The following is a 288,358-nucleotide window of genomic DNA, read 5'->3' on the forward strand; positions in this document are numbered from 1 at the left end:
GGCACGAATCACGTGCCACGTGGTTCGAATTGTGTACGCGGTGGCTTGGCCAATCACCGCGTGCCAAGTATATGAGAGCGACACGTTGCTGTCGAAACTAAAAGCGGCGTTCATAATCCGATCTTGCGTTCAAGATCATTTTAAGTCTAATATCGGATGAACTTGAGATTCCATCCGATCAATAAAATAGTTATATAATATTTCGAGACGATTTTATATTTAAAAGTAATTTTAGATCATTTTAATATAAAATCATATTAAATCTAGTCTCAGATAGTTTTAAAATTAAAAATATTTCCATCCAATGAAGTGTCTTGAGATTGCGTTTCTTAAATATAAGATTATAGACATGAATATTTTCCTCAAAGCGATATTCAAGCCTCATATATTCGAAATAAATTCCCAGTAGAACATAAAACTCATAATGGCAGCATGTTAACGTTATCATGACTTTGTTCATCACTTAAAAATTATCTGGACATGTCCAGATCATGATAACGTCATCATAATCATGTCATTATAGAGTTCTATCTGAAGTTGGTTTCACAGAGCTATAAATTCAACATATATTACAAGTCTGATCTCGGGTGAACTTGAGATTCCGTCCGATTAATAAAATGGCAGTATTTTGAGCTAATGATTTCATATTTAAATATAAAGTTAAATAATTACTCAGATAATTTAAGTATAAAATCATATTAAGTTTAGTTTCAAATAATCTTAAGATTCTATTCAATGAAATACATCTCGAGATTGATATAATCCTAGAAACGATTCAAGCCTCATCGAACGTCTCACATGCAGAGATCAAAATAAGTATAGCTTCACGGAGCTACAACTTCAGCGTATATCGCGAATTCTTAAATCTGAATTACGCAATAAATCATGTTAATAAAGTTGCCGCACACCTGTTGACGATACGAAAGATCGAAATTTTATTGAGAAATATAATAAAGAACGGCATAAACTTTGATCATATAACGCACGCGTCAGAACATTGACTTTACATTGGTATAAGCGCGATATACGTCGTTGAGAGCGACTTTAACTACCGCTGGTACTCCTCGCCGTCGTTCCCCATCCGGCATTCATGGGCAAGCGATATCCTTCTTCTGAGACATACGATACTTGCGACAGGCTTCCGGACAGTGGCGTTCCAGGTAGCGCCTTTGCGAGAAAGCCTTAAAGCACACGCCGCAACGCCACTGCCACTGATGATGATTGCGTGTCCTTTGATGTGCGCGAAGATTCGAGCTGCAATAATCCCAAAAGATTAATTAATCGCGCGGCAATGATGCACCCTTGATAGCAATTGACATTCCGAACAGCGCTAATCGAATAGAACGAGAATAAAATCGTTCTCCATTTTTCCCCGAAGATGCTTTGATAGCTTCACAGATCTTTCGTATACTTCAACTTTTTAATTTAATTTTTGAACAAAGTTTTTGCTTTCTCTACCTAGGATGAGATCGATTCTTAATACATAGCAATTAACATTCCGAACAGTACTAATCGAATAGAACGAGACTTTCGTGTACTCCAACTTTTTATTTTAACTTTTGATCAAAGTTTTCCCCTTAGAGATCGATTCTTATCCAAGTTTCTCGTCGACGGAATTAAAACCCGGGAGCGCGTTCCTGCGTCGGAGTCCCAAGTTTAAGGGAGGCCTGTCGTACGTACCGATCGGCGAAGGATTTATGACAAACCGGGCACTCAAAGGGTCGCTCGCCCGTATGTAGACGCAAATGACCCTTTAGCACCCACGGCCGGTCGAAGCTCTTGCGACAGTACGGGCAGTAGTGCATCGTTTTATTTCTCTTCCAGTGCTGGGCGCCTTCTCGAGCGGACGCCGTCTTACCCTCGGCAGCGTTGACCGACTCGTGCTTCTGTTTCGGCAGCAAGTACAGGGCCTGCGAGAGCGTCTGCGTTTCGCAGCCGTTGATCACGACCGGCGGATTTATCGCGCCAGCGACTTTTCCCGCCTCCGACGTCTGCGTCGCCGATCTCTCCGCCTTGGAGAAGAATCGCGGCACCCCGTCGAGCAATATCGTCGACACCTTCCCTGCATTATCGTTCACGTGCCCGTCGATCGACGGCGCATCGTGATGTGTATTCCCGTAGTTTTGCCCAGCTTGATTTAACTCGGCGTCGAATGTCGCGCCGTTGCTCTTGTGGAAGCTGTAACGGGTTACGATGGGCAGCCCGGAGCAGGTCCAGATATTGCTCGTCTTGGACGTCGCGTCTTTCGCATGGCTCTTCCGCTTGAGATCCGTGGACGGCGGCAGCCACGGGAATTCGGTCTCTGTAAAAATCGATTTTCCGTCACTCGAAGCAGGCACGATATTTATTACCGGAATAGTCGAGATTTAAAGCATCTCTGAAGGATTTATTGTTATTTTAAGTGGCAGAAAGTAATTCTGTAATAAATAAATTAGGTAATTGGAAAGAGCCTGACAGAAAGTCATTCCATGTGAAATTAAAATTTCGCCTATCGACAGTTAGTAATTAGTCTCCAAGTTTTGAAGTACGTCCTTCTTGCATCTAACGAGAAAAATTAACATTTCTCTTCCTTCCTCTTCAGTCAGCAGAATAAATGGACAAATGGAAAGATATAATTGTTTAACGAGAAATAAAAGAGATACGTAAAAATTCCGTCGCATATTTATTTAGCTACAACCCTATTGCGTTCGTATGGCTCCTGAAAATGTATCTTCGGTATTTATTTTTTGATAATCTATATTTATCCGGCAGGACTCTCTCGGGAGGATCACGTGAAGATAAGAGACTCCCGACATGGATATCCGCAGCCTGTTTATTATTATTGTGACAATAGTCAAGGTTGAAGTAACGACCGCGGGCAACTCGTAATTCCAATGATACTCTTACAGAGACACGTGTCGAGCACATGCCATGGATATTCCATAGCCGATAATGAAGCTCGGCTCGTCTGGTTGTACATTAGGCCTGAATAATCTTAATGGTCCGCAGAAAGATATCGTAAAAGAAGATATCGACAAAAGATGAAGATATACCTTCGCTCGAATTGTCCGTCTTGTGATACCGCGCCATGGACTTTATCAAGCAACGCGGCATACTTCCTGAGATAAATTATGGAACTTTTTCCGTTTTACACCACCGTTCGCAAGGGACACGAAGAACTTCCTTAATTTCGTTAGCCGTTAGCTTCCACTGCAGCGGTATGGCAATATGGCAATGGCACTGCCGGGCACTCGATCGGCTTTTGTTTTCTTCAAGCAGTAGCGTATTATCGAGAGAGCTCGCGACCCTCGCGACTAACCCGATAAATAATTACAATTAATTAGGATATCTTATGAATTACTATTTTTTTTCTATTTGATATTTCGCTCACTATGCGATACGATTGAATATTATTACATCTCATTTCAAATGACAATTGTAAAATAAAACCAACATTAATTAATCCATATAAGACAATATTATCTCAGATTTCTTCGCGTTTGTCGATTCGTCAAATAGAAATCGATTATTCCTATTTTGTTTATTAAAATGTTATGTATTTCCAGTTTTATATATATTTCTCGAAATTTTTGCTATCTTTATTATTATATCTCTGTAAAATGTCCATACGTTTGGCTGCCCCTACGGAAAAATACTACGGAAAGACTACTGTAGTTTTGAAAAAAGTACACGAAACTATAGTAAATATTACACAGTTAATTGCTAAAGTTTTGTGTGCTTTTTTCGCAACTACAGTAACTTTTTCCATAAGGATGAGGATTTCGGAAAAAAAATCAAGATAGATCAGGACGAAAAATTATAATATTTATTACATTTTAGATATGATAATCAACATGTGATAAATTTAATAAATTGTAAATCGTTAAATCATTAAAAAATTATATTAAAATTAAAAGTAAAATTGTTTTTATATTAAATTAATTTCGAGAAATGACTGAAAGAATTTTAATATATATCTCATCGTCAAGTATCTATTATTTGAGATTTCTAGAGGTGTTTTCCTAGTTGTCAGCAGCGACCTTTCGAGTTTTGATAATATTCCCGTGTGGTGGAAACAAGAAACTTCGTGCGAACGTATTCGGGTCCAACGTATCAGAGTCGCTTCAACCGGCGTCGCGACCACATCCAGACGTGTTTTCTTCTTTTAAAATACAAAAATTATATTTCAGCCTTACATGTATACAGGAACCTCCATTCACTGTGAGTACACTTTTTTCTTTTTTTATAAAATTTGCGTACACATCGCACTCTCCCAAAATAAATATGCACGTTATTTTAACAAAGTTATACATTTATAATTAAATGCGACAATTTTTGATCGGACCATTTGTACGACATTTAAAATATATCCACCCCGGTAATAAAATATCGCATTTTAATATTTAAAGAATGTAATATAACGTAGTACATTTAAATATTTTAATATAAATTTAATATACAGTATATTTGTAAAAATTTAGCATCGTAACATATGACACTTTAAATTTCAATCATTTTACGTGTGTGTACATTTCTTGATTGACAATTTATTAATTTCAATTTTAATTTCGCAAGAGATTTATAAATATATTTGAAGAAAATATATTTAAAGATATTTGAACAAATGTGATTAGTTAGTAGAATTTTCGTTATAAGTATCGTAATTAGTCGCTTTTCGTTTACGCTGTATTTTTTCATGAGTGATACGCAGGATATAATGTCAAAGATAAGACGTAAATATCATCAATCTTTGGAGAATTTCTGATCAAAATTTCTTTACATTTGTAATTGACTTGTAGTATATACTATTCATAAAATTCATTAATTTAATATTTCAGATAATATAATTAAACATAAACACAATTTTACTTTTATGTTTAATACAATTTTTTAATGGTTGTTTGCAATTTATTAGATTTATTACATGTTGATTATGTGATAAATATTATAACTTTTCATTTAATCTACCTTGATTATTAGATTGTATAATTTCTGTTGTAGAATTTATAATAAAAATACTACAATTATTGTTATAGATTTTTTATAATATTATAAATAGTGATTTGAATGCAGCTTAAGTCTCTAGTTGGATGTGATTTCTTCTCAAAACACTTTCACACTTGAATAATACGCAACTTTTTCTTATTTAATACCCAGATGACATGCAATTCAATGACTATTGATATTGACATGCGATTTTTTTCAAGAATGATTACTGTACCTCGAGATACAGAATTCGGATTTGTTCATAAATTTGGATTTGATTCTCAAAAGAAATATTCAAATTCCTCGTTCGAATCATGATTACATTTATCACGTTAAATTTATCACATCACGTTAAATTCACCATTACAAATTTGTTTATCGTACAACCACGTCTCATGATTGATCTCGGCTGATTTCTTCAACAGAAAAATTATTAGAAATATGAGGTTTATTATTGATGCATATTCAAGGTATTCAAGTGATTTGATGAAAAAATAATTAGAAAAGCAACAAATAATTATAGTAAATCCTAATTCATTTTACCGGAATTAAGTTTTAACGTATTCGTTTGCAGGTTATGTCTCGTCTTGTGGTGCTATTGTTTACATGCTGCTTCTTATGTCTTTCTCAAGGTTACATTCCAGGTAAGACAATATTTCTATAAGACAAAACTTTTATTCACATTCTCAAATTAATTTTTTTGACATGCCCGTTTTTCGTTCGAATTTGCTTTGACGTATCAAAATAAGTCTACCTGCAGCTATATCATTTCTTTATTTGTATTTCGAAATACCCCGACAATGTAACAAAAATTGTGTTATAACTGTTATAAGCGTCGAAAAATTATAATGGGATCGTACCCAAATGCTCACCCGGCAAGTGGCCGTGCGACGATGGCGAGTGCGTATGGTTAGGATTCCGATGCGATAATTTTAAAGACTGCAAAGATGGTTCGGATGAAAAAAACTGCGACGCATACTATTACGACGAATTTGATGATTTAGTCATTCACAAAGTGAGTATTATACAGCTCATGTTATTTATCGCTAGTTACGCATCAAAATTTTTATTATAATAAGTCTACGATATAGATCAAGATATAGGTTTTTAAGATAAATAACTTGTATTTCTTACAATTAAATCGCACATCATACGCTGCAATTTCTTACCTTAAATTCCAGTACACGCTCTCAAGAATCTCTAACTGCAAATTATATGTCTAATCATTATACTTATTCCCTTATGCTAAAAATAGTAAAGTCTTTGCTTTTAGCTTTTAGTTAATTTTTTAATTAATTTCATCGACGGATTATTTCCTCAAAGAAAGTTTTTTATCCCTTGAAAAAGATTGCAAAATAAAGAATTGTTTAAAACAATATACTTTATCTTTAGATACCTACTTAAAACACTCAGTTTCCGTTACATTCCTGTTACATAAGAGGAATAGCTCTATGTATGATATAACATTCGTTTGAATTATATCAATGCCTGAATAAAGTTCAATCGAAAGAATAATGTCTTATTTCTTATGCTTAACGTTACGTTGGACACGCAACACAATTAATACGGGTGCACGAAGTACCGAGGAACCTATATATCTTTTGTTTTAGCCATCTTTTCGTTTTACATGCGAAAAAAATCAATACAAATGCAAAAACATTAAAGAGTGCATACCAGAAGCAAAATTCTGCGATGTAGTGAAGGATTGCCTGGATGGAAGTGATGAGTACGACAATTGCGTGCGTGACGTAAGTAAATCGGCGCGGATTTTCCGCGTGTTTTCACGTATCATTTATATTCCTACTTACTTGTCTACTTGCACCATTCTTCTTGAAATAAAATAATAATAAATTCGCAATTCTGTTTTGTTGCCCAGTTGAATTGCACCGACAGGTTCCGGTGTAACGACCGGCATTGCGTACTTCAAGAATGGGTTTGCGACGGCAGCAAGGATTGTCCCGATGGCAGCGACGAATGGAATTGCAGTAAATTTTTATAAATATAGATTATTAATAATAATAGAACAATATAGAAATTGTGTTCGGTAAATATACCGAATAGGGAACCATTTCTTATGACTTTGACATATATTATATATTAATATTACATATTTTATATTGATATATATAGACATTAATTAGAGAGTAGCTTTCAGAAGGTTTTTTAGCCATAACTCATTCTTTATTATAAAGTTACTAACAAATAAGTTTTATAAATGGAACTTAATTTTTTTCGACACACAAATGTATATTAAAGAATGATTAACAGTACACGTATAATACTTCCCTCTTTCTACATTCCCACCCATTCACTTGTGTGATGTATGATGCCTCTGTTTATACGCGATTACCACTTCACAAACTATTTTACTGAATTTATGTTTAAAAGAATGTACAGTTATGATGAATGCATTAGTGCATTTTTCAATATAGTGAATTTGATATATCCGTTAGATTAATTAAATGTTGAATAAAATTGTCGTCCCATATATATCTATCAATTATTATATCACAATTCCACTTAGATTTCCAACTTTCTATGCGAAGCAAAGTCCATCCCAAAGTTATTAACAAAAGAAGTTTCGTAAATAGAATGTAATTTTCACATGGTTTTGCAATTTCCACGAAAAAAGAGATTTACCTTATACCGTCCAGTGCTTGCAGTGCGAAATGAGGCCTATCATTGTACGGTTCCACATGTTTTAACTTTCCACGCAAATCGTAAATAATAAGTACATTTTGCAAGCATCGGGCGATATGGGATGGATCTGGTTTTTGCGTCGAAATTGCAAACCCATGTAATAATTACATTCTATTTATGAAACTTTTTTTGTTAATAACTTTTTAATAAACTTAAATAACAATTTTTAATAACGAGTGACTAAAACCTTTTGAAGGTTACTCAAGAGGGTGACTTCATTCTGTAAATTATGTCAAGATTAATTAAGGTGATAAGGAAATTATATAATTATTATATAAAAATAATTTTGTTTTACATGTTCTTTTGTGGTTTTTTCAGGCGCAAATAAAACATCATCCGCGAGCGACTGTAAAACTGAGAAGTCCCAATACTTGTGTGGAAATCAACGATGCATAGCTCTTAACGCAGTATGCAATAAAAAGGACGACTGTGGCGATGGATCGGATGAAGGTGCTGGTTGTGAGTATGCTACGTTTTATTTTAACATGTTTTAATTACTGCACCATCTTTATCACAACGCATTTTAATTATTATTGCCTTCGTTTTTAATTACAATTAAGTCTTTATAATCTTGGCGTGATAATATATAATATTACTTGTTATAATATTACATTATTCAATTTTCTTTCAGGTACATCATCTAATTGCACATCAGCAAAATGCAACCACAAATGCCAGCAAACTCCTAAAGGAAGTGTGTGTACCTGTAAACCGGGTTATAAATTACAAAATAATAATCGCACTTGCAAAGGTAAATCTGTGATAGACAAAAGTGATAATGGCGTGAAAATTTATGTCTCGTTCGTCTAATAATTTTTCTGTTTTGTAGACATCGACGAGTGTCAAATTTATGGCATATGCGATCAAGAATGCATAAATTCTCCAGGATCGTATAAATGCCAGTGTCAAGAGGATTACTACCTGATTAACGACAAGAAAACTTGCAAAGCGCGTGGTAAATTAATTCGCGAGTAACGTGTGACGGCGCGTATTCATTTTATATTAGATTTTATAAAAACGCGATTCTTTTCTTTGAAATTCAGCTGGTGAGGCTACGCTGACGTTCTCCACAAGCACCTCGGTCAAGGGGATGTATGTCGACTCGAAAATTATCTTTACAGTAGCGACAAACTTAAATCGTGCGGTCGCAGTTACTACAAACGACGATGTCACATATTGGTCTGATATGGAAGGAAACAGCGAAACCATTGTAAGAGAAATTCGAATACTTTTTCAGGCGAGTCGTCGCGAAGTCATCGTTACAACAGGTAGGCATCGTATTAATGACATTTAATATGTAAGATATAATTAGAGAGAGAGAGAGAGAGAGAGAGCCTTTGCAAAGCGATAAGCAGAAATAACTTTCTAACACGTGCTATTTGCTTAATTTTGCAATATGAAATAAAATAACATAATAAAAATTATAACATAATAAAAATTATAATTGTCAATATATGTATAATGAAAATTATAATAATTATAATAATTATTGATTATTATATTTTTTATAATTTGTGACAATATTAATTATATTGCTGCAATAATTCTAATAATTATAGTTAAATTAATATATAAAATTATGCGTCTATTTTTTGTAGAACAAGTTTTTTAAAATATCATATTTTAAAATAAAAATCGTATAATATATAATTTTCCATTATATCTTCTAAATTTTCTATATCTTTTTTATATAAAGGCTTGTCGATGATATCGGGAATAGCCGTAGATTGGATCACGGAGAATATATATTTTACGGATGAGGGTTACAATCGTATTGGAGTTTGCACTAACGACACGAACTGCACTGTATTAGTCAATGGACTTGATAAACCAACCGGAATCACTTTATTACCAACCCGTGGGTAAGTGTCACCTTGTTAAAAGTTATGCTCAAATTCTGTCGTAATAAGTAAACGATTTTATAAGAAAACATTAAGAAAAGAGATAGAGAGAGAAAGAAATTCTTAAATTTTACTAGTTGATTTATTGCTCATGAGCTTACCGAGGACTACTATTAGTTCTTAATATTAGTGATATTTGTAGCAATATTTTCTTTTAAATCTATTCTACCGTATCTAATCTAATCTATTCTAAGAATTCTATAAATTTGTGTTTTACAAGTAAAATTTAATTAACAATATAACATTATTTTATAAAATACAAATAAAATAATTTTTATTCGTAGCCTCGATTAATCATTAAATTAGCTTTCTAAATTTTATTTTAGAACATAGACGTATAATAAGGTAAATAATATAGAAATATACTGAGCGTGTATTACATTTATAGAAAAATGTATTGGAGCGATGGCGATTCCAATGCACGTATAGCAGTGGCGGGAATGGACGGCAAAAACATTCGTACATTTGTCTCTGAAAAATTAAGCTGGCCGAAAAGCCTGACTATTGACTATCCAAATGATCGATTATATTGGGTGGATTCCAAGTTAAATAGAGTCGAATCAATACGCTTAGATGGCACTGATCGAAGAGTAAGTGCTTGCTCTTTTCTCTTATTATAATTAAATATTTTAAGATAAAATTGAGATTTTGAATTGTGAATTTATAATTCAATTATTCGCAGATCGTACAACATGATATAATTCAAGAGCCATACGCCTTGGGGGTCTTCGAAAATACATTATATTGGAGCGACTGGGGATCTAATACGATACAGTCTTGCAATAAATTTTCTGGAAAGAATTGGCGTATCTTACATCGAACGCAAAATAAACCTTATGGCATACATATCGATTCCTCAGCGATAAAGCCCAAAGTACGCATCGTACTATGAGATTATATACTTTCCCCATTACAAAAAATACGTCGCAAAAGGTCTGTCATTATCATTTAATCGAATTTCAGATTGATAATCCATGTAAGTCCAACCCGTGTTCTCAATTGTGCATGCTGAATCAGGATAAAGGATACACGTGCGCTTGTACTTTGGATAAGGAATTAAATGCCGATAATCATACTTGTCGAGGTAAATTTGGCAAAACAAGGAAAAACACCAAACACATTAACGCATATATCGCGTTAGAAAAATTGAGATTGTTAATGTTAACGAATTCTAATTATTTTTAAGTAAGCATAAAAGTATAATTTCAGATAGCAAGAAGAAGCACCATTTGTTGATCGTTACAGACAAAGCATTTATAAATTACTATCATGAATGGTTGGGAAAGCCGAAAATGACAAATAGATCAAATTCACATTACAATTATACTCACGTACAGGACATATTATTGGATCCGCTCTCTGGTATATCAGAATTGCTATTTTACCAAAAATGTTACAGGCAGCGATCTAACAATCGATTTTTGGTGTTAACTTTTTTTTAACAATTAAAACTTATTTAGGCCAGGTACTTATATCTATAGAGACATGGTTCAAGTTCAGATTGGTATCAGACGTCATGCGCTATGATCCAGTCAGCAATACTTTTGAAAACATTACGAGGTTTCATTCGGAATTTCCATATGGAGGGATAGCATTTGATTACATTGGCAATAACTTGTATATGTCAAACAAACGAAACAAATCTATCGAGGTATACAATATGAAAACCTTGGCAATGACGGTCATTCATTATTTTCAAGATACTCCTTTATCTATTGCATTGGCGCCCGAAGAAAGGTACGGCGTTAAATTGATTATATACTTATCATTTACGAGATGGTGATCAGTGTTTGTTAATAAAGCAGTTATATATAATATATAATATTGCATATTATATATTGTAGCAAGATGTTCGTACTGTTCCAAAAATTAAGAAATTGGCATAGATATAATAACGAGTATTGTATATATGAAATGAGAATGGACGGACTTGGTGAAAGAAAGTTAGTTAGGCAGAACTTGGAAGGTCCAAACATACCAATGTACTACGATAGAGACAGTAGAACACTCTTTCTGAGTGATTCGAAAGCTGGTTCCATCTTATCTTACTCGAATAACGGTTTGTATTCTAGTTTTTATTTTTATTTTTTAGATCTTGTTTCATAGATAGACTTTGAAATATATATTATTGAATTAATAAATTAAATTTTATGATATATATCATTATATGTATATTTGCAATATTTTATTTCTAAAAATACGAATATTGTGATAATATCAAGCATCAAATTTTTAGACACGCATGTTTTTCGTACTGGATTAAAGATGCTTAGAAGTCTTACTGTCGCCGGTGACAATATCTTTTGGACTGAAGTGAACGGATTGAAATCGGGGGCATTATACTGGACAAGTTTTAAAGCAGCTTCGAACCATAAGGCTGTTGCGTTCCGTGAGTTTGTTTAATGCTTGTTCAATAACGTAGAATGTATACACATAGGATGGATAGTCAATAAAATGATATCTTTTTAGATATACCCGATGACCTTACTCTTCGAGCAACGCCACTTGTGGCAACTTTGCGCAAAGATGCTAAACAGGAGCACGATTGTCAGAAAAATAATGGAAATTGCTCACACGTGTGTTTGCCTTCCTCCATTACTTCATTTGTAAGTATGCAAAGTCCATGTATGAGGGCGATACATTCATGTGCTAATTATTCGATTAATGCGAGCATCTCATAGGGTAAGAAGAGGCTATTCGAGTCGGTTAAAGACAAAATCGGATAGAAAATTTTCGAGACAAAAAGCTAAAAAGCTCCATGTCTCAAAAAGTCTCCCTACCCTTGAAAAGCCCCTTCCTGTCTTGAAGATTTTTCATCCAATTTTTCTTTAACTAACTCAAATAGCCTCTCCTTGCCTATGCATTTAAAACGTTGCTACTTCAATGTCATCTTATCCACGATACTATATTATTTGTCGAAGAAATTTAAGGTAATCATTTTTACGTGATGATTAAACTTCCAGATTTGTGCTTGTCCTCCCGGAATGGAGCTGTCATTAAATGACAATCGTACGTGCATTTTGCATCATGAATGTCCTAAGAACGAATATAAATGCAGCGAGCACAACGTGTGCATAAAAAAGGAGCAATTGTATGTTTAATTAGTATTTTTATGCATAATCCATAATAAAATAATAATCCAAAATAAAAGATAATAGGTTCATTATCTAGAGATTGTCGATAGTTTGACAATTATAATGTTCAGTTATATGACACATTTTAATATGTTATTCTTTATACGAGTTTATCAATATTGGCTAACTTGTCTTGAATTTCCGCATCTTTGTACTTAATATTTTTTTTTCTACAAACTTGAGAAATATATATTATTCTGTTTCTTATGGATTCCGTATATGACGTGAATATTATGAATATCTTTGGAATCTTGCAACTTAGGTGCGACGGTATCGTGCATTGCCCGAACGGTGAAGACGAGACGATAGATTGCAAGGAAAAGGGGAAACGTTGCAAGGAAGATCAGTTCATGTGTAAAAACGGCGAGTGCATCAGTTCGAAAGGTCGTTGTAACTCGCATTTTGATTGCGCCGATCAGTCGGACGAGAAGAACTGCGAAAAACCGAAGTGCAGAAAAAGTAATTACGGTGACAAACACGTTACATGCATTCTTGTTCTATCTTATCTATTAATCGCATCTGAATGCGAACATTGAACGAATATCTGAACAGACTCGTGATCTTTCTCTGTGAATGCACTTTGATCAAACTCATACAGTCGTTTATTCGCTTAACGTATGTTTCTTTTAGATGAATTTCAATGTCGCGATGGAACTTGTATACTGGATTTCAAAGCATGCAATGGCGTTTTCGATTGTGGCGATTATAGCGATGAGCAACTTAATTATTGCAAATCGCGCACATGCGCTCCAGACAGATTCATGTGCAACGAGGGTAATTGCATTCCGAACAGTTTCGTATGCGACGGCCAGGTAGATAACAATTATGTTAATACTTTACGATTAATGCACCTGCTGTATTTACTTCGTTCTGTAAAGAAAAGAAACCGAACGTTAATAACATGTTGTCTTGCAAGGTAGTTGCAGAACAAAATGGGTAGAAACGACCATTTTTCTGACCAAAATATATAAGCTTTTTGATTGATTTCTTCATTTGCAACATATATTAATATCATTTTATATAATCGTGTTTGTATTCAAGTCCGATTGCATGGACGCATTGGATGAAGCACACTGTAAAGCCACAATCGTCAATATCAGTTCAATATCAACGAACCGATGTCAAGATGGGTATTTCCAATGCGCCAATGATAATTGCATATCTCTTTCGCTGAAGTGCGACGGTATCGACGATTGTCACGATGGCAGCGACGAGAGACATTGCTCAAGTGAACTAAATCATATGGTTAATTGCACCGCGAATGAATATCACTGTTTGAACACTAATTTATGTCTCCCGAAAAAAGTAAGGTGAGTCGATCGTTTTAAAATATAAGCGTGGATCGGTGAACAATATATGTACGAACATTTTGGAACGTTATTTTAACTCTTTTCGTGAAGATTTTTTTTAAATTGCGGACTTTGCTGCGCAGGCAAATAGTCACAGCGATTTCCTGGAAGAAAACTACAATCTCAATCCTAAAAATGTGCTGTGTACATTGATTTTTTTTTACAGATGCAACGGCGTAGATGAGTGTCCGGGACACGATGACGAGCACGATTGCAATCTTTGTTTCGAGGGATATTTTGCCTGCGACAATAAGAAGTGCATTCGGGAGCTTTGGGTATGCGACAAGGACGACGATTGCGGCGACAATTCAGATGAGAAGAATTGCGACGGCAATAAAAAGATGATCACCGAATCTGGCAAATGTGACGAATTCATGTGTTCTGCCGGCACTTGTCTGCCATACAGCAAAGTATGCAACGGTATTCGAGATTGTCCAGACGGTAGCGATGAAAAGGGAAGATGCCGTACGTGTAGTTAATCTTTCCTGCGCTATTAAAACTGTCCCTGCCAAAAATATCATTTTGATGAGAAATTTAACAAAGTATTTGGAGTGTTTTTGCCTTTGAAAAATTCGTGGAGAAATCATCTTTTCTTTACGATAAGTTTATGAAATAAACTTATATTATATACGTATATTATACTATTATATTATACAATTTTAAACCACCACATATTGACGAATTAAAAGAGACAGAAAATTATATATCTAAGAAAATTATATCTTGTGTATTAGTATATAACGCTATATTAATATACGCTATTCACAGATGCGTTGTATTTTTATGTGTAGAGAGCGCCTGTACGAGGGACAATTATTGTAAAGGTGTATGTTACAAGACACCATCAGGCGCAGCTTGCGGCTGTCGGGATGGATATCGCTTGGCTACCGATATGATTTCTTGCGAGGACATAAACGAATGCGAACAGGACGTTTGCGCGCAAATTTGTCGGAACACTGTGGGTTCTTACGAGTGCTCGTGCTACGACGGATATATTCCCCGTTACGACAAAGTTTCTTGCAAAGCTATCGGTAAGTGATCTTAATTAAACGTTTGTGCAAGTCATTTAAAGTAATAAACATCATTGACAATCATTTAGGACCGACAATGGAATTCATTACCGCCAGTGAGAACGATATTAGGAGGATCTCGTCTAATTTACACTTTGTTGAGATAATTGATTCATTAACGGACTCGAGTGTAAGCGGTCTCGACGTGAACGCGGTCCACGACACTGTTTATTGGAGTAGCGGTTAGTCTCTTTGTTTCAATCTTATGTATCGAGTCAATTATTAATACACAATATGTCTAGAGGACATAAAGATCCAAAGAATTCTCATCCAATAACAGATTGGAAGCGTCTTTCAAAAGAATTTTGCATTATCTGATTAAATATTGAGGAAAAAAATGATTGCAGATGAGTTCGGTACTATTAAAAAAATCAACGTTGCAACGAAGGAAATAAGCACATTTAGGATTGTTGAGCATCCGCAGGCACTCGCAGTCGATTGGATTACTGGTAACGTCTACGTCATTGATAACGGCCGGCCGAATACGATTAAGGTATAACTTCTTTTCAACATGAAGTCAATGGGTCTGTTTTCTGTTACTGAACTGGCTGCACTAGTTCAGAGTTTATCTTTTTTACTCCACATTGGAAGGAAAAAGATAAACTCTGAACTAGTGCAGCCAGTTCAGTAACAGAAAACAGACCCAATAAAAGAATATCGTGATCTGAATATTTATTTAATTAATTAATTGAAGGTATGCGATTTGGAGAAACAAATATGTGCGACGCTGGTCAAGATAGAAGATAATAAGGCAAAAGCAGTGTCCCTTATAGTTGACCCGATTAACAAGTAATTCTTTTTTATTCTATTTGCAGTTTTCTCATTTTATCAGTCGTTCATTTAACGGACTTATGTCAATTTAATAGACATCAATATGACACTAAATTGTTAGAATTTTAGATTTTAAAATCGTTTTTGATATTGTAGATTGCTATTCTGGACTCAAATCACTTGGGATACGGTCCAGCCGTCCAGCAAAATATATCGAGCAGATATGATGGGCTTGGACATAAAAATGATTAATTCTCATACAGGCTTCGTGACCGGGATGGTAATCGATCATGTAAAATCTAAATTATATTGGTCGGACAGTTACCTGAGAACCATTGAATCATCTAATTTAGATGGAAGCCAAAATAGCACGTTCTTAGTAACAAATGTATGTTAATAGGTTCATTATGTCAATCCGTTCTCTTACAACAAAAACATTTTATATAAAATATAAGCATTTCGCATGCTCTTTGTAAACATATTCCTTGCTTTTTTTTTTAGATACATCGTCCGTTAGGCATCGGTTTTTATGAGCAGTCGCTTTACTGGTTTATGGGTTCGAACGGTCAACTGCAAAGTTGTAAGCTGTATGGTAAAAAACAGTGTGATACGATAGATCTAGGCACAAATAATATTCACAAGTATTTCGTGATTCATCATATTGCCAGACAACCTTCCGGTTGGTATAAATATAATACTTAAGAAAAATAATTTCGAAATCAAAATCCTATCCACGTATATACATTAATCTTAACAGAATTACGAAGTAAAATTAAATTATGTATTTATTCGGTAGGTAAGAATCCTTGCGACGAAAAGTATTGTGACTATATGTGCGTTCTGAAGGACAACGCAACATGCATTTGTTCAGATGGTCAACCGATACAGTCCAATAGCACTTGCTCGACAATGAATGAGGTGAAACATGCTCCTAGAAGCAGCAGCTCGTCAAGGAATACACGGAATATAAGTGGCGTTTATAGCATAACAATAATCGTATTGTTAGTTGGTGTTCTGGCGTTATGTGTTTACTACTACTATCAAAAAAACAGATTAAAATCTAAATCAGCAAGCGATTTAAGGTACGTCCCAAATTTATTTTAGTGTTAAATTTAACTAGAAATCGATCTTTAAGTGTAATATACAATTATTACTCGCATATAAAAATATCGTACAATGTTGTGTAATAGCTGCAGCAGCATTCGCTTCCAAAATCCCTCGTATGATCGAAGCGACGAGGTTGAAGTAACACTCAACTCGATAGCCACAGATTTAGCTCCTGGACAGCACGAATATGTTAACCCTATCGATGATAAATTTTTGAAGGTAAGTAGTAATTTTACACTTGGACGCGCGACATTGTCTTACGACTATGTCGTATACAGCTACATTTATCTAATCACAATACGTATTATTTTTTCTGTGTAACCACGTGGAGTATTAAGATTATGCACGAAGCAGCTATTAATTAAGAGCGCTATTCAGATGCAATAAGTTATTACAGATTTAAATATTCAACATCCTTTTGTAGACTGCAATGGAATATAGCACACAGAGATCAGATGAATACTCGGAGGAAAAGGATGTCGAAGAGACAGACACAGAAAGCGCGTTGCTATGTTTCGCAAATTAAAATAATTCAACTACAGTCGAGGAAATATCTCAAGAGTTAATGTGTAAAAATGAAAAAGTTATTAGTTAGTTAACAAGATGTTTTACATGACTAAACATTTCTTAATGTTTAGTATTATAAATAGCAAGACGCTGTTGGTGAATGTGCCTATAAATGCAATGTATATATAGATATTATGTACGTAATTCACAATCAGACATTTGGGTATACTTAATCATAATCGCTATGCGTTAAGTATACCAAATGGGTTACGTTATGTATAGCCATGTTCTACATTATCTACATCAAACGTGAATATTTCTTAGCCTACGCATCCCGTCACTGCCGGGTGAAGCGAGGCGGATTGTCGTTCTTATCAGCGATTTCGATTTGGAACACCTGTTGTCCTTTATTGTGCTCGCCGGTTCTGAACAAAGCACTCGGAGAATTATCCGTTGCTATTATTTTCACATTGTAGATATCTTCGACTTCTCTATCGAATGTCACTAACGTGGTGATATTACCAGTTTGCGGGTCGATGGCAAAGAGGTCCGTGAAGTTCTCCAACTCGTAGCTAACCTGATTATTAGCGGACGTTCCACCAATGTCAATGGCTCGCACTTGCATCACAGAAACTCCTCGGGGTTCGTTCTCTAACACGCTTCCTCTTTTGATATCACGGATCACGGAAGACCGGAATGTTGTCATTTACGTCTAGAACTTCGATATCGACCACCGTTTCAGCAGCTAACTGATACTTGTTTTGTACTCTCACTATTAATGAGTATTGCATGTTACTCTCGTAATCAAGATGCTGAGAGAGCTTGATATCTGCTACATCTTTATTGGATTACAATCTAAAAGTGTTCCCCTTGTTGGTCTGTTCTGTTCGGCCGGTCACGAGCTCAAACAGTAGATACGAATTGTCCGAATTACTAGAATTTTCGATGTTGGAAACCGCTTTCAAACGGACAATGCTAGAATCGAAGTCGTTAAAATTCTCCTCATGGGTAAATGATGAAAAGTAAAATATGGCTATATAAAGTGTTGTTATATAAAATATATTTATTCTCAATTGTTTTTGCATGTTCCATTTCAAATTTGCAACATGCTCAAGCATGATGTAATTTTTATCCAAGACTATAGGCTATAAAAAATTTGTACATACATTCATTTATATCAACATCAACATTTATATCAACATTATATTCTCATACATGTATATTCTCATACATGAATTATCTGTTGAATTATCTAGCGTATTATCTATCGTAATACGCCATAAAAATATAATATTTTTTACAATTTTGTAAAATATTTAATATAATACACTGTAAAATATAATACAGAATAAAATTTTTATATTGTTAATAGTTAGTTTTAACAATTATATATAAATAATTTCATTATATATATATATATATATATATAATGTAAGTATTAAACATTCTTTGTATGGTTTTGCATTCCGTTGCTTAATGTTATTTTATGAAAATTGTATTAAGATATTGTTACAATGCTTTAATTTTAATTCAATTATGATAAAAATCCAACATTTGAAAATTATTTAGAAAACGTAGATGCAACATCATCATAGATACACAAAAAAAATGAAAGGTTGATGTACCAAAAACCCGTTTAATTCCCAGTAATTCACATCCGATATTCATCTATACCTGTAATATCGTAAGAATAATTATAATGAGAAGACAGTTGATACAGTATATATTCACAGAGAGATTACCATTTATTCAATTGCAATTATTCTCCTAGAGACTTATCTCATTTCAGCTAATTAAATAGGGACTATCAAGCGCGCCAACGCCTTTCACTATCCCGCCTTCATCTTCGCTCGATGATTTGGTTCTTAGAACATGTCCAACTTGTTCATTTAGCACTATCTTATTGTTGCTATCCCTACGACAATAGAATATTATACGAATGCTATTAATGTCATCTGTATATTTATTAGCAAATAATGTGATTATTAAAACGCAAGTCATCCGATTTGTGCTTACCCTATTATCACTCCATATATGCCGAGTTCTGTTATAACATCCGATAAGTCAATATTATCTTCTAATGGTGATTCCTCAGCAGCGCGTATCAAATAATTTTTCTGTAATGGAGGACAAATGCGATCCATGAGAATCCATCCTGTTCTCTCTTGCGATTCCTTCATCGAATTTAACCACGACCTTATATTCTCATTATATACGTTATTCCCTCCTCCCTCTCTTTGTGGTTTAAGAACAAACTTGTTTGGTTCATTTATACCCATTTGTACTGCTTTTTCTCCATCATCATTCTGTTATTAAAATTAATAGATACATTACTTAGATTGCAAAATATTGAAAGTTTAACCGATCTATAATTGTTAATTAATTAAGCATTCTGATAAAATGATGAATAGATCACTTACAAAATCTAACGTATATAGACCAGTAAATATTTCTTGCACTCTAGTAACATATGCATAATTTTTTAGAAACTTGGTCAATATATCAGGCTGAGCTAAAGATTGTTGTACCTAAAAACATAATAATTTTCAAAATTAAAATATTTGTCAAATTTTAATTAACAATGAACATGTGTAATAGAATTTATTTCAGTTGTAACAAGTATGATAAAAATTAAATCTTTTCGTTTCCTATTAATTATTCCAGTATAATATTCATACAATTTTCATATAAGTAATAAGATTTGATTTGTTACTCTTATTTATACAAACAAAGATTAAAATAATTTACGTACTTTTTTAGTACCTGCTAAATGATACTGTACTGATGGGCATTTTATTGCACGTGAACACTCTATTAATAATCTAATGTCCCACTCCTTTTCTGTAGGATAAGCTTCAAGCTCGTAACCTGAACGATAGTAAACTACGGCCACTACCATATTTGAACTAAAACAATTGAAATAATTCAGATATTTCAATGATTCGACATTTCAAATTCGTATTCTTTATTCAGTATTTATTTCTATATTATTTACAAAGACTTGAAAAGAAAGTTTTTTCTTTTAAAATATTTTGTATAAATTTTGATATAATTTATAGTATGAATTGTAATTAAGATTGCAACTCACACAATTAATTCTTTATTTGGTCCCAGTTTTATTCCTTCCGATGCTAAGCTTGTTAAGCTTCTTCTAACAATCTTGATTTTAGGGCATAATTGACGAACTTGGAATTCATGAAGTCTTTGATCGCTTATATTATGAGTTACATCTTCAACAATGAACAATATGATAGCCCTAAAAACATATTTGTTTATTAGTCTTATTTATATAAAATATAAAATCTGGAGTAAAATCTATTGTACCGCTCAACTTACTCTGGATTATTGTACAATTCCCATGCAAGTACTAATCCTTTACAAAATCCAATAAGAGCATTATTTTCTGGAATCTTACAAATAACAATAATTAATATCAATAATAAACTGTAAAATGTCTTCAAAATATTGCAAGAATGTAAGTTTAGCATTACAGTGAAAACAGACATTTATAAACAGTTTTTTTTTAAGTTATAATGAAAAATTAAATTACTTGCTCGCATGCTTTCTTCCTATATCCTAATTCTCCTAATATGTACCTATAAAATAAATACATTTTTATTAAAAAGACATAAATAAGAGACTTTTTAAAACGGTAAAATTTTCTTATAATAAAGATATTCACATTGAACTTACTTATGATATTCAGACGTAACAGTAGCCAAGGCTGCAAAGCTAGTCGCTATTGTGTTTATTTCAACTTGCTTTATCTTAGAGCCTTCATTATGTAACAAATAATCTGATCTCAATAGTCCAAGACTTATACTCTATAAATATAATGGAAAAGAGTAAGATTTGTTTTATAGTTTTGCGTAATGGTTGATTGCGTCAGATTTTTTCACATCTAGATATTAATATTTAATATTACATACCTGGCTGAAACCTTTTTCGTGTACTGTCTCATATATGTGAAATAGCTTTGCTGTAAACGGATCAGCTTGGATTGTGCTGAATCAAATAATATAATTTTTATTATATTTCATAATTTATATTGTAAGGAAAGTTCCATTATTGACTGTAGTTCTAGTAACAATACCTTCTTAAGCTGCTTGTAAGAAATTCCTTATCGTGAGCAACCTTATGGATAAGCTCGTTTAATAAAGTTTGTACATCTTTTACAGCTAAAAAGGCCTTCCTGGGAAAACTCGACGGTAACAGCGTGAGAGGTAGTACTTGTACTTGGTCTTTGTTGAAATTCTTCCTGGACCGCATAGATATCCCTAAGTAACAACATAAGATCTCGTCACGTAAATCTGTATAAGTGCATCATCTGAATTATAGAAATAATTTTACATTTGCATCATTGCCTTGAATTAAATAGCACGATAACTCGTGCCTGCCTATTAGAACATGATTCAGCAATTTCTTATCAGGAACAATACACATCGCGAGCAAGTGTCGTATAAATATAATCATATCGTACACCTAAATTTTCTTATCAGTAAAAATATATACATGTAGTTACCGTGCATAAGCGCCCAATCCTTCGCTTTATCCACGCTTTCTTTCAGCTCCTCCTCCGAAAGAGGAAGCTGGATACAGGGTTCCAACCGACAGGTGCTCATGACGGAATCCAAAATCGAATATGGACAATAATCTACGCTGTCGTCGTGATATTTAGTCGTTTCTAGCTTGACTGCTGTAAACGTCAACTGACGTCAACAATGCTCGACACGTTCGGCTGCGATAAGGTGACAAAAAAGCGATCACGGCGTCATCTCTCGTCAGACCTGATAATCGAAATGAAAAATAGCGAAGGATAGATAAGAAAGGTATCTTTTCACGCGTTTGTGCACGCGAGGATCGCCATGTAAGCTGAAAGAGCACGAAATAACGTCAAAAGATATGAGTCAATCGGGGTCTCTTTCGCGCCTCTAATTAATTTCTAATTAATTAACAAGCAGTAATTGCAGCTGCGGCAGGGAACAATCACAGCTAATTACATATTTCGATTAATATATTGATTGCAACATCATTCATATATTATATATATAATTCTATATGAAAAACCGCCAAAAATGCCACGTTTCTTTTACAATTTTTTTTTTTTCTATAAAACAATATTGTTTGGTTAAAATATTAAAAGAGTTCGTGATATTTTATGAAAAACATATGTTATAAAAGAAAACTTTCTATTGGATTTATTCGAGTCAATGTTTCAACTTCGCGCGATCAGATCTGTTTCCCGCCGGCTCGAATGTAAAACGCCGCGACCGTCATTTCCGGTCTGAAAGCGCGAAGTAATACGCTCGTCGTTGGATCGAGGGTACTCGCGTAGCAGAGAGCTGCGTGATACGTATCGATCGTTCATTAATAACAAATATAAATTGCTTCGCGCTCGAAATACGTCGTGCGAAGACAGTTTAGACAGTGCCGAATATCGATCGCGCACTTTGTCCGTTAACGCTTAATTCTTCTCGATCGTTAACTTGACTCGCGTCGCATATCGGAGTGAAGTTAGCCGGCGTTTCCGAATCCCTTGTCGTTAACGGAACGTTGCGGGTCGAGCGAGTCCGTGGCTTTGCGCGGTCGTATAATTTTTTCGCCGATTCTCCTTTCCCTCGCGGTGCAATAAATTCGGGAGCGGCCGCTCGCGGTGCCGCGTAATTGTAGCTTTCCGCGAGTATGTTGTGCAAGTGTTTGTGTGCAAGTGCCATATGGAGGATCGGCTGGATCGGCAGAGGAGTGGAGCGGGGCAAGAGAGGAGGAGGAGGCCTGGGAGGCATCGGGCGACGGCGGAGCAACCGTGGGTGAGTAATTGTTATTTCTGTATTATTTATTACTGGATAGCGGGCTTGGCCACCTTAAAACTGATTTGCCTCTACAAAACCAATGCATGGATTTATACTTTTGGATTTACTACGATTGACAAAATATATCCTTGGATTCTTACAAACAGATATCTAATTAAAGAATGATAATACAGAGAATAGTTGCGATCACTGTTAATTACTTCGCACGTCTTAGTTAATTAATTTGTTTGTACAATAAATGTATGGAAAATGCATTGAATTATTCGATGGTCATAGATTCGTCAAACGAGCTTCGTATGATCGTAGGATTATTCGCACATTGCGAACGCGGACGAATAATTAAAATATAGAATTATAAACATTTTCTGTACTAGTACTGTTCTTTATTTACATATTTGTTTTAAAAAATAAATATAAAATTTAATGCACTCAATGATTATTCTTTAAAATATCGATTATACATCTGGACGCTGCTTTAACTTGAATGATATATTTTATATGTTACAGATTGATTTCCTCCGCTGCTACGCATCACTCGTGAGTGTTAAATTATTTCTTATCTTAGTCTTGAGAGAATATGTATGCAGCGATCTAGCTGCAACCGATCTATAAATATTATATGAAATAGACGTATATAATATCTGATATGAAATATCATAAAAGAATTACGAAAAATTAAAATTCTTCCTCACAATTAGTCACAACAGAGATATTATATCTATGCTAAAAAAATGTAGGAAATATTATTATATGTCAAAAAATATATAAATATAAAACATGTTTATCTTTTTTTATTAGTATGATGTATACTACATATAAGAAACATAAATTAATATGGATTAATATTTAAAAAGGTAGGAAACGTTATTAATATTTAATTCTATCAACAGTATTTTTATTAATTTTTTCGATTCTCTATGTATGTAGACTACAAATTCATTCCCTGACAAAGAGATGTGTTTTTTTTCAATTTATTGATCTTTTTAACAAATTACTCTTACTGTCACGTATGTCACCACTTATTCCTGTATATATTAAATGATATTCAATATTCACATTTTATGTAAAAACGAACCAGTATCTGAAATGTACATAGAGTAATCATTCTATTGTATAATAATTGGAAACACTATTTCGTGAATTAGATTATGTCGATGATTGACCGTATGATTAATGACTGTACAATTTTCGGCGTTGTACAAACTACGGGCACTTAGTGTACAATTTATACGAAATCACTGAAACCGACAATTTGCTACCGGTTCGCCGGACGTAAACCCTCCCTTCGCTACGCCGTGTATTGAAACAGAAACGCGGACGGCGTGCGAATGGGTATTAATCTTTGATCGCCGTAACGATCCATCACGATGTAATAATCGCGCCCGTTAATACAGTGCTTCTTTCCCTGAGTGACATCGTTGAGCGGGACGTTCGGATATGGCGGCCGCCTATTTATCTTCTCCAAATTGATCCGCCTGTCAAACAGCTGATTCTTGGTGGTGTACACTAATCGCGGGATCACAGACTCCTTCGATCTACGTTTCCATTTGCAGCAGAACGTGCGATCGCACCACCTGCCGCCGGTCTTCTTTCGTCCCTTGTAAGAGTTCGCCGTCCATTTCGTCGTCATCTCGAAGAGGAAGACCAGGATCGCGATTATATATCCTGCGATGGCTACTTTAAATGTTAAAGACAGACCGGTCAACGACAATCGTCTTTCGGATGATCGAAGATCCAACGGGCATATCTGCGCGATTGGCAGATTCTTCAGTTTCTCGTGTTTTATTAAACCAGACTCCACTAAAGTCCTCAATCTGAAATGTTCAGTCGTTTATTAAGATACAATTTAATTACAATTTAATTACACGGCTAATAATGTATTATCTAAAACTCGAAAGATCTATAAGCATAATTAATCTTATTTTCATTCGGCCATTTATTTTTTGAATCAAAATAAATTTTTTGAAATTTTGATTAGCTCCTTAAAAAATCCGCTTACTCTTTATTAATCGGTCTCTCCAAAGTAGAGTTTAGGGGGAAGGCAAATGCCTTATTGGTCACGAGAATCGCGCTAGGCATAATGACGTATTTACATCTCTTCTCATGCTCCAGGTGTTTGCGGGTTTTGTTGATGTAATCCTCGAATATCAGACTTTGGAGGTAGTGGTTCTCCCCGAGGAACAGTTTATCTAGAGATTAACACGTCGTGTCTCTCTTTTATCTAGTATTTATGCGCGCTCTCGAGATCTGGCGGTCGGTAGTACTCACTCTTCTCGATGGCGTTGAAAATAGCATCAACCGGGTACTCGTACGACGTGATGGAGTGGTTCTTCCATCGGGTGATGTTTAAGGAACTTAACTCCTCCGTATCGTTGAACTGAAAAGAAAACTCTATTGATTATTTTAATACTTTATCGACCGTGATAGAATGACCGACGCCTGTATGCAGCTCTTATCAGCTCTGCCGCGAGAAAACGTGGTCATTGGCTATAAACGCGGCAACAGTCTGTCGTGTATCTCCGAATTCTATCTTGAAAAAAAAAAAAAAGATTGCATCGTGCTTACGAGAGGACTCACTCGAGAAAGCAAGAAGTCGAGCGTGCGCCCTTTGTAAGTGACCCACTGGTAACCCTTACGCACTATATCTTCCACGTTGTTGATCGGCAAGGTAAACTGCGGCCTCGTGAGGAACGCGGTAAGATTCGCCGTGTAGAAAGACGTCAGTATCAAAATGAATATCCACCATGTGGCGAACAGTATCCGCGTCGAGTCTGCAACCGGTCGTTTTTTAATTCGGTAGTGATAACAATATAATAATTATAGTAGCGTCCGGCGCCTTCAAATCATTATATAAAAAAATAACGTCCTGACTGTGACGATAAGTCCCCCGGTCTACAATAGGTGTTTTAAGCCCTAAGCCTTAAGAAATTGTTCAATCACAGTTGAATTTGAGGAGAATAATTGACTGTGATTGGTCAATTTCTTAGGGCTTAGGGCTTAAAACATCCATTGTAGACTGGGACTAATCTGCACATAAGTCATTCTAGTCGGATGTAGTTCAGGTTCTTGCCTTATCGTTTAATTTACATTATCGAATTAAATGTCGAACAGCGTAAGTCGCAATATAGCAAATGTCATAATTCTTTAGGAAATACAGGGTGTCGTTTGCGTATGAAAGACGTGTGGCAATCGAGAGGGCGACGCGGCAGTCTTATACCTGTCGTCGCGATTATATTCGTTCCTTGTTTCAACAAGGAACCGTACACGAACCATACGCAAGAGAAAAAGCTGTAGTTCTCGGAGTCGGGTTCGTTCCACAACTTCGCCCTACGAGATATCGATAATATTTAGAATTGGAGAGCATATTTCATAACATATATAATTCGCATTTCGCGTCTCGTCTATAGATATCACTTTTCGACGAACCTGTACGTGGCGAAGATGTAGATTATGGGTCCTACGGTGATCACCGAGGCCAACACCAACAACCAAACAGTTTGGTCGAACGGCGCGAGCAGTCCTGAACCGGTCGCTGATTCTTGCGGTCTCTTCATCAATACCGTCAGCTCACTTTGCTCCAGGGCTGTACTGAATGTGCAATACTTCCGCAACTCTGGCAAAATAGGCAAAAAGGCTGCCGCCATGTCCACTTTCTGTTCAAATGAGAAAGAGAACATATTATCTACGTTTTTTACTTCCTTTCAATTTAGACGTCGATATTTATTGCTCGTTTTTCCTTCGAGCAAAAATTCAGTCTACATGCATTCGACCCAGGTAGCAAGCACTCGTCATTTTGACGTCAAATGACGTCAAAAGACGTCAAAATGACAGACTTTTGACGTCAATTGACGTCAAAATGACGAGTCTTGCTACCTGGGGACTATTAAAAGAGATATTAAAATAATTTACTAATTAATCAAGGACGGCTCGTTACTCTCGTTAGCTGAGGAAGTGTCTTACCTTCTCGTGAAGTAAACTTATTATTCCGCTCTGGCTGTTGCCCAGCACGTGCTGCTCAGGTGGTATGATCGTGTATGTGAAATTCAATTTGGAACTGAGCAGCTCGAGCAAGTAAAACGCGTAGCCTTTTCCCACCCACGTTCCGTTCTTTTTCACTAATCCGGAAAACGGCATGTCCTATAACAATTTCACATTCACGTAGCATGCGGAAAATGTAGAAAACTATGATCCTTAAAATTAACGAAATTATTTAACAGTGGTGATGGAAATTTGCCAAGTTTTCACGGGAAGAGATGTTCTCTATAATATAAAGTTCATTATTTACAAGGTAAATTGTAAGTAATTATAGGTTAGAATAAATAAAATATTTTCTTGAGGATCGAAGATTACACCTAAAAATTGGATTATTCAATGTGCACGCTCTTTTAGACAATTGCTTACAATGTCGCTATCAAATCCCACGACGATGCTTAAATAAATGGTGTATAAGTATCCTCAACAACATTTTAATTATATCGTTGCGCATTTATTATCGTAGATCGCGGCGTCACTATCGTCACATGTGCTATCGTTCCGTGCGCGGCTAGTTGCATACTCGACTCGAACAATTTTAAATGTTCGATATCAGGCTGCACGAACACGCTAATGAGCACTATGAAGATTGCAAGATGCGCGTCGCATATCGGGAGATATATAGCAAACCTGATATAATATTTATTATTAGGCACGATACTCGCGTAATACAACAGCCCTAACAGGTCGGTTACTCGATTAGCGTTCTTTGTTTACCGCGTCACGCAAAACACGCGATGCCGTTTTTGCCGGGCAGGTATATATTACATATCCAGGTTCCGACTATATACATACGGCTGCCGCAATAATTATCCGCTTATCCTCTCTACACCACGAATTCGAAACTCTCGATGTCTTTTCAATATCATTTTCAGAGCGATCTATATGTATTATTAAAAATACAATTAATTGCTATAACATAATTATTAATTTTTGTATTATATTACAATGTTAGATAAATTTTATTAGATCGTTTAAATAATAATAGATTTTAATATAAAAGCTAAGTAAATGGATAAATATAAAAATTACTTGTTTTATACATACATATATATATATATATATATATATATATATATATACATGCATTAATATACATATCTGTGAATAAACAGTACCGCTTATGTGACATTTTTTCTAAATGCACTTTTTAGCTTCGATTGTTCCGTATAACTATCATATAACTACAAGGTAAGATCGTAATGATCATACATATTATAAATAATCATACATATTATTTACAGATGAGTTTCAATGTTCATTCAAGAATGTTCATTAATTAGATAGTTAATTGTTGTATATTTCACTTTTGGAACAGTTTTTGTCCCTCCTGAAAAACTTTACTAATTGTCACATAGGTGGTATTGTTTATTCATTGACGATATACTGTTTTATTTGCGAGAATTATTTACGTTCTGACCTACAAAAATCATTAATCATTAATTTTTTTCTAATGTTCTCAAACTTTATGTATTATTTAGAAGAATATGGTTACGTTCAAGAATAATGATATAATTACAATTATAATTACAATCGTGCAAATGGCAATTTCATAGAAAATTGCTCGTAGAAAATAGTATATTTCAGAATTGGCTTTCATTGTTGAAGGACATCTACAATTATAATACGTATAAGGCATGTTGACGATTTTACACCGTCGCATGTTGTGTCTTTGTAATTCTAGTTTTTTTACATGGCCAATACATGGAAAAGTAGGACATTTTGTCGGTGATCAATAAATCATGCGGCGAATTGCCATTTCAAACGTGACACGATGATAGGTATTTATCTTTTTCGTAGGTGGCCATTTGTATACATTATTCGTTATAATTTTTTCCTTCATAAACGAGATACATGGACATATAAAAAAATTAATTGACATAAATTCACGTTAAATCAATATCTTGATAATTGAAATTTGTAAATTTGTACCAGAGAAGATATATTTTATGTCGATTAATGTGCTTAACAGACACGCAAGTGTAGTCACAAAGCGATTATCGTAAAAGAAGTGCGTAGGCCTTTTTTTCATTGCACGGCAAAAGCGTAGCTGCAAATATTTTTCCGGTTGAGAATGTTATACTTAAAGTTATATCGTGACATTTGCTCTACACCCCTATCGCTCATCAAGTGGACTCATAAAAATGCGCACTTAATGTCATCATGAAGGATGCAGTAAAATAAAACAAATATCATGCCACGCTATCATGAGGTGTTCTACGGTATACATATGCACAATACATCCGCAATATCGTTAGAGAAAATATCAACCAGTTTTTAATTCACAGCGACAACGTGACTTTGTTGCTATTGTGATATTTAACCAATTCGGTTGTTAATTAATTCTCGCTGCATTTTTGCGCTAAAATATCTTTCGTACAAATTTAGACTTGAATATACGATAGAATGAATATTAAACATTAAATCCAGTAAATTATTCTGTTCAATTATAGTTATTTAAGCGTGACACTATTCTCCAAATCTTTTCGGAGAACTTCAATATGTTGCGTTAAGTTGACGTTAAGTCGGTCTCTCTTATGTCAAACATTTCGTCTCACTGCCTCCCCTTTACATAACAGTGACCAACTAAACGTAATTTTGTCCCCGGGCAAAGTAAACAGCAATAATTCTCGCTATGGACTTGGTTACTCTGATTATTATAGACATGGATTGCTTGAGTACATCTCGAAATATGTATAAACATAAATGGACGAATTTTTTTGTCAATTTCGTCTTTTCTTTCAAAAATTAAATGTACTGCTATAAAATATATATGTTTTTAAATCATACGATACATTTATAATTATTACACTCACGTTCCAAGATGTTATTTTCATTTCTGCGGGAATCGTTGGCTCTACGGAACTTTCGTCGGTTGTCGTATCATCTGAAAGCATAATATTGTCTTTCATAATTAACGTTAATGATACGTCAAACTGCAGGAAACGCGTTTCAATTTTCTAGCTTGACAACAGTGCTTATTTCTCGAACGTTAACAGGAAGTTTAAAGTTTTAATATTAAAATATAATCATTCAATTAAGTAATAATTGACTAATCAGTCAATTAACTAATCAGTATTATCAACATCAAGAGAAGAAAAGTAAGTAATTAATTTGTTAATACATAATTACAATTCATTATTTAAAAAGAATAATCTTTATGAAGCGCTCTCTATTTGCTATCGATTTAATTGCTGTATCATTGCGCTTATATTTAATCTTTATTTTCTTCATGCAGATTCTCAGTTTCAGCAAGATTATAATAAATAAACATAAACCTGAACTTTAACGAAGGCCTATTAAATAATTAGCTGACTAACTTACTTTGTCCGTAGGTGATGCAGTAATACGTCGCGAATATGAGCGTGCCGAGTGAAAGTTGTCGGAAGTTGTGCATTCTTCGACAGTATCTCCGACTACATCTTATCCGCGCGCATCTTCATCATCGGATCGTCCCGTGACACTCCTCCGGCCGGAAATGCTTCGTGCGACGCGGCATAACCAGCAGCCAGGTGAATCGATACTGACACTCCAGTCATCCTGACCCGGACGACAGCAACGTAGTGACGAGTCGTTTTATGTCAGCGTGTCACGCGACCGTCGAAAGTGTTCAGAGGGGGGAAAAGGGCTGACAGAAACCCTGACGGCGGGCGCGGCGGGGCGCGGCGCGGCGTTCCCGCGCTGGCGCCGTCAAACCCCGGCGTGTATCCCCCGCAGTTATCTTTTCAGAGATTCTATTGCCTTACGGCGGTTGACTGCACGCTCATTTTCACCGAAACGTGCGTCACTTTTATTTCGTTGATCGTGAAAATCAGACGCTACAATTGATAATCAGGTGCGGACACAATTCACTTGTTTTTAACGGTGTAGCGTGACATTAGATAATAATGATGATATGTGTTACATCTTATTGTAAGTAATTGGTTGACGAGCAGAGAAATTTGGCAAATCGGTATGTTCTCTGTAGGATTATTATATTCGTTACGAAATCGTGCATCCAGATTTTTTTCAAAACGGTCAAGTCTTAAAAAAATTTGAAGATTGAAATGCGCAATTATGAAACACTTTAAATGCTATAAGAGCTTTATATGCTTAAAATACTTTCTCAGAGACAAAACTCACAAGATACCATCTATTCTATGAAAATGATTAATGGAGTATCTTCTTTGGAAACGTTGGTATGTGAAAACCGGGTGAATATCTGTCGAGACGACAATGGGATGACAAAGAAAGGAGCGAAAATTTTCTTCAGTATCTGATTGCGATACTGAGTGATTGATTGGCAACATTAAATATAACTAGAGAAATAGACACACGTACCATTTTGTCTCACGCAAGTTATATCTAATATTTCACACAATTTATCTATCGCAACGCTATCTTGCTTCTTTAACCTTCTAACCGCGGAAATTATCTGATCCGACCTCCAAGCAGCGGACAAACGCGAAAAAGATAGATTGATTTCAAGTCAATCTAATTTTTATTAATCATTCTTCATTTGAAGACACGCTTATCGAATCATGGATCACGCAAACGGAATCTTATGTAGTTAACAATAATTATCGATTTTCTTGCCCTTAAAAAGGATCTAATCAGATGTAATCGTAACGGCACTCTTTATATTCTCGAGATAAACCGAAAGATTAATGTTTGCGGACGTTCGCGGATGTAAAGTCCTCGTTAAAAAAAAAAGAAAAAAAAAAGAAAGTGCGTTATATCAGTCGGCACGAAGGCTGCGTTAGACGTGTGCGATCAATATACGCACCATTAATAACATTAAGCAAGTAATCGTGTGAATCATCTGTCAGAGGAAATTAATAGTGATATTATTAATAGGACGTGCACATTCCGTGCGTATAAAAGTGTAACGCCAAGTAGAATTGAGATCATTGAGATTAATCGTCCTCTCGCACTCTCCCGAATGCTACGGAAATTGGAACGAGGTGTGGGTGGGTGGAATAGAGAACAGATTGCTCTTGAGAACGATTTTCATTATTTACCATTTAAGTTGAAGTACATCTCAATATACAAATCACATCACCTGTACTCTACGAAGTAGTAGTATATATCGCCGCTCCTCTCGCTGGAGCGTCTGAGAGTTGTCTCGCGTTCGTAGCCGCAGCAAAAGGGCTATCGCGTCTCTCTCTCTCTCTCTCTCTCTCTCTCTCTCTCTCTCTCTCTCTCTCTCTCTCTCTCTTTCTCTCTCTCTCTTTCTCTCTCCGCACTGAAGGACCGATCGACGCGCCAGGGCCGAGACACGATAAAATCGTATAAACAGTCTATCGACAGATAATACGGGGAATATCGGAAACGGATATTCGTTTATACTTCGCATATCTCGTTTCGCATCAATCACGCTATCCGAATATCCCTCTCCATAGACGTCGAGGTAGACTCGAAGCCTATAACTAACGTCCGTTTGATTCTTTGCACGTACATATCTATCTTCTGATATTGGTTGGTCGATATAGTTGATTACCTTACCGTGCGCTATCAGAGATTTTTATCCTTCGTCGTTTATACATTGGATTTCTCGCTGACTTCATCGTCTCTCGGCCCTTACTCGTCTCCGCTATATTATATAGTCATCGCGCGAGGGAGATTGCCGAAACTAAACGAAAAAGGCGGGAGAGGAGGGAAAAGTAGTGCGAAAGTAGAACGCGGGAAGCGCGGGTCGAAATGCGCTCAAGCAAGCTCGGCAGCAACGTTAGCGATGTATACATAAATCACATCTCGTTATGACACGTCGACACGGGGTGACGGGGATGAGGAATGGTAAAAATGATCATGACGGCGCTAGCGCGGCAAATGGAACATAATAATCTCGATGATGATCAATAATAAACGATTACGATAATTGGCATCTAATCAATAACTTACGACCTTGGCGGTTATAATCACCTAGTCGCGTTATTCAATGAGAGATCTGGCGACGAATAAGCGAGGAGACGGACATTGGGACTGATATAGAGAACATTCGGCGAGCTGCAAATTCGAAAAAGATTGACGTACATATAAATAACATTACTATATTATATTCACAGTTTCCGTTGAGATTAAAGAATAATTCGGCGATAAACGATAAGACAATTCCGAATATCTTTTCTATATCTTCAAGGCGAGAACATGTGAAAGACATTAATTACATAAATAATAAGAAATTAACGCGTAATAATGCATTATTTTTCGTAATGCATAATCTTCGACGAACGGCGTACTCGTTTTTTTTTTCGAATTTGTCGCGTTACCGAACTTCTCTCGCGAATCGCGACGAGATGTGGACTGCATCAACTTACTCCGGATTAGCTATTCGCTATTCCTTCATAAGTTCGTAAATCTATCTACAATACGGACAGAGGAAGAAGATTCAGTTAATCGGGATAAGCGCTAAAACAAGTTCAGCGATAAAGCATAACAGTTATATATATACTAAGGAATGAAACACACACACGTGCTCTTACGCTAGATATGCGTGACGAGGTAAATGGCATGCGATTTAGAGATCACTCAATACGTAACGGAAAGTCAACACTGTCGATAGAAACGAATCGATACGTTAATGTGAAACTTCTCGAGTGAATAATCGCAGTGGCGAGTACACCACATTTGGTGTACTCTTATTCAGTACGCTTATTCATTTCGTCTACTTCTTTTTTTTTTCCTTTTGTGCGTTCAGAACTAAATAAGATTGGCCGCCATTAAATCAGAGATTTCGGCTTGTATTCATTTATCACCGTATACGTACTCACACCCTCTCTCATTAAAATTATTCTTTACTACATACGCTTGTATTATCGAAAACGTAAATGCCTTTCGAGGTAGGACGGCGGAGTCATGATCTTCCCGGTGCTGCAAAGTTTCATTTGCACGATCGTCATGCAAACGTGAAGATGTGTTTTCCTAGAACCAAATTTTATGCTTCCAAGTAAACTCATCTTTGTCGTATGCAGATGCAATAATTCTCTAATCGCTACCTGGGGCAATCGAATTGAATAAAAGAATTCAACGTAACAGTAAAACAAATCTATTCGCGATTGGTCTTTTTTAGATACGTCTTACAAAATGCTCCAAATAAATATTGCAATTTTGTACTTGTTTCATTCTTGCACTGATGAATCAAGGTCTAAGATTGTCAAATTCCTCTGCAAAATTAAATTCAATTTATGACGTAAAGTTGAAGTTGATCTTGCATTCCGATACGAGTGATACAGCAATGACGTTAACTTTCCGATCGTCTTGCGCGCTATCCCCGGTCCTTTCCTCGAAGGTTAATCATTGGGAATACAGGTTCTACGAATAAGAATAATATCACCATATGCAGTACAGTCGTAGATGCCCCTTGAAATCGTCACAGCCTCTGGCAGATTAAAAATAACGCAAGCTCTCTCTCTACAGTAGTGTCCTATTAAATTCGACATTCGTTCAACGGCGAGACGGTGGCATCACAGTTCACCCAACAACGACTTAACGTGCGTTTCTTGCTCCCGGTCGTTAAACGAATCTCGAATTTAGCATTAAAAAAAAAAGAAAGTTACAGTTACAAGAAACTAAACTATCGAGCTGTTCCTTCTGTGCTTCGTCGCCAAAAATCACCATGCGAGTGAGACTGTATCCCCTCGATAATCGCGAAAAGATTTCCCGACGTTTCTAAATCGCGAGCGGGACATTCGATAACGGTGTACGCGTACGCAGAGTGCTCGAAAGTGGGCACCCCCCCAAAACTCTCGCAGATCAAGAAGTCAAAATAAGAAAAGTGCGACTACTCAAATGTATAATTTATATAGATCGAAAAATCGAGTTACGCGCGACAAGTGATGTCACCTGATGATGATGCCTGATTAGTAAACGAAAAAAAGAAGATAGTTTAATATTTAATCCAAGATCGATTTCGTCAGACAAGGCATGCATGAAGTCGCGTGACATCGCCAACATGCACGTTCTCCATTTTTCACGCGTGTCGCACGATGATCGCCGCCGTAATTACGTGATCATACGTTAGATACGTGCGTATAGATCGCGATTAATTTCATTCTTTCTTTCAATGTCGACTCTTTTTTCCCCGATTTAACTTTCGCACTGATCCTGCTTCTTTCGACCGTAAAAAGTGTGATAAATGTCGCATGCGATTTTAAGTGATATAAATTATTTAATTCGAGTCTTTCGGAGAAATCATTAATAATTTTTAAACGTTCTCGAATATAGCTTGTCTATAAAATTGATTTCCGTTTCACTAAATTACATTTGCAACGAAAAGGTGCTTTTGTCTTAAATATTTCATAATTGTAGACGAGGCAGAGCAAGCGAAAGAAGAATCAAATTTGAAATCTAAATTTGAAATAAATATTTGGCATTTGCTAGAGATAATTAAATTATATTAAAACACAGACGTGCTTTTCCCGACTGTCTTTGCATAGTCTGTTGCCAAAAGCGCACACACACACACAAGCATTTTCAGTCGCAAAAATTATCCCATTGTTAAGCAAATGTCATTAATTTCAAAGAAACAGAATTTCTGATATGATGTCATCTTCCAAAATAAAATCTCTCGATCTAGGGTTCCCCTCCCCTGCCCCGTGTCCACAAAAAAAATCAAGGAGAAGAGGATACAATCCCGCGTACGACCATGTTTTAAAAAGTTTCAGTTTTCTTCGCAGATACGTAAATGTATACACAATTATCACGAGTCAGTCTCCAGCGTGAGCGATGATGCGGTTTACCGATGAGCTTTCCAACGTGTAGGTACTGTATGTAATGTGGTATGTGTATGTATGTCCCTCAATGTGTACGTGTGTATGGGTATATGCGCGTGGGGCTATATGTATCTATGGGATTATTCGGTTTTGCATGGTGATCGAGCAGTAAAGCGGAAGTCGAAGGGTTACCGGTTACCGAACGCGCGCTATTTAGAGGGCGCAGTAGGTAGACAGTTCGTTTATCGTGCACGGGTTGATGCAGCATTCCTCGTGGATACCTCGCGACTGTCTTCGATAGCGTCTGCCGGCGAGACGTCCGTCTAACATCGCCTGTGCCCTCGCTCGTGGCAGGAATGGAATAGGGGCATACTCATAGGCGACCGGGTAATCGGCCATTTGCATATCTCTCTCTGAAGTCTCTGGAACTAAAAAACGGACTTGTAATGGCGTACCAGTAATAAGCTTCAGCTGCACTTCAGCAAAAAAATTTCAGGTTAAAAAAAAATCAAATTTAAAATTTTTGGAAAAGAATTCCAATTTAATTTAACAAGTCTCTCACTTTATTCTCGTTTATTTAGTACATTATGTGCTTCTTATTTTGCGCATGGCGAAATCTAGAAAAACTTTGAGATTTTCGAAGAAGCTTTCGATGCACCGCGAGCTTTTTTTAAAGTCATACTTTGGATTGAAACGTGGTCGAAGTTGCTATCTTTGCAGTCGACACTCGTTTCTTCCCACGTTGTAAAAAAAATTAAAGTAGAATATTATTTAAAAATCTCAAAACTTTCTTAGTGATCAAATTGGAAGAGATGTTTAATTGTAATTTATTAGAGGAAATAAAATTTTAAATGTTTTAAACAGATTATAAATGTAATTGCCGAAGCAGTTGATTCTACATGTTCGTACAGGATCGAACTGAAATAATGATGCTAATTTTATTTATGTCACGCTTGACAATAATCGCGATTTTATTCTACTAGCGACGAAATTCTGTTTTATTCTTAAAATGTTTATAGGACGAGTGAGATACCGCTATCGTATCGTTTAGAGAGGCAAGAAGCAACATGTTAGGTCAACACTTACGCGCGGAATGATCGGTTTGACATTTGACCGAAACATTTAGTTCTATTTAAAAAATAATGATAAGCTCTTTGCGCTTACCAGAGAGGATTCGGTAACGATATTTCATTCGTCTCATAAAGAGTTCTAACAAAATTTAAAACATCAGCAAAGAGTTTCGTCGTTATCTCCAATAGCAAATAGATAGCTTGTAACTTTACATGGATTATATTACCTGCATATTTATAAATTGATACTTGTATTTATATTTTAGTGCAATAAAAACAATGATAGAAAAAATATTTTTATATCTTTAATATTTAAATTGATCGAAGCTCTGCAATATTGATATAAATTTTAGCGTAAAATAATTTAAAATTTAATTTCAAATATTATACAAATTTACTTATAAAGCAATTAAATCCTTTAACATTTAATTAATGGAAAATTCATCTCTTTTTACGTGAAATAAATTATTTTTTTACGATACATATAAATATATGTATAATATAATCATTTAATTCGTCGGTATCAAACTTTCGATACAAAATGAGAATAAATTAAATAGTTTATCGATAATCTTATACGTAACAAAAGTAACAAGTAAAGAATAAAAATTAAGCAGTACCTAAGAAGTTTGAACTCATATATTTGTCCATTAACTACTGTCAAGTGCATAGATAAGTTGGAAATAAATTGCCCTCTTAATTTTCATATAATTTAATAATATTCCAGACAATCAAACAGTTAGCGGCATTTAAAGACTTCCCTTTATATTGCAGTTCTAATGAATATTAATCAGATGCTTCATCTCTCCGTCCTACATTTGCATCGATCTAACAATAAGAGAATCGCGTTTATTTCTGTTTTAAAAACAAATCATTCGACGCTGCTATTAGTTTTCTAGTAGAAAATTTGTACTTGGTTTTGAAAATCATGTGACTTATAATACATCCTAAAATATCGCGAGTAATAATTTATAATTTAAAAAAGTTATTATTAAAAAAGTTATTATGAAATGTACGCCTATGTACATACGTGTCTTTTGAACACGTTAAATTATAATATGCTACAGTAAATAAAATGTTTTATGATCAATGTGTATAATATCTTAATAATATTCTTCGAAGTTTAATTAGAGAGAGAGGGTAAAAATTTTAATATAAAAATATTTAATATAAAAAGTTATAAGTGTTTGAATTCTAAGCGATCGAAGTTGACCGTCATTAAAGAGTTTATTAATTTATTTTTAATAAAAATTGACCACATTGCAATGGTGAAATAAGGTAACATGTAAAATGATTATATATATATATATATATATATATATATATATATATAATTTATTTATTTACTTATTTATTTGCCCCAAAGGGCTATCTTCTCTATATTTTCTCGCATAAGTGCGAGATTGGAAAAGCCACAATTAAATCCCAATCGAGCGCGTGTTAGAACTCCCAATTCCACTTTTCTCACATCTCAAGTGATCGTGTCACTTGGAGATATTTCGTTCATCAGGTATCCTACTAAAATAACCAACAAATCAGGCCCCTTATAAATCGTGTCGCGGTCTTCATTAATGTTTTGTATATTAGATTATAAAACTGATAGGTAGGAAAATGGATATAGGTAGGACTATAGATCGGAATACGGGTAGGTAAGGATTCGGGTAGGCAAGGACAAGGGGATTAAATTCGATAGAAAAAATTGTAAACAAATATTAAATAATATTAATTTTTATATTAGAAATTAGTATTTTATAATAAATATCAATTTTTATTATAAATAATACCAATTGTTTATACATAATTGTATTATATTGCATTTTACTGTAAATATTATGTAATTATTATGTATATATTATATATGTGTATCCTGTATAAATTGTGTACATTATGTAATTAAATTATGTATATTGTAATAACTCTTTTATAATGTTGTACATTATATTATTATATTGTAAAGTAAATTGTAAAAGATTGTTGTCTGCAAAAGACATCACGCTTGAAAAAAACTAAGCGTGTAAAAAATCTTGTCTGCTAAAGACATCACGCTTATAAAGTTAAGCGTGTAAAAAATCTTGTCTGCAAAAGACATCACGCTTGAAAAAAATTAAGCGTGTAAAATATTTTGTCTGCTAAAGACATCACGCTGATAAAGTAAAGCGTGTAATAAATCTTCCTTCCAGGGGGTGGGGGAGTCCTCCCGGACCCTTTAGGGGCACGGGGGAGCCCTCCACTGCGGGTTTTGCGCACCCGGAGTACCCGAGCACACCAGTACCGTAATCTACGGCAGCCCTACGGGTCTGTCGTGGACCGGGGAGTCCTTTTAAGGACTCGCGAGGTAAGCGGCCTCTATAAAAAGTCCGCTCGGCTGGTCGGAGCCGTGAGGGAGGAGCTTAGGCTCTCCTAACCGACCTAAGGGAAGGAAAACCCTGACAGAAAACCGGGGGTCCGGCTGCCCTGCTTAGGAGTCTGTCGTTGGCTTCGGCCACCCAGACTCCCGCGTCGCGTTGTCTGCGGAACGACACCCCACGCTTCGAAAGTTAGTTAGGCTAAAAAACTTATCGCGTCGCGTTAATTGTCTGCTTGGCGACACCTTCGGCTTCGAAAGTTAGTTAGGCTAAAAAACTTATCGCGTCGCGTTAATTGTCTGCTTGGCGACACCTCCGGCTTCGAAAGTTAGTTAGGCTAAAAAACTTATCGCGTCGCGTTAATTGTCTGCTTGGCGACACCCCCGGCTTCGAAAGTTAGTTAGGCTAAAAAACTTATCGCGTCGCGTTAATTGTCTGCTTGGCGACACCCACGGGCTAGTTAGGGTAATTAAACATTAAACTCGTGTCTGCTTGGCGACACCCACGGGAGCTAGTTAGGGCTATATAATAAGCATTAAACTCGTGTCTGTCTGCTTGGCGACACCCACGGGAGCTAGTTAGGGCTATATAATAAGCATTAAACTCGTGTCTGTCTGCTTGGCGACACCCACGGGAGCTAGTTAGGGCTATATAATAAGCATTAAACTCGTGTCTGTCTGCTTGGCGACACCCACGGGAGCTAGTTAGGGCTATATAATAAGCATTAAACTCGTGTCTGTCTGCTTGGCGACACCCACGGGAGCTAGTTAGGGCTATATAATAAGCATTAAACTCGTGTCTGTCTGCTTGGCGACACCCACGGGAGCTAGTTAGGGCTATATAATAAGCATTAAACTCGTGTCTGTCTGCTTGGCGACACCCACGGGAGCTAGTTAGGGCTATATAATAAGCATTAAACTCGTGTCTGTCTGCTTGGCGACACCCACGGGAGCTAGTTAGGGCTATATAATAAGCATTAAACTCGTGTCTGTCTGCTTGGCGACACCCACGGGAGCTAGTTAGGGCAATATAATAAGCATTAAACTCGTGTCTGTCTGCTTGGCGACACCCACGGGAGCTAGTTAGGGCTATATAATAAGCATTAAACTCGTGTCTGTCTGCTTGGCGACACCCACGGGAGCTAGTTAGGGCTATATAATAAGCATTAAACTCGTGTCTGTCTGCTTGGCGACACCCACGGGAGCTAGTTAGGGCTATATAATAAGCATTAAACTCGTGTCTGTCTGCTTGGCGACACCCACGGGAGCTAGTTAGGGCTATATAATAAGCATTAAACTCGTGTCTGTCTGCTTGGCGACACCCACGGGAGCTAGTTAGGGCTATATAATAAGCATTAAACTCGTGTCTGTCTGCTTGGCGACACCCACGGGAGCTAGTTAGGGCTATATAATAAGCATTAAACTCGTGTCTGTCTGCTTGGCGACACCCACGGGAGCTAGTTAGGGCTATATAATAAGCATTAAACTCGTGTCTGTCTGCTTGGCGACACCCACGGGAGCTAGTTAGGGCTATATAATAAGCATTAAACTCGTGTCTGCTTGGCGACACCCACGGGCTAGTTAGGCTACAATAAAGTAATCGCGTCGCGTCGCGTCGTGTCTGCTTAGCGACACCCACGGCTTCGAAAGTTAGTTAGGCTACAAAGTTATCGCGTCGCGTTGTCTGCGGAACGACACCACGCTTACAAAGTTACTTACGGGGAGCGCGCTTTTAGCGCTATAAGCGTGCTCTGTCTTTGTTCAACTTTCAGTAAGTAACAGAGATAGAATGACGTTGTCAGCGCTAATAGCGTCTCCCCGAACGCACCTTTAATCGAATCGTTCATTTGAATGTTTCAGAAAATAACGACGCAGAAGATGACATCGGAGCAGCGAGGGAATCCTGCGAAGCTGACATCCCGAGCAGCCTGAGAGGAGGAGGAGGCCTAGGATAGGCATCGGGCATCGGCGTACCAACACTTCTGGTAAATGTTACTTTTTATTTTTTCTAAAGATATAGAATCTCTCTTTTCGTTTGTGCTTATTCAGTTGCTACATTAAATCGTGTTTCGGTATTTAAATTAGTAAAAAGAAATATTTTGAAAAAATTTGATTCAAGTTGATTCTAACGTAAAGATTTTTTTCGAAGAAGTAATTTAAAATATAATATTAATCTGAATAACGAATAAGATGTTCGATGCGCGTGACAATTATTTAATCGATTCGATTATTTTTATGTTACAGAAAATATCCACGCGGGAAGGAGCAACGTTGCTTCGCATCGAGGGAACACGAGGGTCATCCCGAGCAGCCTAAAAGAAGGTGGTGAGTGTAATTTATTTTCACGTACTTACGTCATTTATGTCACAAAGTTTCGATTTCTTCTGTCTTTACTTAATCTAATCGTTCATTTGAATGTTTCAGAAAATAACGACGCAGAAGGTGACATCGGAGCAGCGAGGGAATCCTGCGAAGCTAACATCCCGAGCAGCCTGAGAGGAGGAGGAGGCCTAGGATATTATTATATTTATTAATAATTAAATAATTGATTAATAATAAATTTGTGTATCGAACAAAACGTTTGGTATTTATTTCATAGTGCATTGGGTAATAAAGAGGTAGATAATTAACGCAATCAAATTGACCGGCGCTCGTTGTTCACTTCTTGAAGCATTAATTTTCATTGACTATATCTCCTCCCCTGGATACGACCTTGAAAAGATGGGAGGGTGTAGAAACGAGAAGGCTCACGTAGCCATCGCCGTCGATTTAGTTGAGAAAACGAACCGCAGCTGGTTCGTCGCGTCGCGCATTAAATTCGGGAGTGCTATTACGTACAAAGTGACATGCAAACGTGATTACCTGCGTTTTCGTGAATGTAACTTTTTCGAGAGAATAGATGATGACAAAGCTGATATTAATCTAACATAAGAGAAGAAATAGCTATTTTAGAGTGAGTACAATTGATTTTTACATGCGTAACATTTCTTCAAAGAAATATACTACGCACTACGAGAAAAGAGTTCAAAGGGAATATAATGCTAAAATTGATTTATGTCTTAATTAATCAGTAACTTGACTCCATTATTCGAGCATCGTATTGTCCAATATTAGAGTGACGTTGTCGATGCTATTTTCGAATTTTTTTAAATACTAGCACCACAGACGCGCGCTTCGCGCGCGCTATTTAGCTTTAACATTATGCTATTACTATTACACTATTAATTTCTTGATACACACAACTGTCAAAATATACGATGACAGCTGCAAATGAAGTAAGCGCAGCGAGAAAACCAATCAGCATCGCGGAAAAGCGGCAACAATAAATTCGACTATCGACTTAACATGCCTTTTTTTATATAGGATAAACGTGACTTTTTGTTTTAGAAAAGAAAAGTGGAAAGCCTATATTTACGTGTTACATTTGTCATATTATTTCAGATACATAACAAGAATTTGCTTTTTCCACAATCGTCAACAAATCGTACAGGCATCTAGATCCCGGTATTAGATTATACGGATCTATTTGAGCGATTAAGCGCAGTGATAAACCGTTTTACGTGTCCGAACAAGATTTATGTAAATTTCCGTTTCAAATTTTTGCGCTTATTTTCGCGGGAAAAAGACCGCGAATAAAAACGCCGTTGAAAAAAAATGTAATGCCCCTGATTGTCGGCGTATTTAAGTCATTCGATGATTATGGAAAGTGCGTCGGTTTATGATCCCACTCAGGAATACATAATAACGAGCTTACATGCATTATTCATCGACGACAAAGTGGCGATTACTTGGTTAATTGCGGGCACAGATTGATCGCGTGCTTAATTGCCTTTTGTATAAAATATCATGCTTGAGCTTAAAATTGAAAGGTCCGACCCGATAAAAATTTCCTTATAATCGGTGGCAGTGCCACAGTCTGTAATATTCACTTTAAACATGAGGTTGCATCTAAAGTGAACAGTATTATGGGCTGACCTCATTCTTACATTGAGCCATTTAATTATACGTCCAGCGCAAATTAAGCCTCATTTATACCTCCAAACGAGTCCCGCTTAGTTCCGCGAGTTTAATATTACAAGTTACGGACAGTTCGAAACGCCAAACGTATTTGTAATGGATATTTTTCTCTAAATGTCCGGCGATATTCAAATCTACGGATAGCCGGTAATTTGGCACTTATGCTGGATAAGTATCAAATGCCCGCCACGATAAAAATACTCGTCGCGCCGCCGCGTCGCGGGTGACATTAATCGAGAGAGAAGGAATGCGAACAGCATTAATATTAATGGCCGTGTCGCCGCATTACGGAGACAAATTTCGTTACGAGGCGACTGTTATCGAGAAATCTTCCTTAATATTATCCCTTAATTTCCTATTATTAACTTCCTAAATGTTATCATTATACTTGCACGCACGCAAGGGCGTCATCGACATATTCCGTGATTTTCCTCACGCAAAGCTCACGATCGCTCGTTGCACGAAATCAAGGAGTCGAAAGGAAAATGTTATTAACGGATATTTCCATGTTCTCTAAAAAAATTAATTATTTCGTTCTCTACGAATTTTAATGACAGAGTAAAGATGCGTTAATAAATGATCAATTAAAAAATTCTTAATTACACAGAAATATTTACTTATTCAAACATAATTATTTTATGGGTAAATTATTGATATAGTATAGCGAATTATTTATGTAGACATTTATAATTTGAAAATTTACAATGAAAGACTTTTGTCAAGGCTTAAATGATCGATGAATAACCGTTAGTTAAACAGTCACTTTGAGCTATGATTATGATCCTATCACGAATGAAACACGAATGGTACCTCTTGTGTCCACACATTTAGAAACATAATTACTTAACGTTATCACGCGGAGAGAAAGAGAAATAAATAAACGCGAAATTTTTTGCGTTCATTAGTGATCCATAAATAGCGCTATCTGTCTATTATTTGGTATTGATACGAGCGATAGGAATGTTTCCCCTATCGATTAGCTTAAACTCACCGTGGTCACTGTGACCATTCTTCTTAAACATGGAATTGTACACGCCATCACAGATTATCTGTAGAGCACTGGAGAGCTTCTTGCCGCAATATTTCTGCGGCATGTTCACGCTGTTCACGTTGTTTCGTTTCTGAGGATATTCGTATTGAGGATATCCATCCCTCTCCCTCTGTGCGTTTCCCGATTCCGTCACAAGAAGCGCGACGGCGAGCATCAGGGTCACCAGCACGTTCAATCGATTCGCGGACATCTGAAAATGATATCGTCCTCGTTTAATTACGTTCAGGAAATTTGATTCATTATTTCACTAATCCGCTTATTTAACTCTGCAATTAAATCACAAAGTCCCTTCGAAAATGAACTCTTAATTTCTATAAGCGGACAGGCCGAAATGATCGACTTTGGCCTTAATACTTATTAGCTTAATACTAATTAGCTTCGCGTTAAAGAAATTTAGAAAGACGATTTTAGAAAGAAGGAGAGAGCGGGATAAAAAGAGGGAAACGCGTGTTTATTGGAAGTGGGCAGAAATTGCGGAGCAGCGATCTCATCTATCGGTGTCATCGCGCAGCCTTCGAAATGAATAAAAACGAAGTTATATCTGGGACGACAGACCGGGCAAACTGTTTACTAAAATAATGTCTCATTATACCGGCGTATCCAACGTTCGGACAAAGTTTATTCGACGCTGATATCCGTTCGGACATATTTTTTTAGCCGTTCGTTCCAGACGGCGGATACCATTAGAGCGTAAGAAACACAATCGTCATGTGGTTCGACAGACCTCGCCTTGGGAGACTCGGTGTTGCCTCCGTTTATCGGGATTAATTGAATGCGCGCGTATATCACCGCGACCGGCGGCGCGGCATTCCAGCGGTCGCGCAGGGTGCCTCTATTTTTAGATATCTTTCACTTAAATATAAATCTCGCGACGGCGAGAGAAAGAAAGAGCGAGAGAGAGAGGGGCGGGGGGGGGAGGGAGAGGGTGAAGGAGAGGACGCGTACTCTCGTTCGCGGGTGCCGTGTAATCGACGCGGCGCGTCTCCGCGACGGGAGTCTCCGAACAGAACAAGAGAAACAGTAGCCGCTTCTCGCGGCTTTGTCCATAGGATAGGAGCGACCTTTGTTCACACGTTTGCGCCAGCATAATTGCGATCTCCTCCGCGATCAAACGGACTGGTACAGAGGTCCTTCCCTCCCCTCCTTCACCCGCCATTCGTTATTTTAGGGGCATCATACATGGCGACGCGAAACGCGACGATCGTTTCGCGTCTCTTCAGCTTCAGGGAATTTCAAGAGCATCCGAATTCATCTCGTTAAAGTAACTTTTGATTATATTCGTGATGAGCTAACGCTGCCCCGTGAACAAAAAGATAATTGCGCATGGCGGTATGTTAATGAGGTAAATTTGTCATATGTACAGACATGTGTGCATGTGCATATGCGCACACATACAGATATGGCTTCTAGGGTATTATCCTAGGTTGCTTGGGATAGGTCACCGATGTTTCTGCTGTGTCTCCTTGAAGTTCCATGCGGCGACCGCTGTTCTGTTTGTGGTTGGATTAGAACAATGTTGACTTGTTTTGCAGGCTACGTCGCATTCGATTAGCCGCGTTATCAACGAAAATGGAAATAAGGCCAGCGGCCTTGATACGTGAATGTATACAGGATTATGGTATAGTATGGTATAATTTCGCAAAACAATATTGATAATTATTTCTACACTGAGAAAAAAATACTGTTGCTTCAATTAACTATTTATACAATTGAATCAACTATTTATGTTTCTGGCACCCCGGGATTCCACATTTAATTGAAGCAACAGTATTTTTTTCTCAGTGTATACCACGATTAATTGTCTTAAACCTACATTGATAATATCCCAAAAATATTGAATTGTGTATTCACAATTAATCCTGGTATAGAAATAATTATCAAATAAAACAATAGGGGCTGTGAGTCAATCTAGGTTTTAATGTCAAGACTGAAATGAAATTAATCAAAACATAATAAGCGTTTAGATCTTGATTAGACCACCCTCAGTGCCAAAGTAAACAAGGAGTCGATAAAACGTTCGAATTACTAGGACGCCGTTAAAGTGTTGTCGCTCATAAATTAGATATTACAATGACTTGCTGCGTCTGGTCATGTGTATAGAATAGTATGATTATGATGCAAAAAAATTACTTCGCGTTGAAATGCAAAAGGTTGGATTATGCCGTCCATCCGCAAGTTGCAAACGTAATAAATGTTAAATTAAAATGCAAATTTGTGAGGCTAATCCGTGGAAAAACATAAAACAAAAATAGAGGTTGAAAGGAGTGAAAATTTGTCCGAAACATACCGGCGAAAAATTCAGCAAAACCCAATTATAGAAATACTAATGTTTAACTCTTACAATTGGATGTAATTTTTTAAATGGAAGTAGTTGTAGAATCAAGTAAGGAAATAAAGATGGAAACAAAAAGATAATTAACAAAGAGGAAGGGGGTAGAAATGTGTAGCAGGAAGGGAATAGAAAAGTGTAAATGTGTTAGGTGAGGGATAATAAGTCGAGGAAAAGAAGATATGTATCTGATTGTGACAGAAATTCTGTGTCGTTTATTTAGAATAATTTAGACCATGCTACTGTTGTTTTATAAACCATCTCAGAAATTAATCTTTTATTAAAGGCTCATTCGTTGTTCAAAATTTGAATATTATCCCATTTGAAATCGTGGTATGACAAAAAAAATAGTGATTGGTGATGATGGGAGACAACTCACTTCTCTTTTTAATATCGATATGTTACTCTGGCTTTAAGTTGACGTTTCGTTTATCCTGCACATATGTGGCTTTGCAATCATTTTGTACATCACGTCGCAATGCGACACAGATTCGATCTTTTTTCATTTTTCCTAGTGTATTTGTTTAAAGTGTTCGAAATCGAAAATGCAATTTTGAAATTATGTTTTCTAGTTAGGTATGGGCAAGAAATTTTCTGAGATGGTTTCTACATAAGAAATTGTAAACTGTAAAATTTCTTTATTGGGTGCAGAATTGCTGTCACCATACTGAGTTTCCTTGTCTTTCTTGTAAAAAAGACACTTCAATCTAGTCCGTATCATAAAAAATGTGAGAGAGGATAACCGTTATTGAACAATAAATTAATAGCTTCATCAAAATTCCTTTTATGAAACTGAGGGTGATAAAAATAATATTTTACGGTCCATTAGACCGTAAATGATGCCTTTCTTGTGAGATAACGTATGGTGAGAATGGAAATTCAGATATTTTCCTGTTAGGGTGGGTTTGTTATATTAAAAACAAAATTCTGTGATTAACAACTATGATAAAAATATCAAGAAAATTGACATAATCATCTTCAGCAATCTTTGATACGTAAACTGTGGACGTTTCCAAATTTGTGGATTTTTAGCAAACCATATCGTTATCAATGAATTATTTATTTTTTTATCCAGAATTTTGGTTTTTATACCTTTCCACGGATTAGCCTCACAAATTTGCATTTTAGTTTACCACTTATTATATTTTCACCCTGCGAATGGACCCTACAAAGACAACCATTTGCAATTTGACGCGAAATAACTTTTTATCATTATAATAATTTTTACTATTATAATCATTTTTATTTTTATAATCATGCCATTGTATACACATGATCAGATGCAACAGATCATTGTACTTAATTTGCGAGTGACAATATTTTAATGGCACCTTAGTAATTCGAACGTCATATATCGACTTTTTTGTTATTTGACATTGAATAATTAATTAATTCTGATAGAATATTAATTTCCACATCAATATTATTTTTAATTACAACACGATGTGTCGGTTTCAAAATCGGCGAGTTTCAATCGAAATTTTCTTCAAATATATAAGGCGCTATTTTGATGTTTCAAGGTTGATAGAACTTATTCACGATCGATTAGCGTATACAATATCATTAGGTAAACGCGTACCAGAGTCATTGTCGTCGCAGACACACATTGACTTGCCCCTTTCAAAACAAGTTACGCGAATATAGAGCAGACACCACTTCTATTTCCGGCGCATCGTGGTAATAGGAATTAGCGTTCAGCACTAAGCAATAACCGAAGGAAACGGCGCGCGTTCATTATCTAACTCTATTTATCTTTTTCGCGCGATTAGTAGTAGCGCGATGATGAAAACACGCGTGCAATACTTGTAATTCTTAAGGAGCATTGCTTCACCTTCTATGCAGTCAACAGATCGATCAGACCATTCATCGGAATAAAGTAGCTTCGCTCTTTTTAAATCAATTGGTTTAATCGCTATTAGAGACTCAACATCTTCAATATTTTTTCGCTATTAACGAGATTATAAGATTGACAGTTTGCCCGGAAGCTTCCAACTTTTTTAAATATCGAGAATCAAGGGGCGAACGTTTTCCCCTTCGTTCATCGTGAAAAGAAATCGCGTGTCTGCCGACCGACAAAAAATTGAACCCGGACGAGGTAAATAAGTGTGATTGTGTTTGCGAGTGCGAAAGATAGAAGGCACAGGCGGCCGATAGACTCGCGGTATCTCACCGCGAAAATGATAAGAGCGATCGCACGCCGCCGACATGCCGCGTGCATGAAACAAATAAAAAGAAAAGAAAAAAGTATCGGCGAGATTTACCGCCGAAAATCGAAACGTCCGAATACGGGAATGTTCCCAGTGCACAGTGTCCGGTTCCACAATCTCTAACGCGGTCGTATTTTGCGCGAGGGACGTTTTCACGAAGATTTCGCCTAATTCCGAACCGGTTCTTTCACCGAAACGAATGTAAAGCGAGAAAATTGTTTGCATTCTCGAGATCTGTTAGCGTGTATCCTCCGCATGCGCGTTTAAAGGTATTACACTTTTTCCTCGTAAAAGGAGTATATTGATTCCCTTGAATGCGTGCTGCGTGCTACTTCGTATTTTGCATAAGATACTACCGTATCGTTCTGCTTCAAATTCGCATTAAAATGAGACCGAGCAACAATTACCGTGTCGATAACGTACGCGTATGCCGTTCATTGGCTTCTCGTCCGGCGCCTGCAGCCGGTTGTAAACAGTACCGAACTACATAGATCCTCCCGGCCGGCGCGGCGCGGCGTCTCTCTCGAGAAGAGACGCATTTCACGATAGCGAAAAGTCCCGTAAATTGAAAAGAGGACTCGTTCCGGAGCGTCTTGATCTGACCCTCCTTTTCCCCCGCCGCCTCCTCCTCCCACGGGCCATTCTCTCTTTCGCTCTCGTTCCTTCTCTCGCGCCTACTCTCTCTCTCTCTCTTTCTCGCCGGCAAGACCGGCGGCGTTTCTATTTTTGTCCTCGTCTTTTCTCTTGGTATTATCTGCGAAGTACCGCCGGCAGACACGAGTAATAAACACGTGTATATAACACTCGGAAAGATACTAAGCGGGCCGCACTTATACGCGCTCGAGGGAGCGCACTTATGCTCGATCGAGCGCGAACCGGCCAGGGGTGATCGACTTTTCCGATTAGAGCGCGATCGCGTACGCGAGAGAGCCAGAAAACTTTTCCATTTTCTCGCGAACGGACAAGACAGGTGTGAGAGGAAAACGGCCGAAAGATCTCGGGGACTCTAATTCGCTTCTCAATTGGCGCGCGGATTTGCATCGTTCTATGATTGACTTTGTGAAAGTCCAAACAAGAACATCGTTATGTTCGACGATGCGGTAAATAAATCTAATTCCTGACACGTACATACATTTATTATCTCGTTTAATTAGCTTCTTATTTGTAGCTTCTAAATACGAACAGTTGCATCTTGTAAGTAGATCGAATATCATAACGCCGGTCATCAATGACCGTTTCATTGTTCATTTTGTTTATTTTAGCATGTAGGAAGTTTATCTCTTGCTCGGATTTCTTGAAATAAAAATTTGAGAAAAAATTTTGATAATGAAAGAACGGAGAATTCTGCACAGAAAAAAAGTGTCAAATCAACACTTGTATATACGCAAGAATGTATAATCTTGAAATGAGATTATATTGCGTTAAACTAAGAAAACTTGCTTGAATGAAGTCATTTATATAGTTAAACGAAGTTTTATATAGTTCAATCAAGAAAAAAAAATTGAAATAAAAAGTTGAAATTTCTATAAGAAGATTATATATTCTTGCGTATATAGTGTAAGTATATCAGTGTTGATTTGACGCTTCTTTTTTTTCTGTGTGCATTGTTCTGTCGCGTGAGTCATTAGGGATAATGTTTTAATTTAGTCTCATCAGGGTTTGTCTAACATGTGTGCGATACCCCGAATGAGAGAACTACATCGTACCCCTGGCTGGCGCGATTTGTCGTGCCCGATAACGGTCGCAAAGTATAAGTAAATACATAAAGACGTCTTGAGGGGACAAGTTTTCGAGACAAATTTAACGATTTATTTTGCCGGAAGCGAAGACGGCCTCGAATTACGAAATAAAAGTATCGTTCCGACATTGCTAAGTAATTCAATCAATTATACTTCATCCTTCGTATATGGAATCTTATGCAATTGAGCAGAACGCATCTCGAGTAACGAGAGCGCGCACTTCCCCGCGAGGCATGAAGTACGAGTAGCGTAAAATGTAAAAAAAATCCGCTCGCGTATTTTCCGTGCGTATTCCCGACGCATGAATTGCGATTAAGAATCGACAACATTGAGAAGAGGATAAGCGATTAAACGTATCGAAGTTGTAAACTACTACTAGTTCAAATTTAACGATTCTACGGTGCTCATTAATTTTTGCGTGATCGTTAATTGGCTGCGTCATTGGGTTAACGTATAATTTGAAGAAATGGTTCGGACAAATGAGACTTTAAGAGGCAGATGCACTCTCTAATAATACAATTGCACGGTACACGAGCACCAAGCGTGCTGCGCTCATATGCGTCAATTTGAGGAGGACTCGCATAGCACTTGAGGCGGCCATGCGTGACTAGAATTAGTGTCAGCCGTTGTCCTCGAATAATTCGAGATTCGAGATAATCAACTCTCTTGCTCTTTCTTTCTCTTTTCCTCTCTCTCTCTCTCTCTCTTTTTTCTCTTTTTCTCTCTCGCGACGGTTCTGATTTAAAGCCATAATTTAAAATAAAACTGTAACTGAATCTTGGACGATAACGATAGGTCAAATTATATTAAGCTAAAATATCTTTTACGCTTATTCAGCTATCACGCTGTAAGAGTCACAAAGTTGACTTTTTTTAAAAATAAATGTCAAGCCGATATCGAATCAAAATAAAATATATGATACAAAATACATGTTTAATGCTATAGTTGCGGCAGATATTTGCTGAAATTTATTGCAAAATAAAACTTTTATGTGCGGATAAAAACTTTCTTTTTCCTTTAGACAAAATATCTCTACCAAAACGCATTAATCACCGCACGTTAGTTACAAATCAGTCCGAGCAACGAATAAATCGTCAATTATCGGGAAACGCCCAAAATGGGAATGGAGCCGCTTCCCGCCTTTTATCCGGTGCTAACAACCGGAAAATTAAATACCGCTCGAACCGTGAGAGCGAGCACGTTGAACGGATCTATTTTGAGCTCACGGAAGAGTATATTCTTCCTCATATTATAATTAGTTTCTATGCAGCGGAGGGCACAAGGCCGATAAGAACGATGTTTAAGGCAAGGAGGGTCGGATAGGATGTGACTTACTGAGTACGTTGAGGTAAAACGTGGGATCACAAGACGATTTCTCTATCACACGGGGTAGTATCACAGTCTGGCACTCTTTCTCGGATGTTGCCGCCGAACGTTGCCGCGGGCACAGCAGGTGGGACGTGATCGCTATGACGATGGTGAGATTGGTGTCTCTCATGGGGAAACGATTATGAGATACTTTGCAGACGATATCGAGCCACCGTCTCGAGGCAATGTTGACTGTCCGGCACGATCAACCCTTCCCACTGTCTGGGATGCATTGATGCCAGGCGACCACGGGGCACTTCGAGTTTCCCTTCGTTCGTCTTCACCTGTCTCGAAAGCAGTCGAGATCGTTTCTTCGATCGTAGGGAACCCGTCCGCGATTGATCCCAGCTGAAGTGGCGATCGTGCGGGGTCGACTCGCAGCTCCTGGACTCCTCGGTTCTCCACCTCAGGACACCAGAACCTCTCTCAGGTTCGTTAGCACGAAGTACAGCGGTTAATATTCTTAGCTCGTTGCTTAGGTTTCGCGAATCACAGCCGTGTGCTTGTCCCCCTTGAGATTCTTTTTCCCCGAAGGTGTCTCCAATATAGTCGCTCGCTTGAGATCCTTGAGTTCGCTCCTCGAGATCCTAACTCGATCCTCGTTAATGATCTTGCTGTGCTTCGGGCCAAACGGTTTCGTCAGGTTGTTAGCTTCCGTAGCTTATGGAGAAAGTCGGCGGATCGTGGTAATCGATGATGATCGTGAGCGCAAATCCGACGCTTCTCTCTACGAGAAGATCGACGAAACACGTCTCGACCGCTCGGTCGCCGACGAGCGTCTCAGGCTCTTCCGACTGGTAATGTGCGGTCACGTTTCTGACAATGCCAGTCTGATTGATCGCAATTGTCACGAAGACTTGCCCCCGGAGAGGTTCGGTACTCCGTCTCGAGAGAAGGTCCCTGTCGAACTAGCGTAAGGTGGCTCGTACTCTCTCTCTTTCTTTCTCTCCCGTGCTTGCTGCCCCTTATTTAAGTGTGGTCGGGGGATAGCGACGAAGAAAGCAAACAGATCAAGGAGGGAGGGCGACGAGTGAGGGAAGCAATCGGTCCCAAGAAAAGCGACGTGTCTTGTCTGTGCACTCTGCCCAAGATCGAGTGCAAATCGTCTCACACCATCGTTCAATCAGTAATTGGTTCGACGTGGGTGCTTGGAGATTGAATGTGTAACCTGTTCACGCAAGCTACAGTTTAAGATTAATTAATTAATCTTTATTATTACTTAATTTAGAATGGATGCTTCTTTTTATTGATGCATACAAGGATAAATGGGAGAAATAGATGTATAACGAACAGAATTCTCATAGGAAAATTATCTTTTTCTCAATAATCTCTTTTTCGGTAAGGTTTCGGTAATTATTTGGATAAAAATGAAAAATAATATTCTGTTAACTTTATTTTAATTTGAACATTTGTTATTATATAATTATGTCTGTACTTTCGCGCACTGCCGATTAAAGAATAAGCAGTTCATCGAATTATACCGCGGTATCTTGTTTTCTTGGGAAAGTATCGAAATTATTGCGACACATATCAAGCTTACGCTTCAGCTCTACTTTGTATGCATCAATCCATCGATTCAAATTCAGGCGTGTCGCGAATAGCCCATGATCTGTCTGCGATTAGTTCACGAGTTTCACAAAATCCGGAAGTCGTGGCTCGAGATCGAAAGATATATTATTCGCGACTGAAGCGAAAGTTTGACAGTTCTCATTCGATGCGACTGCACTCGCATATGAATTCTGCTGTCCGCGCGCCTCTCCACCTTCTGCTGGTCGGTTTCTCTCGCGACGGCGAATTGCAAGAGTCGCGACGACGAGGTCTGCGAACGATCACATCCAAATTGAATGACCTCCATCGCGAGGTCGTGTACGAGGTGCGGAGAGACATGGGAGATACGGCGCCCGGAGTTTTTTGTCCTTTTTTTTTGTCCCGGCATTCTTCCAGCCGCAGACGGCCAATTGCGGTCAGGACAGTTGTCTGCGAACGTGTGCCACAACCAGACCGTACGGATGTACTCTCGCCGCACTCTCCTCGGGTACGATAGCGATCGCCGCCGGGCAGAGATGCCTGCATTCTCCACATTGTTCTCGCGTAGGGCGAGATCACGTAAGTTCTTGCGCGCGTAAACGTTAAGTCGCGTTAAGTCGCGAGACGCGCAATGCCGAGCTAGAAATAATAAGCGTCTCTGCGACCAAAATGCAGATTTTATTCGAAATAAAACCTACTTGCGACGAAGTGAGGTGTAAGATTTATCCGTGAAGTCCAATCTGCGACATACGTTCATTTTTCATGACTGTAGCAAGATAATAGTATAGTCTCCATAATTATACGGTGGCTCGTAAGATTAGAAAAACTGCCGTAAATGAACACGCAAGTCTGCGGTTGAGATCTTTCGTGCGAAATCTTTCAACACTTTTAGCAACCAGCACTTCTTAAGGCTTTTACCACTGGTAACGATCTCGATCTACGAGTGCCGGGCAGATGCTGCCCTCCCCTTAAACGATCACAAGTCCTGCAATTGAGTCGGCGGAGCTGTACGCTATACGCGGGCAATTGTCCTCGTGAGCGGAAAGTACTTGCTGTCCTACTTTCATCGGCCAGTCCTAATGGGACCCATTACGGGGCACGTGATCAGAGAAACCAGCGATTTTCTGGCGCGGGAGTAAAAATGTCGCGAGTCTCTGAAACAATAACGCGATCTCCCTCGCACTCGGCGAACTTGCGTTCCGATAATCCGTAAACATTACGCAAAACTATGTGGCTATGTTACGATTTTTGCGTTTCTCTCTTGCATTTAGTTTTCCCAAAATATAAATATGTAATATTATCTGAGAATAATAATAAAATAATATCAATGAGAGGCGAGGATAATATTTCAACCTTTTTTTTTTATTATTAGCATCATCCGATTGCATATTCTCATATCATATTTCCGAACAAAATGCAATTAATGTAATTATTACAAAGAAATATTATGGATAAGATCCAGAACATTTTAAATCACTCGTGCCGGTTAGTATATGTGGTGCGACATGCTGGCGAAGGAAAGGAATTGAGGAAAAGTCGCGTTCATTAGATCGAGAAGTTAAAAAACATTTCGCGAGCTTATTTTCCAAGAAACTAACTCGGATGTGTAGGGACGTGATCTAGCGATAAGTTAATCGTAAGGCATTGCGGTAATACGAAGAATCTTCAGGTATAGCGCGCGGCTCGCGTGACGTTACTCGTTCGCTACCCCGGTTTATCCACGACAGTCAAGAGCTTTTTTCCACGGCGCAGTGGGACCCACCTCTTTCACTTTTTCACCCTCACTTATCTAACATAACTTCAAGCTGTTTCATTCACCGTATATCTTTACGTCCTTTACGAAGTATTAGATTAAAATCGTACCCCTAATGACCTGCGCGATGAATGATTATTAAAAACGCATATCTATTTTAATCCAATCTCGCTATTATTAGAATTTACTGATTTTAATAGAACTTTTTGCGATTACGTGGAATAATAATACGTCTTTTGTTCATGATAAGACATCTGAAAATTCATAAAGTAAGCCCGTTTGACATACCGTTCCGAGGTAAATGGGCCAGCCTTTGTTTGGAATTTTTGTTTGCCGTTTTTATTTCGTTGTTATTCTTCGCATCCGTGGTAAAAAATATATATAGCTCGAGTTGCTTAGAAATTTTCTTGGAATACGTGACATTAGGGGAGCTTTACGAAAAATACCTTATTTCACACGCTTGATTAATCGCGATTATGAGGAATGGAGAAAAAAATACCGAGGAACCTTATAAGACGCGGTCAACGATCGTGATCGATAAAGGCTAAGAAGGTGGCTTTTACCTGTGACATTAGCCTCGTACGTCTCTCTGCTTCTGATATTCGTTTGCAAGAACTCGTATGGCACGATACACAAAATTTACCGCCTGAGCGAGCAGCTTGTATCATAAATATTGGAAAAAGTTGGTGAAGTACTGCAATATTCACCACGGACGACGAGAGTTTATCAATGTGAGAGACTACAACATATCGAAGTGTAAACCATTAAACGTGTTACGAAATAAAAATAAGCCGTAAACGCGCGAACAACGACAATAAATGTATCTTTATCAAGGATCACATTATCCGCATTGAAATCTCTGATTATTCTCACACGGCGCCGAGGCTCTATAATTAACACGTCGCATTTGAGTGATTAAATTAAATCGTTGTAGTCTGTAATTGATAGGTTCGATAGATTCGAAGGTTCGAATGAGGAGAGAATGACAGGCTGCGGTGCACAAATCCCACGAGCTTTAGATTCATATATGCCAGTGATACACGATATGACAGTGATCTAACAATAAATCACACGATCGATCGCACGTCATTAAATTTTACCATTGCAGAAAGCGCTGTCGTATTTAGAGGAGATATTTTAAACCTTGTTCAATTGAAACCCTATTAAATTAAATTCAAGAATAGTTCTGAAAATATATTCAAGACTAGAGAGGTTTGTCCCAAAGCAAACTGTGCGAAACTCAGGCTGCGGTCTTATAATCATCAATCTTTGCGCGGATTTGTTTTTTACGTTTAATTTTACAATTTATTAAAGGTCGATGTGTGCGTGCGTGCGCGTGTCCCTTACGACAATGCTAAATTCGTCCCTTCTCGGTACGGTGCAATAGGTGGCGAAAGGTCTCGGCGTGGTACTCACCGTGCGCGCGTGCCGGCGATTGTTACTCGATGATGCGTGTGCGTCTTGTGGTGGCCGAAAAGGTGGTCGCCTCCCTTATAAACTCGCTCAGCTCGCTCAGCTCGCTCAGCTCGCCAGTAGTAATCCTGAGCAGCGGAGACGTGTTCATTAAGCACCGTCTTACCTGTCAGCTTCCCTTAATCGCGCGGCTCGCGGCTAATACCGCTTGCATACGGAAGGGCGGTCAACCGTGAACTGCCCCTTATACCCTTATTTTGCACCCTCGCGCTAGCCGATTTCGGTGCCGAGACCCCCGAAAGACTCACCGTTCTTTATTTCACGGCCAGAAACCACGCGGCGACATCAAGTTAGATGACGTCTGACTTCTTTTTTTATTTTATTAATTTGGACCATATTATAAATCTAACATCGTGACAAATCTACTATATACATATATCTCATCTTTTAGCAATAAAATGGCCCTTGAGACTTGGACATTTTTAAAAATATAGAAAAAAATATGACACAAAGCATCTAGGATGACAAACTTTTTTTATATAAAGATCTAAGCTTTTGCAAGGTACTTATACTATCACGATTTATTTTGTAATATCTCTATCTGTTTTAAAGTACATTTTGAATAAAGCACATTTCATTATTTCTTTATGCGGCACAGTATATAAAACTTTTTGTGCATTATAATTTTATCTTGTTCTACATTTCTTAAAGTTCACGTATTTAACTGATCTAGAAATTCTCTGGCACTTCATCTTCATACTTAATGATACAATGCTCGTTGACATCTTTCAAATTTTATTAGAGTATCTTTCAGGCTTCCGCGAAAGTGGCCATACCTTCTTCCAAGCATCTGTAACTCGTGGATTTAAAAAACAAGATATTTTTCATGTCACTGGACGCTAGATCGAAAACCTTTCGTCCCCGAAATAACGCTCGTCGGCGACCGAAATGGAAATTTTAAGTGGAACACTCGCCTTTACAGTCGCTCAGGCTGAGCCGGCGTGACAAGGACACTGTTTTTGATTGGAACAGGATTCTGCGAGCTATAATGGGTCAACGAGCGTCTTCGGTTTTCTTAGGGCGTCGCGTCGCGCCGCAAAGTCGGTCGATTCGGCGAGCGGTCGTCTCGGTCGTCTCGGAGGACGATTAACGCGTTAACCTTCACGTCCAGTTACCAGTTTTCATTCGTCGGTGACTGGATTTCGCAGAGACAATACAAAATCTAATTTAGCTGTTCCTAATATAGATTATTATATATAGATAATATCGAGGGTTTGTTTGCATCTTCGGTGCGATGTAGACCACGCTAATGTCGTCATCAGTGTAATAATATTTAGAAGCGGCCGTGTCTCTCTCGATCGGGCCAAAATAACGTGCTATTTGTTTGATCGCCTAGTTCTTCCATTAATTATACAGTAATCAAATAAAGATCTTTAGAACGATGAAATTAATAAAAGTAGCTTACGATCTAATTTTAGTTGAATAAGTTCTCTGGAAATATTTTTGTAGTTTTTTTCTTTATCTCGGCGATTATCTTGATTCTTAGCAAAAAATTATATCTGAATTATAATCTGAATTAAAACATATAATAAACTTGAACTTTAATATTTTTTAAAAATTTCAGAATTTTCAGAAAATATTAATATAGAATTTTTGTCGCCGATAAAATGAACGTATCGAGAAAAAAATCACAACTAGACACTTTTTTGAAAATTAATATGTACATAAAATATATATCTTAAGGATGTGATAAAATTCATACACGCATTGCAACATATTCACGTAAAACTTAATGATAAAAAGGGGAAAATTAATAATAATTGCAATTCCGCTTAACGCATTTTCACGCGGATGGAAATGCAGGTGCGAAATTGGGTAATTCGCAAGCACCCTATACATTGCAAACTTCGTGTTTTCATTTCCATATTTATCGGGCGTAGCTTTTTTACATTACATGCACACACCAGCGCGTTAATACGTTTGGTCCGTGGGTGAGGGACGTGATAAAAAGTCTTGTAACTTCCACATGCATACTGTATGATGTTTCAACAGCCTGGCATCCGATGAACATGAAAGCCAGCTTGATTCATTACTTTGCCACTTTGCAACCCGCAACGGCTTGCTTTCGTGCTGCAATCGATAATAAGTTGCAGGTAATGCATGGACTAAATTGACGATCGGGCGATGACCTTTCGAATAAACTTTGTTTATATACGCATATCGAGAGAGAAGAAAAGAAAAGCGACAAATATGATATATAATCTTGCAAAAATATGCGAGTACTACCAAAGAAATCAACAAACATAATTGATATCTGATTTTCGCTGTAATCTCCGCGACAATCGTTTCGATATACTTGAATTTTTCTGTGTATAAAGCTGTAAATAGAATGCGATTCTGTAGTGACATACCGTAGAAAACTGGGATTTCATAGAAGGATTATTATTTAGGAACGTTAGTAAAGACAATAAAATTATTAAAAATAAAACGCATATAAATTATAACATATAATTTTAAAAGATGTAACGTTGCTGGAATTATCATTCTATATTTAATAGGATAATAGAAGAATTTATATGGAATTGTCGCAACGTTTTGTTTCTCGTGCATCTTCAATTAATCATAGAATGTGAAAGCTCGAAGATATAGGAGCATGACAAGACTGATGTAGGAGAAGAATACACATGAGGGAAATGAAAAATGCACATTTCTTTTAAATATATTTTATAAAACGTCCTATTTTTTTTTTATACAGCATATAAAACAATACTCTGTATTTATTTTATATTCACACATTAGCTCTATATGACTGTACCACCATAACCTTTCGTTATATGCATAACTTTACAGTATTCGGCGGATTTTACATTAATACTATGACAACGCACTGTCCTTTGTCTGCTGAATTCCTTGCTTGCCGCTAACAGTCGCGGCGGCACTCTGATTGAACTGATCGGAATTCGCGTGTTTCGAGCCGTGTTTCTGCGTGATATCTAGTTTCGTTACGTCAGCGCTTATAATCCTATCGAAAACCCTGTCCGTAGTAGGTTCCACGATATTAGTCAGTTCGGGGACCGTCGTTTGCTTGGGACGCTGTCCGTCCTTCGTTTCCGTACCGACGCCGCTCATTGCACGGGCCGGCTTTGATGGACCTTTCAAATGTATAATGTGATTATTCAGGGAATCGGTATTGCTCTGCTTACTTCCTATGTGATTGTGAACTGTTGCGTGATTCGCGAAAACGGATTCCGTCTTTCCTAGAAATTGTCCGTTCGACGACTCGGTATTGAAAGGCCTGTCCTTCACGTTACTGTTCCAAAAAGAGTCGTCAAAGATGTCATTGTCGCGCTGATCCGGCGGTAGACGACTGATACGGGTTCTCACGATCGAGAGATGCCTCTGCACGTAGTCCTGATGTGGCGCCAGAGCGGCAGCACGTTCCAAGCATTGCGCTGCTAAGCCTAATTTACCTCGTTCCACCATCACGACGCATAAATTATGTAATCCTTGAATGTTGGTGGGATCCAGCTGCAGTATTCTACGATAACACTGAAACGATTACGTTGACATTATATATTTAGAATTATTGACGCAAACAATCTTCTGTTATTGTTTATACGAAGTATATAAACTGCATATTTCTAAATGCAAATTTTAAAAGAAAATTGTGATAAGTTTCGTGTGACGTCTTACATTTTCCGCAGCGTCTAGATCTTTTATGTTATTGATATAAATGTCTCCCAAAAGGATTAGGCCTTTCACATGATCCGGATGGAATCTGACTAGCTGATTCAGAAACGGTGCCGCTTCAAGCGGACGTTGCTCGTCGGCTAAGAGTAACGCGAGATTGAACAATGCCGAGCGAAAATCTTCTTTCAGTGCGACGGCATTGCGGAACCAACGCTCCGCGCTACCGCTGTCATGATCGTCCATGGCCAACATTCCCAGATTGAAATGTACGCGCTCGTTATTAGAATCCTGCAATCAGACAAATGCACACACACATAAGTCTATGTTAACATTGTTAACATAATCATAGTTTCAAGGACATTTGAAAAAGAGACGCGATTACCTTCCGTAAAAGTTTCAACAGTCTCTCTCTAGCTACTTTACGCAATTCTGCTCGTCCCAATTCTTGGAGTAGTATGGCGGAATTCAATAATGCCTGTTCATGTTCTGGATCAAACTCTAAAGCTTTATCCAAGTATGCCAAAGCCTGGGATGCTTTCCCTTGTTCCAAAAATACGACACCAAGCTGTGGAAATTTCAATAATTTAACTTTTGTAATCAATTTTTCTAATATCTTTCTAATATTAAACATTGACCGTGTTCTATCAATATTAGATAATAACTCGATACTTACATTATAATAGATATCAGGATTATTACTGTCGTAAAATAGTGCTCGCTCATAAACTTCTTGAGCCTCTTTTGTACGATTAAGTTTAATTAAAACATCGCCACGATTAATATATGCTTGTGTATAATCCGCGCGCATACTGATCGCTTGTCTGTATAATAAATCAGCCTCTTCTAATCTAGTTGCGTTCTTAGCTATCAAGTTAGCCAAATTAACAAACACATTTAAATGATTCGGTGCTATACGTGCTTGGTAAGATTCTCCTGGTTTCGCTTTTGGTAGTAACGACTTTGCCTAGAAAAAAGAAAGTAGAAGTTATCGAAAGAGTTAGACAAATTAGTATAGATATTCACTGATATTATTTACTTTTAAATATGCGTCTTCAGCTTCCTTGAACATTTTCAGATGATTGTAAGTTCTTCCGACATTAATGTGTGCTCCAATATCATCACCCTGAACTTGTACAGCCATATTGAAAAAATTCAATGCTTCCTTAAAGCGGCCTTGGCTCTCCAATGCATGACCCACGTTATTAAACAGTTTGGCGTTTTTATCGTTCACTTTTAAGCCAGACATGAATATTGAGTATTCATCTAACCAGTCGTAATTTCTGATGAATGTTTTCGTCGTGTGTGCTGCCAGAAGGGTTACGAGTAAAAATAGTACCAGCTTCTTGCATCTGAAAGATGGTATTTATGCAAGAGAAATATTTTCTACAATTCACACAATCCGTACAAAGTTACGTCCACGGACGAGTCGACTTACTTCTTGTCTGCCAAAATACTCCATCCATATCCAATAAGCATGCAAAACCCCATGGAAGGAGCGTACAACACTCTTTCAGCAATTACAAATCCAACCGGGAAGAAAAGGTTCGACGCGGGTAAAAAGGGAAGTATCATCATAGCCAAACTCTGCAGGCATTATTTTGAGAACGTATTAGATATTAGTACTGTTAATTATAGGATCTGTATATACAAAATTCTCTAAGTAGAACACATGCACATTTTATTCACACAGACATATATGATTATTCAATTACTTATATTCTAATCGACTACACTGTAATCTAATTGTCCATCGCTCGTCTCTACTGACCATGATAAGAATAACTGACGTTTGTCTGCTACGTGTTACAACAGCTGTCACAAGCAATCCTAGTACGGTTCCGTGTGTAGCTAGGATCGCGAGATTACGGACATCGGTAAAGCTTTCTACTAATGGTATCGTCCCCATTGTCCAATCACAGCACAAATCACTTGGAAGAAATAGCAGTCTTAGATTCACTGCAGCGAGATAATTATACGTAAGCTGTCTTGTTGGTGTTGTTGCAACCGATGCGGGATTGTCGAATCTAGAAGGCGTATACATTGATCATTAGTTACGCTATGTGGACAAAATTATGTGTAAATCGTACATATATATATAACCGTACCTGGTAAATACAGGTAACTTTGAGCCCATTATATGTAACCGTAGGATAAGCAGGCTAAATGTAACGAGTGTGAGGGCGGTCAAACGTTTTGTACCCTCGCCTGACCATGCAGGTGAAATTTTATTACCACCAAAAGCTGACTTCAGTGCTAAGAAAATATCCCTTGCTCTAACCTGAATAAAGTTACAAGGATCAGCATAATCTTGTCGTGGAGAACACGCCGGACACGCTCCATAATGAATGTACATCGAATGAATTTTACCTTCTGTACAACAAAAATTTCATACAGTACACAAACTGCAGTTGCCGTAATCCCCTGCTCCTTGCACAACATCGCAGTAAATACAAAAAACATAGATAATATCAAGGATTTCCACCCTGTAGATCTTTTGTTCTTGCAACATTTAGTATATGTGATTAAAGCTGCCAGGTAAAATAAGGAGGACAAAGTTTCTGCCCTACCAACTACGCCTGTGACCTGGGGGATATAATTACAATTGCATTTACCAATGACAATTATTTGCGGTAAATAATTCAAATGTTTTTCTTTTTCTTGTTACATACTGCTTCTGTGTGTATAGGATGCACAGCAAAAAATAAAGATGACACGAAACTTGCTGCGTCTGGCAGAAACATCAAACAGGTCCTGTAAGCAATTTTTTACGCTATTTTTTTTCTTTGCCCTTTAACGCGAGCCTTATAGAAGTAACTTTCAATAATGTTGCAAAGTGAAATACAAAAATTGATGTAAACCAACCTGAAATATAATAGGCATACTCCAACATGTAGAATAACATTTAGCAGGTGGTATCCCATAGGATCTAGTTGGTGAATCAGGTAATTCCACCGGAATGTGAGAACGCAAAGAGGTCTATAAGACTTGTGCGATTGTTCCTATTTAAAAGAAAAGGAGAAGCAATTGATCTATTTAGAGTTAATTATTGGCAAAAGATAAAAATAAAAAGACACATAAAAAGGAACATTCAAATTATTCAATGTAATTTTAAGATAGCATTGCCACCGATCGTAATAGCATTTTTTGTAATTATAAAATCGATATTCAGAAAAAGTCTATTCTGTTCTACTAATTAGTATAATTTTGAACACTGGCGGATCCTGGGAGGGGAAGGGGTAAAACCTTCCTTCCAAATATAAAAGAAATCAGTTTTAAAAGAATCTAAGAAAAAAATGCATTAAACGTTAAAGCAGGATCAAAAGTTTCACCAAGTTCTCATTGATCCTGAAGTAAAAGCTAAGCGTGATACTAAGAAAAATGTCTAATCGAATAATTTTGCCGAAACCCCTCCCATTATCGACGTCAGGATCCGCTAGTAATTTTGAATATATTATTATCGATATTGTAGATAAAGAAAAATATGTATTTGGATGTCATTAAGGCATTATTGTATAAGAATGATGGATAATCATCTATTCGTCTCTCGAGGAATTTACGTGGAATCTGAATCTTCCTTGAAACTATACGACGATTTCAAGAGCACCGGATCGGTGCTCTTGAAATCGATAGAATTGTCGGCGATGTCAATTGTCGAGGAGTGGAGATAAGTAAAAATCTAATATTTGCGAATCGTCAAGAGCAAACACGGGAAGGATCATCGTTCTCTCGCGCGTGTCGGGGCGCGGGGAGGAAAAATCTCCCGAAATTTCCGAGACCGAGCATCGATTTCGATCCCCGCTCCGCGGTCGGACGGTCCCGCGGGCGCGCGAGGGGGAAACGGAAGACGAGGGAAACGGAAGAAGACAGGACGGGGGATCGGATCGGGATGAAATGGACAGGACGCTCGCGGATCAATACGCAGGGGGCCATCTATAGAGGAGGGGGAAGAGGGAGGCGGGGGGATCTCGGCCGCGCGTCCTCCAGCAACGGGGGTCGGACGATGCCTCCTCTTTTTTTTCTCCCTCTCTCTCTCTCTCTCTCTCCACCCTTCCTCTCTCACTCGCTCTCTCTCTCTCTCTCTCTCTCTCTCTCTCTCTCTCTCTCTCTCTCTCTCTCTCTCTCTCTCTCTCTCTCTCTCGCTCGCTCTTTCTCTTTCATTCTCGCTCTCTCGCACCTTGTGCATCGGGGTGCCCCAGAAGTCGTTGTAGAAAACATTCTTGAGGGGCGTGTGGGGCCTGAGGTCGCGGTTGTCCTTGATCGCCGAGATGTCGTCGAAGACGAAGCCGCAGCCGAGGCTGTTGAGGTACACGGCGAGCGCGGTTACCGCCACGATCGCCGCGAGTGCTCCCCGCGCAGGCACTCCCATCACAAATAAAACATCGATCGGCCGGTGTCCGCCTTTCCTTTCGTTTCTTTCTCGCGCGATCCGGACCGTGCCGCGGACCCCGCCGGGAGTCGGGCAACGGAAGGAAGAACCTTCTCCCTTTCGCTCTCTCTCCTCTCTCTCTCCTCTTTCCGCTGTCTACCGTCTTCTCCCTCCTTCTATCTCTCTACCTCTCTCTCTTTCTCTCTCTCCCTTTCTCTCTCGCCGATGCTCTCAACCGTAGGAACTCCACGAGGGACGCACGAATGTCATTTCCACGCACGTCGTCCGCGTAGCCGCGTCCGCTTTTAGGCACATCACAACTGATTCCGACGCTCCGCGACCAGGCACCAGCGCGAGTGCCGGCGAGCCCAAGAACCGCGTCGCGGCATCGCCGACATAGCCGTCACCAGTGCGGGGCAACGACCCGGGGCGGCGGGGGACGGGCGCGGGAGGGACGTCGAGAGAGAGAGAGAGAGAGCCTCTCTCTCCCGTGGGGGTTCCTCTCGTCGCGGCCGCAGCACTCGCGTCTCTCGATCTCCCGGTCCTCTTCCGGTCCGCTCCAACCCGGCGCGGATGTGACAGGCGAAGCGCGAGCCGCGAGGGTGACACGCGAAGGGTGACGCGATCACCGCGGGGGAGAGCAATACGTATGCACGGATTGCACGCACGTATCGCGCACCGCGATCGAGCTGTCAAACGGCGTACTCGCGCTGCGCACCGTCGGCGTCGCGACGGCAGCGACGCCGGCGTCGGCGTCGGCGTCGGCCGCTGCTGCGCGCGGCCACCGAGAAACTCTGGCCGCTGGCGGTCGACGCGAAAGAGAGAAATTATAAAAATCGGTGGAGGCGACAGAGCAAGTATCTCGTCCTCGGCTGCGATTCTTCGTGTTACTCTCTCTCGCGCGTTGACAGTTGACACACGTGGAGCCAGGAGCCTCGCTGCGCGTTCTGGGTAACTTTGGTCTTTAAATTCAACGTGGACTCCGGGCAAGGTCGAGCTCTTACCCGCGGAGCGTCCGGGACGAGCGGGTGCCGTCGCGACGTGCAGGTGGTGCTGAACTCCATCTTAATTCTTAAATATCGCTTCGTCGTTTGTCCGCCGTTGTCCCGTGTCCGCCGCACCGCCGTTGCCCGTCGCCGACTCGCCGATCGGCGCCATCGGCGGTCACTCGACTCACTCCAGTCACTCCGCTCACTCGTCACTTCTCGAGTTCTCGTGCGCGGTGGCGCGACGCGTTCCTGACAATCTCGACGTTCGCGTTAGTCGCGTTACCTCCGAACGTATTCTCCCTCCCCGATCTCCGCGCGATAAATGCGCTCCTGTGCGAGGCAAACGTAGAGTAGCGGGTAGCGAGTGGTAGCGAGTGAGCCGTGATTCCGCGCAGCGCCTCGCCGAAACGAGGACGAGGGTGCCGTCGCAGCCGGAGCAAGGATTCATGACCTTCGACGTCCGTTGCTCCAAATTGGTAAGCACGCAAACGGCCGCGAGTTCGTTCCTGCTCTTCTTTGTTTATTTTTTTTTTTTGGTGCGGCAGAGAGGGGGGAGAGATGCGGCTGGCGATGCGCCCCGGTGATCGTCCGATTTTCTCGAGTCTCGGAGCGCGGGGGTTCCCCCTCGAGAGACTCGTATTTTCTGTTTAAATTGTAACGGCCGAGAATGTACCCCGGTATTATATTCTTTTCTTTGTTTTTTTTTGTTGGCATATTCTGCAGTCGGCCCGCGCATCTTCACCTAAATGCTGTTTAACCTTGTAGACGTTTTAAGATTCTTACGAGCATATGCGTAAACAATGAAGATATCACATATGTGTGAATTGACAACCGTTGATCCGTCGAATTGTTGTAAGCGTTGACTTGTTGGTGACAGACGATCTGATTGTGAGCGTCCGCTATGCCGCGAAGAAAACAGCAACAGAGGCACCGTCCCATAGGGGAGGATACCCGTATCGCAGTGAACCTGACCGTAAGGAAATTGCTGGACACTCCGGATCAGAAGGAGCTAGAGTTCCCGTCGTCGTACACGGCGGAGGAGCGAGCGTACATCCACGAGCTGGCTAGAGAGCTTGGCCTGAAGTCGAAGAGCCGAGGGTACGATTCAGCAACACCTTACGTTTCTCCAATCTATTCTCTCCACAGTGGACTCACCCTAATCTTCTATTTTTACAGGAAAGGTACAAATCGGTTTCTGACGGTGTATAAGAGAGAAGGTTCGACGATTGTTCAAGCTGACACTGTGATAAAGCTGCAGAAATCTTCGAAGCAGAGTATATACAATTTGATGCAAACTTTCCCATTGAATCACAAGGAATGTCAAGACCTGCTTCCTCCGATCGAGAGAGAGCGTCCTCTTAATAATGATGGTACGCAAATTGAAATCATGGGTATATCAATCAATTTTTCATATCTGATTATTCGTATCTAACTTATAAAATGCATCGCACAATTATTAATCACTATTATTAAGCACTGAATATCTGACCAAACTGGCTTTTGAGAAGGGACACTTTTACTGTTGCAGTAAATACGAACACTAAGGCGATGGGCAGACTGAACAACAGCATACCGCAAGTACCTCAGTTAAAAACCAATTTCGATTTGCTGCACTTTCGCAAGTCTCTGCCAATTTTTAACGCGAGGGAGGAAATTCTCAATGCGCTGAGCAATCATCAAGTGGTCATAATCGCGGGTGAGACGGGATGCGGCAAAACCACGCAGGTGCCGCAGTACATCTTGGAACAGTGTCAGCAGAAGCATCAAGCTTGTAGAATTATTTGCACGCAACCTAGACGCTTATCAGCGGTATCTGTGGCCGAGAGGGTAGCGTTCGAGAGGGACGAGAAAATCGGCCAAACTTTCGGGTATCAAATAAGACTGGAAAGCAGAGTAGCTCCTAAAACTCTCCTAACGTACTGTACCAATGGAGTATTGCTTAGGACTTTAATGGGCGGCGACTCCGCCTTGACTACGCTCACGCATATCATCGTCGATGAAGTTCACGAACGGGACAGATTCTGTGACTTCCTTCTAATAGCTTTAAAGGATGCGTTGGTTAAATATCGTTCCTTGAAACTGATACTTATGAGCGCCACGATGGACACTACTATCTTTACCAAGTATTTCAATAAGTGCGTTGTCATCAACGTTCCCGGTCGATCATACGACGTGGATGTATTCTTCTTAGAGGATGTTTTGAAAATGACCGGTTACATGACGAAGGAAATGCTCGTAAAAAAGAAGGAATTTTTAAAATGGAAAGACAAGCAGAAGACCCTGGAGTCTTGGAAGCAATACAAGCCCCAGCATTCGAATAGAAGTACCAAGAGCGAGAAGAGTTTACTGCCCGCTCCCATTTTAGCTCAGCAAAGCGATCCTATACCGGAGAAGGTTAAGCTAGAACCCTGGCTAATAGAAGAAATGGACAAAAGTGTTTTCGACGCATGGGTAAATGGTAGAGAGGATAATTTTGCGCAACTTTTACATTTTATACTGTCTGAAAACGTTTCTGTAGATTACCAGCATTCGGAGACTTTTATCACACCGTTGATGGCCGCCGCGGCTAGAGGTTGTATAAACATGACCGAGCAACTTCTAAATCTAGGCGCGAATCTGAACTTGAGATCCGCTAACGATTGGACAGCGTTAGACTGGGCAAAGAGCAGGAATCATACCGAAAGTGCCGAACTAATCGAAGCTTACATGAAAACTTACGATTGCGGGGTACCGAGTAACGCACTGGCGCACATCGGGGAGACCTCGCTCTCCGAAGAGGATAAACTACTGCTCGATATATACCATCATACGTTTAACGACGACAATATCGATTACGATCTATTGTTAGAGTTGGTCTTTTACATTCATATAAAAATGCCTCCCGGCTCTATTTTAATATTTCTACCAGGGTACGACGACATAGTTATGATGAAAGAGAAGATAAATGGGGAGGATAAGAAAATGAATCAGGGTTTACGCTACAATTTGTACGTTCTTCACTCCAACATGCAGACTTGCGATCAGAAGAAGGTGTTCAAACCTAGCCCTCAGGGCACGCGAAAGATTATCCTTTCCACGAATATAGCAGAGACTAGCATTACGATTGACGATGTCGTGTACGTTATTGATTCGGGAAAAGTTAAAGAGAAGTCTTTCGATGCTATATCAAGTGTGTGCACATTGACTTCCAATTGGATATCTCAAGCTTGTGCGAAGCAACGGAAAGGTAGAGCGGGTAGATGTAGGAGAGGAATCTGTTACCGTCTGTTCTCCTCGATCCGATACGATAACATGCAGCCTTACCAGACACCCGAAATTCTGCGATTACCGCTACAGGAACTCTGCTTATATACGAAACATTTAACTTCGGGAAACACACCTATAGCTGAGTTTCTGGACAAATCTCTGGAGCCACCGTCTAACGTAGTGACCAGGAACGCAGTACAATTATTAAAGACAATCGATGCATTAGACCCGTGGGAGGATTTAACCGAATTAGGAAGTCATTTGCTGGATTTGCCAATTGAACCAAGACTCGGGAAGATGTTGTTATACGCCGTCGTCCTAAAATGTCTGGATCCCATTTTAACCATCGTCTGTAGTTTAGCATACAAGTGGGTATATATTGCATAAATGTATAGTAGTTATAAATTATTATTTACAACTGTTCTTAATTGTGCACGAAACATATTATTACAGGGATCCCTTTATATTACCGTCGCAACCGTCGCAAAAGAGAGCCTTGAACGCGGCGCGAAAAAAATTTGCCACCGGAACGTTTTCGGATCATATGGTCGTCCTGAGGGCGTTTCAAGGCTGGCAGAACGCTAGAGCAACTGGCAAGGAACGTGCCTTTTGCGAGAAAAATTTCATCTCCGCTCCCGTGATGGAGATGGTAGTTGGAATGCGTACGCAGCTTCTCGGCCAATTGCGCGCGTCCGGCTTCGTCAGAGCCAGAAGTCCCGGAGATATTCGGGACTTAAATTCGAATTCGGAAAATTGGGCGGTCGTGAAAGCAGCCCTGACCGCGGGCTTGTATCCCAACTTGATTCGAGTTGATCGAGAGCATATGCAGCTACGAACACAGTACGTACAATTATTAGATATTATTAGATAGAAGTTTAGATGATTTGTAGCTACTGTATAACATTGCTGCTGATACTCGGTTACAGGAAAGAGGTCAAGGTATTCTTCCATCCCTCGTCGACTTTAAGAGATTATCCGAAGTCTTCGAGGATGACATCTGCGCAAACGCATGCAACCAATGTACAATCCTTGCCGTGCGATTGGTTACTTTATGAGGAGATGAGCCGTACAGGACGTTTCTGTCATGTGAAAGTCGTTACACTCGTTAATCCATTAACCATAGCGTTATTTAGCGGACCAGCCAGATTACCGATGGATGTAATCTACGAAGCTGAAGGTAAGATATTTCACATATGCACACGGCATATTTTCTTTTCACAACGTAATCATGTGCACAAAAATATTGCTATTGTGTTTGCAGCTGTACCGGAAAGCGAATCGGATTCAGAGGTTGACGAATCTCACGAAGGAACCATTTTTAAACTTGACGATTGGGTGGTGTTTAAGCTTGATCCCGAAACGGCTCAACTGTTCTTACATTTGCGGCAGAAGTGGAACGCTTTGTTCCTCAGGCGCATGAAGGCACCGAACAAGGCAATGACAGCCTTAGACGAGAAAGTCATTAACGCTTTGGTGACTGTGATCACGAATGAGGAGCAGGCGTGTGGTCTCCAGCAGCCCGCTGGTATCGGCCAACGTCCACGTCCATTAATCGTCGATTATTATCCCGCAAATGTTAGAAGAGACGATTACCCGGAAGTAAGTCCATAGTACCTGTTTAATGCTATTTATATGCATAATGTAATTTGCCTTAACGAGTATATTAACGTGATCTATGAATTTTTAGAGATATTTCTAAAGCAAGAAGAGGAAATGTGTAGTCTATTGTTGTGTACAATCTGCGGTCTGCGTTATTTGGTCGTTAATTTCAATGACCGATCACTGTATCCATAATGCTGTGTAGCTAGAAGACTTTTGTTGATAATGAATATTTATAAAAGATATATGGTGTGGTATTTAATGGATATTTATTGAATGTATGTTTCATATAAATATTATACATTCTAATTTGCAGTATTGACAAAGACTGTTATAATAAGTTTTTGAATGATACTATTATACTTGTGATCCTTTTTGCAGAGCCTTCGTTAAAGTAGCAATGTTTGTTTACGTTTTACTATGATATCTTAACTTTTACTTCTAAGATAGGATATTCTTTTTATCCCTCAGTATTAAAGTACTGAAGAGTACCGATAAAAGATACGATATCAGTCGTCATCAAGGTCGATATATATATCTTTCCGTGATAGGTCTGTTCCATCAGTAAATTTATCGAATGTAAAATTATTGTTCAATGTTCAATGATTACACGTGCCGAAGCAGTCGAAAATGGGCTTTAATCTGACCCCTCTAATCCGGAAGTATGTAAATAGGCCTTAAACCCCTGTGTATCTTATAAAAATATGTGATATATTGCATAGGCACTAAACTCTAACTTAACTACTTTTTGTACTATGTTTAATGTACTATGTTTAATGTATGTGGTATTAAATACTCTCTCAATAGCTAGTATGAATTAAGTAGCCAGCTATGTAGAGAGCGAGGGAGAGAGCGCGGAATAATTCGTCATTACTATGCGCTACTTAGCATAGCATTTTCTTGCAGTATTCTACTACAGAAGTTTTGATTATTGTTTAAAGGCTAATTATTAGCAACATCTCTTTTGTACATGTATGCATGGTATGTGCAAGCAAATTTGTGTACACTTATTATTGGCGACTACTGAATGCTTCCTTTATATATTCAATCAACATTGATTAAAATATGACCTTTTAATATATACATATATATCGATAAAGACGCGCATAATTTACAAAATATCTAATCTTTTATTTCATTTTAATTTCGTGATTTTAATAGCGTTAGTTTCTAGTGATTACATGACTAAATAAATACAAATAATAAAGTTGTAGACGGAGCACCACAAGGCGAGCTTTAAGTGAATTGTAATACTGGTCAATGTGATAACGAAACTTATATATACATATATATATATAATAAAAGCTAGCGGAAAAAATAAAGGGATGTATCGATGTACTTCTCATTTCATCTGCGGATCTTCGTTACGATTGATTCGACGGTCGGACTTTGATTCCTGCTCTATGCCACAAAATGTACAGGGTGATTATCAATTATATGTTAAAATTTCAGAGAATGTATCTGAAATAAAAAAGAATATTACATGTACGTAAGTAATTTAATTTAGAAAACTTAAATAATTTGTTATCTCGTAATCTCTCTTATTTTGCCTTCTAGATTCACTTCCTGGAGTATCGACACGCAATTAAGAATCATCCTGTATATATGCGACACGTAGAATCATTGCGTCATAAAATAAAACGAATTCCGTCTATTATGCCACTATAATGTACATTTCCATCGCGATTATTCGGAAAAAAAGCTGCGTATCAAGTTGTTTTGAAGTTTCGACAGTCTCCGAACGTCACCAACATTAAATCCCGTAAATAAAATGGAGCATTCGCCGATATATTTACTGGCTTTTTTCCGATACTTGAATCACGGTTGCGTTGAAATCATCATTTGCTTTAGTCTTTTGAATTGCAATAATAGAAGGTGTAAAAAAACGTGCGCTGCATATATAAAGAGAAAAAAAACCGTGTTGAAGGCAGCGTCGCGCACACGCGCGTGGTGACGCACGTGGTGCGCCAGATCGCACTGTCATTCATGCCTGGTGGTACGGCTGGTACTACTAATACGTAATAATAAACAAAAAATATAAGGATGGAATATTTTTAATAAATATTCTTTTCTACTTTATTATTTTAATAGATTTTAAATATTATGAGAACTTTGATACTTTTCGTAACTCACAATTAAAGAATTTTTTAGCTTAAAAATGTATCTCACAATTGTTCATGGTTTAGAAATCAGGCAAATCTTCATACAGTCAAAGATATTTATTTCGGGGAAGCATACATTCTTTTCTAACGCTATTTAATGTTTATGTGTATTTCTGGATCTCCCAATCCATGATGGCCCCAAAAATCGAAGATTCTAAGCCCGGTATTCAGATCTTATTATTGATGAATGTGACGCAGTTGTCGTATCTGCACTATACGACAAACTCTCATCTTTGTTTTAAAGAAGACTTCGTTGAGTAGTGAATGGTTCACAAATGTAGGCTTCTTGGATATTTCTGCAAAGTTTTGTGTTTCTGGATCAAATAGGTGCTACAAACACAAGAAAGTAATTACTGATCAGTTGCTAAAGAAGAAAAAGCACAACAGAGGAAAAAATTCAACTTTGGTATCTGTGCTTTCTTCAGTCATTTTTGGTTTTTTTCTCATAAATTCATAAAAGTCTGTTGCGTTCAAAGAACTTAGACCAGAGGCCGCCTTGCTCGGGTCTAATCCATTATTTTTTATAGAATAGATTAGTCTGTCTGTATCTATATAGTTTTACATCGTCTTTAAATTCTTTTTTAATTGCATTATAATGAAAATCATACATTAATTGCTTGGATAAGTCCAGTACTGCTTGACCAATATAAATAGGTTTATTGAATAATACTTTAGTTTTGTAGTTATGCACACTGCTACCAGGTGTTCGCTAAATATTGTTCTAGATTTAAAACTAGGCTTATTTATTCCCTTTTGTACTGTTTCATCATCAGTATGTAATGGAATATTTTGTTGCTTTCTGACTGATTGCATAGATTTACCAAATTACTCACTGTTATAAATAATTATAGATTATACTGTACAAGTTATGCGATTCACATTCACAATATGTAATAGTGGATTTACGCAAGCTTCACTAACACCACTGTAGTGTATACTAGAGATTTGACAGCACTAAGCGAAACGAAATTGGTAATACACAAATAAATATCAGAAAATGAAACCGCTCGTCGAAAATGAAACACGGCTCGGCTGCTTGTAATGATCACTCACTAACTTCAAAATTGAAGGTGTAACCATATTTTAAGTTTAAAAACAGAAAATAATACAGATACGGGTGCAGGCAGTTTATTTTAGACCAATGACTGCATAATGGATTGATTTAATGGATTGACTACATAATCAGAGAAAATATATCTATAAATTTATCTTAATTCAAACGGACACCACACGGATATCGTCGGACACAAAGAGCACTGAGCAGAGAGAGAGCGATTGGAATGGAATCAGCTGACTGGCGCGTGTGCTGATTCATGGCTCATGCAATCTCGAGCAACCACGTGATCGCTCGGTGTCGGCGATCAGCTTGGTTATGTCTTCCAAACATCTCGATGAGCGTGACGTCCGTCCAAGTGGCCAAGTCCGTACAAGACTCCTCATTTCCGTTCGAAGTGCGTCGAAAAAGAAGAAATAACGTGCTCGAGATTCGACCGACGGACTGTCATTATTTCGGAGCACTCTGCGGCGACTCGTCGGACGCCCGTCATCTGTTCCATTTAAATCGCGTTCGCAGGACGCCGCTGCGCATCATGTATTTCAAGGAGATCTGAGAGACCGCCCCGAGATGTTGTCCGTCCTGCGGAATTCTCGCTGTCCATCGACAGCGGGTCGAATCTTGGAGCGATCCGGCAGGCTCTGGTCTAACCTGCCGTCGCTCGTACGCTGTAAATCAGGTGAGCTCGCGGCGACTAACTTTACCTGATGATTCGTTGCTGTCTTGTTTTCTTTTTTTTTTTTTGACAGTGCGTGGGCGTAATCATTTAATCTTTGTTCTTTTTTTCAGAGAACGTAGTCGTCACTATCGCTGACGTATCGAAGGAAGTGAGGCCAGCGAGCAATCCGGAATACGTCCCAAGAAAATACTGTTAGTGTCGCAGGCTTTGCCGCTTAGAGGCTCACAAGTTTACAGTCAGTAGATCGTTAAGAGCTACATTTAACGCGCTGCTGTTTTATTCTTTTTTAACAGTGTTAAACACCCACTCTCAGGAGGCGCTGAGGCATTTAAAATGGATGCTGCAGAAGGACGTTTTGCGACAAGATATGTTTCTGATGGGCGGGCCGGGTATGCGAAGGCGCGAGCTCGCGCTCGCCTACCTGGAGCTGACTGGACGGGAATTGGAGTTCATCGCGCTTACCCGCGACACGACGGAAGCGGACTTGAAGCAGAGGCGAGAGATCAAAAGCGGCACCGCGTACTATCACGATCAGAGCGCGGTGAGGGCCGCGACCAACGGGCGAGTTCTCTTGATCGAAGGTGTGGAAAAGGCGGAGCGGAATGTGTTGCCCGTGCTAAATAATTTATTGGAGAATCGCGAAATGCATTTGGAGGACGGTAGATTTCTCATTCCGGCGTCCCGCTACGACAAATTGTTGAAGGTACTAATCTACCTGCAATTTACTTAGGGTTTCGTTGATGTCTTTCTGCGAAGCTATGTCTAAGCTACTACTCCTAATTATTTGTAAATTTATTTTCAGATGCACACTCAGGCGGAGTTGGACAAGTGGCGTCTCGTGCGGGTCAGCGAAGATTTTATAGTAATAGCATTAGGCCTACCGTCACCGCGATATCCTGGCCACCCGCTGGATCCCCCTCTCAGATCTAGGTTCCAGGCGCGTCACATTCCGCCGCCGAAGTTCGAGGTAAGTATACCCGAGTGCGCGTGACTTTAAAAAGATTAACGTGATCGGCCAGAGAGGAATAAAACCGAGTAGATTCCGCGTGTCGTTCCGCAAGAAGCGTCGCAATGTTGAACGTTACGCGGAACGTACCGGTGTCACCTTTCCAGGATGTATCGCGCGCGGAGTCGAAGTAAACGTTTAGAAAAGTCATTAAACAAGTTTCTGATTGCATAGCGATGCGGCTTCATCAAAACTTGGTCGCGGTAATTCGCGATTGTACGTATTCGTACGATTGCCTGGGCTCATTATTAAAATTGCCTCCCCGACAATTAAGGGACACGGGGAGTCTGATTTATGTCTCAATTATGCTCTCAGTCTCGTTCGGCTATCAGATGTATAACTATTACGATAAAAGTACGAGGAAGCAACAATTTGGATAATTCAACGGGGGAGGGAAGGAAAGAGGGGATTCTAAGGGAATGTCGTATGTAAAACTATCCGCTCGCGCGTCTCGAAGGAGACGGTTGCGCGCGTGGATATTACTCAGGCGAAACTTTCGCCTGATTTATGGGGCCGGGAGTGGCGTACCATTAGGCATGGGGTGCGGAGGTCGTCACGGAACCCCTCCGCGCGGGGCACTCTGTCCCATCCCTTCCTTCCGGTGTTCCTCTCGTTCGCATATAAACGCGGGCTCGTGGCTGCGCCATGGCCACAGGCATCGCGCGGCTCGGATCGCGTGTCCCAGGCAGTCGAAACTCTACCTGTCCTCCCCGTGTACGCCCGCGAGTCGATACGTCGGGATTCGAACGAGCTTATACGTATTAAAGGAGGCAAGCCGGGAAGCCGTCGGTTCTCCAAGTCCCGGCGCAGAGTTCGACAGCGCGGTAACGTCTGTCGCGACGTCACGAATGTAATTAGATCGCAATTGCTCTCGCTCGTTTGAAATTTTTTGCCGTTGATGGCCAGGTGATCGCTTCCACCTGGTGCCGATCAGAATTAAAGAAGAAGAAGAAGAAGAAGAAATTTTTTTGCGAGATGGTGCCGTGACAATATCATCCGCGTACCCTCGTTTATTTATTACTAAAGGATATTGAAGGAATGTCAACTGCGTTGATTTATCGTTTTTTTTTACCACCGTCAATTTATATTCCGAAAAACGCGGTAGATAAATCATATACTAAATACATACAAAATTTTAATATAATATTACAGTTATCTATTGCGCAGTGTTGAGATATAACGTTATTGAATCCTGAAATAAAATTGACCGGGCATAGAAAACGCTAAGCTTTTTTTATCGGACCTTGAAACGTTATTTATTTACCGCTCGAGGTAATTATTAATACCCTTCCGCACATCGTATCGCGTTATGCCGGCTATATGGGCATCATCGGAGAGGCCTTTGTTCGTCCGAACCGTCTGGGTGGACGGTATGCGTCACGCTGTTCTATCACCTGACGATCCCGTCGTCGTTAATCCGCGGCTACGTCGGCATCCGCGAACGTCCATGGAGAAGAGTTTCCCCGCGAAACGTCAGCAGGCCGAGACCAGACTGGATCGCTTGAACAGCTGCTTCATGAATCTGCACGTGGTGGTGGAGAAGAATTTTCCGGACAGCAAGATCCCGCCGAGGATCGTGCGCAGACAATCGGCTCCACCCTGCACGAGGATGTGCAGCGAGAAAGCCGGAGGTCTCCTGGAGATATACGTGAACGACAAGTTGGACGAGGACCGCGTGAGTTATCAAACGTTAGAAAATGAAGAAACGACGTTTCCGACGAGCGAGAACTTCGATTGCAACAGCGTCGGACAATCGTTGCGCTTGCAGCGAGACGCGTTCTCCACTATGACGGAATACAAGCAAGCCGATAGACCGTCGGACGCGCATTGGAATCCGTTGTCCGAGAGGGTGTTACAGTGGCTGGACCTTTCCGGGAGAGCGCAGGACTACGAGCTTGAGACCGAGTCGGAAGAGAATTCAAGAGTCCGAGAGGATCGGCGATGGGGTGCTGCCGCCAGGAGGAGGAGACATCTCTCCCAGACGCGCGAGGGTTCGATGTTCACGGAGAGAGAGCGCGTAGTCGTGCAGAACTACAAACTGCAGAAGAACTTAAAATTGGAGTGCGAGACGAAGTTTGCTCGGAAGCGGTTATCCAGGGTGAAAGATAAGACGGAAGAGGACGGAGTTCGGAGGGAGGAGAGCATCGGTTCGAAGACGCGAGCTACGAGCGCGGAGGAGTCCGATTTGAGGAACGATGATGAATCGGGGAACGATCGGTCGGCCGTGTGGTCCCCGCCTGGCCGTCTGCAGCTGCACATCGTCATGCCGAGCTTCAATTCCATTGAGAAACGGACGTCCTCGCTGGAATCCCTGGCCTGCGATTGAATGATAGACTGGTCAAACGCGCGTTCCCATTTTCGTGTGTGTCATCGTTCCAACTGCGCCTGACATTCTTTTTACCGTCACCTGCCTCGATGTCGCGTTGTGAGTTTTTATTTGTCAGCGCGGATGGGAAAAGAAACGAAGCGAATATTTGTAATCAACGATATTTAATAAACAGTTTGCTCATTTTTTTTAAGTGACAATGTGCAATTATTGTTGCTAAAGACCTCGTGCATTTTATGACGTTTGTCGAGACGCGAAACATGACGTGGTGCTGCAAAAATGTAAGGTATTTATTAAATTATAACTACAAAATTATAAATTTCTATAAATAAGTTTTGATTAAATAATTATTATACATCCACAATTTTTAAATGCACAAAAGAGTGTCCGAATATTCAAACTTTCGAATCAATGCAAGCTTATTATGAAAAAAAACTCTTGGATAATTCTGTTGCTAAATTTTTTTTATTATTTAATGTTTAACGAGCTGACAAAAAAGTTATACTGTATAATTCCCTTTCAGTTTAACTTTGCGATACATCTTGACATTCTGCGATAGATAGCATTTTCGTTGAGAGTTAATCCGGAGCCGTGTCGCGAGCCCGTTATTGTCTGTCGAGAGAATTGGAGTCGACGGAGACATCGCCTTGTTTTACGTCGGTCGGAAACTGAATAGAACTCAGTTAATAATAAACTCATAGAAAAGATCATTTAAAACTTCAAAATAATTACACGGCATGGAGTATTTAAACCATTTCTCGTGAAACGAATATTATCCGTCACGAAGCGTAGAGTACATATTGCTTGCCCGGTAGAAATTGCTGTCACGCGCAGAAACGAACCCAGAGACACATATGTCAGAGAGTTCACAGATAATTTATAGACGGTTTTAATTTAAATAGAGTCACTATAACTAAAATGCTAACTTATAAATTATTACAGTATTAAAGTATTATAAATTATATTACGATTCTTTCACTAATTAAATATTTTTTTTGGAAAATTTCTAAAAATTTTTTTATAAATTAAAAAAATTTATAGAAGTAGAGTATTTGCGTCATAGATGTAAAATTATAATTATATTCTAGTCATTTGTTTCTAATCCCAAGAAGAGTGCGACCTTATCTTTTTGTTCTCAATTTTTGCTTGAAACAGAAAAACGAAAAATTATATATTTTATTACTTTATTAAATTTTATTATTTATGATTATACGTTACGTAATATTATTCGGATTAGATCGGAGTTAGCCTTGCGTTTTACATGGATTATATGTAACATTGCTCGTGACTTCGTTGACTTATATGCCACCTCCGCGAAATTGCAATCGCTACAATGGAAAACGAAAATAATAGAGCGGCGTGTTTAGGAATCGCACAAAAGACAGCTCTATAATATGCCCGGCGTCTATTTTCAGAGTAATAAAACTTGGTGGAGAAAGGGGTGCGCGGACATCTATTTTCTACATACACGGCATCATCGTTTAATAATCAATCATCGCGAAAGTCGGCGTATTAAAATAGAAGTTTGACTTTACTGCTGATGGATGTCCTTCGGAAAAAATGTTGCCATAATTTAAGTCTACCCGAGTCTACCGTGATCCATTCGCAGTTATTTATCACGCGTGGTAGATACGTGAATACTTGAATAACACAGCAATAGTTAGGGTAACTTTAGAACCAGCCGCATTTCCTAAATATACACCGAAGTTATATTATTACATTTCTGCAAAGTAAAGTCTAAAGTTGCAAAAATATCGCTGTTGAAATAATGACAGTCTTTTATCCGATAATAAATACGATATTCTTCATCTCCGACGCGAGTGCATTGAACTTGGAAATTGCTGGAAATGGGGAATCGCGTGTTTGCGAAATAAGCCAGTTAACGTCCTGATAGCCCGGTGACACATCTATGAAACAAGACTGCGAACTTTTCCGAGCTCGGGCTTCACGGTTAACAACAAGCTCGCATTTTAATTCGCGACTGATACCGCGAATCGGTCGTCGATCATTTATTATTCATCCGCCTCGAAATCGACGTGATGTTTGACAAGGGCAGGTAACCGGAAATACCGGAATACGACGAGCGGAGCTGCGACGTGCGTAATAACCGTACGTGCGGTGTCGAGGGAGTTACCGAACGTTTCGACCGAAAATTGATTCTCTTCTATTTTTGCGGCGGGTGCCGGGGACGAGTCACGAAAACCACATTTCCGCCAACGCCGCAATTACGGCCGATCGAGGGCTCGAGATTATAACTCGGGCCGATTGAAAGTTTTCGATGGAAATTCCGAGGGTGGGCGGATATCTCTCGGCACGGCTTCCGTGCCGAGTGGTAGTTATTCACTCGGTGCTCGGGCGCGCAACGTTGGAAAGCTCTCGGTGTTAATCACTCTCTCTCGGAAGGAGGACCGTTTCGTACCGAATCGCGGTACATAACATTCCTCACGTGCACGCTTCCGTCGGTTCTTCTCTGTCTTTCTCTCCCTTTCCCTCTCCCTCGGATGCCAGCTATGCCGACGAAGGCGGAGAAGTAATGAGAAGATAGTTCCGCACCGAATTCTAGTAGTTCAACGCACTGCAGATAGACCGTTAAGTAACGTTAAATAAATTACGCCCAGCAACAGCCCTGTAAACTTTCCGAGTTGCGAACTTTCGTCAGCCGGGTGACTACTGCGATGCTCGAGCGCGAGAAATGTTATCAGGCTGTTATCAGTTGCCCGCGAGCGTAACGATATTAAGCATAAGTTGTTCACTTGCTGGCTTAATGACTGAAAACTCGATTGCATCTTCTGGCTGGTTGTTAAATATAGTGATATAGTTAAATATAATTATATTTGACAGTATCGATACTTTCGTTCTGTAAGAAAATAGAAGGCTACAGAGTGTGCTAGATAATTTATTTAAATTTTAGTGTATTTTTGGGGATATCGAGGTACCATATATCAAGATTTGATTTTTAAGGAACAATTCGAGGTCTTGAGAAACTTAACGCCGAACGTCGACGCTGGAAAATTGTCGCAATTGTTATCATGCGCTCACGCATTAATTACTCAAGAAGCTGTCACCATAGGCCTGCCAGATTTTCCTTTGGACAATTTGCCGTCGGCCGCTTTAATTATGGTAAATTTCTAGGATACCGCAGGCACCTTGTCGTTATTTTTATACTAATTTCGCGTGTTTGTGCTTAGGACAAAAATCCCGACTTGTTGGTGTATGACATTTTCTATAGATTCTACCCGTACAAACTATTTTTGGGTAAAGAGGGTCAGAATGCCGTCAAGGATATCCTTGGAACATTTAGCGTATTGAACGATTCCAAAACGGAGCGTACCGTTACTAGTAAAGTAGACGTTACCAAGAAAGCTGACGATTCTTTGGAGATCAGCATAAAACGCGATAATACGAAAACAAGTTTTCACGTAAGCTGTATAATTAATGATTCGCATTGTATCTACGTTATTAATCAACGCTGCTTATTGTAAGTATCCGAAATCTATTTTGCGAATAGGTTCCCCGCGGCACGAGCCAATTATCTAATGGCGCGAACAACGATTATTATATAGAGACTAATTATCAGAATAATTTGTTGGCGAGCATGCTGGAATCTCATTTGGCGTCCGACTTTTGCTTGATCGGACCGAAGGGCTGCGGCAAGTCCACCACCGTCCGACGGCTCGCCGATTTATTAGGGTATCAAGTGGAGCCAATAGTGCTTTATCAGGCAAGTCTACCTTTCGCGAGAGTACCCGCTAATTTCCGATTTGCGCTCTCGTTCGCAAGAGGAGCAAGAAACGATCTCAGCTCCAACTTAGAAAGACCAGTCGCGCCTGCGATCGCGGCGCAGTTCGCCCGAGAAATGAAACGATTGAAATATTTCCTTAGGATATGACTTCCAGGGACCTGATACAACAACGGACCACGTCGCTTAACGGCGACACGGTCTGGAGAGATTCGCCGCTGGTCGACGCGGCCCTCCACGGCAAACTGGCCGTGCTGGACGGCATCAACAGGATTCATTCTAGCACCTTAGGTGTACTGCACAGGTAAAATCGCGTTCGCGGTTCGTGGTATTTAACAAGCGGATTCACAAGCGATGATAACGCGACCGCGTTTGCCCATAGATTAGTTCACGATCGGGAGCTCCAGTTGCACGATGGTAAGCGGCTCATACGAGCCGATCGTTACGACGAGATAAAGAAAGAGTATAACAGATCCGACGAGGAGATGCGCGACCGCGGTGTCCTGCGAATCCATCCCGCCTTCAGGCTGATAGCCTTGGCCGAGCCGCCGGTCATCAATAGCTCGTCCGGTCAGTGGTTGAATTCCGAGCTGCTCAGTTTATTCCTCTTCCACGAGATGAGGCCGCTCGGCAAACGCGAGGAGATTCACATCATTCGGTCAAAGGTGATCGCAGGAAAGCTTGTATAGATGCATCCTCGATCGCAGATAGATTCTTATCGAGTACTTTCTTTGCAGTTTGGGGAACCTAGCCAAGCGTTGCTAAGTATCGTAGAATTAGCGCATGTCTTACGTTCGTCCAACGATCCGACCTTACTGTCTCTCGCCGGATCGCTCAGCACTCGACAGCTTTTGAGAATCGCTGAGCGAATGCATCGATTTCGATGCGACGACGCTTACAACGCGGTGCAACGCGCGTGTCTGGCGCGCTTCTTGCCGACGATCGCGAAGGAGGCTCTCGAGGACTCCTGCCGTCGCCTCGGCATCGTCCCGCCCAAGTCCACGGTGGATTCGGCGATCGAGTGCTCGGTTACGGAAGACTCCGTTAGGATCGGTGACACGGTCGTAGATCGGTATCGTACCGCGGCGCTCAGTAAAGTACCCGACATCGTGTTCTACGACGTGCCGGAGCACGTCGCGCTCTTGGAGCGACTGCTGCAGGACTTCGGTCTGGGACAGAATTTCCTGCTGGTCGGCAATCAGGGCGTCGGCAAGAACAAGATCGTGGACCGGCTGCTGCAGCTGCTGAACCGGCCGCGCGAGTACATTCAGCTGCACCGCGACACGACCGTGCAAACTCTGACCCTGCAGCCGATGGTCAGGGACGGCAAAGTCGTTTACGAGGACTCGCCGCTCGTGCAGGCCGTTAAACTGGGCCACGTCCTCGTCGTCGACGAGGCGGACAAAGCGCCCACGCATGTGACGTGTATATTGAAAGTACGTACTCGACGTTATAGCGGAGCCATTATGGCGCGAACACTTTGTCGGTCGTGAATCGCGAGACGATTCCTGTCATTTTCAGACCCTCGTGGAATCGGGCGAAATGATTCTGTCGGACGGTCGACGAATTGTTCCCCGTGCCAGCGGGAACGCCAGCAGTGCGAACAGCATACCGATGCACCCGGACTTTAGGATGATCGTGTTGGCGAACAGGCCGGGTTTCCCGTTTTTGGGCAATGACTTCTTCGGCGCTCTGGGAGACCTGTTCAGCACGCATTCCGTCGACAATCCGTGTATTCGAAGCGAGATTCAGCTCCTGAAGCAGTACGGTCCGCACATAGACGAGCGGACGATACATAAATTAGTGAGAGCTTTCGGCGAGCTGAGAAGTATGGCCGACCAAGGCCTAGTCTCGTATCCTTATTCGACCCGAGAGGTGGTTAACTTAGTTAAACATCTAGAGGTAAGATAATATGAGGATCTTTCAGGATGATCGATCAGTGACGATGTAATTGGTGACACACTTTTTAATAATGTTGTAGAAATTTCCGAACGAACCGTTGGGTACCGTAGTGCGTAACGTCTTCGATTTTGATCGATATAGCCAGGAAATATTCGACACTTTGGTAACCGTGCTCCATAAGCACGGAATTCCCGTTGGAACGAGTCCAACCAATGTTGCCTTAGCTAAGGAGTAAGCTAATCTTTACGTACTCTCTTTAAGTATTTTGTAAAATATATAAACACACAAGCACATTAGAAAAATATAGTTAATTCGGACAATTTTGTACTTTATCAATTTTATGATGAACCTATTGTTATACGTAATAAATGAAAATACGAGAAAAATAAAGATACGAAATATCGATTTTCACACGCGTACAATGTCCTTTCCCCTTTTCCATTGCAGAATACCTTTGCCTGAGATGAAGATCTGTGGTAGTTGGAACGTTCTGAGCACGTTTCAAAATATGCCCGTTCAGGAAAGGTACGTTAAGTTGAAATCGCCGACATTTCCGGCGCAAAACGATCGAACTCTGGATCGAGTTGAAGCCAGATCGGCCTGGTTCACGGAACTCCAGAGTTACTGGACACTACCCATTAGCGAAAACAGCACGGTGACCGCTTTAGCGGTCGCGAATGGAAGTAAAGGGGATGGCACGGACGACAGAATACACGTTCTCACCTCGAATCCCCTGAGTATATTTAGCATGACGCCGGAGTCCGAGCAGATTCGCGAAACGTCGCTGCAAGGTTTGATCAGCCCCGTCAGGGGCAATATGCCGTTTTACAGCATCGCGGTCGACAATCTCGGGAACGTTTTAGTTCACGAAGAAACTGTAAGTAGTATGTTAGTAACGCAAACCCTCCCTTTCCCTCGTAATAGCGTTCATCGGATCTGATCGTTTTTAGAGCAATTCTATACTCGTGGTAAACGTAAACGAGGGTTCGATTCGAGAACTGCAGTTTTCGTCCTTTCTGGATACCGCCAGCGACAGGATATCGAACGCCTTCAGGAGCAAAAATTTTCAGTGGAAGATGAAGGCGGATCTACTCCCGTCGCATAATCTGATCGTTTTGTACACGCAGGACCACGACAAACTCGAAGTTATCAATTTGCAGAGCATGTGCGCTTACTCGATGAGCTTGCCGTGCAACATCGAATCGGTCTTACTCGCGTCCGACGGGAAGTGGTTGATTCAGGACGCGTCGAAGGATAAGTACATTCTTACGAAATCCTCGGATTCCGATCCGTGCCCGTACGTGCTGCGCGAGTTGGACGAGTCTAACAGCGTCGATCTGAAGACCGGCAGTGTCTTGAATTGCGGCAGGAGCAGCCTGCACAAAACGGAGCTGAGCAAAGCTCTTCAGCAGAAAATAGACTGCCCGAATAGACTCCTGGTGACCGATAATACGTACGCCGGCATAGCGACGGGCTTCCCCGATTTGGACAGCTCCAACGAGCTGCACTTCTGGCCGAGGAGAGGAAGAACGCGCAGCTTCATAACGCCTATTGTTACGCAGAACGGCCAGGTGATCCGAACGATCTCGCCGAATCAGGTACCCGATGAGGTTTATCCGAAGGACACGAAGCACACGGGAATTTCCGGTTACTTAGAGATAGTCGACACGGTGAATCACAAGCTGCGATACATACCTATCCCGGAGTAAGTAAATTCGCAACAAGCATTAAATTTTTAAGGAAAAATTAAATAAATTAAAATAAAAAATGAAATATGATGCTATATGAAATATGAGAGTTGTAGAACTTTATTCACGTTTTTATTGTCTTTGAAAGATAATATTGATATGTCGTATATGTCTCTGCTGTTATTGCGCATATTCCTTTCCGATAGAACAACTGAGAAAAATCATTAAATCTCTTTTATGCAGACCAGTTAGCGTCTCGCCCTTGACACAGTGGCTGTATGCGAAGGACCTTCCGCTTTATGCGTCACTTACGTCGAACGAAGGTCTCGTCACAATAGACGCCGGTGGCTGCGTCCGTTTATGGGAGACATCAATCACGAATATAGAAAAGTCGTTAGGTGCGTGGCGTAAAATGATAGGCGCCGACGAGGAGAAGATGCAGATCACGAAAGAGAGGTATTCGGGGCAGGATGTCAGCGGGCCGAAACACGGAAGGGTCGATAAGAATAACGAACCGCACGTGGGCGGTAACACTTGGGCCGGGGGAACCGGAGGTACGGGTATATTCAAACGAGATAACGAACAGGATAAAATCTAAAGGGAAATTACACGTTGTCGCACTAAAATATTATCTCCTGTGTCTGATCATCAACAACTGTTGCAATAGGATACGCGTGAAATTATATTTTAGGCAGAGATACAGCGGGTTTGGGCGGAAAGGGAGGTCCGTATCGGTTGGACGCTGGACACACTGTACATCAACTCAGTGACGAGGAGAAGAACGCGGTGCCGGAGCATATAAAGAAAGCCGCTCGCGAGATGGGCCTCCGCGCATTCAAGCAGCGGCTCAAGGACATAAAAATGAGCGAGTACGACCACAAGCTGTACGCTCAGTTCAGCGACGCGGTTCACAATCAGGTGCAGGCCTTGAGGGTCATATTAGGTGAGCGTCTCCTAAGCGTCCCCGCGAATCCGGCTTTTATGGAAGTCGGCGTTCCTTATCGCGTATCGCACGCTCGCATGCCATTTATAGGTACGCTGCAGGCGAAGAGCAACGAACGGCAATGGTGCAGGCATCAGACGTCGGGCGAGCTGGACGATACGAAGCTAATCGAGGGATTAACCGGCGAGAAGACGATCTATCGGCGCCGGGCGGAGAAGGAGCCGGAGATCGGCGCGCCGCAATTGAAACCGAAACGATTGAAACTCGTCGCGGACGTGTCCGGCAGCATGTACAGGTTCAACGGCTACGACGGCCGGCTGGATCGCGAGTTGGAGGCCTGTGTCATGGTAATGGAGGCTTTCAGCGGTTACGAGGGTAAATTTCAATACGACATTGTCGGCCATTCCGGCGACGATTACCGTATTGTCTTTGTCGATCGCACGCAACCGCCGACGGACAATAAACGAAGGCTGGAGGTGATTAAGGCGAGTAGATTCATTTCTGTCGTTTTTCTTTTCTCGTGAAAGGATAAGCCGTGCGATTTAATTAACGAGCGATTATTTATCTTCGCAGACGATGCACGCTCACTCGCAATTTTGCATGTCCGGCGATAATACATTGCAGGCGACGCAGCATGCAATTGCGAGCCTGGCGAAAGAGGATTCCGACGAATCAATCGTAGTTGTACTCTCGGATGCGAATCTAGAGCGTTACGGGATCTCTCCTGCACGATTCGCAAAATTATTGACGTCCAATGCGGACGTGAATTCCTACGCTATTTTTATTGGATCGTTGGGTGATCAAGCGACCAGGTATAGTTTTAACGATAATAAAAATTTACCGTCTTGTTACTCGTCTTTTCTTAATCCTATCGATCGGTGCTAATTAAAACACTTGTATTATTTTTAGATTGATGAAGAAGATGCCTTCTGGTCGCGCGTTTGTGTGCATGGATCTTAAGAATATACCACGAATTCTGCAGCAGATTTTTGCTGCTTCGGTTTTAAGTACAACACGATCGACTTAATGTGATTGATGATTAGTTGAATTTTACATAGGAAAATACGGCGTCCTTTTGTTTATAGTTATTAGAGAATTATTTAGTACACATTTTCTGGAGATACATGCTTTTATATAACACAATCACGTTTATAAAATTATTGTAAATTTCTGTAAATAAAAATTTGTAAATGTCTTTTAAAAATTCTCTAATATACGAGCACAGAGCTTCAGGGTGAAATCGGATGTCATTAATAAGGAACACGCACATAGTATTCGCACTTCTCTCATCATGTCGCATTACTAAGGTCTTCCCACGGTCCTCAAACTCGGAGGCAAACATCAATTATCTTGATTCTATATTAAGGCAACGTATTATCGCGAGATCTCAGCTAAGAAGTCAACAGTGACCTTTCACTCAGGGTAAACGCCCGGATTTGTCCGTGCGCCCACGCGTATTTGGAAGGAAGGAACGTCACGAGGGCGCGAGGGAGGCAGCGTGGACCAGCGCGCATCATGACGGTCGGAGAGCCAGAGGGGGTGTTTCATCCCCCGGAGAGGCGACGTAGCCGAGGACGACCGAGGTCGCGCGGAGAGGATCGAAGCGGGCCCGCGCGCCCGCGCGATCCGCCGGATTAACGATGGTGTGGGGCGGCCGATTGTCAGTCGCACGCCGGTCGTTGAATGGAGCGGGTGTGGAGACGCGTACAGGGCGCCGGGCGTCGCGGCGCCGCGGCCCGTTGCGGCTGCCCCGTGCAGCCGTGCCAGTTGCACGTGGACCAACGCGCGAAGCGCGGCGGCGGCGGCCGTAAGTCCCGCGGCAGCTCCGGCGGCGGGCCCCAGACTATCGTCTGCGGATGCCAGGTGCAGCCGTGTCCGGTGCATCCAGTGCTAATCAGGGTTCGTCGTACCCGACCGGCTACTCCCGCTTCTACTGCCGTCGCCGCCGCCGCCGCCGCCGCGGCCACCATCAGCTGCGACTGTCCGCCGGAAGCACAGCCCTGTCCGCATGCCCAGCGAGGATCGGCCGTGAGAAGGGTCAGAAGGTAAATAAACGCGACGATGTAATAGCGCCGGGTGTATTCCACCCTGTACTGTAAAAGCCAGCTGGGGGGGGAGTTGTATTGGGGTAGGTTGAAAATTGGGGTAGGTTGGTGATATTGCTATCACAGTTATTGCTATCGCGGTTCATAGAACGGGAGAGACCCTACACTTATTCGGTCGATAGCACTTGTTGACCAATGACCTTTCTGGTGATAGATGATCGAAAAAAAAAATTGTTGCCGGTACTTGCGTATATATTGCGGCATTGTGTCGTGATAAATTCCCCTGAAAGACTATCGTTGATTATTCCCTTCGAAATTTTAGTCGCTTCGTGCGATCGATTGCAGTGGAAATAACGAGCAACAGTTACATCCATATAGGGTGGTGCTCCAGTTTTATCCGTATTTCCTTTTATCCCCGGTTTTTGTTTAATTCGTGGCCATTTTACTTCGCGAATAACTTTATCGATGGCAATTTTTGACATTATCGTGATTCGATGGCGATAGGTAACGATCGATTACATAAAGCTCGACCTCGCGCTCTGAAAGATCGCGGTGAAAGGGGTGGAAGGCATGGTGGAGGTCAGGTGGCAACGTGCTGTTGGCACTTGCGCCGATCGTAAGCAGGTTTTAGGTGAACGCGAGTAGTATAGTTACCCCATAGACCTGCCAACCCTCGCTCGGCAGCCAAACCGAGGTTGACGTTTGTAGGGTAAACAAGGTGATTACCTTGTCTGAATTAACATGAGAGGATTTACGCGATGGCGAAACGTGAAATGCAACGTTTGAAAGCATTTTCATGTCGGAGTAACGGAGGAAATCTTCATCTGTTTGAAGAACCTGAGAATGCCAATTCGTGCCAATTCTTTTATCTCTTCTCTAGAACGCTGAGATATTGATTTACGAAGTGCCACGTGCTACGGCAAATTATGCAGAGAATATTGTATATCAATATTTCCATTTCTGGCTCTCATGAATATCGTGAATAGCTTATAGTTTTGTTAAATTACGGAGTATATTTTTTTTGTACGTGCGCATTTATGGATATATTAACACGAATTTATCACGAACCAAGATGTTTCTCGCAATTACACTGCAATTTGTACTTTACCTAATGTTAACATGTATAAATAAATACACGGGGAATTGAAACGTTTATGTTGCATACATAAATTTCTTGATGAAAGAGATTCATTAATAAAGAAACATGGAAAGCGCAAGAAATTCAAGAAATTGCAAATTTAATATTATCGAAACGAGAGAAGTTTAGAGAGAAAATTATAAAATCAATTTAGTAATGAGGTCAATTTAATTCGCGATGCAATTATCTGGGATGCTTTGAAGTTTAGTCACGATATAGCCACACGCGAACGATCACAGTCCTCAGATTTTCACTTGAGTTTTCTTCCTATTTTCCTCGAGCGGGATCTTTCCGTTCTTACAACATTATTGTGCGATAATACGCTAAAATAAAGTTTCCAATAGTCGATAGGGACCCTCGCGGTCCAACTTGTGGCTGTCAAATATCTCGGGCGAAGTATGTCGCGACCGTTTTGTGTAGAAATCGACATTTTCCAGTAATATATGGACACTTGCATAATTGCTTAAGGTATGGTATTTAAATCTCAGAAAGATCAATACGACGCTTCGAAAGCAGTAACGTTTGCGATTCGTGTGACTCGAAATAACGAAACTGTACATTTTAGCGTAATTTATGATCTAAATTTAGAAGTAAACAATTTCAAAATTAAAAAATAGAAAGATTTCTCTTTGACTCTAATATTTGTCCTGTAACTTGGCAAATGTTCGTCGCTCAAATTCGCCCTTTTCTCATTCGTTAACACATTTCTCGTTGCAGATGCGAGTGCGCGGATCGTTCCTGCCGGCACGCAGCCGGTACCCGTCGCCGAGCGGCCGCGCATTCTTCCTCATCCCCTGTTTCCTCCACGCAGTTGCAACAGCAGCAGCAGCCGTGCGAGTGCGCCGACGAGAGAGCCAACTGCGCCCACACAGGCGGCGGCGAGGCGCCGTGCGAGTGCGAGTGTGGCGAGGAGGCGAAGCCGTGCCCGCACACGGTGAAAACGCGCCGTACGCGCCGCACGTGCACGGGCTGCAGCTGCAGCGGCACGCAGCCCTGCGGCCACAAGCCGCAGCCCGAGGGCCGCATCAAGCGGGTCAAGTGCCGCGTGAGGCGTGCCGGTTGCGCGATGGCACGTTGCACCGCCGAACTCGCGATGCTGCATTTGCACTGGGAGCTCGCCACCGAATGTGCGCCCTGCAGGCCGCGCGCGCTCACGCGACGGCTCTGCAGGAGGCAACAGAGCGACAACGAGCTCTACCGCAGCAACAGCTTCAAGTTCGAGCGCTTCGAGCGTGCCAAGGATGAGTGCGTCACGCCGCTCCGCAAACAGGTGAGTGTCCGTCCGTTTTTGGTCTCGCTCGTAATTAGAAATGCATACCGAGTATCACCGCCAAGGTATCCCTAAACGAGATATTTCTTTGTTTCTTATTGGATAAAAATAGCACGAGATAATGCGAAGTAATGCGGAAATTATCTTTCGAGCTATAATATATCACATGTGTTATATATAAAGTATGATAGTTTAAACGTTTAAAGAATCATATAAATCGTTAATAGAAAGCGAATCAAATAATGTACACGTACGAGTTCTATTTATTTCTTGTAATCCTGTTAATACTAATAGTATTAATATTATATACTATTAATATTAAATTAATACTAAGATACAATTTTTATTTAGACCTCTGCATAATTAATTGAAATACCGCTTTGCATTTAATCCGTTTGCATAAAAATATATTTTGTAAAATACATTTTGCAAAATAATAGAATTTATTTTTGTATGTAATGTAACCAATTATAGTACCTACAAGAAAAGAAAAGAAAAGGAAAGATATCACGAAAATTATTCATTGTTTCACTTAAATTACTTCTTAACTGGGGTAGATAACGGTAACACGAAAGAAAGATTCATACGATGACTCATGGCGTGACATTATAACTTTGATTCACTTTCTCGTGTGTATATCCTATTGCAATAGTATTTCAAAGTCCAACAGCCTCTAGAGGACCGAAGAAAAGTCCTATACTCGACTTCATGTGCAGGTGAGTTCTTGAAACTTTAATAGCATAAGAGACTGTATGGAATAAAGATTGCTTTATTTACGATGTTGAAGTAATATTGTCTTATCTTATCTCTATCACAATAGTATAAATATTGTAATCACTAATCTGCGTTGAATAAATTATAACTATTATTAAATATTGTTGTATTACGATATAAACGTATCGTAATATTTAATATTCAAGTCGTAAACTTTCGCAATATTAACCAATATTACTAATAACGCAAAAAGTAAAGACTATATTAGTGATAAAAAGCCGAGGGATTTGACTGGCCTCGTGCCAAAGCTTGACTTAATTTCGTATGCGCAGCACGTGCTATTCTACATCGGGTGAGATACTCACACATTCCTGAAAAGAACATTCAATTTGAAAATATGCGAACTATAATTCGTAGTTAATGTGACGCTTTCTTCCGGTATCTGGTTTTTATAGAGCGAAACTCTTTTTTAATAAATTTCGCTGAGTAGAAACGCAAATGGAATTCCATTACGATGATGAAAGCGAAAGATTTAGTATAAGACAAGTCCGGAACCTCTATTTTTTACGTCACGTCGCGAATATTTTATGTCATTACCGTACAATCAAGAGTTATTCGAGGTGGAGGAATTTAATAGACCACATCGAGAATTTGAACAACATTGAAGGGCGCAAGTTTCGAGTTTATGATTTACGGTTTTGAAGGCTCATTTAAACTCATTTATGCGGCCATTTACTCGATCGTAGGTTGGAAACGCGAGACCTAATATATCTCCAAGGTAGCTGCCTTTAGATGCGATTGCTTTCAGTAATAAGAGCAAACTTAGTTTATCCGATAATCATGGATCCATCAGCTAAAGACTGCTGAGTACGGGAATATTATTCATAGTTACATTCCTCATGTCAAAACAGTGCATAGGTATTTTTGACGAAATTAAAATCTCTCGTACGTTCTGTATTACGAAAGTAGTAAAAGTAAACGATAATCAGACATTCGTCATATTTATTTTATTAGTATGAATAGTTTATATATTTTTAATATCTAGCATTTATGTACAATTTATTGTTATAAATTTCGTGTGTGTACATAAATAGTCATTATTATATAAGTTTATCCTGTTCTGAATTAAGATAAGATACAATATTAATTACAAAAATTTTCTCATTGTTAGGCTTTTAATAAACGCATTAGCGTGTTTCGTACAAGTTAATTTCGCGTATGCATAAATTGCTTTTAACGCAAATATTCTCCAATACATAATGTTTGAACAAGGTTCACCGAACGCAATAGCTGCTCGATGTATACATCGAAAGTATGTAGGTATTTGCAAGATCTAACGATCGTGTATAATCGTTACACAAAATGAACCAAGAAGCCCTATGGAAACGGTTCCACGAAAATTATGCTTCAGCGGTTAATGGTGTACATGTGGCACACTGTATATATGAGACAGGACTTACAGTAAACTTGTCAATATCCGGAAGCTACTCCGCGAATATGTACGTGCAGCACTAAATAGTAAGATGTATATTTGGAAATTTACTTATAATTAAAAATTTATACAAAATACTTAATTTATTTTTACTTAAAAATCTATACAAAATGAAATGCGCTCTTAATGTTGAAATTGAATAAATTACTAAAATATATAAACTATAACGTCTCAGAGAACTTATGTCCTGCAATCAATCGAGTAATTATCGAAGATATTTTTGTTAGATTTAATATAATTCTATAAACTTAGCCCTATTGTTGATTCATTTTCATAAATTATAGAAATTTACTATTTTTCTGTCATCGATCATAAAGCATTAACTTATTCGCGAGGTAAAACCTACGGTTTCGCAGCTATTTCGATAAAGTCCCAATAAAATTGAGTTGTCACGACGACTTATCCCAAGATCGCTTTGCCGGTCCAAAAGAAGAAATGAAGGGGAAATCGTAAGATGTGTAAGAAGAAGAAAAGAGAGAGAAGATGGAAGGAAAAGGAGTAGCGCGACGATGCCGAATTGATCGCAAATCAAAAGGGCTTCGTTCTGTCGAAGCTCCTCGGTGGCTTCGTCGAGACACTTTTTGAAAGGATTTTTCCCTTATATACTGCATGACATTTCTATTCGTTCGTCTCAGGATGCAGATTTAATAAACGATTTGACTGAGATCGCGGCTCTGCGAATAAACGCCGTTATTTATAATATTTATTTTCGTGCTACAAAATTATATTTAATTTGTTTCTATAGTTCAATAATAAATAATTTATCTAATTAACGACAAGTTGTTACATGCCCCATTAAATTTTATATACGCATTTAATCAGTTTTTGTGTATATATATATATATATATATATATATACATATCTATATACACATATTTCATATTTATATATATTTTTGTAACACGACAATAATACTAAGCTCTGTCTTGCTTGCATTTAAGTACTATATATTACAAAGTTGCTGCGCAAATGCATGATTGCTTTTGACACGATTGTAAATACTGCTTTATGCGCAGTTATGAGAGAGAATAATGCTTTTGTGGCTACTTCATAATACTGTAATACTGTGGAAATTAACCCTCTAGAGTCTAGAACTAGGGGGTATATAAGCTCTGCAAACTATACAAGTTTATGTATCTGCTTGGATAGTTGAGTTAGGGAATATGGTCTTCGCAGTATACGTGTGCATATATTATACATCTTATTTCGGCCAGGCGACAGTAAATATACCGTATTCAGCACGCGGTTCTGAACCGTAAAGTTATTCGGGAATATTTATACGAGATACGGCGAGACAGCTTATAACATTTGTTACGTAACTGGGGCGGAAAGAAGCCGTCCGTCTCTGTGCGACAAATTAATTTCTGAGAGTTAAATTGCAGGTGAAAATTTCGAACTATAATTATGCTAACAAAATCGTGAAATTGCCAGGTTTTTCGCACAAATAGTGAAACTGACTTCTAAGATTATCGAGAATATTTTTTAAATAAAAAGAGTAAAAGGCTCACTGAAAGGAGTTGCATTTAATAATAATTTCCGTTAGAAATGAGCAACTACCAGGCCTTTTCATGCAGTAAAACAAAATGGAGAGCGATGTTGAAGCCTATCACTCTCGGAAGAACGGCGAAAGCAGAAATGAAATTTCATTAGCAATGTAAATACGCCAGAATAGAATTCGGTATGAACGATCTGCGCTCGCGCTTTCTTGTCGAGTAGCAGTCGCCTCGTTGCACAGTTGCAGCTCGTATTGTTCTTATTCGGAAAGTTTCTAACGTTTGCTATTAGTTATACTTCTCCCAGGAAAAAAAAAAAAACAAATGTAATAAGTTCGTCTATATTTTTATACCGTTTTTCTTCTTCTCGGGGTTGCAGCTTGCGGAAAGTTTCTCTTTCGTTCTCGATTGCCTTTTCCTCGTCCGTAAATCTGGAGGGCGTGTGCGACTTGTTTTTCGAAGAGACATCGCGTATTATCTCCTATTTTCTTTTCCACAATTATAAAGTCGCTAGACGTCATAAAGGAAGTAAGAAGAATACGCTTGTGGAGCTACTGATGACACGATTAACGCATATCTTTTATCTACGATCAAGTTTTACTGAACAGAGAATTGTCGATACGATCATGACTGTCAATTACGGCTGAAACGTGCGCATCGTTTCCGCTCTGCCAAGTGTCACCGGAAATAAGAGCAACACGTGAGGGCCGCGCGGTCACGGTGTATTGATTTAGCGACAGAGCCCAGTTCCATTCGACCTCTTGCGCTATCCAATAGCTCTATATCGAAATCCCTCTGGATTCGATTTGTGATAACTGACGGACGGACGGCACTTGTCGCGCGATATAATTCCTCATAGGCCTTTTCGGGCAGGCTAAATTCACCAGTAGTTTTCTTTGAATAAATCAAAGTAATATTTATTTCGTCGAAAATGTGTACAGAATTTTGAGGGCACCTACTATGTACAACCCTATGTCACATCGTTATCGTACAGTTTTTACATCGAAATATCTTTCTTTCTCAGTTTAGATTACTTAGTTTAGAGGTTTTAAGAACCGATGTCTAAAAAATTATACAGAACGAAGGACAAAGCACGAGCCATAGTTAGAAGTGAGAGGGAGTAGTTTAGACCGCGTTAGAATTTCTTCACGTTGACATTCAGAGCACTGGGCAGAAATCACGTGTCCACCCACATGATTATCTTAATCCAATCCAGGTAAGAGACAACACGTGTATAGACGGTGGGGTAGGAGGTGCTGGCGCAACCGTTCGCCCAGGATACCAATCCAACGAGTTTTCCACCGACAGTCAATGGGCCACCAGAGTCACCCTGGAAGAAGCAAGATGCCATTTCAAATATGACGTCTAGATCTTGTTTTGTGCATTTAATTTTTTTATCGAGGTTTTAAATATTTGGTCGTGAGGATATTAAATAGATGGACCGATGCAATGGCAGTTAAAATTTTAAGATAAACTTACGTGGCAAGATCCTTTCTCAGTTTCCGGATGGTACGCGCAAACTTGCGTGGGGAAGACGTTCATTCCCATATTGTTGTACATATACTTGCAGTATCCTTGATCAGCGATCAAGATGTTGACTCGTTGTAACTTAGTAGTGGTTGGTCCACCTTGCTGCAATTTCGCAATAATATTTATAACTGTTGCTCTCGGAGTGACACTAATTTTCTCTTATTCTTTTTATACTAAATATCATAAATATCTAGTATTATAGTCTAAGTTACAGACTAAATGATACTTAAAATGACAAAAAACTTACCCAGAGTCTGCCCCATCCTGATACAACAGCTACATCGTTGGCCTTAACGGTATGTCCCTTTGGTGGCAGAGAAACGTGTCCAACTTTGTTAGATTTTACGAAGGGAGTTTTTACCTGAAAGACAATTTTTACTTGAGATTTGTAATTTTTTATTAGAAAAAAAAAATTAGAATGATTCTAATTTCCTCGTGTGAAAAGAAAATTTAAGCCATGCTTACCTTCAATAAAGCAATATCGTTAATATAGGAATTAGCGGCATTGTATTCTTCGTGAATAATGATTCTTTCGACATCATGCTGCGATTTCTCCCGGTCTATCAGATTGATTGTTGCAGCAACAACTTTTATGTCAGTAGCGCTTCGGCTGCAATACGAAATTTATAATTGTTTAAATTTTCATCTAAATATATAATACAGTGAATTGTCATATTTTTTACATTGGTAAAATAATATTTACACGTATGTACGCGTGAAAATGTTTATAGTAGAGAGATATATTAGCGTGAATCATATGCAATTATTTTATTAAAAGTAATAATAATAAAATTACCCCTGAACGCAATGAGCTGCAGTGATGACATATTTATCGCTCAGGATCGATCCACCACAGAAGTGAAAGGAATTATATTTAGTTTGAAGAGAAATCTGTGAAAATATCATAGCACTTTAATATCTGCGCATCTGTTCATATATTTTTATATATATTTTCATACGTTAATTATAATGAAAAGTATTTATACGAACATATATATATACGTATACTTTGTCATTTTACATATATATACTGTTAATTTTTGTAATGAATTTGGTGACATGTACCTGATATGGAATCTCGCCTACTTTGGCATCCTCTCCATCCACGATCCTGGGATCAAAGAATGGAAGGACTCCAGCTGCAACGATAAGTGATTATCACTATATGTAAAATGCAGTCGAAAAAACGCAATCTTCACAGAAATTTAAATTGTAACAAGTAATAGTTCGTTTCTCAGGTGTGTTTTAATAGTGAATTTTTGGATCTTTGTGAGTTAGCAATCTTTCAGCGAAGTTTCATTGAAAATTATAAAGGACAGTTTTGCGATTATTTCTATTCGTGTATTTAATTAATTGACAAATAAATAAAAAAAATCATTTATTTGAATAATACGACACAGTAAAGCGATTTTTCCCCAAGATATTTCTAAGAGAATTATTAATTTGTGTTCACTTTGAACGAATGATTATCGGTCAACTCGAGAGAATTATTACTTACCGTGGGAGAAAGCCAGAAGGCCGAGGAGACACAGAACTCTCAACGCCATTGTCTGATCACTGACCGAAGCCTGATTTGAACTCGTCGACACCGCGATTTTATATGTACCTACCTGTTTCTAATCGCCTCTCTTCCGTGTAAGTAGTCCAACGATTGTCAAGTTTTCTTAAGAAATTAGATTAGATCGATCAGTTGCGAAGTAGTATATCGGAGATGTCGTACTGATACGGATTGATCAATGATCATTCGTCTTGATAAGCAGGTGATACTGTGTCGTCATTGGAATTTTATTCTCTCAAAATGTTTCTCTTTCGATTCATCGCGGTTTCATATATATTAGTTAATTTTATTTTATTTTTTGAAATTATTAAAATTAATAATTTAAGTAATTATATTTATTTATTTAGCATTCGCATTTGTAACTTTTTATGATTTTAAAAATATTTTTATTGAAATATTTTCCCCGATTTTTTATTTGAGATATTTTTGGTAATGCAGCTATCAAAATTATATACAAATCTTAGCGTATTTTATTTAAAGTAGGCATAATTTGTAATAAGTTATTATAATTTCTTTTTAATAATTACTTTTATTATTATTTTTCTTATCATTCGGGGAAAGCAATAATCGTATTCTGTCGATTCCTGGGTGTCACTTTTGATATGGATCTGGATTTTCCCGTATTTCTAATCCCGCTTGGTGAATCTTTCGCACGACTCTTTGATTGCGATTAAATCGATTGAAAGGAATATCACTTCTTCCCCATGTTAATTATGATTATCGATATGATAATTCGATATGATAATGATAATAGCAGCATTTCGCACTTTTTTCGCTTTATTCAATGAAACCCATTGTTTAGAGTTCGCGATGCGAGAAGAGTCAGATGCGTGAAGTCAGACGCGTGAAACTCGTCTCGTATGACCTGATTGAAAGCATGCCCGATCGGTATAGCAACGTACATACGTGACCGGCACGTTAGCAACGACGTTTGCAAATTAACAAATCAATAATAAAAAAAAAACTTGATATTGATTTTCTCGCACTCTTGAACGTAAATTCATACGAGTAAGAAGTAGTACGGTCTCTGTTCCCTGATTGAGGAAAACTCAGCTTTTCTTAATATCCCGACCTGACCTGACGGACTTCCGCCTACGCTATATAATCCTGAGGATTTCCTGCTAAGTTCCTTGAAAAGTGAATCGGAAGTGTCCTGCAGTGAAGGAGGTGAAGTTTGATCGACGTCCGTGACGTCAGACATCTTGTTACGAGTTCGCGTAAGCGAACAAGCATATTGGGCGTTATACGCACAGAAGTCACACGGATTATTCGTCCGGCAACGTCCTGGGTACAGCAACGATCCCCCAATCTTGGTAAAGCATCATCCTTAAAGGCGTAATCTTATTTACCCTCTTGGACAGATTGTGCTGGAAAGGCTGGAGATAATCGTGTAAATGGCAATGTGTGCTTTCAGTCATCTGAGGCATTGTCATTTTCGCTCGTAGCATCGAGCCGAGACGCAGGTTCCTAACGGATCCTGGGAGGTTCTCATCTTTTCGCTCTACGGAGATTTCACGCCTGGTTACTTTTTGATAGGAATTGCCACCATCTACAATTCCTGAGCCATCGCTTATAGCGGTGAATGTCTCACGTTTGTCTCGATGGCATACGTCAAATGCTTGAAAGTTTTTGGGCAAGATGGTCTAAGGAGTGCTTGCAGTGCTATCTTTCACTTTACAAGTGGAATAAACCTGCTCCTTCCCTCACTGTTGGCTCCCTTGTTCTGGTGGTAGACGAAAGGTACCCTCCTTCAAAGTGGCCGTTAGGTCGCATTATTCAGACTCATCCGGGTAATGACAGGGATACTCGTGTGGTAACGATTCGAACTCAGACTTCTCTGGTAAAGCGGCCAATTATAAAAGTTTGCCCACTTCCAATTCGAGCTGACATTTTGTAATTTTTTTTTCGCTAACCTCCGGTTAACGAAGGCGGGCGGAAATGTTTGAGATTAGGGCGCGAGCCCGGGGCGCGCGACCGGTTACCGCTAGCATGAAGTGCGCTCGTGTCTCGGCGGCTAGCTCGAGGTTCGTTTATAACAACGTTCGCGTTGCAAGAACCGTCGCTATAAACAGCTTTAGTTTTTTGTTTTAGAAAGAGTCGAGCTTTCGTGATCACGTCGCTTTCTGGTCGTAGTTATTTTTCAGTTTTTCCGTTTTCTGATATTTAAAAAGTGGCTGCTTGATTGTGAGTGGGCAAAGTTGATGAGACGAGCTAATAACGAGCTCGAGACGAGCGGAGAGAAGGAGTAAACGTGACGGAAACAAGCTGATTAATATATTTTTGGATTAAAACGTAAAAGGTAGGAAGGATGTGCTATAGCTCGGATGAGATCTCCTTTCCTCTAATGGATAAATAACTTGGATGCGCTTTTTTTAAATGAGATCTCCTTTCCTCTAAACGGATAAGTACCTTTGTCTATTCATTTCCGTATGCCCTCCCCCGCTCCGAGCGAAGAAAGCACCCCCGAAATTCCCCCCGGCCGAGTTCGTCCGGGTGTCGGACGCGACTTGTCACGTCACAATGTATCTGCTTGGATAGTTGAGTTAGGGAATATGGTCTTCGCAGTATACGTATGTATATATTATACATCTTATTTCGGTCAGGCGACAGTAAATATACCGTATATATATTCAGCACGCGGTTCTGAACCGTAAAGTTATTCGGGAATATTTATGCGAGATACGGTGAGACACCTTATAACATTTGTTACGTAACTGGGGCGGAAAGTAGCCGTCCGTCTCTGTGCGACAAATTAATTTCTGAGAGTTAAATTGCAGGTGAAAATTTCGAACTATAATTATGCTAACAAAATCGTGAAATTGTCAGGTTTTTCGCACAAATAGTGAAACTGACTTCTAAGATTATCGAGAATATTTTTTAAATAAAAAGAGTAAAGGGCTCACTGGAAGGAGTTGCATTTAATAATCATTTCTGTTAGAAATGAGCAACTATCAGGCCTTTTCATGCTGTAAAATAAAATGGAGAGCGATGTTGAAACCTATCACTTTTGGAAGAACGGCGAAAGCAGAAATGAAATTTCATTAGCAATGTAAATACGGTGGCAGGATAGAATTCGTCATAAAGGAAATAATAAGAATACGTTTGCGGAGCTACTGATGACACGTTTAACGCATATCTTTTATCTACGATCAAGTTTTACTGAATAGAGAATTGTCGATACGATCATGACTGTCAATTACGGCTGAAACGTGCGCATCGTTTCCGCTCTGCCAAGTGTCACCGGAAATAAGAGCAACACGTGAGGGCCGCGCGGTCACGGTGTATTGATTTCGCGACAGAGCCCAGTTCTATTCGACCTCTTGCGCTATCCAATAGCTCTATATCGAAATCCCTCTGGATTCGATTCGTGATAAGTGACGGACTGACGGCACTTGTCGCGCGATATAATTCTTCACCGTCTTTTCAGGGCAGGCTAAATTCACCAGTGGTTTTCTTTGAATAAATCAAAGTAATATTTATTTCGTCGAAAATGTGTACAGAATTTTGAGGGCACCTACTATGTACAACCCTATGTCACATCGTTATCGTACAGTTTTTACATCGAAATATCTTTCTTTCTTAGTTTAGATTACTTAGTTTAGAGGTTTTAAGAACCGATGTCTAAAAAATTATACAGAACGAAGGACAAAGTACGAGCCATAGTTGGAAGTGAGAGGGAGTAGCTTAGACCGCGTTAGCTTTAATCCAATCCAGGTAAGAGACAACACGTGTATAGACGGTGGGGTAGGAGGTGCTGGCGCAACCGTTCGCCCAGGATACCAATCCAACGAGTTTTCCACCGACAGTCAATGGGCCACCAGAGTCACCCTGGAAGAAGCAAGATGCCATTTCAAATATGACGCCTAGATCTTGTTTTGTGCATTTAATTTCTTTATCGAGGTTTTAAATATTTGGTCGTGAGGATATTAAATAGATAGACCGATGCAATGGCAGTTGAAATTTTAAGATAAACTTACATGGCAAGATCCTTTCTCAGTTTCCGGATGGTACGCGCAAACTTGCGTGGAGTGGACGTCATATCCCATATCGTTGTACATATACTTGCAGTATTCTTGATCAGCGATCAAGATGTTGACTCGTTGTAACTTAGTAGTGGTTGGTCCACCTTGCTGCAATTTCGCAATAATATTTATAACTGTTGCTCTCGGAGTGACACTAATTTTCTCTTATTCTTTTTATACTAGATATTATAAATATCTAGTATTATAGTCTAAGTTACAGATTAAATGATACTTAAAATGACAGAAAACTTACCCAGAGTCTGCCCCATCCTGATACAACAGCTACATCGTTGGCCTTAACGGTATGTCCCTTTGGTGGCAGAGGAACGTGTCCAACTTTGTTAGATTTTACGAAGGGAGTTTTTACCTGAAAGACAATTTTTACTTGAGATTTGTAATTTTTTATTAGAAAAAATAATTAGAAAGATTCTAATTTCCTCGTGTCGAAAGAAAATTTAAGCCATTCTCACCTTCAATAAAGCAATATCGTTAAGCCAGGAATTAGCGGGGTTATAGTTTTCGTGAGTAATGATTCTTTCGACATCATGCTGCGATTTCTCCTGGCCTGTTAGATTGATCGTTGCAGCAACAACTTTTATGCCATTGGCGCGTTTGCTACAACACGAAATTTTTAATCGATTAAATTTTTACCTAAATATATAATACAGTGAATATGTCATATTTTTTAAAAATTGATAAAATAATATTTACACGTAGGTACGCGTGAAAATGTTTATAGTAGAAAGATATATTAGCGTGATACATATATATGCAATTATTTTATTAAAAGTAATAATAATAAAATTACCCCTCAACGCAATGAGCTGCCGTGATGACATAGTTATCGCTCAGTATCGAGCCACCACAGAAGTGGAAGGAAGAATATTTTTCTTGAAGAGAAATCTGTGAAAATATCATAGCACTCTAATATCTGCGCATCTGTTCATATAATATTTTCATATATATTTTTATATGTTAATTATAATGAAAAGTATTTATACGAACATATATATATATATATATATATATATATATATATACACGTATACTAGTTTACATATATTTTCTGTTAATTTTTGTAATGAATTTGGTAACATGTACCTGATATGGAATCTCGCCTACTTTGGCATCCTCTCCATTCACGATCCTGGGATCAAAGAATGGAAGGACTCCAGCTGCAACGATAAGTGATTATCACTATATGTAAAATGCAGCCGAAAAAATGCAATCTTTACAGAGATAAATTGTTACAAGTAATAGTTCGTTTCTCAGGTGTGTTTTAATACTGAATTTTTGGATCTTTGTGAGTTAGCAATCTTTCAGCGAAGTTTCATTGAAAATTATTAAGGATAGTTTTGCGATTATTTCTATTCGTGTATTTAATTGATTGGCAGATAAACAAAAAAATCACTTATTTGAATAATACGACACAGTAAAGCGATTTTTCCCCAAGATATTTCTAAGGGAGTTATTAATTTGTGTTCACTTGAACAAATGATTATCGGTCAACTCGAGAGAATTATTACTTACCGTGGGAGAAAGCCAGAAGGCCGAGGAGACACAGAACTCTCAACGCCATTGTCTGATCACTGACCGAAGCCTGATTTGAACTCGTCAACACCGCGATTTTATATGTTTCTAATTGCGTCGCCCCTCTTCCGTGTAAGTAGTCCAATGATTGTCAAGTTTTCTTAAGAAATTAGATTAGATAGATCAGTTGCGAAGTAGTATATCGGAGATGTCGTACTGATACGGATTGATCAATGATCATTCGTCTTGATAAGCACGTGATACTGTGTCGTCATTGGAATTTTATTCTCTCAAAATGTTTCTCTTTCGATTCATCGCGGTTTCATATATATTAGTTAATATTATTTTATTTTGTGAAATGATTAAAATTAATAATTTAAGTAATTATATTTATTTATTTAGCATATCGTATTTGTAACTTTTTATGATTTTAAAAATATTTTCGTTGAAATATTTTCCACGATTTTTTATTTGAGATACTTTTGGTAATGCAGCTGTCAAAATTATATACAAATCTTAGCGTATTTTATTTAAAGTAGGCATAATTTGTAATAAGTTATTATAATTTCTTTTTAATAATTACTTTTATTATTATTTTTCTTATCATTCGAGGAAAGCAATAATCGTATTCTGTCGATTCCTGGTGTCACTTTTGATATATGATATGGATCTGGATTTTCCCGTATCTCTAATCTCGCTCGATGAATCTTTCGCACGATTTAATCGCACTCTTTGATTGCGATTAAATCGATTGAAAGGAATAGCACGGTTCTTCGACATGATAATTATGGTTATCGATATGATAATTCGATATGATAATGATAATAGCAGCATTTCGCACTTTTTTCGCTTATCATTCAATGAAACCCATAATGAGTTGATTTTCTGTAGCTCGGTAGACAATGCTATTTTTTATCTTCGCGGAAGTATAAGCTACTGATTATAGTTATCGTTCACTAACTCCGTTCGCAAACAACTTATATACTTGATTAGACACAGAGCTATTATAATCTTATCACTTTTTTGACTTTCTCTGTTTTTGACCACGAAGAATAATTTTCTTATTAGGTTCGTACATTATATTAGATATAAACGTTGCAAGATCTTTACAATTAATAACTAATAATAGTAACGTAAAGAAAAAAATTATTTTCAAAGATAATTGACGTTGCGAGATAATAATTTTGTCGGAAATGATAAGCTACGCTGCATTAAAAACTTTAATAGTCTCTTGTTAAAAGTTCCATGCTCGCGGCGCTAATTTCAATAGGAAGTCTCACGAGGGATGAAGTTTCCGGTCATCCTCATAGCCTGCGAATTTTTATCAGAAAATCCTGACCGTCAAACGGATAGGTGAGAGACGATCTCGATCGCAGGTCCAGGATGCCTGCGGGCTGTCAGAGTTTCAGGATTCATCTGCGACTTCGTGCCTCGATCATGTAATCGACCGAATGGGTGATCAAAGCTTTGTCGATCGAGATCACTGATACTTTGCGTGCACGAACTCTCAATCGTGTTCGCCTGCCCTTTACTAAACTTGCTAGCATGTGAAAGCTCCAAATAAATTTACAACTCATACATACATGGAATTAGTTAACTCTCAAGCGAATTCATAGCAATGAAAGCCGTTCGTTCGGAATTTGTAATCGCAGATCCTTTTGTAATCGCGTGTTTTATATCGCTGATGGAAGAAACCACGATATAAAAAATTACATTGAAAAATTGAACATTTAAATTTTATTATTTACACTTTTGGTGCAATGTTTTAATTGTACGAATGTTTGTTTATTTTATGAAACTGTACGCGGCGCCGCGATGAGGATATTTATCAGATTTTAGTAATGTATTTATCAATATGTTTATGATGGCATATATTGTGGAGATACGAGCGCAATCGTTTACCAACTGTGATAATGGTAACTCTATCGATCGACAAAAATATTTGGTGCGATAAAAAATGTTTCCAAATATTTCTCTTCGTACTTAAATATGTCGGGTGTGAAACTATAAGTTTCTTAATTACACATACCTTAGATAACAAATGGGAGTTAGTTGGATTATCTTATCAGATACAGTCTATTCCGCAGTCATTCAGTGTTTTAAATTGTTTCAACAGAAGTACCACGATAAGTGTTCTGGTTTTAATGATAGTGCGTAAAAATGGGACAAGTGGAACAGGCGATATTTATATCGTTGTGTCGCCGTATTTTTAAGTTCTGCTTACAAATCCATTTCGCAAATTTGCTCGTTGGGCGTGCATCGCAACGGCATATTGTTTGCACGGGAGAATATCTATTTCCTTACGTCGGTGAAATTTGCTATCGCATGTTTTATTCAAGAGTCCCTTTTGGAATATCGGTTGTTGCAAAACTGCAAATGGAATAAAAGGTTCAAAGGTTGTCCGGGAACAACGGGCGCTTCTCGCGCGAGCGCTCGTGAGAATCCGAGGACACGGTTTTTCCTTCCACGCGTAAAATTGCCAAGATTTTCAAACAAAGCGAGCGCTCTTTTAAAAGAGAGGAAGGATTTATGAGAAGAGGTATAAAAGTATGCATTTTCTGGGCTATTATTTGCGCGGAGAGAAGTGTGTATAATTCATATTACGTGATATGACGATTGTCACTAATAATATGTCGTTTTACCACATTCACGCTTTATGTAGCGTGTATATAATGTTATAACGTGTTTTACATCGTTGATAATTTTTATCTACGATTAATTCTGAATAGATTTCTGAATGGAAAGGATGAATTAATATGATGAACTTTGCGTCCTACAAATTGCTCAAAAACTATTTATTTTTACAATTAACTATCTTTATTTCAATATCTAATTTAATGTATTTATTCCTCTGTATTGAAGAGTTATTTCAATACAGTTTGCTATTATAAATTCGCGCTTAAATGAAAAAAACGAAATCTCTGTGCGGTTCGTATTTTTACTATTTAAGTGTAAGAATTTTTCGTTGAGGAGGAAAAACGCGAGTTTTGCACTTTTTTTTTGAAAATTTACAACTTTGAAACTATCCGGTAGAATTCAATTTCTCTTGCGGATTCTGAAAGAGCAGATGTCATATCTTCAGGAAAAAAATAGAGCAATGTAATTTTTGATCGTTATCAACAAAATCTCCAGGGGTCAAGTAGACCGATTTTCGAGTCTCTTTTTTCGTAAAAGTAAATGTTTTCGCGTGATTTCTTAAAAAATTAAATTAGAAACGAGATAAAAAAACATGACTACCATGACTAAACATGATTTATCTAATAGCACCGTATGTGTGTGTGTGTGTGTGTGTGTATGTGTGTGTACACACATTCTATAAAACATTCATATCAAAGTCATACTTATAAACCAATAAATAATTGTTAATATTAAAGATTATAACAAAAACGTAAATATTTATTCAATACTACTTATTTAGTACCAAACTAGCAAAAAAAAAACGAGGCATGAACTTACTTTTGAATTTCGACCGAGTCGTATTAACTTGAGTCTCTGAGACCCGATACTATCTTTACGATACTATCTTTCGCACTGTTCCGCAACTATAAGCGACTACAGCGGCCTAGCGGCAAATTGTAGGGATAGGACCAAAGTTTTTTCTACGCCGCAGAGCTGTCTTTATAATGTCAAGGGCCCCGCGATATCAGTCCCTCGAAAATTTGACTGGGTCTCTTAGACCTAAGTGTGTACTTCTAGGATTATTGAGGTGCGTTGAACTTCCACAATGTCCTTGCTGAAGCGACCGTCAGAAAACGGTTGAACGAGTGCGGGCGGTATTCTCCTCTCTTGCTCGTCCTCGGAAAAGTAGTAGTCACGGCGTCTGCATATTACGACGCTACGCGCATGACCAACCGCGATAAAAGAACATCGATTACCAGTTTGCATAAAATCTCGGATCTGTTCTGTGTGGATATCGACGTCGCTTATTTAACGCCTAGCTTCTCATTCGTAGTGTCATTTGTACGATTTTAATATGAAGCGTGTTTGTGTGCTCTCTTCCTCTCCATTTTGCTTCTCGTTGGGCACGATGCCTGAAATCGATTTAATCTTTTAAAGAAGAAAGCTTTCTCTTTCAGGGAAAACGGAGAAGATATAACGCTTCTGACAGTCATCGTAATATTTGTAATTTTAAGCGAAAATAACCGCGAACAATCGAATTGCGTCTTTAGTATGAAAATGTGAAGCGCGATTTGATAATCTGAAATTAATAACACTACGTAAATATTCGCATGTAAATGTTTTGTCGAAACTGCATTTAAAGTGTAATTTTTTAATTTCAATTAAAATTGTAAATTTTGCTTTTGATCAATATGTCAATGGGACTCTCAAATTTGTTGATCAATATACCGCAGCGTTTAAAAATACGTGGAGAAGTGTTATTTGGTTTATTTAAATTACTAACGGCGGAAATATGGGGTCATGCATGAGTCGCATCACCTCGTTCAGAATGATAACTGAGTCTGTTGATTTGACCAATATAGATGATCGATAAATTTATTAACGTTTGCCTGCACTATGTATGTTTGTCGAACTAATAAAATATTAATCTCAACGTAGTGGCGCGTGCAAATGGAAGATCGTTTCAGATCAACAAGTATTTCTTCGTGCGTAATGCGTAATTGCGTCGGCAGATTTCGCACACGTTTGCGCCCAATATATCATAAACTGTTTATGTCAACGGTGAATATGTGTTACCGCATGATGCGCAATATTTAAGTTTACTTATTACGTCACGTATTATTGGGCATCGGAATAAACAAACGCTTCTTATACCCTCGCGAGAAATATTATGAAACGTTAATCGCGGTACCGCTGTAATGTCGCGTAACGCCTCTGTAATTAGTCAAGTGCAAATTACGGCTGGCGCGTTCATGGCAAGTTAGCAGCGCTACTGGGGTAAGTTAATTATCGTCAAGGCGACGGAGCAGATTATATGAATAATCATGATCGTGTGTGCGGCAACTAATTATAGACGGAACACGGTTGAAAAGTATTACGACGTTACTTAATGATTCTACCGATGACTCTATCTAACGACGATATACTTAGCGTGTTATCGGTCTGATTTAATTTCACGAGATAAATGGAAAAACTTAAGATAATAATCTAGACGATTTGTCGTTCTTACTTATCTTAGTCGACTGTTTGGATTACAAGAGCATTTATTCATAACAAGATAACGTTTTAATTACACTATATTATGGGCCTTTTTTTATTTACACAATTTACAGACATTTATATACAAAGGGACTTTGAGTATGTATAATTTAAATTTAAATTTAACGACAGATAGAATCTATTTACATACTATATTTACCCCATATTCTTATATTTATCTAATTTTATAATACTCAGTATTCTTACACTCTCTAAGAACATCAATTCTCTTCAATTCTGGAACACTTTATATATTATTCAATATTTACAAGTCTTTTTAATTTATAAAAATAATAGATATATGAAATAAACATTTGTGTGACATGTTTGCTATAGATTTTGGAACCGTGATAAAACATTTTGCGAGATAAGTGAAAATAACACAAACATATTTGCAAAACGAATTATCAACGCAAATGTGCTTGTACAAATTTCTTGCTTAAATTACGGCATCTGACACGAGACTGATCTCCGTGCGTGTCTACTGATAATCTTATCATATCAGCAATTAATTTTGAAAGATACGACATAATCTACTGTCTAGCAGCAGTAACAAATTTTGCCCGTGCGAGATAAAATTATTGGCGGCACATTCAACGCGACGGAATAAAATAGAAAAAAAAATATGAATGTAACCTGTGCTCGGTATGCTTGTGTGAATTGACGATCGTCAGTCTATACGAATAATGAATATATCAATTGAATTTATACGGCGTTCTCCTTGATCCAGTCGATATACGAAGGTACGCGAGTGAATACAGTTGGATAGTCAGTAAGAGAACAAGCTTTCGCCCATGATACGAGCCCGACAAGCTTTCCATTAACGATCAAGGGACCGCCCGAGTCACCCTGCAAAAGAAGATTAAAATGTTTTCTAAAATTAAAACAGAAAAAAAGAACGATTCGCGCATGCATAAAATGTTTAAAGCTCGCGTGACGCTTTAAAGCGATACAGCTTTCGCAACTGTTGCTCTTTCTTTTAATTTTGGTTTGTTATATATTTCGCGGGGAGTGTTAATCAACTATTTTTCGCAATTGTTTATTTTGTCTTCTCTAAGTTACGTTTAACTTTTATCTTATAATTGTATTAAGGATTAAATTTAGTCTAAAAAGCCAAATAGATTATTATACGTTCGCTGCGTTTACCTTACAAGATCCTCGGCTGACGTTCGGATCATAGGCACAAATATGAGTATCGTAAATATCATATATCATCCTGTCATACATTCTTTTGCAATAGTCCTGTTTAGCTATGTAAATGTTAGCCTTTTGTAAGTATTTGGATCCGGGCCCGTCTGGCTGTAATTTGTAAGAGAATTACGGCGTTAGAACCGTTGTTGCTGCTTTTACCAAATATATATCTAAAACCGCAGCAAACGATATATATCGCGTGGAATTAATTGTGCTGCGCCTACCGATAATCTTCCAAATCCGGAGACTCTGGCCACAGCCCCTTCCTGGACAGTTTCATCTTGTTCGGGCAGAGTTACTAAACCAACGTTGCTCGATGGGTTAAAAGGAGAGAACACCTAAAGAAACAAAACGTTGCGTCAGTGACGAGAGCCAATGACATCGAGATTCGAAGAAACAGTCGATTGGACAACTTACCCTAATCAATGCGATGTCATTAACCCACGAATTAGAAGGATTGTATTCTTTATGAGTAATGATCTCTTTAACCGCACGTGTCGCTCCTGCGCCTGGACGGTTCAAATTTACAGTACCGGCGATAACTTTTATGTCCTTAGGAAGCTTGCTGCAGATGGAATAGTCGTAATTAAAAGCGCAAATTTATTAGCATCTCTTTTAAAATCGCAAGCTCTGATATTTCACGAGACACATGTTACTTGGCTGTGAAAGCTAATTACCCTTCGACGCAGTGAGCAGCAGTAACGACGAAATTTAGATTAACGATAGATCCGCCACAAAAATGAAAGCTACTGCTTGGCGTCTGCAGGGAGACCTGGAAAATAATTTGTACCTGATGATCCATAAATTCTTTTTTTTTCTGCATCTTCGAGCACTTAGTTAATGAGAGCTATGTAAAACGGAGTATCTGTTTGAGAGACTGATACTAGATTTGTTACGTAAGAAAGTAATTTTACTTGAATTAGTAAATAACGTCATTTTACAAGTCACAACTCACCTGATACGGTATTTCACCTTGTTTTACATCCTCACCATTTATGATACGTGGATCGAACTCGGATACGGTGGCTGTTAACACAACAATGAACCTATTGAGCTAAAATTTTACCAGAGAGTTAGCTGTATATTTTAATGCAATTGAATGTATACGTCATCAATGTAGCGTTCGATTAAATTCAATTTAAAACGGCACTTTATTATATTTCTTCCCGTTGCAGTTGTCACATCGATGTACGAGACATTACTTTAATTTTTGTCATTTGAGTCACTTTAATCAACGGCAATTTGATTAATTGGTCAAAACTTGCTCTTGTGAGGATTCAAACAGTGTCAATTCGACTTATCGAAATCACTTATCAAAAAACTGGGCAGTTTATATCTCATTCACTACGGTCATAATGCATAATATACAATGTAGGTAATTTCTATTATATTATATTTATTCTATTGATATTAATTTTACTCACACTGGAAGGTAGATGCTACGCCAAGAAGAAATAAAACTGAGGACAACATTTTAAGCGCCAACAATCACATTTGCTGAACAATGAAGTAATTCATATACTTTTTTGATGATAAATGGCACACCTGTTAACAGACCGTTGAGTAGCAAGACTTCTTGCGTTCCAGATTAGATAAGTACATTTAATTACCGATTACGTCTGATTCTTTGTTTGCTGTTTTCGTTTCACGTATCAACGGGTATTTGTGAAACGGATGCGCGTTGTCGAATAAGGTAGTGAATATTCTCTGATATAACATCTTTAAAAAATCTAGATGGATAGAATTTTACATACTTAAACTTTGTCTAGAAATTAAGAAATAACTGAAGATCAAATAGTTTAACATTTGCCTTCATATAAATAAACGAATAATTTTCAATTAATGATGAGATATTTTTTCTATGCCTTTGAGTTTATAAGTGTAAATTATTTTAAAGGTTCATATATTTATTGACAATTATGTACATTTTATGTATTTCCTTTCCTAAAATTTTATAATTAAGTTTACCGTTAGAATTATCGTATTTTTTAAATGGCCCAATAATTTTTTTTGCAAGATTTCTGTGTATATATATAATGTACATTTCAATAAATTTCAATCACCTGTCAGATATTGATGAATGTCGGACTCTGAACAGCTTATCATTTGGATTGACCGACGATGATGTGTTACGAAAATTCTGAAGCTAAATATTAATTTTATTGTTAAATTATCACGAAGATTATCACATCCCTACTACGTTTATATACTTCGTGGAAATAATCGATAGCTTCGATGATATTGACAATGAAAAGATTGTATAGATACAGAGAATAGCATTTTTATAACTTCGAAGGCTGAACTTATTTTTATGCAGTAATCAATGTCAAAGTGATAAGTAAACTTTGAAAGTGATAAGTAAAGTTTATATTTACTGGAATTGTATCAGTCGTAAACTTGATAGAAATAGTGTCGGGATTACCTAGTGCTAACTATATCCTCACACAGATTAATTTCGCACGTAGAGCTACAATCATTTCTTCCACTTTACGAAAATCTGCTCGGTTTCCTATAACGACACATAATACGTATTAATTTATCGCAAATCCGGCGTGTGTAGGCGCTCGCATTAAAAATGCCGATACAGTTCTGAGTGCGCAATGTTGCGAAACGGTGCCCGTTAAAAACCCGTCTCTTCATTGCCGCATCCATCATTTTAAGACGAGCGAATTCTGCGCTGTTTTTATCCAATTAGGATGAAGTAGCCGTCAGTCAATGTGGCGTATCTCCGGGGGGGCGTCATAACCCATTACGAAGGCACCTGGTTGAGTGACCTTCCGATCGATAGCAGAACAGATGCGAAACTGCATCCAAGGCGACGTTGGCTCGGCTCCAGATACTTCGAAAGTCTTGTACGTGCTGATAATGCCGCAAAGACATCATCTCTTTTTTTTTTACGATGCAAGTTAAACACGCCGCGCTTTTAAACACGGTCGAGTGATCTTCTGAATAATGCAGCCCTAATTTGGACCTTTTAAATCTCAGTTTGCCAGTTTCCCTCTTAAACGTACTGAGACACGAAATCGTTGCGATAGGCTGTAAATATAGGAGATGTTAATGCGATGTGTAAATGCTAACTTTTATTTATGCGCATTACCATTCTCGTATGACACTGATATGCGATATCCAATTTTCGGAATTTTTCGTGAGGAAAAAAAAATGATATTTATCGGAAAACTTGTTTTTCAGGTCATACATATCGAGCGCATATGACACGCGATACAAATGAAAATATCTCCGAAAATTTTTATCTACACAGCGAGCGGATTTGTACGTGGCATCCTGCCGGATTTGATTGCACTGCCGCAACATAGCTTCATCAAAATTGACGGGATGAAGCTAATGCAACGTGCATTCGTTGAGAAGATACCTAAATTTATATTTCTCATTTTGCGATATTTAAAAAAGAGGATTTTCGCGAGAGAAAGCTGGCGTTCTCCAACTTACTCAATGCGCGAGCGGATATATGTATGTACAAGTCGAATTCAATCGTATGGCAATCACGTCACGGTCGAGAGATTATCCGAGGTAAGCTTCATGATGAGCCGAATGCTCCAGCTTTAAAGAGACGGAAGTTTTCCCAAGTTACTCGAAGCATTTGTATACTTTATTCCGAATATCCGCAGCTCCGCAATGTCGCCACTAGATTCAGTTGTCCCGGAAGGCGCCATCCTTCTTTATCACGAAATCTTGACAGACAGCCGCGGGATGCCTGGCTCCCAAGGTAGGGGTCGATCGATTCTCCCTACCTAATGGAATGCAGCCCGACTCGTGATGGTTGAAACCGAACCGCCGAATGCGAAGATAATAACGCGGCCGTGTAATTGTACTTGAAGCGCGATATATCGAGATCTGTTAATTTTCGAAACAAACAGGATGTTATCGCGTTGATATCATCGTTTTTAAACGGAATTTCTAATTTATTATTAAAAGCAAACAGGCTATGAAGATCGGTCGAAACGTGACGATACAATCGACAATTCTGCGATTTTCGATTTGACCTGGACATACCGTTATCGCGATACCTCGGGGTGTAGCAGGAGGTAGGGAGTCGATCGATCCTGGCAACCAAGAAGCGATATTGAGAACCGCTGTTCCAGGACTCACCTGCGTCCGACGACCCCGCATCCGGAGCTTCTCATCGATCATACAGGTAGTGAAATAGTCTGACTCTGTTCTCGGTGTGTTGATACACATTATTGTCGAACTATTCAGAATCTTTGAATTATCTAGATTTATCCGGTGAAGATAAACACATGAATGAATACACGAATAGCTTCGGATAATTTCTGACAATGAGAGACAGCATGTGTTATTGCTTTGTTGAGAGAAGAAGATTTCTATGTAGATTCTGAAACATGTATAAATGCGAAATATGTAGTCCTGGTGCATATTTTTCATTGAGCAATGCCCCATCGGCTAAACTGTATAACATTTGATAGTTTTCTTAATGAGAATTTTTTTAACGAGAAAATATTATTTTCTTAATGAGTATTTTCTTAACGAGAAAGTATTATTAAAAAAAAAAAATACCTTAGAATATTTAATTATATTTTTCTTAATTCGTAATAAGAAAATGCAGAATTTATGAATAAAATAATTATTGCGAAATACGTAATTTATTATCATCAATTTATTTATTAATAAATTAATTGTATCTTTATAACGCAACACTTGATGAATTTGAAGAAAAATCGTATTATTTTTTCAAAAATATATCAGAATATCTAAACTATATTTTTGTTAATGCACGATATATATAAGAAGAAGCAGAATTGCTGTTAGTATAATAATTAATGCGAGGCATATGTAATTTATTATCAATTTATTTATTAATTATACCTTTGTAACGCAATATTTGATAAATTTAAGGAGAAACCGTATTATTTGTTCAAAAATGTATCAGAATATCTAAACTATTTTGGTTAATGCTTAATGAAAGAAGCAGAATGCTGTTATTATAATAATTATTGCGAGGCATATATGTAATTTATATCTTTGTAGCGCATTTAGGAGAATTAGAGCTCACTTAAATCCGAGAAAACAAGCTCACAGATGTTTCTTGCGCTGTAATTCTTAACAATTATATGTAGTACCCGAGGGAGTAGCGTAGCGTGAGCGGAGACGTAAGTTGCAGCGCAAAGAGCGAGACCAAAAATGAGGCTCTTTACCAAAGGAAATACGGGGAATCATAAAACCGTTTTCGGAGCTCACAGTAATCGCGCGTTTCTCGTGATTATTGTTTGAAATGGCGGTTGTTATCTGCTGTATTTAATTTTCGTTCTCGTTTTCTGTCTAATAATTTTAACGTATCGGAAGGTGGGAGTCTCCGTTTTTCGCTTTCGTGTGCATTAAGCACGAGAACCGGCAGAGTCAAATAACGTGGATCGGTTGGATGCCAGGCGTTTTCGATATTTCGCCTTCACGGCGTCGTAAAAGCAAAGAGCATCGGCGCGACCCGTCTCTCTGCAAACTACATTCCTACTCAGTTTCAATCCGATACCTCGCGACATCGAATTTCTCAGCGACAGCGATACATCAATCAAATGCAGCTTTTCTTTTTTGATAAACTCGATCGACGAAATTTACTTGCTCGCAAAAACAATTCGAAATTGTTCAAATACTTTTCTCTGATGCACGTGAACGTTTATTACTGTCTTTTATAAAATGGAAGAACACACATTATGCGAAGCATATATCTCAACAAACGCGCCAGGGTCCTCCGTTCGTACGACCTGCACGTCTATGCGCGCGTGTGCGGAAACGTAGAAATTAACGTCGCGCAGAAACAAGAGGAAACAGATGCAAATGGTTCTTGCGTCCATTTTTGAGAGAGAAATGTTCATTAATCTCTCCGAAACAATTTCGTGCACTTGGCGCACGTTGCCGGAATGGTTAAACGGATTTGCTTTGACTGACCCACTTCTCTCTCTTGAGATACGTTTACCGCTGTCACATCGACCGCAGAAATTACGAAACGCGCAATATACAATCTGTACGCAATTTGTCCGAATGTATGTTTTCTTTAAGCAAATTCTCGTCTGTTGCCATTTGCTTACCAAATTACGGAAGTTACAAATATTAATATAAAATAATCGCACCTTATTTCGATTACATTGATCTTTATAAAATTATGTATTTATTTTCTAGAATAGTATAGGGAAAGTGTTAAGCGTAGGTATATGTAAGTTACACGCAGTAAAACACATGTGATATATATTTGACGATTTATTACATTTATATGTTTGGACGTTTAATATATATCAATTCTCGATTTTCCTGTATACGTCATTAAGTATCCAAACATATCTCTATACTTTGTTAATTATCAATCTTCTGTATTGTCATCTTCTGTATTGTTCTTATTCTTCTCATCTTCTGTATTGTCAATTACCCATTGGAAGTACGACGGGACATGTGTGTACACGGCAGGGTATGTCGTGTCACCGCATTTATATCCCCACGAACCGAGTCCTATGAGCTCCTCTAACCCAGGCTCCCCCTGAGTGACAGGGCCGCCAGAATCGTACTAAAATGCAATTCCCCAATAGCTAACAATATTTTTCATAAGGTTTTGATTGGAAAAACCAACTTACGAACAAAGTTATTTTTTACATTGAACTATAAATACGTTTCTCTGCTAGTATACAGAGTTAGTTTGTATTATTTTCACTTTATTAGTTTAATGAAATTGATGTTTGACGATAACGGACTCTCGATTTGCTCAGCTGCGAGTTTTGTAATCTTGCTATCAATTAAATTAAATTACAAAACATAACGAGGAACCGAATATGTTAATGTACAAAATAATCAATACGGTAAATTAACAATCAACATAATCAGTGAATGGCGGCGAATTGAAATGCTATAGTCATCGCACGTTTCATACGCGTATGTTGTTAAGTATTATATTAATGAAAAAATAAATTATAAATTAATTGACGAATAAAAATTTATGATAAGTGAGAGATTGCAATCATGATATGTCTCCACAATATGATTGCCAATTACATGATATGTAATTGGGCTTAATTTCTTATCGAGAATCTGAAGCACATTATACAAATCGGAATGCAAGCCTTGTATTGAGACATTACGTTTAGAAATTATTAGGAACGAGTTGAAGCTTCGCGTGAAAAGAATAATGCAGGTTAAGTAGTTAATGACTCTACCTGGACAGACAGCGTAAAATTGCACGTGCGACTAGTAACTAATGATAGCGATCTATTGCAACGCCTTTTAAATATCTTCTTACCTCGCACGAACCCTTTTCTTCTGTTTCGTCATTTGCGCAGATTTGCGTGTCATAAATATTTCTAAATCTCCGGTACACATCTCTACAGTAATCCTGATTGACTATTTCAATGTCCGCGACATATAATCGTGTAGTTTTCTCTCCTTGAAACTGTAAGTATATAAAATACAAAAATATAAGTGTGACTTGCGAAAACAATTTAAAATATGATATTGTCAAAGACATATGTAGCGTCTGACAGTCTAAGGGCCAGTTTCATCAACGTCGATTAACTGTAACCTTCGATTAAACTCACTCTTCATCTCTTTCTAACTGTCCCCCTTAGAAGGAGACGAAGAGTGAGTTTAATCGAAAGTTACAGTTATAAATGGTTGAATGTTGAGTAACTTACCGATAATCTGCCGAATCCCGATACGACTACTTCCGTACCGGCTGGAATGGTTTGATTTTTTGTTAGTATAACGGGAGATACCAGAGGAGAATATTTAATTGGAGATTGAAGCTGAAAATGAATTTTCTATGTATGCTTTTGCACAGTCTTAATTTTCAAATTGCTTAATTTAATTAAAACTATGGGTATGTGTTGATTGCAATTATATCAACTCTATGTTACCTTAACTAAAGCGATATCATTTCTCCATTGACCGTCGACGTTGTAATCTTCGTGTATATAAGAGGACTCGATCCGATGTACCGCATGCGGTTCTCGTAGGTCTATTAGTCCCACATTGGCCGAAATGGTGTTAACGTCTACACTGTAAAGAATATCACGTAGAACATATTTTCGTATCTATATACAGTTTCTATTACTAAAATGTTTCTTTAGATTCTCATATTTACTTTTCTAGACAGTGAGCGGCAGTCAGTATGTAATACTGGCTAATTATAACTCCACCGCAAAAGTGTTCCTCCGTTCTAATACGTTGAAGAGAAACCTGAAATAATGTATTTCGTGACGACAAGATACAGAAATTTATATATTAATATTATTACACGTCCATTTTTAGAGTTGACTCAGCTGAATGAGAAGAGTTAACTTAACGGTTCTAGTTTGAAATTCAGTTCAATGCTACGCATATTTTTAAGACAGAGCAGTTAATGTAATGATATTAATTAATAGCAATTTGTAAGCTTACTTGGTATGGAACTTCACCTGATCGGGCAAATCTTCCCCCCACAATCTGCGGATCTATTTTTCTTATTACGCCTGCATTCAAAATTTGTTATTACATTAAAATTTAGTTTTATTAAATTAAGGGGACGGAAGGGAGTCAGATTTGTCGAAAATGAATGTCGACATTTGTTGAAATAAAATTGATTTTTTTTAATTTATTACAAAAAAATGAATTGAAACCGGGACTTATCCTAATACAATGTTTGTTAGGATCAAAAAAATTTGTTTAGTTAAAAATATGCATTAAAACTTTAAACGCATCTTTCTCCGTTTCTTATTTTCTTTTCGTTTTGCAGTGATAACCCAAATACAGAGTAATAACTCAAATCGACTGGAAAAAAATTGAGCATACTTACAATATGTATAATTTCGGACTGAATCTCTAAAAAGTCTGTGCAAACTTTAGTTCACAATCACAAAGCTGATCAATTTGTCTGTTAGATTACTCACCATGAGCAATAGCGAATAAAGGGATTAAGAACAATAACTGTATCGTCATTGTTAGTAGTCTTGTGCGACGGTGTCAGCTGATTACTCTAAATCTGATGTTTATGACCCACACTTGAATATATGTCTGTAAAATTTATAATTTTAAATTACATAAGATTAGATAGGATATCTCATGCTTATTGATATTTAAAATAATTTCTAATCTACTGAGGTACTATCTCGCTCGCGACCTGTGTTATCATTTTCCTATTTACTTTTATCATTAATAAAACACTGATGAGTGTCTAATATCGCGTAACTTTCTATGTTATGCATAAATCTAACAACAAATGTATAAAATAATCTTGAAGTAATTATCTTAGTGATCATATAATAATTTCATAAAAAGAAAGATATATCTTCTGCAGTTTCTGATCGTTAACAATTCATTACGTAATTTTATACTTTGTTCGCCTTTCGCGTTTCTCAAGTCGCAACTTGGTAAATTTCAGTCTTAAAAATTTAACACTGTTATATGATGTATACTTTGCATCGCGGGATTACCGGCTGAACATGACATGCAGTAGTAGCAAGTAGCAGAATGTAATGCTAAACAAACTTGTGACGTGGGAGTAAAGTAACAATGCACTTTGTCGAAGTATGCCGCGGTTACGGACTTCGGCAATATTGCACAATCTATAATGAAGTATTTTAATGAGAACAGATTACTTCAAGTTACTCTGAATGATGTTCATTTACGCTCAGTTGCTAGAGGAAGAAATATTTGAGATGTTCTTGATATATCTTGTTATATTGATAATCAGATGCGAGATTCGCGAAAGATCGTTCGTTTTGACGGTTTTAGCGACTATAAATCTTGATGATATCTCATAATTTATAATAAAAGCTTTCGAAATTACCATTTACTATTCTGCACGATCTTCACTTCTCTTACAACGGAAGAAGTATTTTAGGATATCGTTGATACCAATAATCACGATTGATGGCTTACCGCACGCTTTACTCGAATAAGTCGACTAACATTTTCTTCACCTTTTTGTAGTTTTCGATGCAACGAGAGAGAGAGAGAGAGAGAGAGAGAGAGAGGGAGGGGGAAGCTCCAGGTCATTATTCGGATCGTATATGATCATGGCAGAGTCAGACAAAATCCAAGCTCGGTCAAATTCCTCAGCGTCGTATTTTTTTTGCGTAGCAAACACTCGGTTACCATGCAACTTTATTTCTTTATTCTACTAAATTTTTAGGTATAGCCTTTAGAATCACAACATTCTTGTCACAATGAGTATATATATATATATATATATATATATATATATATATATAATTTATCATGCCCAAGCAATGGCTAAAGGGCAAAGATAAAAGTACAATACTGATGTAGTTACAAAAGCGTGTGCATGCTCTCTCTCATAAGGCGAGCAACCAATGATCCAGCATAAAAACAATTAATAGGATATAGAGTATAACGCAATAAAATATAGCCAATATCAATAATACGTAACATACTGTAAAACTAAGAACTAAGAGAGAGAGGGAGAAAGAGAGAGGGGGGCGGTGGGGGCTTCAAATTATGATTAGGATCGTATATGATCATTGCAGAGTCAAACAAAATGCAAGTTCGATCAAATTCCGCAAAGTCGTACTTTTTTTGCGTGGCAAACACTCGGTTACCGTACAACTTTATTTCCTTATTCTAATACTAAATTTTCGGATATGGCCTTAGTAGGTAATCACGACATTCTTGTCACAACGAGATGCAGGGCGAGAGGCCCTTTGACGGCTCGAGTGATTATTGTTCACTTTGCATTCTCGTTAACTTTCGAACACTTTGGATAAAACACAGCGACAGGTTGCGAGACGTTTGTGGATGCGGAATACGGTCTAGAGGACTTCGAGAAACGGCGAGATCGCTTTACAGGTGCACTCGCAACTCTACACAAAACGATCGATATTATTTTTTCAGTAAATATACATTTGTGAGAAAAATTCCTTCCCCAGATACTGTTGTGACAATCGCAATTGAAAAAATTTACTAATACTAACACACAAATATAGCGCACTGGACAAAAATATGGTTTGTATGAAACTAAATTTGTGACTGGTTTTTTGTTGCGTCAACCGATTATTTTTGTAATCATCTCGTTTACTGCCACTTGCTTGCCAAATTGCGGAAGTTACAAATAAGGGAAAGGTACCAATACCTGAACATGTACCTATATCCGAACACCTTTATTATTTATAAGTATAACGCGAATTAAAATCAAAGATAAAAGTATTTTTTCTTGTAGTTTGAAACTTCAGTTATAATATCCAAACGTTTATTTTCATAAATTTATATTTTTTTAAAGGTATCCAGACACAGATACGTGTTCAGGTATTGGTACATTTCCTATGCTTAAGTGTTCGGGTATTGGTACCTTTCCCTTATCAGTATAAATTAATCGCACTTTATTTCGATTATATTGATCTTTATAAAATTATGTGTTTATTTTCTAGAATAGTATAGGGAAAGTGTTAAGCGTATATATGTAAGTTACACGCAGTAAAACACATGTAATATATATTTGACGATTTATTACATCTATATGTTTGGACGTTTAATATATATCAATTCTCGATTTTCCTGTATACGTCATTAAGTATCAAAACATATCTTTACATGTTCTGTACCGTCAACTATCCATGGGATGTACGACGGGACACGTGTGTATACTTCCGGGAATATTTTGGAACCGCATTCATATCCCCACGAATCGAGTCCTATGAGCTCATTATTGAGAGTGATAGGGCCGCCAAAATAGGGCCGCTAAAAAATGCAATTCCCAATAGCTAACAATATCTTTCATAAGGATTTGATTGGAAAAACCAACTTACGAACAAAGTTATTTTTACATTTAACATTTAACATTTAACATAAATACGTTTCTCTGCTAGTATATAGAGTTAGTTTGTATTATTTTCACTTTATTTTTTTAATGAAATTGATGTTTGACGATAACGGACTCTCGATTCACTCAGCTGCGAGTTTTGTAATCTTACTGTCAATTAAATTAAATTACAAAATATAACAAGAATCCGAATATGTTACTGTACAAAATAATCAATACGGTAATTTTTAACAATCAACATAATCAGTGAATTGGCGGCGAATTGAAATGCTATAGTCATTGCACGTTTCATACGCGTATGTTGTTAAGTATTATATTAATGAATAAATAAATTGATAAATTAATTGATGAATAAAAATTTATAAGTGAGAGATTGCAATCATGATATGTCTCCACAATATGATTGCCAATTACATGATATGTAATCGGGCTTAATTTCTTATCGAGAATCTGAAGCACATTATACAACTCGAAATGCAAGCCTTGTATTGAGACATTACTTTTAGAAATTATTAGGAACGAGTTGAAGCTTCTCGCGTGAAAAGAATAATGCAGGTTAAGTAGTTAATGACTCTACCTGGACAGACAGCGTAAAATTGCACGTGCGACTAGTAACTAATGACAGCGATTTATTGCAACGCCTTATGTAAATATAGCTTCTTACCATGCACGAACGCTTTTCTGCTGTTGCGTCATTTGCGCAGATTTGCGTGTCGTAAATATTTTTAAACGTTTTCGCGTACACATTTCTACAGTAACCCTGATTGACTATTTTAATGTCCGCGACATATAATCGTGTAGGTTCCTCTCCTTGATACTGCAAGTATACAAAGTACAAAAATATAAGTGTGACTTGCGAAAACAATGTAAAATATGATATTGTCGAAGACCTATATAGCGTCTGACAATCTAAGGGCCAGTTTCACCAACGTCGATTAACTGTAACCTTCGATTAAACTCACTCTTCATCTCTTTCTAACTGTCCTCTTTAGAAGGAGACGAAGAGTGAGTTTAATCGAAAGTTACAGTTATAAATGGTTGAATGTTGAAAAACTTACCCATAATCTGCCGAATCCCGATGCTACTACTTCCGTATCGACTGGAATGTTTTGATTTAGCGTTAGTGTAACGGGAGATACCAGAGGAGAATAATTAATTGGAAATTGAAGCTGAAAATGAATTTTCTATGTATGCTTTTGCACAGTCTTAATTTTCAAATTGCTTAATTTAATTGAAACTATGGGTATGTGTTGATTGCAGTTATATCAACTTTATGTTACCTTAAGTAAAGCGATATCATTGATCCATTGACCGTCTTTGTTGTAATCTTCGTGTATATAAGAGGACTCGATCTGATGTACCGCATGCGGTCTTTGTAGGTCTATTAGTCCCATATTGGCCGAAATGGTGCTAACGTTTACACTGTAAAGAATATCACGAACATATGGAACACATTTTTATATTGTATGTATATACATTTTATATTGCTGAAACGTTTCTTTAGATTCTCATATTTACCCATCTACACAGTGAGCGGCAGTCAGAATGTAATACCGGTCAACTAAAACTCCATCGCAAAAGTGTTCCCCCGTTCTAATAAGTTGAAGAGAAACCTGAAACAATGTATTTCGTGACAACAAGATACAAGAAATTTATATATTAATATTATTACACGTCTATTTTTAGAGTTGACTCAGCTGAATGAGAAGAGTTAACTTAACGGTTCTAGTTTGAAATTCAGTTCAATGTTAAGCATATTTTTAAGACAGAGCAGTTAATGTAATGATATTAATTAATAGTAATTTGTTAACTTACTTGATATGGAACTTCACCTGGTTGGGCAAATCTTTTTCCTACAATCTGCGTATCTATTTCTTTTATTACACCTGCATTCAAAATTTGTTATTACATTAAAATTTAGTTCTATTAAATTAAGGGGACGGAAGGCAGTTAAATTTGTCGAAAATGAATGTCGAAAATTGTCGAAATAAAAATGATTTTTTTTAAATTTATTACAAAGAAATGAATTGAAACCGGGACTTGTCCTAATACAATGTTTGTTAGGATCAAAAAAATTTTTTTAGTTAAAAATATGCATTAAAAACTTTAAACGTGTCTTTCGTTGTTTCTTATTTTCTTTTCGTTTTGCAGTGACAACTCAAATACAGAGTGATAACTCAAATCGACTTGAAAAAATTGAGCATATTCACAATATGTATAACTTCGGACTGAATCTTTAAAAAGTCTGTTCAAACTTTAGTTCACAGTCACAAAGCTGATCAATTTGTCTGTTAGATTACTCACCATGAGCAACAGCGAATAAAGGGATTAAGAACAATAACTGTATCGTCATCGTTAGTAATCTTGTGCGACGGTGTCAGCTGATTATTCTAAATCTGATGTTTATGACACACACTTGAACATTTGTCTGTAAAATTTATAATTTTAAATAACGTAAGATTAAATATGATATCTCATGCTTATTAACATTTAAAATAGTTCCTAATCTACTGGGGTACTATCTCGCTCGCGACCTGTGTTATCATTTTCCTATTTACTTTTATCATTAATAAAACACTGATGAGTGATGTCTAATATCGCGTAACTTTCTATGTTATGCATAAATCTAACAACAAATTTATAAAATAATTTTGAAGTAATTATCTTAGTGATAATAATGATTTCATAAAAAGGAAGATTTATCTTCTGCAGTTTCTAATAGTTAAAAATTCATTACGTAATTTTATACTTTGTTCGCCTTTCGCGTTTCTCAAGTCGCAACTTGATAAATTTCAGTTTTAAAAATTTAACACTGTTATATGATGTATACTTCGCATTGCGGGATTATCGGCTGAACGTGACATGCAGTAGCAGCAAGTAGCAGAATGTAATGCTAAACAAACTTGTGACGTGGGAGTAACATAACAATGCACTTTGTCGAAGTTTGCCGCGGTTAGAAACTTCGGCAATATTGCACAATGTATAATGAAGTATTTTAATGAGAACAGACTACTCCAAGTTACTCTGAATGATGTTCACTTAAGCTCATTTGCTAGAGGAAGAAATATTTGAGGTGTTCTTGACATATCTTGTTATATTGATAATCAGATGCGAGATTCGCGAAAGATCGTTCGTTTTGACGGTTTTTGTGACTATAAATCTTGATGATATCGCATAATTTAAAATAAAAGCTTTCGAAATTACCATGCACTTACTATTCTGCGCGATCTTCACTTCTCTTACAACGGAAGAAGTATTTTAGGATACCGTTGATACCGATAATCACGATTGATGGCTTACCACACGCTTTACTCGAATAAGTCGACTAACATTTTTTTCACCTTTTTGTTCTCGATGCAACGAGAGAGAGGAGAGAGAGAGAGAGAGGGGGGGAAACTTTAGGTCATTATTCGGATCGTATATGATCATTGCAGAGTCAGACAAAATGCAAGTTCGGTCAAATTTCTCAGCGTCGTATTTTTTTTGCGTGGCAAACACTCGGTTACCATGCAACTTTATTTCCTTATTCTAATACTAAATTTTCGGATATGGCCTTTAGAATCACGAAATTCTTGTCACAACGAGATGCAGGGCGAGAGGCCCTTTGTCGGATCGAGTGATTATTGTTCACTTCGCATTCTCGTTAACTTTCGAACACTTTGGATAAAACACGGCGACAGGTTGCGAGATGTTTGTGGATGCGGAGTGCGGTCGAGAGGACGTCGAGAAACGGCGAGATCGCTTTACAGGTGCACTCGCGACTCTACATAAAACGATCAATACCACTTTTCCAGTAAATATACATTTGTGAGAAAAATTCCTTCCCCAGATACCGTCGTGACAATTGCAATTTATAATAAAGGTGATTTTTTCACGGAAAAATTATTAAGTCGACGGGAATATTCTTATCTAAAAATATCGCGGAATAAAATGGATGCACGTGGATGGATAGTATGCGCCAGCAGAAAACGAGCTTTCGATCCTCTCTCAAATCCAATATGCACATGCCACTGAGAAATCCATTTCGTTGAATAAAATAAAGTTTGGTTGACTCTCTTGTTTGGATATGGACAAACAAATGTCTTGGTTGATGCAACTTAAAAATTCAGTTGGAAAATTTAGAAATACTAACACACAAATATAGCGCACTGAACAAAAATATGGTTTGTATGAAACTAAATTTGTGGCTGGTTTTTTGTTGCGTCAATCGATTATTTTTGTAATCATCTAGTCTACTGCCACTTGTTTGCCAAACTGCGGAAGTTACAAATATCAATATAAAATAATCGCACTTTATTTCGATTATATTGATCTTTATAAAATTATGTGTTTATTTTCTAGAATAGTATAGGGAAAGGGTATATGTTAAGCGTATATGTAAGTTACACGAAGTAAAACACATGTGATATATATTTGATGATTTATTACATCTATATGTTTGGACCTTTAATATATATCAATTCTCGATTTTCCTGTATACGTCATTAAGTATTAAAACATATCTTTATATTTTTTGCACGGTTAATTATCCATTGGATGTACGACGAGACACGTGTGTATACTCCCGGGTATATTTTGTCACCGCATTTAAATCCCCACGAATAGAATCCTATGAGCTCATTATTGAGAGTGAGAGGGCCGCCAGAATCTCCCTAAAAAATGCAATTCCTCAATAGCTAACAATATTTTTCATAAGGTTTTGGTTGGAAAAACAAACTTACGAACAAAGCTATTTTTTACATTTAACATTTAACTTAAATACGTTTCTCTGTTAGTATACATAGTTAGTTTGTATTATTTTCACTTTATTTTTTTAATGAAATTGATGTTTGACGATAACGGACTCCCGATTCACTCAGCTGCGAGTTTTGTAATCTTACTGTCAATTAAATTAAATTACAAAACATAACGAGAATCCGAATATGTACAAAATAATCAATGTACAAAATAATCATTATTTTGTACAAAATAATGTACAAAATAATCAATAAGGTAAATTTTAACAATCAACATAATCAGTGAATTGGCAGCGAATTGAAATGCTATAGTCATCGCACGTTTCATACGCGTATGTTGTTAAGTATTATATTAATAAATAAATAAATTATAAATTAATTGACAAATAAAAATTTATGATAAGTGAGAGATTGCAATCATGATATGTCTCCACAATATGATTGCTAATTACATGACATGTAATCGGGCTTATTTTCTTATATAGTTAATGACTCTACCTGGGCAGACAGCGTAAAATTGCATGTGCAACTAGTAGTAACTAATGACGGCGATCTATCGCAACGCCTTATGTGAATAGCTTACCTGGCACGAACCCTTTTCTATTGTTGGATCATTTGCGCAGATTTGCGTGTCGTAAATTTTTTTAGACTTGTTCGTCCACACATTTCTACAGTAATCCTGATCGGCTATTTTAATGTCCACGACATGTAATCGTTTATTTTCCTTTCCTCGATACTGCAAGTATACAAAGTACAAAAATATAAGTGTGACTTGCAAAAACAATTTAAAATATGATATTGTCGAAGACAGTCTAAGGGCCAGTTTCATTAACGTCGATTAACTATAACCTTCGATTAAACTCACTCTCCATCTCTTTCTAATTGTCCCCCTTATGCTTATTTCTACCAACGTAAATTAACTTTAATCTCGGTTTAACTTGTTCACTTGAAGAGTGAGTTTAATCGAAAATATTACAGTTATAAATGGTTGAATGTTGAGAAACTTACCGATAAGTCGCCGAATCCCGATGCGACTACTTCCGTACCGACTGGAATGTTTTGATTTAGCGTTAGTGGAACGGGAGATACCAGAGGAGAATATTTAATTGGAGATTGGAGCTGAAAATGAATTTTCTATGTATGCTTTTGCACAGTCTTAATTTTCAAATTGCTTAATTTAATTAAAACTGTCGGTATGTGTTGATTGCAATTATATCAACTCTATGTTACCTTAAGTAAAGCGATATCATTGATCCATGAATCGTCGGGGTTGTAATCTTCGTGTATATAAGAGGACTCGATCAGATGTACCGCACACTGTTCTTCTAGATATATTAGTCCCACATTGGCCGAAATGGTGCTAACGTCTACACTGTAAAGAATATCACGAACATATGAAACACATTTTTATATTTATACATTATATTGCTTTATATTGCTGAAACGTTTCTTTAGATTCTCATATTTACCCATCTACACAGTGAGCGGCAGTCAGTATGTAATACCGGCCAATTATAACTCCACCGCAACGGTGTTTCCCTGTTTTAATACGTTGAAGAGAAACCTGAAATAATTCGTGACGACAAGATACAGAAATTTATTAATATTATTACACGTCTATTTTTAGAGTTGACTCAGCTGAATGAGAAGAGTTAACTTAATGGTTCGACTAGTTTGAAATTCAGTTCAATGCTAGGCATATTTTTAAGACAGAGCAGTTAATGTAATGATATTAATTAAAAGTAATTTGTTAGCTTACTTGATATGGAACTTCACCTGGTTTGGCAAATCTTCCCCCTACAATCTGCGTATCTATGTTCCTTATTACGCCTGCATTCAAAATTTATTACATTAAAATTTAGTTCTATTAAAAAATTGAATAATAATAAATTCTATTAATAAATTAAGTGAACGGAAGGCAGTTAGATTTGTCGAAAATAAATGTCGAAAATTGTCGAAATAAAAATGATTTTTTTTAAATTTATTACAAAGAAATAAATTTAAACCGGGACTTGTCCTAATACAATGTTTGTTAGGATCTAAAAAATTTTTGTAGTTAAAAATATGCATTAAAAACTTTAAACGCGTTTTTCTTTGTTTTTTATTTTCTTTTTGTTTTGCAGTGATAACTCAAATACAGAGCGATAACTCACATCGACTTGAAAAAAATTGAGCATATTCACAATATGTATAATTTCGGACTGAATCTCTAAAAAGTCTGTGCAAACTTTAGTTCACAGTCACAAAGCTGATAAATTTGTCTGTTAGATTACTCACCATCAGCAATAGCGAATAAAGGGATTAAGAACAATAAGTGTACCGTCATTGTTAGTAATCTTGTGCGACGGTGTCAGCTGATTATTCTAAATCTGATATTTATGACCCACACTTGAATATATGTCTGTAAAATTTATAATTTTAAATAACGTAAGATTAGATATGATATCTCATGCTTATTGATATTTAATATAGTTCCTAATCTACTGGGGTACTATCTCGCTCGCGACTTATGTTATTATTTTCTTATTGACTTTTATCATTAATAAAACATTGATGAGTCTTCAGTATCGTGTAACTTTCTATGTTACACATAAATCTAACAACAAATGTATAAAATAATCTTGAAGTAGTTATCTTAGTGATAATAATGATTTCATAAAAAGAAAGATATATATCTTCTGCAGTTTCTAATCGTTAGAAATTTATTACGTAATTTTATACTTTGTTCGCCTTTTGCGTTCCCAAAGTCCGCAACTAAGTAAATTTCAGTTTTAAGAGTTTAATACTATTATATGATATGTACTTCGTATATCGCGAGATTATACCGGTTGAACGTGACATGCAGTACAGTAAGTAGCAGTAGTAAAATAACAATGCATTTTGTCGAAGTTTGCCGCGGTTACAAATTTCAACAATATTTCGCAATCCGTAATGAAGTATTTTAATGAGAACATACTATTTCAAGCTATTCTCAATGACTTACGTTCAGTGGCTAGAGGCAGAAATATTTGAGATATTGATAATTATGGATGTGACTCATGAAAGATCACTCATTTGATTTGATCGGCTTTTGCGATTATAAATCTTGGCGACATCACACAATATATAATAATAGGTTTCAAAGTTACCGCTTGGCAATATTCTGCACGATCCTCACTTGAGTCTTACAACATCAGAAGAAGAAATAGTTAGAATACTGTTATAATACCAATAATCGCGGTTGAGGCACGCTTCATTCGAATAAGCCGACTGACATTTTTTTTCACCTTTTTGTAGTTCTCCTAGAGAGAGAAAGGGGGGGAAGGACCAGGTCATTATTCGGATCGTATACGATCATTGCAGAGTCAGACAAAATCCAAGGTCGGTCAAATTCCGCAGCGTACTACTTTTTTTGCTTGGTATAACATTCGGTTACCGTGCAACTTTATTTCCTTATTCTAATACTAAACTTTCAGGTATAGTCTTTGAAACCATGACAAATGGGAATATTCTTATTTAAAAATATCGCGGAATAAAATGGATGCACGTGGATGGATAGTATGCGCCAGCAGGAAACGAGCTTTCGAGCCTCTTTCAAATCCAATATGCACATGCTACTGAGAAATCCATTTAGTTGAATGAAATAAAATTTGGTTGACTGAACTAAATCTCTTGTTTGGGTATGGACAAACAAATGTCTTAGTTCATGCAACATAAAAATTCAGTTGGAAAATTTAGTAATACTAACACACAAATATAGCGCACTGAACAAAAATAAGGTTTGTATGAAACTAAATTTGTGGCTGGTTTTTTGTTGCGTCAACCGATTATTTTTGTAATTATCTCGTCTACTGCTATTTGTTTGCCAAGCACTGCGGAAGTTAAAAATATTAATATAAAATAATCGCATCATATTTCGATGATATTGATCTTTATAAGATTAAGTGTTTATTTCCTAGAATAGTATAGGGAAAGTGTTAAGGGGGGAGCCTCATGTAAAACGCTAAAAACAAGGCAATTTTCTGGAATTTTTTTTAAAGAGACATTAAAATGAAACTTATTGAAACTTGGGTAATGGTTTTAGCAACATTTGTAGATGTAAAAAAATATTTTTTCATTGGAAAATTCTTTATTTATAAGTAGCAACGAAGCCTATTCTCAAAGGCCACGGCGCCGGACTTCACAATTGGTGTGCAGCATTGCGCCTGCAATTAATCACTGAATCAAAAATACAAAATTTTTTTACTTTTATTATAAGTTACCATTGTCGGTAAACCTATTTGTTCAGTAAAAAATGCAAAATTAAAGAAATAACAGGACTTAGAAAAAAATTTGATTTTTACGGAAAAATTTTGGCTTTAATTATGCAATTAAATTTATTTAATTTGATAAAATGACTGAACAAGTAGGTTTACATACAATGGTATTTAGTTATCTACATGCATGCCAAAAAGCAAGTCGATTGGTCGAATAGTTTATGAGTAATCTTGCACACCAATTTGAAAAACATGGTTTTGAGAAAAACGCGTTTAAAGTTCTCGGAACGCGCGCTTTACTTGCGTAACGCTCAGGTATAAAATTGCCTATTTCAAGTTCAAATTTCGCTCTGGAACTTTGGGAACATATTCTAGAGATATTATACTAATGATTTATGCAATAAAAATTTTTTAGATTTTTTTGACCGGTTACATAAGGCTCCCCCCTTAAGCGCGTATGTAAGCTATACGAAGTAAAACACACGTGATATATTTTTAACGATTTATTACATCTGTGTTTGGACGTTTAATGATTTGCTTAATTATCCAGTGGACGTACGACGGGATGCGTGTGTACGCAGTAGGGTATATTTAACGATTTATTACATCTATAAGCTTGGGCTTTTAATGATTTGGTTAAGTATCCAGAAGAAGTACGACGAGGTGCGTGTGTATACGGTAGGATATATTGTGTCAGCGCATCCTAATGCCCACGAGACGAGTCCTACGAGCATACCATTGACAGTGAGAGGGCCGCCGGAATCTCCCTGAAAAATGCAACTCCCCATTAACAATATATTTCACAAGAATTTGATTGCAAAAACCAACTCGCGAACAAAGTTATTTTTTACATTTGACTACAATTACATCTCTCTGCTAGTACAGACCTAGCTTATGTTATTTTCGCTTTATTATTTTAACAAAATTGATGTTTGACGAAAACGGACTCTCGATTCGCTCAGTTGTGAGTTTTGCAATCTTGCTGTCAATTAAGTTAAATTACAAAACATAACGAGGAGCTGAATATGTTAATGTACAAAATAATCAATACGGTACATTAACAATCAACATAATCAGTGAATTGGCGGCGAATTGAAATGCTATAGTCATCGCACGTTTCATGCGCGTATGTTGTTAAGTATTATATTAATAAATAAATAAATTGATAAATTAGTTGATGAATAAAAATTTATGATAAGTGAGAGATTGTAATCATGATATGTCTCCACAATATGATTGCCAATTACATGATATGTAGTCGGGCTTATTTCCTTATCGAGAATCTGAAGCACATTATACAACTCGAAGTGCGAGCGTTGTATTAAGACATTGCGTTTAGAAGTCATTAGGAACGAGTTGAAGCTTCGCGTGAGAAGAGTAATGCAGGTTAAATAGTTAATGACTCTACCTGAGCAGACAGCGTAAAATTGCATGTGCAACTAGTAGTAACTAATGACGGCGATCTATTGCAACGCCTTATGCAAATAGCTTACCTGGCACGAACCCTTTTTTATTGTTGGATCATTTGCACAGATTTGCGTATCGTAAATATTTCCAATGCTCGCGTACACATTTTTACAGTAAGCCTGATCGGCTATTTCAATGTCCGCGACATATAATCGTGTAGTTCCCCTTCCTTTAAACTGTAAGTACACAAAGTACAAAAATATAAGCGTGACTTGCGAAAACAATTTAAAATACGATTGTCGAAGACCTAGCGTCTTGCAGTCTAAATGATTGAATTGTTAAGAAACTTACAGATAACATGCCGAATCCCGATACGACTGCTTTCGTGCCGGCCGTAAAGTTTTGATTTGTTAGAGTAACGGCACGTACTAGAGGGGAATATTTAATTGGAGATTGAAGCTGAAAATGAATTTCCCTATGTATACTTTTGCGCAGTCTTAATTTTCAAATTGCTTAATTTAATTGAAACTATATATGTGTTGATTGCTATTATATTAACTCTATGTTACCTTAAGTAAAGCGATATCATTGATATATGAATCGTCAAGGTTGTAATCATCATGTATATAAGAGGACTCGATCAGATGTACCGCATGCGGTTCTTGTAGGTCTATTAGTCCCACATTGGCCGAAATGATGCTAACGTCTACACTGTAAAGAATATCACGAACATATGGAACACATTTTCATATCTATATACAGTTTATATTGCTGAAACGTTTCTTTAGATTCTCATATTTACCTATCTACACAGTGAGCGGCAGTCAGTATGTGATACTGGTCAACTATAACTCCACCGCATAAGTGTCCTTCCGTTCTAATATCTTGAAGAGAAACCTGAAATAATGTATTTCGTGACAACAAGTTACAGAGATTTATTAATATTATTACACGTTTATTTTTAGAGTTGACTCAGCTGAATGAGAAATGTTAACTTAATGGTTCGACTAGTTTGAATTTCAGTTCAACGCATATTTTTAAGACAGAGAGCAGTTAATGTAATGATATTAATTTATGGCAGTTTGTTAGCTTACTTGGTATGGAACTTCACCCGGTTGGGCAAATCTTCCCCCCACAATCTGCGGGGAATCTATTTTCCTTGGTACGCCTGCATTTATATTTGTTATTACATTTAAATTTAATTGCACTAAATTAAACGATCGCAAAGCCGATCAACTTGTCTGTCAGATTACTCACCATGAGCAATAGCGAATAAAGGGATTAAGAACAATAACTGTATCGTCATCGTTAGTAGTCTTGTGCGACGGTATCAGCTGATTATTCTAAATCTGATGTTTACGACACACACTTGAATATATGTCTGCAAAATTTATAATTTTAAATAACGTAAGATTAGCTATGATATCTCATGATATTTATTGATATTTAAAATAGTTCCTAATCTACTGGGGTACTATCTCGCTCGCGACTTATGTTATTATTTTCTTATTGACTTTTATCATTAATAAAACATTGATGAGTCTTCAGTATCGTGTAACTTTCTATGTTACACATAAATCTAACTATAAATGTATAAAATATCTTGAAGTAGTTATCTTAGTGATAATAATGATTTCATAAAAAGAAAGATATATATCTTCTGCAGTTTCTAATCGTTAGAAATTTATTACGTAATTTTATACTTTGTTCGCCTTTCGCGTTCCCAAAGTCCGCAACTAAGTAAATTTCAGTTTTAAGAGTTTAATACTATTATATGATATGTACTTCGTATCGCGAGATTATACTGGTTGAACGTGACATGCAGTACAGCAAGTAGCAGAATGTAATGCTAAACAAACTTGTGACGTGGGAGTAAAATAACAATGCACTTTGTCGAAGTTTGCCGCGGTTACGAACTTCGGCAATATTGCACAATCTATAATGAAGTATTTTAATGAGAACAGATTACTTCAAGTTACTCTTAATGATGTTCACTTACGCTCAGTTGCTAGATGAAGAAATATTTAAGTTGTTCTTGATATATCTTGTTATATTGATGATCAGGTTTGAGATTCGCGAAAGATCGTTCGTTTTAACGGTTTTTGGGACTATAAATCTTGATGATATCTCATAATTTATAATAAAAGCTTGCTAAATTACCACTTACTATTCTGCACGATCTTCACTTCTCTTACAACGGAAGAAGTATTTTAGGATACCGTTGATACCAATAATCACGATTGATGGCTTACCACACGCTTTACTCGAATAAGTCGACTAACATTTTCTTCATCTTTTCGTAATTCTCGATGCAACGAGAGAGAGAGAGAGAGAGAGAGAGAGAGAGAGAGAGAGAGAGAGAGAGAGAGAGAGGGAGGGGGAAGCTCCAGGTCATTATTCGGATCGTATATGATCATGGCAGAGTCAGACAAAATCCAAGCTCGGTCAAATTCCGCAGCGTAGTACTTTTTTTGCTTGGTATAACATTCGGTTGCCGTGCAACTTTATTTCCTTATTCTAATACAGTAATACTAAACTTTCAGATATAGTTTTTGAAACCACGACATTCTTGTCACAACGAGATGCAGGGCCAGAGGCCCTTTGTCGGCTCGAGTGATTATTGTTCACTTCGCATTCTCGTTAACTTTCGAACACTTTGGATAAAACACGGCGACAGGTTGCGAGAGGTTTGTGGATGCGGAGTACGGTCGGGAGGATGTCGAGAAACGGCGAGATCTGTTTACAGGTGCACTCGCGACTCTACATAAAACGATTGATACCACTTTTCCAGTAAATATACATTTGTGAGAAAAATTCCTTCCCCAGATACCGTCGTGACAATTTATAATAAAGGTGATTTTTTCACGGAAAAATTATTAAGTCGACGGAAATATTCTTATTTAAAAATATCGCGGAATAAAGTGGACGCACGTGGATGCCGGATGGATAGTATGCGACAGCAGGAAACGAGCTTTCGATCCTCTCTCAAATCCAATATGCACATGCCACTGAGAAATCCATTTAGTTGAATAAAATAAAATTTGGTTGACTCTCTTGTTTGGATATGGACAAATAAATGTCTTGGTTGATACAACATAAAAATTCAGTTGGAAAATTTAGTAATACTAACACACAAATATAGCGCACTGAACAAAAATATGGTTTGATAAAACTAAATTTGTGGCTGGTGTTTTGTTGCGTCAACCGATTATTTTTGTAATCATCTCGTCTACTGCTATTTGTTCGCCAAACTGCGGAAGTTAAAAATATTAATATAAAATAATCGCACCATATTTCGATGATATTGATCTTTATAAGATTAAGTGTTTATTTTCTAGAATAGTATAAGGAAAGTGTTAAACGCGTATGTAAGCTATACGAAGTAAAACACATGTGATATATTTTAACGATTTATTACATCTGTGTTTGGACATTTAATGATTTGCTTAATTATCCAGTGGATGTCGACGGGACGCATGGTATATACGGTAGGGTATAATATATTTAACGATTTATTACATCTATGAGCTTGGGCTTTTAATGATTTGCTTAACTATCCAGAAGAAGTACGACGAGATGCGTGTGTATACGGTAGGATATATTGTGTCAGAGCATCTATGTGACCACGAGACGAGTCCTATGAGCATACCATTGACAGTGAGGGGGCCACCGGAATCTCCCTGAAAAATAACATTTCCCATTAACAATATATTTGACAAGGATTTGATTGCAAAAACCAACTCGCGAACAAAGTTATTTTTTACATTTGACTACAATTACATTTCTCTGCTAGTACAGAGCTAGCTTGTGTTATTTTCGCTTTATTATTTTAATGAAATTGATGTTTGACGACAACGGACTCTCGATTCGCTCAGTTGTAAGTTTTGCAATCTTGCTGTCAATTAAATTAAATTACAAAACATAACGAGGAGCTGAATATGTTAATGTACAAAATAATCAATACGGTACATTAACAATCAACATAATCAGTGAATTGGCGGCGAATTGAAATGCTATAGTCATCGCACGTTTCATGCGCGTATGTTGTTAAGTATTATATTAATGAATAAATAAATTGATAAATTAATTGATGAATAAAAATTTCTAAGTGAGAGATTGCAATCATGATATGTCTCCACAATATGATTGCCAATTACATGATATGTAATCGGGCTTATTTTCTTATCGAGAATCTGAAGCACATTACACAACTCGAAGTGCGAGCGTTGTATTAAGACATTGGCGTTTAGAAGTCATTAGGAACGAGTTGAAGCTTCGCGTGAGAAGAATAATGCAGGTTAAATAGTTAATGACTCTACCTGGGCAGACAGCGTAAAATTGCATGTGCAACTAGTAGTAACTAATGATGGCGATCTATTGCAACGCCTTATGTAAATAGCTTACCTGGCACGAACCCTTTTCTACTGTTGGCTCATTTGCACATAATTGCGTATCGTAAATATTTTTAAACTTGCTCGCGTACACATTTCTACAGTAAGCCTGATCGGCTATTTCAATGTCCGCGACATATAATCGTGTAGCTTTCTTTCCTTCAAACTGTAAGTACACAAAGTACAAAAATATAAGCGTGACTTGCGAAAACAATTTAAAATACAATTATCGAAGACCTAGCGTCTGGCAGTCTAAATTGTTGAATTGTTAAGAAACTTACCGATAATCTGCCGAATCCCGATACGACTGCTTTCGTGCCGGCCGTAAAGTTTTGATTTGTTAGAGTAACGGCATCTACCAGAGGGGAAAATTTAATTGGAGATTGAAGCTGAAAATGAATTTTCTATGTATAATGCTTTTGCGCAGTCTTAATTTTCAAATTGTTTAATTTAATTGAAACTATATATATGTGTTGATTGCTATTATATTAACTCTATGTTACCTTAAGTAAAGCGATATCATTGATCCATGAATCGTCGGGGTTGTAATCTTCGTGTATATAAGAGGACTCGATCAGATGTACCGCATGCGGTTCTTGTAGGTTTATTAGTCCCACATTGGCCGAAATGGTGCTAACATCTGCACTGTAAAGAATATCACGAACATATGGAACACATTTTCATATCTATATACAGTTTATATTGCTGAAACGTTTCTTTAGATTCTCATATTTACCCATCTACACAGTGAGCGGCAGTCAGTATGTAATACTGGTCAACTATAACTCCACCGCAAAAGTGTTCCTCCGTTTTAATATCTTGAAGAGAAACCTGAAATAATTCGTGACAACAAGATACAGAGATTTATTAATATTATTACACGTTTATTTTTAGAGTTGACTCAGCTGAATGAGAAATGTTAACTTAATGGTTTCGACTAGTTTGAAATTCAGTTCAACGCATATTTTTAAGACAGAGAGCAGTTAATGTAATGATATTAATTTATAGCAGTTTGTTAGCTTACTTGGTACGGAACTTCACCCGGTTGGGCAAATCTTCCCCCCACAATCTGCGTATCCTGCGTATCTGTTTTCCTTGGTACGCCTGCATTTATATTTGTTATTACATTTAAATTTAATTGCACTAAATTAAACGATCGCAAAGCCGATCAACTTGTCTGTCAGATTACTCACCATGAGCAATAGCGAATAAAGGGATTAAGAACAATAACTGTATCGTCATCGTTAGTAGTCTTGTGCGACGGTATCAGCTGATTATTCTAAATCTAATGTTTATGACACACACTTGAATATTTGTCTGTAAAATTTATAAGTTTAAATTACATAAGATTAGATAAGGATATCTCATGCGTATTGATATTTAAAGTAGTTTTTAATTTACTTGGGATACTATCTTGCTCGCGACTTATGTTATCATTTTCCTATTGACTTTTATCATTAAGAAAACACTGATGAGTTTGGACAGTATCGCGTAACTTTTTTTGTTATACATAAATCTAACAACAAATGTATAAAATAATCTTGAAGTTATCTTAGTGATAATAATGATTTCATAAAAAGAAACGTTTATCTTCTGCAGTTTCTAATCGTTAAAAATTCATTACGTAATTTTATACTTTGTTCGCCTTTCGCGTTTCTCAAGTCGCAATTTGATAAATTTCAGTTTTAAAAATTTAACACTGTTATATGATGTATACTTCGCATCGCGGGATTACCGGCTGAACGTGACATGCAGTAGCAGCAAGTAGCAGAATGTAATGCTAAACAAACTTGTGTCGTGGGAGTAACATAACAATGCACTTTGTCGAAGTTTGCCGCGGTTACGAACTTCGGCAATATTGCACAATCTATAATGAAGTATTTTAATGAGAACAGACTACTTCAAGTTACTCTGAATGATGTTCGCTTACGCTCAGTTGTTAGAGGAAGAAATATTTGAGGTGTTCTTGATATATCTTGTTATATTGATAATCAGATGCGATTCGCGAAAGATCGTTCGTTTTGACGGTTTTTGCGACTATAAATCTTGATGATATTGCATAATTTATAATAAAAGCTTTCGAAATTACCACTTACTATTCTGCACGATCTTCACTTCTCTTACAACGGAAGAAGTATATTAGGATACCGTTGATACCGATAATCACAATTGATGGCTTACCACACGCTTTACTCGAATAAGCCGACTAACATTTTTTTCATCTTTTTGTAGTTCTCGATGCAACGAGAGAGAGAGAGAGAGAAAGAGAGAGAGAGGGAGGGGGAAGCTCCAGGTCATTATTCGGATCGTATATGATCATTGCAACGTCAGACAAAATGCAAGTTCGGTCAAATTCCGCAGCGTCGTATTTTTTTTGCGTGGCAAACACTCGGTTACCATGCAACTTAATTTTCTTATTCTAATACTAAATTTTCGGATATGGCCTTTAGAATCACGACATTCTTGTCACAATAAGATGCGGGGCGAGAGGCCCTTTGACGGCTATGCATCTCGAATGACTGTGAAGTTCGCATTCTCGTTAACTTTCGAACACTTTGGATAAAACACGGCGGTCGGTCGCGAGATGTTTGTAGATGGAGTGTGGTCGAGGTACGGCGAGATCGTCCGTTTTGCTGTTACCCGCATACCCGCGATAGAGAAGCGAGCCATTTGAATTTGCATGAGATTGCGTGCACTGACGACGACGGGTGGAGAGAGAGAGAGGGAGGGAAAGAGAGGAAGAGCAGCTGCTGCATTTTATTACATTTCGCCATTTATCTCGCGGCTCTTCGTATACCGGATTAGCGATAATTGCTCTCGTGGTCGCGACACCTTCATTATCGATTTTCGTCCGCGCGACGGCCAGCCTTTTAAATTTATTAACACTGGAAATCTTGCTCGGAAATGTATGCTTTTCGTACCGCCGCCGCCGCCGCTACCGTATGAAATAGCACCGTGCCCTTATCGATTACGTCGTATCAAATGCCGCTCTCACTCCCGGGGGATGCTCTTGCGCGCGCGCGTGCAAGTTGCCGGAACATCGAGCAGACTTATTCAAATTTGCAACAAGTACCAATCCGATATCGTGTTGAGACATTGGACTTTGAACTGCACGCAAATTCCGTAACGTTCTTGTTGCTCGAAGTTACCGAGTTTCTATGCGACAGACAGATATAGCATTCGGGTTGTATGGTAGACTCGAGATTCAGCGGATCTCGGTGATCTCGCTAAAGACGTCGTACATCTTTTGGCTTCTTCAAAAATGACAATTGACATTTCGGAAAATTGGTAAAGGACCAGTAGATATTGTGTTGACAATTTTTCACGCGACGTTGAGTCTCTATTGTGATGATTTATACCTTCTTGCATCCGGTTTCAGGCATCTTGTACACGTCGTATCGCTTTCGAGCTTTACAGGTGCACTCGCGATTCTACGTAAAACGATCGATACCACTTTTCTCGTAAATATATATTTATGAGAAAAATTTCTTTCCCAGATATCATCGTGACAATCGCAATTTATAATAAAGGCGATTTTTTCGCGGGAAAATTATCAAGTCGACGGGAATATTCTTATCCAAAAATATCGCGGAATTCGACGGGTGCAGGTGGATGGATAGTATGCGCCGGCAGGAAACGAGCTTTCAATCCTCTCTCAAATCCAATATGTCCATGTGATGGATTCTCGTTCAACCGGGAACGACCGAGTGCGGGGAAGCGAGACTAATCGCGCTCCTTGCGCCGATCGTGCCATTATTCGATTCATCGTGTATCGATAAATCTTGGCCGCCACGGAAGTTCTTAATCCACAGACTTATCGGGCTCGACGCGTTATCGGGGAGACGCTCGAGGGATCTGCTTTCATCGCTTCGTCGTGATTAATTAACGCTTCAAGTGAATTAAGTCGCACTCCGTTGCTTATGTACTTTGCCCGTCTCGATCCGCTCTACATTTTATACATTGCTTCAACGACTTTCATTTATCCGAAGACCCTTAATTTCATCACATGGACATTCGCCGTTGATTTAAATTACAATGTATTATCATGTTTGCTTAGCTTCTCTTGATTCGCATGAATAGAAGTTTTTATCTCTTCAATTTATTCCTCCGTAATAACGTATTTTCACAAGATTATTTAATTTCATCTCTGTATCTCTGTATTCCTGTTTCATTTTTAGCTTACGATATTTGATGAGTATACACGTTGATGTTTTATTTATTAATATCATACAAAGATGGTTGCATGTTATTTACTCCCCTACGAGGTCTGCGTTGCTTGCTTAAGAGTAAATAGCTTTTAACGATATAGCCTGCAACCGTGAGGGCTCTGTCGGAGCAAAATATGGTACAACGTGGGCGCGACATGGGACCGCAAAGGGGATGATAACTCCCTCCGGGCGCGAGAACTATAATCACAGTCGGCTTGATAACGTAAAGAGTAGACGTTAGGGAAGGGTGGATCAATCGTCTAATACGAGCCGTGAATATCCGTGAATATACGTTCAATTATGACGTTGTAAACAGAACGCCCGCGAAGCAATTCATTCGCGAGTACTGCGGCTGGAAATTATTCACGCTCAGGTTAATCGATTCGTGCCGTAAGCGTATTATTATAGCCGCGACGCGCTCAAGACACCCTTGATAACCCGAGAGATCCAATATTACAGCGTCGTAACTCTCGGCACCGAAGGTGAGCGACTACATTTCACGAATAAGTGACGGAAGGACGGAAACGAGCCGCGTCGGATATTTGCCGCGGCATCCTTCCCCTGTCCCGCCTTGAAATGGAACGCAATCCAATCCGGAGATTGAGTGTCGTTAAAACCACTCGTTTCTACCGCTGGATTTTCATCCGTGATCTTTTTCATTCCTTAAAGTGGCCCGGAATCCTCGATACACACGGTTATTTACGACGACGGAGAAACATATAATGCATTTCTTACTGCGACCTTGCAGCAAGGAAGGGAAGGATCAACGATCCTTCTCCATCGATTTTCCATGTACGCGCTTTCGCTGTATTATATTTTATTCCGTATATTTGCGGCCGCCGTTTAAACTGTGATATTTTTCAGCGCGCCTCAGAGTCTGGAATTTCTAAGAAAATTCCTGACTTCCGAAAAAATTTGAAAATATTCACTTTTGTCTCAATACACATTTCCATTTTTATTTTTCAGAATTGTGGTATAAACGATTTCACGTATCAATTTCGGAGTTGAGTACTGTACTATTTGTAGACACGCTGTTTACGCTTTCAAACTTGAACAAACTTAAATTCGCGAAAGGAGAAAAGTATGCGTATATAAACGCAACAGTACGAAAAAGAAGTTATTTTCTCGGTAGGAAATTTCTTTTTCGATAAAATTAAAGTTTGCACGTTCGCGTTTCACTGCGCGTACATATGTATTCGCTTCGAGTATCGTTGTACATAATATACTATACGCGCGTTTGCGTAAAAAACTATCAGGATCGGGAAATTTTTAACGCGGAAAGCGTAACCGTGGAAAGAGTGTCACGGAGAACTCGCGCGATTTTTTTGTTCGATATCGAGAAACTTCTCTCCGCGATTGTACGATGTACTATAACTCGCATCTCAGGTGCCGCGAGATGGATTTAGACGAACTCTAACGCTTCCTGTTCCTTGTTCGTAACACGCGGGGGCATTGATCGCATCCTCGCCGAGCGTTGGAGGGAAAAGTGGAGGAAACGTTCCTTTCAAGCGACGCCGATACAAGGAATTTCTCTGATAACGGAGCACACACAGAGCGTCTCTCGCCGTTGCTGCGCTCACGCGCGGCTTCTGGCACGCGGTCGGAGGCGCCTCGACGAGCATTTCGTCCGTTCTCTCCTCCATTCTCCTTCTTTCTCTCCATGCACATTTCATCGGGAAACTTGATGAGAAATTCTACGAGCGTGATAGTGAGGCTGTAAACACGGAGCGATGCGCGTTTTCGGCTTATCGTCCTTTACATCGGCGACGCTTCGTTTTTCTCGCCCGCGGCACCCTCGCTTCTTGTTGCCCTGCATATTTTATTGCGCTCTTGTTGTGCCCGGTTTTCGGGCTATTAACTGACATAACTGTGCAGTTTTATCTCGCAGTGCATTTCCGTTAGCGACGCGTTTAACAAGTCCAACGAGTGCTTTTTATTGTGTTTACTGTTAACTCAATTCACTTTTAATTACATGTATAAATGTTTTCATTCTTTGTTTTTAAAATTTTACTCTGAAATGCTGTTTATGTGCTGTTATGCTTCATTGTTAAAAAGATTAATTTTTTAAATATTGTGTTAATATATGATTTATATTTATTTTTTAATTTTTAACATAAAAGATCAGTTCGGGGGAGAGAAAAATCGCTAACAAATATTATGCAATGATTAGCCTAGAAGCAATGGCGCACCTATAGTTGCTTTGATAGACGTTACTTTGCGTTTGTATATACGAGTAAATATTTCTTGGAATTTGACGCGATTCTCTTCTTCATTCGGGCATGTCACGAAAGGAATTCGTGCAAGAGAAGGTGAATCGAATCACACGCTCGTCAAATATTTTTCATGTTTGCATCGTCACAATTATTGAGGAATTTATATACGATGTGCATTGCGGAATGACACGCTCAACGATATTATTACGCTTATACAGTTTATGATTACGTGATGCAATCAAAAGGGATATTATTCCAGCGATTTACTGAGATCTGGTATTCAAGATCCTTAATGAACATTCCTTGCGGGTCTGGAGATTTAAACCCCAAGAACGAGCAATGTACAAGTTCCATCTATTTCGATTTGATAGAAATTTTAATGCGATCGATACGTATGTCTTTTTATAGAATTAGTTTATACACGAGCTGCAATTGCTTGATGAGCATTTATAAGCATTAAATTACGTGCTGTTTACATTATACATATTAAGTATACGTATTACGTACATTTTGCTCGCATTTATTCAGCTTATCATTGAAACAATTGCCGCATAATATACATAATGTCCACTATAATTAATGTTGAATATTTATTTCGTCAAAACAACACATGAATATATTTAAACGATAAAATATAGATGTTTAATTACAGCATATTGAACTTAGATCTACCGCAAATAAACTTTACAAAAGCTCCAGTTATCTCGCATTGATGATAATTTTGATATTACGTAAGAGGGAACTCTCGAGATGGTCGAAAAAGCTCGGCTAGATGGAGACAAAGAGGCGTTCTTTGCGCCGCTCTATGGGTAACTCACGAAAAGCTGTCCCAGCTTGCGCAAGCTTCGCAAGCACTAGCCTGTATTATCGGTGGAAGTCCTCTTTACCTACCTGTGGGCTCTTATCAAGAGATGTAGTAGCACTAATTGTAAGTATATGATTGTATTCTCTTATCAACAGTAAGTGAAGATTTTTGTACAAACATTCCTTCTATAAATAAGATTAAATAATAGAAAAATATCTGTTACTATAAAGTGTGGGCAGGAATTAACTTATTATTAATTTTCTATATGAATATTGCGTTTTATATAAAAAGTCATATATCCGTGGAGTGAAATTGATACAGAGGACGCTACAGAAAATGCCGCGAGCTATTTTGCACAACTCTTACTATTTCATGTTCACCTAGGAGCACATAAGAAGAACATAAGAAATAATTATGAAAAGTTTATAATACAAATCATTACGTTATTTAATAAATAATATTAAATCAGTAATAAAAATGTTAATAGAAAAATATGTAAAAGCTATACAGGGTTTCTTAAGTTTCTTAAGTAACTACAAAAAATTGAAGAGGATATTTCCTTCAATTTTTTGTATTTATTTAGGAAACTGTATAAAATATCCTAATAATAAAAACCCCTGTATAAGCGGTTCGTATTTTCGTATTATAAAATATTCTATATACAATTAATTTATAATGCAAGAATTTACGAGAGTTCCACATGTTCTGACATACTCTTGTAGATGCTTCGTATAAGGAAAGTGATTTGCATGCCCGTTTGACTTCGCCTCCCTTACCTAAAGCGGCTATAATTGCGCGCGGAATCGCCGATTCAAGTTGATGCGCGATTCTATCGAGGGGCCTCTAGAGAAGCTAATTGGCCGGTCAGACCTTCGCCATGAACCCGTATCCGTAGTTGCGACAATGCAATTTACATATACGTCGTGGTCCCTTCACCGTCGAAACCTCAATTCTGCCCAGGAAACGAAGGAACCTCTCCTTCCGAGGGGATCGAAGCCAGTTAGGGATATTCGTTGGCGATCATCAATTATGTGAATATTCGTCGAATGAATAACAAAGATTTGAAATAAGAGAAATTGTAAATTTTAATGATAAAAAAATTACGTTAATGTTTAGCCTAAATTTTTTGCTGTTAAAAATATACTATGGTGTATAAACGGTTAAGCTCTATTTTTATTACTGTCCGTGATGCGCGCATTTAAACACATTTAATTATTTCCTAATTATTTTTGTGACATTCTTTCACGTATTTTATACAACATGTGTAGAAATTAAACTAAGAATATTGGAAGAATTACTGATAAAGCTATGATAGCTGGCTTGTCACGTTTATGCTCTAGGTATAATATTCTGCCAACCTACTTACAGAAATAGCAGTTTATTGCGGATTTACCACTAAGGCCAATGACCCGATAATCTCAAAGTAATACCGTCATAAAAATCTAATGCGCGATTTATTATTACGGCGCGAAACCGCGCGGCGTGTTTTATCGCTTCGGACCGCTCTTTCTGCGCTGGTAAGCTCCACGTCGAAGCACACTTTTGCCAGACGTAAAGATAGAATCCCCGAGGTACCTTCCGATCTATCTTCCGCCGACAGTTCTTTCTGATTCCTCCACCGCATAACCATCCCCCGCTGTTCTTATTTATTTCTATCCGCCGCGCGGAAAAATTCTTCTCTCTTCCGCATCCTTGTTTCGTTTAGCAATCGCGCTCCTTGCCAGAAGAGTTGTAGGATCTCCCCGGAAAGGAGATGAGACTTGTAAACCTGGCAGCGAATGCGCATACCGTGCGCATTGAATGTTCGGATTCGTGAAGGAGATGTATCGAAACTAACGTTCGCGTAACAATGAAAAGGGATTTTGTCCCGCAGGGGTCGTTTCGATGCTCTCATGATTACCCTAAAATCGTCGAGCGTATTTTTTTTATGGGGCGCATAGAGTCTCGAAACTTTTAACGAGCGCGACGACGATGTCCCTTTGTACACATTTTGCTTTTCAACGCCCCGAAACCGTGTTCGGCTAATGGCGGACTCTTTCCAAAAAATCAGATTGGAAGTTCCTACATCGCGGACAGGAATTTCTAACAATTTAAACGAAGAGTTCTTCACCTTAATAGCGTTCATATTATTTCGATGCAATGAGGTCAAATAATCTTTTGTGATATCTTCGGCGAAAATATTAGCTTCCATAAGAATTTTCATTAAATTGGAGCGCAATTCAGGACTTCGCGCGCGTTTGCGAATAAAAGGCGTCTCAATCTCGCTCGCTCTCTCGAGGGTCGAGAAACGGTTATTGCCGCGGTTATCTCGAATATCCTGCTCGCGCTGAGTTTCTTTCTTCACACAAGATCGCGGGACAGACGAGTCTCCCGAGATAAAGACTCCAGCTTCCTGTTCTTGAATCGTTGCGATTCATTTATTATTAAGGCAATCAACTTCTGTGATATACCTATTAACATCCATATTTGTAATTGCTACTCGAATCTCGTCTTGAGAGCGTATCATCTCGAGATGCTAAAAAAAATGAAGATTTTATCTCTTGAGACACGAACGGTTCAATAGTCACACTTTTTGATTAGAGAACAACCGAGATTATTCAGTTAAGAAGCGGAACAATTAGTTACGTGAAAAACGAAAGGAATATGTACATAGCGAAAGTAAAAGCGAAATAAAAAGCATAGATACAGATCGCGATCGCTTTCAATACTGCTTTTATATAAAAAAAGAACAGATAATTAGCAATTTAAAGCAAATTTCAATAATTTTATCATTTTACATGTAGACAGAACTTGATAATATATTTATCAAGAATAATAAGAGATTTTCATTTCCACACGGTAAAATTTATCAACTTTGAAGAGCTTTGCTGGAAGGATTTGTTCGAAGCGCGCTCGCTTGCTTTTACGACGGTGCCTATTCATATTTTAAAAAACCACTTCTGTGATCTATTCGTCTCGGTCGCGTCCCTCCTGCTCGGCGCGAGCGTGCGAGAGCTCTCCCTTGAGAATCTGCGGTATAATAACGTTGACACAGCCGACGTAGCGCACTAAATAGGCACCCACCGCCCCCTCATTTCATCCCCATTCTCATTCTCATATTTCGCGCTCGCGCTCTCGCTCACATTTCTCCGCGGCCTGCTCAAGACGTCGCGTCGTAAATCCATCTCCCGCGCTGTATATCTCTCGCGGGTTACGTGCATTATTACGATCCCTACGCCCGCTACGTGGCTCAGTTTTCCGTATTAGTCGGTGCGCGATCGGCGAAGATGAACGTTTCAGACGTTTGCGCGCTTACAAGAGTTATGCGCTGCCAGTCAAGTCAGTCAGCCAGACTGCATTCGAATTTTCTTCCCTCTACGTTTGATAACCCGAGCTGTTAAAAATCTTACGCGCCTGTATTTTATGTATTGATACGTGTGTACCTTGTACACCGATCGAAATACAAGAGAATACCCTTCGCTCTTTCCCGTCAGTCGTTGTCTTGCGAGCGAAATAATTCTTATTATTCCTGTATACGTAATAGACGTAGCGTGTACGTCTTCTGCATTTCTCCTCCGCCAGATATTTCAGATTCATTTTGAACTATTTTCAGAGTACGTTATAATCATACTTTCATAAGTCTCCGCAATTGCTGTATTCGCTCCTTTGGAATGCTTCGCCGTACAGTGAGAACGCCGCCAGCGATAGCGCCGCGATAATATTGATAAATAAACGGAGTAAAACTGATACTAAAATTACAATCGTTCGATTTAAATGAGAAAGGATGTTTCTTTGCAAGAGAAATTTAATATCCTTCGACACGGTGTTTCTATTATCGCTCTTTCCGGGAAATCCCTCGGCTCCCGGAGGGTGCTGTATCATTTTACGTCGTCCTTCAGCTGGTGATTTCACGGAGGTAAACGTGGGGTGTGCCGCGCGGGATCAATCTTACAGCGGGAACAATGGAGGCGTCGTGTGCACAGACGAAAGTCTTCTGTCAACCCTTTGTAGATCCAATGTGATTCCTGTTACGTCGGCGACGACGACAACGGCGCGATGAGGCGAGGGCTGAGAGTGGCTCCCAACGTCATTCCGCCGAATAGAGGGGGGGAGGTGGATGGTGCTGTAACTCTTAATGGAGGCGCTTTCGTTCGCGGTACCGCGCTACCGTCCTCGCCGCCGAGGCTATTTACGACCATTTATTTAATTGGTTCGTCAAAGTCTACACGACTAATGCGCCGCGATGAAAAGGCGCCAGTCGTCCGCCCCTTGCGCAGGACATTAAAGCATGGTGTTGGGAGTTCGAGTAATATGCAAAAACGCGAGTTTTTTCGGAATATGAAAAAATTTTGGAAGATTCTTCCAAGAAATCGAGTTTTATGAGTTTTTTTTTTAAATGAATTAACATTTGCAATTATAATTTAACGAAAGAAATATTTTATATGATTTAAATAAGAGTTAAAGGCGCTCATTGCAATGGCAGATTGGTTCGTACGTGGAGGCTGCTGTGACACAGGTGCGCTCGGCTTCGGTTCATTTTCACGGTGAATTTAAGGCTACCCGTATCAATTCGCGGAAAAGCAGTTTACGGGTCGCCCTATCCCGCTCTAACGCGATCGTGTTAAAACTCGATTAAGCGCTTTGCGAATTCGATGAAAAAGTCGACGATAGGCCTTTTCTTTCGCCTCCCTCACGATGTCGGGACAATCCGTAGAGAACTGCGACACACAAAGAATTCTTCCGAAAGATTCCGATCCGACGAAATCGCGGGAGACTCGTGTACGTGTATCCCTCCCTCCCCCCCATACATATGTATGTCCAATACATATGTACGTCGCCATTGCCAAAGTTCTCGGGGAAAGTTTCGTAGCCCCGACGAGACGATAGAAACCGTCGGCGAATTACCAACGTAGATAGACTCTCCGGCGGTCGTCCGGACGCGCGCGGCTACTGTGTCCAACTCGCCACCAACTTGCGGCCGGACAGAACGGATCTCCAGTCGTGACGGACGACGCTGTCGCGTCTTGAAATTCAAAGCGTTTTATCTGCAACGCTCTCGACAGACAGGGGGATGCAAGGGTAAAACCGCAGACGGAAATATCACCCGACCTTGCGCTTCCTCGCGCGAGAATAACGTCACGATTTCAGCGCGAGTTTAGCGGAGAGAAACGCGATTCTGTTTCGCTGTTCTGAATAATTGAGAGACACTAATTATGTCCTGCATTGAAATAGACTTATCGTTACTTTAATGAAATTGGCGTCAGGTTCGTTGATTATATGCGTTCGTTAAATAGCAGCACGTTTCTAAACATTTATCTAATATAGCGAAACATGTTTCTTTTGTATTAATTATTTCTATGATCTTCTATAAACATATATTTATAAGAAGGTATTTTATTTATTCATGAAATTGATTTCTCATTGCCTCTTGTAGAATGTAACAGCACGTATTTGCTTTTAGCGTAAACGCTGGAAATGAGTTCGAGGCGATTACGAATGCTCGGCGTACCCAACGTTTCCCTTTTCTACTGCGCGCAGTAGGTAATCCCCGAGTCAGACCGAGCGCCGCCGGGGCGGCCGACGTCGCGTTCACCTGTAAATCATGGCGAAAACTGCCGGTGGTACCAACAAGGACAGCCACTTTTCAAGAGAGGTCTCTACATCAAGTTCGCGCGCACAGAAACCGCGCCGGGCTCGTATATTATCTCCCAATGTTGCACGACCACGCACCTCTCACGCCTCCCATTTTTCCTGCAGTCCAGAAGTGGATATCGAGGCGCTGGGTTTTACCACCGGCGGTAGTAGCTCCCGGGGATTTCGAGGGTAGTATAAAGGAGATCTCAAAGAGACCTTGGATAAGATGACTCGTTAGATTGACAGGCGATAAAGATAGAAATAGAGATCGTCTCGCGATGATTACTTTCGAAAGTAAAACGTTGATCAAACGTTGTAACAAAATTTGAAAATTTGATATTAGAATACATTAATATATAATAGAACGTTAATGTTAATACTTACATATATATTTAATATTATCTTTTTATAAAATATTTTCTTAATATATAATGCAAAACATTTTAAAGTACTTTTATGCTCGTGCAATAATCGTGCATGTTGTTTGTTCTAGGGTGATAAATTTATAAATTACTCCCTTAAAAATGTACAGCAGACAAGATATAACGAAGAAGTCGAAAGATAATTATTTTAACATTAGCTAATTGAGCAAAAAGTTACAAAGTATTTAATCTTTTATTTAATACCGCAAATATAAGATAATACGAACGAGCAATTTTGCGTTATATAAGTAAGAAGCGCTTCATTTAGGACGATAAGTTTTTACGTTATTACTATGCTATCCTTATTGCAATTAAGGAAAGGAAATTGCAGCCAAGAGGATAAGCACTTAGCGGGGAAATAAGGAAGGTTGTTTAGTTCTCTATGAAGGGCTGCGCTGAAAGACCAAGCATTAAGTACAGCTTAACGTCGATAGGGATTCCAACACCTGGGTACGCCATTAAAAAGTCCCCTTTTTTTCTGCGTCATCGTAACCATATCCAACTTCTTCCGATACTTCTCGCGAGAACTCGAGAGAACCCGTCGCGGAGGGTTCTCACATGCTTGTCCGTCTGCGACAAAACAGATTCCAAGTGTTCTTACCGATACAGTTACATATGTGTGAGCACTGTCGCGATGAAGCTTAAACGGAAAAATAAGAGTTTCCATTTCCGCAATTCTTCCACAAGGATTGACAATTACCGTTGAAATCTGAATTGTGATGCTGAGGATTCCGCGTTCCGGCGGAAGAAAAAGAACAATTAAAAATTGTACTGCTAAAAGCCGTCGTTATACCCTTCTCATATTTTTTAAATCAAATTCGCTTGCACTTAGGGATCGATTTGCATTTGCTGATAAAATTTCGCGCGTTTGTTCGACGGATTTTTTGGGATTAGAAATTGATGGGTCGGTGCTTGCGGTGGATATTAAAACATCCTATTAATACGAGCCTCACGCATCGGCCGTTGGTCATCGACACGCAGCCGGCGGTGACGTTCGGCCCTTTAATTATCGCCCATAAATCATCGCTCCATATCGTCCCTTCTGCTTGGTTAGCCTTATTCTTTTGCTTTTCTAAACAAATAGCCTGAGTAAGTTCTCCACGTCTTGTTTTTTCGATTCCGGTCAGCCTCTCAACATATACTTTCCGCATTTATTCTGAAAGCGTGATAAAAGAGTTGAAATATCAGTAATAATACTGAAGCATAATTTTTCCCGTCTATTTATAGTGTTTTCATACATTTGGCGTAAAACAGGCTTCCATTAACGGACAATTTCTTTTACGAAACCTCGGAAAAAAAGTACGCCCGATGGCTAGCGAGAAGGCCATTTCAGCACGTATTATCTCACGCTGATTCACCCTGACGTTCAGCCGCTACGCTGTTTGGAAAAGAAACGCGACGGGCGTTTCTCTCAGCCCTACCGATCTCCCGTCCGTTTTTCGCGCGCGCGTTTCCTGCAAGCGCGTATTTATTCGTGCGTGCTCCTGACGCCGGGCGGGTGCGTATTGTTGCGAAATTATCGGCATTGTCATGCGCGACTCGATTTATTTTGTCTACTCGGCGGAAAAGTGCTTTCATTTGGCGCGACCGGCGGGAAGGGAGGTGCACGTCGAAACCGTAGAGAAAGAGCAGCGAACGGACTGTCGTGAGACGGACAGAGCACGCGGACGAGCGCGTTGCTCGCCCTCCAGGCGTTCTCCGCGACAAAAGCTCTTAATTCGACAATGCGTCCGTCGAAAGGGGACAATAGTCGACTTTCGGTAAATAATGATTCCTTCGATCCTCTCCATACCAGTTTTCCAGTCCTCCACTTTCGCAAGTGCCGTCCCACGTTGAAACACCGAACGGCGATTTTAGCCGCGTAAAAATGACACAAATATGCGCGAACAAGAGACAGAATCGTCGACAACGTTAGACCGAGCTGCAATTTTTAGAATAATAAACACTCGAGTTGCGATTCCTGTATTGCAGTTTCTGAGATTTCGTCGAATCCCCCAAGGTAATTAAGAAGGGGAAAATTAGGATTTTTTTTTGCTAAGATTGCGCAGCGTCGGGGAACGTGATTCGACCGAGCGAGCGTGCGGGCGGACGACGAAGAATTCGAAATCGGATTAGCGCGAGCGATGGGACGCTCGATTTCGTTCCCGCCTGTTTCGACGCTTTCATTTTTCCGTCCCTTCGGGAGCGTCGGCCAGATATTTGCATTACAAATACACCTTCACCGGGGTTTTTCTCGTTTCATTAAATTCGCTTTTTCCTCGAGACGTACCTCTTCCTCCTCGGCCTGTCTTTCCGCCGTCATGAATGTACTCCCGCATTCATCCCCGTCCTAGCACGAAAGGGTTGTATTAAGAATCTTAATACCGCGGGAAAAAGTTTGCCGCCACCGAACACTGAAATCGTTTGTTCCGCGGACGTGCGCCGAAATACGATATCATAGCGTTAATTATTAGTCACCGAGTGCTCTGCAAGGGTTCTCTTGCGATCTTCTGCTTGTTAAGGATTGTTAATGAATGTTTCGCTTAAAAGCTGTCGGCTACACGATGGTGGTTACTCTTAATTTCTACAAGAACGAATAAATTATCTGTATATCATATAAAATAAATATTAATATTAGTTTTTAATAATCTTTTATATTATTTTAACGAAGAAATTTCAAAGAATAAATGATGTTTGAAATTCTAAGAGCTAATCATGTTCATTAGCAATTAATGTAATTTATTGTTAAAATATGGAAATCGTTTGATTTCTTTGGCCACTGCATTTTTCTTAAAAGCATAATATGTAACATTTTTTTATAAAAATGTGAGATAAAAAGAAACGAGGATTAACAAGACTTGTTTGCAAGATCTTAGTGTTATGTTTATTTCTACCAACGTAAATTAACTTTAATCTCGGTTTAACTTACTTTCTATCTTTTTTTAGTTCTGAAAATTAGAAAAAGATAAAAAGTAAGTTAAACCGAGATTAAAGTTAATCTACGTTGGTAGATATAAACATTAGTAAAACAGCTGATGACCATTAAAACGCGTCGAGCTTTGACATCATGAATCAAATCTTCGAAAAGCGCGATAACGAAAAGTCGAAATATCGTGGCTAGTTGCCAATCAATTGTTAATAAGTCGTTAGTTCTATCACGCGCATTTATTTTCGCTTCATACGCCAATTACATTTTTTATTTGCTTAAGGGCCAAAGCACATAACATGGCGTAGCGATATATGACTGTCGTAGTCGTGGACGTAAATAACGCACAAGCTTTGGCGTATTCTGACAGTCTTGTGCGTTACTTACGTCCACGACTACGACTGTCATATATCGCTATGCCATGTTATGTGCTTTGGCCCTAAGTTATATAAAGTGTATACATCTGTTTTAAAAGTTAACATCTGGTTATAAATATACTGTAAGTTTTATCGACCTCTAAACTCTGCTCCTGTGCTACTTAACTCGCGAATAAATAACAATGGTTTTTATTTAGTATGCGATACATTGTGTTGATCTTGTTAACAGCTTCACGTAGATTTTTATATTTAGTTTATTATGTCATGAACGATATTTTTAATATTATATAATATAATTTTTCGGAATCTTCCGCTTGTGTTCCAATACGCGATTCCATGTGGGATTTCCGTCTCGATGACGGATGTTTACTCGCCGCAAATCTTTATCTTTCGAGTTCGCCTCGGTGATAATCACGTACGTGCCGCGCGATCAAATGCTCCGATCAGAAACGGTTACGCGGATTTGTTCGTTACATCGACGTCCCAGTAGTTATATCCTGATGAAATTGAGATACGATCGGTCGGCTCTCCCTCGCGGCCGGCGTGCAACGCTAACGTGAATTATGGAGCTCGCGTGCCGCGCAATACGCAGGCGGCAGTTCGAGAGATACGAACGTCGTCATTTTTTGGCGTGAAGTATTTACGTGGGAACGCGGTCTTCCTGAACCCTCCGCGCTATCGAATCGGCATGCTCTACGAGCATACACGCAGGCGGCGATTATCTACGACCGTGCTAGATCGAGACGCCTTCGAGAGGTCACGAGATCATCAGATCTCGATATTCTCTTAATCCGCGCTATCGCTGTAATACAGGAGATATTCCAGAACTTCCTGTTACCCTGCTGAATCATCATTTATCTACGACGTCTTTAATCAAGTTAAAGTCGATTTTTTTTCTACAAGAACCGTCAGCTTTTAAATTGTGCGGTTAAAAGGGATTGTCGGGAACTAAGCTAAGAGCACGGCAAACAGTAAAATGTTATTTTTCATTAATTCTCATATTTCTCATAATTTTCTTTCTTTTTTTCTCATAAAATTATCATTAAATTTAAATTGACTTTCTCCTTTTCTTGAACAGATTTGTAATATATGTGAATTGTTAAAAGTATATAGTATTGACTATGAGAAAAATGCGGTAATAATTTTTTATTTTTTTTTTAAGGAAAGCTTTATTTCAACCTGGGTAATAAAATCATATGAAACCATATGAAGTGCGTGAAACATGAATTGTTAATTTTTTGGGATTTCTTGTACATGGTATAGCAACTAAATATGTTACATCTCTATCATTTTGTTTGTATAACGAGATCTTACAAATTCACAGCTAACGAAAAATGTTACAAGTCCGATTTTTTATTTAAAGTCCCGTGAAAATATCTAGTCTGCAACGTTGTCTTAATTAAAGTTGGCTGACTTCTGGCTTGTTGCGTCTTTCGCGCCACTCGTCAAGCTCGTCCCCAGGGGTGCAATTTACTCGCATCTCCTCCTTTCATCCCTTCACTCAATCCCACGAAGCAGCCGGTTTTAGCTTGTCGTGTCTGCATCCATTCCGCCTACGAGCCTTCTTAAATACTCGGCGACGAGCTGCCATCTTATTTTACATCATCTAACGCTGATCGGCTTATTAATTTATGCGAGAGAGGTTTTAATGAAGAAAAAAGCCATTAACTTTCGTCTGATAATCGTCCCTTATCCGCTATCAACTTTCCCTTTCGCGTCGCTGTTTTACATAGAAATAACAGATATGTATATTAATGCGATGTCACATTTTTCTGATTTATTGAGAGTGGACGGATCTTTTTTTTTTACTACGACTTTAATATGCTTTTTTGATTCTGTCATGACGTTATCTGTTATGAAAAAGATATGAGATCGCGCACGAGAATATTATTTTACATAACAGGAAATGACAAAGCATAAACCAAACACGCATGCAACAAATTTAAATTTTTAAAATATACAATTGCGCAAAATAAATTTGTGTGCACGAATCGGATAGTAGAGGTTTCGAAGCGCGAAATCAGTTTGAATAAAGTATCTTCTTTAAGGTGCGCAATCTCTTTGTAAATCGGTTAATTAAAAATCAGCGAATAATTTGAAATGCAATTAGAGGAAGTAAAGGGTAGCGATCGTGGGGTAGACGTTGCCTTGAATGAGAATCCGATTGTTTCCTGACATAATTTGATACTCTCTTCTCTTTTTGTACAATTGTGAAACCTGAGTTTGGCGTAATATCCTCTTTAAGGCATCCGCTGGTCAGAGGTAGAGGTCTTCCTTGGTCTTTACCATGTAAAACAGTCCCTGCATCCCTTTGTCCGTCGGGCCACCCTCGGCCCGAGGACGTTAAACGTTAAAGTTCTGACCGAACAAGATGACGAGCCGGTCGCATTGCGGACGGACAAGAGTTTCTTCGCGACACGATGCGTTCGATATTTATTTAGTAGGAACGAAGGCGTACCTTACCCATGGGACCGTCTCAGATTTTCATGACGCAAGAAATAGATTTCAACCTTCGTTTGCTTCTCTGCAGAGCTTCACTGATTTTTCAATATTTCTGTAAAGGTGCATTATATAATAATCCAATACAAATTGATTTTCTTTCAGCTCGACAATAATTTATCATAAATGCCCGTTCGTCAAAATTATTGCAAATCATCTATAAAAAAATTGCATAATTTTTTTAGCGATCTATGACAACTAAAAACAAGTAAAATTGCTCAATTTATGTTTCATACCGATATAAGCACCAAATTGTTTTATTGACTTCGAGACCAATACTTTTAGACGTCGGGATATTATCCGTAATAGCGCATCGAGACAGAGTTGCGCGTCCATCGTTTGCTCACGCCGACGTTATAAATGGGACGCTATAAGCGTGTAGGTGTCGTTTCGTCGAGCGACGGTGCGGTCGTGGGCGCACAGGGAGACTAACCATTAGCCTGCAGGTGTTGGATATCCCAGCCGCGCCATCACTCCCTCATTCCGGGCGATCATGCTCAAGATGATCCCCGGAACGACAGGCGGAAGTCTCTCGCTATCACGCGCGAGAACGGGAGGACGGAGAGTGGCGCGAGAAAGAGTAAATAATCCTCTTCTGTATTATATCCCCACGGGTTCTTGGAAATCGCTAATGCGTTTCTGCAAAATCGCCCCGCATCTCGACGCGACCGACAATCAGGGCCGCTTTGTTGTTTGCTAATTGTTGTTATCTCTTGACGAACTCGGCTCGCAGCTTGTTACCGATTAATGGAATTGCCGGCTCTGTTCGATTTACTGGTATCGACACTCTAGTTACTCTCGTTTGACGTTACAGAAGGGAGGAATGTACATTTCCCGCTGGTATTCCGTTTAACTAAACGATTACGAGGTGAAACAATCAATTTGTATGTCTTTGTGTTACGCGGTAGGGAGGTCGAGGACGATTTGCATTTTGGCCAACATTTTTCCAAAGCCTAAGTTACAAAAAAAAAAATTGTAATCGTTCTGATAAATGCGCGCATATTTGTAGATACGCGAGAATCATACTAATTTGCTCGAATATCATTAATTTAACTCGGTATAATTCATTGGGCAAAATCGCAGTTGCTCTCGTGGGAATATCTTAACGATGGCTTAAATATGGCGCTGCATCCATGATACTTCCACATGCACTCTTCCATCCTGTAGTTACATTTAACCTCGTGAATTTCCTTACGGCAGCGCTTCGGTTTGACCCGGCAGCCGTACTCAAACCATCTGCATTCTACTTGCTCGTCGGGATCCAATTCCGGCTCCGAGGGATAAACTTGAGGGATAAACTCGTTCTCCACATCCCCTTGATGGTTTCTATAGTTGCATTTCTGCTCGTGTATGTACTTTCGTCTCCTCGGTATGTTCACCATGCAGCCGTATCGTCTAAACTTGCACTGCACCAATTCATTGGGGTCACCGCCGTAATCGGTGATGGTCGCGGACGCGAGACCGTCGCTGATATCGTTCACACCCTGGAACCTGTCCTTGTAGATGCAATGCTCCTCGTGGATGCTGCGTCTCCACGGCACCGTTCGTACCTTGCATCCTGCTGCAGAGAATGAGCACTCTATCAAATTGTCGTGGTGAAAATCGGTCGGCACATGTTCTTCCTCGGAGTGCGGTCGAAACTGGCACCTAAAATTATAATTTTCAACATTAATATTAATAAATGTATGTGCGCAATGTATGTGCGACTGACGAACAAAGATCATAAATTGATAGCGACAACAAGAAGTCTTTGTTGCACCTCGATTCGTGAAGTACCCGCAGATGCTCCGGTATCTTTATCCAGCATCCTAGATAAGAATACGAGCAAGGTTCGAGTTGCTGATTCTGAGACGGCACAGGCGGCTGCCAGGGTCTTCTCTCGTGGCTCAGGAAGTCATTTATCGGCGGCGCGCTGGGACTGTGATCGTCGTAGCTGCGCGGTGGCATAGGATGCGGCATCAAGTGCACCGGCTGGGGTGTGCTCATCTGCGGCGGCAGGATCTCCACGTCCAACGGTGCCGAGCACGTGAGGCAGCTGTAGTAATAAGGCTTGCAACGGTGGCACACGTTGTGCCCGTTGACGCACGAGTATCTGGGCGTCAGCTCCATCTCCATGAAGCAGATGGGACAGAGGCCCTCGGTCTTGAAGCGGTCGTACAGATTCGGATACAGAGTGTCCATGACTTATCGGCGAGGGCGGTTATTTAGTGCCACGGTCCTTCGGTTGTCCTTCTTATCGGTCTTTCGGACCGAGATTGAGACGAATCTACTTCAGCGGAGTACAAGCAAAGCCGAAGAAAAGCCCGCCGCTCGCTCCGCTCCTATCCGCGGGAAGATGAAGAGAAATTACTCCGTGCTCTCTTGCTCGCGCGGGAGCGCGATCCGAGTTGCTCTTTTGCTATGAAGATTTATGTGCAATTCAATATAGAATAATGGAGGACTTAAGAGAGGCGAACGAGGGTTACGGCTAAAGTGCGAACAGGATTAGAACGAATGCGCGGCGCGAGTGTGCCCGTTCAGAGATACGAGTTCCGATTATTTGACCAAGTGTGTGTGTGTGTGTGCGTTTTGAATTTTGTACCTGATAACGATCACGAAGAAAACTGCTGATTCTCCGCCATTTGTCTGACATCCGCGAACACGTACTATCGCGACTCGAAGGTCTTTATAAATGTTTATTTCAAATAGTTAATCGTATTTAAAGCAAACCTTAAGAATTGTAGATTTATTTAATATTTCTGGATATACATACATATATTTTTACATTATATGTTTATCAAATACTTTTACTGTATAATTCAACAATTTTTCTTGGATTGTTAGATTATTGTTAATAATAAGGGTACTACTTACTTTATTTAGCTATCTTCCACTCGAGACGGAAATAGAGACAAGAATTACACGTACGATGGGGAACGAAAAAAAAAATAGCCAGAGTGACACGTACACTTCCGAAAGCACGGGCACCGTGTGTCACCGTCAGTCTGTCACCGTTCCCTTATCTACCGAGACCGATAGCACGATTTTATCTGATAAAACGTTCCGCTCATGATAGAGAACTGCTTCTACGTTTTGTTACGGCAGATAAAGCGCTCGCGCGCGGACGGGACAGTACGGCGGGAGGAGAAAAAAAAATGCTTGCTCTCGTTGCTATGCACTTCGCGTCACCGAATGGTAACCGCCGGCGGTATTTATTATGCTCGTTACATATGCGGATAAAAAATTGGGAATATAAGTCGGGCCGTGCTTTTTCGCCGGCGGGCGGGTCGTTTTGCTCGCGCCGTGCTTGGAATTAATTAACGATTATTCATATGGTCCCCGTGATATTGCAGAGCGTCGCAGAGATTCCTCGCGACTTCTCTTTTCGCACGAATTCCTCGACCAAATCAGAATTGATTATTATTCTCCCAGAAATTCTCGTCAGAGAAAAATCGACTTCAAATTATTTGCAGACACCGTAGATGAAATAAAATGCAGAAAAAAAATTTGCATTTTGTCACACGTTTGAAGAAAAAAATCGCTCTTCCCTGTTGCTGGCGGGCGAGTCATAATTCATAATGTATGATAGATCACCGTTTCGAATAGCGTCACGTAAGCGTTAATTGATGACAGCTAATTACATATGAAAAATCGGCAACACACGCGGACGTAATTATGATTGCGTAGCATACGCACGCATGTTACGTATCATATTACGTTCGCTTTGACGGTGTGTAATCTCTAAATTAAATCTACGATCAGGTATCACATCGTTATATATATTACTGCGAGAATTTCGCTGGCCTCGCGTTATTTAATCTTGGGTACGATAAACCTGGAAGCGTTATTTGCACAGGAATAATATAACTTGCAAACGGTGGGATATTCGGCAAGTACGGGGACGGACCTAGTAGTGGTACGGAAATGGATTTTCTCCATTTAATGAATACAATTTCTCGATGGCTAATCGAATGCCGCAACCACTCTATTAGGGAAGTATTGTCGAGTTAATTAATCGAACGTTAACGTAACGTCGAAATTCGATCATTATCGCCGGTGGGGATATATATTTAGTTACAATGAGGTCGCGGTTAATGAATTTTAAATCGCTTCATTTCTGATCGGATTACACCGACTTGTTAGTGAAAACCGCGATTTTGACAGAGAATAAAAGACTGACAAAATTGTAAAATGTTTCCTAGATGTAATAATAGCAAATTATGTGTGACGATAAAAAATGAGAAGTATCAGAAGTTGCTAAAAAAACAGGGAGAGTCGGATCGCTCGGTCTTTCGCAAACATCACGTGCGAATATTCGCGAATAACGAAACCAGATACTTTCGCGTGATATTCCACACCGGGTCCCGTAACGACCGTCCCTCATTTGAATCCCCGCGCGTACGTCGCATCAAAGATACGACTGAACGACCCTGCCTGCCATGAGGGTAATACTCGGCTGACCATAAGTCACTTATGTAAATCTGCGAGATGGAAACACGCGTCGGGCGACAGCGATGACTTCGAGGAATACTAAATTGAAAGCAACTTTCAGCGTTCTATAACGATTTCAGTTGTTTACAAGTTACATAGTTGCAAGTTATTTGAAGTTTACAAGTTCTTGCGGCATTTTCGTAATTTTCAAATTGTTGATAAAGAAGATAAAGCTTTTGAGTACGTAATTCTTTAGAATCATTTTTTAGTTTGTCCATTTCTAATGTCTTTATAGATCAACGCATTAGCGAGCCACGGAAAGATCTGAGAGAACTTTAATAAATTTTTCTTGCGCCACTCAATTCACCCTCCGTTAACGTACCGAGAAAGGGAAGAAAGAAAGTATTGTAGGATATAGATACGGTACCGAGAAACGGGACGAAATAAGCCCGCGACGGCAGCCCGGTATTCAAGCACCCCGAGTCTTTCCCAAGACGTCAATTTACTCTTATTGCCCCTTTCGCGGCGATATTGCGCCATCAAATTTTTCCGGAAAATCTCGTCCGCGATATTCGCGCGATTTCGCTCGCCGCGTCGCGAATGGTCGTCCTGTACACGCGATTATTTATAACGTAGCCAACTTTGAGATAGCTCGTTACGTTGATGAAAAGCACTATATATCGTCATCTAGGCAAAGTAGGTCTAAATGTCAGGGCCAATGGAATCTTGCGGTTTTTATATTCGTCTTTTGATTCTCGCTCGAGTTATACTTTGAAGATATACATTAATGTTACGTCCTACGCATAAATTATAAAATTATAAATAATGTCAATAATGTTAATAATGTCATCTTTAGCATCGATATCTAAAACTGCGGTAATTATACCGGTCTCAAATCCTGTTGTGCTGTAACAGCGCGTTCCTGAAACTGCTGATTTATTTTTCGTATATCCTCCGCAGCGTTAAAGCTATCCGCACATTAGTCTCCTAATCTCCAATCGCCCCGAAAAGCCGTGCGGCGAATTTTATCAGGCACAGTAAAGTATCCCTGATCAATAAAGGAGGCGTACGGCCGGGCCGTTGTGCGGCTTAATCTCGCGACTGGCTTTGTGATTGATTCGAGCATATTTCCATCAGCTTACGCGCTAAGAGAGAAAAAGAGAGAGATCGATCTCAGTCGAAATCTCATCAGTAATACAACCGCAATTTGACCCGGTTAGCTCTTTACACGGTGGAAATGATCAAACTCTTAAGATAGTAATAAGAATCTGAATAAATTACTTCCCAAAATTGAATCAAATGCATACGTTGGCGAATAATTTCTCAATTGCTGATCGCGTTTCAGGATCGAATTGAACTTTTCAATATTGAATATCCAATATCGATAATACTTATACACCTTTGTAGCACAAAGCAATGCGCAATCAGTCAGTCGTAACAAATCCCCTTGCTTATAAACACCGCTTTTTCTTCCCGAATATCCGACTATGTCCGGGAGGGCGGATTCGAATCGTGCAATATGTCGCATAATTCGCCCATTCCTCATACCACCTTTGCGCGAGTTCGAAGGGAAACAGACTTCAGCATGTGTAGGCACGCGTGTATCGCTTGTAAAGTTTCATAAATACGCGGAATACACCGCTTCCAGGGGGGGTGTTCCAACGTTCTAAAGCGAAGTCACGGAATGTAAAATCAATTTAGAAGGTATCAGGATCTTGTTTGACGAGAGGGTAAACGTTTTTCTGGAATTGATGGATGCTTCCGTAAAACTGCCATACGCCATATATTACTTTAGCACAAAAAAAAACCGACCAGGAAATCTTGCAATATTTATCTTCCACTATACAAACATTTAATAATAATATACTTGATGCGTGTCTGCGTTGCAGATTCGTTTTTATCGTCAAAAAGAGAACACGCGGCAGCAAGATTTTTCGTCGTTGAAAGTCACAGTTGCGAATTCCTTTCAGGAAATTAAGCGTTTTCGCGCGCTGCCGTTTTGTAGCGTTCTTCGGAAGCAGTTGAAAGCTCGACCTGCTTTCTCGTCCGACAATCTCGCACCTCACAAAGGAAACTTTTGTATTCACGAGTATGATAATGTCCCTCCGTAAGCCTTCTTCGCACCTGTGCAGTCGGTCGCGCGTGTTTGCGTCACGAGCTTGTAAACGGGTGGATATACGTGAGCACCTAAGGAATGTCCCGATGCTTCGGAAAGCCGGCAGGCAAGCTGGTTCCGGGGCCGCGCGCGAATATCCAAGAATAATTTTACATATTTCAGCGCGGCTCGCTGCGTCGGCGGTGGGCGACAAAGAAGCTTACCTGTTGTCTATGCTAAGGCCCGGCGTAGAACATCGCAACGTATGCAAAACGCTTTAACCTAGCGCCACTCCGATAAGATTTATACGGGCGTGTGTTTGGCTTGATATCAGCCGGCTTATCTATTATCTGTCCGCGCTGTCTTGACAATGTGGTAAGCGGCGCTCATGATGCGCTCGCTCGGGCCGCATCTGTTCTTGTCAAGCTTGTCAGTCTGACAAATCGATTATATACACTTTATTTGAGGCGTCTTGTAGCGACACGACGCACACTGTTTTCGTAGATTCTACATTAATCTTTTCACTTTTATCTCGTTGACAAACGTTCCGAAACTGTTGATGCCGGAAATTAAAAGTCTACAATCAATAAGAGAAGTTTTTGATAAGAACAGATCTCTATAAGATTACAAAGTTTATCAGGTTGACGACTGGCAGTCCAAAAAATACTGATATTTCGATATTTTTTTTTTAAAGAAGAAAGTCTATCGCAAAGAAGAATATTGACAGGAGATCGATAAGATTAGTAAACCGAGAACGATGCGTGGATGTAAGCCGCCTCTAGTGTCGCAGAGCTGCAAACTTGGCGCCACATTTCAAAGCCGGAGGGTGAAGCCAGCCTCGCCAGCAGAGAGCTCCGTTGTCGGAAGCGCGAAGTCGGGGGTTGCAATCGATTGCGATATATCGCAAGCACCCCCGGCGCGCCGGGAGGGTGGCGGCGCTTGCGCCCCGGTAAGCTCGCGCGGATTGGCCCGTGATGATGTCATGCGGTGCTCCCCTAGGTCTCTGATATCATCTGCGGGCTTTTCTGCAGTCCACACCGACCACTCGAGCGGCGTAGCCGCGCCATCGGCGATATTGCCACCTGTGCTTAACATTCACGCAGTGCTATCCGGTCTGCTAGCCGGCCGCGGGCCAGCTCCGAGGCCGGATCCCCATGGTCGCATCCAGCCGGCGGAGAGGTGAGTCCATTCCAGGCTATCCACCGGGCTCGTGCTCCATCTGTGCATTTCCGGACCGAGCTAACGACGCGCCGTTTCGTCACCGCACGTACACACGTCGACCTATCTAATCGGTGTAAACATACGTTCGCCATCCGCGACATCCGCGTTTCCGATCGTAACCCTTGACTGACCTAAGTCCAATCTCGACCATCACGCGGGATTCGAGTTGTCAAGTTGTTAAGTAGATATCCTGGCAGTTTCGATCGCGTCACGTAAAGTGATTTTTTAAATATTTTTTTCCGATCGAAAAGGGTTTTGCTGATTTCTCTAAGACGATTATGCGCTTTGTCTTTGAGGGTTACGACATTATAGCTTCTGCAGCGGAAGCTGCACCCGCGAACACGTGGATGAGGTCTTCGGATGATACAATCATTTGCCGGTAAATTTGTTCCGATAGAATTAACGCTTATGTAGATTTTTTTAAGTGTGGAATCGAAATTATTTTGAACATTCTTTCTGCAACGCTGAGGAAACCATTAACTTGCTTTGTTGGCAAGCTGCGTAATTCGATAATCTTTAAATATACTAACGTCAAGATATTTTGTATTCTTTTTTTATATAAATTGATTTATAACTTTTTATTAGACATGACAGAACGACAGATGCATTATTTTTATACACATAAAATAATCAATATAATATCTTGTCCGTTGATCTCATGTGTCGAATCGTCAATTTGTACTGTCAAAAAATTCGCTTTATTCTCTCCAGTTAGCATTGTTGAAAATGTGTGCTGGCGCTAGATTGGACAATCTTTATTCTCGAAAACATTGTTAACCACTGGTAAAACAGCGTCCACAGATGAATGTTGAGCAAACTCGGATCTCGAGGGGATAATTGCGTTGGCGTGTCAGCACAATGCATCCCAGAGCGGTAGCTGCGTTTCACCGAAGCGTCGATGGGATATGAGTTTGTATGAATATATAGAACAACGATCTAGAGAGTTTAAACTTCCTCAGTTTTGCTCAGCTCACATGAGCATTGCAACTTTAAAGCCTGTAGACTTTTGTGGGATGTTGCACGCTCGCAGGAAACTGCGACGACGTACCGCGCTTACCTATAGTTTTCGGTAAATATGTGTATACGTTGCCACGATATGTTGAACGAATTGCCGGTACTTTGTGCAAACACCATTTTGAAAAGACTCTTTCTTTCTCTCTTTCTCTGCTTTCTGGTATATCATTTTTACAAAATTATTTATTATACTTGGTACATGTAATGTAACATAAATAGAATCAATTTCAGTGAATTAATCGCGTATTACGATAAATTATGTTAATAATGTTGCACATATGTTTAGAATCGAATATTTTTGTTATCAAATAAATAAAAGTACGTTTTCTTATAAAATATATTTAAAAGAAAAAAAAAAGAAAATACATTTAATTTCTGGTAGTGATGAGTTAATTATAATCAATAATGTTCGTGCATAACTTTGATAGTCGAATATTATCTTTATTATTGAACAAAGGTAAATATATTTTTCAGATTAGAATGAAGTAATATTATATGTTTGTGCATTTTGTGATTACTTTATAACAATGCATCATTTAAAGTCAGACTTTTTGTTAGTCGTTATTTATCATAAAGTGTAATTGTGTGACGGTTTGGACGGCTACAAGCTGTCACAAATATTATTAGCTATTTCTCGACGACAGAATGTGTAAATGCTAGAAAATATGAAAATGCCAGAAATGCTGTGTCTGGAGAGAAAGAAAAGAAGAAGGAGAAAGAGAAAAGAGACGAAACTTCATTACAGAAACATGTACCTGTATTCTGTTGGCATGTGTGTGTTCTTGATTGAGTGAAGGATTGTGTCGTACAAACCTTCCGCATTCGGATTGGAGTTACTTACAAGTACTCAACTACTAGACATGTTCCATTTTACAAGCAATGAAACTCTGATCTCTTGTATCAAATAATAGCGTTGATAGATTCGCGTTTGTAAACCACAGTCCATCTGCGAAACTAGAACGTGCCAAATTAGAATCGAAGTCTTGTTTATTTCTAATTTCACGTTTGCAACGTGTAAGATGCGCATCACACATCAAATTAATTTATCTTATGCAACGCATACCGTCTGAGCAATTGAGATATTATTGTGTTCACATGAATAGTTGATAATTAGGTAATTCGGTCACACGATAGTTACAGAGACGCATAGTTTGCTTCTCAGCGAAATCAGTTTGAAGGAGCGAAATAGCGTTACATATATTTTCCATACAATGGCGTCAACTACCAACTTCTCTTTGTGGTGGTAAGCATAATCTGTTGACGTGTTTTCAAGTACAGTTGTCTCTAAGCACAATTTCTCTCTCGGAGAAACTTACATGACGCAGTTGTTGTCGCGAAAGCGAGATGCCACGAAATCTACAAATTTTCGCTATATTAGTTTGTTTTTAAAGCTGTGGATGGTCTTTACGCAAAATTATAAAGCTTCGCTGTGCATTATTTTAATACCCGGTACAAGGATTTTAATCATACGACGCATAATGACCTTAATTCGAGTGAAAGGGATTTTAACATGTTATTTGAAAGCGCGCTTTTTTCATAGTATCGCAAACGCTATAACATGCATCGTGTATTGCAAATTCTGATATCAAAGTCCCATTTATAATGATCACCGTCAATTTGAACGTCATAAAATTTTTTATACTGGGACTCGAAATATTCGAGACTCATAAAATATGTCGCGACAAGATATCGTTTGTTCTTTTTGCTGATTTTTTAATATTTTACAATTGATTTTTCGTTAAAGAAAATTGCAAAATACCTATAATTTCATTGGAAATAAATAGTTTCTGATGACATAATTTATATCGTTGCGTTAATATTTTTAAAAAATTTGATTTTTGAAACTTTATTTTAAGGATGAGTCATGATCTCCGTATCTTCGCCGAGAAAAAATCGTTCGTGCATTGGCCAAAAAAGTTGTGGCTAAAAGACATCCGATAATCTTGGAATACACCGTGTCGGACCCTTTACGCATCGACGATGAAGGTTCGCACCATGGGAATAGCGCGGTTCTCGGCTAGCCTAGTGTGCCGGGACATATTTATAGCGTTGTGCGTAGGGTTCGCGTTCAGAAGAGGCGACCGGGAACGACCGGGAAAAAAATGTACGTAGGGCACATCTACACCCACGGATACACGCGCGTGTACAATGCGAATAACGTTACAAGCCAAACTCTCACCCTCGGCACGCGAGAGCGCCCTTGTTGCATTTCGGGAATGCCACTCTCCGCCTCCTTCTCCTCCGTGGCGTTTCGTTTTAACTTGTGCTTTCCTTTTGTGCGCGATGATGCCTCTGCTGCGGCGCGTGCTTTTGCGGCTTGCTGCCGGTCTCCCTAAATTCATTCGCGGCCGAACTTTTGAGCGCTCGAGCGTTAAAAAAATTCGTAGTACCTCTCGAAAACTGCGCCGCTCTCCTCCTTTTTTCCACGTTGTTGTCTGTAATCGGATGGGCGGGCTGAAAGGGTTCGTATTCTACCCCGCGATATGCTTCGTGAGTTTCGATGCGATATAGAACTCGTAGTTCAGATTCAACGCTGAGTGCTGTAAAACGTTATTTTTGCGACGCCGATGGACGGGTAGCTGTCACCCCTTCGAGACTTTCGGATTTATATATCTCACATGCAACAGGAAGACATAATCGAAAGAGAGACGTTTCTGGTTATTATTTATTTTTCACTTCGAAAACTACTCTTCACGTATCATTCACTTCCGTGTTTTACGATTATCATCGCCGTGGATCTAAAATAAGAATAAGAATCAGGATGAAGAATAATTGCGTCCTTAAGACGACAAATGCGGGACAAAATAGAAGAGCTTAAGCATTATCTCCTAATGACCGACTTGACAAAGCAAATATGGATGAAAAAGACTGACGAGGATAGAGTCAGGGGCAAAGGAGAAAATGAAAGAAAGCAAGGGGGATGTGGGCGAGACCAATCAAAAACGCAAACATTGGGGCGCTAGGGATAAGAAATTCCTTTTTCTCGCGTCGTTGTCTGCTGTTCCGGTTATCAACGTCATCATCCTCAGATCCTCCCCGTTGTACCCCTATCCTCCTTCCCGTTTCCAACAATCCCCACAGTACGGAAAGTTGCTCGAGGACTTCGGAGATTCGTCAAATTTTTGTACATACGACGTGGCTCGAGTTGACGCGACTACAAACTTACTTCAGTGGCTTGTCGATCTTTTTTCTAGCTTCTGAACATGAACGACGGGAATAAAAGTAGTCGAGTTCATTAATCAAATTCGTAAAAATTATATTAATCGAAATATAAAGGTGCGTGCGCTTTGATTGTAAACACATTCCACATTCTGTACAATCGCAAGTACTTTAGTACTTCACTTTGACGCATTTTTGTTTTATGTAATAGCTTTTATGTAAAAGAGATCGCGCGATGAAAGGATAATCTGTGACATAACAGGTTTGTGATCGATGAAAAATGCACAAGGCCTGGCGCAGCCTGTCACAGCTATTATTAGTTATTAACTGCCTCTTCTACTTTGTTTGCGAAGAAGGATAATGACTGCTAATAGAAAGCGACGCGCGACGCCCACGTGTGCTTTATTGCGAAACGGCTGAATCAGCTCGCGCTATTTTAGCCGCGATAATCACGCGTGATGTCACCTCTATTGATTTCGGTGGGCGGCAAAGCGGCGGTAAAGCGCGTGAGTCATTGCGTTCCCCGGTTATTGCAGTTGCACGAAGAGACCGAGGGGTTCGGGCGCGAAATCGGAGTCTTATGGGCCAGATCCAGATTGATGTGCTCGTAGGACATCCTTAACGTACCGTGTAATTCGGTTTTTCCTCGCGACGACGTACCCCCGAATCGATCATCCGAAATCGGTCCGCTCGTGCAACCTGCGTTTCATTCGAATTTAGTACTCCGATTTACTCGAGAGCGAGACACGCACGCTGCATTGTGTATCCTACATCGAAGCTATTATTTTAACCTAAGACTATAATTATCATTGTTACATTACTCATCCGGTATCTCGTGCATTCTCTTTTCAACTTTACGTAGTTACAAATCAGATACATGGTATGATGGTATCGTCGTCGCCTAGCACTATATCTCTCTTTTCAACGATTTCTTCTATTCTGTTGGTTCTTCACGGAAACTCTCTCTCTCTTTCGTCCGTTTCTTCTCAACAACACTTCGAACCATCACGTTTTACGTTGAATCAAACCTTTTGAAAAAGTTCTGGGTTTTTTGTAACAGAAGTTCGCTATTGCTGATCGAAGATATTTTACGACCAAATAAAGTTTGTCATGATAATTCTATAGTTTCTAGTTTTTACGTATTCCGGTGAAACAACGAGCCATCTGTTTCTTTTATGAAAAAGAAAAAACTTATATAGTGTATACTGTGAAACTCATGGTATAGGTGTTCGAATAACTTTGAAACTTTCAGACGATCAGTGAGGCGAGCAACGACTGTCGTATAAAATTCGCTTTGAAATTATCGCACATTGCAGTTGCATCCGCGGGGGGTAAGTAACGCTACTGAGGGCGACGGCTTCTTTACGTTCCGGCAGTTTCGCTTTCGCTTTGCAGATCACGTTAAAGCGACCGAGGCATCGTGCGAGCCTCAAAAGCCCCACGTCAAGGGAATTATCGCAAAGACGAACGGGAGCAAGGGAGTAGGCGCGGGGCTGTGGACGGGAAAGGGTAAGGCCCGTAAGAGCAAGAAGGTTGGCGATAAATGCGGGTGATCCGGTAAAGGGTGGGAGGGAAGGTTGCACTTATAAATCGCTTAATCGCTGCTTTTCACGGATCAGAAACTCTAAAAAAAACTTTTTTCTCACCCCCTCGAGCCATCTACCCGTCGCTCGCGGCCGGCGGTCTCGCGGCAGAATTTCGCGTTGAGAATGCTTGATGCACACGAAAGACGATACGGGCTTTCGGCGGCGAGGAGCTACGTTTTTCCATAACGCTTGCAAAATTGTCGCACGTTTTGTTTCGCTGATTCTAACCGACCGTCTTTTAATTAGGAAAAGCCGTAAAGAAATTAGAAATGTTACGTAATTGCTTTCCATAGATGATAGTTAACAGGGACTTTACATTCGCGTGTACGTAATGATATTCGTTTAAAGTGCAACATCTCTATTTATATCATACGCAATTTTATTAATCCTCATTAATTTGATTTTTTAATTGGAAGTGTACGGAATAATTATTAAAGCGAGAAGAAGAGTTATGAAACTTGCAGAATTTATTTAATAATTTTGAGAGAGAAGAAATGGTCTGATAATTTTAAATTCCAACATTTCTGAGGGTATTCGTCTCTTTTATAAAACTAAATTAATATTTATATCTTTTTAATGATCGCGATATATTTTCTGTGATAATCTTTTTATAATTAGAATTATACTGAAATTATACGTCACGCTGTTCTCATTATTATATCACGTTAATTTTTGTGTCTACTTTTTTGTCGTATTGTCGAATGTCAACGTATGTCGAAAAAAATAAAAGCAAGGAAAAACTGAAATAGTTGTTGTAGCGAAGGGAAACAATCGCGCTTGGTTGGTTCGGGTAATATATACCCGCCACTGTATTTCCACCGATGAAATCCTGTAACCCGACAGCACCCTCGAATCGTACGAGCCACGTATTATCGGCGATAATTGAGGATACGAGGTTTCATGGACGTAATGATCATCCAATGACGACTGTCAGTGTATTACTCCGCTCCGCACGACGTGAGCATATTGGCGTTTTGATTATCCGATTAAATTATAACACAATATTACTCGCACAATACTGGCCAAAAACGCCGCGTTACAGGAAATCGAACGCGTTACGTTAACGTTAAAATTACCGCGGTTTCGTCTTCCCGTCCTTTCCGGAATCTTTTCTCCGCCAGTGATTTCCGACAGGCAGGTATACGCGAGAGTGACGTCTTGTCAATACACATCGTACAATGCGCAATCACAGCCCCTGTTTCTGATTATGTGCCGGATCCAGGTTCAGAGTGTTCAGACTCGATGAACAGCTCGAACTAAAGGGCTTGTACGCATACTGTTCGTGTACGCGCGCTAGTCTACACGCACGTCGTCGACCGGCGAAGATTAAAGCGATCGCCAACATCGATTGCGCGCTCGCGATTAATGCCCTGTCTGCCTCATCTTTTTGTTTATCCCCGTACGATTCCGCATTATCGACGCCAACATGCGCCTCTCTTCGCCCTCTCCTCGACCCTCTTTTCTCATTATTCAGCGAACGCGAGTGGGTGTTACTTTTTTTTCGGAGTCGCAGAGAGAGTGTTTTTTTATGTGCCGCTGTTTCCGATAATTCATCAGACTTTCATTTTCGGATCTTTCGGACGTTCTCGTTTCCGACTCGCTGCAGCCTCGATTTGTTCATATTTTATATTGTATATGTGCAAAGATATTGTGGAATTATTCAACAACGTCGCAAAAGCCTTAATGATACCCCGAACACAAAGAAATTCTAATTGTAAATAGAGTTTGCTTGGTCCCCCGCGATCCGTTGCAATTCGCTGAACTGCTTCTAATTGCAATGCATTCAGATGCATCAGGAGATACCATGTTAATTTATTGACTCAGCGGAATGAAGCTTTTACCGTCCGCATAAACCGGAATATATCTCCCTTTTAACGCGAAAGTTATATTTGAAACTTATCAAAGTAATTAATTTGATTTATTCTAATTATTCTTTCATATTTTGATTCTTTTGAATTGTAATTTTAATATTTAAAATGTGAGAAGTGACGAAGTGGTAACTCGAATCGAGAAAGCGCACAGATTCTCCGCGTAACATCCATCACAGATTCTCCGTGACAATCCGTTATCAATCTTGCTAATGTCGCGGTCTCCCCCTCCTGATTATCATACCGCTGCCCCAATGTTGCATCGCAATGAAGCGAAACCTTGAATAACGCCCCGGTATTTGTTCCTTCGGGAAGGGAAGCACGGGAAATCGCGATGCCTCTCATTTTCCTTCCACCTCACGTTCCATTCTTAAGTCTTTCACCACCTTTTGTTCTATTTCGGTATTGTCAAGAGCAGCCGATTAAAGGTGAAAAAAGGACGCGATTCATTTTCCCAAACAATCGCTGTAAGCGAGACCAGGGGATTGAGGGGATAACTAGTCGGGACAACGCGGTGGCATAAAGTTCGTACAGCTGGTCTTCGTCTCTCTCGTTTAGAAAACGATCTACCACAAATATCACAATAGCGTAATTTTTCTTAACGGAGCAACGTATACTACAGACATGAACGAGTATACGACTTTGACTCGTACGTTCATAGGCTCGTAATGGAGATTAGGGAGTAGCTCGTAATGCGAAACGAGAGTGACGTGTGTCTCTGTCCTGCAATCCTGTTTACAACCCTGTTCTAATTAAGCAGTATCATAAACACGTCCATATTTGCGTGTATGTTCACTCTCATATGCGCTTCCCCCCTTCTCTCTCTCTCTCTTTCTTTTTCTCTTTTCATGCTTCCATCATTCTGCCTCCCAATCCGACTCGCTCATGCATACGCCAAGTGACTGGCATGTCCCGAGAGCTATTTTGCAATTGGCCAGTGTCCATAATTGAAGCTGAGGGGTCCCGTGGATTCGAGCGCGACTTTAAACAATCGTAATGTCGGGAACAGAACGACGGGGACATAGGCCCACCTAGATCAATGGCTCGGGAAGGGAAACATCTGGCGAGTGGCGTATTCGGCCGTATCGAGACAATAGATTTAAGGTGTCCCGGGGAAACCCCTATGGATTTCGTACACGCGCGACGTGGTGGTCAATTGCCGCGAGAAACTCGCGTTGCGCCGTCGCCGAGCAGGAAATCGTCCGTTCCTTTTCTCCCCCCTCACGATTGAGCTCATCTACCCGAGTGTATTCTGAGGATTTAGCGAGGCTCGCCGAAGTGTTTGCCCCTGCCCGGCAGGAAGGGCAAATTTGCTCAAGGGAACTCGCTGATTATCCGACGAGAGGGTAAAAAGACGCTGAGAGGAGAACCAAGACGCTTATAAATTGCTGATTAAGAGCGGGTGCTCTTGCTAATCGAGAGTGCGTACAAATCGCGCACGCGGCTCGAAATCATAAACTACGGTGTTGCAGGTACATCGTTCTTACGGTACAAAGTTAATGTTCAACAGGCCATTCGTTTATCTTCTCGACAATAAATCACAAACAGAACTATGCCAGGAGCTAAGTGAAATCAACAAGAACTTTATATTATGTCAGTAGATTTTTCAACGTCGGGGTCAATTATATAGCACGCGGCTAGCCACAGACTTGTCAATGTTATTTATCATGCGGTTGCCGTCACGGCGCGAAGTAACTTATTTCTATCACGCGAGGAATAACGAAATTTCTGTGGAAAAAAAACGGGACGTTCGCATGCATGTGACGGGATATCTCGGTTCTCCACGATACGTACCGAATATCACGCAAAGCGTCGGCTACGCAATTTTTTCGTCTCCCATTCGGTGAAGTATCGACCTTTCGGCCCCGTCAGATGCCCAACGATTCGTACGAAAGCCTCTTCTTCTTCCGCGACCTCTTACCCTCGCGATGGTCACGATGTACGAGTGGACGTCGTCCTTTTAGATTCTACAGCTTCCTCCTCGAGGAAATCGATTTTCAACTCGCGTTACAATTCCATTCAAGCGCCCACGACTCTCCCATTCGCAATATAGCCCGCGGAAATTCGTATTAGCTTTGAACGAATATTTGCGACACGCCACTGCTGCTATAGACCCAAGTCTTCGATCTCCTAGGAAAGTAATCAATTCTGCAATAAAGCTTTGTAAATTCAATGGCTTTGTTAATGCATTGATGCATATTATCCGGCATGAAGTGGAGAAAAAGTTATTACCGAAACATCGTTGCGTGGCACGTTATTTTCGCTTATTCATTCCTTTCGCAATTTTTACATGGAAATCGGGTTCGTCCAGGGATAAAGTCGTGCGGCTGCGACGTGACAAGTTTTCTCTTTTTGACGTAAACATGGCAGGAATCAGCGACGGATATCCTCGTCGCGACGATACGCGTGGACCGTTCGGATGGAAAATGCCGATGGGGTGACTCTTGGTGTTTTGAATATTGCTCTCCGATGGCGGTCGCTTCCTTGAAAAACTTTCTTCAGTAAAATAACGCGGCACTCTGTATAAGTAGAAGAAAAACAGCATATCAGATCGAGTGACTGTTGAAGAAACTATCAATGCGACATCCCGGTGATTCGATGCAATATTTTTGTTATAATATTATATCATAATATTATCTTATATTATAGTTTATAAATTCAATTTAACTTGAGGGAAACAATGAAAAATATATCAAACCAAAAAGGTTAATTTCGAAGCAAGATAATTGCACCTCTATGTTACTTTTCGTCGCAACAGCTTAATAAAACAATAGTAGCAATCTTCGATGGGCATGCCATTGCAACTTACGCGACCTATCTAGTTGGAACGCATCACTACGCGTTAATAGCATCGGTAATAATTCAGCATGTATTTCGGACGAAGATTACAACCAGCTCCGTGGCGATTTATGCCCGAATAGCCCTCGCCTCGCACGGTTGCCGAGGGTTTCAATTATGAACTAATTACGCCGTGTGTACGTGTACGGAGCAATTACCGCGTACGCGGCGACACATGCCGACCATGTTTCGTCCGCTTTCGATGTAACTCCGTTCTGTTGAATGCGTCGTTAGCCAACGACGTCGTGCCGTGTACCATGTGGCGCTACGCATGTCCGCGGAAGGGTAGGACGATGCGCCACCCGACGCCCCTTATATGATTTTTGAAAAATGGTTTTGGTCTACCGACGGGCAGCCGGTGCATCCCCAGCGGGATCTTTTATCGTCGCGATACATCAAAAGCCCCGTTGACAGCTGAGCGACGCTCGAATACCCCACTCTCGACGCTCTCGTAGTAACTTTCCGACTTTTGTACGAGTATCAGACTCTGCGTTCTGACGGAATCGCGTTTCGTGCTTCCGCATCGATAAGCTCGCGGGAGAGACGGCCGCGGTTCGTGATTGCGGTATCCGGAGGGCGGAATTCTTACACCCCTTCGATCCACTCTGGACCGAGAGTCACGCGTTTCCTGCAGTTGCAGCTCGCATACCCCGTTTGCCTTAATTAGCTTCCGCCCTATGGAAGCCGTGAAGGGCGAAGGGTAAGACACAGCCGTGTCGTAAAAGCTTTTAGAGCTTCCTAACCGTCGAGGGTAGAGCGCGGAGAAATTATTCTCGAGCTCGTAAACGTCGCGAGCGCGTAGGCAAACAGCCGCGCGAATGATCGTCGTGCATAACGTATACAAGAAAGAATAAAACGTATTTCAGCATTGAAATCGTTTAAGAGGCCGGAGATTTTCCAAAGGAGAGCTTATCGCCCCACTTGCGGAGATTATACGGTTGGAATTCACGCTTTGCGTTTCAGAATGAAACGTGCCTTTGATGTTTGCCGTACTTAGCATTTTCGTGCACTACTTACTCTGTGTTTCTTTATGTGCTTACGTGAGGGAAACTTGCGCTAAGTATGTATAATCATGCTATGCAAAATATGTAGATTTCTATCGTAAAACAAAGTAATTGCAATAGTTATAATCATTTAATTTCAAGCCTTTGTAAATAGATATATTTCTTTTTCTCTCGTTCTCTCTTCTTTTAAAATCACATTTAATAAGTTATACTTAATTTTTTTTGTACTCAAATTGGACAAAAAGAAAATACTTTGGTGACAGCAACTTGAAAAGTTCGCGATTAAACGTGACTCGTTTGTCCGAGGCTCGTTTATGCAGCCTTAAACTTTGCAATAGTCTTCACGTATACGCTTCGCATGCGTCTCGCCTTATCGACAGACACGGGACACCAGCTCGGAATTAGGGTGGCACCCGAGGCGGAGAGAGCGACGCGCATGGTTCGTTTTACCGATCTTGCTTTTCCCTTGACATTCGACGCCGACCGCGCATCGTGTGTGTGCGGCGTTATACGTCGACGGAAAAAGAGGCCGCTCAAGTTTTAAAATTCTACAGCTGAACACGATACGAAATCAATGCAGACGTAGGAATATCTCAGAGAGCGACGACCCTCTCAGCGACCCTCCCGGCAATCTGCTTACGGGGTCACGTCAGTGCCCACAGGTGTGCATGCGTACGCGTTTCCTACGCACACGTTGTACACTACTCTTCGGAAGATGTATTTTGGATATGACGTCACACTCGGCTCGAACCCTGCGTGATCGAAATTCAGATGAGCAAGAGCCGGGCGTCGAGAACCTTGGGACGTTGCGCGGCTAACGTAGCCCGACAGATACCTTGCTTTGCCATTTCGGGAACAGATACGATCCTCGAGAGTATATTCGAGTCGCATCCTCGCGAATTGCTGAAGGTGCATCAATGTTGCACGAGTATTGCCAAACGCGGCAATGTGTCGCGTCGTTACTTTATAGCATCATACAGTTATAGAAAACCGATATCGTCATATCCAAATAATATCGTCGAAATATAAGATAACTTGGTATCCTTATATTAATAAATATCTCTTGCTATTCTCTCTGTGTGGAATATATCTATATAGTTAATCATATGAATAATTTTACGCACTCCCTTTAGATGATTCGATTAAATCCCTTCTCTTCTACCTTTTCACTTTGTATTCGTTTACGAGCCCTTAATGTTCCTTGGCTTATCGCAGATTTCTAATCTCGCTTGACCTTCACCCTCGCACGATTGACGTAAGGTGCATAGGCTCGTGCCGTGTAATGATAATTCATGGCAAACGTTATTCATACCAGAAGTTCGTCCGAGGTTATCGCGGTAGTTTGCCCTGGGGGCAGTCAGGAAAACGCACCCCTTGTGGACAGCGTTCTCTCTCTCTCTCCCTCTCTCTCTCTCTCTCTCTCTCTCTCTCTCTCTCTCTCTCTCTCTCTCTCTCTCTCTCTCTCTTTCCCTCTCCCTTTTCCGCGCAGAGCCCAATGCCGTCCCTGGCCATGCAAAGTGAGCTAGGGGTTGTTAGATTAAACTCCAACCCCTCGCGACGCCCCGGATGCCTCCGACGCCACGACGGGTTAAAAACAGACAGAAAGAGTATGACTCATCCCGCAGCAACGATACGAACCTCGCGCGAGACCGAACAATAGTTTACTTGGCACTTCTTTTGCATGATGCGACATATATTTTCTCGTGCTTTTCAAAATTAACAATGTTAAAAACCGAAAGATACTAAATAAAATATTATATTATTATAATGTTACGGCAAAGATGGATTCTTGCACCGAGAATTTTAGCCAAATTGAGAAATCTCCTTGCAAGGGCCAATTGCAACTCGCGTGGCTAGGTCACTGACAAATTTCGTGTATCAGAGAACAAAGAGACATTCGCGTTGGATATCAAAGGGGTCTCAGACAAGTGGGTCCGCAGGGGTCGATTTATTCCACTGTTGGAAGTAAACTGTGCGAATACATTATTACGGTAGGGTTCCGGTCCAATCGACTCGACGATGTCGACATGCTGACAAACTACTTTCATATCTTCATTCGTGCGGCTATCGTGACGTGCGAAATGTGTCAACAGAGGGTTCACTATTATCTTGATCTTTATAGTCTTCATATCAAGCGTTAGAGATGACGATGCAGTTATTGTACCTATATATACCGCGATAATAATATTGAATTCAAACTAAAAGATTATTTCTTTCTTTTGCAATATTAAACTGTCTCTGCTCCGCAAATTTTGTGAGCATTTGACCCACTTTAAATTCTGAACTTTACCGCTGTCGGCGACCATAAAAAAGTAATGAATTCATCACGACGATTGTGAATACTGAGGTGATTTAATGAGAAATTTTTGAAATTGATCGGTGCGTTTCCAAGAAACGTGTTTTAAGTATTTCAAATTTCCCCAGCATTGCGCCGATTCTATTCATTCTCGTTGCCCCCTCAATTATTTCCATGGAAACGATTTCGACGAAGCCTTTCAATGAAACATCAATCTCGTTCAAGCGCAGTCCTTATATACCGCGCGGTTAATTATTCGTGTCGACAAAGGAGCGGCCGCGAAAACTCACCGCTGGGATCGATAATCTCCGAATCTCGTCCGTTTCCTGTTAATCACCGTTTCTTGACAACGAGGCAAAACGCGCCTGGAAAGGCGCTTATCTTTTTAATCTCCTAATTACGCGCTATAACAAACTTCGGTTAATTCTCGAATCGAAAGTAGGGGATGATCCTCCGTCTAATGCTTCCTGTTCGGACGAAAGTGTTTGTTTTCGACCTCCGTACACACAAGATGCATCAATCGATCGACATTGCGAGTCGCGAACTCGAGTAACTAACAAATATCTTAGATTCATTAGCTTCGAAATCTGCTTTGACAGCGAATTATTAATGTAAAGCAAACGAGAGTTCTTTTTCAATCTTGAAACATAACAAATAGAATTGTCTTCCCTTTTGCGAAAGGCATTAGTACATGAACGGACGCGATTTGTTCGATTATATGTCTTGCGAGATTTTCTTCCCCCGTATCGATAGTCTTATAACTAACTTTTCTTGAGCACCTAATCCCATTTTTGCGCGTATGAAAGGGGGAGATAAAAGTAGCCGCGGAAAGAAAGGAAAAACTTGAGGAAAAGAGCTTCGTGGACGAGCGCACTTTGTACCGTGTCGTGCGAAGGTCCACTTCGCGCACCCGTTTGAAAATTTTTCCAGGTACCTGCTCCCAACCGCCCGAACTATCGGTTGATCGGAGCATAATGGCCAGAAAGTTTTTCTTAGGTCGACAGTTCGCTGTGTTTTTTGCAAGATGCTGCGGAAAGATGAATCGAAGCGGGGAGCTGAAGAGCCGTAGAAAAGTAATGGACGGCATTTTTCCATCGCGCCAACAGTATCGCACGGAACACGGAGATTCTATTAGTACTATGGACGCCATATAATACAATCGCGTGGTGAACGTAGCAAAAAGATGGAATGTTTCCGACAGGAACAGTGCCTGTCCTATTTCGCAAATAACTTTGTCGATACTGAGGAAAGAATTAATACTTTGGTGAAAGAAAATGATATTGCTTTTTAATTTATATAAGTCTTTTGGATTGCCTTTTCTTCAATAAAGCGTTTAAAACTAATGACCTTTTGCTTTTTGGTTTTTTATTGGAAGTGAACGATTTGAAAAAAAAAGTTATTAAAACCAGAAAATGGCTATTGCAGATTGCGATCATTAATTGTAAAATAAGGTGCTGACAGATATCAATTGTATAATTTTAAAGGAAATTTATATGTTATAAAAAATTCGTTCCCTTTTTCTCCATGACAACCACATATCTTCTTTGCGTGATAGAAATCTCCTTTGTAGGAAGAAAATTGCATGAGTATTGTAGAAGTTTAATAAATAATCTAAAATATTATGCTGTCACACGCGAGGAATAATGGCTAAGCGCAGTTCTACGGTCGTTCAAAAAGAAATACAATGATTGTTCGCGAAACGAGAATAAAGGCAGCAGGAATAAAGCAGGAAGAGAGGATCAGCGTTGTCCGAAGACCAACGGTCTTTTTGAACTGAATTCATTTTTTTCGGGGCAAGACTTTCATTCACGCGAAGGATTCGAAACGAGTTCGCGGAATATGAAAAAGAAAAAAAAGAAGGAAGACGAGGGCAGAAGAGAAAGCGTTTCTTACGAGACCCTCGCACGCGTCACCCTCCCATTTACATTATAGCATCCAGCACCCGTGCCTTTTCTTCGAATCCCCCTTCCTTTGCAAGGCGTCCATGTTTCCCTTTCCACCGCCTTTTCGCGGGACTTTGTTCTCTCCGAGGAGCTGAAGATGGTACATCAAGAGAGCTTGCAATCTCATTTCGGTTAAAACAAAAATATCGATACTTCTTTGTAAGGGGGCTCTTGTGTCTTCCTACCTTTAATACCGCGAAATACCGATATTACAGAGTGTTTTGTACAAGGTTTTATATACGCTTGTTTAATTTAAGATACGCGAACGTTTGTAGCTGGCTCGAAAAAAAGGAATACCGTACGCACCCTTCGTGTGCGCGTGCATGCACGACTTTCCTCACGACGCGACGCCTGGGAACGTGCCGAGAAAGACCGGGCTTCTCATTTGAAGAATGAGCTCGAATCACTGCTGACGCTGCTGATGCTACATCACGCGTTCCTTTCGTCACGTTCTCGCGAAAGTGTATTCCCTCATTAGGTCCGATTGCGATCCTGGGAAGGAAAGCCAGCTCGCCTCGTCGGGCAAATCTTTCTGGGATTAAATGACTGCATCACTATTTGTTGGCAGTGCAGTTGTTTACTTTCTCATAAATACACGTAAAGTTAAATAATTTGTGACTTTTAATTTTCCATAATTAAAACAAATCTTATAATCGGTATCTTCTTTTTCAACGTGTCGTATCAGGTCATCCTGACGTTAGCGAATACTTCAGACGGAATTGTTTTGCCCAACAAAGGGCTGCACGGCTGCGCTAGGGCAGCTGCAAGATATAACCTGTATATATTTTTATTGAGTTATATACTTGTGGAATTGATAAGCTACTATTCTGATGACGACGTAAGGGTCCTGACTTACAATTAGCTGTCTTAAATATTATGGAAAGGACAACCGATGAGCGGCACGAAATGAAACGGTCGGAATCGTTGTGAGGCAAAAGTTTTAATTACGTTAGACAGCGGGCAACTTGCTACTTGGAAGTCTGGCTACTATCCGAATGCAATTATGTGGCCTTTGAAACAGGTAGCGCCCAGTCTTACCTTATCTTATCTTTATTCGATGTTACTTATTCAACCTGTCGCCGCCTTATATCGCTTAATATGCCAGCCTTAAAAGACGCATTTCTACTTTCTACAGCTTTACGCTGTATCTTCCGTGACTTTAATTGAATAAGTCCGTGACTTAAATTGAATTTTCACAAGACGTATTAGCGTGTTGCACGAAAACTGAAGGTTCATAATTATCTGATAATGACGCTTGTGCCCCATAAATGTTTTATTTCAACTAAAGTTTAATTTCCGTTCCACTTGCGCGTATCAGCGGCACCATGCAATGTTTAACGGCGGCAATTGCTGCTTGACCTCCCTCGCCGTGTACACGCTCGGCAATCCGCATGCCGTTTTCATCGCTCGAATTCCCTCCTTATTTTTCCAATTCGCCCACTTAGCAGAGGCCCCTTCCGATCGCCGCGGCCGTCGCGTGCCGGAGCTCGATAATAGAATTTGGCTGCCCTTTGCGGAACGCGCCGCGCCACGGACGGTAGATATGCAAATGATTGCCGTGCAGCCTCCGAAGGGTGCATCGAGAGGGATGCCATGAGAAGGGTAACGGTCGTCGGGAATCCGCGATCGGGGAATCCGCTGTCGGCGGTTCTCCGTAGACACCTGGGGGCAAGATTGCGGAGAAATCTATGATACATACGAGTCGCAGGAACGTTGGATTGCGTTTTGAAGGTCTGATCGAATGAGGTACGAGCTGATCAAATATCTCTTTAATTCTTAGCTCATTTTAAATAATTACACCATCAAAATTCACACAATTGTAATTCGAATTGGATAAAATTAAATAAATCATTAACAACGATCGTTTCTGATAAATTACAAAAGAATTTTATATAACTATTTTAAGTAAAGATAATTGAAGAAAACGCTCAAGAGATATTTGGTGCAGAATGCGAGCGCTTATTTTTCCGTTCGATACGTCAATGTGCAAACGTCAGAAATCATATACCATCCACATATCCACGTAATATACCGTCAGAGTGCACGTCTTCGTGGCGTTACGATTTTACGGTAGAGCAGCCTATATAAATATCCTGTCTCGTGTAGGAAAACGATGGAGGACACTGTGGGCACACGGGCGAACGGGTGGCTTCATTAGCGATCCGTCTATCCCCGACGTGATGCCGAAGCGACTCCCTCGACGCACTGTATCGCGAATCGTGCGCTTCGCTGGATCAGCTTGATTTCCTGTGTTTGGTCAAACAGACGACAATGACAGACTCGACCGGCCGCGGTCCTGTACACAGGAGGGAGGGGTTGCCAAGTTATTTCATTAAGCCGACCGTGCCTGGGCGATAATTATCGTCGAACCACGCCGCGAGATGTTTTTCCCAGATTCTCCGCCGACTGGCAAAATGTATCTTCCGCTGTGTCGCCATTAAAAGCGACGTGGGGAAAATATACGAGTTCGTTCTTTTGCCATGCCGAGCTTTGTAATAATTAAAGTGTACTATAATAATCGTCGACGAATACGTTGGGATACATAAAGTTCTTTTTTCACCGTTAGTTTCCGACGGTTTCACCGTCGAGTGTCTTGCACTCGAAATTCAGGCGTTATTAAATTACTACGATTATTAAATAAAGAGATTAAATAAAGAGAAAAGCGAGATAATAATCGAGACAAATGAGATACGTATTTTTTAAAATACGTATCGTTTTATTAACGACATATTTCATTTGTGTTGCATACGATAGTGCTTTCAGTTTACAGAGAGAACGAATCCGGAGAATTTCGCAAATTCCAATATTTGCACGCGGGATATGAAAAGATATTATGGTATTCGGAATCTCCCGATGGGGTCCCGCGTCACTTCTATTTTGAACGCCCCCTGCGGATATCCACTCCTTGTCTGAGGATCCACCTGAAGATCCGATACAGGAGATATTTACACGCAATTTAGGAATATTTGCCGCGGGAGTATTTCCCTTCGATCGAGTTCCACGGATGATGGGGCGATTTCTCACGAACCGTGAGATTTCCGCAAAGTATTTTCCTCACCTTGCTGGTCATTAATCACGATCGTCTCTTCCGTATCACGATAACCTAGTGTGTAATATTACAAAAAAAAAAAACAATGCTATTAAATGGAATAAGGTTAAAAATAATTTCGCGTTAAAGCAAAAGAAAGGTCGTAAAGAAGATTTAAGGTCTACGAAAATAATTAAAATTAAAATCTGCGCATTTTACTTTTCACACACGCTAGGTATTAAATAATTACAAAGTGGCCGTTTACTTCCACGTGCATAAAATTATGATAATGTCTGCACTCATTTTGGACATTTCCGTATAAAATTATGATAATGTCTATTTTGGAAACTTTTCTTTCTACTATTTTTTATTATCTTACATCCTAGTTGCGTCTGATGCAGGGTCCGCAGATCCTAGTCTGACGCAGGAAAAGTTACAGCTTAATCCAAGTTTTCGGATAGAGCCGCTTTTGCGCCCCATAGCCCCCATACCGACGCACTCCGCTCGGCCTGACACTTTAATTCCGCGGGATTGCTTCCTCACGCGATCTAAGGCACGACCTTATCGACTCTTCGTTTTCTTGAGGTCGATTAGAACGGAGACACGAGACGACGCATTTTGGCGAATTGCTCATGCTGGAAGACCGAGTGCCCATCTCCCGCTTCCCACTCCCGCTTCAGTCGTGCTCGACACGAGCTACGAACTAGCTACTACGATGGAGTCAAATCCAATCTTGTCCACGACGTAATTCGGTAAACCAGTTAGAGGCCCGGGGTGGCTGCGTGTCCATTTCCATTCTCATCGTTTTCGAAATTTTCGTGCTCGTCGGGCGGTTACGAACGACGGAGATGAGAGTGAATGAAAGAGAGAGAGAGAGAGCAAGAGAGACGTCCGATCCTTTCGGTGGTCCACCGCACGCAAGACGGGAAACAGCGAAGCCCCTTTGCTAATTCTACGGCCAATTATGTCCCGCCGTCGCGTGGTTTTACTCCTGTCGGGATATGTTCTCGGAGTCACCGCGTGCCACCCCCTTAGGGGTTACGGCCGAATTGTCGTATAAATTGTTCCAGTGCCGTCTCGTTTCCTTTGAGACTCGCTCTTTTCTCTCATCTCTCGGGGATCAACTTTACTCTTCTGTATCTATATTTTAATCTTAATATGCAACCAATTTATCTGGACAAATATAATATCTGGATAAATATCTTATAGCAGAAATAATTTCTTAAGTTTTTCATAAATTAAATAGGTATTAATCTCAGTATCTCGATATGATTACTCGACATGAAGATACTTAAACAAGTGTTTTTAATAACATTTTATTATTTACAATAAGAGTTTGTGAAAGCTTTTGGTACAACGGCTACCAGAAGCTTAAATGAAGCCAAACGATAATGGCCTTTCATGAGGATTCTTCTCAATATCATTAGCGACTTCTTTTTTCTGTAGCTCTTTCGCTCCCCCCCCTTAAATCCTTTAATCTTTAATCCGACGATCCTGCACGTGCTCCCGTGATTCCATTCGCTGCCGGACAACGGCTGGAGATGGAGGTAAAGGCTCAGGTCCATACACGTATATATACATATACGCGTAGTCGCGCGGCCAGACAGTAGCTCGGCGATGGTTAGAGGGTGGTTTTAGGGACTGAATGCACGAGGGGTTCCCGGTTCTCCGTTCCACGGATGCTCACAAACTGGCCGGAACTAAATACTGGAACAAAAGGCGTGTGCCACCGGTGGCGAGAATTAAAAACCGTCTACGAGAGAGAAGAGTGCATCAAGTCGTAGTTGGCTATAAATTATTACCACGATAAATTCGTTGGAAAAAAGCGGGACACAGTTTTTTCCGCGTCTGTTCTTTACAACATTGAATTCTCGTCACGGACAGAAAAGTAGTACAGAAATGCGAGCCGAATACAGATAAGATTTGTCTGCATGTTCATTATAGTCTCAGAGCACTAATGACAAAAATATTTTTCTAGAATGAAAGCGGGTGGAAATAAACTACTTTACATTTATTCGATGCCTACTTGCATAAAATATTTTTAACGCTCGATTTTATGGAACATAAAGTTAAGTGTCGAGGGCGCGATGGGGGGTTTAAGGACAGCGAGTGGGTCCTTGGCTAATTAGAGGGTGGAGCTTTTACGATTATGGCTTGCGAACGGGATTGCGGTATTTTGGTGAGCCAGTAACTAACAGGATGATCAACTTTTCTGCTGTACGCTCCCGTTTGTTACTACAAAAACATAACGCAGCGTAGCATTATGAATTACTGATCTCTGTTATTTTACATATTACAAAATAAGATTATTTGTTAGCTCGTTCTGACGTTACGGTACTATACAGGGGATTAAATTTATGCAGGTACTTTGTCGCTTAATTTCTCATTATTCCAATTACTATTTGCACGGCACGGGTGTCCGCCGACGAAACATTCATTTCCTAAAAGCTTTCTTGCGATGTTCGTTCTTGCAGGTGATAACGGTCTGACGTATGCCGCGTAATTATTCCACAAGTTTGTTGATTCAATGGCGTAATTGTATTATCATTATCATTATTACGCGCAGAACCGTGTTTTCATTTGTGCCAACGAGAAATTATTCAGGCTATTTTTCTCCTCATTCAGTAATGGCTTCGTCATTTCGCGAAGACTTTGAAACTTGTAACATTGTGTTAGCAATTTCTCTAAGGCCATATTTTAACATTTTTATGGGGCATTGATTTCGCGCACCCTCGACAGCCGACTGTGAGGAACGGGGCCGTAGTGCAGGTTTTATTTCTCGGCTTAGCGAGGTTGTATCGCGCGTGGGAAGAGATCACGGCTTCGATCGGGACGGCTTTATTCAAAAGACCGCCATTTTTCTCTTTCCTCGTCGTTTCCTCCCGTCGTAAAATCGCGGACCGGTCGAATTTGCATGAGGCGTCTCGCGACTGCTTGCGTGCCACGACTGATAAGTGTGTAGCTTAGGACGGATCTTACTTAGGGCAATTTTATTTACACGTTTGCGATATAAAAATCTAAAGAGATACGAAGAAACCTCAGCTGATGATAATGCGTGGTGCTTATGTCGATAACTGTGCTCAATTTTGTAAGAATAACAGCACCGACAGTCAATTTATTCTTGCAAATATACGAGACTTGCGTGGATTGCGTTTGCGTGCGTAATCCATGGCGTGTTTGTTATCGGAGCTAATTACTAATGCGTGGGTGTTTAATCGCGGACTTTTCGTTGATAGCAATGTTATATTGCTGCTATCTGATGAATTGGATGAGTTTATAGAATCTCCTTTCCAGTAGAATAGCTAAATTTTAAAAATAAAATGTAAAATTCGAGAGAGGTGTTCATAAAAGAATGCATCAACAAACCATATCACAATCATGGAGGAATGCAATAACAGAGGAATGACTTTTAATACTGATTTCGAATTCACATAAAAAAAATTCCACGAATGTCCATGTATTTGACAAACATATCGGCGGTTTAAATCCTGAAAGATGCGCGGTCGTGTTCATGAATCGTCGATGACACGGTCTCTCGTTGAGGCATGATCGCATTTCCTCCACGACGCTATTTGTACGCTGTAAAACTCGCGTAAGGAAAAATGGCGTGTATTTATTTAGGATACGTCTCGTCGAGAATTTCGTATAGGTGCTCGACTTCCCCCAAATGCTATTTCTCTTTCGCCTCTATTTCCTCCTACTCGCGGCTCTCGCGCGTCCGCCCGCGCGTTGTTCCTCCCGTTGTTCTCTTTCCCGCGTGGTTTTAGCCTACACCGTATTCCCGTTCTTTATCCCGCTCGCCGCGCCGGTTGTTACTCCATGCCGACAACACCTCCAGCTCTCTTCTTTATTTCCATTAGGGTGCTCCGAGCCATTTGTTATGATCCTACGAATCCACGGGGGTAGGGGATGTACCTACCAAGAATAATCCCTCTCACTCACTTAAATTATTCCTTCGATGCCCTTTAACATGGAGGCAGACTCGAGACTTCTCATTCACTTTGCTCGTACCTTCCACGTCTTGATATTTTAAGCCGCAGAGAGATCTCAATTTTCTAAATTATATATAAGCTCACTTGTCTTGAAAGCGAAGTTCTTCTAGCAAAAATTACGCTATCTTCTTCTTTGAATTAGTTATGTTTTTATTTCTTTTTTTTTCGCAGTTGCGCGCGTTACTTTCAGAAGCTAACGAGATCACGTGTCAAAAAAGACGATAAAGAAATCTTGGCTATTTGTATCTTTTCTTGTGGATATTACATTTCAAGAATTTGCATTATAATTGTGGCTTGTTTGTGATGTCAAGTGTTTGGTCAGATATCTAACCCAGTTGCTCAAAGTAGACGAGCGGACCGAAAAATCGAGAGATATTGACGTGATCGTAAAGCTGACGCGATTGGGCGTGCGCTTTGACAGTTAAATTAAAAAGCGCGCTTCCGCGTCGAAAGCCGAAAGCCACCCCTGATAGATAGGGCTTAATAAACTTTCGAGGCATCAACGTATCATTCGCCAGGCACTCGATGGAATTTTATTGTTTCCTTCCTGTGTCTTTTTATTTAGCTTGTCAAATCCTTCCCCTCTCGAGTGAAAAATGTGCTTATTGACACGTTGAATGAAAAGTCATCTTTTTTTTTTCCAACGGTCGGCTATCAATAACTTCGATCGTTGCGTCAAGAACTCAAAAGTATCTTTGCAATCAAATAATCAGGTTGTCACAGACACGATTTTGCAATTTCAAGTAAACGTCGCCGAGGATCTCGCGAAAACGGCCTTGTCCGTTCAATCCGCTTTCCATCGAGCCCACCCCCCCTTGATCTCCAGTTTCAAGATCTCAGTCCATCGAAGTTAGAATCTTGAGACAATGGACTCGTCTTTTATTGAATTCTTTCCTCCCGTCGCTTCGTACAAGAGTCGAACTGTATATGTAAATGTAGTCTGGGGGACGTAATCCCACGGGAAGGGCAGGCAAGAGGGTTCTCGCCACCCGAGAAATGCAGCGGGCGATATTCACCGTCATTGATGGTCGGCATCCTTATCGTTGGTACACACGCTTCGATATCGCCCTTCCGATTACGAGAGTAGAATATCAAAATCGGCGAATTAATGAGTGCGCTGAGAATCCGATGCCTCATCTGATCACACAATCTTAAATCTAAATTTATTTCTCACTCTCGCGTACAATGTTATCGGCATTAGTAGCACTTTGGAACCCAGGCTTATCGCAAGTATATACGGATTTATTTAATGGTTCATACTTATTAAAGCCGTATGTAATACGTACACGTGTGTAACACATACGAAGGTCGATACGTGCTCTTGTCACCTGTGTTCTTTGTCCCTCGCACCTGCTGCAACACGGATACACAAGACCACAATACCGCCCCGCTGACGATCACCATGGGAGACCATGGCGGCGTTCGAGGAAGGTGAAGGGTCGTCCTGTAATAGTCGTCCCTGCGGGACAGTCATGCGGCCTGTGTGCCATACCACGAGGAGAGAGACGCTCCGTTCGCCGGCAATGCGTGCCACATGACGGTGTCCCATAAATAGTCGGCCGGACGCCGGAATTTCCATTATATCGCGTTCCCGTACGTAAGCGCCATAAACAATATCATCGAACTCCGCGCCGAAACGGGAACTCCCCCATTAGGTGTTCGCGTCGCGATATTTATTACTGCTGCGCCACCATTGTGATACGTCGGATTTACGACTTACGACGGGCTTTTTTGCGAAAAATCCACCGGAGCGTAGGCCGGAGCCGGGACGAATTGAATCGTAGAACTAAATTCGCCGCTAGAATTGCTTCGCAATCTCTACGTGATCTGTCGAGATGACGCGAAAGAATTAAGTTGCAGCAATATGACAATTAATATACTTTTTTAAATAATTATTTTATCGAAGCGTCGGAAATTGAAGTTCAGAACTTGCGCATTGTGTTCACGTGCACGGTCACGTTGCAGCCAAAGTTGCAGGTTTACCGCACCGTTCAGCTGCATTCGATTAACTGGTGCAATGCGCAATCTGTTATCACAATGCACATTCATAGCAGCGTATAAAGCGGAGTTGCGTAGGTATTCTGTCTATCAACTCGGTTATTATGCATTCATGACAATGGCCTGAATTGTTCCTCAAGCAAGTATTTGCGAGTAACCGTAAAATCGCGATTTACGTGCTCGCACGGGCGTTTGAGACGATATCGTAACGGCGTTTACTACTAAAGTTAGCTGACACAACTGTGATACATCAAATAGATATAAGTCGTACTCTTAAAGCGAAAACTGCAGTTACGAAGTTTTGTTATCTAACGTTCTATAAGAAACTTGATACAGCAATGATATAAAACAATAATAAATCACACAGTAATCTGTGAGAAGTATCTTTAATGTTTCGAAAACCGAACTTGCTAAAATTATTTTAATTCGGTCCTTAGTATGAACTAACGGTTTTACGATTGTCTCGTGAAACAGAGTTTCAAGGATGAGGAATATATATATACGTGGCGGAAAGTTGTTGGAGTTATATGTTGCTCCGACCACAGGTGTTGATGGCCTCCGCAAGCAGCTTAGCTGCTCGTAGCTCGAATATTTCATGAACTCGAGCAAGTCCTTCGTCGCTGCGCCATATGATTCATTCAGGAAGGAGGGTTTCACAAACTCGACAGAGGAGATGATTACCATTTTGAAAGTGATTAAATATCTGCCATGTATTTCTTCAACGTTCCCGGTCAATAAAGTACTTTTTATCTTTCCTTTCCTTTGTTTAAGAAGCAAGCGTGCGCCATTATGCGCATGTTACGTCTTTGCTTGCACGTGCATAGCAAAGTTCGCGGTTCCTTCAACAGCTCCTGCATGATTCACGACCGAAGTGTCGTCTTTGTTAACAAATACGACCAGCCTCAGATCCTTTAAGATCGAGAGGGAGAGAGCCGTTCCCTCGAGACCAAATCATGGGGAACTTGTAATCCAGGCGGTAAGGCGAATATTCTCCGAACACCACCAGCACGTCGAGGGCGAAACCACCGTAGACGGATACAACAACACGCTTAACGGGACCTACATCTCTAAATCTATAAAGATAATTACGTATCCATTTTGCGTAATGAGAGATTAGGGGTTCGTGACAATATTATGTCGTTTACGTTAATCGATCAATGAGCTGTCGCGTATTAGGAAAGTGTTAATAATGTATGTACTAAGTATACTTCATATATACGTATTACACGTCAAGAATATTAGATCAAAAATTATCGTAGACTAAAGCAGGAACATCTCGTTAATTCTAGTGAACGCTTTGTATGCACAAAGACACGATTGTAATTCACGAGCCGGACAACGTCTGTTTTCACAGCTAGGACCCTAATCGTAAACTCGCGTTGGTTTCGTGCATCCGCATGCATTTCGTACATTCGCAATCCATAGTGCTGATTCAACATCGACGGCCTTAGCATGAGTGTGCAAACTCACCGCCGCCGCCGGCTGAATTAGCATCACACGTTGTATATTGTTCCAGCTGCACCATTATTGTATTGGTATTGCATCTGCAATGTATTTAACGTACTTCTATATTCGATCGACCATAACTGGATTAGCGAGTATCTCATAACCATCGTACTAACAGCAAATTTTAATTATCGCACGCTAATTATTTAATTATGTGTATTACATATCCCGTAGAAACGTTCTCTTCTTTTTCCTGTACATATCTTTTAAAATAAATTCTATATTTCATAAGTGAGTTACACGTATAATTATTTCTATTAATTCGGTTCAATTGTGATAATAAATCTGGAATCAATATAAAGATAATCGAAAACTTACATCTATAATAGCTATTTTTTTTAACTTTTTTTTTCCAAAGTGCGCTTATAATAAGCAACTATATAATCTATTTTCAATATAATATTGAATGAAATAAAGTATATCTTGATGCCGGTATATACACTCGATTTACATTGCGCCTGCAGTAAATTTCCGGCGGGCACTCCACCTCAATAAAACTGCAAACATACGGTACAAATCAACATCGAAAATGCATGAATTCGTGATATTTTACATAACTGTATTATTGTATCCGTATTGTAATTTTGAACGGAATCAACTGTAGCTTCAATCTGATGTAAAAATATTTTAAATGCAGTTCCATTTTAATTCCATTTTAATTTACTTTTAAAACTTGCGCTTCTATACAAAAACGTGCACGAACTGTGCTCTTTCTTTCTTTTAACGAGTTTGTTTACTTTGCAGCGAAACTTATAGCTGCGGACTACAATACGTTTCTCTTGTCGATAATTTGGATTTACGAATGCTTTTCTTGCGATTGCTTACTATGTTAATTCATCGTTATTTCGAAAATATAATATTTTCCTAGTTATTTGTGAAGAGATTGCAAAACCTATTTAATATTCCTCGCATTTTTAACAAGTTTTTTTACGCCAATAAATAGAATGACATCGTATAGTCGATATTCGAACGTTACGTTTATTTTCCAGTCTCTGGATTGCTTCTAAATTACATATGTGCATGCAAAAAAGATTTTTTCCTCTTGTCGACTGTATATTCTTTTTATGTATGGCGTATACGAAGTGCATGCACGGCATCGATGAGAACGAGATGATTTAAGATCAATGTTCCTTATCGTTTTGTTCGGAAAACTAATCCCAGTGGAGAGGAATGGTTTAGATCCCGCCCGTTTATTGAAACGTTTCGGCTCTCTCTCTCTCTCTCTCTCTCTCTCTCTCTCTCTCTCTCTCTCTCTCTCTCTCTCTCTCACTCTCTCTCTCTCACTCTCTGTCTCTCCTATTTCCGGTGCGCAATCTTTTCTCGAAGGGATGATCAGGCGGACAGCGTTACGGGCCAGTTTAATTTATTTGTCGTCATTATTACGTCGTGATTAAACTCCGGCGAGTCGATTGTTCCACGGCCCCGCCCGGCGGGGGTCTAACTTTCGGTTTAATTAAAAAAACGTGATCACTGTTTTCAGAGATCCCCCACGCCCCTTCAGTCGGGCCGTCTCCTCGCCAATCGTCGGCAAAACCCTTTCCGGACTCGCCGACATTTCTAGCAATCAACTGGAAATGTTTTTCAGCCGATGCGTTCTCGCTTGGCGAGTATTATCGAACTAAGAGATCTCCTCTACTTTTAGCAGATTGCTACCATTTCTCAGATACTTATAATCGGATCAAGTAAAGTCGATTCGTAAATCTTGGTAATTATCTATTCAAAACGTAAAAGAGTTAAATAGGATTTCAATAAAAAATATTACACGAAAGTAGCAATAAGATCAGACCAGACCAGAAACTATTTTCTAGAGATCTGTGAAGTGAACAAAGAGAGAAAGAGAGAGGAGGAAGAATTTACAGGTAATAATTAAATCTCGATTATTAATCTTTGGTCATTAAATTAATAATTAACTTTATCTGTAGATTATAGTTCTGCAAAGAGAACCAGCTGTTTGCTTGATAAACAGTTATCTTGTTAACTAAATTAGCATACATAATTTATTATAAAGTCTAATTAGACACATTAAAGTATAGGCACGTCTATAAGCGAAGGTCCCATTCGTTTGTCTTGTCGGAAAATCAGGCGGATATTCTACAATAAAGTCAACGGGATCGCTAACGAGGTGACCGCAATCTAGTCGGTACAGCACCCAATTAGCAATGACTCGAGCCATTCCAATTCTAGAAACCCTTAAAACTACGGAATTAGTTTAGTTCTCGTCCAAATTCATGGACACTTTATCCGTAAAGTTAGCTACCATTTCTTATCTCGCGTAACCGTAATTTGTTTTTCAAATTGTACCCGGGGAGAAATGGAGAACCCGTCGACGGTGTCAACGACTAAACGTAGTCGGGATCGTTGGACGATATCAATGAGTCGAGAGTCACGTTCTCGCAAACCCCACAACCTATTTCTGGGGGAGGCTAGAGAGATACGATCTGAATAGAAGCGCCGTATCCACGGGGTCGTTACGAAAGGGGGATCGGATTTCTGTGTACATCGCGTAATGCCGCGTGATGTATGAATTTAATTAAGTAATTATACAGAGAGAGGCATCGTCTACATTAATCACCTGCACCCCATCGGTACGCATCCGTCTTCTCCTCCGTTCTTTCTTAGGCGCCCCCGGCGTCCCCTCGCGCGGCGTCGACGGATTTCGCGTTGCCGCAGAATTTCCAGGCCGCGGTAACATCGCCAAAAAGTTCCTCGCTCTCAGCCGACTACCCTTAACGCTCATTTTAACAATGTCTCGTGCGCTTTTTACACCGCAATTAGCGGGCGGCAATTAGTCACGCTCTGCAGCTGTAATTTCTTCATCCCATAAATTGATGGTTCTTCCGTTCCATCGAAAAAGGGAAACATTTACAGGTATTCTTTATGTACCACGAGTTACTGTTCGTGATGCACAACTAGAATAATGCAAAATTACAATATATATAAATGCTACACTTTTATGAAATATATATATACTTTACTCTTGTATTAACTAAACCGTACGAAATGTAAGCCACAAGCGCATCGCGAATCGCGGCAATGCTCGACCAACCGGAAACGGTAACCGTATCTGCGGCGGTATATAACTGGTCGGTAACACTCCCTCGCAGCATTTGAATCAATTACTGCCTTGGGGCTCTTAGGCAGCCCGATCCCGCATTACGAACGGCGAGTCCGGCGCAAAGTGAATTAATTAAGTATCCGTGGGCACGAAGGTTCGGACCTATCCGTACATTGAGGCTTCGGGGCATTCGAGGACGTATTAGGACACATTGACGACGGGGATCCGACGTTGAATCCCGGTACCCCGGCTAGGCATCCCTCTTCCGGACGGTCCCGATCATGATCGAGTGTCCGATTGTGCGGCTTAATTGTTACCGCCGCCAGTGCTGTGTCGTGAACCGAAATTGCTTCGCAGATAACGCGGTTACTGCCGAGGACGCGACTATCCTCGGCATGCCCCGCGAGCATGCAGGAACATTCACGCACAATCTCCATGAGGGAGCAACGTTCTCTCGTCACGACTAGCTCGAAACTGGAATGCATTCAGATTGGTGAATCTTGAACCATAATTCTGATGCAATAAAACGTATTACGAGATTTTTATGCACATACAGACAAAATCTTTTCAATTTCAAGATACCGTCGTGAATATTTAAAACACTTTAATTATAAGATTTAAAAAATGTGGATTTTTAGCCTCTGACACTTCTTCATCAGAGAGTTAAACAAGTCTACGCCGCTTGACGGTTCAAGAGGGACGCATGATGAAACTAGTGGCTGCGGCTCACCGCAGGCCCAGTGTTAGGCATTCAATGTTGCGGCAGCGTTTCGAAAAGCTTTCGGGGGCGTCGGTGGTAGAGTCGTTAGCCCGATCCCGTGTTGCTGCGGATTTGTACGTCAAAATTCAGCGTTTAGGCCGATCGGCACGTCTCGTTAATTATGCACGTATGCGCGCGTGATGCGTGTCGATCCTGAGAGACGGACGGACCGTCCGCGATCGCGTCAGGAAGGGTTGAAAGTCGAGGGGACGTGGAAATCAATGTTCGTTGGCGTATTCGCGTTTATTTCGCGACGAGATCGTATTCCCCTCGGCCAACTCGACGCGAAATTTATTTCATGTAGTGTCGGCCAAAAATATTCCACCACACGTTTGATCGTGTAAAAATACTTTGCAATTTTTTAAATAGAGGATAGATACAATATTACTTGTAAGCTGTAAGTTTTAACAGTACGTTATTTACGTATATATAATTTCGGAATATAATTTCAAATTCACGATGGGGTGAACGACTCGTAATATACTTTATTAGCAACGAGGCAACCGAGTAGCGTCTTCGCCGTCTGTTTCCGCTTCTGCGAAGCCTTAAAAAATGTAACTCATTTGCGGGTAATCCTCGAGAGAAACCCTCGTTATTTTGTGGTCCGTCGCAAACATTTGTCATACTTACTCAAATTGGTCCCGTACAACCGGGCTAGATAAAAAGTATCATCGTAATCTCCGACAGTTTGTAAACTGCCGACGATCGTCTGTAAAACTGCAACTACGATTAAACTCAGATTAAGCGATATCGGAAGCATTTATGTACAACACACGGTGCAACGCGCTGAAATGTAGAGCGCTAACTGAGATGGATGATTGTTAATTGCTAAGTAATGATATCCAATCTTCTCGGAAAATCCCGGAGATTAGATCGTCAATCAAATAGCGGAGTTTATCAGCGGTTCTGACGTCAGTCCATAGACAGAGATACAGCTGTATCGAGAATATTCAACTCATATTCAGCGCAATAAACAGCATGACGGTTGGTAAGGTCCCTTGTGGAATTTCCGACGCGTCATTTTCGTAATTAGGTTGTAACCACACGAGTACGTGCTCTTGTAGCTGGAATATCTCGCTCCTTTGAGCTTACAGCAGAATAAATGTATCGTATGACTGTGATATTTTATTTAGGTATAAATAAAATATACGATGTTAAGTGATATTATGAAAACGGTATGCAATGCTTAAAATAGATTCTTTTTAGCTTAAAATTGTTTAACATCCTCTTTGAAATTATCACATCGCTTTCTTTTATTACACACAAGGTAAATTAAAATATTTTTATAAAATAAATCTGATCTCGAAATATTAAACGGCGATAATGTTCGATTGAATGATGTGTCACTCGATGCGCGCAATTCAATTTAAAATTGATTTACTGTTGGTTGCATAAGCTTCCACCGACTGAAGAAAGATAGAGACTCCAGATAAGAGTCAACCGTCGTTAACGGCGAGGGCCCAGTTTTAATCCAGATCAACGTCGGCTAATGTCGCCGGAAACGAAGCGCGTCAAATGTACCGCGAGTTATTAACGAGGTTGGCTTCCTTAACGCAAGTTTGTGTTTTCGCGTGACGAAAACCTCGAAGGGTAAGCCCTTGTGCTCGTCGAGGTGCAAAGACGCGATAACGCACAGGAACCCTGCGTCTTAATAATGAAGTCACTTCCTAACAGAAGCGCCTTTTTTCACGAACAACGTCGATTCCATAACAAATCCCGCAATCATTCCTATCTAAAAAAATAATAGCTTTGATAACAATATCTTAGAATAATACACAACATTTAATTTATTTGCCATTCGGACGTACTGCGAAATGTATACATTTTTGCACATGTTCAGACAGCGTTCATTTTTGCAATATCGAATACGCGCAATTCGCATTATATATGCGATTCGCTGCGGCATCGCTACAATTGTTACGCGATTGTTACGCGCGCAATTTCGCATTTCTGTTCGCGTCGGATTTTGCATGGCTGAATGGAAAAGAATGCTGCGCCAAGCTAGCCTCGTCTGACATTTCACGATGCATTGTCTAACCAGACACAAGCGAAACTGAGACGTGAATTCGTTTTAGACCGCCGTCTACGGCCGATCGTGACGGGCAAGTCTGGATAGGCGGGATTTTAATAAACCGGAAGCTCATTGTACGACTGCTCGAGCGTCGCGCGCGCATGAAAGCCGCCGGGAGAAAGAGAATGAATGTCGACGAGCGCAACAACGAAGAAGCAGGGTGAAACGAGCGAATTGGAGAATCTCAACCTCGAGGGTTGCATTATTATTGCACTAGTAATTACTAGGAAAAAAAAACATGTACCTCTTTCTCTATTTACGTCAAGTTCGCGACGCGAATCATCAGAATTCTGACAAGAATCTTGTTATTATTTTTCAAACGTCGTCTCCTTTTACTAATATTATATATTTAATTTATCTATTTAATAACAAATTTTTATCTGTTTGCATATATTACATGAGATATGATTTAGAGATATTATTATAATACGTTGAATTGGATTTGCAAAATATTTTCCATTGATTATTTGAAACTAAGGCGACTAGTATTAACAGGATTTCCGATACGTGCAGAAGTCCGTCAGCAACTTGTTAAACAAGAGAGCGGAAAGCTTCGATTTAAAACGTTTTCGAGATAGAGAGGGTCGTCGCGTTGAGCTCCGTTTAACAAGAAATAAGGGTGGCCGAGAGCGGTGCCGGTTCTCAGAGAGTCTCTAAGACGACTTAGGAACCAGGACGTTTTCGCCGTGACGGTGGCGCGCCTTTTCCGAAAACTCCTGCCGAGGGGGGTTCTATGATGTTGCAGCGGGTTTGGGGGTAGTCCCAAGGAGAAACTTCTAAAATCAATTAGCAGCCCCTTAGGCAATGGGGTTCCGTTCCCGCGCCCGGGAGGACCTTTTCCATCATAGGATAAGGGGTGATAAGGAGGGGTCGACGTTTATCCCAATAGAGAAACCGGTGGAACAATCACGGCGCTTCTGCGACTACGCGAACACGCATTACGGAGGTTGGGGGAGCTTAACACCGTGCGCGCGTATGTATGTACAGGTACCTGCGATGGTTGCACCATATCGACGCAACCCTTCCGCGCTGTTTGCAGCTTCCCACGGCCTATGGCACGCCTGATTACCGCAGGGTTACCTAAATCACTTAGTGCCAGTGATTTTTGAACATTGTGCAATATGTGATAAATTTATTAAAGCGCTTAAACAGATTTAGCGTTTAAACGAATTTAATTGCACGACTTGCAAGATTGCGAATTTTGTTAAATTAACATAATTACAGTTATAATTTATCAATTCGCATTTTTCATTGTAAATTAAAAACTTTGAATTTATATATATAGTTACTTAATCTACTGTTACTTAATAATTGTGAAAAGCCTGAAGACGGTAATCTGAAGAAACGAATCGTTAAATAATCGATGTTTCGCTGCGTAACGGTTTGATTGCCAGGAAAAATTAATTATCTTCTGCGCCGAGAGAGCGATTTTCACGGCCGTAAAGTTTCATTATGGAGAATCTGCGCGTTTCGTTTCGAGTGCTGTTTAAACTTTTACCCGGAGGGATGCCTCGGCGAGACCAGTTGAGGCGATACGTTTAAGTGGACCGACGCGACGTCCTTTCTCCAGTGGAAGTTTATAACGACTCCGTTTAACGCGTGCACTTGAAATCGCATGTCCGACAAAGTCTATCTATTGGCGGAGACACGTTGACAAGATTACGAAGTCAAAGTTTCAAGATCATGAGTTCTGTCCTTGGCGTGACGTTTGCTCTAATTGAGCGGCATGAAGGAGGATCTTACAGCCCTTGTAGATTGTCAAGCTCGCAGAAGTTGATCTGCATCTATGCGGAAACTTTGAAATAAACTAGGCAGTTCTAAATACATATATATGATTCTAAATAAAAACAATATGCAAAATATAATGATAGATAAAAAATTTTATTTTTAATATAAAATATTTATTTTTACATTTATACTTCTCATATATTATTTTAATTTTTGTATTAAAATATTTCCTTGCAGAGATTACGGTTAAAGAGATTTTGTTAGCTGTCCGCGATAGAGGGACGAAAAGGAAATGCAGGAGGGCAAGAAAGACGAAGCGAGCCTAAGAAAGGCGGATGATTAGGGACTGTTGGGCCGACCCTTAGTCTGTCTTATTGCTAGTACTCGATTTCTATAATGGCAGAGTTTCTCGTTCGACTTTGAGCAAGTTACGCTCTCTTTGAGCAACCTGCCGGACCCTCCGTGACCCTACAAAGGGCTGCAGATACGACAAAAAGGAACGCAGTCCTCCGGTAGGCGTTTCGGTTCGATCGGGGTGTCTAAAGCACATCAGCCGAGGGACACGCGGGTCCCTTAAATGAAGACGAAAGGACTCCCAGATGCTGTGGCTGTGACCCTAAAATTGTGAAATTATAGTGTCCTTATGTCTTTGTTCCTTCAAACGACAATGTTGAATTGATACTGCATCGGTATTAAATGTCGTGGAAATTTGAGAATTCTTAACTCTTAACGAAGATACATTTATCCTGGTTCAGTATGATGGCGTATCACGTATCACGCAAGTTCTTCTCTGCGATCATCAATCGCAACAAACCTACATTTCTATTCTTCAAGGAAATCTCTCGCCACAATAAAAATGATAGGAAGAGATCTCGATGATAAATTCCAAGGTTGATGGACTTCTTTATACAGATCTTTTTTCACCGTGCTCGATTCGCACTCACCTATACCATATATTTCAAAGTTCAGGATTTTCGCGCTTCATCGCCTTCACGAAGATATCGAAGAATTTTTCTTCTCGTCATCGCCAGGCTGCCCCCGGATACCAGGGGTAACGTAACGAACGTAGACTAGAAGAAATGATGTCCAAAGGAAGAGCGATGAGTACATATGGGAAATACGTAATGAAGATGTCGAGTCGTCACGTGTTGCTATCGGAAAGGACGTCGGATAGCCCCGGGTGACTTCACTCTTGCGTTCCGGAGAACAGTTCGTGAAACTTTAACGTGTTTATCTCGTGGCGTTAGATCGAATCAGATTGCCGTAACGTGGAAAATGAGAAGAGCGAGTCCCCGAAGACTGCGTGTGCACTTTCGCTCGTCGTCAATCATGGTTAACCCTGTTCATCGATCTTTAGCTCCCTTTATGGCGTTCTTTATGGTCTGACTCATTGTCTAGGTCGGTGAAGAAAGTGGCGGCCTACTCTGTACTTGGCGAAAACACGTTCAAGAAAATGGCTACAGTTAAGTTGAGAGAATGGCGAAGACAAGTATTGATGACATAAATTGCGAATTCACGATTATATATGCAATTGCCTTTCTTTTTTTATTCAGGAAACGTTGAAAGGAAACAATGTGAGCGTTTGCTAGCCGCAACACAAATTTACTTACGAAATGTTACGCGTACAATTTGATGACAAGCGTTTAGAGATTCTGCAGAGGTATCAACAACAGAACCCTTAGCTATTCAAGTCGTAACCCTTCCCAGTTAGATTTAATTATGTCATTGTGATCGATCTGTTTGCACAATTTACCCATTACACTGTGCTGATTTAACGGTTCTTCCAATACAATCGTGCACAGTGTGTCGCGAATATTAAAATCGTACATTATTTCAATAATTCTACACAGTAAGATTTACATTTTTATTATATTTTATAAATTCTGTGAAAGAGCTAGAATAAAAAACATTGCCTTGCAAAAGAGATATCTTTTGTATAATGTCTTTTTAATAAGATTAATGTGATTGCGCAACCACGAAATTCCTTCTCTCCACCGAGAATGCAAAGCGATTAATAAAATGAATTAACACGGTCAGTTAGGCAGTTAGACTAGTTTGGCATAGATATGTACGTTACAAACTGCATAAGGAGAAGTTCCGTAGAATAAACATTCCGTTCATAGCTCGAGTTCGGAGCATAATCGTTAATATCGCTTTCTATTACGATAGTTCTCCCGGATACCATTACCAAGCGAAAGCATTCACCCATAATATGCGAGAATATTAATCAGATTATTCCACTAGGTCGTATCACGAGAAACTTATAAATTATTGTTCTTATTGAAAGACCTAGCATTGTGCAGCAATGCGCCAATTACTTCTCATATATAACCGTATCAAGTTTCTTATTATCAGTTCAGATTATCTGACCGCAATTTTCTATGCTAAACAGCTCAGGATTAACGATCATAGTCGTGCATCACGCGCTTTGCGTGCGAAAAACGAAACGCAGTGTTCGGGAATGACCAGGCCGAAAGGCAAATCGCGAGGAGGGCCGACTCGCTCCCCGCGGGGCAAATTTCCGATTTATTCAAGCTCGCTCCCGAATACTTGGGAGCCCATAAAGAGAATGAATGGGATTGTGGCGGTCGCCGCAATGCTCAGGGCTGCTTTAGGGGTTCATGAAATACGCGCTCATCGCTCCTCTCTCTCTCGCTCTCTCTCTCCTTTCTCTCCTCATCTTTCACTTTCTGTCTTTCTCTCTGTCCCTCCTTTTGGACTTTCCCTGTTCCTTCCTGGCCCTCCAACTCACGCTGTCGCGCTCGGTCCCCCCTTGTCCGTCCCCCAATGCGCTCTTTACCCCCTCACGACTCTTCGCGAATCGAAACTCCTCTCTGCAGGGTGGCCAGCGGTATTACCATGAATTTACATAGCCTCGCTTCGAACTCCGAACATATTGCGCTGCTTTGATTTATGCGAAACATTTGCTAAATATTCCGGCTTAATCTCGGCCACGCGAAATACCGCCGCGGGAGAACGCGAACTTGCGCTCGCTTTCGTACAACGATACGTCAGACGCGGTAGCGCGGTAACGATAGCGTAACGTTTCTTTAGAAACACGGTAAACAGAAAACGTAAATAGATACTTTATAAATGTCAGTCCACGGAGAGAGAGCTTTCGACCTCACTCAATAGCAAGTGCTCGGAAAACTTACGCGGCGTTGAAGATTTATGGGAAAACAAATCATTTTGGGCGACACCCAGGGATCACCGGTGAAAATATCTATTTCGGCAAACTTTAAGGATTACGCGCGCTGTGATTTACGACCGCATCGGCTAGGTGCGTATGAGCCACGCATCATATTTTAATATTTCATGAATAACTCAGAGGTTTGATGGAATAAAAATTACGCGGAGTTAAAAAGTTCTTCCTACTGTAAAGTCAACATTCACATGCCGCTCGCCGCGTCCAGACTAAATATATGACAATGTGAAAATACTCGGGTTAGCAATATTATCGACAAACGGATAATGTTTAAGACAACGTGAAACATGATTCTCAGTTACGGGGATTCTCATTGGCGATTGTCTCGGATTTTCTCGAATTCACCCTATCGAGCCGGCCTAGTTCGTGCTTGGCTTCTTCAAAGATGCCAGCGAATGCAGTTCAGCTAGGGGTAGGTGCTCGCCCTGAAGCCGGTGAACTATGTAAAACTATACCGCTTAGGTTCAATTACATGACTTAGCAACGGTAAACGAATGATAGTCTACGAATACTATATTACTTTAGGTTGCCTCCCGGCGATTGCGTTGTCCGACCCGTTCCAGCACTACTATTGACTACAAATAGTGCTGAAAATTAAGTCAAGCAGTTTTATAACACGGAGAATTCTCAGAAAAGTTACGCGTATTAAAATCTGTATAATTTTTGTACAACCAGAAAACGTGTAAAGTAACTTCTCGATTGCTTCAGCTTGCGTACTCCAGTACAGCTCTCTGCGAATCGATTTTTCTACCCCACGCTGCTCCCTCCGCCGTTAAGTGCTAGTTGCGTCATTTCTCGATATCTCCGTGGCTATTTCCGCTTTTCCGCGAGCCGATCATTCCTCGTTCCATTCCCTTCGTTGTCCTTCGACCGTTAATCTCTCGCTCTCTCTCTCTCTTTGTTTCGTTTTCTACTTCACATATTCATACGGCGCTCTCTTCTCACAATAAACGCAAACCATTTGCATGCAGAGTCACCGCGCAAAACTCCCTTCGCAGGCCGAGCATCCCCGTGGACTCTGCCACCACCCCTCCCGGGTCTCCGACGCGATAAGCCGCCCCCGGGGATCCGCGATTGTCTCGATTTATATGCATGCATAGACGTAGGCCGTGGCCGCGCTCTCGGTTCTCGCGCGCACCCAGGTGGGACGAGGCGTTCACGCATCGATAGATCGATTCTCCGACAGACAGTAAATATCGCTGATGAGCTGGTCCAGTCAGCGTCAACGGGGATTTGGAGAATGCGGAGAAGGTTTGGGGTGCTTACCCTGCGATTTGTCGAGTGGCAGAAATCCTCTGCCGTTCGATGTCGAATGCTTCCCCGCGAATTTTCATATCATCGTTCCTCACTTTTTCAGCAACATTTTGCGTATTTTCTCTTCCTACAACAGAGAAGGTGCGTGCTTCGATAGCGTCGAGGCTAATTAGCGAAGGGAACGATCGGCTTGCTTTAGTTATTTCAAGGATTAAAATCAGAATAAATTGATTCTATTCTTTGAGGGGAGTGTTACAAAAATATAACAATTTAATATTATAAATATGCTATGATAACATAATATAAATTATTATCGTGTTACATTATCAATTACGTGAAGATTAGTATTCTTTACGCGACTGATAGAAGATTAAAAATCAGGTCTCGCGCACGAGGCTGTGATGCAGATTTAAAGAGCGTGGGCGAAGTTTTTCAGTTATCGGAGTTCGCGTCATTTGATGAAAGTCATCTTCTACAACTTTGAAACTCTATTAAGTAGGGATACGAAGAGCGATGAAAGTTCTCGGGAGAAAATTCTCATTGGATGGAGTGGTTAATGGGAAATGGTAATAGAGGGTACGATGTATATCATTTTCTCCCGCTTGTGCTTGCAGGTGTCGTTGTGCGACGATTACAGTCTACCGGTCGATTTCGTCAACAAGAGGCGTCCTGCGAGCGCTGCAGCTGCAACCTCCGCGGTGCAATGGATGCTGCCGAGTCCTACTGTGGAGAATGTAAGTGATTTAACATTTTATTGAAAATCGAATCTGAAACCGATATCGCTTAGCTTGCTCTTTAAGCGTAAGGTATTCAAAATACTTTCTGCAAACGAAAAACGATTTTCTTTATTCCGTCAAATTTAACGTTTATTGCAAACCTCAGCACTATTCTGTCACGATACGTTATGCAATTCAGTTATGGTACAGTGGTGTATATATCTAGAACTTTGCATGAAAAATTCAATTAAGGAGATCGGACGACGACAATACATAACTTTAGAATACTGCTTTTACGCAGTGCGGCGTTATTGCGGTAACGATGTAACTTTATTCACCGCAGTCGCAGCCTTTATCTGTATTCACAGTTCAATGAATTCTGCGTTAAGCAAACACGCTACCGTTACACGTTCACGCGTTCCCCATTGTGGCACGTTCCCAGTCCGAAAAGTTTATCGATATTTTCCTCCCGCGACGTGCAGTGAATCAAAAAGGTCGAGGGGTTACCATTTTTCCGCAGGAAAACAAAATCCTTCAAATAACTTTTGTGTACCTTGCATATGAAGTATGTTGTCAGTAATATCGCACCAAGTTTTGGCTTTAATAAGAAAATACTACAAAAATAGTCACCTCGATTAAACTTAATTAATAACAAAAACTCGTGAAACAGTGCGAGAAGGAAATCTATGTCGCGTTTTGGATACAGAGTCAGCAAAAGGTTTTAAAATAAACATTTTATACACACGATCCCTCGACTGATTCATTCTCTGCGCGCATGACGTCACTTCCTACGACTGTGGCTCGAGTCGTTTTGTTGGCTAACGATAGTATTGATATTTTCGTAACGCGGACGACCGGGGAATCGGCCAAAGGGAGAAATATAATTACAGTGGTGACAAAATACCCCCCGGGCGCGTTAGCGCGTGGGGCATCGCGGGGGCATTGGATGAAGGGCGTCAGAGAGAGGCGGTAACAACGAACGCGAAAGGAACGACGAGGAGCATCGGTGGCAGGGCGGAGAGACCGGTGACTTCCGGCGTTGCTTATAATTGCTCCGCCACTCAGTTTCTGGCGCTTGGGGTTGCCTCGAGCTCTTTCGCTTAAAGCTTAAACGCTTTGGCAGTGGGAATATAGTTTCGCCTTCGTGCGTTCTGCCGTTATTTCGAAAGTACGCTCGAAATAGCATGTTTTGGGGTTTCCTCGCGAAGAAATGGAGTAACCGATGAAGTAGATACTTTCAGCAATTGTATAATTAGTCTTCTTGATTATTTAGTACATCATGACTGATATATATATTCACGTATCTACGAATTGGTTGTTTGACAATATTTTCAAGTCAGCAAAGATAACTTGGATTTTTTAAAGATCACAAGGTTTTTATAAAAATACTGTGTTTTATATTACTATCTTCACACCTGGTTATGCATTTATTTTATACATTACTATACATATTATTAAATTAAAAAATGTTTATTCACAACCATGTTTAAAATGTTAATTCGAAAAAATTTAATTCGCTACCATCAACTCGGTGTCTGATTACTATATACAAATAAATGGGATCGCGCCGCACGACCGTCGCGTCGCAAGGGAGTTCATAAAAGAAAGAGAAAGAAATGTCGTAGAGAAGGGACGACACCTGAGTGCGCCGAACAAAAGTTTCCTTCGCTTCGTTGTCACCGACAACCCCCGCGAGCATCGCAACGAAGCGAAAGGGGAGTGTGACAAAGACAGAAAGCGGGTGCCACTTGACTCGAGAGGGTGAATCGTTATGAGTCGTGCTCGTAAGCCCTACTTAATACTTAGCGCTTTATTTTATGCGTGAGATCGAGCACTGGTGCTGCTCGCATTTATCACTATAACAAAGGGCTTTTGGAGCGTAGAACTTTAGTAAACGTGTCTTTTTCGAGAGTTGTTACACAGTTACGACTTTTGTATTTTAGTATTCGCCAATTCGCAAAATTTTGACTTTCAATTCTCTTCGTTACGTTTCAATCGTAAGAGGCGAACGAAAGACCTAATCTATTTGTTCATTCGATAAATGCAGAGCGATGAGCGTATATCGGCAGAATGCCTGAGGGAACTGGCTGCCATTTACCAAGTCGAATTCACAGGAGCGATTAACTCACAGCGAGGAAAATTACGTCGAAAAGTGAGCGTAATTAATTCCCGACCAGTTCGAAAAGGGACGCGTCCTTCTGCGAGAATTCCGGGAAAAAATTGACTCCGTGAGGAAAGTGCTTGATGTCAGGCCCTTTGTGAGATGTCCCTCGTCCGAGAACGAGAGTGATTGATACTCTCACCGCTAAAAAGCGCTTTTACGTGCGTCTTATCTTACATCGCTCATTTTTCTTGCGGCCCCGCTTCACCTATAACGCCATTATCTGCATACTGTTAATAATGTCTTGTATTATACGCGGATATTGTGGAAATACTGGCTCGCTCCACACGAAATTAAGAGCGATCGACGTCGCCGACGTGACGTTTCCTCGAGAGTGCCATTCTGTGTAACAGCGTTATTTATGTTATGAACCGTATCACTGTTCGCCATTAATATAACTCGACTCTTTGCAACGCGCTGCAACATTAATATTTATTTCTCGGTAAAATTTTTCGGCGAGTTATTCGTATAGCGAGTTTAATTTTTTGTATTTACAGCGATTAAAAAATTCTATATTTAAAAACTAAACTACTGATTTATTCTATATGATCCTAGTATCCTTCTCCAAAATGCATTATTAATAGAATACAACAATGTGATAAAAAAATTTTCGTTCCATCATCTAAACTCGTAAATACGATAAAGTCAGGCGATTAGATTAGCAGATAATTACGCCAAATTATGACGCAGTGACCAAATAATCGGATTAAAGCCCTCAATAAATCGAACGGTATTAACGACTGAATATGATAGGGTGTGATGAGTACTATTTGCATTGCGTTCGACGGCATTGCATTCGACACAATCCTCAAAGTGGTCAAACAGTTCACACACAGAGGGAAGTCCGGACGGCAAAACTTGGGACGCCCTGTGTGTTTATTATTTGCCTTTGCTTTTCCGCTGCAAATGCCGCGCGCGACAGCTTTACAGATTTACCTCTGCCCGCTTAACGAGGCATCGCTAGATTCGCGCGTTTTCACTCGCCGAATCGAACGGCAATTCGATTTCTCGATAACGTTGCGCACGCCGATAACCCCGCGTAATCGTTTTCGCAACCACCCGCGCGACGCGGGATTCGGCCGACGCGGTTCTCGCTTTCGCGGAAAGTCGAGTCAGCCCCCGTTCGTCATCGGATTTGCGACAGCCGATCGAGCGGCCTCCACTGTGCTTGCAGAGTCATCCCTCCGTAATTTCCGTATAAACATCCACAAATTTATCCGTTCTACGGAGGAGAGCTGGCGCGACGAGAGAGGGAACGGGGCTGGTAGGTAAGATGACTGGAAGCAATCGACTTCGTCTTCGAAACAGCCCCTGGAGGCATAGCGCTCAACTTTGGCAGGAGAATTCCAATTTTGGGCTCTTTCAATTTAAGGCTACTTGTCTTCTCCGCCGTCGCCTTCGTCCGTCTTGCATTGCCCGGATGTCTGCTCGTCTCGCCCTGCTGAGCTTTCTCTTGCACTGTCTCGTTTCTTTTTTTATTCTACTTCCCCAATTGTCGATATAACGTTAAAACCGAGAATGAGAGAGAGAGAGAGAGAGAAAGAGAGGAAAGCTTATTGATCGATTCTTCTTTTTATCCAGTGGTGAAGATCTTTATTTTCTGTCGTTTATTATCCAAAGATTGTCGAATTTTTATTATCATTATTATCATTAATATCAGTGAAGCACTGATCGCATAATCGTCGTAGGACTGAAGAGCTTCCGCAGCCAATGCAAGAAACCCTTCCTTGCTCATGGTTGATTGAATTCAGTCGAGGGGAATTTACTTCTTCCCGTTCCTTCGGGTTAAGATTGTTAAAACGAATGTGACGTGCAATTCGCGTTTGATTATACTAAGAAATATCACGCCTTCAGGCTTAATCTTTATACGGGATATTAATGTTCGTCGTCATTCTGGTTGATTATTTGAGCGCTACGTTTAATCCACCGGAACACACGTGCCGGCGGAAACGAATTGTCGCCGCAGTTGTTTTCTCTCGAAATAACGATCATCATTTAGGGGACGGTTGGAAGCGTGTTCCCTCGAGCCTCGGCCAAGGTATTACCGCAATTGGCTGCATTCAGGAAATGACACCGAGCTACCGTGTAAATTTAAGCGAAGCTGTCTCTGATAATCCCTCTCAAAGATATTCTCTCCTGGGACAAATTCGAGCATTACTGTGCACGCGAGAACGCCGGAAAGAACGCACGTCGTTAAACTAGTATTATTACAGCAATCCAGGCCAATTTGTTTTATATGTCGTCTATCTCGTGTCATTACGAGCAAGTCGTTTTATCGCAACTTTGTTATTCGAGAACTATATTCTTTAATGGAAGCGTCGGATCGATCGCTATTTCAGACGCGAAGATGTACATACATACGGAATCTCTTTTGTGTGAAAGCGGAAGGAAACAATTTGTGTTCTGTTTGCAGGCGGAAATCGAGGTTGTGGAACAATACAGCGACCCTAGAGACAGCAAGAGTAAAGCGTACGTAGAGCCGGGAGCGGAGACGTCTTTGCCGACGGTTTACAGCAGAGCAAATCGCAATTATTGTCGACCATACACAGGTACGTAAGTCTTTTCTTTAAGCCGGCATTGTGGACATTATGGTCGAGATAATGCAAGGATTTAATTCTAACTAAATATGTAATAGTTGTTGTACAGTGAATAGACATAAAAGTAGCATCCGCCTATTTTGAGAAACAAAGAGAAATATTTAACATGAAGTTTATCCTATTTATGGTTTAATAAAGAGAAAAAATTCGAAGTATATAATTATATATTTCAATTTTGTATCAACGATCAACAATATAATTAAATGTAATGCTATAAGTACTTTTAACCACATTATTATATATAATATTAAATATAATATTAAACGCTCTTAATTATATTAATATATAATTATATAATTAAATATGATACTAAATATACTAATAAAATAATTATGGTAAAATTAATGATATTCGAAGCATGAGCCGTAGCGCTGAATATTGGCGAAATGTTCGGATTCTACATTGATTGATCACTGATAGTGTACGATAAGTTCCGGGATAACGCAGTTAAGCGGAAATTCTCATGCCAGGCCGCAAATTAATGTGGCGAGCCGCCGGTGTTACGGCCGATACTACGACGTACGAATTATCGAGGTAACAACTCAGTTAGCGTGTCGGGTAAGAGAGGGAGAAGAGCCCCTCGATAATTGAACGGTACGCACAGGTTGGTCGCGAGAGCGGCTAACGGATTAATCGACGGGGTCGGGCGAAATAGAGGATCGTCTCTTTTTCGCGGCGGATGATACCCACCGATTCGGCGAGATTGCAAAACTACCGGGCGGTAGAGAGATTCCACACGAATTAGAAACTCTCGTATCTTCACGCGACCTTAAATAGCGGCTAGGAAACTTCTGAACGTGTTAGCGAGAGAGCTTGCGGATTAAATTCCTGCCGCGTTATCCTCGCGAAGGAATGCTGTGGGTCGTTATTATCTCCGCACGATTGTCCCACGTGTAGACGATACGAACCTGATTCGCAACCCTCGTCGCGCGTCACCGGGCATCCCGACACTCGAGTATGCAGATTGCCGTGTAACACTGATCCCGAGTAAACACCGGCGGAATTTGCATCCTTACCATATTCATGGGCTTTTAATTCGCAAGTCATTGTTAATGTGGCAAGGATCAACGCGAGGCCTGTGCAAAGATTTGCGTCCTTTCAGTCCTTTGGTAGGAACAGGGGAAGACATATGACCTCTTGACTTGTGTTTTCCCACGTGTTTCCCTAGCGACATGATAATATCACTAAATGTATTACATGTGCTGTTTTGTTTCCCCGCCATTATCAAACGAGAGGAGCAATTTACTTAGCTTTCTTTGTTATTGGTACATTGAATATTTGCTCCGTAACGTTTCTTTCGCCATCTCGCGATGAAATCTCCGCAGGCTTTCGACGGAGACATTATAAGATTAAAAATAAATTGTCGTCCTTGCCATTCGAGGAATGCCGTTCCTTTCGTGAGAATTGAATCAGCAGTCGCGTCGATAGGGGTGAATATAAGGGAAATGCGCGCGCGCGCGCGCGCACGAGGGTGGACCGAATGGAATTTTCAGACTGGCGGCTTTTATAAAAGGGTACCGATGACGCTGAAATGTCTGGACGGTTCACCGCCCTCCGTTAACTTCCGGTACCGTCCCCGTCGTTGTCCGTTACTACGAGCTCGGCTCGTTCACTCGTTGGCACGAACTTTTCGGTCTCGCGGGCTGTCCCCGACATTACTTGCCATCGACACCATGCGCGGCACCTCCCGCCTCCCATAATATGTCGTGTGATATTTAATTAAACTTCCCATCCCTGCTGCGCCGAACCACCCGCGGTATCGCCCGCCCATTCTCATTTCGCTTTCATAGTCCGTAAAGTTTCGAGGGGTATTTCAGCTTGTGTGCCTGCTCACTACCGCATTTTCCAGCGCCGTTCCACTTATTAACCGTGTTTCGCAGCCAGAGCCCACCCAACAGATTTTTTCTTGTCTTTCTGTGGAGCACGCACTTTGCCGTAAATTGAATCAAATACGGCACGTTATATTGTTAACAATTTACGGTGAACTAAAAGCAAGAAAGCTTTTTGTCAAATAAGATTATAAATTTTCAAGTGTTTTAAAGTAATTACATTACAATTGCATTACAAGAGAAATATAGATGCAATGAATTACTACATTGATTGTTCTATAATTATTCAATTCAGTAATGATAATGGCAATTCTGGAACAATCGTATATTCTACCTTCTTTCAATTGTTCCGTCGATATTAATTAAATCTTTTTTTCTGTAAAGAAACCTACCATAATTTTAATCCCGTTCAATATTACGTGAATGTACGATATGTCGTTGAAAGAACTTTTCGAGCTCCTCGTTTGTTCGCGCGACCCCTCTTCAAAGTTACCCTCATTTCAATTACTGGTACCAGGTGACTTGTAGCTCATTCCGCGTCCCCGAGCAGTTAACGCCCGTGCGGGTCCATCGTATGCAAATGTCAATCCGTCCGTCGGTTTGTCCGTCGTCCGAGCGGGAGAAGGCGGGCCTGGTGTTCATCAAACGCTGTTCAAAAGCTGCCGACGTATATATATATTTGTTAGCGGAAATTTATACCCGTGCGCAGAGCGCTGAATTAAAGCCACAGACTTTTTAACGTAATGCCGTCTGACCTTTTTTTATTCGCTCGAATGATCTGCATGCTTGAGTTTTAACTTCGTAATAATATTTATAATCTTCTCAATTTTTTGATTTATGCGATTTAAATATGTGATATAAATAACCGTGATATGCACGGTCTCCACTTTCGTATCCCCAGAAGATCAGAGTGTGGCCTGACTATTCTCAGGTCTTGAGTGGCTAGGGTACCTCGGGGTTGCCAATCCCGTACTCACACATACGTGAGCCCCTGAGGGGGGTCTGGCTTCATTGTCCAGCTAAATACAATAAATACGCGTTTATAACGATTAAGTAGACTCGAGCGTATCCGATTTCTACCAGTTTCCCTATTTTACGTATGTAAACGACTCGAAAATGTAATCGCTATGAAGATGAATACTTAACCACAGACCCTTCTGTCCTTGTCTTCGATCTCATCCTCCATTCTCTTTGTTCTCTCTCTCTCCGTCTTTCTCTCTGTCTCTTTCTCTTCCCACCGCCGTTTCCCTTTCCGCCTTACTTTGGCATTCGCCTCACTATATCCCTCACTTTCTCGCGTCGTAAACTAGATCATTTACAAACCGTCACCAGCATAATTCTGGCTCGTCCGACGGTAAGTACGTGCTCAGATCTAGAGGCGAGATCTTAATCCCCGCGCAATTTCGCAAGTTAAATTCGCGTATCGCGGTGGCAAGATGGAAAGTTTATCACGTATAGCGGTATCGAGGGACGTGCCTTGCAATATCGGGATGATTGAATTGACATCAAAGCTTACGGTTTCGCTACACGATTTTTATCAGAAAAAGTTATTTGAGAGCTCTGTTAAAAGTATTATTGGATTTTGTTCGAAACTGTCTGACTCACCGCGTCCTATTCTCGTTAGCAATGTATACCGGAAAGCGAATTAACGTCCTAATCATATCATTTTGTTTCGTTTACTGTAAAACCGAGTCCCCCCCCCCCCAATTAGCAACTGTTTTAGCTTTCTCTTTGGCAATTGCCCTTTTCGGATGTTCATGTTGAGAGTGCAGGGTGAATAAAAAGTGGTTAATGAGATTTGTATGTGACTAGTGTTTTCAGATAACTTTTTAGCAGGGTTATTTTTTTGTGCTAAAAATGTTATCGCTTGTAATAATTTTCTTTGTTTACCATGAAACGAATGAATATTATTATTATTAGCCGGTTGCAAACTCGATGAAAAATTTTAAAAATAACACACGTAGCCTTGTCGCTCGATACTCGACAGACTCGGAGGGCAAAGATCGCTACTAAGCTACGAAGCGAACCCTTCGCCAGGAGGGAGCCCTTGAATTCATTTCATGGGCAATTACAATTAGCATTTATGCCACGATTTGCATATCGTTGCGAGACAATTTCGCGCGCGCTTGGCCTAATCTCTGTGTCAGATGCTTTCCCGTCATGCAAGAAACGTTCATAACTGCTGAAGATCGCCTATCTTTCCATATAAACTATTGAAATTTCCGGTGAAATCCGTATCCCCCTGAGATAACGTTTAGCGCAGCGACAGAAATATACCAGAGAGAAATCGTACTATATAATATTTGATATTGATCTTTTAAAAGTAAAATATTGAAAAATATTACCTGCTGTAACTTTTCAATTGACCTAATTTTCGTAGTGAGTATAAAATTTCAAATAAAATTTCTGTAAAAATGAAATCGAGTATTCGTATATCAAATGGTACCCGAGTCTTGGTTGTGATTAAAATTGCATCGCACGATTTGAAAACGAATACGGGATTTCTCGTTAACTCGATGAGCCGCCGCACAGTGAGCAGCGGAACGTAAGATTGAATTTGAAAGCAAAAGTAAACTCGCGACACGATTAATTCGAAGAGTCCATAAAGGGGTGGGGTACGCACGGTTTGGCGGACGCTCGAAATCGGCGGGTAGGTTTCGGGCACGTTCGAAACCCTCTCGGTTTACCTCCGTCGGATCCGACCCCTTTCCGCCGCAAACGATTGTGCCCGCGTGTGACCACCGACGTAGATTTCAATTGCGCAATGTCTACTGACAGGAAAGCGAATAATCCACGCGTCGCGTTGCCTCCGTGAGCGACAGCTTTGTGCCGTACCTCGCACCCCCTTTTTTACCGCCGCAAAACCCTTTCCGGCGAGCCTAAACATTGATTTTATTGGCAATAAAATCAATTGAAGCTAACAACGCAGAGCTGCATTCGCATAGCCGCTCTTAACGGGGAGCGAAATCACCGTCGAGGATCAGCCGAAGCGTGAGGAGATTTAGGACTGCGTTTTAGGGTTTTCTGTGGGTCTTATGCGTTGAATAAACAGGGAGAAGGAGAGAGAGGTTCGTGTCACTGTGCAGGAGATATTCCAGAATCAATGGATATTTTAAGAAGAGCTTTGTGATTTATTAGATCTCAGCTAAGTAAAAGATTGTTATTTGATATTTATATGGAGTTATCAAAAAGCAAACAACATTTATAATTCGACAAGCAGGAACGTATCCTTTCGATTCAAAGCTGTCAGTTTCATCGATGAACGGCTTTATACGAAACAGTAATCAAAGGACGCGGCGCGGCGCTCCAAAGGATCGACGTACCCTCGTAATCAGTCGTTGCTTCAATCATCTCGACTATGCGTACGCGTTCGAGAATATGCGTCCGTAGCGAGTTTCTAAAAAACAGATAGATTCTCTTCAAAGTGGCCCGCCCCTCTGTTTCCGATATCTCCTTCCCTTTGAAGTGATAACTTGTAATCGTTGCCATGATCCTCATAACTTTGGCTTGTTAGTAGCTTCTTTTTGCCTCGAAAAGATGACAGGCGGCGTAATAAAAGCGTAATAAAAGGGGTTCGAAGAAAATATACTTTCATAAAGAAAAGGCGCAAGCATCGCTCTGTCGCCATTACGTTACAATCTTTGCTTTAATCATAAATTACATCGGATAATGCGAGATTACAGGCGACACTAATTGATTAATTCAAGCTACTTAGCATAACCAGGAACTTATCGCGACGTTCATCAGTTCGGTATCTACTTCCTGGACGTATTTGATAATCTTCGGATGGTTTATGCTCATCTTCGTGCGACCAAGCGTCACCCTTCCACGACCCTTGACACGGCTGACACATTTCGCACGAGATACTTTGGCCAATCTCGCGATCGTAACCGTGGATCCTGGCGCGAATCCTGGAGCCAATAACCGAGATTGGCTTTCGTTTCGTCGCTGCTCAGCTTGGCCCGTAATCTTTAGCTGCTTCGTAAGACGCCCTGAAGATCCTCCTGAACGTTGACCGGCGATATCTTTCGAGGTTGGGCAATTGCGCCGCCCATCTTATACCTTCCTACTTCTTCTTTAGCGCTTTTCTTCTCTTCCGTCTGAAAGGCGATACAATCCCACGATCCATATACCGCAGACACACTATCGCCACCTCGGTCACGTTACGGGGACAATATCTAATAAAATGCGGAGCGAAGTGGTCCCGAGCTTGCGTTGCGATCTTCTTTATATAAAGATTTCCCCCTGAATTTTCCTTGCCCTACCGCCGGCCGTCAATCGCAGAAGAAACGGAAGATTGCATAAACGGCGTTGCGACCGTCGTGATAAAAATGAAGTCACGTGTTCGGGATTATCATATAATCGAGAGTCTGATCCGGAGACAGAAAATCATTCTAGAGCTTTGCGTTAGCAGCATAGCGAGACGGTTATAACGTTGACGGAATAATGTTCCCTCGGAATAGGATATATTATATGATTATCATGAGATTTACAGAGATATATAATCATGTATAACTTTAAAAAATTTCATATTTTGAAAATTTCGATTAACATTACATCATTGTGTTAAATTTTAGAATTAAATTTTTATTGTTTAAATTTGCGTTTTATTTATTAATATAAAATTATTTGTGTACTTAAGAGTTTTATTTGATTATTTAATGATAATTATATTGAACCAAACTAAACTTGCATTATCGTATTTGATCATTCCTAGATAATTTAGTAAGTATTAATATGAGCTGTATGCTCGTTATAGGTTGATAAGCGATTTCTAAAAGCGAGTTGATATGGGTCACGTTCTATGGCCTTGCCGACTGTTCCTAATCGAAAATTGATTGCAATCACAATATCATTTTCTACTGACCTTAATCGACGCAGATAACAATTCTCGTGCGTGAGTTTCTTTTGCGCTCTCGTCTAATTCGCACGTTGATTCCGTGCATTGTAAATCCAAGATAGATCGCCTCGGACGTTCATCTTCGTTATCTACAGATTCATGTAAACAGGGTGCATGCGACAGCGTTTCGTGTTATCTGTAGTGATTGCTAGGCCGAGGGTTGTCGCTCACCGGCCGTAATAGATTCATTAGGGTAGGCACCACTGCCTATCCCCGGCGTATCGTCGCCCCTAACTCTGCATACACGTACCCTCTTTCATTTTCTGTCACTCGATCACTCATTCGCATGTAGTATCCGTTACTGACTCGTCTACACGTCCTTTATGCACAATAATTAGCCATTTATTCGTGCATTCGTCAGTAGATTTTTCATTATTAGCTTTATTTTACATGCAGCTTATTTTTGTTTGCTGGATTTATTAATGCACGCATAAATGGCTAATTACTGTGCATAACGCCACAATAATTATATATATATATATATATATATATATAATTTAATAAAGTGTGATGATGAAGTGAATAATTAATTAAGACAGAAATCGGTCTCATAACTATATCTTTATATTACTCTATAAATTTACTCAGATATGTCATTCATCAATTGCAGATAGCTGATTGAACTGTCCCGAATGTTTTACTCATCAATTTATAAAAAAATCGTTTCCATCGCACGAGAGTGGACGTGGGCACTTTTTTCAACTACTGTATGTAATCCAGTCCAATTTAATCGAACTGCTCGATCATCAACCTTCTAGTCCCCTAGTTTCTCTTTCATGCAGTCGTCCCTCGACTGGTATCTCGCAAATCAGATTATCGATCGTTAATCAATATCGCTGCAATTTGGCGACACGCCAGTACGTAGTGTGCTTTTATATATATATGTTTGTATGCGCGTTCAATGGAAGGCCCGGCTGTGCTGTCCATTGCAGTTTTTCTCGCTTGCGAACGAATAACCGGTCTCGACGTGGGTGGTCGATACAATTGGTCGTATATAGGGCAGCCTTGAAACACAATTTTCGTATATTTTCCCACACATCACAAAAAGCAAAATAAATCACGTGTCGTCACATTCTGATTTTTTGAGAGAAGTTTTCACATTCCTCATTCAACCGTAGATTGTTTCAGATATTGCTACGGAACGCAGATATCGTTTTCCTGCTTATTGCGGTATATTTTAATATGTTTACTTTCCCGAAATTTAATCCTACGTCTTGCCTGAGTTGCACGAACGAAGCAGATGCAAATACATATTCATGTTTCCTTCGATCTCACTTCCACGGGAAGTTTTCTTTATTTTGTTTTTTGTTTCCCGAGGATTGGGTTCCCCTATCTCCGGGCACGTTTCTCTGATATAATTTTATCGTGATATTACACCAACTGCGCAAACAATATTGCGTTTCCTCGTTAGCATTCTTCTCTGCCGCAACATCCGGTATTGTATTTTTACCATTAATCCTGCGGATCGGTGGTCGCTCTAATCCCGCGCATCGCACCGTTTTTGAATGTTTAAAAGTTTAACGGTGAAAAGTTTCGCCGAGAAAAGTCGGTAGAAAAGTAGCTTCAGGTGAAAAGAAAAGGTAATGGATCCTCACTCCCGTTTTTCATCCCCGCGAAGGGGATGGGTCATCAGTCGCCTTCCGCGAACCTGCCCCATTGTGAAAGTTTGAATACGTAGACAACGTCTGGTTTCGCGGGGACCATTTCTTCCGCAGCTTCTCGTATCCGGGGCTTCTTCGCCGTTTGTCACTCGCTGCCAAGAATGTGCCGCGGATTCGAAGGAAAGGTAAAATGGAATCGCACGCGGTCCGTCCCCGTTTTACGGCGACAGGCGGATTGTGCGATAATTTGCCGGATTCATTGTCCAGGAATTAATTTCCCATTTCGCGCTTCGCGAATCCCCCAGCCGCCGCTCCTTTGTATTTGACCGTGGAAAATGAAGTTCAAGCCCTCTCGTGATAGTGAAATACGCCGGAAATTGGGGATATCCTGCCACGTTATGGATCCCACAGTGATTTTACCTAAATATCATACCGGAATATGCGGCAAATCCGCATTTCTAATGGACTTGTCGGTTTTTCTCTATTTATTTATGAATTTAACATGATATAATTCGTTTGACTGAATTCGTATCTAATTTTCCGTATTGAGATTAATCAAACTCGAAATTATTAAAGTACATTCCGCCGTGTATGCACCAAGCAATTACAAAATATCTATTGTATTAATAGCAGCATAGTAATATCTTTAATATAGAAAATATCACTTGGAAAATTTGAGTTAGCCGAGTATTAAATAAATCGTGGGTATTGATAAAGTTGGACGCATTAAATGATAAGATAAATGTACAAAGCGTCATTCACCGTTAAATAATTACATGTACATTGTGTGCATACGCGTGCGCGATATGATTACTCACAATGTGTGAACGGAGATCGATCAAAAACAAATTACCCGGCGACATAGAGACGTACAAAGACTGCCTATTGCACTCTAAGCGGTCGATATCCGTGTCTGGTCCAGCGGTGCTGGCTGGACGATGCAATGGACCAGAGCGGCTTCCGATAATAATTTTTTTTCTCTCGTTCGGCAAGTTCGTCTGTACATCCGCGGTGGTTCCTGTCAAAAGCAGCAACCAACATGGTTTATAGCGCATCTTCGTTCTTGCCGCCCTCGCAACGAGGGAGGGAACGAGGAAGGATTTCGGTGGGGCCCTCTCCGGTCGAGCATAATGTGCCCATTATCTTCAGTCCTTTCGTCTATTTCGCATGTGTACCTTGCCTATATAATAATGTACCGGGTGTCCGCGTAATTTCGTGCCTCTTCCATGTGCTCGACCTTGCTTTCTCTCTCTTTCTCTCGTTGATGTCGCGAATGGCCGTGACACGATCGTAAAGCCTAAAGAGGCATTAGATGATGCTCGAACGGGTCGACGAATACGAAGAGGTTGAAAGAGGTGGTTGGTTGTGGGGTGGAGCAAGCATAGGACGTCAGACAAGGAAGCCAAAGACCATTACGGTAATATCCCACGGACGGAGGAAGTGATTTTTAAGGAGATAAGGCTGCCATTTCAAGGCAATTTTGCTTTCCCTGTAAGCTTCGTTTTCTTTCTTCGGCGGCCCGAGTCCCCTACGCTTCCTTCCACAACAGAACGATTATGAAAATTTCGCGCCGTTTTCGGGGTTCTCGAAAGTGAGCTTTGTATGGCCAGGACATCTTTTTACGCGTAAATCTTCTGAATCTTTACGTTCACGATCAATGAATTCTTTGTCATCTCCTGACATATGTTAAAACTAAAATATTATTACATTGCACAAGAATTATATAAATTATAACTTGTTATAATTATTAGCACTTGTCTCAATAAAAATAACATTTCGTTCCATTTTTTATCAATTTTCAGATCCTTCAGCATCCGGTTCGTCCTGCGAGGACGACGAGGACGGGCGAGTGATTGTTAAAAAACGAAAGAATAGCGTTTACGCTTCCTCGACCCGTGCCCCATCGGCAGACAGGGACACTTTAACTTCGACCGACGGCCTGCTCGTGGATTGTGTCGCTCTGGTGCATCTGACCGATCAATCCCCGACCGAGTCCGCTCAACCTGTGCGTCATCCGTCGCCGTATTACTACGGCGATCTTTTCAAGGTACCGGAGCAACTGTCCAAATCGCAGCCGAGCAAGTACCGGAAGAGCGTCAGTCTCGATGTACCGGGCGAGCGTTCGCGCACACCCGGTATACCCAAGAGGAACTCGGTAGCGGGTGATGGAGGCTCGTATTCGTCCCAGCCACGGCATTATCAGCAACTGCAGCAGCCGTATCCACCGCCGCTGCCACCGCCGCACTATCGCAGTCAAGATCTAGTAAGCCCCACGTCGGGGAGCGAGCATGTGGTTCCAGCCAGAAACGAGATCCTCTCGTCGTGCATCATCACCGAGTGGGATCACACCCTCATGCCTCCGCATAGGCTGCTGAGCCATGATCTGCCTACCACCGTTTGTACCTGCGTCGCATCGCCCGAAGAGGAGGAGGATGAGCTAGACCGACGGCAGCCGCAAGTGACGCGGCACCAAGTGCGCAAGCTACGACGTACGCGGAGGATAGACCCGCAGCCGATACTCGTCGAGGACGAGGACGACGTGGAGGGTGAGGACGAGGGGGAGGAGGGAGACGAGGAAGACGCGGAGCCCGAGGAAGAGGACGAGGAAGGGATGGCCAGGCAACGTCACCTCTACGAGACGGCCTTCGACTGCAAGGTCAATCGCTCTGACGATGATCTCGACGATCTCGATCGCGTCACCAATCACGCGGTACTGCATTCCCAGGTACGTACATTCGGAGATTTCAAATTGTTATCAATACTTCGATATTGAGTTAAATGCGCAGCTATGGAATTTTTCTTTGCAAACTGTCTTGTTCTTATCTTGCTTCTTTTCTATTTAATGCCAATTAATTTCTATCTTTTTCTTTAAGTTTCGTTGAACTGCACTTTATTCAGCATACAAGTGAACTATATAAATGCCGTTATTATTCCATTTGTAAAGAGCAAGTTTTGGATAAAATAAAATAAAATGCAGATACGGAGTAGCGGTACTGTGCCAGTGAGTAGAACGAGTTCGTCAACGGACACGTCGAAGCAGCAACATCAACAATCGCTACCTTACACCGGCCAGTCGCAATCGAGCAAGGACCATCGACGCAAAGTCGTACTTCTCCGCCCAAAACCGATTCCGAGCCGCTTGCAGCAGCAGCAGCAGCAGCAACAGCAGCAACAGCAACAACAGCCATCGCAACAACAGTCAGACAATATATCTACTCTGTCCCAAGATATCGAGTCCCTCCAGATCAATTCGAGCGATGAGAAAACCGGATCGCCGAGACTACCAGCACGTGATTACACGCCGTCACCGCCGTCGACTGCACCTCTACCCGCGAAATTTCATGGAAACCGAGACCACTTGCTGTTGAATATTCGCAGCGCCCCGAATTTACCTTCGCAGCAGGATCATCCCCGCTTGAAAGACATGAGATTACCGGTGAAATCGTTGTTGCACGCTAAGGACTCGCCGCAGAGTAGCGAGGGTAGCATTCTGGAAATCAAGAGCCGGCCGAAGACCTTCGTCCAGGAGAACATCGATTCTTCGCAGGGTCGTCGATTCGACAAGGAGCTCATACTGGAGTTCAAGGACAGGCCCCGGGAGGAGAGGCAACGACCGCGCAGTCTGATCCGCGAGAGCAGGCCGATAATGGAGTTCAAAGGCAGGCCCCACGAAGCGGAGGGCAATCTCGCGCGACCGCGAAGAGACGCCGGCCTCTTGGAATTCAAGCTACGTACTTCGAGACGTCGCGCCGGATATTCCAGCACGGAGAGCATGGCGACTAGCAGCAGCGGTGGCAGCATGGAATCCATCAGGAGTAGCACCAGCGAGGGCAACCGGTCGACCAGCAGCTCCGACAGTCGGCACAGCACCAGATCGTTGAGCTCCCACAGTTCTGACAGCGGCGGCACCAATTGCTACCATCATCATCATCATCATCAACAGTCTTTGCCTGGCTTTCTAAATCACCACGCTACTAAATTGCATATCCTCTCACCGATCTCCGACAAATCGTCGCAGGAGCCGGCTTCGGAGACCTCCGACAACAATCGTAACAACAACTCGCAGAAGGCCTCGCCCGAGGAGAACGTCACCGCAGAGAATAACATCACCGCGGGCAACAACACCAATACAAATACAGTCACCTCGCCCATGGACACGTCTTTTAAGAAGCGGCGAACGCCGCAGAACAAGAATCTTATTAATCTTGCGCTGCAATCGTCGTCGTCGGGCGACGCGGAGATCCAGGGATCGGATAGCGGTATATCCATCGAGTCCCGCGCTGGTATCAAATGCAAGCCTTTCGGGTTTCACCTGTTGAAGCCGCAGCTTGATAATATTAATTTCGTCGACAACGAGCCGGAACTCTCGGATCTGCCCTTCGATATGCCAAAGCTGCGAAGAAGGCGGCTGCTGATGCAACAGGATGCCACTACATCCGGAAGCGCGACCAGTGTGGACCTAAGAGATTTACCCTTCGACATGCCGAAGCTCAGAAAACGTCTTAGATGTACTCAGAATATCGAATCCAGCGCGTCTCAAGCGTCGTCGAGTCTCTCGGTACGCGACGTAGAGCCACCTTCTTTGTTTGGTAAGTTCTCGTTGCTTTACATATCTTTAAATTTCGCGTTGTAGCATTAAAAATAAAAATTTCACCACATGTTAGTAATAAATAAATAAATATAGCGTAATTAAAAATGTATAATCACCGTTAATACGATTATACTCATCTTTAAATATTTTTTCCATATTTCATTTTCAATGAAGATAATTAACGTAAATGGGAACCAAAGAAATCCATTTATCTTTCTTCTTAATCAAGTGTCTAGCCATTAAATCGATAAAAACCATACTTTCGGCACCTCGAGGTAAGCTAAGTACTCATCAGGCAGGGCAGAGGGGCAGAGGGTAATTTGATGCTGATCGTTATGAACCTTCCAGACAACAGGTAACATCGTTAAGCTTCACTTAGTTGCTCCCACCAGCTGAATATTCACTACAAACACTTGCCTCTTTGTCAACCATGTATTAATGCCGCATATATCTATCCTTTAGTACATTGGATATATATACTATAATATATTGAGCTACAATATATACGAAGCTTTTCCAATATGTATGTAGATATAGATAGATATCGGCATTTATATAATAACCCATAGCTATAATTAAGGAACGAGCAGCAATTACGGACCGATGTTTGACAACTACAATTTATCAAGTGGTATTGAAGCAGCCGGCAGTGTGTAATTTAGATCACATTAATAGCAGAATCATAGGACATCAATAATTTATCGCCAGCGAGTGAATGTAGCTCAATGCGCGTGCGATGCGAGTGCATCGCGAAACGCTCGGAATTAGTCGGGTGATTAAGCCGCCGCCGCCACTGTTGCCGTCGCATCGGGCACCCTCTCCTATTATCCCCCGAAGCTGTATCGTCCGACCTGATGGGACTTTGAACGCGCGTCGTCTACCCTCCGAGTTCCCAAATTGCGAAAGCTCTAATGCGAGAGCTACGAGAACGAGGCTCTCTCGCGCTGCGCGCACCGCCTACGGCCGAGGGAGCCGCAACCTGCGGTGATGCCGATCCGCGGGGGACGACGGTAAATGCTGTTACACGAGGGATAGGCGCTTGGGTTTACGTGCGCTGATGTATAGACCTACCGGGAGTGGTAGGCAGGCGAGAGAAGGAAGGCGCGAGAACGTGGGCGACGGGGAAAAAGAGTGACCAACTATTTTTATCGTCGGTCGAATGTCAATAAAGGCACGAAATGCCCGGTAAATCCGTTTTGCCTGGAAGTTTTACGGGTCCTTGGGAACTGTTCTTTTTTCTCGCCTCGAAGAGCGGTGTGGCGACGATGACCGTGCGACGAGTGATTCCTCACGCCGTGAAATACGCCGACGCGGATTTATTTAATCAATTACGGCCCCCGGGGCTCTAAAGCACGGCACCTCGCTTTAGCGTCGTTGCCCGGGTGATTTAAAGCGTAATCGATTATCACTCGTAGGTTTTTGCCGAGCAGAGGACAAATTACGATTACGGGACGAATTATATTATTTCTTTTACATCGTTATGCGATCGTAAAGATGCTAATATATTAAAAAGTTTTCTCTCTAAGGAAATGCAAATTTCTTTGCGTCTTTTAAACAAGCGTAATGAAAAAAATTAATTGGATCTTTTACAGAATTAAGTTTCTTCGTTGTCCATTTGACACGAGTGTATGCATTCATTCGTCAATAAAGTGCGATATGAAGCGATATGAAGCAGACCGAAAATGAAGCGTACGGCGCACTCGATTCCGCCGATAAAAGCTCAGTCATGTCACTCAGTTGCAATCGCTCTTTGAGCAACTACCTCGGTCGAAAATATGAATAAATAGCCGTCGCCTGTGCACGAAGTTTAATCAACGTGCGGGTAAATACGTGAATGCGACGTGCGCGCGAGCGCGTTCGTCGCGCCGGGCCTTTCCGTTTGTCAGATAACGAAAGTGCGGTTGTCGCGTTGCGTCCTCGCGAAACTACATACAATTTATTTCGACTATGGCTGGTCGAACATTTTACTGTGACGTGCTCTTCGCCGTTGAATGCACGAGAGACATAAAAAAGCTTTAACGTTTCCGGACACACACACACACACACACACACACAGAGCTACGAGTGCGTTTTAATGACAGCAAAAATTGTGTACCTCGCTTGTACAACGCCTGATTATGCAATGTCGCGCTCGTATATGCCTCCGAGAGGGTTTTTAAAATTTTATGAATACACGCAAATAAATCCAAATTAAAACGTTACTTGTTTGTTATAAATGTAAAACAAATTCTGTTAAAAAAATTAAAAATATGTGTCATTTTATGACTGATGCAAAACGCGTTCTCCCACCGCGCGCAATATTCCGCGTCTCGATTTGGCAGTCGGCTGCGAGCGGAATCGAGACCCGTAATATTTTTCCCGGTTGATGGATGTCGGATTCGTAAATTAGCTTTTGAAGAGGGACCAGGAAAAAAGGGAGATATAAGGGAACGAGACGTCGAATGCGTTAGCACGTAATCAGGACCAGATTCCTCCAAAGATATACGCTTTTTTATGCGTTTCGTTGTCGACAATTACTTTTTCGGGAGTGGGTAGCTCTACGGGATGTGATCGATCGGTTTCTTTGCCTTCGAATATCGCACATGGCTAGCGGATCGTCTTATTGGTTTGTCAGTTCGCGAATAGGTCGTCGATCACGATAAGCCATCTTGACCGATGAGGCGATTCAGTTTATCACAATCTACATTTTTCCGACACATTTCTACTCATTAGTAATATCATAATTATTAATGTTATTGGCATAATTATATTATTATTGGCTGTTTGATTAGCAGTTATTTATTCATCTTTTTATCATACTTATTGAATTATATATATCGGATTAAAGATTTATTTCTTTTCGTTAATATATCGACAATACTATCCCAAATATTCTGTCCTAGGCGTCTTTATCTACTTTTTCGAAAACGATGAATGATGCGTCGGTCGAAAACGAGTGTAGATTGATTTTTCCTTCGACGCATTATTTTTACATTTCAGTGGCGTTGATGGACAGCCAACTTCTGGAAGGAAAACAGTGCATTGTGCTTTCAGATAAAAGCCATCGGCTTGTGCCGGTCCACAATACGTTATAGAGACAGGAGTGGAGGATAGAGCCTAAAGCTACCGCTTTATTCTGCATATTCTCCCCCATACAACGGGTTCACACGTTTATACACGGATGTCAATGTATACGAGTACGTGTCACTAGGAAGATAGGCGCGTATTGAAAGTATCGGAAATATTACGCCCTACTTGCGACAAGTTTGCACTGTCCCCTTTCTGATCATATCTTTTAAACGTCATCGTTGAAACGACCCTTTTGATAGACGGCATTATCGCATTCGCGGAAATAAATATAATAAATCGAGTAGATCTCGCGAAAGCGAGAAGTAAAGTAGTTGTATTTCTTGTTCATGCATCATGCACTTGGGCTGTAAATACATTCGATTTTTTTGCACTATCGCTTTAGGTCGTTTACGACAGCGAAAAAATTGATACTCGCAATCTCGACGAGCACATCTGTCTCGCGCACAGGGCTATTTAATGGCCGACCACGTGAACCCGTAGCTAGTGGCGATCGTTAACGGTCTAGAGAAGAGGGAAGAGGGAGGCAAAAAACTGCATTGACGCGGTGATATCTGGCTCGGTTCGGTTCGTTGGATATACGGGGGAAGGTTTGGCAAACGAGAGAAGAAGCGTACGCACACATAAGACTTCTTCCGGTTGTTTACGACTGAAGTTGTTAAGTGTAACTTACATCAGAGTCTTTGTTTTTCCAGCGTGACGATCCGTATTCTCATCTACCAAATGCGATCCCAGAGTTTCACACAAAAACAGCTTGTTTTTGTCGCTTAAGGATAAATGCCCAAAAGAATAAAAGAAAAGACAGAAGACAAAAGGAGAAGAGATAATATCTAAAACAAAAATCGTGCCTTACTGATTTAATTTAATTTTAAGAGTGAAACATGTTATATATTCGAAAGCATGTTTTCAGAGAATTGATTTTAACGAAAAATATAACTTCAACGCGTTTCCTTCGTTTCATTTCTTTGGTCATCGTAATGCGCTAGATCCAATCGTAGAAGTTATGGAGAATACTTATCTAACAATAAGTGTACTATATGCGAGTTGGGGGGGTCAGATATCGCTGTGATTTTATGACTGTTTTCGATAGTTCGGCGTGGCCTCGAAAATTCGTTACAAACTACCCTGTTTACTCCATTCCCAATGTGGAAAGATCCGCAATTTCGTGGCCATTCATACACGCAAACCACGTACAATTTAGTCAACATCGCACGCGCAGTCTACTGACCATTTGGTAGTTGGTCAAACTACCACATGAATGATCACGGTTAGAAACTTGATTTTAAAGCTGTTGCGTCGTCATTTTCCGCGACTTCCGCAAGTAGATCCAAATCAGTGTCTTGTGGAAGCGTAGCGACGTGATATAATTTTACATAGTTATAATTTTTATATAGTTCGTTAAATAATAAGGACACTGCGTGCTCGGATTATTATATTTGTACAAAATAAAATTTAATAATTACTAGTTATTCTTATTGCAACGTACGAAGCTTGTTAACGAAGCAAAATTAAAACGTGGTAGCCCGACGAGCTCTAATTTTCATGGTTTTCTGCAAATGCAGATTTTTAACGACCGTCTTTTTCCTCCGCGAATTTTTATGGTTCGTGAATTTTAGAAGAGCTTGCAAATTGCATGTGTTACGTGCGCTCTGTTTCCAAATTCTCCATTCGGAGAGTGGATTTTCTACAAATGTGATGTAGTATGTACTAAACTTCATATATGATGATCGTCCTAGCTCCGGATAAACACAATTTTATCCTTAACTTCAAGAATCTAACCACGTACTGTTTGCCCGATGTCACGCGTCGCGACTGTCTGCTGTTATCCATTTGGTACCGATCCAAAATGCCACCGCAGCGCGAACCGCCATTCGGCTGATCATATTCGGACTTTTCTACTGGCAAGTTTTACTAATTCGGATTAACACGTTTTAATGACTCCGCTCAACAGAACACACGAAAACCGCAATAATTAAACTACTTGCATGTAGATTTTATTTACATTGCTTATAATCTTACATTTACATTGTTTTAAATAATTTTTATTGCCATTAAAAAAAAATTGCATTGCTTATCAGTTTTAGGAATTCGTTAGTTTTTCGTATCTGCAATTAATTTGTTACTTTAGTTTACATTAAAGCGCATATCTTTCATGCCATTTCATTTATTCTTTTCGCGATAACTATTCTCTACCAGTTTCTCTTTAAGATGACGACAGCAACATCCGTAAAATCTTTAGGGTCGTTATATGCCGCCGCCGGCAGACGAGAGCAAAGACGCGATCAGATGTCAAAGCTAGGACTTCCCAATAACTAACCATGTCATTATCCACCAGACTTAAGGATCTTAATCATTTCTGATTTTCCTATTTCAAAGAGTTGACATTTCATTATAATATGCGCAAAACTACGTTCTTGATGGTCGAAACTTCGTTCATTTAAAGTAAAATATTATATATATGTTAGCAATATATAATAATTAAAGCAAATAGATCATTACTTATTTACAAACCTTTTACTAGGAATATGCATATGTAATTTTTTTAACATTAATATTAAATACTTTATGAACGAGTTTCTGATATCAGAAACGTATGACCACTGTTAGCAGGTTTGATTAACAACTTGAGTTTTCTGGTATTAATAAATAAAAAATGAAAGAGTCCCAGAGTGAGTTATTTCGTAAATAAGAAATGTGATCACAGTCAGTAGCGTGGACCGAGGTATCGGTGATCCTTGTACAAATTGTACGAATACCATTCGAATCGTACGATGGAATCGTCTGATGTGCGCCTATCGTACTTCATATTTCATGAGGATCGCGGACGTATCAACTATTCTGAGCAGGTTCGAAGTGTTTGCCACCGCGTCGATAAGGGCCCGTCGACGGAGGGATAGAAGAGCTCAAGGGCGTGTAACTGCAACATCTGTTGGCGGAGAGATCTCGAAGGCCTATCCAGCATAACGGCATCTCGCATCTGTTGTTCGGGAATTTCGGCGCTATTGCAAAATTTCTTCGGGGGAGAGTAGAACCTCGTAACGATTGCCATACAACCTAAAGACGCGTCCGTGGCGAGTCGTCAAGATCGCAAACTCATCGTGACTGGCGGCTTTCTTCTCCATTTATTTTTATTTTATATGTGAGAGTTTTCGAAACCAGAGTTTCAACGCGAATATTTTTATATCTGTCGAGTGAAACGATAACCGTAACACAAATATGATCGGTTCAGCAATTCCGTTGAATATTTATCGAAACATTCCGCTTCAAGCGATACGTATGTTTCTTTCCACGCGTTTACCGTTCGCAAACTTTTTCCTCGTAAAACGACAGACTTTACAGTTGCCTACGTGCCGAGCAGCAACTGTGCCGTCATAAGGTGTCATCTTCCATTTAATAGCGTCTTGCCACTCAATGGAATCGCCATTGACTCCTTTCTCGAGCGCGTTTGACATGCCGGCTCCCCGAGGCCGTAAATTCGCCAGCGTCGTAAATCTCTGCGGCGGGTTCCACCCTCGATCTCCTTCGCTCGGCAATAAATACGAATCGCTGGGCGCGGGGGTTGCTCGGCTTCTTGGCTCGCCGTCACTCCGAGGAGCGTCCCGCTGCCGACGTCCGGCGATACGCAATACGTCCTGATTTTTGCGGGGAATTAAAATTTCCGTTCGCCGACGATACGGTGTGTACCCTCGCGACAGCGAACGGCTGCGAGATTTCCCGCCTGCATACGCCGTCCCTGCTCGGAGCCTCATTCGTGACCAGGAATTTCCCCGGAGACGCGTCTGCGGCGACGCCTCTCGCGTGTCTCCCGTCGAAGGAATATTTTTTGCCCTTCCCAGCCATTTCTCTTCTCTAACTTTCTAACGACGCGCGCAATCACCGTTCCCTTCTTCCCGCACTTCGAAACATCATTCAACGAAACTTCGGGGAGTCTTAAGGCAAACGCGCTACGAATTCGTATATGATGATCACAGGCGGAGGAGTTTGCTCGTATCCTTGACGTTCCTGTGTACGATCCGGTACCGAACATCTCGACGGCTTTCCCCCATTTCCCGCGGGAGCATGCGGCGGTCGGAAAGCCCGCGAAGAAATTGATTGAGACGTATCTCCGTCAGAGACGGATATTAAAACAGTCTGAGGAGGAAGAGGCAGGGAATAAGGATACGAGTGTCAGGACGAGAAATTACTCGTGGCCCTCGTGGGGTGGGCGCTGTACAAAAGACGAGTTTGGTCGCGGGAGCAAGATTCCAGCAAAGACAGGGACAGAGAAAAACCGTTTACACCGTCTCGTGTCCCGGGGAAAAGAAAGAGGAAAATCAAGCGGATAAATCTGCCGGGCCGATCGCCAGATTGAATTTAATAATACAGACGCACGCAATCTCGTCGAGTAACGCTAGCCGTTCGGCGCCGTTAATGTTTAACCATTCCCGAAACGTGTGTTTCACAAAGAGGAACTGAATAGAAATGGCGCGTGAGAAATACCCACCGGCTTTCGGGTCCTTCTCTCACCGTAATTTGATGTGCGTGTAGAGGATGTTCCAGAACTGGTCGTTTCCACAAATTGTATGACAAATTTAAAAACGGCTTTTTCTCAGCGAAAAGTTTGTCAAATATAATTACTTATTGTTACAACAGCTTTTTATGGTACATGTCATTGCATTGAGATTTAAATTTTTGCGAAGGTATAATCTTTTAAAATTAATTATATAATGATTTCTTCCCTCAAAGCTCAATTCGCTAAAATTCTTTCACGCCTGATAATTCCGTAACTGCAGATACTTCGCTGGTAATCGATTTGTTTCTTTTCCCGAGACATCGTAAATATCTACATGTGTTTGCGTGTAGACGAAAGCACTTTGGCGTGCCCTTCGGGCACATTAAGCCGCAAAAGAGGCTAACTCGACGTTACACCTGTCAGAGCAATTTTGTTTTACCTGCGTCATGTACCGCGTCCGAGAAGTCAACCGCTAAGAGATTGCGCCAACAAATGAAATTAGCGTCCTACTATATTCAGGGGTGTTTCCTTGATACGGAGTGTCCTTCGTCGATCATTATCGTCCGCGACGAACCCTCAACCCTGATATTATCAAAGCAAAAAAATCATGTAACTAAAAAATTGGGCATGAACAAACGCTTCGTGGTAGAGTGCCCTGTCACTTTCATGAAAGATTTTTTAGAAAGCAATTTTATGTCTTACGTTTGTCAAATCATACAAATACGCAAATCATGCTACTGTTTCGCTTAATTTTAATATTATTATTACACAACAATTTGTCAGTTATTTTTATAATATATTAAGGGTTTTTGTCGTTTATCATCATTCATGATAATTATTTGATGCTAAATATCAGTTTATTACATCCTAATCTAATCTCAATCATAGCAAAGGGTGTCATCCACAAAAAAATTGTTACCGGATTATCAATATTAATTTATCACTGAAGATAGTGACAAAATGATATCAATAATCCCGTAACAATTTTTCATGGATGACGCAGTTTAATCCGCTCGTTATTGGGATAGATTTTGACGTATCCAAGTTCTGATTTGTAGCAATTATTAAGGGATCGTAAAGCCTGCGACGATAGATCGCCGAGACAACTCCGTATAGTCGGTATATCATCGGTGTTTACTGGCGGGAGTTCCACGATGCGTCTAACTGTCGGGTGACTCATTTCAGGCGGCGGTCTGGCGCGCCCGAAGATGACTCTGAATCTGGATGCCGGTAGTAACACGGCGGGAACGAGCAGTGGGAATCTGAGTGGTCAATTGGTGCCGAAGAAACCCGGTGGCCTGAGCCTCGGCTTACCGCTGGAAATCAGCACCGCACGAATATCGGCCGATCTGGTTGACGTGGAGCTTCCGTTGGAGAGACAAGGGTAAGTGTTTTGTCGCCTTTCATTGTGATACTTCGAGATAACTCTATTTTTGCGCGAGTTTTCGAGGTCGTAGCGTTACCGCTAATGTACAAGTTTTACACGACTCGAATATCGCTAATGAGCTCGTTAACATTTTCAAAATTATGCTTTCTTATTCCCATTCACGCGCTCATACTTGTTCATCTTTAAATTTTCGAAAAATACATTCCGCGGAATGTTTTTGTTTGCTAGAATTTTGCGGATTAAAAGGCACGATATTTGAAGAGAAATTTTTTATTTAGATGGTATCACGGCTCTATCACACGCATCGAGGCGGAGAGCCTTCTGCGAGTTCACCAAGAAGGAAGTTATCTGGTGAGGAACAGCGAGTCGACCAAACAAGATTATTCTCTATCCCTAAAGTAAGTGGCACATAAATGAACATTTTCACACATTCGATAATTTGCGATTGACCTAATATTCATTGAACATTATGGATTCTCTCGAGTGTGAGTCATCTAATTGTGTCGTTGTAATTGTTTCAGGAGCGCCCGCGGCTTCATGCATATGCGCATCCAGAAGAACGAAGAGCTGAATGCTTACATTCTGGGGCAGTTTAGCAAACCGTTCGAGAACATACCGGAAATGGTCCGTCATTTCAGCGTGAATCGTCTTCCGATACGCGGTGCCGAGCACATGTGTCTCCTGCATCCGGTCATAGTTCAGCTTTTGTAGCGCATCTATCGTAGCGCCATTTAAGGCGCTGAATAGCTCTTTTGATAATCCGTTTTCTTTTCCCCCGACGAATGCCGAAGCGCGCGCGATTGCAATGAACGATAAGTTTGATACCCGCGAACGAGATGTAGAAAGTATTATTCTCGAACGAGAGGGAGTCTTCCGAACGTCCGTGAGACGCGGTTGACTTCCGCGAGGATCCTCCGTATCAATTCGCATTCTGGTCATGGATGAACCGTTCCGCACGAAGAGCGCCAGAGATAATGGACAATAATGGCATTGACGGGGAAATACCGCTTCGCCGTGAAATATTAGGGGGAGTACGAGTACAGTACAAAAATATAAACGGTGACTGAGCGAAGCTGCTCAACGATACACAGTGCGATCGATTAGATGAAAACGTCCGGGTCTGTGCAATTCCTTGCGAGAGGCCAGTTTTTAAGCTATGTGTGAAGAATCTCAGGTCGCTCCAAGTGGGGATACCTGCTCATGGACGTCGTCTTTTTGACAACACTTTATTTTCGCATGTCTATAGCCGAGTCCAAGTTTTTATTGCACAATAAATAAAATTAGAAATCGGTAGGGACGGCGAGTGCTTATCCCATCTCTCTTTCTTTTCCTCTCGGACTTGAAAGCGTAAAGATCGGTGTCCAAATGCTTCGTCTTCCTCAAAACATCGCGCAAACCTACCTCATAGGCAAACGCATACATCGCGGCACGATATAGAAGCGGTACCAGAAATTACAGTAGTGAGAGTCAGGGGAACGAAATTACTTGAAACGGATATGAATTCGATGCAGTGATGACCATCAATAACTCTCAAAGAATAATGAATTCGGGATTGACGATTCTAGTAGGATACGCGAGAACGTTCTCGAGGATGTTTTTCCCGGTTGTTCCTTGAATCCGCGGTTCATATGCGAATTCTACGAAAGAAATCTTTAAATGGGATCAGAAACGCTGTTTTACGAAATGGTATAATTTAAGTACGAAGGAAAGGTGCGCGTATTTAAATTCACACAGAGTGCCGCGTGGAAGCAGCCCGACGTGGCGTGAGCTGAAAGCCAAAGTAAAACTAATCCTAATATCCAGTCGAGGGATAGAGCAGAACTAGTAGGCTGGATACGCGCAGCGAGCGCGAGTAAAATGCCAAACTTTACTTCTAATCGTAATCATTTAGTCCAGGGTTTAGTTGTCCGTCTCGTCGTTGATAAGTGATTAAATAGGCTTAGAACGATAAGCAAGCGTACGACAGTCAGTTGGCTCGAATATTGGGTGAGGCGAAGGTTCCGCGTAACTTCGTGAAATAAAAAAAATTGCGAGTCGAAGAAAATAATAATGAATGTTTTCGCAAAACGATGCGACCGACAGGAAACGGTCGGAAACGCGAGGAAAGTGGAAAAAAATGATAGTGATCGACAGTCTGAACCATCGGTGGCTCGTTATCCGAGTCATCCGTCCGAGAAACTAGACGGAGTCACTCGCGGAGGAGATTTTTGCGATAGGATGCAACCGATACATATTTTTTCATGTGATATTAATTTGTTACAGAGATAGCCTAGTTTCACCTGTGATCTGTTACTTAATTCCCCTTGTCCGCGTGCGCGTCGGCGTTCTCGCGCGATTGCACGCGATAATGATAATAAAATAAATTAAACTTGCTATTATTATTACGTAGAATCAGCAACGACGCGTCATTCAGACGCGATGACGAGACGTCCGTGGTGTTACAATAATTTTTCGAGTTAGAAATTCGATTCGCAGAGGTTGTGAGCGAATTTTCGTTGGCCGAGCAAGCAAGAAAAATTTTGCTATTAAGTAGTGACATAGGGAATCTACGGCGAGAAGTAGCGAGTGCCAGCACCGTGTTGTAAAAATTGTCACAGCCGATAGCCTCGTTTGATCGTTTAACCGTTTAATCGGTATACACGAAAAAGCAAAGCATTAGTTTTCTAATTAAAAATATTTAAATTTCGCACTCGTAGGAATACTTGAATTATGAGCGAGGCACTCTCTACTTTCGCGTCTAATTAGGTTGAGTGTAATTCATGCGTCGTACTGTAAGCTGCCAGTATTATTAACTGTAATCGATAATGCATATCCATATATGTTAATGTTTAAGACATTATATTGTCTCTATAGCCCGATCATTGAAACTATAATCTATATATATTTATTTCTCCTATTATATTTATTGCATTGTATCGTTGAGTATGATGATAAGGATGAAGTTTCTGTGCGCCATTAATTTAATTGCGAGATCATAGAGCTGTATACCTATAGTAATTCTAGACTTCGTACACGTAGAGTAATATTATTTGTCGAAAGGCAGTACCGTAAATTATATGGTAGACTAACTTGTAGATACTTCCTGTACCTTGAAATTTGTATGAAGTAGGATTTAGATTACGTAATATATACATAAATATATATTATTATAAACGATTATACTAGCGCGCATAGTTCTCGTTTGTAGGATATACATAAATTAAGGTCTAGCGAAAGCGGGGTGAGTCCAATAAATATCTTAAGCGCTATGCACGCCCTTTACGTAAAAAGGGATGTCTCGGACGGCGATGTGCAATATTCTGACGCGGTCTTGTACGGCCGTAAACGTGAAGTGCGATCCAATATTTTTGTTTTAGTAAGCAAACCACCGATGTTCCAAATCGACTTCACTAGATAATCTTGTGTACTCTGGAAATTTCTCTTAATAATAAAATAGTTAATAACTCCAGTTTAGTCACGACAGTCGCAGTTTTACCATCTTTTCAATTTTAGATAACCCAAGAAAGTCTTTTACATGAGAATAGAAAATTGTGTGTAAAAATTTTTACAAGATTGTACAATGCGTATCGTTTCGAAAAAACTATAAAAGCATTGATATCAATTGAATTATATCAGTTATATAAATTTTCTCTGTGCTACGTATATTTTCAGATTATTTAATTTATTCTATTTTTATCTCTTCGTCAGTTTTGTGTAAGGTAATCTCACTCTGAAGTCCAGCTGGAACAAGTGGCGGACGGTCACCATTTTCTTGTGGAGATGTCACTTGGTGCGTTTCTGTCTGTGCCGAATCAAACATTGTAATTTATTTAAATAAAATTGCATAAAGAGCTTAGATTTTAATATCTTAAACGTTATTTAAGTTTCATTAACACATGTAATATACCAATTTCTCTTCCGGTTCCGATACTTTCGGTTCTTTTGATTGTTTCCTTGAGTTTCGCTTTTCTGTAATTCGCGATAAGAGAATACGAAAGATGTACGCAGATCGCGTAACAACAATAACAATTATAATAATTACATAAGCATATTTAATTATACATATGGTAACTTCTGTCAAATACGGTAAACTCGCTGAATGCAAAGTGTTGTATTATTCACTCACGGTTTCCAGCGCTATTTCGTCGGGATGTCAGAGATTTACGAGGCGCAGTCGAAGCACATTCCTGAGAGAATTGTGAAAGTGGAATGGTAAATTTCGCGAAATGAGTATGTGAATTACTTATGACAGCTAGATCATCTTGATATTCACCGAGGGTCCAGTTTCCTCGCTAATCTGGCTTTCCCAACAATCTAGCCCGCAGACGTCCTTACCCGGCATGCGCCGACTGCGATACATTAGACCGTCTTTCCCCCTTACCACCCCGTCCGTTAATTGTATCGCTTCCGGTCCCCATTGAGTAAGGAAATGTCCCGTTCGCATGACCCTTTGCTGAGGAGTCGTAATCGTATGACTCCCGCCGCAGTAACGATTGCAGAGATGATCTCTAGTGCATCAAACTTATTAAACTTAAGGAAATAATGTTTATCATTAAGCTATTTAAAAACTCTGGTGGCTATTAAGTTCACAGTTGTAATATTGAGAAAAAGCAAGAGAATTTTTTGCTTTAAAAAGAACATATTTCAATATTATTTCAAATATTGACATTTGAATATTAATATTATTATTAATATTTATCAATATCAGCTTATAACATATTTATTTTTCGAGATGTAATATTTTCTCGAGATTCTATGGTCGGACGAAACAATATCGGTTACCTAGGAGTCCTCGCGAGCATCTCTTCCTTCGTTTTCATCTTTTTGGTCTCCTCTTGCATTACTGCTACAAATTGGATCATATTTTTGCTGTGAGGCAATCTTCTCTGTTGTTTTCTGACTTTGTCCAACTCGTACGTTAGATAAGGTTTCATGCTGGTAGTGCATGGTAACGGTTCAGCGCGAAATCTACCGAGCTCGTCTGTCTTCATTACAACATCCTTGTCGCACGATATACATTGAACGTCTCTAAATGAAAGAGATGGAAGTCGACAGTCTCGTGTTGAAGTCTTATTTGCGAGCCTGAAATGTTTACCTAAGCAGCTTTTTCGTTCCTGCAGCCTCGATCTCCCGTCTCGCTTCAATCATAATCTTTAACTTTTCTTGAAGCGATTTTAATTTATTGTTCACGAAATCCTTCAGTGGCATCATCTCGACTTTATCCATCTTCGCGGCGATTTCATTCTGCACCTCATCAAGCGCTTGTTGCCAAATCGACTCTTGCTTCGTCAATTTGTCGATTGCTTCCTCGAGACCGCGAGCGAGATCATCGCAGGCAGCATCAAATTGATCATGTGATACCTACAGTAATTTTTATAGTACTTTAATCTGCATCAATAATGAATTTGGTAATGCTTTATACCTTTCTGTTCACAGTTTGAGCATCGGCTTTGTCGGCCAAAGCATCTTCGAGATCCTCTTTGTTTGCTTTGACAGTTTTTAAAAGTTCTATTTGTTCCAGTAGTGTCTGTCAGTGTTATTATCAATTATGATAAATACGATAATTCAAATAAATTATATTATATTAAACACGAAGTAGCTGCTCTTACATAATCTAGACTTAAATACTATTTAAAAGATTAACAATGCTTTAATTAGTCTTATTTTATTATTTAAAGCTCGTACGCTAATGTGCGTTTCTTGTTTTTCCTTGTCATCGAACAATCTGTTCATCGCTTGTCCGATTTTCTCCATATCCGTTTCAATTTCTTGCACTTTTGCAACAAGTTTGTTAATGCTGACTTCATCCGTCTTCTCGACTTCTTGCATACTATCCACTTTTTCTAACAAATTTCCAACTTCCGTCTCCAATGCAACTACGCGTTGGGTAACATCAATCAAAGCTTTGTCATGTGTTGTTTCTACACTTTTTATAGCTTCCAGGCATTGTTCCAAGTTTACGACATCACTCACTTCGACTATTTTTTCTTCATCTTTAATCGGTTCTCTAACAACAGGTTTTTCTTCTACCAATGGCACATCGACAGTTGTTGTTGGTATTTCTCTCTCTATGTTCAAAGATAATATGTACGTAATAAAATATAATAAAGATGAATATAAAAATTCTCAACGTACGTGCAACTCTTTTGTCAAGATCTTGCAATTCTTGTTGTATACGAGCTACATCCGTTTTTAATGTAGTAACATCTTGACGTATTTCTGCTATAACAGCACCATCTAAATATATTTTTTAATATATATTTATATTAGTAAGTAATTTTCAATATATTTTCAAATTAAGATAGCAACTACATTACATATTTATAAACAATTCAAGTAACATTCAACATTGGACTAATTTTCATATTAATTAAATCATTAAACTTGTTACTCAGAGGTGCTACTAGAGGAGCGAGCTTTTCAGGTGTTGTTTTGCGTATTTTATCAACTGCTACTTTAGAGATTTCATTTTCTTCTTTTTCACGGTGTGGTACTATCACATCGTTGGTTGTTATGATTTTTGCTGCTGCTCCTATTTCTTCTTTTTCACGGTGTGGTACTATCACATCGTTGGTTGTTATGATTTTTGCTGCTGCTTCTATTTCTTCTTTTTCACGGTGTGGTACTATCACATCGTTGGTTGTTATGATTTTTGCTGCTGCTTCTATTTCTTCTTTTTCTTCTACTGCTGCTACATCAATACCAGTAGTTGGCACAGGTATACCTTCGGTTAACATGTCAGTAATTGTTTGCAGATTGATAAGCCATTGCTCCATCTTGGAGACTTTATCTTCGAGTTCATCCAATCTCGCGTTAATCAAAGATGTGTCTGCTATGACAGTATCGCCTTTGATTACATCTTGTACCATTGCCGTGAGCTGTACCAATAATTTAATAAGTTAATAAAAATAAAGTTTAATATTTTAACGTTTTAAGAATTTTTAACTTTTATTATTTTCTTTTATTAAACTCTTAACGGTGCGGAGTGTAAATATCATCCGCGAAAAGTTTACGAGATTAGTAAGCAGTATACCTTATCGATACCTTGTTCGTTAGCGTCCAATCTGTTATTAATGTTAATAAATTGCCATACATCCGCGGCGGGATCTGTGATTTTGTCCTTTAAACGTTCGACTACTTCCGGAGACGTAGACAAGTCCTCCAAAGCTTGATATCGTTGCTGCAGCTGTTTTACCTGTTCATTACATTATTACTGAATAAATTACATTGTCATCGTATATAATGTTAATTTTAAAAATAATTTGTCCTACGCACAGATTGTTCAAGCTCTTCGAACGCCAATGCTGTAGGAGGAGAGCCATTCACGACAGTTACGACCGTCGGAGCTTTGGGGACTTTCTCAAAATCTATTTGTGGCCTCACATCATTCGTCACTTTCAAAATTTCCTCTGCAGGCGGTTGAATATCTGAATCAAGTTTAATCTACTTTGTTATATAGTACAATTTATAATTAATTAAATATAACTGAAAATATTAAATATAACTGAAAATAAACAACAAAAATCACGAGTTTGTACCGTCTGTAAGTACATCGGCGTCTGCGCCATCGTCTCTTCGAATTCGTTGTACTTCGCCGGTAGCATCGGTAATATCATACTCGTGAAGCTGAAGAGCAGGGCTCGGCTTCAAGGATGTTACCATCCTCTGCAATAGCTCTCACGTGAACATAAGAAAAAGAATTGCTACTTTCCTTTTTTTTTTTCAAATTACTCGAGATATTATTTTTCTTACTTTAATGCGATCCGCGTTTTCACCACGGAATTCAACTTTGGTAGCCTGCAAATTTATTTGATGCAACAAGATATGGAGGAAACTATGAAGAATATTAAAATTAACCGCGCCAACCTGAAATCAATAACTTTATTAATCGCTTTATCTATAACGTAAATGATGGATAATTGCTATTGTTTTACCTCCGGTGCTCCGAGAGCAAGATCGAGCATTTGAGGAAGAGAAATTTGCAGGCTAACAACATCGATGCTGTTGTTAGCTGCTGTTGGTGCTTCCGGCATTTGGGCAGTTCTCGCAGCCATTTTGTATGATATTAATTTTTTTCAGAAATTACATGAGAATCATAATTACATTTAACTTCTTGTTCATTAAACACAAGTGCGGTTATTGTGAAAGATATTGACTGAATTGTCAATTTTGAAAATTAATTGCCTTCCGTTCCTATATTCATCCCTTATCCGGTAGATTAAGGGAGGTGAAGTTGTGTCTATATCTCCACAGTTGGCGCCACAAATATGGTCGACAAGTAGCGTGCCCCTATGGAAGATATTTGTATCAGTAGTTCTTTTTATTCATTAAAAGTTTCAAAGAATCTCTTTATTATTTTTTTACTTACCTTTATGCAAATAAAATAATACTCTTAAAATTTAATTAAATATCACTATTGTCTTTGTTATTTGCTTAAGAAATGAGTATTCAAATAATACGTTATTTAAACATTATTAATTATTTTGATTCATATTTTATATATTTTACGTATACATAGATATAGAATAATTTGGAATAGTGTGTCCATAAGACCATCATCAAACAAAATAATTTTTTGAACAACACAATATTTTGTAAAAATATTATAAAACAATAAATAAAATATAGTGCGCAATCTAGGCATATTTTTCAATCATCTCCGTTGATCAAATACCATCGATAGGACGACGGGTTAATGAAACAGTAATTCAGTGCGCGTCGTTTCTCCACAAACAGGCTCGGTTTATCTAACTGCACGTGGCCGATAGACCGAAATGTGAAATAGAATCAAGCTAGGCTACACTACCGCAGAGATTACATCGAATCGTATATATTTTATCGAGTTCTCGGATATGATATTCTCGAATGTTTCCGTTAGACTATCCATAGATACGATCAATGTCAGCTCGATCGTGTATTTATACGCTCGCATATCAATCCTGCGACGATGATGAATCCTCCCGTATCGAGGAGATAAATTAAAATTGTCATACTTCCCTAATCGGTTCATACACGAACCAGAGACAGTGCAAATAAGTCGTTTCAGACTAAAGATGGAAACTAATAGAATTAAATAACCTCGAATATTTGTAGTTTCGACTATAAATATTTTTCCACTCTGAAGAACTTGGCCTGCAGTGCGCAAAGTAATCTTAAAACAGTTAAGCTAGGTTCTATTAGAAAAATCTACAATATTTTCAAAGACAGATCTATTTCTCCTTCACGTTCCCTTCACCATTGAGATATTTGGCGAAATATGGAGAAGATTCTGTATATCAAGTATCGCGTTCTATAAGCGAATGATTCAGCAGCAGTGATTACACTGTATATATAGCTGCGGTTTCAAATTACCTATGATAAAGCCGGGATTGGCGATGTTTGAGTTACATTGTTTGATCGCCAGGTGAATGTTTAACCGTGAGTAATGTCAGCATTCTTGATGGCCGGACATCTCTCGGTATTCGATAGCAGACAGTAACGTCGTTCTTATGATTTACTCGTTCGTCAGGTGAGCGACAGCCCCCTTTCCGTCTTCTTTCGCGATTTCCCCGGCCACCTTGTCAGTGCGGCGGCAGTCGCAGTTCTGAAATGATGTATACGTCGAAGGGAAGGTACGCCATGGTGACGGTGAGTGTGAACAATTCAATTTTAAGACGCCGTTTTATATTCGCCATTATTAGTCTGTTACATCGCTCCTCAAATATTGACGTATCTCTGTTCGCCAGTTCGCGGCAGATTTAATTTCGGCTTTTATCCTGTGTGTAACTAGCGTCGTATAGACTGTCAGTTGGAGTATAATATATTCGAGTTAGAGAAAGGTCCATTTCCACACGCAGAGTCCGAGTCGATTCCACGCGTTCCACGATTGTCTCCCGATTGTTTCGGCACGAAACGCGCCCGGACATGCGCACGCATTTAAAATGCATCGAACAATAATTTCACAGCCCTGAACGAATCCGAAATGTTGTAGTCTAGCTTAAACGAACTCTCCGATGCTTCGTACTATAAATTATTCACCGAGCAAACATCCGGTATTTTAACTGGAATCTCTTTTCAGTTTCTTCTTTTTACTCTGGTTCACGGCAATCCATTCCGGCAGCGATACAATCCTGCGATATCGCCACTTTTGTGGCATCTCGTGCCACCCTGGGAGTACATGCTACGCGAGATTATCCTGAAATCGGTCACCCCGTCGCCGTTGGATGCCAGTGTGCCCCATAAGCGCCCGTTGGACGCTTCCTACTACGGCGGGCCGATCGCCGCGTACTCGAACGACGACGAGAATGTCATTCTATCGCGCGGAAACGTTTATCGTCTGCTAAACGGCCACTGGATGCTATGCCAGGACGGCTGCATCGACTGCGAGCCATGCGCAGTTCAGGGGAGTCCCTTATTCACGTGGATTCTCCAGAGGATCAAGCAACCGCCAAATTCCGAGGAAACGCGACATGATCTCCAGCTGACGATAATGCCGCAAGCGGACGATCACTTCCACGCCAGCAATCTCTGGCCGAATTATTACGTTTACGTGACACCACAGAGGGAACAAGCGCCGACCACGACGATTAGAATAGGGGCAACGCCGCACGACAACGGTCCGGAAAGTCCCCTGCCTAATCTCGAAAATAGTTTCTCTGAGCATCATCATCGATCAAAGGATCTCTGGCGGTTGACGGAACGAGACTCGAACGCCGACTGGGACGGGACGCCGCAAGAGGATAACCGCGCTACTGTTCAGGAGAACGTGAGTACCGAAAAGACCGAGAAAGAAGAATCGATCGAGCTGAAGCATGGACTTAGGAATATGAGACCACGACATCGACCGAGACCCGTGGAAAAAGTCGCGGAAGAAGCGAATCAATTGGCACCGAGGTTGATCCTGGGAACCGATCAAAAAGGTCAGAAGCACTTGGTTCACGTGGTGCCGGCGGATTATCCGACGACCACTATGTCGCCCGCGATTTCTCTTCCTCCGGATTACCCGACGTCGTCGCAGTTCGTGGAAAGTCAGGCGACACACTCAAACAATTCGATCCCCGAACGCGAGAGGCAAACTTATCAACGGATATTTCACAGAGTTTTCGACTCCTTGAACACGCACAGACGATCGATCGAAAATTTCCTCGAGTCACCGGACAACGCAGATGGCCATCGACTATCTTCCTCGATGGACAATATGGAAGTCGCTGGATTTTCTTGGAATAATCGCGATATAAATCATAAGAACGCTAATTTTGACTCGTTGCATCTTAATGATGCGCTGCTCTCGTCTTTTTATGCAGGAAATAAAGGTAGAACGGAAAAGAATCAGGAATATAGAAACAGGTATGATTATGATCATGCGAGGCAGGACAATGATTATTACACAGCACATCAAGATGTGAATCAAGCTAAGATGTCGCGTCGTCAGTCGCAAAAGGGTTTTAATTTGGACTTTGACAGACAACGGCGAAGAGTACGTATCAAGCCGTATTTTATTAACAATAAAAATATTTCAAAGATAAATTCATCGGTATCGTCGCCAAGTTTGGACAATTATTCGGTAAATGCTATTCAGAAATCTGGTTTTAGTAATGGTTTTGTTATAAATCCCGCAAAACAAATTGATCTAAATGACGCGTTTGTTGAGAAAACAAGTAACAATTCCATGGAATCGAGTTCGATAACAACAAAACGCGAGAACGGACAATTGTTCGAGTTAGAAAGGCAGCGAAGTGGCGATGTTAATCGAGAATTCGAGGCTTCGCACCATGCTTTCAGAGTAATTGTTACTACCGAGTCGCCGGTAATTCGAAGCGAACACGAAACTTTAAATCGCACTACGGTATTACAAATAACTACTTCGAAGACATTCGCTAATAGTTCGTAATCGGTAGTCAGAAAGAAAGACTAATTGCAACAGAGATGAAAGTTATATACATATATAACTATGATGATCGTAATCATACGTTTATATAATTGTAGAATAGTTTGCATGCTTTACTGATTACGTATAATATTAAAATATATCACGTTTATATTCTCTCATAAATAAAAATACATCAAGATTATTTTAAAGCTTATTACTTCAAGGTAATTTAATTTTTTATCAAAGATTAATTAGAAGCTCATTTAAATATGCAGTTATATGAGAATGGAAAGAGAACAAAATGTACATTAAAAGAATGTAATAAGACGCGATATTTGTTACAGATTTTGCGAAATTATGATTTTGTGTTAAAAATGAATGCGTAATGTACATCAGAATTAGTTGGCAGAGCATGTTATTGTAATTTAGAGGCACATGTGCCCCCATCCTATAAACATAGATATGGCTGGAACTCGCGAGAGAATCGAAGGATGCGTGCGAGGGGAAGAAGATGGGTGCTCGGTTTGGGAAACAGGGATAGGCCGACGCTTATATTATTAATTAAAGAGGATGCGGGTTCAAGCGTGGGGGAGGAGATCGGATGAAGCAGGTAGTGCCGGGCTGCGAAGAGGGGCGAGGGAGCGAGCCTGTGTTTCTTGTCTAATTATCTATCCTCCCGTCCTGGCCGACCTGCCATGTTCACTTTCTACGTCTAGTAGTTACTTCCATCAACCCATCCTCTATCTCTTTCTCTTTCTTTCTCTCTCTACAGTTGCTTTTCCTTCTTGACTGCGTGTTCTTCTTTGCGTCCATTTGCTCTCTTCTCTCCATTAGCATCTCAGTAGAGACCATGAAAGACAGACAGCCCTGTGCAACTTCTCTATGCGTTCTTAATTTTAATTTATCTATTCGCCTATGCTGATAAATGAGCAAGTCGCCCCGAGGATCGACGGGCTTCCGAAAGTTTTTAATTAGATCGCCGCTTCTTCCTTCCTTGATGATCAACCGTTCTGATGTGATCAAAAATAAGATTTGCCCCAAGCGGTATCTGTATAGGTGACGTCGAAACCTCGTCGTTCTTTCAAGATTCTTTCTAATCGCCTTTCTACGCTGTCTTTCTCTGACGTCTATTGCTTATCCTTCAGCGATCCCTCACTCGATTTTCAGTTTCATCCTTCGGTTTGCCGCAGTCGAATGGTGCAAAACGATCGACTCGATCCCTGGCAGATTGGTTTTAACGAGTTTCCTTTCAACACGGTTTATCGAGGAATTGCGGACGCTTTCGATGAGTCCCCCCGGCCGAATACGCCAGGGAAATTTCCACGGAAGATCTTAATTAAAGACGCCCGCCGAAAAATGAGAGCTCCCCCCGGATTGGGGAGAACGGCGTTATTGCCGTACCGACGCGGCGGATCCGATTATCGCGCGGTCTGATCTATTAACTGTGTGTACGTAACTTAAAGAGATTCGCGAAAGTTGAGCTACGTCGCGCTGCCACTATAACTCAAGTAAATACCGATTAAATTTTAGTTAAGAGGTACTTCACCGACGAAACATGAATTCGGGTATTTCAGATCGAAAGGATGGCGCTCGTCAGATGTTTCAAACGAGCAAATATTTGTCTCGTTTCTAATTGAATGCGATGTAATCTTCATAGTTGAAAGAGTTATCCATTTCTTGCAATTATTTATGCACCATCAAATGCATGTCTATTTATCACGTGAAACAGGATCGCTATGTATTCAGTCACGCTAAGTCAAGGGTTGAAAAAAAATTGTCATATAAAATTATATACAAATGAAGCAATGCAAAAGATATTATACGGTAAATGTAACACTGCAATACGCCGAACTAATAATCTTCCTTTCAAACTTCGCCTAAATTCAACCTATTTTATACCGGGTAAGGTCCCTCGCACGTATACTCGCACGCAACTGGGAGATAAGCGCACAGCCGGCGCGGCGCTGTAAGTCTATCGGGCTTTCAGACGGCAAAAAGTGGAGGAAGCGGAGACGAGATTGGGAGTAGGAGAGAAAAGAAGCCCGGCTTTTAACAGTAAGACGATGGAGGCCGGGACCCGTCTGATAGGAGATTGACGCTCTAGCGCGTGAGAGACCGACGCGGGGGGAAAAGAAAAGGGAAACAGGGCTTACTAAACGCGTGGCGAAAAGGGCGTTTTCCCTGCCGTTTTCAGATATTTAAATCCGCGCGAACGACTTCGGGGTTCCGCTCGCGGATCACCCTTCCCCCGTACGATATACGAAATCGCGAGAGGCGAGAGGCTTCAGGCGTGGCGAATCCAGGCTCTTGTCTGGTTGGCTTAAATGAGAACGGAAGAAACGCGGTGCAAATAGTAGGATGGAAGTAAGGCGGTAGGAGAGATATAGGAAGAGTGCGGAGTGAGTTGTTCGAGCGTGACGTGTATTCTTGTCAGGGTGAGGCCGAAAGACGTAGTACACAGCAGACTTTACAGGCCGTTCGCCAGAGAGGAAAAAGAAGACAACGCGAGAGAGCAAGGAAGGAACGGAGGAGAGCGAAAGAGAAATTGTGGAGAAAGAGAGGATCCCCGGTACGTACTTCTTAATGGTGTGGGTGTGTCGGTGCGGATGGAGGAGTAAGTTTTAAAAACATCCCGGCCGACGCGCCTTCGCGGTGCTGGTTTTATCGCTGCCTCCTGCCTCCAGGAGGACCCTCTCTCTCTCTCTCTCTCTCTCTCTCTCTCTCTTCCTTCTTCCTCCCTGTCTCCACTCCTCTGTAAACCCCCATCCGGGCAAAGCCTTACCCGCCGTGGCACCGGAGCACTTGCCTACGTACGTACTGTCGGCTGTAAATCCACCGAAAAGCATCTGCGGGTATCAAGAAACAAGTCCGGGCCGCAAACGCCGCGCGTCGGGTGAGCTTTTAAAACCTGCATGAGCGCAGCGTGCAATTTCGTAACGATCTGTGCACGCAGGTGCTCCGAGTAGAACAACGAGAAAAAGTTACCGTCTAAAATACACTCTGAGATGTGCGCTAGAGAGTGCTTAGAGCTTCTTATCAAACGCGTTTATCATTACGCACAACGCAGCGAGAACCCCAAGGGTGAATATTCATAAGAATACTTGTATGATGAATAAAACTACAATGAGGCAAAGAAATTAATATTAAAAATTTAAATCTTTATAAATGATGATAATTAAACAAATTTAATCCATGTTTCTTTCAATTTTTACGAAATAAAATTACATTTCCGCAAATAGCAATATTAGCAATATTAGCTATTCTCATGATAATTTATTTCGTTGCGTCGCGATCGATTGGTGATTTTGATAATTCGTCGACTACTTGTCTCGATGAGCATTTACTCGAGCATACTCGAGTACAGAGCATGTAATAAATTACGTGCAACAAACTGAAACTGCGAGGCGGCCAAAGAAGGTGACTAAGAGACGTTTTTAGCGTAAGTTCGGCGCTGACGCGGAACTCCATCTCTACTCTCCTTTGCGCTCCTGGCTCGTCTACTTCTACGTTACCGCGTTCATGTCATTCTGCCGGCCTTTTTGCTCGAGATACTTTCCCTTTGACCGACAGGAGTAGATTGGATATTTTTCCTTGTGGCGCACCTGGTTTTTCCCTCCTGCGAGGCGGACCAGCGAGACGCGTATCGCATCTGAGGCTCGCGCCTTGCCTAACGCAATGTGCGCGCCTTCGCACACGCAGACGAACGGATCGCGGGCGGCGATGGTGCCGATGGTGCTGTACATTTGCAACGGCGAAAGCGGGAGCGCGGCGCGAGAAACAAGTCGTCGCATCAACATCCTATTTCATTTCCCATTACGTAAACGTCTGAAGCACGCGATTTATTTGTTTTATTTTCGTACGGAATGTTCTTTGGCAGGACCTCAAAGGCAAGCCGGGGCCCACCGTCTCGCTCCGTCGTCCTTTTCAGCTCTCTCCCTCCCGCGGTGGTTACCCTTGCCGCTCGTGCAGCCCTTGTAGACCGATGACTCCTCACATATGATTACTATCGACGTGAAGCGAGCTAATATCCGAATTTTTGCGATTCCTTTTACGGGATATTGAAAGCCATTTTCATCCTTCCTTTTGCCCTGTCTTCTCCCATTCCGGAACTTTGACTTCCCGGCTCTATTGGAATACACCGTCTTGTCTCTTTATAGATTCAGCGCAAAGATCAAGCAAAAAAATGGCCAAATATATTGATTATAAATAAATAATGTAACGAGGGTTTTTGCTTCGATTCACGGACTTGCCCTAATTTCCTAGATTGCAGATGGAGATTTCACGATACTGTTGCCCGATAAAATTCGCAAAAGTCAGATATTACCGTAATGCGTATCCGCGAATAGTAATTGTACAATCAGTCGTGCATTCTCTGTGGTAATACTTGATACTGATGCATATAAATGCGATAATTTCTGCGATTTCGCGTAACTATGTGAGAGTACAAAATCGCTATTTCAATATTAAATCGACACGATAATAACGATGCGGCGATTCGAGGTAATTGATATTAATAAATGCAATGTCGCATACATATACGAATGTAACATCATTTACGTAATGAAATCTATGATATTAGGCAGAGGTACGCGCTTTGAAAGCGCAATCGATTGCTTAATCAATTAAAAAGACAACGGACTGATAAAGCGTACAAATCGAACAATTATATTTCCACTCCATTAAAATTGCAAATCGAAACTGCGCAAAGAATGTAAAGCATAAAAGACACTGGGTGAAATGTAATAATAAAACTGGAGTAATGAATATCCTTTGAGCATAATGGCTCGCACGTAATGAAAGAATTTCTACGGCTTTAAAGAACGTACTTTCGTTGTTGGTAAAATTGCACGTGGAACGGGGGCGATTGTATCGTTGAGGTGTACTTATGACACAGCGCGCAGCCGGAATCGGGACAATCGTCGGATTCGCAATGAAATTTCGCGTTTGTACGTATTCGTATACCCGGGAGCGCGTTTCTCGGAAACGCGCTCGGTGGTGAACGAAAAGAAGTTGCGAGGCAAAAGTTTTCCCTGCGATTACTCAACATCGTCATAAAGAAACAATCGGCACTTCTGCCCTCGTGCTTCCACGTTCCGCGGGGAATGCAATCTGCACCACCCGCGTTGCCCGCCCCGCGGCGAAACAAAGCTATTTTTCCGCGGCTACGCCGAGGCCACGCGCGCCTCCGCCTCGCCCCGATCCCGGGATAAAAAGAAATGTCATTAACGTTCTCTTTTGTGGCTTGACCCGGGCGCGCGATAGACGGGAAAAATAGGTTAATAGAATCCTAATACGAGCGCGCGCGCGCGCGCGCGGTTCGAGAGCGCGAGCGTTTTCTTCTTCTCTTCGGACAGTCGAGCGAGAATGTAGCTTCACCACCTCCGTTTCACCACCGAGAAAAAGATGCAATTGGTTCTTACACGCGGACGTGTAATCACATCAAAGTTTCCGTCGCGTGCTTTGATCTCATGGAAAATCTCCCGCAAGAAACGATACAAAAATGAAAGGGCGGACCGGTTCATTCATGCTGTGCGCGCGCGCTCGGTTCTCTTCCTCGGGATTGCGTTTCCCGCTAAGATATCACCGCCTGCGCAAAATGATCGTCTGATATTATTGCACCGAATCAATGAATCACTGCGGTTTGCTCCTTCTCGTTGATACTTTTGCTTTAATTAGCGAACAGTAATTATAGTCGGTTTTTTATTTAGACAATAAGATTGACGTTAGCGTTGCTATATCAAGTGACTCTCGGTTGAATATCAAAGGATTAAGCGCGTTTAATCCTTTGAGTACAAAATAGCGCGACACGTTGAGTGTTCTGTGTGACCGGATTTACCTGGCAATAGAAAGCGCTGTAGCCGGAATTCTTTTTCGCGTTAAGCTTAAAGTACCGAGTGGTTGTGCAACATACGGCTGAATGTAGGACTTTTACTAAAATATGTACATTATTCATTTTTAAACGTTAATTTTTTCATAGATACATCAAAAATATGTTAAAAGAAAATATGCGTATGTACACAACGACCGTGTTATTATACGTTATGCATCTGTAACTTCGAAACGAACATCTTACGTATATATGTGCCTATAGTATTGAAAGGGTAACAACGATCATTTGATTTGTAGAACTAGCAATGCACAAGAAGAAAGACAATCACATCGTGCTGGGACTAGAATAGGGGAACGCGAAAGAAGATAAAACTTGATAGGAAGGAAAGAGGCGAAGAACGGAGAGGAGAATTCTCCGGAAACTTAACGACTGCGAAGTCAGACACTAGGACCGCGTTATTTCCAGGCCGACGATGCCTTTTGATCTTCCAAAGTCTAGACTTCCTTCAGTCTTCCATCCTATGCTCGGCAGTCGTGCTCACTAGGAAGTAAACGCTTCGGGACCGACTTATCGAAACTTTACGGAACTACGCCGATATCCGATTCCCCTCTACCGCCGCCTTCTCTCCCTTTCTCTTGCCTATCTTTCTCCTCCCAATCTGCTCTCCGCCACGACAGCGAACCCTCGTCACTATCTATTCTACAAAGACCTTTTTCCTTCTCGGGCCCCGCCGATAAATCGTATCCCGGTAGCCGTATTTTTCTGAAGCGGTCTTCTTCTTTATCGTTTTCACCTTTTCTACCTTCTACATTGTCGGTTTGTACTTTAATGTGTGTGGCTTATTCTTTTATTTCTGAAGTGTGTATCTTTAGAATTCAAGAGTATTGTACTTCAGAATTCATGCGGCATAATAATATTAATAGATCTTTACGACAAAATGTTTTTTTTTAATGAAGAAAAACTATTTTCAATGGATACACGTGCCGTCCGTTATATTACAAATAAATAATGTTACCCTCGATATGTTAACTGTCGTTTACTGTACATCTATCGTTCATTTAAGAACCGGGGCATACGGAGTTCCTTAAATCTCATTCATATTCCTCGCGGCCGATCTCACAATTCCGTCGACTACGTTCGACTCGTAGCCCCGCACCACTGTATACAAAGTGTTCTATTGAAGGAGGCTAATAAAACCGGGCCTCGAAATGGAACAGGGTTGTTGAAAGAAGCCAAATCAGGTCGCGCAGATCCCGCAAGCGATCTAAATTGAAATCGGAGCTCCGCGATCGCAGACGGAAACGCGAACTTCGAATCGCAGCCCTCGCGCGCAACCCTCGCTCCTTCTGAGGCAGCGTGTCGGCAGTCATGTCACCCCTTTTTCTCTTCCTGCCTTCATCTTTCCTCTTTCTTCTCTTAGTCATCGACTGCCGTCGTCGCCACCACCGTTGCCGTCGCCATCGTCGTCGTCGTCGTTGAGTAACCTTCTGCTCGCCATACAACCCGCCTCACTACTTACGTTCGGTTCCAGTGAATTAAGCCGGGGGAAGTCAATTGGAAAAGTTTTTATTGGCTTGCGTTTAGGAATTCCACGATGCCAGGCCGTAGTGTTCGATTTGTAGACGACGCCACAGCTACGCGGCTATTTCGGCGCGGATGAAATCGTGCGAGCGAGACAGGCGAGCTGACGCTTTCCCGAATCGGAGAGCCTTCTCGTTCGATTCCATCGGTGGCGCGTGGGTATTCCCTCCTCCCCCCCATAGCTCCTCGTCTTCCCTGTACTTACGATTAGCATTTGCCTGACTGGGGGACGTAAACCTTTCCAACTTACGCGGGGTCCTCCGATTCATTCGCTCGATTGGCTATCAATTTCGTCGTACATCAAACATTCGCAAAGTAATATTGAATCGCGAAGTTCTCAGAAACTGTTGGAGCTTTTATAGACATGAAATATCTAGATCGAATTAGCGACATTGCTAGATAAATATAAATGTTTCAAATAACGTCGAAATAAAATATACATCTTAAATGACGTGGACTATAGAACATTTGATCGGAATTAGACGACTTCTTCTGCGCAGCAATAGCAATCCAAATTTCATCGAGGTTTTGACAGTTTCGTCAACCACTTGACCACCGTAAAAGCTTTAGTTTTATTTCGGTAAAATCCATTGTATAAAACGTGTCGTTTTGTATAGTTCACACGTTCGACATCAAAATTAGTATGTAACGAATCGCGCGTGCAAATAACGACCTCGTCTATATACGAAACTCGTTACGTGCGGAAAACAAATACAGCACGGTCCGCCACGCCGGATACCTCAGAAAAATGGCCAGAAAATGGTCCGCTGTTCGCACCCCGGTATTTTCCCCGGGCGTATAAAAATATGCGCTCGTCCCTCGCCGACTTCTCCCCCGCCCCTGTTTATTTTAACACTGCGCGCATTTATTCTCACCGAGAAATTTCGAAATTTTAGTTTTCGCATCGGTCGATTCGAGGACAAGAGTACACTGTCGAATGCATTTTCGATTTTTCACAAAAAGAGCTCTGCAAGTGAGTGAGTCAATACGAAAGGGGGCTATTTTAGCGTAAAATCAATGGACGGTGCATTGAATGTCCAATAAAAGATCCAACCTGAAAGACAAAGCAAATCAGGGAAAAGGAAAGAGCAGCAAAGCAAAAGATATACGAACGAGGCAATCGAGGATCATCCGTTCCAATTCTATTAATGTCCCGCTCGCGTTTTGTGTATCGGTAGTCGAATGTGCGAGTAAGCGCGGTTAAATTTGGCACGGTCGCACGGTCCACGGCATTATTAAATTATTCTGCCGTTCGCGATTATACGGCGTAGTTGCTATTGCCCCATCGGATGCGAAAAATCGATTACTCGCGGCTCGTCGCTGCCGTTTCGTCGCCAATCGCGCGAATCGTCCGCCCGTACCTCGCGAGAGGGGCGACAGATCGTCCCGTTGTTGCCGTCGCCGCCGTCGCCGCTCGTCGATTCTCGCGAAAATAAATTTTGCAAAATGCCCACGCGCGGCCGTTTAAGCGCCGGGAATTTTGGGAATACTTTACGGCCCGCGTGCGATCCGATATTTGTGAAATACGAGCGATGCGGGATTCACGAGCACGGGGGATGCTAGGGGATTTAAAAAAATGCGCAAGAATGATCGTGACGATCGCGACTGAGCTTAATGTGTCGGCAACACTCATAAATCAAACAGGGAGATAATCGGTGTGCCTCGCGATTTGAAAGTACCGCGAGCGGAATAAGAAGACGTGGAATAAATTTTCAGTGATTTTCGAAATTTTTTCGACAAGAATAATCGGCCAAAGGTAACAATCAGAGCTAATTGCCCCGAACGGTTTATATCAATATGCGTTTATCGCACGAACGACGGGCGCTGATTTATGCACAGAGGCAAACAGCTTCAAAAAAGGACGGTCTGCGCGCGAAACGTTCGTAAAATTGATCGGGGTGAGAAGCGCGCGAGTCCGGTCGGCTGATTGTAAATTGTAAGCAATTTCGTAATTGCGTGGACAAAGCAATTAAGCCATTTGACCGAGCGTGTACGAGGCGAGGCGCTCCGTGACAAATACATCGGCTGACGTTATAACCGCGCAAACAGAGAGCGATAATGCAATTTGGATAATACACGACGGGCGCCGCGCCGCGCGCGTGCACCAGGTGTAACGGGATGAGCGTAAACACGCGCGAACCGCGCAACAAAGTTGGATCACTTGATGAAAATCGACGGCTGCAAAAGGCCAAATGTTATTCCACCGACGTGCGCGCACGCTTTCCCCTCCGCAAAACGTAAAACTGAAAATCCACCGCGACGTGACTGCAAACGTTTTTCGTAGCCGCGAGTGTGCGCGCGTATTTTTATTGCGACGTGAGCGTATTGTGCACGACCGATTTGCAGCGGGGCGAGGCGCATCTACGTGCATACATATTTTTATATCGTACGAACTTATTATGCCTCGCTCGGACACCGGGGCGGCGATGAGCATCGACGAGAGCATAACGTCCCGTTAATAAAACGTTCAAGAACGTTACCGTCGTGAATACTCGCGCGAAAAACTCCATTCCGCTCTTAATCGCGCGGGCGACTAATTTTATTCACCGAGCGCGAAATTTCGCCCCCCAAACCACCGCCATCCGCCTTAAACATTCCCGCCGTTATGGAACACGCCATTATCCCGGGACTTCGAAGCTCGTCATTCTCGTTTCTACTAAATTCCATCGTCGAACCCGGTGAACCCGGCGGATAAAACGAAGGAGCGAAGAAGCGAAGGAACGGACGGATAATAGCGCGAGGGACTAGCTGCTTCTTAATTTCGCCGAATGCCACGTTTCTCGTTCTCGTTCGTAAAAGCGAAAGACCGCCGCGGCGGCGCGCGTGCGTGGCCCGCTCGGTCGGGATTCCACGGCGTCGTCAGGTCGGAATTTTTTCGTCGAATCCGGGCAATCCCGGCACGGCATAAAGCTCCGCGAAATGACCCATAAAATTGAACATTTCCCCAATATAAGTACGCGCATTCAGGTGCGGTCGCATCCAGCCGGATGCACGCGTGCTTTCACCGAGACGCGGGAATGGCGAAACGGACAACGGAAGAGCGGGGTTGGGTGTTGGCGGTATACCGGGACTCTCGCGGGTAGAAAGAGCAGTAAGGGTGACGGGCGACGACGAGGGAGTGCTCTCGGCGGAGACGACGAGCGCATCGAGCGTGTATACGATCCCGGGAACAATTTTAACGCAAATGAGAAATTCTCTCTCTCGCCGTACGATAAACAATCGAGATAAAGGATTTATGGTCGCGAGGGAAACAGCTGCCATAAAAGTCTCGGACTGTTTCCAATCTGTCAACTCTCGGTGCCACCAAGTCGGAGCGAGACAGAGGGCCGGGGCTGCCTCTCGTCACCCTTTTCCCTCCGACGCCGGCCTCGCCGTTTTCGCCTATCGCAGATATCGACGGCGATGGACTGTATCTGCGTACACGTATGTTACATTTACTCGCGCTGTTCGCTAGCAATCACGGTATTGGATGTTTTCCGCGCTGGGACACGCTGTTGTTACGCCCGCAAAAAAAGGTTACGCCAGTTGTACGCTGCTATCCTTAAGATCATCAAATCTGTTCGATTTTTGCAATTATATACGTATTGAGAATAAATATTGTTTTACAGAACAATATAAAATTAATTAAAGCACGTTCACGTAATGTGTATTATTATACATGATTTTGTCTGTCCTAAAATCCTAATCTTAAATGTTGGAAATATATCTTATTTTGTTATACTTGTACTCCAGAGTACAAGTATAATATAAATAGTATTAGTGATCATTTTGAAGTAATTTCGTAGTGATTTCTCGAGTACTGTGCGGTACTATAAACGCTCCAGCCTACATATTAAAGACATCTCGCACTGTCGAGAAGGATGTCACACGCGTACGGGCGGAATTGAGCCCGGATAAGATTCGGAACTCTGCCGAATTCCCACGGGACGAATTAAGGCATGCGGCCTTCCCGCGCGTATTAACAGCGGAACTATGGTGTGCGCGTTAATGGATGTTTAAATTATGCATTCGCGCCTCGCGCTCTCTCGGCCCGCGTCAGCCGTCTAATTAGTTATTTATACATTCCAAGCGGGCGTGAGTTAGTGTCAATGATTAAGAAGGCACAGGGTGAAAAGCGGAAGTTTCGCGCCGAGTATTTAACTTTGAGCGCGAGTGAATTGTGCCGGGGGAACGGACGACGTAGCGCCGGGGGGAGAAGGGGGGGGATACGGACGGGGAATGAGGAAGAAATCGGGAGCAAGCAGCGGAAGAAGCGAAGTCCCGTCGCGATGTTGTACACGAGTATTCAGCGGGGGATAGTTTCTCGCGTTTATGCGAATTTAAAGGATCCTCCCTTAAGACTGGCCTCCCGCGAGGGTCGAAGTGGAGGCAGTCTGGAAATTTCAACTCTGTCTTTCGTCGTCGAGACTTTATAATGTCGGTTTAATTGTATCTCGCTGACAGATTGTTGGATAATTAGTACTTGTCGTTCGGCGACGGGAGACTCGTTAAAATGCGATTATCGCGCTCGCGTGATGCCGAGGATAAAGATTCCCTTCGATTTTGGTTGTTCATAATTGAGTCGCGGCGTATGAGATATATATACCTCTCGAAGCGGCACGATGAATGCGTAAAAAATCGAAGGTATATTACAGAATAGGTACTTTATGCATCGATGCCCATCTATAGAGAAGCGAAATTGAAATTGCGCGAATATAAATGCTGCATCGAGCGTGATGTATAGTTTCCCACGTTACGGGAGTTCGACGAACTAAAATTACACATTATGACGCATTGTTCTCTAGCACTCGCTGTAAACGGCGACATCATGAGATTGATAGGAGCAACCTGAATAGTGCACTATAGCTAAGGTTAAAGTTCGTCTAAACTCTGCAAGATTTTCATTTTTTCTTCGTTCACAGAATGTCTGTCCTTTATATTAAAAACGGATGAGCATTTTGTAAGCAACGATCTACCTCGGATTCCACGAAAAATAATGTATATGCGCAACAGGTTTTACACAATAATAGAGTTATAAATATTCCAGTATTTTTGGATCATGAAATCGTTAATGTCAAAATTTTTCCACAGCACATGTTACGTATTTTTTAAACAACAAATCTCTTCCAACGGGTCCGAACGCAATGATGAATCTTCCATCAGCACTGTATGCGCGTGAAGCGTCTCATCCATCGCAGTGGTTTCATTTCGCTGTCACGGAAAAGGAAAAAATATGAAAAGAAAATAGGTGCACGCATCACGTGTGTAACTGCAATTTCGCCGAGATCATGAACCGCGGGCAGGAGTCAGCCACATCATTAAAAGGCGAGGTAGCGCGAGAGAGCCGAAGAAAAATAGAAAGGCGCGATACCCTTTTGGGCACCTGTTTGGCATGCCTCTCGCGCACTCGTCTACCCTCCCGCGCCTTATTTTTTCCTATCCCTATTTCTCTTCCACGACTACCTACTTCCCGTCCCTCCGTCAGTGCTCCCCTTCGCCTCACCGTGCCTCTCGCCTAGCGCACCGTCTCGTTTTTCTCGTCGGATTCCGCAAAGTGCGGTGTTCCGTCCTCGTAGCAGTCCTTCCGCCCTTCCGCATCCGGTCCGAGGGACTGAAACCGGCAAAATTAAGAAACCACGTCACGCAGCGGCACCCATTACCGCGAGGTAAACATACGACTCGCGTACACGCGCGGAATATCACGCAGGCGATTAAAAAAAAAAAGTAGCAGTCACCGGTTGCCTCATGAAGGAGAAACGGCTTTAATCCCCTGATCGGATTCCCTCGTTATTCGCGTCTCCTTTTTCCACGTCTTTTAAATGTTGTGTCTTGATCAAATTCCTAAGCAGACGATAGTTTTCTTTCGATAAAAAAAACAGAAGAAAAAACGAAACAACTTGTCTCTGACGAGAGAAGCGAAAAAAATTAAAGGGTACAGACATATTTCAGCATCATGAAATGCATTTTAAAAATATATATACGTATAAAGTATACAATGTCTTATTTATATCACCGTACGTAATATTTTATTACATTACTAAAATATAGTAAATTGATTGTGGGATTCTACGTATCAAACTTCTTTTTCTTTCGAATTGACATCACGATATAAGAATATTTAAATTTTCACTTAAAAGTATGTCTCAAGTTATATCGTGGTGTTTAGTCTTCTGAATTTTTTTATCGCGCAATTTACTTTTACTACTATTTAATAATTGACATATGGTAATATTAATTAAGGCTATTGTCTGATTAGAATATTGGTCGCTTCTATTCAAACATTATTGTATACTTTGCATAAACATGAAGCCGAATACTGTGCGGTATGTGTACTCTATAATCTGAAATCTGAATAATGGATATGCACTAGTAATCTGATAATAATTAATTAATTAAGAGTAAGCAGAGCTTATATTCCAGCAGCGTAAAATATGAGCTTTGATATGAAAAACAAGCTATTCGTCTGTATTTGTGAACTGTAGTGTCCTCTCTATATAAATAATTTGTTTCGTGTTATTTAATTATTAGTAATAAACCATATTTTTAATGAAAGAATATAATAAAAATATTAATAAAAATATTCTGGCACTTAAATAATTAACTTCGGCACAGAAATGTGGTTATATTTCCCGTTAAAATACTTTAATGTGTCTTATAGGTCAGACTTCTTCATTTCTTTACGAACAAGAACAAGTAGAACATCGTTTTCTGAAATGAAGTTCTCGGAAAGTTAAAATTCGTATTATATATATAAATACTTATTTAATTCCTACGCTTTCATTGCGAGCTGATCGTTAAATTCTTGTCGTGGAACTTTGTAATTACTTGGAAAAACTTTTTGCTTGAATCGAGAGAGTGGACTCCCCCTTCCCCAAAATACGCTCTCTTTTCAAGGTTTTCATTTTCTAGACCATAATTTCTTATAGAAATATACATCTTTATAATATGATCTTCTTATATTTTCAAAAACAAGTAGAATATATTTTCACCGCTCACACGCACATGATATAATTACGTATTCTTTATTAAAACATAAATAATTTTAACTATTTAACTTTGTTTCACTGTTATGCTGTCTGAGACTGCCTTTTAAATATTACACTTCCTACGTCTTCATTGTCGGCCGAAAATGTGATCGCTCTTGAGCAAAAGATTAACTGTCGGATGTATCCCCGTACTACTCATCCTGTCCTGCCTCTGTCCTTCTCTCTCGCTCACTCCTCGTCCTCTCGCTCTTTGTGTCATCAAATCTCAGAACGGTTGCATTAGTTTCACAAACATTTGCCGGCTGCGCCTCCCCAAGAGGGTAGAAGAACGGTGCTCCAGAGCAGGGAGGGGGACAGAGACACGGGAAAGTGCAATATTGAATTCCCACAAGGCCTGCGGGGTCACCGTCCTCCTGACAAATCTACGTCGCCGGGATCAGAGAGGTCCGCGTCGTCTATATAAATTTAATAACACGAAATGACGTGACCTCCGGGAGACCTCGACCCCTTAGCTCGGCGCGCACCGAGAACGCATCAATACTGCAAAACGCTTGCATCCACGCCCTCGTCCACACGTGTCATTCACGACGCTCCCGTGCGTCGAAGACGCCGGCCGCTCGTAAAACTGATTTAAGATATATGACGGTCGGCGGGGAAGAAAAAAATTTACTCCCCGGTCGCGGTGCGGTGTATTTAATGGAAACGGAGGGCTTCGGGAAGGTATCCGAACGCACCGGATGTGCGGTATATGGAGTCTCGCGTCGTTAGGAAGAGAGAAGTTAATAAATTTTGCACGCTTCGCCGGCTTTTTTGCCAATGAGTACAATGAGCAAATGCTGGTGCCGTACGTTTAAAAGGCGAGCCTCTCGCTCGATGTGTGTTCGCGTACGATGATAAAAATCTACCGCCTGATATGGTTTCGCGCTTCGTCGATCGTCGACGCGGGCGTGCTTTTAGAGTGCGTATCTTTTTTTTTATTTTTGGTTAAAAGTTCGCATGCACACAGAACCCGGCGAAATAGCACTTTCGAACACGTATGCTATGTGTCGCGCGTTAAAGCTTTAGACCAGCGAAATGACCGCACCCTGCTCTTCTTCCCTCTCTCTTTTTTCTCTCTCTTTTCGACTCTTTTAATAATTCAATAATTCAATAATTGAAAGCGTTATCAGTCGATTCCGCGGCAATAATGGCGCGCAAAATAAGAAGCCGGCTCTGATTTCTTATCTGAATTCCGTGATCGCGCGCATTCCTTCGTTTGAAATTGATTTCCTATAATAAATATCTCCACTCGACCGACGCCCCTTGGGTTGGTACTCGAGATCGTCCACGGCACGATGTAATTTCTCACCGCGTCCAGCCGCTATGGATTATTTTATGCAAATGCGGAATTGAAAGTGGTGCTCGGCGCGCCGTCCCTCCGTACCTTTCCGCAGGGTCCGGCCTTTATTAATTCTTCAGATAACGCGACCAAGTAGAAGAGAGAGGGAATTGATGAGTGGATAGTAATCTAATTTACCGCGGAATGTCTGGCGGCGCGATTATGCGCGCGGCGTCTTTTTAATAAATTTACATAGAAACAAGTAATACAATAAGGCGAATCTGCGCAGATTTCAATCGTAATAATCACGATAACGCATCTGACGCTGTACAAAGTTTTTCAAAAATCCCGGATAATCAATTGAAAATTAATTTTTCCTTGGCAAAATTTTATGGAAAATCATTATCTCGTCGCAAATTTTTAATTTTATATACGATACATCATGCAACGCGTCCCTCTAGACCTATTATATTTATGATCCCGTCGAGATACATACTGCCATATGCGCACCGCCGCACCATATTGAATTTGAGAGTGCGCGCCGTCGGATTGGATTCCGAAGTTCTAAAAGGGCGGCGTGGAAAAAGGGCGCAATGCAAATTTTATTTTCCTTCGCGATTTGCATACGCGTGAGCGACGATAAAATTTCATCCGTTTACATAATAGCGTGTCGTGCGGCCGCGTAAATATTGGAGCGGCCCGTGACTTATCCTCGAGATTGTTATTTCTCTCTGATATCTACGATGATTGCGTGTATAATGTTAATTAAAGTATCGAAAATGATAAAAATGTAAGAGATATATCCTGCTCATTTTGAAAAATTATAATGATACTGTAACTGTCATATAATTTGTACTCACTTGCTTGATATCCGTCAATCTATTTTATTGCTTTTTTGTCTATAATACAGAAATAAAATGAAAAATTGCTTTTCAATTTATTGCATTATTTAGTTTTTCTTCACAATTCCTCAATAATATTCTCTTACGAACAAATCTCGCTCTTAAGATTTTTTGTATTTGTGCTTCTGACAGCGACATCGCCGTCTGCGGGAACAATAGGCGCGTGGTGACTTTACGCACGTGCGACGAGGTCCCCGGGCGTCCCTTCCAGAACGATGCAATGTAAGCGCAACGACTCGACTGCCTGCGAGCGCCAGGGGGACGCGAAGGGAGAAAATAAGAGGAGACGATGGAAGGGGGCGGCACGTTGTGTCCTCTTGAAACACGAGAACAAGCGGGTGTAACGCGCGATAACGCCGCACGTACAATGTGCCGGGTGATGCCACGCCGACCGACGCGGCGTCTAGGGAGATTGCCGGGCCAATAATGCATTTCTCGCCCGGAAAAATCCAGCAAAGAGTACGTTCGGCCCAGAGATTTAGTCATTTAAAATGCATAGAGTTCATAACTTATTCCCGGCCGACTGCCACGCCGCCCCGACCTACCCTCGCTTCGCCCTCATCGACAACGTGTTTTCACGTGCTCGTGATTCTCGCGCTTTCTTCGTCACCGCCGCGTCTCTTCCACCCGATACGGCATCCGCGCGTGAAACGCGCGGCTGAAAATAAAATCGCGATGGAAAAATTCTGGGATGCTCTTACGGCGGGTGCGAGGGCTTGTACCGGTGAGATTTGCGCCGCACGAATTCTCGTTAGCGGTACATCGGCTTTCCATTTTCGCCCGCGAATTCTGAAAATAACAGCGGTTGAACGTATCCCGGCCGCACAGGGACACGGCGACTCAAATTTCGCGAGGCGAGTCACGCAGTAGGGTTTGCGCGGCATATTCCTTTTATCCCGCTCTTTTTCCCCATTCCCTTTGCGCAAACCCCGACGTCGCGCTGGTGTTTAACGACCGTGTTACAACCGGTAAGGCAGTTGCGACGAATGCAAAACCCCGGGGCTGTAACGAGGGAAACGCGAGAAACTATAAAAACCAGTTAAAACGCCGAGGTGAGCGAAACTCGACGCGGAAACGCCAGTGAATTATTGCACTCCGCCGAGATTTTATATTTCTGTTACTCTCTCCCGCTTCGCGCCCCTCACATAATGGTTTAATTGGACTTGCACACACGTGTCTAACAATTAAGCGTACGTGGAACGGGACGGAAGCTGCGCGTTGCGCTCGCGCTCCCTCGAGGCCGCCGCCCGCTGCCGCCGCCACGCGGCTAAATGTCACCATAAAGTCGAATTATTTTCAGATTAAGCCACTGCAAAAATATATTTTTCCCCAGCGGAATAGCCAGAGCGGTCTGCTGTTGGAGCACTTTCCGTCCCGCTGCGGTTTCCCCGATCAATGCGCGTTGTGTAGCGTGTGCGACCTCGCACTCAAAACGGCGCTTAGCGTTTCAGCTGGCTTCCGGAATCGATTTTGGATATCCGCGACATCGCAAGCGCGAGTGGTTTCAGGTCGCGCGAAATTTTCGTAACATTGACGCTATCGCGTCGATAAATTTTGAAAAATGCATACAGAAATGTTTGCGCCGCGTGATCGTATTGGTATCTCGACGCGACTGACGATGCCGCCGACAATGACGCGCGATAAGTTAAGTTTGGTCATAATTCATACTTGCTCACACGTTAGAACATTGTAATCGTAGCGGTCTAAAACGATCGGATTCACCTGTTGATTGATACATCGTCGTAATCATCGGCACTTAATTACAGCGCGCAATTCAACTCATTACTTCCATTTCGCATTTCCAATTGGCTATCGCAATTTAACGTTACATTAGTCATGAAAACTACTAACTTTTGGTAGAGCAATTACTTTGCGTGGAACCTTGCAATGCAATATTCAAGGCTACGCATACGAAAGCATAAAAAGGGTTCTCCAAATATGCAACGTGAATTAAACTCTTTCTCTTGTGTGTGTTGCGTGTGTGGGCGACCAGAGATAAATTTTATAATTCTACGGAGCTTTCACATGTGTCGAACACAAGTCTTTTCTACATTGTAATTTTAATCTTTATTTCTCATAATCTCCGATCTTCTTACTCATGTAATTATAAAGTAAAATAGCAATGTTAATCAATTGTATTTATTATATAATAATTAATAATAAAAATGCGTATGCAAATAATTGTTTTAAACACTTATCATGTAGACCCGATTTACATTTCAAGAGCAGCGTTGCGTTTGTTACAGAAGACTTCCATGGACGGAAGTCCTATTTGCGTACGGAACACGCGTTCTTCTTTCCCCGAAACATTCGTACTACCGCCACGTGAAAGCCACGAAATTTTCATTAAGACGAAGTCCGTGATTACGACGCGAATCATTCCCCGGGGACTCGAACCTCGAGAGATTGCTACCCCGTTATTCCATTCCACGCTAGCTCCGGTCGTTTCTCTCTCTGTTCCTCGCGATACAACCTGAGCGAGAGCTCGTAAGCACGGTGCGATAGCGGGCACGGAGTTACCGGCGGGCAGGGTCGTGTCGATGGTAAAGCCTGAAGCAAACGTGGACACGATGGCTTGCGCCCATAAACTCGAGGAGCGTAAAGGGATCGCACATGAGGCCAACGCGAGCAAGACGCGAAATGCGACTGCATCTACCTGGCCAGTCGGTGCAGAGGCATGCAACGCGGGCGAATAAACGATCGACCCGCGGAACAATGACTTCGTCGTTCCCTTCACTTACGCGGACAGTTCCGGGAGGATTTCAGCGTCCATAACTTTAAATAGGAAGCTATTCGACCGGCGCTTGTCTCGAGAAAGAAGGTGGCGGAAGAGGAAGAGAGGCGAAAGGAGAAGAAAGCGGGGCGCGAAAGAAACTATAGACTGCGCTACCGAATGCTACAACGCTTCAAAGTTGAGTTTCTTCCACGACACGACGATGCAGTTGGTACTGTTCGAATCCGCGGATTAAGGAACTTTCAGTATGGTAAGCAGTCGTGTAACCTCAGCGAGCAAGGGTGCTCGTGTGAATTATGGCAGATTTGCGTAATCGCGAGCTCTTCGGTCCCATTTGGCGGACAAAGTTCATTGCTCATTCAGGGGATGTATAGTTACAGTAGAAACTTTTCCAGTTACGTCTGTTTGATTTTATCCTTTAAGAGTGCCTTTCTTCTCTATAGGGCTGTTCATACGATTCAATTTGTCAAAACATAATCAGCATATTTTAGAAAGAAAAGAAACATTAGATTTCTTCTTTCGAAAACAGGTAGTGATATTTTCCAACATTAAATCGTGCCATTTAATTCGGTCTAGGTCAAATTTAAGTTGAAGCTCTGCGAACAGCTTTATTCGTTAAATAACTGAAAAAATACTGAAAGAGCCTCCACAAGGCCGGTACTTGTGGAATAAAATTTCCGTACTCCAGCACCCTTTGACAAAGGTAACTTCTTTGAACTTGGGGTCAAGTACCAAGGGGATACGGCACGGAACAGGCTCTTAGAGCAGGAATTCTGGAGGAGTCTCCTCTAAGTGGTAATTCCGTGTTTTCGCGACGGTTACTCTCCAAGTAACGCCAACGAGAATATTCAGTAATGGGCGAGAACGAGGCGCTCGTGTCTTACGGCATCCGGCAACAGACTGTTCCGCGACGGTTCCAGGAATGATTTAATAATGCGTGGGGCATTAGCTTGGGCCGAGTAACGTAAGTAGGGATAATCCTTTTAACCAGTTGTCTGGCAACCCTTTAACCTCGGAACCCGGGCGACAACTAATTCCGCCAGATATTGCGGGGTCCCGGCGTCGCGTCGTAAGCGAAGAACTGTCGTCGGTACTCAGCGCGGAGTATCCTCGCACATACATATCGCACGAGCATGCCATATACCCGTGTATGTACAGCAAACACGAGGCGACAATCTCTCTTCCTGTTCCCAGAAGGGGCGGATTGATGCAAGATTTTCAAGTTTATTGCTGAGGGTAAGGGGGAACAGCACGAGCGTATAATTTCGGACTCTTTCGCTATCGCGGGGGCTGGAGAACCGCCGTCCCGCGTCGACCTCTTAATGGTAATTGGCCCTATTTCTAACGAGCCTCTCGAGAACCAGTAGCGTGACATTGATTTAAATAATCCATGGGGTCGAACAAACGCCTTAATTAGGTGGGCTCGTTCGGTATGGCCGCGTACTTGCTGTCGTAATCCGGAAATATGGCGTGAGAGGGACGAAAGTACCGAAAGTTCGTAAACCCAAAATGAAACGAATGTATTAATATGCAAATATCTCCAATTTTAATGTGACTTAATTTGTAAGTATCGTAAATAGTAATAAACGGTATCTATATTTGTGTTGCAAAAGAAATACTTTTACTATTTAAAGTCGCGTTAAAATGAAAGAAATTGAATTTATTTAACACAAACTTATCTACCGCGTTGCTTCACGAGAGGATATTTAACAAGTCCAATAGTGCCACAACATGTTCAAAAACTTTTGAATGTTCCGCGTTCACATCCGTTGCGGATTCGCCAGCCCACAATGCGGCTGCTGACGTGCAATTGTATGAATACGAAGAGAATACGACACGTTTCATTGTCGATTATCGGTACCGCACATTATACATATAGTATTGCCTGCTTTTAATGCAACAATCTACTTGCGAAGTTTATTTGCGAAAAGTTACATTTTCCATGGTTTATAATAACTATTGGACAATTTGTAAAAATAATTTGTAAAAAAAAAACAATTTACAAATTCGATGTTAGAGGTTTGTATTAGATTTTCGAGACAAGATCGTGAAAATCCGAAAAGAAGTAAATTTATTTCACGCAATCTCCGCGCAGATCATCCTATTCTCCGTTCCATTCGACAGCTCGGCGATGACACGCGCCTCAATGAAACACGAAAGACCGAAAATGTGCTGAATCGTCGAAGTCTTCCTTTCGTCTTTCGCCGCGAATGTCGTTTGCTGCTCCAAGACCATAAACCCCCCGGAGCGGGATACGTAGCTTGGTGGAAAGTAATTTCCTTGCCGGTCGTAGAAGTTTCTCTCGCGAGGAAAAGTCACCGTAAAGTATTTCTTCTTTCGTCAGAATCGCGATCGTCGTCGATGTTACTCGAAAGTTACGATTACTAATCTCGTATTCCGGATGACTATTTCGGATTGCAAGTTTCACGGGGAGGAAAAACGATGTTGGCGAACGCGCTTAAGCGGTCTCCAAAACTACGTTGCGTTATGCATTGTTATGCATTTTTATTTACGATATGCTTGCATCATATTTTATTGAAAATAGAATCGTATCAGTTTCTGTTAAATATTATGTCTCGACATATTTATCCTCAGTACTAACTATAACCAATTCATTATCCCGATGGACCTATCGATAAAATATTGGATGGTATAATCATACCGCAGATACGTATGAATAAAATACGATCGAATCGCGGTAAAATGCGGTGTTACTCTGTAAAATTTATGAACACCACACTATAACATTCTTATATTAAGGTTCGTTCCGGTTTATAGGCTCGTAAACTCGACATATATTATACCGCGTCGGTATTATAATACCATGTGCATATTTTGTGGCCTTCGCCCGGCAATGTATTATTTTAAGTAACAACTAGAAATGCACCAGTAATGATGTGGCGCGTAATTCTATCGCGATCATCCTGGGTGGACTTTCTCTTCGAGGACTAGTAAAATCTGCGACGAGAGGATTCTCGCGGGGAAACTCAACGCGCGGATAACGATAATTGTCGGAACAAATGGAGGGTAGAAACGTACGTCTGTGTGATATACGAATATTGATTTTGAAGTTTGACGCTCAGTGCAATATGTGATTTAATATTTGAGAGTTTCAAAAGCCGATGTATCGTGACAGAGGAAAATTTCGTGTCAGTTTTGTACGTAATAACCGAAAAGTCAATGGGACGTGGACCCCGGCGGAATCACCATGTAGAATATGTTTCCGCGACAACCGGCCTCAATATCCGGCGATAATTCAGCGCGCACCTTCCGAAAGAAGAGTTCACTTCCGCTTCAGCAACTGGCTAGCAAACTTTGCGGATACCTGATGGAAGATTTCCGAGTCCACGGATAGACGCGAGCCAACGCGTCGATAAATATCGATAAATATTTATGGGGATATTCGTAAAGTTAAACGAAATCCGATAATAGGGGATTTTCGACTCGCCTCAATTATACCCGCTGTAATCGCCGTGTAGCAGCGCTTATTTTACGGTACTAAACATTCTCTCGCGATCTAAGCTGCATGATAGGGCATTTTCCAATCGAACGCCTTAGGTCAAACTCTCCTCTTGCATCGAGTTATGCACCGCACCTTTTTTGGAATTAGCACGCCCCGTCAGACTCGTTACGCGAAAACAGGTCGCGACTAATTTCGGTAAATGTCGCAATGTATACGAAAAATAGAACTATAACCAAGAATAAAAAGGACCTTTAACTTTTCTAATATACCTATTTGAACCTTGTAAATCTTAAATCCGTGATATATCTACGAATTATCAATTCGTTATTTATAGTCATCGATAAAACGACGCCAGATCTAGTCTGTGTGCTCAAGTTATATATAAATTGATAATAATTAGATCCGTATCTGTCGCACGATGTCAATATTCGATAAGTAGTTAAATTTCAATTTGATTTGTGCGGAAACCGCGGTTGGTTATATCGAGAAAATACGAATTAGGACGCAATGTTCGTGGAACATCTAAATTACATCTTGGGAACTATTAAAACTATTAAAAAAACTATTGAAACGAATTAATGTTGTATCAAGTAAAATATTACTTTCGGTATACTGTCTTCTTTGATTTATAATTAAATTATATGATTAAATTAAAAGACATTTAATTTCTTTTAAAAATATCAATCTTGCTGGGATATTTCAAAATTTTTGTGCTTTGTCTCCCGTTAATATCACGCGATAAGATATATCGCGGCGCTACCGCGTGTCCTTCTCTCTCGTAAAACGAGCGTTATTTAAAAGTCAAAAACTCGAGCAGTATAATAAAATCGTGCGGAAAAGCGGGGACGGAATATGACGATGCGACCATATGACGTGCCGGGGTACGCGTAACGATGTAATAAAAACAAGAGCTTCAATATCCAACCGGGCATTCCTTTCGTTACATCAGGAAATTCAGGCGAGTCGGCGGATCGTGCGCTAGCACCATTAAATGGCGATTCTTCCGGGCGTTTTAACGTATTACTGAATATAAAGGGATGGCTGGTGCTTAATCTCCTTTTTTAATCTCTCACTCAGGAGACGCTGACCCACTTAACGCGAATAGCCTTATGAATCACTGTCGGATTACCAGCAGCCTTTTACGAAGATCTGCAGTGAACGTTTCCGAACCATTGGTGATGTTTTAAGCAGAGGAGACTAAATGGATGACAAATCTTTCATAAAGATCAAGAAGTGTTCATCAGACGTCCGCTTTCATAATGAGCAACTTGAAAAATATTCTTTTAAATTTAATATACATAAGTAATTTAATATCTAACGCTCCCTGAGAAAATAGGCGGACATAGTAACAGACGCTGTTACGCGAGAGCGTTGACTAGACGAATCCGTATTCTCCGATTGCAAAGCAAAGCCGTGGCGAATGTGAGATAGCCTCGTAGCTACAGCACAGCGCGTGGAGAGAGCAGGTCTCGCTCGTGCTGGAAGCAGAATTTGAGGTAATCGGTTCTCACTCAGCCACAGAATACCTACAGCGCACGGTCGAGTGCAGGGCGTTATTACCTCGGTGTCCTGACACCGTGTACCTATAGGCGATGCACTTAACGTTAACAGTGAACCAAGTAATGGCTCGACGGTGCACCAATAAAGAGGGGAGCCGCCGCACCTCGCCCCTGTCGTCCGTCATTCCCAACAAAGCGTCCCGACATCGCTGATTGGAATCAATCGCTAACAGAGGAACAAGCCGCGAGAATGGCCCGGTCGAAATATTGAGCCGTCACACGCTTTTTTACGACGTACGGCTGTCGCCCGTGATCTACGTATGGAAACGGGGGGTTTTTTCTAAAGCGGACAAGCACCCTTGCGGTCGCGATTGTTGCCGGACGTTTTGAATTTCCGCCAACGAGATTTCAAACATCTCATATTTTTTATATTCCCATTTCGTCCCCTTTGACACCAGTGACACATTTGATGTAACCGAATTTCCACACATCTCTGTATATGTTATTTTCTGTACGCAAGTATAAAGTAAACCACGCAATGCAAGTAGTTATTATTAACTCTTTTGTTACGTGTAACGTTGACATCGGTGCGACAGTAAAATAATAGTGGATAAATAAAAGAGGATGCAAACTAGAACACCGAAACCACGTTGGAGAACGTTTCTCTGTTATCAGTCAATATCTTGTCTCGATTCATTCGGTTTGCTTCATGAACTCTTTGAAATTCGCATTACGAATATTTATGCTCGTACGAGAACGAGAGTACCTTAACGAGAGTATTTCCCAAGATGAAGGCTGCCGCCGCAAGCTCCCGGTTAGCTCACGCCAGGAAGCTTTTACAGACGGTTTTTACGTTTCGGCAGAATCACGACGGCACGGGGTAAGAACGAATCGCTCCATATATCTCCGAAAGTTCGGAGAGAGAGAGGGCGGGAGGTGTTATGCGTTTAATAAACGTACAATGGTCTTCGGTACGGAGCGGCGTGCAAGTTTGGGCGTTAGCATGCGTCTCTTATGACGGTGTGAAATTTCACGAGATTAAAAATTCAGAAATATACCTAACTCGCGAGATATACGAGCGGAGGGTGAAGACTTCTCCCGTTCTCTCTGCCTCGTGGCAAGCACCCCACGATTTTTCCCTATCTCCGAGCTAACAATTACGCCTTTCGCGAATTATGATACAATTGTGAGAGAAAGAGAGAGAATATAGAAAAGGTTTATCCTTTCACAGAGTGAAATTAAGAGGGGCTGAAAGTCGTATCGGTACAAGAGTATATACGGTGTTAACGAAAATTTATGGGCGCGATTTCACGCGCGTTTTGTCACGTTATAAACAAATCCGCTAGAGCAATGAATTATAGGAGACGAACATATTTCTGCGAAAGTGAATCTCGATTTTTAAGTATCGTTCACACAAGAATTGATGCTATTGCGCTAATAAACTTGAAATTCAACGAAAGATTAGCATAATGATATGAAGGGGTAAAAACCAGAGTGGTGTAAGTCAAATTTTTTAAAATATTTTCTCGTGTGCATAGATGCAATTTATATATTGTACAGATTGCATCTATGCACACGAGAATATATTTTAAAAAATTTGACTTACACCACTCTGGTTTTTACCCCTCCATATAATAATCATCGATCAGCGATAACGATATAATAATTTTTTAAGTAAATCGTCGATATGTAAAATACATTCATACTAAAATCCAGATGGAATATAATAGTGCGATTCAACGGCGCTATAAGTCTGATGTGGATGGTATTTTATATTTGGCGAGCGCATTATGAAAATGAAAAATGTTTGCTACGTTAGACACATTTTAACGGATGACAACTCCGCGCGGGTCCACCTACGACATTATATCTCAGATCCCCTCGCAAAATTCGCATTAGTGTCCCACGAATCCGCTATACCGTGACGGTCGACGCAATTAAACAAAAGCTTCGTTCTCGCAGGGAAAGCGCAATACTGAAATGTCTGCGTTCACCCTTTGGTCGACCCCCCCTGATTCGCTCCCTTTCCGTCGGTTTATTAATGCGCATTGCCGGCGTGCCAGCGTAACCAAAAATTTTCCGTACGATTTAACGAATTTGTATTGTCGGAAATGGTCAATGGGAAGTATGTCTGGGTGGATGGTTTGGTGGTGGTTCGTGTTAATTTATGCAATCTTCTGGATATAAGCTAAAAATAAAGATATAAGCTATCAATACCATGCGAAATAATAATTTATAATTCCAATTCTCTATCGTTTCACTCTTTTTACTGTAAATAAATCACTCGAAATCTGCTTCGATAAGCAGTCGCCTTAATACGTTTATGAATTCTTAATTACGAGAGCTAATAATTGTTTACTGTAATAATTATGAAGTTTGGTATTTTCTAGTCATGTTTCCCCATGTTTGACCCCATGTTTCGAGGAATAATATATACGACGACATATGCGGAACGGCTCGCGCAACTACTTGCCGGTTTGAGTTTCACTGTACGAATGACAGCGTGGCGACTTTGTGTAAATACAACTCTGTCACACGGTTGCTCGCTGTAATAATAAACATCAGGCAACGCGCCAGGAGAATGTTAGGGCCCGAACAAGCTACTTTGTGTAGCACTTCTCTGTAGAGCTACATAATGGATCATCTGTTCGATCCCTTAATACTGACGATCGACGAACAGTCGCGATCGTTCTATCGATTTATCGCCGCGCGATCGCGCGATCAGAATGGAGCCACGGCTTCTCGGCAATAAGTGAGGGTAGGCTGATTGGCATGCAGGACCGTGATTTTATAGTTATCAATCCGGATACCGGAGAAGCCGCGGTCCTATTCAGAGGTATCACTATCACCGAAAATAAAAAAATAACTCACCGACCGATGCGCAACAGCGGAGTTGTAAGCTGCAACCCTGCGTTGATCTCTGTAACGTAGAAATATTTTTACATTAAAGCAAGAAAGCCTCGAACGAATAATGAGTATCGCGTAATGAGTGAATCAAGTTCAGCTTGAGAAAGTGACGGAATCCGCCACAGGATAGCAAAATAATAAACGAATACTCACCCTACGGTTGCCCCGCTGTCGCCCGATGCCTCCCAGGCTCCCACTTCCTCTCTTCGGTCCTCCTTCGCATCTCCGTCGGCGCACTCACTCACTCACGACAGTCACGACGTTCACGAAAATCGACGATATCGTCGCTTATGATCGCGCGACACTTTGCACGGCACTCCCGGTATTACCCTGCGTTGATCTGTAACATAAAAATATTTTTACTTATTAAAGCAGGAAATTGCGCCGGAGTTAAACCTCGAACGAATGAGTATTACAAACGAGTAAGGAGCGAATCAAGTCGCGCTTGAGAAACGGAATCCGCCACAGGACAGCAAAATAATGAATAAATAATAACAATTACCTCACGGTTGCCCCGCTGTCGCCCGATGCCGCCCAGGCCTCCTCCTCCTCTCCTCGGTTCTCCTTCGTTGTCGCACCTCCGTCTCTCACTCACCCGCGACGTTCGCGAAAATCGACGATATCGTCGCTTATGATCGCGCGACACTTTGCACGGCACTCCCGGTATTAATCTCGCGACGCGGCGCGTACTTTGTTACACGGCAATGGAAAAATTGCGGCGGAGAAGCTACGAACGAAACTATACGATTCGCTTGACGCCCGTCGGCCCGTAAGCTCGCAAGTATATAGACGCTAACATGGCGGAGAGAATTTCATAAATTGCGCGGCCAACTTCACTCACCGGGAGCAACCGTCGCGTCGCGTCGCGGCGCGAGAACGCTACACTTGCTGCTTGGTTAACTGCAATTAAATCATCGATTTATGAACACTGTGTCGCCCACGATCGCCAAATATCGAAACACAATTAAGTTATACGAAGATAAACGTACGACTTGTTAATAGAGACTGTGATCTATAATTGCTAATTAAACACGTTGCGGCGCGGCGTCACTCGATTTTGGGTTCGCTCGATTCCTTTATCCGCGTTCCGAAAACTTTATTCTGAAGCCGTACGACTCGCGACACGACGCGAGTCAAGTTAACGGTTGAGAAAAGCGAGACCGATCGTCCGAAATAATGTAATCGAATGCGATATACCTCGGAATCCGTATAAATTCCGCGAAGCACACCTATTAAATGAACATTCACGAGCGAAAATCGACGATATCGTCGCTTATGATAGTTATGATCGCGCGATATCACAATTTTTCGTAATCTGAATAGTCGGACCGGCGATTGGTGTATTACTCCGCGATGCGATTCGGGAGTAACGACATGAGAACGGGGTCGCGGCCGTCGCTAAAGTCACTGGATTGATATCTAGTGACTTCAGCCGTCGCGGGTCGCGGGCGCCGCGGTAACATGTGTAGCGGGGATAGAGGGCAGACAGGACAGGGTGACTAGACGCGGTGCGTACGTTCGGCGTGCCTCGTCAGCCTACCCCCCACTCCATCTCTGCTACTCATGTTTACCACGGCGCTCGCGACTCCCTTCTCCCTTCTCACGTACGTCGTTGCTCTCGGATCGCATCGCGGAGTAATGCGTATCGTTGGACTCCGGTGATTGAGATTGCGGAAAGCTGTGTATATCGAATGTTTGTGTGATACATGTGCTTCGCGGAATTTATACGGACGCCGAGGTATGTCGCATTCGGTAATATTGACTTTCGATTACATTTCTTTCGGGTGATCGGTCTTGCTTTTCTCAACCGTCAACTTGACTCGCGTCTCGCGTCGTGTTCGTGCGGTCTTCGGAATAAAGTTAGCGTCGTTTTTGGAACGCGGATAAAGGATACGGGTGAGCCCTAAAGTCGAGTGACGCCGCGTGTTTAATTAGCGATCGTAGATCGCAGTCTCTATTAACGTCGTGCGTCGTGCGTTTAACTTGAACGTATTCAATTGTGTTTCGATATCTGGCGACAGTGGGTGATATACGCAGTGTTCATAAATCGATGATTTAATCGCAGTTAATCAAGCAGCAAGTGTAGCGTCCTCGCGACGCGACACGACGGTTGCTCCCGGCGAGTGAAGTTGGCCGCGCGATTACGAAAACGTCGAAAACGTTGACGTTACGAGCCGACGGGCGTCAAGCGGATCGTATAGTTTCGTTCGTAGCTTCTCCGCCGCAATTCTTCCATTGCCGTGTAACAAAGTACGCGCCGCGTCGCGAGATTAATACCGGGAGTGCCGTGCAAAGTGTCGCGCGATCATAAGCGACGATATCGTCGATTTTCGTGAACGTCGCGGGTGAGTGAGAGACGGAGCGCGGAGGTGCGACAACGAAGGAGGACCGAGGAGAGGAGGAGGGAGCCTGGGAGGCATCGGGCGACAGCGGGGCAACCGTGAGGTAATTGTTATTATTTATTTATTATTTTGCTGTCCTGTGGCGGATTTCGTTTCTCAAGCGCGGCTTGACTCGCTCCTTACTCGTTCGTAATACTCATTCGTTCGAGGTTTAACTCCGGCGCAAATTCTTGCTTTAATGTAAAAATATTTTTATGTTACAGATCAACGCAGGGTAATACCGGGAGTGCCGTGCAAAGTGTCGCGCGATCATAAGCGACGATATCGTCGATTTTCGTGAACGTCGCGATTGAATGAGTGCGCCGACGGAGATGCGACAACGAAGGAGGACCGAGGAGAGGAGGAGGGGGCCTGGGAGGCATCGGGCGACAGCGGGGCAACCGTGAGGTAATTGTTATTTACTTATTATTTTGCTGCTCTGTGACGGATTCCGTTTTTCAAGCGCTTGATTCGCTCCATTACTCGTTCGTAATACTCATTTTTTCGTTCGAGGTTTAACTCCGGCGCGATTTCTTGCTTTAATGTAAAATTATTTTTATGTTACAGATCAACGCAGGGTTACAGCTTACAACTCCGCTGTTGCGCATCGGTCGGTGAGTTCAAATGGACTAATATATATTTATAACATATTCTCTCTCTCGCTCTCTCTCTCACTCTGTAGAGCCTCTCTAAAAAATATTTTTATAATTTATAATCCTCTGCCGACTTTATATTATACAGGTTACGCGCGGATACTCGGTGATAGTGATAGGGGACCGTGGCTTCTCCGGTATCCTGATTGACTAACTATAAAATGACAGTTTGATATGCCCAGTCAGCCTACCTTCATTCCATCTCCACCACTCATGCTGCCGAGAAGCCGCGGCCCCACGTGATATAAAATCACGATAAACTTATTTCGTTCTTTGCGATCAATAAACTGTTATCTTACAGTTGGCGGTTTATTTTGCAGATTGATTGGCATTGCCTAAGGTAACAATTAATTCTGTTCAATTAAAAAAGTATTTTGAAATGGAAATATTGTTAGTTGAATCTTAATTAATGAAAGGATTTCAACTGAGTTAATTCGTACATAAATTATATTATTAAAGCTCATTTGAGACAATCTGTAATTCAGAATTTACAATAGAGTTTGTTATATAAGTTTTATAATGTTATATTCTGAATAATATACATTTAAGAATAATCAAAATACATGAGTATATAAAATACATATTAAAATACGTACATTTATCAAAAAGCACGAGATATAAATTTGTAGATAAAATTCCATTGTAAAATCTGCCACAAATTATAGATTGTCTAAAATGAGTCTGATATATTAAATTGTTCAACTATTATTACTTAATTCTCTCTTTTAATGATAATCTTAATAATTGACTAATTACCACATTAAAAAAATTATTACAGCTATTATTTAAAGAATAAAGTTTATTTTATTTTGCTAGAAATTATTTTAATGTTTTACAGATCCATTGAGTTTCAAGATAAGCTTTTCGATACTTACAATACCTACAATATTCAAAACTATACGAGCTCCTCTCACGAGTCGATTATTGAATCGCGAGACATTCAGTAAATATTTATTGTACAGTGAATGTGCAATGACGACTCGGGAAAGCTGTTTAGTAGATTTGCTAGATTTTGCAGAGAACATTTCACTCTCTGAATCCCCATTCATCGAGAAGTAATCTTCATTATTTATCAATCTCGAATAGAACGACAAAACTTTCGAAACAAAATTGATTCGCTTGAACAAGTCGTAAAATATAAACTTAATATCGTGAAAAAAGTATTATTTATATATAGGAAAAAAGCTACGCAAACATAAATGTGTGCAGATCGCGCATTTCCAATTTTTATTCGCGATGTTTGCACGCGATCTAGTTAGCTGTGGTTATAACATTCATCGGGAAGCCGTAAGGCAAGAAATAATTGCGGAACTCGGAAAGCCGTTTCTTTTCCACGACTACGGGGTAACAACTACGTAGGAAAATTGCCTGTAACAATATTTATGATAAAATCAGGGAGGGAATAACGGGGAAAGTTTCGTAAGTAATTAGCGATTGCGAAGTAGCGGGAACGTGAAGCGCGTAATTGATGATTTTCATCGAGTACGGTCGGGGGTTGAATGTTATTTTTATCAATTAGTAAAATGTAAATAACAATCCAGAGAGGAATAGAGAGAGAGAGAAAATTATCGTTATGAAATTATTAATTCGCAAAGTACGTTTGATTCGTTCGGAAAATTCTGTACCTTTACATCACGATGTGCGTGAAAGATGATATTTACGCACGTATGTAATAAAAATAAGTTGAAATAGTATCGAGATACTATCGCTAATGTAGACAGTATTAATATTGCACCGTCATATTCGGATACATGTGAGGACTCCCGTGACGTTGTTAGGGACGCTTTCACATCTCGCTCGCGCGCGTATGCTCTTACATTTTCCGGGCACGCATATAATACATGTGCACCTACGAGAATGCAATTACTGATGTGTGCCCACGAGACTCGGAAGAGGTAGGCGCGGCATTTATCGGGGCGCCTCTGCACGCGCTCCGATCTACCGGGACACGAAGCGACAATAATGGCGAGGAATCGATGCCCCCTCGCGTGTGCGAGCGTACGCATTCGCGGTACGCGTAATAACGCGTAATAATGCGCGGTTACATACGTAGGAATATTATCCGGCGTGTATTATCCGCGCTGCATACCCGACGACTATGGGGGGTCGAGTATGTGCGCGCTCTCTCCCCATTCCTCTCTCCCTCTCCCTTTCCATGTATCGCCATTCCCATTTGAGATTAGCGCAATTATCGGCCCATCGATCAGCCTCCTCCGCGTATGGAGTATACAAGAAGAGCGTGGACACTGTCTACGTTAAACTATTGCTCTATCAAGAATGAACGTGATTGATTCGCGGACGAAGTGTAATTTAGAAAAGGCGCGGAGCCAGTAGGGACCACTTTAAATGAAAGCAATGTTTTGAAACGCCTTGATTTTATAATCGCCGATACATCGTTGCCGCTCACGTCGACTTTCATTGCTTTTCCAATACAAGCTGAATGGAAGCGAGCGACAACCGACTAAACGACCGTCCGCAAAAAACCGATTTTCAAAGCTAGTCGTTGCGCCGTTCATTAATCAACGAATCGTATGGTCGTCGAATCTCTCAATACCTCAATGCGCCCGGAGAAAAAAGAAAAATCGCCCGTTTGCACGGCATTTCCATTGGCGAAGTTTGCGAAGTGTCTCGACTGCAAATTCCTCGACGCTGCATCACGGCACCGGGTCTCGGAACGAGATTACGAGAGCAGTTAACGATATTCGGTACGGACTGTGGGGACCGGACTAATCTGATAACCAGTAGGTCGCATCGGTCGTCCTTCCACCTGCCGGGTCCTCCGTTCTCTCCGTCTCGTTCGACGGACGCAACGTCCGATTGTGGGTGGCGTCGGATGACGTAGGATTACTGGTAGACCGACGGTGCGGTGTCTGGTTTTCCATAATTAACGTTCGTACGAAGGATCTGTTCCTAAAACAACCGTACCTGCGTGCGTGTGCGGACTGCGGCGGAGTGGTGGAATAGCCGATTCCGCACGATTCGATTTGAATAGCCGAATATTCGTGGTACGAGCAAACGAGCCGAAAAGGAGCATAATAAATTATCGTTATATATTGATCTTTCTGATTGCTCAAATTTTTAATTTAATTCTCGACAACACTGGGTATTTTAGTTTATACTTTAGCATATCATTCGTTTTCTGCAGTGGCTTCTAAAATTACGTATTCTATTAAAAACAGCTAAATTTTAAACACCAATAAGAGATTGTACAAAAATACAATCTCAAATAATTAGTAAAGCAGAAACGACATTGTTACTTTGATATTCCGGGACCTCTGTCGATTGTTCGTACCTTAATCCGACCCTGGGCGGACTGATCGGACCGAAAGTCATCCGTAGTAGCCGGCTTTACTCTCGGTTCGATAAGTTAATCTCGGCTGTCTACTCCTCCGCATGCTCGTGACGCTCGTGACATTGCCCTTTGATTTATTAGAACGTCGATCAACCCCACGCGATGGACCGTATCGAATTTCGAATGTGACTGTTTGCCTGTCTCTCGATATGCTTGAAGTTTACCTACGCATGGCGATATGACAGCACTGAAGAGAAAGAGTAAAAAGACGAAACATTCAACCACGTTAGATTTATGTGTTTACCATGCAAGTGAATCGCTGACTCTGGTCGTTTTTCAGTATTTTTCAGTGTGTTTGAATAGGATGACGAAGTCATAAATGTTACGGAAGAGTAAATTTAGCCAATTTAATTGAGTTTTTGCATTTTGAAATACACTGACTTTATATTTAAAATTTTTAATATTTAATATGTTTTTCCAACGCTTTCGGTTTTAACTAGCTACACATGTGCTACGTAATATTTTACTAAAATTAAACTAACATTACGTCGATAACTGGGTTCCGAATTTATATACGCTCTACTCCATTTATTAAAAGCAACATGCAAAAGTAATGAATATTATAATTCGAGAGATGAGTTGCAAATCAATATTTAAATTAATAAGATTCTTTTCGAAATTAATATTTATACGTATACGTTTGTATTAATATATACTTCCCTCACGATCAAAACCTCATAATTCAATAATTTGAATATTTGATTTGTAGTATTTATAATTGCGGTTAATTAATTTAATATACTATTTATCCAATTAACACAATTCCAATGCTTGACTGAATATGTATAGCGATGAATACATTTAATTGCAAATATCATGGTGTATGAGAGTTATAATTATCGCGAGGTCAAATTTTTAATTTATTTTTATAATATCTTGTAAATACGTTCTGCATGATTCTTGATAGGAGGCGTTAGATTTGAAATAATTTGCATATTTTATCGACTCTCTCTATCTCTCTCTCTCTCTCTGTCTCACTCTATACCAACTTACCTTACATCTAAATTAGTACGCGTGCACCAAAGCGAGCCTTATGATAAATCTCGTTATGCGGGATCTATGCGATCTGCGTTAAGTTAACACGGGGTAGGAATAATTGCGCCCGCCACCGCGAGTTCCGATGGGAATCCTCGAGGCGCAGCATTCGAGGCAATAGGCACCTCGAAAACTCATCGGGTATGTAGATATCAATAAAGGGGATTCTAGGCTGTGGGCCGTAGCATCCGACGTGCGCGATTCGATCGGCTCGTTCTCAGCAATTCGCGGCATGCTGAGAACCGAGCAGCAATACCAGCCGCACCGAAACCGTAAGGGTTGGCGCTATGCCGACCCTATACAGTTGAAGGGGGCAATAACATACCGTGAGTTGCCTCTGCAGTACTACGAATAATGGAGCCTCTCGACTATCCATGATTAACGCGGCAATAACGATTATTTATAGTCCTAAAACAATGTTTCACGCTGTCCACCCCTGTTCGTTTGCTGTCTCTCGTTTGACCTCCCCCCACTGTCTCTCTCTTTCTGCCGCTGCGCAAGGTCTGAATCAGCCGTCAGTACTTTCCCCATGTCCGTCTCTGAAGCGGATTTATGCAAAAAATTCCAAAACACCGTGGAAGTGTCTCCGTGGGGTCCTACTCCACGCCTAATTAATCGAACGGGATGAGTTACGGGGTGCGGGAGGGTGCGCAGCTGCGATTGGAAAAGTGAAGGATTTAGCGCGTGCAAAGGGGCTTTTATGAAAGTCGCGAAACAGATCCCTTTGTCCACACCGCGATCGTAGATCACCGCTGTCCTCGAGTACAGTAATGGGGGGAGAATATACGGGAGCGACGACGTATCTCGGCGGATGTAATATGGGTATCGATCAACGAATGCCGCGAGGGAAAACAGCAGCAGAAATTTACCTATTTATCTATAATTCCGATCAAAAGTAGATTTTGCTACGCAATGGGAAATGAAGTAATACGGAGGGGAGCGGAGGGAAAACGATTGAATACATTTTCCATTTATATTACAATATAGGGTCGTGAGCAATTTTTCTTTACATTTTTATTACATTTTCTTGTATAGAATGGCACTCAAAGCATAAACGTGCCCATAAATAAAATTCTTTTTTTTTTTAGCGTATAACTGGAGCAAGCTTTTTATAAATATGTATATGTTGCAGATATTATCTTTATATTACTAAATATTTATGTTACGTTCAGCAATTTGTTTGAAATAAATTTTTAAACACGCTCGCTATCTATTTAGCGGTTCTACAATCAGCAAAGTATATCATAATTTTCATGAATCTTCTGACAAAAAAGTTTATCTCTGTGATGACGCGTCGTTTCGTCGACAAGCTGCGTGCATGTCCAACTCGGAGTTTCTCCGGCGCGTTCAATCAGCTTATGGGAGGGATAGCAGACGGACGAAAAACCAGGCCAGATATTTTTCATCCTGTTTACTGTGTAGGGATACTTTTCACGGCGTCATTGTTTGCACGGGTCAGCGGTGGCATAGTAATATCTAGTTGTCTCATTCTCTCGGCCGAGGGCGGAATAAGAGAACGAGGCGTTTGGTCCGAGGAAAACATATCCATTTCCGTGGGTGAAAAAGATGGCGAGCGAAGAGGAAAGAAGTGGAAAATGGTGGAAATAAGCGGCCAATAGAAGGAAAGGAAGTAAGGGTGGGACTTGGCTGGCCATCGACATTTCGCGCTCGGTAATGACTCGCCGAAATTCCATTTCTCCCCGCATTCATCCCTTTTTCGCCCGCAAGATCGGTGTTTCTCCATCCCGATTGACGAATATTATTTGCGAGAAGAATTTTTCGGCGCGGAACACAGACGGGTCCGATTGACCATTTCTATGCGACCCGCCGCGCCGGCTCTCGCCGATGGAGCCGGAAACGGCGAGCAATTTCGCGAAGAATCCGCAGAATTCAATGCATACCTATGGGCTTCCACGTGAAGGAATGAATTAAACCTGTGGCTTTCGACGTTTCGCGTACAGATGTACTCGAAGTTTATCGGTGATTGATCAAAATACGTAAGATGTGAGGGCGATTTATACTTTGAAACAAAGAGTAATTTGAGGAGTATAATTTTTAAAAAATTTGCTCATTACTTGATCTCTTGGCAAGTAAACGGAAAAAACAGTATTTCAAATTCTATCTGGTTTAAAAAGCTGATTTTGCTAGGTTGTGGACGCATTAAATTTAGCCGCGGTGGTTTGTTTGGTGTTGCGAATAGAGATTTTCGTTTTCTCTCGCGAAAAACTGGATTGGAAGGTTTCGTCGGTGTTGGTGTATCATCAGGTAAAGCAACGAAAGACAAGCGAAAGACAAGCGGTACGGATGCAACGCCGACGACAAACGAATGTAAACGAGGTAGGGTGTGAAAACTCGACGTACGACGAGAGAGAGTTTGATAGTTGTTTACAAGCGTCTACTATTCCTGCTTGACTCGTTACTTAAGTGCGTTCGTCTCGTTCCTTTAGTATGCGAAATGTCTATTGTTATCTTGTCTCAATTCTGTTGCTTGAAACTATACAACTTCAACTACAATTTCCAATATATACGTATAAAACATTACTTGATATTTGTATTTAATAATTCCCTCGATTTTCTCGCACATTTAGAATCTACTCTTTCTTCAAAACATTATTTCCAGTATTATGTATATCTTGATAACTGAGTTTCGAATACCTCGGTACACCCTGTATACCGTTTGAACTGTAAATGGATGTTACAAATGGGTTTTTGCTAATTTTCTCATAAATATGGCATTATGACATTCGTTATTCGGAGTTGAGTGGAAATATGTTTGACATATTCCTGGTCCTGCTTTCGAAAATAATAAACGTTTTCATTGATTCAAGCAAACGCGCGGAATAACTTCTGATATTTCAATAATGTGAAAAAATCCGTGAAATATATAGCTATGGCTACGTGCGGGGGTGTGTTTTTGGCCGTGCGTGTTTTCATGCGTCGCGTACAAATCGATTGTCAGAAAGGCAGCATTTAGCAGGGATTGTTGTACCCTGCACTTTCCACGATTGCGTAAATTATTTCCATAATTTCTCTGGTCGTCCCGCGGAGCTACTATATTTTTACGATAATGGGCTCCCATTACTCTTTGTACTGTACCACCAACACGCGCTCGAGGTATAATAACCGATTTCATCTCACGCAGCTTTACCGCTACGGGATCCATACAAATATCTCTGCTATCTGTCTAATTTTCCATGTGTCGTTTACGCAGTATTTATGTTGCAATTAAAATCGTGTCTATCACCATCATGTCTCATGTAAAAACATATCTCTGTTTGACAATGCGTACGTATATATGCTTTGCCATTTGTTACATGCCGCTTATCATTTTTAATGTACGATAATTTTATAGAAAATTGTTATTACGATAATATATTTTTTCGTAAAATTATTTTTTATAAAATTAATTGACTTTTAATAAAACACATATATTACCACACAAATACAAACACAACGGGTATTTAGTGAATCACGATAGAGCGATAAAGTGGTTCACGAAATGCAAAATCACCTACCTATACACAAAAACCGTCGAAAACAAAGGTCCGAGTGTGACACAAGGCCATTAACAAGATTCCGATGGCCGTCGATTCGCATCTCACTCCTCACAAACGGCGGGATGTTAATTCGTTTTCACGGTAGACAGGGCCGCCAGGGTAGAACAACGAGAAAATCGATAAAACCAATAAGCCCCGGCAATAACGTGCTAATATCCTGAAGACCATTCTCGCCTGCAGCGCGTAACCTCCCCTTTTGCTGCTCGTAAAGTGTGTGAACGAACGTTCAGATTCCTTCGTAATTGTTCCTGCATGACTTGCTCCTGTCAATAGACCAAACCGCCGCTCAAAATAGACATACAGATCGTGTCGTGACACTTATTTGTTATGTCGTAATTTTTATGTAAATTAAAAATGTGCAGGCAGTATAACTGAATCATGTACATGATCAAGTATCGTTAAAGTGTGACTATTAAGTATATTTAGTAAAATGTTTATTATTACAAGAAGAAAGATAATTAAGAAAAGAAACGGAAGAAAGAAAAATGTGATATTTACAATCATATAAGTTGAGAAAATTTTCAGAGAAAATATATTTAATGTATTAGTTACAAGTTCTTGTTAAGTGCATTTTATTTTTAAAGGATTTAAGATACCGAATATATAGAAAGATACGATATATAATAAAGGAAAAGATTTTTGTAAAATATACGGAATAATCTAATATCAATGACCGATGTTGTCGTCATACATAAGTTTCATTGACAATGCATGTGAACTTACGACATATCTACTTTAACTGTCTGGACGTGAAAGTTTCCCTTGCTAAATCGTGCATGAATATATGCTGTATATCTTGAAGCAGAATATGCGTGACATCGCTAGTTTATCGACTGCATTAAAAAAAATTCATAGATTTAAATTATTTTAATGAACTATATAATTTTAATTGTTCGTATTATTTCATGGACTTCTGCAATATATATATATGTTAAAAAAACAAAGTTTCTGACTAACTAAGGAGCTGAGATAACTTGATGATTTTATGAAATTAGCTACAATTTAATATAAGAGTCCCACGACTGTACTTATATATAATAATAGATATGTTTTAAAAATTGATTAAAATTCTAATGTCGAGATTACATAATTTTCGAGCTATAACGATTATTAGAAACGACCCGCACAATGTCATATCGAGATTTTCGATTCTACGTGATCTAAAATACGACATTGTAGTATTATACATTTGTTCCCGCGAACATTATATATTATATATGTATAATACAAAAAAACTTTTCCTTTTTTCTCTCTCTCTTTCCATTATCTTTAAAATAACGTCAACGTTAGTTATACACTACCGCTCTTACATTGTCGAATTTGGACAGCGGAAAAGCGCGACGATAATCCACCCGTCAAAATTAATACAAAGATAAAAGTAGTAGAATATTCGACGCTAGTCTTCTTCCTTTCAACGGTAATGGCTCCTGATCCGAGTTCGATATATCGATGTGGCCATAGACGGAATAGACAATTTATGCACAATGAGAGGAATAAAGAACAAGGAATTAAACATAGAGAGAATTCATAGTCGTACCTTTTTTCAAAACCGTGCCTATAAATTCTCTCTATATTTAATTCCTTGTTCCTTATTCCTGTCATTGTGCATGAGCTCTAATACAGAGCGAGTTGGCACGCCTTGTTCGCTAGTTGACTTACTTCTTAACTTACCCACCCCTCCGCCGCGATTCGACGCTAGTGAATAAATGAATTACATATTCGAGACAACAAAATGCTTGGCGCACGGTCTCAGTGTTTATTTTCGCAATACACAGCGGGCTGTTGTTTACACGATGTTAATACCGCACTATTACTCGAGCGGTGGAAGTCGAACCGGCAGACAGCGATGATATTTCGCGACAATTTATTATTCATTCTTTCATTCATTCATTCAAGATATATAGAATCAAAGCGATAGAGGATAGAAATTATACATTATCGTTTCGCGACGGTTCACAAATAATTCCGTGATAGTTAGATCTGAATTTAGTTCGCATAGCGTTTTTCGCCATTTCAAACGTAATTTAATGTTAAAGGTTTTTAGATAGAAAGCGGGGAATAACACATGAATTGTCAGATCGAATGCTTCAAGTAACGGAAAATCGTGACACGTAGATGTCGAGATACATACATTTTTTAATAATTTCGTGTATTTCGGGAGATTGCGAGTCGTGTACGATTAATATCGAACGTGCCATGCAAAATGTCGCGCAATCGTACTTTGATAATTAATTCGCGTGCGGTCGTTATTAATTGTTCTTTTGCGAGTACTGTGTTAACTACTGCAGCGAAAGAATCTGAAAGGAGGAGTAGAAAAAAGAGGAGGAGGAATCATAGGAAACGGATGATGAAGGAGCAATATTGAAAGTGATTGTAAGTGATTTAATAATTGCATGTATTATGTGTTACTTACAATATTAATTGTTTATTCTTGTTTATTTAAATCGTTTCTTCGATTGATTAAAATAAGAATTAAAAAAGAAGCTTTTAAACTATTTGATAATATTTAATAAACCGCAATTACGGTGATCATATAATAGATATAAATGTAAAAATATAGAAACGAAGTAGGTAAATATCATATTTTATCTCATATTTTGCAATTGTACATTTCAAATGTTTTAAATGTAGAAAAATGGTACGAAGACGTAAAAAATTGAATAAAATGTGTACAGAAAATTAGATTTTATATTCATAACTACAGTGTTGTATAAAATAAACAATGAAGTTAATTGATACTATATAAATGTCGCTCCATTTTACGCTTCAAATTTTAATAAAATTTGAAAAAGTATTATATTTAAGGAAAAGATTTTTTAAATTACATAATTATTATATATATTAAATATCTGTGTAAAAACTAAGAAAGAATTTAATACGCCCAATAATAATTTTAATTAGTAATAATCTGTCATTTATTAACATCTTTGAATAACATTATCTGTAATGAGAAGAAAATTATTCCTTGCATCTTTTCACATTTCTATTATATTTGTTAGACAATTTATTTACCAAGAAAAAGTAATCATGCATTTACTTAGATTAATTCATAATAATTATTTAAACCAAATTTGTGCAATAAAAACGCGCTGTATAATATTTTCATGTTTCTTTTCTTAATGAAAGAATAAAACAGTGTTTGATTTTAATATCGTTATAAACACGAGAATTTGTATTTATTAATGCAATTTATTTTAAATCTCTACGACCATCCGAGATATTGTAATTTAAACATATAACGATTTTTATTTTAAAATAGAAGTCGATTCTCGGAGCAAAATTAGTTTTATTTTTGTAATGAATCGACGACACCTCGCAAACTAGTTGATTAAAATAAGCCATACTTAGCGCTAGAATCTCAGTTTTCAAACAAGACCAAAATCATATCTCTGCGATTTTTTTATATAGAGATATTAACGATTATACTGATTCGCGATTTCGATAAAAACTTTTACGCGTCGGGCTTAACTTGCAAAATACATTCTAATAATCTAAGTATATTCTCTCCTATGTGATCGAGAGATAGAAATGATAATTTTATTAACTTTTTCGATCACGGTTGCTTGCACACATGTTACCTATAACATAAAGTTTAACTAAGTGCAACTAAGTTCGTAGTTGCACAAATGAGTGCAACTACTTATTGTTAGTCTATGTTTCCTCTCTGAGGAAAGATAGACTAACAATAAGATTTTTAAGTTATAAGTTTTCATACAATTAAAATAAAACAGGCACAACGTGATATCAATTAAACATGAGCGGACTCTCCGGATTCCGTTTCTTCTTCCAAAACGATTGCCTGCTGCTACATCATGTATAAAAGTTTAAAAATCATTTTCTATTAGTATGCGGAATCCGGCGGGGCGCGACGCATTGCGAATTCAGGGCACGACGGCTTGCTTCCTCAGTCTCGGCCTAACAAAGTTACATACTCGACCCGCACCCCTGTCAATAATGCCACCGAACAACTGCGCACGCCGGCGGGGGCGAATGAACTGTATGTTCGTGAACTTCCCATCGTGCCCCCCCCCCCCCCTCCTCGCGTCTGTTCTCTCGAAGCCCGTATTTGAGATATGTCAGGTGCAAGAACGGGTCGATTTAATCCTCTAATTCTCTAGATCGACAATAACCTTTACGAAAGGACTTTGAAACTGCGTTGTTTTGCATATTCTATTTCTCTTAAACCTTGAGCTCACTTCTTCAATAGGTCTAATTAAAGCGTGTAGTTTACAATATTACTTTTGTGGATAAAATTTTTAGAAAAATTCGCGCTGTCATTAAAATTTCAAGATCTTTTGTTCGCTTTTGTTAGCAAAAGTTTTTTTTTTTTTATAAAGTTATCATTATTTTGATGCAACGCAACTCTGTATACATATATGTAGCCGGTAATAGCGAGAAAGAGACAATTCTGAGGACTACAATGGAAACGATGCATTATAAACGGATGATTCCGAATTAAATTGTCCTCTGTCACGCTTGCCGAATATTAGTCTGCATAAAAACCAACTGTTGCTCCTTGCGATGGCACGACTCGGAGATCGATCGAATGTCGTCCACCTTCTGGCGAGACGTTTTGACGAGAAAAAGAGACTAGATTCCGCGATAACTATCAATATTTCCGCGAGAATGCAACGTATGGTTTTCACATGGCGTTCTGATATCGCGGAGATTCAATTTCGCGCGGCTGTGATTTATAAGCGACATTTTACTTCGATATTTATTTCAAAGGTCGGCCGTTTCTCCTTTTCGATTAACTTCAACTGTCGTTTACATTTAAACACGTCTCTCGATGTCGTGCAATTTCGAATGCAGCTCGAGTGACATTCATATCCAACTTTGAGGAAGCTTGCACGGCCAATTCAGTGGGAACATGTCGTCCGCGTTCTCTTCCACAGTAAAGTCTCAATAGACATGGCTTTATGTCTTCTTTCTCCGTTGAATATCTACTCCAGATATGAAATCTTCAAACATGACGTTCCACCAACCACGATATTCCAATATCTTGTTCGGTTAATCTTTAAACAAGCGCAGGCAATTTCTAATATGATTTCTGCATGCTCTACATATAGTCTACATAAAGCGTTTTTCCGCAAGAAAAATAGACTTAATTTTACCTTTATCGATATCGAATTAGGTCGCATCGATTCTTAATACGGAAATACTGATATTCCTACATTTTATACAAGATAGCAGCGCAAGCGCAATCCACGTTAGAATATGTAGCTTTAACTTCGGGAGATCTTAATAGCTTACAATTTTATCGTCGCGGAATTAAGTCACATTGGTTTCCGATAATCGCGGTCACGAATATTCGTGCGCCTTGTAAGGATCTCGCTCGCATAAATCTAATCGCACTTCGCGATATCGACGGGTCGATAATGTCACGCGGAATAAAGCGGCGACGGTCATTTGTTTCGCGCTTCCGAGAACGGGGTGTACGCTTCACCGCTATCCGGGACCACAAAAGGGACTCGATACGATTTTATGGGGACAATCTATTTCGTAGGACATTACTTTTATCGCGGTAAGTGAAATGGACAAAATTGCGAACGGGTTTACGGTGCCGTTCTCTTCCAGTCGCGCTTTCAGAGAACGTCTCGGCGAGAACGGATGAAATTTCTTGGAGATGGCCAGCAAGACCGCGGCCGGAATTCGAAAAATGAAAGACTTCTCGCTTCGGCGGGCCGTCGCCGCTGTCGCCGGCGCGGATCGATTTTGTCTCGTTCTACCCTTCGTACGTTATCAAACTTCTAACCTCCAACACGCACAATGAACCAAGTGGCCGATTTCTCGAACTTATTTCTCCTTTTAGTTTCGTAATGTTTCTTTCTCTTTCCTTCGTTTTTTGTTCTTATCTAAAAAGAAATTTCAACGAAATTTTAGCGAATGTGAAACATCTCTGAAACAGGAATTTCAGCGAACTCATTAACAGACATTTTCGTTAATGGCAAATAGAGTTTATCATAGAGTTTATCTACTCCACGACCACAGTGCTAAAAAAAAGACTAATGTGTCTTTTTACCGATAAGAATTTTTTGTTCTCACTTGGGGAAAAGCGTAGCAAATCTGGGAAAGTGGATTAAATCAGATAATCCTTCATTTTTGTGAGAGATAGGAGAGATTCGATAAACACATCGCGAATAGGAGTATAGATGGAGTACTAATTTTCCCATTTATCTGCTTTTACCCTACTTTCTTCTACAAGCATTGTAGAAGAACTATCCATATTGACGCGAATAATTACATACAAGATCAACAAGTATTATCTACGTATAATTTATTTAACACCGAAATAGCGGCATTTAAGCATATAAATTGCATCGAGAATCTCGTGACGAGGCTGTTGCCGAAAGGACCTAAGCCCTTTAAGCAGCCTATCGTCGATTCTAGCGTCGTAGTCTGGGTTCAACCGCGACAATTCGAGCGTGCAACGATGGAAAATGAGAGAGAGTGGTCGCCACGGATCGCTTTCGTGTCGCCTAGCCAGCCGCGCGTTATCAAACCTCGGGCACGCGCAATGGACAAAGTGGCTGAACTCCTCTCACCGCACTCCTCCATCTCCTTCCCCCTCGTTGCCCTCCTCGCCTGAGGAGCAATTTCGCGGTGAAATTTGAGCGAATGCCGTGTAAGTCTCGGAACCGCGGACAATTTCGTGGTAACGTTAACAAATACCGTTGCACGCTCGTGTCCCATGCCACGTTTCCGGGATATGGGCTGACGGTGAACCCTGCGCAGTCGCCTCGCTCAGTCCCCCCCTCGCGACCCCCTCCGCCCACTCCTTCCACACAGCCGGAAATTAATATGAAATTGGTCTGTAATCCGGATAGTCTGCACACCGTAGACGCAAGAAAATGATCTTCGGGCACGTGGCATTGCGTGCCCGGACCACTCGTTTAAATACGACCGCGTGGATTATTCCCTCCCCCCTCGCCGTACCTCAACTTCACCGCCGCCCGATCGCAATCCCAATTTTGCTCTTTGCCGTTATACCGTCCCCTTTCGGCGGTCTATTCTCCGGCATGAATGTTTCTTTGCCCTCTCTCGTGATTTAAGATCGCGGCAACGCAAGGAACGAGGAAACGAATTTTGCTAATTCCTCTCCCGCGATTCCTTCCGCCGCGTGTAATATGATTGTTGGGGAGGGAAGAATTTGGAGGTACATTGCTAGGTGATTACGCGCTTCCGTAATACGAGATATATTTTCCCCGAGTTTCCGAGAGCTCCGCGTTTGCGTGCACAAGAAGTACAGGGAAGTGTAATAAGTTAAGTACGGAGAAAGTATTAAGTACAACACATACACAACACACAAAAACGCGTACAAGCACATACACAGATGCAGAGTTGAAAAGCTACTATATATACACAAAAGAAATTGCATCACGTACTAACAGCAAAATTTAATTTTAACCATCGTCGCTATACAGCTGTAATGTACTGTGCTGATAAAGCGACGTGTTTGCTATTAAAGCGAAATTCCAGTAACGCAATCCAAATTTGACTTCATTGCGAATTAGTGTAATCGTACGCGTGGAACTATGCGATATTAGATCGAGTTGCCCGCCAATATTTTATGGGGTGGTATTAGCTATTTTATGGTAATGTGCCACCAATTTGCATGTTCATCTAATCCACAACGTATTAAACATTCAATAGTTCATTATACTGCAAGCGTGGCACTAAATAAATATCGCGGTGTGCTTGACACAAATGGTACGTGTCCCATATTCAAAAGAAAATCTATTCGCCAGAACAATCGCGCGTAGGTCAATTTAATGGCGCATATTTTAGTTCTTTTACCCATATTCGTTCGTGCTTACGAATCTGCATTTTGCGAAGGCAAAGAAAGTATTAATGGGAACAGCTTTTACAATTTCTCGGAGAAACCTAATTTTTTTTAATCGATTCCGTCTGTCTCGTTGGAGTCTCGAGAAAAGAGGAACAAGCGCACTTTTACAGACTAAGTCTTCCTTCATTTATTAAAAGAACTAACTTCTCCGGAGTTAAACAAAATTTCTGCGTCGAGAAGGGAAAACTTTCTCATTAAGACCATTAGGTCATCGAGCAAGTTCTCATTTCTTTTAACTTTTCGTCCTGTTGTTTATTGTGAACAATAGACTGAAGCGTACAAGATGTTGTACGCTTACAGAATCAATTTATATATTGATATATTTATTTTATACTGCTGCATGCAGGCGACCTTTATATACTTTTATTTAATAAATAAGAAATTTCTTAGCACAAACCAAGCTCGATTTCATCGTACTTCCATTTTGCCTCTTGCTGCTGAATGTACTAAATCCAAGCGGTGGGTTGGTCCACGACGTGTCTAATCCAGTGGGAAAGTGCCGCGTCGGCATTTAATCCTGCCGATCCCACGGATAATCGAGGCGATGGTGTATACATGGAAGAAACATTCCGTTAATCTTGAAATATATATCAGCGCGACCGTATAAAAGAACGGGACACCGTGCGCCGAGCCAATTTCAACGCCCGAGTAATTTCGAAATTTCTCGGACCGGGAGGAAACGAACGGTACGACACGGCAGGGTCGGAAGTTTTCGATCGCAGAATGACGAGCGTGAAATCACTGGATGCTCCGCGCATTATCTCGGAAACAGATTTCTATCCATCTTCATCCGGCTGACGTTGCATCACCTGTATATAAGCGTGAGGTTGGGGCGAGCAAAAACACAAGAAAGTTGCGCGTTGAGGATAAGAAGTGAGATATCGTTGGACTCCATCTTGCGTTCGTTTCTTCCGGGAGCTAGAAATAACACGGAATGTATCTCGAAAATGCGCTATTGCGAAAAGAGAGAGAGAGAGAAAGGAGGGAGGAATAACGAGTACACTTATCTACGCCATAATCGCGTTATCCGCCGGAGCTGTTGTTTCTCGTTCCACTATCGTGCTTGCAGTATGTGTACCTCATCGAAATGTGATGCTGCGTAAAATAAAGGTACAGGATATTGTTACCGGGGAGAATGCACACACTCGTGCTTATACGCGAGGTAAACACGATGGCGTCTACGTAGACAAGCTCTTCTTAAGTAGACGAACGTTCGAAATTTCACTTTTCTCAGTAGATGAAAATATTCCACTTATTCCAGAAAACGATATACAACGCAAATGTTTGATGCAAATAAGATGCTGTTCCGTGTTCGCAATATTTTATTCTCTCTCATGGATTTCATCCCGTCACCTTAGATCCGTGTCTGAGATAGAATATTGAGTAACGAAGTGAACAAAGTTTCGATCGAATGTACCTTTCACTGTCAGTCAAGACAAATATTTATCGTTACGGCAATTATGCGCAAGGGGATATGATTTATCGTCTGGTAGACACCATGATGCGAGTGAGATGGCGAACGTGCTCCGAGACCGACGATGATTTAAATATCTCGAAGCTAGGGGGTGAGGCGTCACCCTCCGTTGTGTTACCATCATTTTTTTTCTTCCTTCTCGTAGTAGAAGAATAAGATTTTCTGCCAGCCCGCCTTGTCAGTCAACCGCTCCCTGCTCCACGTTTTGCGCTCGTTTTGAGGGGATATTATCTCCGAGACATCGAGGTCCCAATACCGCATTGTGACGATGAATCACTGAAACCGTCCTGTTCTTTTCTACCCTCGGGGATTTCTTTAAAAATTTGAGGGGTACCATGACGTTAATTAAGCCGCGCGTGGAAAACCATTGTTTCTCAAATCTGGTAATCGGACCTCAATTACGCTGCCGTCAGAAAATAGATCGCCTTTCGGGCATTTGCATCACAAAAGAAATATGAAAAGCATAAAAGTACGAAAAATATACCGTGACATTTACATTATACTGTATTAACGTTTTACAATATAGCGTATTTGCGACTTGCGAATTATTCAATCAATTTTTACAGTATTGAGAACGAAGGAAATAAACGTAAAAGTAAAAATATCAATTTAAAATAGATCAGAAATTGTTCGAAGAGATAAAAGACCGTGTCGCAACGAGCTCGGACATTTGTATCCATTCGGCCGTCATACTATTGGCT

At 40.5% G+C, this 288,358-nt stretch overlaps 20 protein-coding genes and 2 long non-coding RNA genes across 34 annotated transcripts; 6 read left to right on the forward strand and 16 right to left on the reverse strand.

Annotated features, from left to right (window-relative positions):
• Positions 1-911: 911 nt before the first annotated feature.
• On the reverse strand, positions 912-3,252 carry LOC139775837 (uncharacterized). The gene is made up of 3 exons (XM_071712139.1): positions 3,033-3,252; positions 1,681-2,302; positions 912-1,254 (listed from the first exon to the last, which is right to left on the reverse strand). The coding sequence occupies exons 1-3, from the start codon at positions 3,091-3,093 to the stop codon at positions 1,089-1,091; spliced, it is 849 nt and encodes a 282-aa protein (XP_071568240.1). The 5' UTR covers positions 3,094-3,252; the 3' UTR covers positions 912-1,088.
• A 797-nt stretch (positions 3,253-4,049) lies between these two features.
• On the forward strand, positions 4,050-18,873 carry Yl (Putative vitellogenin receptor yl). Its single transcript, XM_071712110.1, has 32 exons — positions 4,050-4,200; positions 5,540-5,609; positions 5,799-5,980; positions 6,576-6,713; positions 6,842-6,950; positions 7,984-8,124; positions 8,297-8,416; positions 8,495-8,620; positions 8,709-8,933; positions 9,362-9,527; positions 9,955-10,156; positions 10,249-10,440; positions 10,530-10,650; positions 10,776-10,928; positions 11,027-11,303; positions 11,411-11,625; positions 11,803-11,955; positions 12,036-12,172; positions 12,530-12,657; positions 12,963-13,159; positions 13,331-13,512; positions 13,742-14,010; positions 14,216-14,514; positions 14,841-15,080; positions 15,149-15,301; positions 15,467-15,612; positions 15,814-15,908; positions 16,047-16,278; positions 16,392-16,569; positions 16,687-16,972; positions 17,081-17,216; positions 17,422-18,873. The coding sequence occupies exons 2-32, from the start codon at positions 5,543-5,545 to the stop codon at positions 17,521-17,523; spliced, it is 5,367 nt and encodes a 1,788-aa protein (XP_071568211.1). The 5' UTR covers positions 4,050-4,200; positions 5,540-5,542; the 3' UTR covers positions 17,524-18,873.
• On the reverse strand, positions 18,543-22,241 carry LOC139775821 (glutathione synthetase). Its single transcript, XM_071712112.1, has 12 exons — positions 22,027-22,241; positions 21,598-21,781; positions 21,434-21,509; positions 21,198-21,328; positions 21,055-21,100; positions 20,841-20,914; positions 20,593-20,760; positions 20,257-20,410; positions 19,925-20,032; positions 19,521-19,810; positions 19,247-19,419; positions 18,543-19,178 (listed from the first exon to the last, which is right to left on the reverse strand). The coding sequence occupies exons 1-11, from the start codon at positions 22,124-22,126 to the stop codon at positions 19,290-19,292; spliced, it is 1,461 nt and encodes a 486-aa protein (XP_071568213.1). The 5' UTR covers positions 22,127-22,241; the 3' UTR covers positions 18,543-19,178; positions 19,247-19,289.
• Positions 22,242-24,085: 1,844 nt separating this feature from the next.
• On the reverse strand, positions 24,086-30,883 carry Ir76b (Ionotropic receptor 76b). 3 transcript variants are annotated; one of them, XM_071712183.1, is made up of 9 exons: positions 30,671-30,883; positions 30,163-30,233; positions 27,275-27,451; positions 26,741-26,967; positions 26,532-26,641; positions 25,892-26,085; positions 25,583-25,691; positions 25,314-25,503; positions 24,086-25,128 (listed from the first exon to the last, which is right to left on the reverse strand). In XM_071712183.1, exons 1-9 carry the CDS (start codon positions 30,741-30,743, stop codon positions 24,603-24,605), a joined length of 1,677 nt encoding a protein of 558 aa, XP_071568284.1. In that variant the 5' UTR covers positions 30,744-30,883; the 3' UTR covers positions 24,086-24,602. The 3 variants fall into 3 exon arrangements, with proteins under 3 accessions (XP_071568284.1, XP_071568283.1, XP_071568285.1); XM_071712182.1 differs by having other exon boundaries at positions 25,880-26,085; XM_071712184.1 differs by lacking the exons at positions 30,163-30,233; positions 30,671-30,883 and adding an exon at positions 27,716-27,930 and having other exon boundaries at positions 25,880-26,085.
• A 171-nt stretch (positions 30,884-31,054) lies between these two features.
• Positions 31,055-42,028, forward strand: LOC139775861 (uncharacterized). Its single transcript, XR_011718949.1, has 4 exons — positions 31,055-31,181; positions 41,311-41,435; positions 41,695-41,775; positions 41,875-42,028. It is a non-coding gene; the product is annotated as an uncharacterized lncRNA (long non-coding RNA).
• On the reverse strand, positions 32,321-53,037 carry LOC139775860 (insulin-like peptide 2). The gene is given in 4 exon segments (XM_071712185.1): positions 32,321-36,464; positions 44,459-44,708; positions 52,129-52,146; positions 52,148-53,037. Coding segments are annotated over 4 exon segments (627 nt in total). The 5' UTR covers positions 52,292-53,037; the 3' UTR covers positions 32,321-36,249.
• A 6,524-nt stretch (positions 53,038-59,561) lies between these two features.
• Positions 59,562-65,701, reverse strand: LOC139775844 (protein O-mannosyl-transferase Tmtc3). The gene is made up of 12 exons (XM_071712158.1): positions 64,719-65,701; positions 63,407-63,543; positions 63,214-63,295; positions 62,912-63,127; positions 62,650-62,822; positions 62,313-62,568; positions 61,980-62,128; positions 61,581-61,893; positions 61,218-61,508; positions 60,927-61,109; positions 60,548-60,832; positions 59,562-60,403 (listed from the first exon to the last, which is right to left on the reverse strand). Exons 1-12 carry the CDS (start codon positions 64,908-64,910, stop codon positions 59,729-59,731), a joined length of 2,952 nt encoding a protein of 983 aa, XP_071568259.1. The 5' UTR covers positions 64,911-65,701; the 3' UTR covers positions 59,562-59,728.
• A 298-nt stretch (positions 65,702-65,999) lies between these two features.
• On the forward strand, positions 66,000-72,232 carry LOC139775843 (3'-5' RNA helicase YTHDC2). Of its 2 annotated transcripts, none has more exons than XM_071712157.1 (8): positions 66,000-66,375; positions 66,757-66,997; positions 67,076-67,269; positions 67,428-69,513; positions 69,599-69,985; positions 70,072-70,322; positions 70,407-70,744; positions 70,833-72,232. In XM_071712157.1, the coding sequence occupies exons 2-8, from the start codon at positions 66,801-66,803 to the stop codon at positions 70,842-70,844; spliced, it is 3,465 nt and encodes a 1,154-aa protein (XP_071568258.1). In that variant the 5' UTR covers positions 66,000-66,375; positions 66,757-66,800; the 3' UTR covers positions 70,845-72,232. The 2 variants fall into 2 exon arrangements, with proteins under 2 accessions (XP_071568258.1, XP_071568257.1); XM_071712156.1 differs by having other exon boundaries at positions 66,001-66,375; positions 66,777-66,997.
• A 716-nt stretch (positions 72,233-72,948) lies between these two features.
• Positions 72,949-73,837, reverse strand: LOC139775845 (uncharacterized). Its single transcript, XR_011718947.1, has 2 exons — positions 73,740-73,837; positions 72,949-73,236 (listed from the first exon to the last, which is right to left on the reverse strand). It is a non-coding gene; the product is annotated as an uncharacterized lncRNA (long non-coding RNA).
• Positions 73,838-74,260: 423 nt separating this feature from the next.
• On the forward strand, positions 74,261-87,438 carry C12.2 (von Willebrand factor A domain-containing protein c12.2). Of its 3 annotated transcripts, XM_071712152.1 has the most exons (19): positions 74,261-74,639; positions 74,750-74,830; positions 74,933-75,342; positions 75,442-75,606; positions 80,933-81,091; positions 81,160-81,390; positions 81,480-81,692; positions 81,854-82,014; positions 82,093-82,375; positions 82,448-83,146; positions 83,232-83,612; positions 83,692-83,843; positions 84,060-84,489; positions 84,563-85,317; positions 85,544-85,854; positions 85,992-86,243; positions 86,334-86,728; positions 86,817-87,055; positions 87,153-87,438. In XM_071712152.1, the coding sequence occupies exons 1-19, from the start codon at positions 74,531-74,533 to the stop codon at positions 87,268-87,270; spliced, it is 5,544 nt and encodes a 1,847-aa protein (XP_071568253.1). In that variant the 5' UTR covers positions 74,261-74,530; the 3' UTR covers positions 87,271-87,438. The 3 variants fall into 3 exon arrangements, with proteins under 3 accessions (XP_071568253.1, XP_071568255.1, XP_071568254.1); XM_071712154.1 differs by lacking the exons at positions 74,261-74,639; positions 74,750-74,830; positions 74,933-75,342; positions 75,442-75,606 and adding an exon at positions 75,620-78,257; XM_071712153.1 differs by lacking the exons at positions 74,261-74,639; positions 74,750-74,830; positions 74,933-75,342; positions 75,442-75,606 and adding an exon at positions 75,620-78,252.
• Positions 87,439-87,922: 484 nt separating this feature from the next.
• Positions 87,923-232,168, forward strand: Hwt (SH2 domain-containing adapter heavyweight). Of its 2 annotated transcripts, XM_071712163.1 has the most exons (9): positions 87,923-88,288; positions 90,144-90,696; positions 201,608-201,727; positions 206,284-206,419; positions 216,600-217,522; positions 217,775-219,386; positions 228,132-228,330; positions 228,612-228,731; positions 228,855-232,168. In XM_071712163.1, the coding sequence occupies exons 1-9, from the start codon at positions 87,927-87,929 to the stop codon at positions 229,042-229,044; spliced, it is 4,215 nt and encodes a 1,404-aa protein (XP_071568264.1). In that variant the 5' UTR covers positions 87,923-87,926; the 3' UTR covers positions 229,045-232,168. The 2 variants fall into 2 exon arrangements, with proteins under 2 accessions (XP_071568264.1, XP_071568265.1); XM_071712164.1 differs by lacking the exons at positions 87,923-88,288; positions 90,144-90,696 and adding an exon at positions 162,477-162,646.
• Positions 95,287-97,582, reverse strand: LOC139775854 (chymotrypsin-2-like). The gene is made up of 7 exons (XM_071712174.1): positions 97,425-97,582; positions 96,992-97,065; positions 96,723-96,817; positions 96,392-96,536; positions 96,174-96,287; positions 95,876-96,028; positions 95,287-95,726 (listed from the first exon to the last, which is right to left on the reverse strand). The coding sequence occupies exons 1-7, from the start codon at positions 97,471-97,473 to the stop codon at positions 95,574-95,576; spliced, it is 783 nt and encodes a 260-aa protein (XP_071568275.1). The 5' UTR covers positions 97,474-97,582; the 3' UTR covers positions 95,287-95,573.
• LOC139775856 (trypsin-1-like) lies at positions 100,934-103,179 on the reverse strand. The gene is made up of 7 exons (XM_071712176.1): positions 103,037-103,179; positions 102,608-102,681; positions 102,315-102,409; positions 101,977-102,121; positions 101,760-101,873; positions 101,462-101,614; positions 100,934-101,312 (listed from the first exon to the last, which is right to left on the reverse strand). Exons 1-7 carry the CDS (start codon positions 103,083-103,085, stop codon positions 101,169-101,171), a joined length of 774 nt encoding a protein of 257 aa, XP_071568277.1. The 5' UTR covers positions 103,086-103,179; the 3' UTR covers positions 100,934-101,168.
• On the reverse strand, positions 108,210-111,524 carry LOC139775857 (chymotrypsin-2-like). 3 transcript variants are annotated; one of them, XM_071712180.1, is made up of 8 exons: positions 111,448-111,524; positions 110,809-110,929; positions 110,340-110,410; positions 110,062-110,156; positions 109,802-109,949; positions 109,609-109,722; positions 109,340-109,492; positions 108,210-109,042 (listed from the first exon to the last, which is right to left on the reverse strand). In XM_071712180.1, exons 2-8 carry the CDS (start codon positions 110,855-110,857, stop codon positions 108,899-108,901), a joined length of 774 nt encoding a protein of 257 aa, XP_071568281.1. In that variant the 5' UTR covers positions 110,858-110,929; positions 111,448-111,524; the 3' UTR covers positions 108,210-108,898. The 3 variants fall into 3 exon arrangements, with proteins under 3 accessions (XP_071568281.1, XP_071568278.1, XP_071568279.1); XM_071712177.1 differs by having other exon boundaries at positions 110,809-111,114; positions 111,448-111,515; XM_071712178.1 differs by lacking the exon at positions 111,448-111,524 and adding an exon at positions 110,995-111,105.
• Positions 115,496-119,966, reverse strand: LOC139775850 (chymotrypsin-2-like). The gene is made up of 8 exons (XM_071712167.1): positions 119,163-119,966; positions 118,264-118,387; positions 117,776-117,846; positions 117,480-117,574; positions 117,253-117,394; positions 117,031-117,141; positions 116,640-116,789; positions 115,496-115,913 (listed from the first exon to the last, which is right to left on the reverse strand). Exons 2-8 carry the CDS (start codon positions 118,310-118,312, stop codon positions 115,713-115,715), a joined length of 819 nt encoding a protein of 272 aa, XP_071568268.1. The 5' UTR covers positions 118,313-118,387; positions 119,163-119,966; the 3' UTR covers positions 115,496-115,712.
• Positions 120,820-124,506, reverse strand: LOC139775851 (chymotrypsin-2-like). Of its 2 annotated transcripts, none has more exons than XM_071712168.1 (8): positions 124,367-124,506; positions 123,456-123,579; positions 122,967-123,037; positions 122,670-122,764; positions 122,432-122,573; positions 122,210-122,320; positions 121,816-121,968; positions 120,820-121,069 (listed from the first exon to the last, which is right to left on the reverse strand). In XM_071712168.1, exons 2-8 carry the CDS (start codon positions 123,502-123,504, stop codon positions 120,899-120,901), a joined length of 792 nt encoding a protein of 263 aa, XP_071568269.1. In that variant the 5' UTR covers positions 123,505-123,579; positions 124,367-124,506; the 3' UTR covers positions 120,820-120,898. The 2 variants fall into 2 exon arrangements, with proteins under 2 accessions (XP_071568269.1, XP_071568270.1); XM_071712169.1 differs by having other exon boundaries at positions 124,356-124,485.
• LOC139775852 (trypsin epsilon-like) lies at positions 125,560-129,323 on the reverse strand. Of its 2 annotated transcripts, none has more exons than XM_071712172.1 (8): positions 129,016-129,323; positions 128,165-128,288; positions 127,647-127,717; positions 127,357-127,451; positions 127,118-127,259; positions 126,896-127,006; positions 126,471-126,623; positions 125,560-125,803 (listed from the first exon to the last, which is right to left on the reverse strand). In XM_071712172.1, exons 2-8 carry the CDS (start codon positions 128,211-128,213, stop codon positions 125,636-125,638), a joined length of 789 nt encoding a protein of 262 aa, XP_071568273.1. In that variant the 5' UTR covers positions 128,214-128,288; positions 129,016-129,323; the 3' UTR covers positions 125,560-125,635. The 2 variants fall into 2 exon arrangements, with proteins under 2 accessions (XP_071568273.1, XP_071568271.1); XM_071712170.1 differs by having other exon boundaries at positions 128,871-129,323.
• Positions 129,974-133,862, reverse strand: LOC139775855 (trypsin epsilon-like). Its single transcript, XM_071712175.1, has 8 exons — positions 133,697-133,862; positions 132,787-132,910; positions 132,624-132,697; positions 132,332-132,426; positions 132,099-132,240; positions 131,881-131,988; positions 131,616-131,765; positions 129,974-130,889 (listed from the first exon to the last, which is right to left on the reverse strand). The coding sequence occupies exons 2-8, from the start codon at positions 132,833-132,835 to the stop codon at positions 130,731-130,733; spliced, it is 777 nt and encodes a 258-aa protein (XP_071568276.1). The 5' UTR covers positions 132,836-132,910; positions 133,697-133,862; the 3' UTR covers positions 129,974-130,730.
• Positions 134,927-138,136, reverse strand: LOC139775853 (chymotrypsin-2-like). The gene is made up of 8 exons (XM_071712173.1): positions 138,015-138,136; positions 137,114-137,238; positions 136,945-137,024; positions 136,657-136,751; positions 136,424-136,565; positions 136,202-136,309; positions 135,934-136,086; positions 134,927-135,209 (listed from the first exon to the last, which is right to left on the reverse strand). The coding sequence occupies exons 2-8, from the start codon at positions 137,160-137,162 to the stop codon at positions 135,051-135,053; spliced, it is 786 nt and encodes a 261-aa protein (XP_071568274.1). The 5' UTR covers positions 137,163-137,238; positions 138,015-138,136; the 3' UTR covers positions 134,927-135,050.
• LOC139775849 (uncharacterized) lies at positions 153,675-157,983 on the reverse strand. Of its 3 annotated transcripts, XR_011718948.1 has the most exons (4): positions 157,816-157,983; positions 156,722-157,283; positions 155,199-156,609; positions 153,675-155,119 (listed from the first exon to the last, which is right to left on the reverse strand). XR_011718948.1 is itself a non-coding variant. In XM_071712165.1 (3 exons), exons 2-3 carry the CDS (start codon positions 157,141-157,143, stop codon positions 156,027-156,029), a joined length of 1,005 nt encoding a protein of 334 aa, XP_071568266.1. In that variant the 5' UTR covers positions 157,144-157,283; positions 157,816-157,983; the 3' UTR covers positions 153,675-156,026. The 3 variants fall into 3 exon arrangements, 2 of the variants coding, with proteins under 2 accessions (XP_071568266.1, XP_071568267.1); XM_071712165.1 differs by having other exon boundaries at positions 153,675-156,609; XM_071712166.1 differs by having other exon boundaries at positions 153,675-156,609; positions 156,722-157,360.
• A 27-nt stretch (positions 232,169-232,195) lies between the features above and the next one.
• On the reverse strand, positions 232,196-236,300 carry LOC139775858 (uncharacterized). The gene is made up of 14 exons (XM_071712181.1): positions 236,247-236,300; positions 236,065-236,178; positions 235,851-235,977; positions 235,588-235,739; positions 235,346-235,507; positions 234,704-235,190; positions 234,448-234,549; positions 233,998-234,317; positions 233,735-233,839; positions 233,408-233,673; positions 233,095-233,340; positions 232,585-232,820; positions 232,439-232,507; positions 232,196-232,281 (listed from the first exon to the last, which is right to left on the reverse strand). Exons 1-14 carry the CDS (start codon positions 236,274-236,276, stop codon positions 232,202-232,204), a joined length of 2,496 nt encoding a protein of 831 aa, XP_071568282.1. The 5' UTR covers positions 236,277-236,300; the 3' UTR covers positions 232,196-232,201.
• Positions 236,301-237,872: 1,572 nt separating this feature from the next.
• LOC139775825 (uncharacterized) lies at positions 237,873-240,181 on the forward strand. Its single transcript, XM_071712125.1, has 2 exons — positions 237,873-237,939; positions 238,370-240,181. The coding sequence occupies exons 1-2, from the start codon at positions 237,901-237,903 to the stop codon at positions 240,179-240,181; spliced, it is 1,851 nt and encodes a 616-aa protein (XP_071568226.1). The 5' UTR covers positions 237,873-237,900.
• The last annotated feature ends 48,177 nt before the right edge of the window (positions 240,182-288,358 follow it).

The sequence above is a fragment of the Temnothorax nylanderi genome, unplaced genomic scaffold (assembly GCF_030848795.1).
Source record: "Temnothorax nylanderi isolate EJ_2023f unplaced genomic scaffold, tnyl_v1.0 TNYL_tig0106_pilon, whole genome shotgun sequence".
Classification (NCBI taxonomy): domain Eukaryota; kingdom Metazoa; phylum Arthropoda; class Insecta; order Hymenoptera; family Formicidae; genus Temnothorax; species Temnothorax nylanderi.

Bases quoted from the DNA above. Each gene is read 5' to 3' on its own strand.
- LOC139775837 (XM_071712139.1), bottom strand. From the start codon at position 3,093: ATGCCGCGTTGCTTGATAAAGTCCATGGCGCGGTATCACAAGACGGAC. The intron at 2,303-3,032 runs GTATATCTTCAT...CGATTTTTACAG, and splicing joins GACGGACAATTCGAGCGAAG to AGACCGAATTCCCGTGGCTG. The intron at 1,255-1,680 runs GTACGTACGACA...GGATTATTGCAG, and splicing joins CATAAATCCTTCGCCGATCG to CTCGAATCTTCGCGCACATC.
- Yl (XM_071712110.1), top strand. From the start codon at position 5,543: ATGTCTCGTCTTGTGGTGCTATTGTTTACATGCTGCTTCTTATGTCTT. The intron at 10,651-10,775 runs GTAAATTTGGCA...GTATAATTTCAG, and splicing joins CGATAATCATACTTGTCGAG to ATAGCAAGAAGAAGCACCAT. The intron at 15,613-15,813 runs GTATAACTTCTT...AATTAATTGAAG, and splicing joins GCCGGCCGAATACGATTAAG to GTATGCGATTTGGAGAAACA.
- LOC139775821 (XM_071712112.1), bottom strand. From the start codon at position 22,126: ATGAGCACCTGTCGGTTGGAACCCTGTATCCAGCTTCCTCTTTCGGAG. The intron at 21,101-21,197 runs GTAAGTTCAATG...TTTATTTTATAG, and splicing joins GTTACGTCTGAATATCATAA to GTACATATTAGGAGAATTAG. The intron at 19,811-19,924 runs GTAAGTGATCTA...TTTTAATAACAG, and splicing joins GTCTATATACGTTAGATTTT to AATGATGATGGAGAAAAAGC.
- Ir76b (XM_071712182.1), bottom strand. From the start codon at position 30,743: ATGCACAACTTCCGACAACTTTCACTCGGCACGCTCATATTCGCGACG. The intron at 25,692-25,879 runs GTAAGCACGATG...TTTTCTTTTCAG, and splicing joins TTTCTCGAGTGAGTCCTCTC to TTCAACGATACGGAGGAGTT. The intron at 25,129-25,313 runs GTAAGCGGATTT...TGAACATTTCAG, and splicing joins GAGAGACCGATTAATAAAGA to ATTGAGGACTTTAGTGGAGT.
- LOC139775844 (XM_071712158.1), bottom strand. From the start codon at position 64,910: ATGGGAGTGCCTGCGCGGGGAGCACTCGCGGCGATCGTGGCGGTAACC. The intron at 62,569-62,649 runs GTACGGTTATAT...TACGCCTTCTAG, and splicing joins AAGTTACCTGTATTTACCAG to ATTCGACAATCCCGCATCGG. The intron at 61,110-61,217 runs GTAAGTATCGAG...AAATTTCCACAG, and splicing joins ATCCTGATATCTATTATAAT to CTTGGTGTCGTATTTTTGGA.
- LOC139775843 (XM_071712157.1), top strand. From the start codon at position 66,801: ATGCCGCGAAGAAAACAGCAACAGAGGCACCGTCCCATAGGGGAGGAT. The intron at 69,514-69,598 runs GTGGGTATATAT...ATATTATTACAG, and splicing joins GTCTGTAGTTTAGCATACAA to GGATCCCTTTATATTACCGT. The intron at 70,323-70,406 runs GTAAGATATTTC...TTGTGTTTGCAG, and splicing joins TGTAATCTACGAAGCTGAAG to CTGTACCGGAAAGCGAATCG.
- C12.2 (XM_071712152.1), top strand. From the start codon at position 74,531: ATGTTGTCCGTCCTGCGGAATTCTCGCTGTCCATCGACAGCGGGTCGA. The intron at 85,855-85,991 runs GTACGGGTATAT...ATTATATTTTAG, and splicing joins TTGGGCCGGGGGAACCGGAG to GCAGAGATACAGCGGGTTTG. The intron at 86,244-86,333 runs GTGAGCGTCTCC...TGCCATTTATAG, and splicing joins GGCCTTGAGGGTCATATTAG to GTACGCTGCAGGCGAAGAGC.
- Hwt (XM_071712163.1), top strand. From the start codon at position 87,927: ATGGAGCGGGTGTGGAGACGCGTACAGGGCGCCGGGCGTCGCGGCGCC. The intron at 90,697-201,607 runs GTGAGTGTCCGT...TTGTGCTTGCAG, and splicing joins TCACGCCGCTCCGCAAACAG to GTGTCGTTGTGCGACGATTA. The intron at 201,728-206,283 runs GTAAGTGATTTA...TTCTGTTTGCAG, and splicing joins CGAGTCCTACTGTGGAGAAT to GCGGAAATCGAGGTTGTGGA.
- LOC139775854 (XM_071712174.1), bottom strand. From the start codon at position 97,473: ATGGCGTTGAGAGTTCTGTGTCTCCTCGGCCTTCTGGCTTTCTCCCAC. The intron at 96,818-96,991 runs GTACATGTCACC...ATATTTTCACAG, and splicing joins TAGGCGAGATTCCATATCAG to ATTTCTCTTCAAACTAAATA. The intron at 96,029-96,173 runs GTAAGTTTTTTG...GCGAAATTGCAG, and splicing joins CAGGATGGGGCAGACTCTGG to CAAGGTGGACCAACCACTAC.
- LOC139775856 (XM_071712176.1), bottom strand. From the start codon at position 103,085: ATGGCGTTGAGAGTTCTGTGTCTCCTCGGCCTTCTGGCTTTCTCCCAC. The intron at 101,615-101,759 runs GTAAGTTTTCTG...GCGAAATTGCAG, and splicing joins CAGGATGGGGCAGACTCTGG to CAAGGTGGACCAACCACTAC. The intron at 101,313-101,461 runs GTAAGTTTATCT...TGCTTCTTCCAG, and splicing joins CTGAGAAAGGATCTTGCCAT to GGTGACTCTGGTGGCCCATT.
- LOC139775857 (XM_071712180.1), bottom strand. From the start codon at position 110,857: ATGTTGTCCTCAGTTTTATTTCTTCTTGGCGTAGCATCTACCTTCCAG. The intron at 110,411-110,808 runs GTGAGTAAAATT...TTGTGTTAACAG, and splicing joins CGTAGCATCTACCTTCCAGT to CCACCGTATCCGAGTTCGAT. The intron at 109,043-109,339 runs GTAAACGCAGCG...CTTCTTTTGCAG, and splicing joins TCAGCCGAGGATCTTGTAAG to GGTGACTCGGGCGGTCCCTT.
- LOC139775850 (XM_071712167.1), bottom strand. From the start codon at position 118,312: ATGACGATACAGTTATTGTTCTTAATCCCTTTATTCGCTATTGCTCAT. The intron at 117,847-118,263 runs GTGAGTAATCTA...TTTTGAATGCAG, and splicing joins TTTATTCGCTATTGCTCATG to GCGTAATAAGAAAAATAGAT. The intron at 116,790-117,030 runs GTAAGTTACTCA...ATATACTTACAG, and splicing joins CGGGATTCGGCAGATTATCG to TTTCAAGGAGAGAAAACTAC.
- LOC139775851 (XM_071712168.1), bottom strand. From the start codon at position 123,504: ATGACGATACAGTTATTGTTCTTAATCCCTTTATTCGCTGTTGCTCAT. The intron at 123,038-123,455 runs GTGAGTAATCTA...TTTTGAATGCAG, and splicing joins TTTATTCGCTGTTGCTCATG to GTGTAATAAAAGAAATAGAT. The intron at 121,070-121,815 runs GTAAGAAGCTAT...TGCATTTTTTAG, and splicing joins CAGAAAAGCGTTCGTGCATG to CGGCCCTATTTTGGCGGCCC.
- LOC139775852 (XM_071712172.1), bottom strand. From the start codon at position 128,213: ATGACGGTACACTTATTGTTCTTAATCCCTTTATTCGCTATTGCTGAT. The intron at 127,718-128,164 runs GTGAGTAATCTA...TTTTGAATGCAG, and splicing joins TTTATTCGCTATTGCTGATG to GCGTAATAAGGAACATAGAT. The intron at 127,452-127,646 runs GTAAGCTAACAA...GAATTATTTCAG, and splicing joins CAGGTGAAGTTCCATATCAA to GTTTCTCTTCAACGTATTAA.
- LOC139775855 (XM_071712175.1), bottom strand. From the start codon at position 132,835: ATGACGATACAGTTATTGTTCTTAATCCCTTTATTCGCTATTGCTCAT. The intron at 132,241-132,331 runs GTAAATATGAGA...TATTCTTTACAG, and splicing joins GCCGCTCACTGTGTAGATAG to TGTAGACGTTAGCATCATTT. The intron at 130,890-131,615 runs GTAAGCTATTTG...TGCATTTTTCAG, and splicing joins TAAAAAAGGGTTCGTGCCAG to GGAGATTCCGGCGGCCCTCT.
- LOC139775853 (XM_071712173.1), bottom strand. From the start codon at position 137,162: ATGACGATACAGTTATTGTTCTTAATCCCTTTATTCGCTATTGCTCAT. The intron at 136,566-136,656 runs GTAAATATGAGA...TATTCTTTACAG, and splicing joins GCCGCTCACTGTGTAGATGG to TGCAGATGTTAGCACCATTT. The intron at 136,087-136,201 runs GTAAGTTTCTTA...GTGTACTTACAG, and splicing joins CGGGATTCGGCAGATTATCG to TTTGAAGGAAAGAAAGCTAC.
- LOC139775849 (XM_071712165.1), bottom strand. From the start codon at position 157,143: ATGGACACTCTGTATCCGAATCTGTACGACCGCTTCAAGACCGAGGGC. The intron at 156,610-156,721 runs GTGCAACAAAGA...TTATAATTTTAG, and splicing joins CGGGTACTTCACGAATCGAG to GTGCCAGTTTCGACCGCACT.
- LOC139775858 (XM_071712181.1), bottom strand. From the start codon at position 236,276: ATGCTCGATCTTGCTCTCGGAGCACCGGAG. The intron at 234,318-234,447 runs GTACGTTGAGAA...CTGTTGTTAGAG, and splicing joins TCTTGACAAAAGAGTTGCAC to AACCGATTAAAGATGAAGAA. The intron at 232,821-233,094 runs GTAACCGATATT...TTGATGCACTAG, and splicing joins ATGCTCGCGAGGACTCCTAG to AGATCATCTCTGCAATCGTT.
- LOC139775825 (XM_071712125.1), top strand. From the start codon at position 237,901: ATGATGTATACGTCGAAGGGAAGGTACGCCATGGTGACG. The intron at 237,940-238,369 runs GTGAGTGTGAAC...ATCTCTTTTCAG, and splicing joins GAAGGTACGCCATGGTGACG to TTTCTTCTTTTTACTCTGGT.